At 39.5% G+C, this 288,358-nt stretch overlaps 3 protein-coding genes across 16 annotated transcripts; 2 read left to right on the top strand and 1 right to left on the bottom strand.

Moving 5' to 3' along the window:
* Positions 1-68,272: 68,272 nt before the first annotated feature.
* Positions 68,273-140,239, top strand: PDE7A (phosphodiesterase 7A; the record flags this gene model as incomplete). The annotated part of the gene is given in 13 exon segments (NM_001134151.1): positions 68,273-68,445; positions 74,504-74,564; positions 77,548-77,631; positions 110,813-110,964; positions 113,145-113,208; positions 119,022-119,117; positions 123,726-123,826; positions 131,286-131,417; positions 131,621-131,712; positions 133,687-133,831; positions 134,256-134,352; positions 134,990-135,070; positions 139,120-140,239. Coding segments are annotated over 13 exon segments (1,371 nt in total). The 3' UTR covers positions 139,326-140,239.
* MTFR1 (mitochondrial fission regulator 1) lies at positions 129,979-222,595 on the bottom strand. Of its 12 annotated transcripts, none has more exons than XM_054560809.2 (10): positions 222,397-222,544; positions 222,066-222,226; positions 221,589-221,965; positions 197,923-198,068; positions 187,201-187,299; positions 169,049-169,164; positions 153,529-153,764; positions 151,195-151,441; positions 150,435-150,603; positions 147,898-149,474 (listed from the first exon to the last, which is right to left on the bottom strand). In XM_054560809.2, the coding sequence occupies exons 4-10, from the start codon at positions 197,986-197,988 to the stop codon at positions 149,406-149,408; spliced, it is 1,002 nt and encodes a 333-aa protein (XP_054416784.1). In that variant the 5' UTR covers positions 197,989-198,068; positions 221,589-221,965; positions 222,066-222,226; positions 222,397-222,544; the 3' UTR covers positions 147,898-149,405.
* Positions 222,596-232,189: 9,594 nt separating this feature from the next.
* On the top strand, positions 232,190-262,088 carry ARMC1 (armadillo repeat containing 1). 3 transcript variants are annotated; one of them, XM_054560855.2, is made up of 8 exons: positions 232,190-232,398; positions 233,400-233,499; positions 238,929-239,146; positions 244,021-244,112; positions 251,238-251,427; positions 259,025-259,141; positions 259,226-259,300; positions 259,979-262,088. In XM_054560855.2, exons 3-8 carry the CDS (start codon positions 238,964-238,966, stop codon positions 260,168-260,170), a joined length of 849 nt encoding a protein of 282 aa, XP_054416830.1. In that variant the 5' UTR covers positions 232,190-232,398; positions 233,400-233,499; positions 238,929-238,963; the 3' UTR covers positions 260,171-262,088.
* Positions 262,089-288,358: the final 26,270 nt, after the last annotated feature.

Below are 288,358 nucleotides of genomic sequence, written 5' to 3'. Positions count from 1 at the left end.
GAACAGAAAATAAAGGTGTATGGTTAAGTGGGGGAACTGAAGATTTACCTTTCAATAACAGAATTTGAGTGCTTTATTAGTTTTAAATGTGTTCGTAGTTGTATTAAGTGCTACAGCAATAAACAGCTAACAAACTGGTCAAAAGTAAGTGAGAAAACTAAAGTATGTAAAACACTGTGGCTTGTTTGCTTACAAGGAGCATCATTCATTTTCTTATGTGACAAATAGTAGGTTGGTGCAAAAGTAACTGTGGTTTTTGCCATAAAAGTAATGGCCAAGGCCGGGCACCGTGGCTCACACTTGTAATCCCAGTACTTTGGGAGGCCAAGGTGGGCAGATCACTTGAGGTCAGGAGTTTGAGATAAGCCTGGCCAACATGGTGAAACCCCATCTCTACTAAAAATACAAAAATTAGCTGGGTGTGGTTGCGGGCGCCTGTAGTCCCAGCTACTCAGGAGGCTGAAGCAGGAGAATTGCTTAAACACAGGAAGTGGAGGTTGGAGTGAGCCGAGATCGTACCACTGCACTCCAGCCTGGCGACAGAGCAAGTCTCCATCTCAAAACAAAGCAAAACAAAAACAACCAAAATTTTGAGAATCTGAAAAATTTCAAGTGGCATGGAGTAGCTTAAACTAGAAATTTTTTGATGAGATGGATATGATGAAGTAATCAGAAAGGAACTGTCTCAACTAGGAGAAGTGCAAGGTGCTTTTCTAGGAACTTCAGTGAATACAAAAATGCATCAGACAAATTCTGCCTTCACGGGACTTACAATCTTGCAGAAGAGTGGAGACATGTGTGCTGGAGGGCAGTGGATATTTGTTGCTTTATTTTGGCTTCCCAGTAACTGAATTATTTTATAAATGTAGGGACTCTCCCATTGTATGGGTCTTTGGGAGAGGCAGAGTTTTGCCATCTACTACGAAAGTCAAGGAGTCAGATATTCCATGTCCTTGAACCCTACCGTTTTGACTGTGGGCACTTAACTTAGGATTAGCAAATGTATGTACCCACCCTGGACTTCGAATCTTAAGCAAGTGGTGAAAGATGAAGGACAGGAAGAAGAGATCGTATTGGTTCCTAGACCTAGCAGCAGCAGTGGGATGTGGTGACAATAAGGGTTGTGGCATCCTTGCCAGATGCTTTTGTCTGGCCTACAGATAACCCCGCCTGCTTTTTAGCCATCTATTTTGTGAGTCTCCACCACATTTATTCAATAAATCATTTTTGCTCTTCTTTTCTTCAAAATTATCGGAGTTGGCTACTATTGTTTGCAACCAACAACCTTGACGAATACAGACACATGAAATTTGTCTCTGTGAGAAAACCTCATAGAGGGCAAGCGTTTGAGCTGTATGTTTAAGAATACTGCAAATACTGGCAATATGGTACAAGAGCATTCCAAGATAAGAGAATTGCCTGAGAAAAGGCATTGAGGTGGGAAATTTATTCATTCATCCATTCATTATTTTATTTTGTATTTATTGATTTTCCACTCTAGATAAAGTACTGTTCTAGATACTGTGGATACAGTGATAGACAAGATGCAGTAGTAGTTGAAGTATGGGGCAGAGAGAGATAGGTTAAGTAGAAAGGGTTCAAATTACAATAATGTTACAGAAATGAAGTTGGCAAGTCTTTGTAACTGATTGGATGTGGGCAGTGAGGATGGTTGGGGAGTTTTGCACCCAACTGAACAGGATGGTATTGTTGTCATTAACACAAGGAGATCAGAGGAAGAAAGTTGGGCAGGGAGGGTGATCATTTTCATTGTAGACTTAGTGAGTTTGAGATTTAAAGGGGCATTGTGGTACAGAAATCTAGCAGGCAGTCAGAAATTAGCGACTGAACTTTGGGAGAAAGAACAGAGATTTTGGAGTCATGTTCACAGAGGTAAGAGATTGTGAAGCAGCGGGGAGGATGCTCATGGTGGGGGGATATGTGTGTGTCTCTGTGTGTGTGTGGATGTAATGTAGACTGACAAAACAAGGGGCTCCAGCACTGGTCTTTGGAGAACATCTGAATTTAGGAGTCCAGAGAGATCTAAATATGTATACGAAGAAATATAATACAATATGCAGAAAGGAAGGCACCTTAAGAGAAGTACAGATGGTCCTATAGGACTTCATAAGAGAGAGATTTCTTCCAGCTGAGGAGTTCAGGAAAGGCTTCACTAAGGATGTGATGTTTAAACTGGGTCAAATTTTATTCATGCATGTGCAAACTTTTTATTTCTGTTTCTTCGTGAACTTTCATCACTGCTACATTTATTATAGGTCTGAACAGTGTGATCTCACTGATGGAGTGAAGGAGGGTCAACTGAGGATTCTTTGGCAGGTGAAACACTTCATAGGTTATGAAAAATAATTCTTCCAGTTATCTCTTTTATGTGACTGGAACTTGTCTATAGTAAAAGTAATTTGTCTCTTGTGGCTTTGTTTCAGAATGTTTTTTAGATATTTTATGTAAAAAAAATCTACTTGTAAAGTATTCCTTTCATTTAAATTGTATTATTTTTTGTTTGCCTTATGGCTTATCTGTTCCCTTGTGTGTACTACAGTTTTACTTGCAGAGAGGCTTGTAGTCTGTGTGGTTTATCATAATTGCCAGCAGGTACATTGCAATTATTTTATTTTGTCTGCTGGGGTTGGATAGATTGCTTTAATCAAGGAAACAGACACCAAGAGTTGCGTTTCAAGACATATTGTTGCCAACAAAGTGTATAGGCACGATTGGTAACATTCATGTCCCTTACAATAGGCTCAATCTGAATTAAAGAATCCACGTATAGAAAGTGTCAAGGAAAATAATAAGTGAACAAACTTCGACTTGGTGAATGACTCCTTTTTTCTTGGTCAACTCAAAATATTTGAAATAAAAAGAGAAAGTAAGTGTCGGAATATTTGAAAAGCTTTTTCAAGGCTTTCTGGAAAAACAGTAGAGGGAGAAAGTATGATAGGAACGGTGATGAGACGTATCACAGTCTCTGGCACCTGTAGCAAAGGAAAAGCATGGTCATGCCGTGAGAATGTGAGCACTGGGAGACTGGAGGGGCTGTGCCTTCCAAGCCAGCGTGGTGACCTGCCTCCACGGGGGTCTCATTCCAGAGCTCAGATAAGAGTGGTGGGCCAAAGAAGTGAACTCTCAAAGAACATATTTGGCCCTATCCTTTCTACATCTCCTGGGGTGGGCCAGGGGAATGGTCTGTGGTAAAATATTCTTAACATAAAATTTACCATTTCAGTTCTTTAGAAGTGTTCAATTCAATAGCATTAAGTACAATCACAGTGTTGTGCAACCTTCACCACTATTTCCAGCACTTTTTCATCACTCCATATGGAAACTTTATACCCATTAAACACTAACTCCTATTTGTCTCTTTCTCTAACCTCTAGTAACTCTATTCCACTTTCTGTTTCTATGAGTTTGACTTGGGCCCAAATTGATCCTCCCACCTTATCCCCTGGAGTAGCTGGGTCCACCAGGCGTGCCACCACAACCAGCTGATTTCTGTACTTTTCATAAAGATGAGGTTTCACCATGTTGCCTAAAACTCCTGGGCTCAAGCGATCCACTGGCCTTGGCCTCGGCCTCTTAAAGTGCTGGTGATTACAGTGTGAGCCACTGCGCCCAGCCCAATGCCATCTTCTTAAAGCAGGCTTCTCTGACCTCTGTATCCCACTTTCTAATACACTTCCCTGTTTTATTTTTCTTCATGGCACCTAACACTAGCTTGTTATGTCATATTATGTCATGTCATGCACAGTCATGTGCTGCATAACCACGTTCCAGCCAGCAATGAACCACATACACCATAGTGGTCCTGTAAGATTTAATGGACCTGAAAAATTTCTGTCTCCTGGTGATGTTGTAGCCGTCTGGACGTCATAGTGCAACACATTACTCATGTGTTTACGATGACGCCAGTGTAAACAAACCTACTGTGCTGCCAGTCGTATTAAAGTACACCACACACAATTATATTTACATAAATGACTATGTTACTGCTCTATGTATTTGCTATACTCCACTTTTCACCATTATTTTAGAGTATATTTCTTGTACTTATTTAAAAAAAAGTCAGCTGTGAAACAGCCTCAGGCCAGTCCTTCGGGAGGTGAGGAGGTGTTCCAGAAGAAGGCATTTTTATCTTAGATGATAATAGCTCCATTAGTATTATTGCCCCTGAAGACCTTCCAGTGGGACAAGATGTGGAGGTGGAAGACAGTGATGTTGATAATCCCAACCCTGGGTAGGCCTAGGCTAATGTGTGTGTTTGTGTCTTAGATTTTAACAAAAAACTATAAAAAGTTAAAAATATACATATGTTTTAATAGGAAAAAGCTTTGTAGAATAAATATAAAGAAAGAATATTTTTGTATAGCTACATAATGTATGTTTTAAGCTGATAGTTATTATGAAAGAGTCAAGACATTTTTAAAACTTTATGTCTATAAAGCAAAAGAGTTACAGTGAGCTAAGTTTAATTTATTATTGAAGAAATAATTTTTTAAATAAATTGAGTGTAGCCTATGTGTACAGTATTTATAAAGTCTACAGTAGTGTACAGTAATGTTCTAGGCCTTCACATTCACTCACCACTCACTCACTGACTCACCCAGAGCAACTTCCAGTCTGCAAGCTTTATTTGTGATAAGTGTCCCATACAGGAGCATCATTTTAAAAATCTTTAATGCAATATTTTTACTTTAACTTTTTTATGTTTAGATATATTTAGATACATAAATACCATTGTGTTACAATTGCCGACAGTATTCAGTATAATATGCTTTACAGGTTTGGAGCCTAGTTGCAATGGGGTATCCCACGTAGCCTAGGCATGTGGTAGGCTATACTTTCTAGGTTAGTTATACTAACCTATGACAGTCGCACAATGACAAAATCATCTAAGGACACTTCTGAGAATGTATTCCTGTCATTAAGTAATGCATGACTGTATTTATTTGTTTATTTCCACTCTTCTCCATTAAAATTTTAACATCATTAGGGCAGGGGCCAGTCTCTATCTCATCTCTAGTGCCTACCAGAGTGCCTAACAGATAGTAGTCATTCAATAAATATTTGGTGAATAAACAAATGAATGAAAAATTGATTTGAAATTTTAAAAAAATTAAAGACTTTTCAAAAATTTTGATTAAAACCCTGTGTATTAATTCCCTAGAGCTTCTGCAACAGAGTACCACAAAGTTGGTTTAAAACAAGAGAAATTTATGATCTCACAGTTATAGAGGTCAGAAGTCCAAAATCAAGGTGTCAACAGGGTTGATTCTTGCCAGCACCTCTGAGGGAGAATCTGTTCCATGCCTCTCTCCTTGCTTCTGGTGATGGCAGACAATACTTGCCATCCTTGACTCGTAGATGCATCAATCCAGCCTCTGGTGTCATCTTCACGTGGCATTCTTCCTGTGTCTATGCCTTCACATTGCTGTCTTCTCATGAGGACATCTGTCATAATGGTTAGGGGATTATGCTGTCTTCACATCATTGTCTCTTTTTTTTTTTTGGAGATGGGATTTCGCTCTTATTGCCCAGGCTGGAGTGCAATGGCACGATCTTGGCTCACCGCAACCTCCGCCTTGCAGGTTCAAGTGATTCTCCTGCCTCAGCCTCCTGAGTAGCTGAGATTGCAGGCATGCACCACCACGTCCAGGTAATTTTGTATTTTTAGTAGAGATGGGGTTTCTCCATTTTGGTCAGGCTGGTCTCAAACTCCTGACCTCAAGCGATCTGCCCCCCCAGGCCTCCCAAAGTGCTGTGATGACAGGCATGAGCCACCACCCCTGGTCATCATTGTCTTCTTATAAGGACATCTTCATAGTGCATCCTAATCCTGTGATCTTATCTTAATTTAACTAATTACATCTGCAATGACCCTTTTTCCAAATAAGTTCACATTCTGAGGAACTGGAGGTTAGGATCTCAACATATATATTTTTTGGCGGGGTGGTGGGGCATCCATAATTCAACCCATTGATGCAAGACAGGTGAGCCTCAAAATTGGGACTTAGCCTAGGAGGGTTCTTGGCTTCACCCAGGAAAGAATACAAGGGTAAGCCAGTGGTGTTAAACAGCAACTGTTAGTGAAGTGGCAGTATACAGAAGCAGAGGTACTGGTCTTTGCAGAGCAGGGCCACCCTGTAGGCAGTGTGCTCAGAGAAGCAGCTCAAGGGCAGTTTTGCAGTCATATTTATACCCACTTTTAATTATATGCAAATTAAGGGGTGTGATTTGCAGAAATTTCTAGCAAAAGAATGATAACTTACAAGTCATCAGGTCATTGCCATGGAAAGGGGCAGTAACTTCTGAGCACTGGCATGGCAATGGTAAACTAACATGGCATACTGGTGGGCATGTCTCATGGAATGCAGCTTCACCCCAGCCCTATTTTAGCTAGTCTTCAATTTGGTCCCATGTCTGAGCCCCACCTCCAGAGTTTAGTCCTGCCTCCTACCTCATCATTAAAATAAACTATAACCAATTGGCTTAAGATCTTAAATATTTCATTATTTAAACTACTTTTTTTTTTTTAAGATGGAGTCTTGCTCTTATTGCCCAGGCTGGAGTTCAGTGGCATGATCTCGGCTTACTGCAACCTCCACCTCCTGGGTTCAAGCAATTCTCCTGCCTCAGCCTCCTGAGTAGCTGGGACTACAGGTGTGTGCCACTATGCCCAGCTAATTTTTTTTTGTTTTTAAGTTGAGACGGGGTTTCACCATGTTGGCCATGCTGGTCTTGATCTCCTGACCTCGTGATCCGCCCGCCTTGGCCTCCCAAAGTGCTGGGATTACAAGCATGAGCCACTGCGCCTGGCCCTATTTAAACTACTTTTAAGCAGATATTTAGACAGAGGGGGCACTGGAATTAAGAGTGTAGAAAATGTAAATAATACAGGTGCTTTCTTTAAATCTGTCACTATTTTATATAAAAATTATAATTAAGTTCAGAGATATTTGTTAGTGCAAAAAATTGTTTAGTAATTGATTTTCAGCTTCACTATAAAAGACTTTTCTGTTTTGAGTAAGATTTATTCTATTCAATATTTTATGTTGTTATTGTACGGGGTGTGAGGTAAAGGGCCCTTTGTTCTTTACATTCTTCTTCAGAGATAGCAGGGAAACTGAGGGGTGTTTTTAAAAACAGAAAGTCAACTTCAGACAGGCATTCACTTCAATATTTATAACTAGCAACTAAAATTTGTGATTCCATATTGCTAGTCCTCCCACATCCCTTAATTAAACAGATGGATTTGCTACTGTGCCTTAAAAAAAAACTAAATTGATTAGCTGTTGTTGTTATTGTGTTGTTTAACCTCAAGTGTAGAAATGAATTTAGAAGAATTGACCCTTTGTGAAACATCTCCTGCTCCAATTCAGATACACAGAATTAACATGATTATATTCGTGTCCCAAGGCTGCTGTAACAAATGACCATCAACTGGGTAGATTACAACCACAGAAATGTATTCTCCCACAGTTCTGGAGGTCAGAAGTTTAAAATGGAGGTGTTGGCAGGGCCAGGCTCCCTCTGAATGCTCTAGAAGAGAATCTGATCATGCCTCTTTCCTAGCTTCTGGTGGTTACTGGCAGTCCTTGGTGTTCCATGGCTTGTACAGTTACCACTTGAGTCTCCATCTCTGTTTTCACATGACTTTCTTCCCTGCATGTATGAGTGCATGCAAATCTCCCTCCTTTTATAAGGGCACCATCATTGGATATAGGGTCCACCCTTATCCTGCATGACCCTATCTTAACATGGTTGCATCTGCGAAGACCCTATTTCCAAATAAGGTGACACATACCAGGAGTTAGGACTTCTTCATGTCTTTTGCAGGACACAACTCAACATAATATGATTTTTTTTTGTTTTTTGAATGAAAAGCATAATGCATGTACACAGCTTTTAGAGTTCAACGTTGATGATGTCATAATAAACCTAGCAGCAACCTGTCCCATCCCTATGCACTATCAATTTTTGCTCTGCTATGGCAAGAATATATACTGCTTTTAGTTGTTTGTTACAAGGATTTAGTTTCATATTATTAAATCACATGTCAGCCAGGCATGGTGGCTCACACCTGTAATCCTGGCACTTTGGGAGGCTGAGGTGGGCAGATTACCTGAGGTCAGGAGTTCAAGATCAGCCTGGCCAACATGGTGAAACCCTGCCTCTACTAAAAATACAAAACATTAGCAGGGCATGGTGGCGGGTGCCTGTAGTCCCAGCTACTCGGGAGGCTGAGGCAGGAGAATTGCTTGAACCCAGGAGGTGGAGGTTGCAGTGAGCTGAGACCATGCTGTTGCACACCAGCCTGGGCAACAAGAGCGAAACTCCATCTCAAAAAAAAAATATATATATATATATATATAATATATATATATAATCTCACATCTCAATTTTTTATGTTATCTATTAATATTCTACTGTGTAAGATGAAAATTTGGCTCTCTAATATCACCCAAGGAGACACGCACCTTTCATCCCCTTCCACCTCTCAATATATTTAGCTATAACACCATATTTTTGGTAAATCAATATTCAGTGATTATATTGTTGTGAATATGTAATGAACAGCTTATTTATAAACTAGCCATATAATGTATGATGATTAAATTTCTTGTACAGCTTTTCTCAGTGTTATTAATTGAAGTTTATAGGCTTAATTTTCTATGTCGTCATAATAAATGTATTCCCAAACTCTCTGCCAGAGCTTCTCTCACTGTGTTTAGCTACTACAGGTCACTTATTAGTTCCATTTTCTTCCCAGAGCTTCCATCCTCCTGCTCACATGTGGCCTTGTTGCTGTCTCGGTCTTCTCTGGTGCTGTGACTCAGGGACTATCACTTAGGACTTCCTTCCCCTCTCTCCTCTGTTGACGCCCGTTTGCTCGATTGTCGTATTTCCCTTTTGTGGTATCCTTCCTCCTCTTTCTAGAGTACATTACCTAATAGCTTCCTGAGAAAAGGTGCAGTGGGAGCTACATACTGGAGTTCTTCAATGTCTGAAAATTATCTTTATTCTGCTTTCACACTAAATTGATAGTATGGCCAGGTATACAGATTCCCAGATGGAAAACCATGTTTCTTCAGAATTTCGAAGGCTTTCATTACCTTTTAGCTCCAAATTTGCTGTTTAGATGGTCTTTGCTATGCTGATTCATGGTCCTTTGTATGTGGCCTGTTTTTACGTATATTCCCTGGAAGATGTTTAAGTTCTTAATTTTGTCCCCATTATTCTAAAATTTCACAGCGCTGTCCCTTGGTGTCTATCTTTTCTCTGTCCGTTATTCTAAGCACAGACTTGGCAATCTCCATCTGGAATGTGCCTTCCGGTTTTGCTAAATGTTCTTAAATTGTTTCCTCCCTATGATTTTCTCAATTCTCTCTTTCTGAAATCATTATTATTTGGACATTTAGCCCCCTGGACTGGGACTTTAATTTTAATATCTTTTCTCACATTATCTGTATCTTTAATTTTTTGTTTTACTTTTGGGAAGATATATTTAGCTTTATCATCTAACCCATTCATTAAATATTTAGTTTTTTGCTATTATAGTTTTATTTTAAAAGAACTATTTTGTTTCATATCATTCTGCCCTTATACCTTATAATTTCTTATCTCTCTACGAATATTATTGGTTTTTTTGAAGGGATTTCTCTGTATTGTTTCTGTTTCCCCTTGTTTCTTTTTTCTGTTCATTTCTATCATCTCTCATGCTATGGGATTTTTCAAAATTCTGTTAATGCTTGATTGTTCTTTCATGTTTAAGAATGAGATGCTGTTTACAAGCTCCCTGTGCATGGGTGGGGTTTACTTTAGAATTATGTGTGGACCCATTTATTTGGTCGGAGGACTCCCAACTGACAGCACCAGCAAAACTTCCATTTTTTTGAAAGAGGCATCTTCCAGGCTCTTGCCTGGAGGATATAAACTTGGCTGTCACCAAGTATGCAGATTCTCACTTATGCCACCTCTTTGCATATGGTACTCTCACCTCACCCTCAGCTCTGCCTGGTGAATCCAAGTCCAGAGCCTGTTTGGGTCAGTCCATCCAATCTTCTGCTGAGGTGAAGAAGAGCAAGTTGCCTGTCTGCACAGCCTTGGAGAGGAGATCTGAGGTTCTGACCACTTGTTATAAAGAACTTCAATTGATCTTTTCTTTTTCAGTCCACGTGGATCCTTGCCTTGCAAGATGGGTGGGGTCTCTAATTTCTGATACTTTCCTGTGTCTCCACAGCAGATATCAGCTGGATGTAGCCCTCTCCACTTGTGAGTTCAGGGTTTAGCTTTCTGTTTTGCTAAGACATGTATAACTTACTCATCACCTTCAGTTTCCAAAACACGAACTTCTTACTAGTTTTCTTTCTCCTTCTTTTCTCTTTGTTCTGAACTAATGCTTTATTTTCTTCTTTCAGTGTCATTTAGGAGAGTTTGAGGAGGAAACAGACCAATACATGTATACAATCTGCTGTGTTTAGCTAGAAATCTTCTGACTGGTTATTCATTAGTGTACTACTATAGAAGTGCTTGTTGATTAGTGTTGGACCACTAAATAGTCTAGGGAACTAACCCTCAAGTGAAATTTTTTTCTTCAATTACTCTTTTATTGTATTGTGTGTTTATCATCACATTATAGACATTTTATTTTTACTCACAGTTTATATATTTAATAAATAATTGGGTTTTTTTTTTTTTGAGGCAGGGGATTGCTCTGTTGCGCAAGCTGGAGTGCAGTGGCACAATCACAGCTCACTGCAACCTCAACTTTTGGGACTCAAGTGATGCTGCCACGTCAGCCTCCCAAGTAGCTGGAACTCCAGGCACATGCCACCACACCTGGCTAATCTTTGTATTTTCTTTGTAGAGACAGGGTTTCACCATGTTGCCTAGGCTATGAATAAGTTTTGTTATAAAATAATATAGGTTTATCTTAGAAAATTTGGCAAATATAATTGATTAGGATAACATTTTAAAAGAAAAGGAAAAACCGCAGTCCCACCACTTCTAACATTTTGGCCTATAACCTTGGAGACTACTTTTGGGGTTATATAGAGCTTAGTTTATAAGATTCATCAGGTAAATAAATTGAATTAGTCATTTAAAATCTTCCCACAATAAAAAGTGCAGGTCCAGATAGTTTTACCAGTGAACCCTATCAGATATCTGTGGAAGAAGTAATCCCACATTTGTACACCAACACTTTCAGAAAAATAGAACTGTAGTGAAACCTTTCCAGCTCATTTTATGAGGCAAATATTGACCCGACACCAAAGCCAGATAAAAACAGTATCAAACAAAACTATAAATCAGTAGGAGCAGAGCAGACTTTTATTTGTAATGCTCTAATGTACTAGGGAATGCCTGAAGGACTGGTCTCTGTTTTGCCTAACTCAGATCTCAAGCAGGGAGAAGCAGTGGCTGCTGCTCGGGAAAGTTGCAGGGAGACTGGCCCGTAGACACCTGGGGTAAGACATTATGGGTAGAGATATATAATAGACCACCAAAGGCCTCAAGGAGAAACTCATTTGGAAAATAAGACATTAAAAAGCAGCTGTGTATACAGAGAAATTTAAAAAGCCACACAATGGCCCAAGCAAGATGCATGCTCATACAAGAACTTGTAAGGTCTTAAGCTTTCTCCTTAAGCTGATCCTAAGGCTTAGAACCATGGGCCACCTAATTAGTGAAAAACTTCCCTGGCACAGGGCCAGTGTGCAAAGACTGGAGGAGGTATCTGTTTTCTCAACTGCCCAATTTTCAACAATAACAACAAAACTCCCACAAGACATATTTCAAAAACCCAGAAAAACATGTCCCTCTCAAAAAAGAAAATAAAGCAGCAGTTACCTTCCCTGAAAAAACACAGACATTGGACTTACTAGACAAATACTTTAAAATAGCTGTCCTTAATATGCTGAAAGAGCTAAGGAAAAATATGGACAGAGAACTAAGTGGAATCAGGAAAACAATATGTAAACAAAATTAATCATTGGCAAAGAGATAGAAATTATAAACTGGAACCAAATTCTGAAACTGAAAAATACAATAACCAAGTTGAAAAATCTATTGGAGGGGTTCTCCAGCAGACTTGAATAGGCAGAAGAAAGAATCAGTGAACTTGACTATAGGACATGTGAAATTACAAATTCTGAGAAACAGAAATAAAAAGGAATAAAGAAAAGTGAACAGAGTTTAAGGAACATATGTGACACCATCAAGCAGACTAATGCATGCATTATGGTATTTACAGAAAGAGAAAAGGGAAAGAAGCAGAGAGATTATTAGAAGAAACAATGGCAGAACACTCCCTGAATTTATAGAAATCATGTTTAGATATCTTAGATCAGCCAAATTCAAGTATGACAAACCCAAAAAGACCCAGACCAAGACATTATCACACTGTTGAAAAAAAAAGACAATGAGAATTTTGAGAGCAATGAGAGAAAAGTAATTCTTTATATACATGGGATCCTCAATGAGATTATTATTTAATTTCTCAGCAGAAACCTTGGAGCCAGAAGGCATCCAAGGCATCTGGTCCCCTATAACCTGTTGAGAAAAATATTTGCAACTGATTTACAGATGGTTCTGCATTTTATGGTGCAGACAGTGGACAGCTACAACACGATGGCCCCTCTCTGTGGTGGTTCCAGAGGCGGTGAACAGAAATACTCCCAATCAGCAGAACTTGGAGCTGCATACCTGGTTGTTCATTTTGTCCAGAAAGGGGAATAGCTACATGTGGAGGTCTATACTGATTCATGAGCAGTATCTGACTGCTTGGATAGATGGTTTGGACCTCGGAAGGAACATCATTAGAAAACTGGTGACAAGGAGGTCTGGGGAAGGAAAACATGTTGGAAAGATTAAATGGGCGCATAATGTGAAGATATTTGTGTTTCATGTGAATACTTTCTAAATATTCAAGTTGGCTGTTATATTTCAACCATGTAAAAGCCTCCTTTATAAGAATTTTGCAGTTTTTGTTACTTTTTTCTTAGGTACTTTTCTTTTTGTTGCAGAAAGTAATAGCATTTCTTTATTTGAGTTTAACCTTTGCTCCCTGTGATAGTTAATTTTATGTATCAACTTGGCTAAACTATGATGTTCAGTCATTTGGTCAAATACTAGTCTAGATGTTACTATGAAGATATTTGTGGGTGTGACTACCATTTATAATCCATTGGTTTTAAGCAGATTACTCTCCATGGAGTGGGTGGACCTCATCCAAAGAGTTGAAAGCATTAAGAGCAAAGACTTAGGTTTCCTGAAGATGACTCAGGTCTGCATCAAGACTCCAATGTAGAAACCCTGTGTGAGTTTTCAGCCTGTGGTTCTGCTGTGCAGATTTCAGACTCAAGACTGCAATTTCAACTCTTACTTGAATTTCCAGCCTGCTGGCCTGCCCTACAGATTTCAGACTTGCCAGCCTTCACAAAAACATAAGCCAATTCCTTAAAATAACTCTCTCCCTCTCTATATATGTACATCCTATGGGTTGTGTTTCTCTGAATAACCTGATTAATGTGCTGTAAAGAACACTGTAAACAGCTGAAAAACTCTGGTCTTGAGATACTGTGTGGTATGGTGGAAAATGCATGGCTCTGAAATCATAGACCAGAGTTCACTGGGACAAATGACTTACGGTCTTGTAATCTGATTCCTCATCTGTAGAATCAGGATAAAATTACTTGACTTACGTGGCTACTGTGTTGGGTAAAGTTAAACACTGTAAGTAGAATGCCTGTCATGGTTCTTGGTTCACAGGTGCACAATAGTAACCAACTATGTTGAAGGCGGATGCATTTTTTAGTTATCTACTTAGTACTCTGAGTGTCATTAAATGATTTAATCACCCTGAGTCTCTTAGATGTTATTAAATGTAATATAGTTACTTTATTTGGCACACAGTAACATCACACCAATATCACGTCCTGGATGGTTAGATTTACACAGAATTCAAATTATTTTAGGTTAGTTCTTGCCGCTTATCTGTGTAAGGTCTAGGGCAAGTGTGTTTCCATGAGCCTATTCTCAACTGAGGTACTAATAATTACCTCATGAGGTTTTTGTGAGAAGTAAACGTGATAACTTAGGAAAACGTGCTCAGTATAATCTCAAGCATATAGTAGATGCGCAATACATCTACTAGAAGTTGTGGGAGTAATTTGGATTTCAAAGATGAGTTGGATCAGTTGTGCTAAAGGGGAGCTTACATCATCTAATGAAGGCAAAATCCACAAGACCACGTTGGAGGTTATAGTTCTTTTAATAGTAGAAAGCAGACAGGTAGAAAAATATCCACGTACGAGGTATAAAGTTTCAGCAAGAGAAAAGAAACAGATGCCATGGGAAGATGATAAAAGGTCTACTTTTGCTCATTTACCGGATTATGTGCATTTGGTACGTGATCTCATCATCAGTGGAAGCTATGCAGTGCTTTCAAAGGCCTTCCACCTTGTCAGTGGCTAGTCATCTCAAATCAGTAGAAGGGTGGGTGCCCTAAGAACTGAACCAAAGCAATAATTTTGCCAGCAGGGGAGAGGTTGTTCAGGCTGAAATCCCAAAGGCTAGAATGCATTAGAAACAATCAGTTGATGCTGAAAGCTTTGACCGTTCAGTGAGAAATGTGACAAAACGAACACTCAAATTACATATCCAGCTTACAAAACAGGTCAAGAGCTCTTTATCTTTTCTCGCTTTCGAAAAATCGAGTCAACAAACAACACCTTTGGTAGAGGGGCATGCAGTCTACTTTTTTCCTTTGTCTTCTCAGTACCATCCTTTCTCATTCTTTTCACCCATACTCTCACTTTTTTCTCAATCTTGGTTTTTTCCCTTTGTCTCCGGGCCCCCTTCTCACTTCCGAATTCTCGGCTCCCCTCTCCGCCCCTCGGGCTCGGGATGGCCCCGGGGCCGCACCTGCCAGGGGAGCGCTCGAGCCCGGCCCCACCGAGGGCCTGGCAGTGACGTAGCCAGGAGGACGGTGCCCGCGCGGCCCGCTGACGTCACTGCCGCAGCGGTCTCTAGCGAAGCCCATGAATGGGAATTTAAGGAGGGAAAAGCCAGCAGTGACCCCGCGGTCAGGGCTGAGGACGGCGAGTGCGCCGCATGCTTTGGGTTTCTGGGGTCGGCAGGCCGGAACGGCGCCTCTAGCGCTGGATGTGCACATCCGATAGCCTAGGCGCGCTGGAACGCACGAATTTAGAGCTCAGGGGGATGCCCCGAAACGGTGGGGCCTCGTGCGCACGCGCCTTGGCTGGCGAGGAGCTAGGGGAGGGAGTAACGGCGGGGCGCGAAGGGAACTGCGGATGAGATAGATGGGGGAAAACGTTTGTCTGGAGGCGACTCCGACAGAGCTCCAGGGTGCAGAACACAAGGAAGGCTACTGTCGCCCTCGGCCGCTTGCCAGTCTCCCTGGGCGCTGCGGCGGCGCGGGGCGCTGGGCCTGCGGCGCGGCGTCGTGACGTCACGGTGGCGGCAGCCGTGGTTGGCGCAGGGTCCGCGGCTGCAAAGTGTGAATTACGCCGGGCTCGCGCCGGCGGCGGAGTGAAGTCAGGCTTCGGGGGAGGGGAGGGGCAGGACTCCGGCGGCGGCGGCGGCGGCGGCCCGAGCTGGTCGCTGCTCACGAGTCCCGCGCGCCCTCGGTCTGGCCGCTGGCTCCAGCTGTCTTTTCTTGCACCACATTGCTCCGTCCGTGCTCCGCTCGAACTCTGCAGTCCGGCTACCTGCTCTTCTCGGCCGAGGAGCCCCAGGGCGGCGGGGTTCCCTCTCCGACTTTGTCTGTGCTGGCCCCGCTTGCACCCCGTCCCCCCTTTCCTGGAGCGAGGCGCGCGCCGGTCCTGGTAGTTGGCGCCGCGGCCGCCGCAGAGCCTTCCCGCCGGCGGCCCGAGCGGAGGGCTGGAGTTGGGGAGGCGTGAGCGCGGCTTCCCGGCCCGGGGTCGGTCCCCGCCCGCCCTGCCCCCGTCTCGGCCCGGAGCCCCCGAGCCGCGGCCCCCTCCCAGTGCAGGGGCCGGCGGCCGCGGCAGGGCGGGCGCCGCGCGGAGGCAGGGCGGGCGTATTCAATGGAAGTATGTTACCAGCTGCCGGTACTGCCCCTGGACAGGCCGGTCCCCCAGCACGTCCTCAGCCGCCGAGGAGCCATCAGCTTCAGCTCAAGCTCCGCGCTCTTCGGCTGCCCCAATCCCCGGCAGCTCTCTCAGGTAATCGCCGCCGCCAGGCCCACACTTGAGGGCTTCTCTCTTTTGTTTCCCTCTGCCCACCCAGCTTCACCTCCGCGACATCCCCCAGCCCGCGCATTGTCCATTGTCTGGGGATTTCTAGGCTGGCCTTTCGATTGGAGAGCCTTTTCTTTGAATCTTCCTGGCTGTTCCCCCTCAGTTCTCCAGCCTCCCCAAAACCCCACCCTGGTGGGCTCCAGGATCCTCTCATCAGACCCTCCCCAGGCTCGTCACCCTCTGTGCCCAGCAGTTTAAGCCTCAGGAATGACCGCCCTCGTCTTTTTCGGTCTGGAGGTTGTTTATTCCTTAGTTGTGGCCCCAGAGTACACCTGTGCTCCCCCGCCTTGCAACATACCTGTCCCCCTTCCCATACACACACCTGTACGGGGTTCGCGCCTCTCCTCCCCCAGCTCCCGCGCGCCCCGCGGCGCTCGCCTGGTCCTGCGGTTCCCTCTGAACAACAGGCCTAGATGCCCCGTTGCTGTCGTCTCCCCGACTCCTTCGTTTCTGTGGTTGGGCTGTACTGGGTATCAGAGGAACAAGTCTGCAAAGTTCATAGCCAGGAATCAGTTTTGTTTTTAATTTGATAAGGAGATTTTAGGAGAGAAACTACTGATGTGCACTCATGGGAAGACTTTGAGTGGTCCAATACCAGTTGCTCCTGAGCATTTCTGTTTCTTTTCTGTGGTGATGCCGTTGGCCCAATTCCTTAGGTTTGGCTAATTTTGATTGCCAGACTTAAAACAGAGAGGTGAAAAGAATTTTGTTTACATCTGAACTGAGTGCCCTCACTTTCTGCTGCCAGAAGTTACGGCTAATAATCACTTTTAAAATCAAATATATTTTTCCTATTGGTTAATATTATCTTTTATGGGAGTACATTTTCTCTCTCCAATTATATTGTATCTTGAGCAAGGTGTGTGTATATGTGTGTGTGTGTGTGTTTGCAGGTAGTGTGGACAGCACCTGGTAGAAATTTTGCGTGTAATAAGTGTCTAGTAAATATTTGTCATTTACTTCTTTGCCTAAAGTGTTTGTAGAAGGAGCAAGAGCCTATATTTGGGTTTCTCTCTGAATCATTTTTATTTAAACTAAAACTTATTTCACAGCACAAGGTAGTATACTAATGAAGTCAGAGCAGACTTGTGAAAATTACTATAATGTGTCATTTAGAATAATATTACATGGTTATTTATTTTGAAGGTTCGACCTGTGATCTGCCTTTTTAGTACCACTTAAAGCATGTTCAGATTCCAGAATTAATGTTGAGGAAATATTAATGTACTGCTGAAGAAGGTTTTTAATAGTAGTAGTTAAAGGTTTTTAATGGTAGTAACTTTTTTCACTTCTAAATATTATTTTACTTCCTCAGATCAGCAGACACATGACTAGCAACTCATTTCCAGTTATATCTGAATAATAAAGGCAATCACTGATTATTTATACAATTATAAAACATGAAAAAAGTTCTTGTGCTCTCTGAGGAGAAAATGAATGAGAAGGAAGATTCCAAGGGATTAAAATGAGGCTGATGCCAGGGGTTTTTCCTGATGTCTTAATTAATCCACAGAGACCAATTTTAAGCTCCACTTCTTGATTCATTTTTCCAGCCTTAGGTTTAAATGGGTAATGGAATTTTAAAAATATGATTGTGGCAGATGAAGCAAATATTGTAGAATTACACCGTATTTTGCTAACCCTTACAACTTTTAAAAAAATTTCTGAACCCCAAAGTGAAGTATATAGGAACTCCTTAAACTTTGGACAGAAATTTTCCTCAACACTTTTTTTTCTATTAACATTGTGGTAAATGTAAACTTAGTGGATGCTGAGATGGACATACTTATCATTATCAAGACTTTGCATCTCATTTAATAATAAAGCATATGTTGATATTGATTTCTTGAGGCCTAGATGGGAATTTGTAATAGGAAAAAAAAAAGGAGACAAAAAACCTTGGAATCCTGCTCAGAACTTGTAAAATGAACATTTGGTTTAATCAAATGCTTTCTTTACCCTTAAATTTTTAGTTCCTAAGCCTGAAGGTACAGAAGTTATAAAAAGTTTAATTGGTTTTGTAATTTTAAGATACTTAGGAAAAAAAACCCTTTTTTAAAAAAAAAAAAAAGACATTAAGTAAAATAGTTACAGTTTTTTACTTTAAAATATGCTTAAAACTGGCAACCTTCCTTTTCATTTCCTTATTGTCACCATAGTATTGGAGCCCAGCTCATAGTAGGTACTTAATAAATATTTGTTGAATGAATGAATAGGTAATGAAATTATCTCTGACTGAGCATCAGTTTTAAATATGAAAACAATATGGAGCATGAAGGTACAGCACAAATTCGTTTATCCAAAACTTGTTTTGGAACTTGTAACTACAGACTGTAACAATTCCAGGAATACACAGAAAAGACTGAGTGACCAAAATTGATTTGGAGATCATCTCAAAGCCGGTGTGTTTTAGGCAAAGTTCTGACACAACTTGTTTTCCAAGTAGCAGCAAATTTGAAGTGGGGTGGGAGGCTGCCAGAGTCAGTTCACACTGACAGCAGCAAAGGTTGACAGCAGACACACCAAAAGCCAGGGATCAGAAGAAAAACTTTTAGAAGCCAGCAACTTTTACAAGCACCCTGGGACATTTAGTTGAGGGGCTTGAGTGTTGTATAACACAATAATTTTTAGTCAGAATAATGTTAATGGAGCCTGTTTTTAAAAGTTGAAAGATTTGTACTTTTTGTTTTTTTTTGTTTTTGTTTTTAAAAAGATTTCCATGCCAAAGAGTTTAAGTATTGATGCTGAGATGGACAAACTTGAGTTACCTGGAAAATTCATTTATGTGGAACACCAGCTCTTCCAAGGATGCCAAGTAAATGAGGCATTAATTTTTTGTTTTAAACTAGGATGTATACTATTTCAAATGTTTAATATGAGTTTTTTGAATTAGTGAATGATAAAGTAGATGAAGCCTGTTCTTTGTTGTTTTTGGATATCTATTGTTGATAGCTGAGTTTAAAGATTTGTCTTTCAGAATAGCATTCATATTTGGAAAAAAAATATTGTGAAGGCAGAAATTGTGTCGTGTTCACCATCATATCTATGGTACTTTGCATAGGTAGGTTCTTGGTAGATGTGAAAGTTGAGTGAGTATATTGATGGGTATGCCAAAGCATTGCAGTTAGAATTATTCAGTCAGATTTTCTATGCACTGGAAGCAAATCTTATATGGGTTAGAAATTTGAGTTTTAATTTTTAGAAATCTATCATTAATTTATATTGTTGCTAAGTTAGCATTTGTCTTTTTTTTTTTTTAAGAAATATTTCACAAATATGTACTCATAGAATAGCTTCTTGTGAGTGAGGCTCCTTGTGTTATGCGTTGAGAAAATGTAAAGAATTACAGGCTGAGCATTCCTAGTCTGAAAATCCAAAATGCCCTCAAATGGAAACTTTCTGAGTGCCGACACGGAGACAGAGAGCCTGCTACTATTTGTTGCTGTTGTTGAGCAGCTGATGCAGTTATTCTGGGGCTGCTACTGTGCTGCCTAGTTATCCTAAACACATTATTTTCTCACTGTATTAATGGTATGTTGTATCGTTTACTGTTAAGTGCATTTGTGTGAGTAAGTGTGAGAAATGATTGCTTATCACTAGCATATAAATTCAGAGTGAGAAATGATGGTGATGCCAAACAAGTACAGATCGACCACATGGGTAATGAGATCATCCACATGGGTGATGAGATGCCTTTGCTTTCTGGTGGGTCAGTGTACACAAACCTTGTTTCATGCACAAAATTATTTAAAAGAGTGTGTAAAATTACCTTCAGGCTATGTGTATAAGGTGTATACAAAATCTAAATGAACTTTGTGTTTAGACTTGGGTCCTATCTCCAAGATATCTCATGATGTATACACAAATACTCCAAAATCCAAAAAGGTCTGAAATCCAAAACACTCCTGGTCCCAAGCATTTTGGATAGTGATACTCAGCCTGTAGTAGTTTTTTGTTGCTGTTGTTGTTTTAATAGTTTGTAACACTGCCACCCTAACCAAGTTTTCCTTTGTATGCATACCCTTCCTTATACACAACCATTTTTCAACTACAGTCATTATTTCCATTCTCTCTTTAGCAGTGTTCTTAGTATATGACAAATTATCCAGGTCCTGTGAGTGCCAGAATAGTTCAAAGCCCCTTGGATAAAAGTTGGTTCCTCCTTCAGGAAGCTTACAGAATTGTGATAGAGAAAATGGTATGATTATATGTAGTGTAATTATTATACTGGAGTTATCAAAGTGTTTTGAGATGATAAGGGATGTATGCCTAAATTTCTGGTTTAAATCAGGGTTAGCCTTATGTAATCGTTGAGGCTTGCTTAGGCCAAGGACTGAAGGTGAAGCAGTTGTTTCTAGACAAATGGGTGAATGTAGGGGGAGGAGGAAGGAGGATGGCCCACGTGGATATGATCAGAGATGTCCAGTAGAACTTTCTGTGATGATAGAAATGTTTTTGCACTATCCGATGATAGTCACCAGCCTTATGTAGCTAGTGGGCACTTGAAATGTGGCTAGTATGACTGAGGAAATGAATTTTTACTTTAGTTTTATTTAAATAGCTACATATGGCTAGCAGCTTTTCAATTGGCAGAGCAGAGGTATTGTCTTACTTAATAAACTGAGTGAAGTCATGTTAATCTATGAGCAACACATTCTCTGAATGTTGAACATTTTTGTTTTTAGGTTTTTGTTGATATATGCAAAACATTTAATAAATACCTTCATGCATGCTTGATAAAGTGTTTAAAATCACTAGGTTGGGTCAAAAGGTAAGAACATCTTTTGAAATCCTCAAAAGGATCTATCCTTTGATATTACCAAAATAGGTGATCCTGTCTGTTTCATCTCCAATCATATATTATTAGACATTTTGTAAACATTTTGCTACTATAGTAGATGCACTGTGGTACACTGAGTTTGTTTTAAATTGCATTAAGCAAGAGTGTGCTTTCTGAAGTGTTGCTTGTGCTATTTGTATTTGCTCTTTTGTGAAATTTTATTTGCACGTCCCATGCTCATTTATAAGGGCTCTTGTATACCCGACATCAGTATATAAATGTGCATTATTCCAAATTACTGTTAGCATAATAGTTGCCTCTTTGCAAACTTAGATACAGAAGCTGATACAGGGACTAGTGTAGCCAGTGAGTGGGATACCCCAAGGGAAGTGGTTATATTTATGAGACCTTCCTACCTGTGTATTCTCAAAACACCTGTTTTGTTGGGACCTCGGCTTCATTTCTGTTTTCAGAAATGCTTCATACTTTGATTTAAATTTAATACTACCATATTTTAGCTTTCACTTCTGAGCTAATATATGTTTATGTTTCAGATACATGCTCAAACATAATATTAATGTAAATCCATAGTGTATTTGGAGTGGGAGTGTAGTTCTAACAGGGTGTTCAAATTGCTAGTTTATAGGTTGTCAGGAACACATTCAGTCTAGGAGATGTGATTTATATGCTGAGATTTTACTGCTTTGTTGCTATGCCTAGAGTTCCATCAGCTGTACATGCTGTCTACCCAGGAATTCCTTCTCAAACACAAAAGTCTGCAAGAGGTAAAATATTAAGCCCTTCACAGAAGTTAGGAAGAGAGGGACCTCACTTTGGGTGGGAAGAGGGAGAGGTGCCCTTCATTCTCTTTGAGGCAATTTTCAACTCTTTTCTTCTTTTCTCTTTCCTCCTCTTCCTTCACTATTGACCAGAGCAGTTATAGAGAATTGTGTTGTTTTCTGAGGATGAATGTAGGGGCAAGTTTGGGAAAAGAAGAGCTGAAGAAAGGGGGAGTGGACAAAACTTAAGTTCTGTCTCATTTTTGTCCAAGATCGTTAACAGTCATTTAACTGGATTAAAGACCTAGTAAATTTAGATGATGAAGAAGCCTTATTGCATGCAGGCCCTCTTAGGGAATTTAATTTTCTTTGTTTTCTTAATTTTCTTTGTTTGACTTTATGGATCACATTTGTTTATGTGTTTATGTAAAATCTATTTCGGATTTTGTTAGAAGTCTCTTGACTAAAGATCTTTTCAGATCTAGACATTCTTAAATTCCCTGTGTTCACTACAAAAAACTCCAATTCATTTTGAATGTTCTAATTTAAAAATAATTCAAAACTTAAATTCTGGCTGTGAAGTTGCTTATCTTTTATGGTTAATTTGAATTGAGAGAAAATTTTGACTTTATTCTCTTCCACATTTAAATGGCTTATTCTTGCCTAAAAGTAACATAGACTTTGTTGATTTTTTTATATTGTTGCCAAACATGCTTTTCAAAAGGTTATTCACAAATAAGTGATACTTTTGCATATTTGCATTCAGGTATAAGTGTTTATAGGATCAGCATATGAGGAGAGGAACAAAAACTAGATTTGTAGATGAGCCTTCTAAACTTGCAGGGCTTTATTTTGGCTGCTGGTAGGTTCCTTTTATAAGGGAAGGGACTGTGCCAATGATTGTATGGTTGACACTGAAGCATCTCCTGCTTATAATTTTCTTTGAGTAGCAATTTTGGAACGCTGCTCCATGCCTCCACCTGCTGGTAGGGATGGCTCTTCATTTTCAGAAAGTGATGGCTAGAGGGAGATGGAGAAGACCAAGGCAAGTCAGGTTAGAATTTGGGGGAGAAAATCAGTTGGTAACTGGATAACTAAATTTCAGCAAAGTCTGCTTTACTTATCAGAATTTTGAGTAGAACAAACTGTAGTTCAGGACCGTATAAAGTACTTGGCAAGTGGTTCTTAATAAAGATGCAGTAGTTTTGCTTTAGTAACAATTATAATGACAGCTGACCCTTGAACAATGCAGGCTCCAACTCCCCGTGCAGTCAAAAATCCACATATAACTTTTGACTCCTCAAAAACTTAACTACTAATAGCCTACTCTTGGTGAGAAGCCTTACTGATAACATAAATAGTTGATTAGCACAAATTTTGTATATGTATTATATTCTGTCTTACAATAAAGCAAGCTAGAGAAAAGAAAATGTTATTAAGAATATCAGAAGTAAGAGTTTGCTATTAAGGGGAGGTGGATCATCGTAAAGGTCTTCATGAACCTCATCATCTTCATGTTGAGTAGGCTGAGGAGGAAGAGGAGGGATTGGTCTGTCTCGGGTGATGCTTTGCAAGTTTTTTTAAATTTTCATAAATCTTCACAAAATTTCTTAGTATATTTATTGAAAAAAATCTGCTTGTAAGGGGACCTTTGCAGTTCAAACCCATGTTGAATTGTCAACTGTATTTGTTTCTGTTTTTGGAGTAACTCCTATATGGCAGATACTTTTAATTAGTGTGGTGTTTTTTTGTTTTGTTTTGTTTTTGTTTTGAGACAGGGTCTTGTTCTGTCTCCCAGGCTAGAGTGCAGTGGCAGTATCTCGGCTCATTGCAACCTCTGCATCCCGGCCTTAAATGACCGTCCTGAGTAACTGGGACTACAGGCATGCGCCACCATGCCTGGCTAATTTTTCTAGTTTTTGTAGAGATAGGGTTTTGCCATGTTGCCCATGCTGGTCTGGAACTCCAGGACTCAAGTGATCCGCCCACCTTGGCCTCCCAAAGTGCTGGGATTACAAGCATGAGCCACCGTGCCTGGCCCAGTTGGTGTTTTTGATCTTTACAAAAACTCTGTGAGATAAGTAGTATTACTCTCATTTTTACCAAAGAATAAACTGCGTTTCCAGACATTAAGTTGCTCAAGGTATTATATGAACTTCCAGAAAGGCCTATTGTGCTCCAAGACCTTCACTTTTAATCTGGCCTGCCTAATCAGGGAAGATGAGTGGACTACAGTTAGAATTTTGAGTTTACAAATTATAAATTTTGTTGTCTTATGGATGTGGATTAGGAAAACACATTTGACTGATTATTTGATGTAATTATTTGAAGTAATAACTTTCATTCTGATCTTTTCAAATCATATCTGGAGTATTTTGTTCTAAATGCCATGTTCTAGGAGGATATAACTCAGCTAAATTGTTCTCTGAAGATAATGAGCAGGTTGGTAAGGTGATTTGAAACCACTTCTCTGGAGAAAAAAAGTCTCAGATTTTAGCCAGCAGGGATAGAGATGGAGATGGAGAGTTGGTGAGAGGAGACAGAGTATTGCTGTCTTCCAGGATTTAAAGGACTGCCATGTGAATAAAAGGAAAAAGAGGGTTAATATGTTATAGATTTTGATTGGTTGTGTGTTGTTGATTGCCGTGAACTGTTCCTACTTTGTGTTAAGTGGTCTCTAATTTGGAGAAGATATAAGTTTAAAGCTGTCATTTGTCCAAGGTAACACAATTAAGTAGTGGAAATGGGTTAAACTCTAGGTCATGCTGACTCTAAAGCCTGTGTACTCTCTTCTACTTCTTTTTGCCACATGGGAGAAGGACGTTACCTCAGAGGGTAAAATAAGTACCAATAGCTAGGAACAGTAGGAAATAAGGAGATCTTGTGTTTAACCATACTAGTAATCAAAGAAATGCATACTAAAAAATGTGATACTGGCTGGGCATGGTGGTTCATGCCTATAATCCCAACACTTGTGAGGCTTAGGTGGGAGGGTTACTTGAATTCAGGAATTTGAGACCAGCCTAGGCAACACAGAGAGATCCTGTCTCTACAAAAAAAAATTTTAAAAATTAGCCAGACATGGTGACACGTGCTTGTAGTCCCAGCTAAGCGGGAGGCTGTGGTGGGAGGATCTCTTGAGCCCAGGAGGTCATGGCTGGAGTGAGTTGTGATCGCGCTACTACGCTGCAGCCAAAGTGAGTTTATAGCTTGAAGGTTACACATACACAATGCTAGTAAGATTTTAAAAATTAATACTTAAATTAGTATTTTTGATAATTTGCTTTTGGGAATATATTCTGAGGACATGACTAAAAATGTAGATAAAGGTTAATCTTCAAGTTTATTCATCCCATTATTTATCACTATGAAAAATTGAAAACATAATTTACAAATGATTAAGTAGATTATAGTATTATGTAGTATAGTATTTTTCATTATTTCTGTATTATGTTAGCACTTAAATGCCTTGAAAAATTTAAAGGATATATAAAAATATAGTTTACAAATGGCTCAATGGATTCTAGTATTATTTCTATATTATGTATCCACTAAAATGATTTGAAGAATTTGAAGAATCTTTAATCACATGGAAGAAATGCTAACAACATAATTAAGTGAAGAAACAACCCAGAGTATCTACAGATTATCTTAATTGTGTTTAAAAAACAAATCACAAAATACATACATATCTATATACCATGCATGCTTGCCAAAAAATAAAAAAGAGAAAGCTAGATGTATTGCAAAATGCTAACTGAAGCTATCGTTGGGTGGTGAAATTATAAGTTATTTTTAACTTCTTTATAATTGTATGTAATTTTAATGATATTCTTGTATTAACATGAATCTCTTTTTTAACCAAATTAATTTAGGACTAATAATTCAAGTGAGTTGTATTTGGACGCAGATCTTTGGCAAAGCTGTTCATAAAGGGTGGGCAGCTCATCCGTTTATAAATTCTCAACCAGTGACTGTTGAGATAACAGCTTGAAAGATATTTAGATAAGGATAGTCTCCAAGGGTTTGACTGATTTCTTCCACCTTCATGATTCTGTGATTTTTTTTTTTTTGGTAAGTCATATATATGTATGACAGGTACACTTGCATAGCCCTGATTATTATAAAGTAATTTTACTTTCCATGGGAGATCCTGGGAGGTAAAATTAAGTATAGTTATTGTTTTGAAGAAGAGCTATTTGATGACAGCTGGTGAAGAGATCTTCAACAATGGCAGTGGTGGAAGGAAGAGAGAAAGTTAGGAGTTAGGTCCTAGGAAGTGATTTGCTTTGGGAGGTAAAAAGTATTCCTACTTTTTTAGTTTGGAAAGACCAGGTAGATTGTGAAGCTAGTAACAAAAATGCAAATAGGAAGAAGAGGCAGGTTTGTTTTTCTTTCTTCTTTCAAAAACAAATGTGTGCATTTGTAGAGGGGGTAGATGAGTTTACTTCAAATATGTAGAGTTCAAGTGTCTGAACATCCAGATGAGGATGTCCAGTAGAAAGGTTAGCACTAATGATATATTCTGACCTTTAGTATAAGAGTTTTCAAACATTTTGCTCATATAGCCTTTCAAAGAACTTGAAAAACAAAAAACTATGTACCTTCTCCCACATCTTGAGTTTTTCATCTAAGTTTTAATATCTGTAAATGATGTAATTTCTGGTAGTGTTGTTCAAATCACAATTTTAAAATGTATATGAGGGGATTCTTAACAATTCATTCATTAAAAAATATATGAACAAAGTTAATTTTAACAATTTTTTTATAGTCTTTTTTTCTCTTTGAACTGTTATTTTTGTTTTGCTTTCTCTACATATTATCCTAATGTATTCTTTTATGCTGGAAAGCATTTTTATCAATCATGTTATATTTCTCTTATTTTTGTTTTACTTTCTCTACATATTATCCTAATGTATTCTTTTATGCTGGAAAGCATTTTTATCAATCATGTTATATTTTTCTGCAGCAAAAGGAAATTCATTCATGAATTTAGTAGATGGGAATAAAAAGTGCTTTATTTTAATGGTCACTCAGTTCTGAGTTCTATGGACAGTTATAATATAAAAATATGAAAATTGTGTATGTCCATAATGCTCTGTGTCAAATTTATTTTGGACTGAGTTATCAGTTCAGTCATGTCCAGTAGACAATCAAAACAACATATGTTAATTACAAATTTTAATACGTATTAAAGTAAAATTTTGTCAGAAATATGTTTTCAGTGGGATAGATGGGGCTGATTTATTTCAATGTATCCATTTCTAAATATTAGAAAAGATGGGGTTTTGCTTGATTCTCTTCCTTTTTTGCTTTAATATTTGAAAGTGTTGAGAAACCTCACTTATGAATTTAGTAGATGGTCATTAAAAAGTGCTTTATATTAGTAGTAGCACCCATTCTTCTAGGTTGTATGCATCAAACAAAATAATCCATAATCAAAATTATTCTTAATGCTTTGTCAGGTAGCAACTGGATTTGATTCTCCTTTCGTTTTCATGGAAGTGGTGACACCTTGATTTGAAAAAGAACTCTGAACTTAAAATAAATGTTAAAAAAAAAAGAAAGAAAAAGGTTTCAGTGTTTTTAGAGTAATTAACTTGTCTCAACATGAATATATTGAAATGTCCTTTTGGCCACCTGGATGTTTTTAGCCCAAAGACAGTACTCAACAGCAAGTTTCAGAAAATGTGAGAGTTACAGTTTTCTTTTATGAAGTGGCAGAGGGGAAAGAGGTAAAGGGAAAGAGGAAGTGGAAGTGAAGGAAAACAGACATGCTGTGTCAACACAGCGGTTCTAGAAAACTGTACAGATGGAAAGTGAGAACCTAGTCTTCAATTCTCTTGAAACTCTCCATGCTGATACGCTTCCAGGGGTATACATGACCCAATTTGTAGACTGCTGGTTTACTGTATTCCCTTTGTTACTTGTTGCTACCTTGTTGCTGTATTTTACTGCTCTCCATAGCTATACAGAAATAATACCTTATTCATCTGTCATTTTTTTTCTAGGTTTTTGATTGTTACTAGTTCTGGGCTTCCATACTTCATCACTCTGTGGAATCAGAATATCAGTGCTTGAAAGGGACTTTATAAATAATTCCATTTCTAACATTTTAGAAATTTAGCAGCTGAGGCCCAGAAGATTAAGTGATTTGTCCCAGATCACACAGTAAGAGAGTGGAGAAGTTAGGGCTTTAAATTTAGTTCTTCCAACTTTTAATCTGTTGCTTTTCTCACTATATTCCCTGCTTCCTTATAAAAGGATTGAGCTGTAGGAGTTCTTTCAGTTGCCGTCTTTCTTTAATGGACATTATTTGGGTGGCATATCTTCTTTAATACATTGAAGCCATCTGTTTATGGCCCAGTAATCATTTGAAAAAGTTAAGAGTACAAACACACTCAGTTCTAAAAATATCTGAGTTACTTTTAATTAACATATAATCAGAGATAAAGCAAAGCCATTATCAAAAGTATAATGGGTCATTCGGGAAGATAGCATTTGATTTGTTGAAATGTGATTTATGTGCAACTTAACCTTTTATAAAGAAAGACGTATCTTACTTGCCTTTAAAAATTAACTTATGAATGAAGCCATTTTAAACCTTGGGGAACAAAAGTTAATATTCATAACATACAGCGAGCTCACTCTCTAGCACTGTTACGTATGAAATGGTGAATAGTGGAATTTTTTAGTAATTTAAATTTTTTTTAAATTTTACTTTTTCTGTAAATTCTTCATAGTGAGTATATATTTTAAGAAAAACAATGAAGTTATTCTAAAAAGTAAAATGAAAAGATTCTTTACTTTTAACAAGGATAATACAATCAAATCCCCAAGAATGTAAGACTACTCAGTAGAAAATTAGCAAAATACTCGAATATAAGACTACTCAGTAGAAAATTAGCAAAAGACTCAAGCAGTTCCAAGAAGAAATATAAGTGTAGCAAAACATGTATAGCTTATCTAGTAATAAAGGAAATGCAAATAAAAGGTGGTTTGGCTTTGTTTTGTTTTGGCAGAAGAGTACTTTCATATTGGTGAAGACTGACAAAATCCACTGTTGGGAAGGATATAAGAAAATGAGTAATCTTATATGTGGAGTTGGAGTATCATTTGAGTCAACCTTTTGAGACGACAGAAGGTCTATGCTATGCAGATGAAAATTTTAAATGTGAATACTACCCTTTCTGCAGTCCTGGAATTTGTCCAAAGGGGGCAATTGCAAAACTTTGCTAAGATATATGTATACAGATTTTTGGTAACAATTTGCAACATTGGTAATGATATTTTAATTCATTTCAGTGTTTATCAGTGGGGGATTGGATAAATTATGGGTATTTTAATTCAACAGAAAACTATCCAATAAAATGATGCCAAATAGCCATATTTGTCATAGAAAGATATACATAACAATTTTGGGGGAAAAAACTAGTTGCAAAATGGCATGCCTGTCAATCTAACAGACATGCCATTTAATGCAGCTTTCTACATCTGTATTTTTGGATAAAATCATGGAAGATATTATATATCAATGTGTGAAAACATCCAAATCTGGAAGGTTATTCAGTATAATGTTAACAGTGCCTATCTTTGGGTAGTGAGATTTCTGGTAATTTTTACCATCTTCCTACTTCTCTGATTTTTTTTTTAAACAATGAAAATATATCTCTTTCAGAAATCGACAAAGCTATTTTTTGAAATAGTCCCTTTAAAAAAGTAACATGTCTGTTAGAGTATCATATAAGTGGAATTTTTAAGTTATGAAGAGACTAATTAGTTAATAATTTAATGAGTTACAAGTATGTGAGTTGGAAGTGGGTTATTCACTGCCATAGCCCTATGTGCCTGGCACATAGAAGGTGTTCAGAGGTATAGTCTGTTAAAATGAAAGTAGAGTCATGTGTCGCTTAACGATGAGGATACATACTGAGAAATGCATCATTAGGCGATTTCGTCGTTGTGTGAACATCATATTTACAGAAATCTAGATATCATAGCCTACCACACACCTAAGCTGTGTGGTATAGCCTATTGCTTCTAGGCTGCAAACCTGTACCGCATGTTACTGTACTAAATATGTAGGAAGTTGTAACACAATGGTAAACATAGAAAAGTTACAGTAAAAATACAGTGTTATAATGTTATGGGTCCACTGTTATACATGCTATTCATTATTGAACAAAATGTGATTATTTGGCACATGACTGTATAGTGTTATAATGTTTGGAGGAATATGCTGCATTCTTAATGAAAAATGAAGAAAAAGTGAGTGTTATGGTGGCTAGTTTACAAAAAACATTCTACCTACTTCAAAGCTAAGAAAATAAACTTCCTGCTATCATTTAAATTTACTAAAATATTTGAGGGTCTCTATATGCCTAATACGTTTGTAAAATCTAAAAAGTTGTCAAGAAAAATTATGGCTTAAGATCATAGAATATTACTATTAGAAGAGACTGTAAACTTCTCATAACGTACAGATCAGTAGGCTGAAACTAGAGAGGTTAAAGGACACACAAAGGCAATACAGAAATCTCTTCTGTTGAATGTTTCTGATTTTGACTATTCAGCCTTATGGAACACTTTTGGAGTGGGAAGGTTACCACTTTATAAGGCAATGCATTGTGGTGTTTAATGGTGTAGTGGGGTTGAATAGTGTTTACCAACAATTCTTGTTCACCAGGAATCTCAGAATGTGACCTTATTTGGAGTAAGGGTCTTTGCAAATGTAGTTAAGATGAGAATATATAGGATTAAGACAGGCCCTAAATTCAATGAGTGGTATCTTTGGAGTCCCAGAAACTCAGACACACTCAAGGAAGAAAATCATGTGAAGATGGAGGCAGAGATTGGAGTGATGCAGCCACCAGCCAAGAACACCAAGGATTGCTGGGAGACATCAGAAACTAGAAAGGGGCAAGGACAATTCAGACGATTCTCCTCTAAAGCCTTCAAAGGGAGCATGGTCCTGCTGACTCCTTGATTTTGGACCTTCAGCCTCCAGAACTATGAGAGAATATATTTCTGTTGTTTTAAGCCACCCGATTTGTGGTACTGTGTTATAGCCCTAGGAAACTATTACAGATGGTTTTGATTATTTCAAATTTATTTGTTCATTCTTTCAATCAAATTTACTGAGCACTTATATGCCAGGCACTCTGCTAGGTATTACAGAGATAAATAAGACATTGTTCCTGCCCTCATTCTTGGGGTTTCACCCAGTAGAAAAAGCAGCTTTGTAAATAGACAGTTGCAATACATTTTGATACATGTTTTCACTGGAATGTTGTATGAAGTTAAGTGATGGCACCTGAAGCTAGGAGAACCTGGGATGTTTTACGAAGTGAGATCTTTGTGTTTGGTTTCAAAGATAGAGTTGAAATCAGCCTCCATGGGAATTCTGTTTTATTCCGCCACTGCAGTGCTATCAGTCCTACCTAGTTCAAAGCATATTTAGCCAGCTGCAATAGCCTCCTGTCACTAGAATTCTACCTCCACAGTTTGGTTGAAGTAATTTTTAAGATGCAGTAAGATTGTGTCAGTCTATTGAAAACATCAGTGTGTTCTCATCACAGTAAAACACAATTCAAACTCCTTTTCATGATATGGCCCCATGTGATCTGGTCCCTGCTACCTCTTCAATCTCTTGGCCTTTCACAGTGGTCTCCCTGCTGTTTGTGAATATGCCAGCTTTGTTCTGGTCTTTGTCTTTGCACTGGCTGTTTTCTCAGACTCAGGCTCTTCCCGTGGCTCCATGTCATTCAAGTGTCAGCCCAGTCTTTGCAGAGGAGCCTTCCTTGACTATCCTCTTCAAAATAGCACCCATCCCCCATCTATCCCATTACCTGTTACACTTTGTTTTATTTATGACACACCTCACTAATTTGATTTGTATGTCTCTACCTGGCATTCACCTCCACCTCATCCCCCACCTTCACCGCCATTGAATATGTGGTCAGCCGACAGGAGTCCTGTTTACCCTATTCACTGCTGTGTCCCTAGTGTACATCACATAGTAAGTGCTCTTTACAAAAGAATAAAGAAAAACTTACTCATTTAATCTCATGCTTACCATGTCAGAACATATGTCACCATAACTTTCCTTTGGATGAATCCCAAATTGTATTCTTCTCACCTACCTCCTCCAAGATTCCACCTTCATCTTTATACCCTTTCTGAATTGCCCTTTGTAATATTGGAACTATCTTAATCTCTAAATATATAAATATAATATATGCAAGTCTTATTTAAGAATGCGTTGAAGTTTAGAAAAGTAAAGTGCCCAAAGTAACACAGCTATAAGTGGTATTTCTAGGATTTAAACTTAGATCTATCTCTAACTAAAGCTCCTCTGCTATGCTGGTGTGGAGGCTGATGTTCTTGGTAAGTGGGAGGTATAAATCCAGAATTAGAATAGGAGCCTTGTCCATTGGAATAGAAATAGCACACATTCATTATTTGTTTCTATAAGAAGAACTGGGTGATATTTGTTAACAGAACCTTTAAAAAGTAACTTGAATTTTTTTTGGACTAAAGTTAATGTACGCTTGTTATAAAATACATGGAATATATGAAAAAATATAAAGAAGTAAAGACCATCCATAGTTCTTCCACTGATAACCACTATTAACATTTTAGAATATTTTAATCAAGTATTTTTTGTGCAGAAATATTGTGATGATTTTTGTGCATAAATCTTGAATTTTGAAATCATTTCCTAATGTAATTACTAGATCAAAGCATATTGTCAAATTTTTTTCCAGAAAGATGATGCCAACTTATATTTCCAATATATTTAGTTTCCATTTCTGGAATTTTTTAAATATTAAACTTGTAATATATGTTTGTTATTAATTACCTGCTCTATCTATAGGCATACCTCAGATATTGTGGGTTCAGACTATCACAGTAAAGCTAATACCACAATAAAGCAAGTCACGTGAGTCTTTTGGTTTCCCCATGCATATAAAAGTTATGTTTGTGCTGTACTGTAGTCTATTAAGTGTACGGTAGCATTATGTCTAATAAAAACAATGTACACACTTTAATTTAAAAATACTTTATTGCTAAAAAAGGCTAACAGTCATCTGAGCCTTCATCAAGTTGTAATCTTTCTACTGGTCGAGGGTCTTGCCTCAGTTGATGGCTGCTGACTGATCAGGGTGGGGGTTGCTGAAGGTTGGGTGGCTGTGGCAATTTCTTAAAATAAGATAACAATGACATTTGCTGCATTGGTGGACTTTCCCTTTCATGAAAGATTTGTCTGTAGCATGTGATAGTGTTTAATAGCATTTTTATCCACAGGCAGAACTTCCAAAATGGGAGTCAGTCCTCTCAAACCCTGCTTTATCAACCAAGTTTATGTAACATCCTGAATTCTTTGTTGTCATTTCAGCAGTGTTCACAGCATCTTCACCAGGAGTAAATTTCAACTCAGGAAACCACTTTCTTTGCTCATCAATAAGAAGCAATTCCTGATTAAATTTGAGTGGTATATGGACAAGTTTCATGGCGCCCCAGACAATTACAATAGTATCATTAAAGATCACTATCACAGATCACCATAACAAATATAATAATTAAAAAGTTTGAAATATTGTGACAGTTATCAAAATGTGACATAGAGATAAGAAGTGAGCAGATGCAGTTGGGAAAATGGTGCCAGTAGACTTGCTAGGTGCAGAGTTGCCACAGACCTTCATTTTGTGAAAAAAATGCGGTATCTGAAAAGCACAATAAAGCAAGGCATTCCTGTATCTTCTGTGAGTTGTTTCTATTGGCTCTTGTTTTTCCGTTGTCAACTTAGTATTTTTTATATCAATTTTTGAATTATTTTGTATTGAGAACTAACATTTTGTCATGTTTGTGGGAAACTTTCCCTTTTTTTGCCTTATTTTTAATGTTCTACTTGTACTGCCAAATCTTAACTAGTAAGTCTTTAGTTGCTGTAATGATGTAATAATAGCAGTAAGTTTATTATTAATAAAAGTTTTTAGTATTTTATAAATCTCCCACATGTAAACTTTTTGTCAATATACTAGTTTGATAAAGATTTTAATATATTGCATTAGCTAATTGTCAGTAATTAATGACTAGTTATCTCTTCATGTTTTTAATATATGGTAAAGAAAGGTGACAAGATAAATATTTTTCAAGACCTGAGAATGTGGAATGGGAGGAAAAATTTATATGCATGTAACTGAATGTACTACAGAAGCACTCTCAGTGTTAAAGAAGTTGCCACACATAATCTCCCCCTAAATCAAGTATTTTTAATTTTGTGATGTTATAGTAAGAAAAAAAGAAAATAAGACCCATTTAGACAGATTACTTTTCTAAAACTTTTAAGTTTTTAAGGAGAATTTACATCTTGCAAACATTTAAAGGGATTTTTAAATAATATTAACATACAAGAGGACAATTTGAAGGTAAAAGCAGAACATAGATTACCTGAAATCTGTAGAAACATCATTATTCAGTTTAATGTTTTCTTTGTCTCACAATGAAAATTCTCCAAATTCATTTTTGGAGAAAAACTTTCCGGAAGTGACTTTAAGGATTTTGGTGGTTGGCCTCAGGTCATTTCTATCTGAGGTGTGGTTTTTCAAACTTTGTAGGGGTTTTCCACCCTCTTCTCCCCATCAGTGGTATTTTTAAATGTCTTTATTTTAATGTTAGGACACCTTAGAGCAGGATTCAAGTGGGCTGTGCAAGAAGAACCACTGGAAATAGAAAAATAAAACTTGAGGATTTTACTTGTACTTATTTTTAACTTTAATTTTTTTGATCCTAGTTTTATTTTCCATAGAGTGTTTGTGTATATATATAGATAGATAGATAGATAGATAGATAGATAAGTTAATAGATAAGATAATGAGATAGATAAGTGCTTTAAAATTTTGGAGACTACTGCCTCAGATAATCTGTTAATTACTATGCATTATTTCCACCTCCTCCAAAAATGGGAGTGGGAGAGCCTGTATAGAAATGTTTGTAACACTTCAAAGGGTTCTTGAAGTTCACTCATCATACCCCTAGGATACCATGTATCCATAACTTTCTTTGCTTCCTGAGTCCAGTTGCCCTCAGCTTTTTCTCTACTGATTTATTTGACTTTATTAACCAACTCTGGTTTCAGTTCTTAAGGTTACAGCCTAGGATTAACTCTTAGCACAGCTGACCTTGTCCACTGATCTGTTCTGACTTCAGTATGTTTGGTTAGAATATGTGCTTCTTAAGAGTGGATACTGTTTATTTCACTTTTGTAAGCCCAGTGCTTCACACCAAGTAGGTATTCAGCAAATATAGAAAGTGAATCAAACCATTATCAAGTCCTGTCAGTGACCCAGTCCTACGGAGAGTCCAGCTGTCTGCTCTACCCACACTTCCTCCTTTTTCTCCTTCCCACAATGCCACCCCTTTCTCTGCCGTGGCATTCAGTCATTTCTGTTCTAAAATACCATATGCCATCTCAAGGTGGCTACTGTTTTTTCTTAGAATGACAAAGGATTTCTGGAGCGCTTCTTGAAGTGGTATAGCATTCACAGTCTCTCATATAAAACTGATGGACGGCAAGGTCAGAATGAGGGGCAGGTTTCCAGCCCTTAAAGACTTTACAAAGGTCTCTGGATTTCTCCTGGGGCCCTCTTTCTTCTAATAGATGGGTCCCTGTTGAGTAGCGGGATGACTATAGGCAGCCTTTACCTTTGGTAATCTGTGGGACATAACCCCAGGTCAACATACCATCTTTGTTTTCAGCATAAAAGTATGGGACTAGAGAGTACTAAGCCAAAAGGCAATGGTTATAAAATTCTGCCTGTTAGGAGCTGGATCAGTTCGTTCAGGTATGACACCATTGGTGTCCAGTAGAAATATACTGTGAGCCACATGTGTAATTTTTAATTTTGTTGTAGCCATATTTTAAAAAGTAAAATGAGACAGACAAAATTAATTTTATTTAACTCACTGTATGTAAAGCTTTATCAATTTAACATGTAATCAAAATTACAAAATACTGATATATTTTACAGTTTTTAGATAATAAGTCTTCAGAATTCAGTGTGTATTGTCTACTGGGAGCACAAGTCGATTCTGACTATCACCATTTCAAGTATTCTGTAGCTACAGATGGCTAGTGATTCTCATTGGACAGCACAGCTTTAAAAATGAACATTTATGGTACATATTGCTCGGGAGTCAGGGGTACCACGTCTATAATTAGGCAGATTTTCAGTAGCAATATATTACAGGGTTATACACATTTCTTCCTTTTCAAAACAAATTTAATCATTGGGGAATATCAAGATACTGTATAAATTGGCTATATTTTTAGAGGGATTTTATAGTTTCAAATATGAGAGGATGGCAAAGTTTTTACATTTATTTTGCTTTCTTTGGATTGGGCTGTTTTAGTTTCTTGGTTTGGGGAGGAGGGAATTTTAACCTTAAATTGCTATTTTATGAGAAGCTATGCTTTTCACAGTGGGAACAGCGCTCATCCTTATTTAGACAGATTTTTAGGTTAATGGAAGCTTCATAAAGCTTTTTAGGTCTGGTTCTCATATCTCCTTGCGTTGAGGCATTATTTTCTCTTAAAAAAATACAAATATGAAAAAAGGGTTGTTTTTTTTTTTTAAAAAAAGTCGAAAAAGCCTATTTAGTTATATGGAGGTAGTCTTACTGGTTAAGGCTACTAGCTAGTGCCCTTGAGAAATGAGAGTAGATAATTCTTATTAAAGAATGCAAATGACACTGATTTGCAGACCAAGCACCTTGGATTTGGAATATTGGCCAGAGGACCCATGTTTTATAATATGAAAGTCAATAGGATAAAAATTTCTTAAATCTATTTTGGAACTGCTTTTCACTGTTTTATTATTTATATCCTCAGTTGTTTAAATCAACAATTTCGGCCAGGCATGGTGGCTCACACCTGTAATCCCAACACTTTGGGAGGCTGAGGCGCGTGGATCATCTAAGGTCAGGAGTTTGAGACCAGCCTGGCCAACATGGTGAAACCCTGTCTCTACTAAAAATACAAAAATTAGCCTGGCATGGTGGTGTGCGCCTGTAGTCCTAGCTACTTGGGAGGCTGAGGCACGAGGATTGCTTGAACCCGGGAGGCAGAGATTACGGTGAGTCAAGATTGCACCACTGCACACCAGCCTGGGTAACAGCGAGACTGCATCTCAAAAAACAAACAAAAACAATTTCGACTCTTAAAATTGTCAAAGTAATTTAAACAACATTACTGAAAGTTTGATAAAGAATAATTAATAGTTCTACCACCAAATATTATTTTTATGTATTTCCTATGTTTATATACATATTTTAAGGTAGTTTTGATCATTTGGTACATTTAATTTTATAGCTTTGGGGGATATAATTTATAATTTCTTTTTTTTTTTTTTTTTTTTTTTTGAAACAGGGTCTCACTCTGTCACCCAGGCTGTAATGAAGTGGCATGATCTCAGCTCACAGCAACCTCCGCATCCTGGACTCAAGCAGTCCTCCCACCCCAGCCTCTTGAGTAGCTGGAACTACCGGCATGTGTCACCATGTCCCGCTAATTTTTGTATTTTTAGTAGAGAGAGGATTTTGCCATGTTGGCTAGGCTGGTCTTGAACTCCTGGCCTCAAGTGATCCACCTGCCTCGGCCTCCCAACGTGTTGGGATTACAGGCGTGAGCCATCACACCTGGTCGTGTAATACTTTTTAAAAAGTGGATTTTTACAGTTACTTAGTCTTCATAATAAGATAACATTTTACTTTGCTGTCATGTAGTAGGTTGGAGATATTCTGTTCTGCTCCATGAAATAATACAGGGATCCACTTGTCATGGTTGTACAATTTCACACTTCAGTCTGTGGGGAGGAGAAGGAGGAAATTCAGGACAGTTTGCCATTGAGGAGGTGAGCAGGAAGTTCTGCTATTTCTTTTACTCACATTGCATCATTGGTGAGAACTTAATGACATGGCTATGCCTACCTATAAGGGAGGCTGGGAAATGGAGCCTGTGTGACTGATTGTATGCTCAGGAAGAACATGAGAATAGATGTTTTGGGAGACAACTAGTAGTGAGCCACAATTTGAATAAAATTAATCTTACTAACTTTTGTCAATGGGAAGAATTAAGAAGTTTACAATGGAATAATTTTTGTAATTTTAACTTTTAAGGATTATGTAATGTATCGTTGTGTGTACCATGGTTTTATTAATATCTAGCTCTGCTAAATACTTATATTGCTTTAAATTTTTTGCTGTTAACAATAACTTTGTAAGGACATGTTAATTACAGCTTTCTTCATATTTTGGTGTTATTTCTTTAAGGATGGTTTTTATAGAAGTGGAATTATTGGTCCAAACAATTTGAACATTTTAATATAATTTTTATTTCTTAAACAATTTTTTTTTTTGAGACAGAGTCTTGCTATGTCACCCAGGCTGGAATGCAGTGGTGTGGTCTGGGCTCACTGCAGGCCTGAACCTCCATGCTTAAGTGATCCTCCCTCCTCAGCCTCAGAGCAGCTGGGATCACAGGCATGTGCCACCACACCCAGCTAACTTAAAATATATTTTTTTGTAGAGACAATGTCTCACTATGTTGCCCAGGCTGGTCTTGAACCCCTGGCCTCCAGTCCTTTCACCTTGGCCTCCCAAAGTGCCTGCATAACAGACATGAGCCACTACACCACCCTTACATTACTTTTGTAAAGCAGCCATTTCAGTGCTCTGGAGATTGACTAAAGACCAATTGTATAAAACTGAAAATGTTATGCTCTTGAATTTGGAGTGAGAACAGTGGGAGTCAGTGGCCATTCTAGCTTGAGGCTACTCACATTGCCCCAATTCTGCGCCAGCTTGGTTGATGAAGGTACTGCCAGTGAGAAGCAGGACATAAGGACCTCAGTTTGAAGGGGGCTTAGTTCTTTGGAGTGGTGGGTAATGTTGTGGATATGAATTTCCAGAGGTACAAGGGAAGACCAGGGGCTCAGCTCAAATAGCCCGAAGATTCAGTAGTGTTTGGGGCAAGAATATTCCTGGATGAGGCTGTGCATGTGCTCAACAGAGACCTTAGAAAGCCTAAGGTATTCACATACTTTTGGCTGGTTCCAAAGGTACATACTTGCACATAGGAGACTTGAAATTTCTCCCTGTGGGAAGTTCAACTCAGAGCAAACTTGAAAACAGACTGAACTTTGAATGCACTTCCCTGCCCACACACATGCCCATCAACAGAGATGGAAGCCTTGCTATCTTGAGGTATTTGAACACAGTCTCTGTTCAGTGTCACAGTAACTACTAAATTGTGCAAAGGGACAACTAGGAAGGCAGGCTTAAAAATAAAAAATGAGAATATATTAAAAAAAACTGAGCAGAGATATCAATGATTGTGTACAACAGAGGAGACAGATTTCACATATTTGTCTTGATCATGATGCTAAACAAAAAAGAAACAAAATGGCAACACTACCTTTATTGGGGAAAACAATCAGAATTCTGAGTCGCTACGTTATCTAAAATCCCTAGGTTTAACAACAAAAAAAATTATAAGATGTAAAGAAACAGAGGGTGACGCATACACGAAAAAAAAGTCAGTAGAAATTGTCTCTGAATGTCCCTACATACTGGATTTAGTAAAGACTTAAATTACTATAAATATGTGAAAAGAACTAAAGGAAATTAACAATGTCAACCAATTGAGATTCTCAACAAGAATATAGAAATTATTTTTTTTAATAACAAAAAAACCGGCTGGGCGTAGTGGCTCGCGCCTGTAATCCTAGCACTTTGGGAGGCTGAGGCGGGCGGATCACGAGGTCAGGAGATTGAGACCATCTTGGCTAACACGGTGAAACCCCGTCTCTACTAAAAATACAAAAAATTAGCTGGGCACAGTGAGTGAGGCTGAGGCAGGAGAATGGCGTGAACCCGGGAGGCGGAGCTTGCAGTGAGCAGAGATCGCACCACTGCACTCCAGCCTGGGCGACAGAGCGAGACTCCATCTCAAAAAAAAAAAACGAAGAAGAGAAAAACAAAAAAAAAACACCCTTGATATGATGAGAGGGACTTCACCTCTGTAGTGTTCTCCCCTAAAACCTATAACCTGATTCTAATCATGAGAAAACAACAGATAAAGCCAAACTCAGGGTTATTCCATAAGAGCACCTGACTAGTATTCATCAAACCTGTCAAGGTCATGGAACACAAGGAAAAACTGAGAAATTATTACAGGGCAGAGGAGATCAAAGAGACATGATGACTAAATGCAGTGTGGCATCGTGTATTGAATCATGGACAGGAAAATAACAATAGAAAAACTGGTGACAAATAAAGTCTATATTTTATTTTGTTGCACCAGTGGAAATTTGTTATTTCTGATAAATGTACCATGGTTATGTAAGACATTTCCATTATTATGTCTGTTAATGTAAATGTGTTATATATAGACATGTTTGTGTATTTGTAGATGTATGTTTATATATGTATACAGTATGTAAGTATAACACAGTTATATAAGATTAATTAGCATTAGGAGAAAATGTTGACATTAGGGAGGCATATATAGGAACACTCTGTACTATCTTTGCAACTTTTCTGTAAATAATTTATTGCAAAGTTAAAAGTTTTAAAAATCAAATGGAAATTCTAGAGTTGAAGAATACAATATCTGAAATTAAAAATTCACTAGAGGGGCTCATAGCAGATTTGAGATGACAAGAAAATGAATCCATGAACAACAGATCAATAGAAATTATTCAATCTTGAAAACAGAAAAAGGATGGAAGAAAATTGAACAGAGCTCAGAAATCTGTGAAAAACATGAAGTGTACTACAGATGTGTAATGAGAATCTCAAAAGGAGGAAGGGTCAGAAAAATGACCTTTTGGACAACTTCCCATATTTGATGAAAAAATTAAACTACACATCCAGAAGGTCAGTGAATGTGACTAGGATTAATACAAAGAGACCCATGCCTAGACATAGTCAAACTCCTGAAAGACAAAGAGAGTATCTTGAAAGTAGCAAGAGAAAATCAACTCACTACGCAAGAGGGAAGCATCAGCAATGACTAAGGGCTGCTTTCTCATCAGTATTGGTGGAGGCCCAAGGCAGTGGGGTGACATATTCATAGTGCTGGAAGAAGAAAACTGTCTGAAGAAGTCTATATTTAGCAAAACTAACCTTTCAAAATGAAGGTGAAATAAATACATTCCTACACAAAGACAGAATTTGTAGCTATCAGACCTACCTTATAAGAAATACTAAAAGATTAAGTTCTTTAGGTTGATAGGAAATGACACCAGATGGAAACTCAAATCCACAGGAAGAAATGAAGAGCACTGGAAATGTCAATATGTAGGTTAATATAGAAGACTATAAATATATTTTTTCATCTCTTCTTTAAAAAGCATTGAATTCTATCTAAAAAACAAATTCAGTATCTAACATTCACCTTCTGCACATTCGTCCTAGCTGTAAGCAAATTGCTTTCACCTCTTTGCCTTTTGATTCATAGAATAGACTGTGATAATGATTCTCAAAATTTTTTGTTTCAAGATTCTTTTCAACAATTTTTTGTTTCAAGATTTTTGTTTCAAGATTCTGAGAACTCTAAAGAGCTTTTGTTTATGTGGGTTTTATGTACTGATATTGTATTAGAAATTAAAACTGAGAAAAGAGCTAAATATTATTCATTTACAAGAAATACCAATTACATGTTAACATAAATAACATGTTTTAAATGAAAATAGATATTTTCCAAAGTGAAGTAGGAGAGTGGCATTGCTTTACATTCTCAAATCTCATTAACGTCTACCTTAATAGAAGACAGCTGGATTTCACTTTAGGCTTTGCACTGAATTTGTTATGGTGTGTTGCTTTGGCTGAAGTAAGTGAAGAAAATCTGGCCCCACTAAGATGTAGTTGGAGGTATATTTTAAAAGCCTTTTCATATAATGGTGAATATTCTGTGATATGACAGTAAAACTCAAGAAGTGATAGTTTTGTAAAAGTTACAACATGGGATCTGAAACCGTATCAATGAATTTTTTGTACTGTTACATTAAAATCCATTATTCTATCAGTGGATCTTAGCAATGTATAATTCTATCTCTAAGACCCTTTGAAAAGGTATTGGGTCTCCCTGTAGCACACTTTGAGAATCATCTGACTATTCTTTCATTTTTAACATTTATTGGAATTTTAGTATAAAATGAACACATCTCTCTTTTTTCTTAGGAAAGGTTTTAGAACAGTTAAAGTTGCTTCAGTGAGCACAGATATTTTTTGTGTCATGATTGGGAGTTAGTTTTGCTTATCTTTTGCCTATTTCTTAAATCTCAAATTTTGTTTCACAACTTGGTAATCAGAGACCAGATCCTGTCTCTAAAGTGTAGAAAGGTAAACAAAGGTTTTCTGTCTGAAGTAATTAGATTTGAAAAAAACTGCTAGGGTAATTGAGCCTTGCATGAGAATGTAATTTAAATGGTTTAATTGGTATTTGAGATTTCTAAATTTAATGGCTCTTGTAAGTTAGGGCTTGGTTTAAACTCTTGAAAGCTGGGATCATAGATTATCTATCATTACTATGTATTTAATTTAAAACCTAGTTATATCATCAACATCACCATTACTATAAATACATTATTATAAATATTGTCAACATTATTGTAAATGTGTATTCTTTGTGGCAAAATCAATTTTTTTTTTTTTTGAAATGGAGTCTCACTGTCACACAGGCTGAAGTACAGTGGCGCAATCTCAGCTCACTGCAACCTCTGCCTCCTGGTTTCAAGCAATTCTCCTGCCTCAGCCTCCCGAGTAGCTGGGATTACAGGTCCCTCCCACCATGCCCAGCTAATTTTTGTATTTTAGTAGAAATGGGGTTTCACCATGTTGGCCAGGCTGGTCTTGAACTCCTGACCTCAGGTGATCCATCCTCCTCAGCCTCCCAAAAGTGCTGGGATTATATGTTGGTCAGACTGGTCTCGATCTCCTGACCTCAGGTGATCTGTCCTCCTTGGCCTTCCAAAAGTGCTGGGATTATAGGCATGGGCCACCACACCTGGCCAAAATTAAATATTTTAGAAGGATATAAAATACACTTAAAGGTAACTTCTTCCTAGCAATTCCCCAGAGTTAAGCAATGTTTATAGTTTCCTGAATGCTTTTTCTGAAAATTTTTTCACATATAAAGATAGACATCTTCGTATGTATTATATATGTATGTATTATATATATACACATATGAAAGTCCTTTTTAAGCAAATGGAATCATACTACATATTGTTCTATAAATAAATGTATCTTGAACATCTTTATATCAGTATAATAGGTCATTTTCATTTAATCATCTGCTTAGCATCTGTGTTACTACATTGGTTATGTAAGCCAAGGTCTTCAGAAAAAAAAATTCAGTAATGAAAAGACCACTTTTAAAATTAGTTTGCACTCAAATGTTGCTCCTGACCATTTATTAACAATTTTAATAAAAGAGAATAAAATCATTTGCAAACTGAAATTGCTCATCTTGCAAAATATGCAGGTGTGTATGAAGTTCATGGGTGTGATATTAAAGAACTCAAAGCTATTGACAGTTGAAGAAGGGAAAATTATCAAAGTTGATGTTATAATAGATGCTGTAAGGGAGCCTGATTTGACTACCAGATGATTAAAGAGAGGACCTTAGGAAAATGGATGGAACCCTTCAGAATTTTTGCAAGAATATCTTCTTTGTATTTGTCCCATAAGAGAAAAACGTGAAGGATATCCAATAGTGCTATTATACAGTTTTGTCAAAAAGATTACATTAAAAAATAAAGTCAATGCTTGATTCATTCTTTTAGTCTAAGAATTTTGCAGTTGAAATTATAACTTTAATTTTGTCAAATATAAAATAATTTAAACTTGTTTTTATATTTTTGTCTTATTTTTCAAGTCAAAATTTGAAAATCAGCTATCATTTTCAATATTTACAATTACATTTTGGTTCCTGGTCTAAGAAGATTCACTAAATGGTCTTTTCCCAGTACATACCCATCATCTTTGAAAAACTAGGATTTCATAATTTTCTATGAATGGACTGTAATTTAATCAGGTCCCTACTAATCAAGATGCTTAGTCTGTTAACAGTTTTTTGGTTGTTGGGTTTCTTGTGTTTTTTTTTTTAATAGTACTTTCAAACAGTGCTGCAGTAAATATCCTGTGCATATATGTTTACATTCCTATGCTAATATATCTGACATTCATTTCTACAAGTGGTAGAACTTGGGTCAGAAGCTATGTGCATTTACAACTTTGATATCTCTGAAAGGGTTATGCTAACTTACATTCTCACTACAAAACTGTATGTTTTGTATTTTTATTTGTATTTTTCACAGTGCCTACTCCGTCCAAATCTTTTCCTTTTCTTGAATTAGCACAGTGAGTTCAAATGGTGAGGGATATGGTGTTATCCAAATCTCTTTAGTTCCTGAGCAAGTGTAGGGACAGTCCAGATAATTAGGGGTCATTTGAAAATTTATTCTAATGTGTTTGGTTCCTGAGTTGGTTAGTGAGCCTTTGAACAATGCGGGTATCTGTTTCTTTCTCGTTATCTCCATACCCTTACTGGCGGTGAGGTGTTATCAGTGTTTCTAATCCTTGCCAGTGTGGTAGGTTAAAATAAAAAGGTATCTCATTAGGTTTGTTTTGCTTCTATTAAAAGTGGTGTTATGCATGTTTTTATGTTAATAGCATTTGTATTTTTCAAAAATATGTATCTGGTCATTATCTTGTTGCATTGTAAGAGTAATATAAGAAAAATACGGTTTTTTTACAATATTACCAATATTTTATCTAATCTCTTGTCTTTTGACTTTTTATGGTAGTTTTTTTGTGTGGTGGTTTTATTTAATTAAATGTGTCTTTTTTTTCCACTTTTAAGGCTTCTGGTGCTATATCATGCTTAGAATATTCTTTTCTACTTCAAGATAATACTTCAATTGTTGTGTTCTTATACAGTTCTTTTACATTATTCTTTATGGTTCTGCTTCCACAGTTTGTTTTTCATGTTTTGATCTTTGATCCATCTGGAATTTATTGTGGTGTAAGGAATAAGGCAGGAATTTAGCCTTTCCTCCTCTATTTACTAGCCAGTTTCTCCGAAATCATTTATTAAATGCTGCATCTTTTCTCCATTTATTTGAAACACCACCTCTATCACATGTGAAATTCTTGTGCATGTATTTTGTTCTATTCCTGGACTTTTTTTTTTTTTTTTCTGTTTTTGAAACAGGGTCTCGTGCTGTCACCCAGGCTGGAGTGCAGTGGTGCATTCTTGGCTCACTGCAGCCTCCACCTCCTGAGTTCAAATGATCCTCCCACCTCAGACTCCTGAGTAGCCGGGACCACAGACACACGCCACTCACCTGGCTAATTTTTTGTTATTTTTTGTAGAAATGGGGTTTTGCCATGTTGCCCAGGCTGGTCTCCAACTCCTGGGCTCAAGTGATCCACTTGCCTTGGCCTCCCAAAGTGCTGGGATTACAGGTGTGAGCCACCGTGCCTGGCCTGGACTTTCTGTTCTTTTCCATTGATCTGTCTATTCATGTTCCAGTATCAAACCATTTAAACTAATAGTTTAATAATTTATTTTTGTATTTGATAGGATTATTTTTCTCTTTTCCCCCTCCCTGACCTTGCGTGTATGTTTATTATTCTAGAAGAATCTATCATTTGTCAAAAACTCCCTTCTTCCCTCTAACTACACACCAAGTATTTTTACTGGAATTGTTTGGATTTGTAGTTTAGGGTTAATTGGCATTATTAGACCATGTGAGAGTTAAAAGGATTAATCCAAATAAAGTGCTTAGAGCAGTGCCTGGCATAAACAGTCAAAGGAGGATAGCTGCTGTGCTGGATATTCCTTTTATCCTTCAAATATATTCTCTACTCTTCATCTTGCTCTCTGCTGAAAGAGGCTAACCTCTGTGGAATCATCCAGCCTCTCATGCCATCTGGCTTCTGGTTGGGTTGGCCAATGGGAGGCCTAGCAGGAGATGGGCGGGTGGGAGGAGAGAGAGTTTAGGGTACATTTCCCAGCTTTTCCCCCTGGAGGGCTGTGTTTGTTTACCTAAGGCCACACTTCTTGTCTTCTCTCCCACAGTGAGAGTCTTCACTAGGGTTCAGTAGTAACAGCTTTCCACTATTGCTAGCCCCTGGGTGCTGCACCCTGGCCAGACCTCAGTAAACAGTCCCTTCATGAAGTTCTCTTCAGTTACCTCCTTGAGTTTGTCATCAGTTTTCTGCTGGGAACCTGACTGGTAAAGTTGCTCTCATCTTCCTCCTTTTTTTCTCCACTTCCTCCTCCTGTTCATTTTAACTGCTAGCACTGAATGTTCCTATTCCAGTCTTCTCTATCCTTCAATAGAGATTTAAATTTTCTTCATAGAGGCCTTTACAATTTTTGTTGTTTACACCCAGATTTACTTTTATTTGGTTGCAGATATAAATTTTTTCCCTCATTATGTTTTCTACCTAATTGGTTGTATGTGGGCAAACAATTTTTGAATTAATTTTGTAAATCAGTTGTATACTAAGTTTATTGTTTCTAATAGTTTTTCAGTCCCTTTTCTTGTCTGTTTCATAATCACCTGCAAATAACAGTTTTACCTTTTTCTTACTTTATTAGGAAATATTTATTTGGGAATGATTGTTTCTTAAAATATGTTTGAATATTAGGAGTATTTATATGGGAGTGATTGTTTATTTTATTCACATGATTTTGGGTCATTTATTGAGATACTTTAAGTTTTTCACCTTTGCTCTAATATAGTAAATTACCTTAGTAGATAGTCTAATATTAATTTATCCTTAAAAAATAGGATGATTTTTACTTGGTTAAGATATATTGTTCTTTTAAAACAAAAAAAAATGCATTATTCTATTGATGACTCTACTTGCTAATATTTTATTTAGGGCTTTTACGGCAATATTTCTTTTTTTATTATACTTTAAGTTCTAGGGTATATGTGTACAACATGCAGGTTTGTTAGATATGTATACATGTGCTGTGTTGGTTTGCTGCACCCATTAACTCGTCATTTACATTAGATATTTCTCCTAATGCCATCCCTCCCCCATCCCCCCACCCCACGACGGGCCCTGGTGTGTCGTGTTCCCTACACTGTGTCCAAGTGTTCTCATTGTTCAATTCCCACCTGTGAGTGAGAACATGCAGTGTTTGGTTTTCTGTCCTTGCGATAGTTTGCTCAGAATGATGGTTTCCAGCTTCATCCATGTTGCTACAAAGGACATGAACTCATCCTTTTTTGTGGCTGCATAGTATTCCATGGTGTATATGTGCCACATTTTCTTAATCTAGTCTATCATTGATGGACATTTGGGTTGGTTCCAAGTCTTTGCTATTGTCAATAGTGCCACAATAAACATATGTGTGCATGTGTCTTTATAGTAGCGTGATTTATAATCCTTTGGTATATACCCAGTAATGATATCGCTGGGTCAAATGGTAATTCTAGTTCTAGATCCTTGAGGAATTGCCACACTGTCTTCCACAATGGTTGAACTAATTTACACTCCCACCAACAGTGTAAAAGCGTTCGTATTTCTCCACATCCTCTCCAGCACCTGTTGTTTCCTGACTTTTTAATGATCACCATTCTAACTAGTGTGAGATGGTATCTCATTGTGGTTTTCATTAGTATTTCTCTGACCAGTGATGATGAGCATTTTTTCATGTGTCTGTTGGCTGCATAAATGTCTTCTTTTGAAAAGTGTCTGTTCATATCCTTTGCCCACTTTTTGATGGGGTTTGATTTTTTCTTGTAAATTTGTTTAAGTTCTTTGTAGATTCTGGATATTAGCCTTTTGTCAGATGGGTAGATGGCAAAAATTTTCTCTCATTCTGTAGATTGCCTGTTCACTCTGATGGTAGTTTCTTTTACAGCAATATTTCTTACTGAAATCAATCTATAGCTTTCTTGGCTTTTCTAGTGTCATGTTGTGGTAATGCTAATCTGTTGACATCATCCTTGGATTTTTTGAGGTAAATTAAAAAGAGTAAAGCAGTAAAGAAAATATTTTTAAAACTATTTTTGATACAAAGATCTTCAAAGCACTGAGCAAATTAACCTGTTACCAGAAAAACTGGCATCATAACTTCCTGATTATAAAGCTGTTTTTCTGTATCAAAATGGAACAAAATATGGTTGTTATAAGACTTTTAATGTTTATGTAATGAAGTAGTGGCATATAATACCATCTTTCATTTGATAGTCTTCATATACTTTATCTCATCCTGTGAAGAGGAATGGGTGTTATTAGCTCCATTTAACAAATGAGAAGATTTAGGTTCAGAGAGATTGCTCCTTGCCAGAGGTCACATGGCTAATAAGGTTTAACTCTAGAACCAGAAACCAAATCTTCTAATTCTTGGTCCAGTGCTACTTCACTTTACTATATCCTCTTTAGGAGTAAAGGTTATGCAATTTCATGAATCAGATCACATTTTTTTCAAAGCGATTATGTGTGAAGAATACAGCACTTTTCTTATAATGCGTATTGTAAGTTATGACTACATTTTCTTGAGGTAGAGAACAAGTTTATAACTTTGTATTATAAATAGCAACGAAGAATCACCCAGTTTAAGAACTAGTGCTACCTTCCTACCTGCAAGGAATTGTATAGGTTCTTCCTAGATAAAATGGAAGGAAAAAAAGTGTCTTCTTGTGCTCACGGACAAAAATTACTATATTTTACATTTCTTCCTTTTGAAAATATAAATTGTATTTTTCTTTATTACTCTTAATAAGTTAATACATGTTCATCATTAAAAATCAAGGGAAAGAACATGCAAAAATATAAGAATCATCTGTAATGTTACTACCCAGAGATAATAACATTGTGAACATATTGGTGTTTAGCTTGACAGTCCTAGTATCTGTTCATTGAAATAGATTCTTTCTCCTACTGTGTATAATGTTTTATAATCAGTTTTTTTTTAAAAAAACTTATAATGTCGGTGATTTTCCATATTCTGAAATATTCTTTTATAGAAATAAATACTGGAGACTTTTTTCTCATAAGGTCTTATTAGAAACCCAGATATATACAGTATTTTGTTGGTAAAATTCTTATTGTAATAACTTATTCATTATTATTAACTTTATTATGGGAATAAAAATGTAGATTTGATGAAAAGAAAACTTTGAAATAGAGTTGTATCCAGTGGTATGCTGCTAAATGTGTAGCAACTGGATCTCTGAAAGAAAAATGGTGCTTACCAATTTCTGCTCATTTTAACTACTAGCACTGAATGTTCCTATTCCAGTCTTCTCTATACTTCAATAGAGATTAAATAGTGTACATCCTGTTACCATGGCTGATTTGAAGCTGTCAGTGCAGTATCACTGAATGGGGGTGGGGAAGACATGTACAGAATTGGCTTCCCTGAAACAATGTGAGCAGGCTCCAGCATGCCACTCGTTGTATCAGCCAGAATTTCTTTAGTGGCAAGTAACAAAAAACTTGTTCCAAATTCTTGTATACAATAAGATTTATCTAGAAGACCCAGGGTTTAGTGGCTCCAGATATGGTTAATTCAGCAGCTCAGAATCATCATCACTGACCCATGTTCTGTCTCTTTTGCTATTGATGTAATACAACATGTCAGTAGAATACAAAAAGCCATGTGCTCATCTCAGTAGATGCAGGAAAAGCATTTAACAGAATCTAACACCACTTTATGATAAAACCATCCAGAAAACTAGGAACAAAAGGGAACTTCCTCAACCTGATAAAGGGCATCTACAAGAAACCCACAGCTAATATTGTGCTTGATGGTAAAGACTGGGTGCTTTCCCTGTAGGACCAGGAACAAGGTAAGCATGTCTGCTTGTGTTACTTGTATTCAGCATTGAACTAAAGGTTCTAGCCAAGTCAGTTAGGCAAGAAAAATAATAAAAAACATCCAGATTGGAAAAGAAAAAGTAAAACTATCTCTAGTCATAGACGATATGATTATCTACATAGAAGATACTAAGGAATCTACTAAAGAAATTTTAGCACTAATAAATGAGTTTAGCAAAGTTGCAGGATGCAAGATCAACATACAGAAATCACTTGTATTTCTGTACCCTTGAAGTGAATAACCTGAAAATGAAATGGAAACAACTTAATTTTTAATAGCATGAAAAAGCATAAAATACTTAGGAATAAATTTAACAAAGGGAGTGCAAAGTGTATTGTCTGAAAACTATGAAACAATGTTGAAAGAAATTGAAGATCTAAATAAATGGAAGAATGTCCCACGTTCATGGATTGGAAAACTTAATATTGTTAAAATGGCAGTACTCCCCAAATTGATCTACAGATTCAGTATAGTCCCTTTCAGAATCCCAGCTGATTGCTATAGAAATTGACAAAGTGATTTGAAAAAGTATATGGAATTGCAAGGGACCCAAAGTAACACAAACAATCTTGAAACAAAGAACAAAGTAGGACTCACTTCCTGATTTCAGAACTTAGTACAGAGCAATGGTAATCAAGACAGTGGGGTGCTGGCATAAGCTTAGACACATAGATCAATGGAATAGAATTGAGAGTAGAAGAATAAACTAATGTGTCTGTGGTCAGCTGATTTTTGACAAGGGTACCAAGGCCATCCAGTGAGGGAAAGAATAGTCTTTTCAACAAATTGTGCTAAAACAACTGGACAGCCACATGGAAAAGGAATGAATTTCTGACATGTGCTCCAACTTGGATGAAGGCCAGTGCAGAGCCCAAACTTTGTGAATCAGTAACACGTGTATGAAACATTCACTTACATGCACAGAGGTGCCAAGGGACAGCCTAATTTAAGATTCATATAAACACATTTATCTGGCAACATAAGTTAATATTGTGGTAGGAGTCCCACCAAGTTAAAATTCTAAAGTGTTTGAATATGTGCATTTTTAAAGAAAGTATTTGCATACCATAAATTCACGCTTTTAAGTGTATGATTCAGTGGTTTTTAGTTTATTCACAAAGTTGTGCAACCTTTACTACTCTAATTCCAGCACTTTTTTATCACCTCAAAAATAAACTCTATACTCATTAGCACTCCCCACTCCCTCCTCCCTCAACCTGTGGCAATTAATAATCTGCTTTCTGTCTCTATGAATTTACAAAGTGAGTATGTACTTTTTTTTTTTCTACAAATTTAAAATAGTTAAAAGTGTCCAAGAATTAAGTTATTATCATTTGAGAGATAGTTTGAAAATTTATGTTTTACAGCATTTACTTCAAATGATTGTAAATATTTCGTATTTCTACTTTTATAATCGGTCAACCAGTCATTCCTTATTGTTGGATATTGAGTGTTTACAGTTTTTCACTATTAAAAACAATGCTGTAATGAAAATCTTTGTTGCTAAATCTTCATGCTCATCCATGATTGTTTTCTTAAGATTCCTAGAAGTAGTGTAACTAGTTACAGTGCTAGGTGCAGCTTTAAGCCTTTGATAAACATGGCCAAATTACCTTCCAGAAGTTTGCACCAATTTTTGCTCAAACAGTGATGTAAGAAAGACTCATATAAGTTTTAAAGTATAATAATACAGTAAGTGACTGTTCTGTGGTGGGCAGGTCTGTGCAAACCTACCCCCAAAGTTTGAGAGAGCTGAGAAAGCAGCTAACATATCCAGTTTCTCAGAAAGAAGCATTTAATAGGGACTTAACGAACAGAAGCCATGCCTGTGTCTTAGGCAGCAGCAAGACACGAGGGTGAATCCGCAGCACCATTATCCCTCAAACCAGGGCTTATACACCATAGGGAAGGGGTATACATGATTCAGAAGGAGTGTGTAGGACAACTGAAAAACGATAACATGAAGGTTGTTTTGACCTAAGAGCAAGATTGATGGTAAGTCCATGCTGTTACAAAGGAAATAGATAAACCGAAAATCTTAGAGGCCTTCCCAGAACAGGTTAGTCAGAAGTCAACATGGTAGATTAGCAACCAAGATGGAGTTGCCTTAGCCTGTACAGCACCATATTTTATTTTCTTTATATAGGGTAATCTCTGCTGCTCAATTAAATGTTTACTTGACTACTTTTGAAAATTGTTTTCTGCTCAACACTTTAGAAACTTTTCAGTGAACATGAGTCATAATTTTAAAATCAAATGTACTTGAAGCATTACCTCAAATAAGCAAAGCTACTGTGGTACCAGTTTGTATCCCAGGTTCTAAGTAAGGGGCTCTTTAAATATATATTAGTCATCACACATAAACTGCTTGTACTATATCCAACTGATTCTTAACTGTTCATACAATGAATTAAAACTTTCAGCTTCAGCCGGGCACAGTGTTATACCTGTAATCCCAACACTTTGGGAGGCTGAGGCAGGAGGATTGCTTGAGTCCAGGAGTTCCAAATCAGCCTGGGCAGTATAGGGAGATTCCATCTCTATCAAAAAATTTTTCAAAAATTAGCTGGGCGTGGTGGTACACAGCTGTGACCTCAGCTACTTGAGAGGATGAGAGACAGGAGCATTGCTTCAGCCTAGGAGGTCACGGCTGCAGTGAGCCTTGATCACACTACTGTACTCCAGCTTGGGTGACAGAGCAAGATCCCATCTCAAAATAAAAGAAAACTTGGCTGGGCACGGTGGCTTATGCCTATAATCCCAGCACTGCGGGAGGCCGAGGCGGGTAGATCACTTGAGGTCAGGAGTTTGAAACCAGCCTGGCCAACATGGTGAAACCCTGTCTCTACTAAAAATAGAAAAAGCTAGCTTGGTGTGGTGGCACATGCCTGTAATCCTGGCTACTTGGGAGGCTGAGGCAGGATAATAGCTTGAATCCAGGAGGCAGAGGTTGCAGTGAGCTGATGTTGTGCCACTGCACTCCAGCTGGGCAACGGAAACACTGTCTTCAAAAAAAAAAAAAGCAACAAAATGAAACTTTCAGCTTTCTCAGATTACTTATTTTGGGGTTTTTAAAGCTTCTCCATTAAATCTTGAAATAAACAATTCTGGTGTCCAAATATGACTGAATTTCATTTTTCTCTTTATACCTATGTGTTAGAGATGTTAAAGTTGACATGACTTTCTTGGGAGGGAGGGAATTCATTCTAAAATGAGGAAATAAATTGGGTAAAAGTGTGACAGTGGTAATGCCCAAGCCATGTTCAGGAAATCAAGAGTAACTATTTGGCTTGAATTAGGGTGGGTATAGGGTTAAAAAATGAAATATTAGAATTAAATTTGTGCCATGAGAGACACTTTAAAAATGATATTCTGTCTTTGTAATAGAAAATATCATGCTGTTGGCTAGAGAAGGATGTGTGATAAAGTGCTGGTGTATGCAGTTTGATAAGAGGGTTACATATTGTATGTTCTTTGCTGTGTCCCCTTTTAAACCTTGGTCATATAGGTCATTTTTCTTAGCATATTAATTTGAATTATATCAGCATATTGAAAGAGATACGTTGGTATACTGAATGATGAATATTTTTTCTAGAATGTGTATGTGTGTCTGTGTGTAGGAGAGGTGCAGGGAGGGATGCATATACACACACCTTGCCTCTGCTGGTTTGTTCTCCCAATCTTATCCTCTGTCCTATGGTTCCCAACTGCTGGTGGCAAATCCCAAGAGAATTTGGGAATTGACAGGAGCTTCGTGAATTCATGTATATTTCAAAAAGTAAACTTAAAAACTCTCATACATATATATAAGTATATTTCAAATATAAATACTGTTGTGATGAATTAAATCCATTTAAACATAAATTCACAATAATGTTATGTTATTTTGTACTTTTCTCAGTCAGTGGATACCAGAAGAAAAAGGCCTATCTTGTGGGTGTGTGCAAACTATTTTGCCATTAAAAGGGGTTTGTCATTCTTCAAAAGATTAAACACCACCTATGCCAGCCATGTCTTGTCTCCTAAAAGTAAATTTGTGATTTAGACTCTCAAACACTTGGGAAAATTTCTGACTGGTTTAACATTGTTAAATGCACACCTGATTATTGATGCAGATGACTGAAAATTGACTTTACGTTGAGTACCATGAGTGCTGGCTAGCCAAAACTTGAAAAGGGGAGCACTATGGTCAAACTTTTACTTGATGATGAATCTTCAGTTTATTTCTTTTTAAAGTACCATGTCTGTCTGTTGCTGTAACTTAGAGAAGCTGGTCATTTAAATGGGAGCAATGGGAACAAGATTGAGTAATGCCTGCTCTGTAGAGAGGCAGAAATCATTTTAAAGAATTGAATCAAGTCATCAATATGCCTGAATATATTATCAGAGCACTGTGTAATTAGGCTGTTCTTGCTTTGCTACAAAGAAATACATGAGACTGAGTAATTTATAAAGAAAAGAGTTGTACTTGGCTCACAGTTCAGCAAGCTTTATAGGAAGCATGGTGCTGGCATCTGTTTGGCTTCTGGTGAAGCCTCAGGGAGCTTTCAATCATGGCAGAAGGCAAAGCAGGAACAGGCACATTATGTGGCAAAAGCAGGAGCAAGTGAAAGTGTGGGGAGGGGGAGGTGCCACACACTTTTAAAACGACCAGATGAGTGAACCCAGAATGCTCACTTATCAACAAGGGGATGGCCCAGACCCTTTCATCAGGGATCCACCCCCATGATCCAAACACCTCCCACCAGGCTCCACCTCTAACACTGGGGATTCCGTTTCAACATGAGATTGGGCAGGGACAAATATCCAAACTATATCATACTAGTTAAAGAGAGATGATTTTTCAGGTTTGCAAGTTTTAATTGATGACTTTATTTGGACTTGCGAGAGAATTGGATAAAAACACCTTGGTTATCTTCCTGGATTATTTTTATGAATACCATCAGTATCTATTTTAATCCTTGTAACAACTGCCCAAGTACCTTCCCATTATCCTGGTGGAGGAAACTGAGGTTTCGAATATAACTTGTGTGAAGACTCTGTAGTTAGGAAGAGTAAACACTGGATTTGAATCAGTGATCAGATGACCCAAAGCCAGTGCTCCCCTGGTCCAATTTTAAGAGCATATTTGTTTGCATGAATTTCAGACTAGAGAGAATTCCTAACTTTAATGAATTACATGAAAATACTTTTTTCTTTTGCATTTTTTTATTGTGGTAAAATATGCCTAACATAAAACTTGCCATTTTAATGATTTTGAAGTGCAGAACTTTGGTAGCATTAAGTACATTCACAGTGTTGTGCAGTGATCAACATTATCTGTTTTCTGAACTTTTTCATCATACCAAACAGAAATTCTATACCCCTTAAACAATAACTTGCTATTCCCTGCTCTCCCCAGCCTCTGGTAACCTCTATTCTACTTTCTGTGTTTGTGAACGAAGTATTTTCTTAACGAGAAAGTTTTGTTGATGTTAGATGATATGGCTTAACTTTTAAATTTCTTTGTAGAGTGTTGATCATAAATGAATTTCTTTCGAACAAGAAGTACCATGTACTTTGATGCAAATTAAGTTATTTTTGCCTTCTTAATTTTTTGTCTCTTCTATTTTAAACAACGTGTTATAATTACATATGCTAAATACAGAAGGCTTCGTGTCCTCTTACTTTATTAAATGTAAACAAATGGTGTTAAGAGAAAATAGTTTTTTTCTGAACCTTACTAAACTGCTTTTTATACACTGTTCTAGTTAGAGTTCCTTAAGTTGCACTGCTGTTAGTCTTAATTGCCTTTGCAATTAAGCTCATCAAAATGGGTAACAAATCCAAGAGATGACTATCTTTTTGCCAGCCTGCATAAATTTGTATCATGTTCTCCTAGCTGATGGTTATCAAATTGCACGATTTGACTCAAGCTATTACTTCTTTCTATTTATTTATTTACTTATTTTTGATTCAAGCTATTTTTTTTTAAATGAGTGTAGAATGTAATGATTATTGCTCATTGTATTACATTAGTAAGACTTACTGGGGGGTGCTCTATACTTTGGCCAGATCCTTGGCTTTGTCGGTTTTTGTTGCATTGACGCATGAGGTTGTGCAAATCCTAAAACTCAGGTTCACCCACTTTAATTTGACCTTGAGTTGAAAGCCAGCTTCATTACTTGTTGCATTCCTTCTTTTACTGTTTTTGTCAGAATAATTATTTTCTTAACTGCTCATGGATTCATTTCGGAATATATTTTCATTATTTTCCAGCATTTTTAGTTGTTTTCAGTGGTAGAGTTGCGTTTCTAAACTAGTCCATTGTTGGAAATGGAAATATTCTTAGAGACTTTGCTAAATAGTTTCATTCACTCCACCCAGTTATTAGTAATAATAGGACACAGATTTTGTTTTGGTGTGTTTTTTATTTTTATTTTTTGTAGCCTTTGGGGGTTTCACTGTGTTGCCCAGGCTGGATTGGAGTCACTAGTCAAAGGTGTGATCATAGGCCTGAATTTCTGGGCTCAAGTGGTCCTCCTGCCTCAACCTCCTGAGTTGATGGGACAAAAGGGGTGCACGAATCTATCTGACTCTGCCACTGTGTATTTTTGACTACTAAGTCAGTGTCTGTTCTGTGTCTGTTTTAGACCTGAATGAAAGAATTTTTGATGTTAGCTGCAACAGCTTGCTTTCATCTTCTGAAGGTACTAAAGGAGCAGATGGGGGGATGGAGAGGGTTTGAACCTAATGTTCTTTTTCTAGCCTAGCACTGGACGAAACTTTAAGCCCTAAAAGGAGATTCTGTTTGATGTTTGTTGAGCAAGGGCCTTCTTGTCACTTTATTTTTATATTGTATTCAAAGTGGCGTCTTTCTGGTTTTAACCTTACTGAGGTGTGAGAGGGAGAGGAATGTTACTGGTATGTATGTGTGTGAGAGAGAATGTTATAAAACCAAACTAGGGCCTACTCACCTGGCACAGTAAAACCAAATACCCACACAGAGGAACACAGCAATAGGTGTTTACTGCAGAGTGCTAAGCAGGGAGGACAGGCAGCTAAATGCTCAAATCCTGGCCTCCCCAGTGGCTTGCAGGCAAGGATTTTTAAACACAGGGGTGAGTTTCAGGAAAGCAGAAGCTACAGGCAAAATCATACATCAATACAGGGAGATTACACATTGGTTTAAGTTTAAAAGGTTGAGATGTCTTGAAGCAGAGGCTTACATGTTGCAGGTAGATTCAAAGATCTTCTGATTTGCCATTAGTTAAGGAAGAGCAGCTTTGTTTAAAAATTTAGGGTCAGTATAAAAATGTTAACTGGCTAGAGGGTGTGACTTTCTCCAAACACTGCAGGAAGAAACTTAGAACAAAAAGCAGTTATAAAGTTTAGTTTTCACTGTCTCCTTATCTGGACACCAAGTGCCAGTGGATCTGTTAGGTGGGGTCCAAGCCTCTGAAAGACAATTCAGGGACATATGTTCAGATGTTATTTTTAGTTTCTATAGGGAAAGCAAACATCTCTGAAGCTTTAACTTCTTTGGCTATTGTTTTAGGCTACTATTACCTTCTTGTTCTAGTTAAGTAGTTACCTCTGGGGCTAGCTAGATGCCTGGAATTTCCCTTGAAGGAACTTAAGGATTTTCCTTTGTGAGTCCCTAAAAAAGGCAGTCCCTGCTCTGTCTCAAAAAAACAGCTATCTTCAGGGGCTGCTATTTAGTTTGAATAGTTACCAGTTGTGAGTTTTGGCTTTTGGCCCTCCCAGTCCTTTTCTGTCTGTGAGCCTAAAGGTTTTGGTTTTAGCTATCTTCACTTCTCTCCTTGGGTAATCCTACTTACCAGTCTTGATTGGCAGAGGATTACTCCAAGTCCCTCTCTCCAGCCCAGCTCTCTTTCCAGGCCTTGAGACCCATGCCCAGCCATGAGTGAGTATTTCTACTTAGTTGTCCTTAGTATCCAGACACTTAACCTCTCCTAACATTAAAGCAAATCAACCTCTTAAATCCCATCACATTTCTCTATTCTCCTGTTTACTACCCTAGTCTAGACCATCTTCTCTTCTGGATTAAGGCAATAGCTTTCTTACAGATCTCCCTGAAGAGTGAAGTCTTCCGCTGTGTTAATCCATTCCACTCTGGGACCTAGAGTATTTTTTCCAAAATGTGTATTAGTCTACTGGATGAAACCTCTCACTGACTTCCTTTTGTCTTTGCATGCAATTCAGACTCCCTATTATGGTTGACAGTTTTGAGTACTCCAGTAGTCTCAACCCTCTTTTTGCTCCCAATTTAACTTTAAATTCTATTAATAATTATGCTAAATTTCCTCTGGGGGTTGGGGGTGGGATGGATTTTGCTCCTCTTTCTGAAATTCAGTTTTTTGAGGGATAATTGACACACAGTTTGATTAATTTTAACAAGCAGGTACACTCATGCAACTAGTACTCCAATCAAGATATTGTACTCTTTAGTCACTCCAAAAAGTTCTTTTGGGGCCCTTTGCCATAGGTTCCCCCCAGCCCCTGCCCCAGACAACCACTGATCTGACTTCTATCACTATTGATTAGTTTTGCCTGTTAGAACTTCATATAAATGGAATCATAGAGTATACTTTCTCTTTCCCTGGCTTCTTTCACTTAGCTCAGTGTTTCTGATATTTATTTATTTCATTGCATGTATTAGTAGTTTGCCCTATCTTATTGCTGAGTAGTATTCTGTTGTATGGATATGCCACAATTTATCCGTTTATCAGTTGATGAATGCTTATGTTGTTACCAGCTTTGACTTTTAGGAATAAAACTGGTATGAGCATTTGTGTTCAAGTTATTTTTCAGATATACATTTTAATTAGCATGAGCGTTCTAATTGCTCCACATCCTTGATAACACTAGATATTGTCAGGTTTCAATTTTAGCCATTCTTGTGGATAATACTATCTTGTAGTTACATTGGTTTGCATTTATCTGATGATTAAACATGTTGAGCATCCATATGCATATTGGCTATTCGTATATCTTCTATTGTGACTCATCTGTTTAAATCTTTAGCTTGTATTTTTAAATTGGGTTCTTTGTCTTATTAAGTTATGAGTTTTTAAATATGGCCAGGCAACAAGGTGGCTCACACCTGTAATCCCAGCACTTTGGGAGGCCGAGGCGGGTGGATCACCTGAGGTCAGGAGTTCGAGACCAGCCTGGCCAACATGGTGAAACCCCATCTCTAGTAAAAATACAAAAATTAGCCGGGGATGGTGGTGCATGTCTTTAGTCCTAGCTACTTGGGAGGCTGAGGCAGGAGAATTGCTTGAACCTGGGAGGTAGAGGTTGCAGTGAGCCAAGATTACGCCACTGCACTGCACTCCAGCCTGGGTGACAGAGCGAGACTCCATCTCAAAAAATATATATATATATATATATATATATACACACACACACACACACACACATATGTATATATTTCTGGATACTAATTCTTTTTTTTCTGCCTTTTTTTGGTACAAGTTATCAGACTTACATACTACAGATAATTTTCTCTGAGTCTGTGCCTTTTTATATCTTAACACTGTGTTTTGAAGAACAGAGGTTTTTAGTTTTAGTGAAGTTCAATTAACACATTTTTTTTTCCTTTTGTGATTAGTGTTCTTGTGTCTAGAAATCTTTACTTAACCCTAGATTACGGATATATTCTCATACATTTTCTTAGAAATTTTATTATTTTAGTCTTTATGTTTAAATATATAATTCATTTTTAATTTTTTGTATGGTATGAGATTGCTAATTCACTTTAAAATTTATTTTATTCATTAAAAAAAATTTATATAGTTTTTCCAGTGTCATGTATTGAAAAGACTATACTTTCCCCTGAATTACTTTGGTACCTTTGTTGGGCATCAAATTTCTAAAAAAAGTCTGCTGGGATTTTGAGACTGCATTGAATTTATGGAACAATTAAGGGAAAATTGACAATATTGAGTCTTCCAGTCCGTAAACATATGTATTAGTAACTAGGGCTGTTAAAACAAAGTATCAAAACCTAGGTGGCTTAAAACAACAGAAATTATCTGTCTCACACTTCCGGAGGCTGGAAGTCTGAAATCAAGTTGTCAGCAAGGCCTTGCTCCCCGGAGGCAGTTGCCTCTTCTAGCTTCTTTTTAGTGGTTGATAGCAATCCTTGGTGTTCTTTGGCTTATAAATAAATCACTCCAATCTTTGCCTCTGTCTTCACATGGGCTTCTCCCCTGTGCATTTGTGTGTCTGTCCAAATTTCCCTGTTCTTAGAGGGACACCAGTCATTGGATTTAGAGCCCACACTAACCCAGTATGCCCTCATCTTAACTTGGTTACATTTGCAAAAACCCTGTTTCCAAATGAGGTCACATTTACAGGCACCTGGGGGTTAGGACTTTGACATATCTTTTGGGGGGACACAATTCAACCCCATACTATGTTTTGTAGTTTTCATTGTATGGATCATGCATATATCCTACTGATTTTATCCATAAATATTTTATGTTTGTGGTTATGATTGCAAATTGTATTTTTAAAATTTCATTTTCTAATCATTTTTTACTAATATATAGAAATACAGTTGATTTTTTTAATATCAAACTTGTGTCTATTGACCATACTAATTTTTATTAGTTCTAGTAGCTCTTTTGTAGGGTCTTTAGGATTTTCTACATGGACAGTCATGTTGTCTGCACAAAAGTCAGTTTTTTCTGTGTTTCTAATTTATGTGCCTTATGCTTTTTCTTTTTGTGGCCTTATGTATTTATTGGCTTTGACTTTCAGTACCATGTTGAAGTGGTAGAGCAACTTTCCTTGTGATCTTAGGGCAAAAATATTTAGTCTTATTGTTAAGTACAATGATAGCTATGGATTTTTTTAATGGGTGTCCTTTATATGGTGAAGAAGTTTTCTTTTATTCTTAGTTTATTAAGATTGTTTATCATAATGACTATTGAATTTTGTCAAATGCATTCTTCTTACCAATTGAACTGATTGTATGATTTTTCTTAATTCTATTAATGTTGAATTACGTTTATTGTTTTTTGAATGCTAAATCAGCTTTAGATTCCTAGGATAATCTCCACTTCTCATAATGTATTTCCTTTTTATATGCTAATGGATTTGATTTACTAATATTTTCTTAATGATTGTTTTATCTGTGTTTATAGGGGATATTAGTCTATGGTTTTATTTTCTTGTAATGTCATTGTCTGCTTTTGGATTTTCAGCATTTGATTGCTATGTATCTAGGTATAGTTTTCTTTGTGTTTTTTTATGTTTGGAGTTCGTTTAACCTGCTTTGACATATGGATTGATAGTTGTTATCAAATGAGAAAAATATTTCATCATTATTGCTTCAAGTATGTTTGCTATCTTTTACATTCCTTTTTGGAGTCTAATTACTCCACTGCTTGATGTTGTCCCGCAGGCTCACAGGTTCAGATTCATTTATTTTTACTTTTATTTATTTATTTATTTTTTGGCTTTTTTTTCTCTCTGTGTGCATCAGGTTAGGTAATTTCTATTGATCTTTTCTTATATTGTGTTTTGGTTGCTATTAAGCCGAACTGTGAATTTCTTAGCGTAGATACTGTATTTTTCAGCTATAGATGATCCATTTTTTTAGTTTCTTTTTTTTCATTGTGTACATGTTTTCCTTTAAATCTTTGGATATATTTACGATAACATTTAAGAAGTCTTTGTCTACCAATTCTATTATCTTAATCATTTTTGGGTTTGTTTTTATTGAACGCTCCCCTCTACCCCAATTTTGAGGTGACTTTTTTATTTTTCCTACTAATTTGTAATTTTTGATTTGTCATCTTTTAAAGAATGTTAAATTCTGTTCTGGTAGGCAGTTTAGTGACTTGCAGATCCACCTGATCCCTTTACGCTTATTGTAAGTTTTGTTAGTGTTTCTGATAGGGCTTTCTACACTGATGGACTAGTACCTCCTAACGGTATGGCATTTCTGGAATCTCTATGGAATGTCCCAGGTATTCCCTGAGGTCTCTTCTCTGTGGTTGGTTGGGACTCTGAACTCTCCTGTAGTTGTTCTTTCCCTGGTAGTTATTATTTTTCTGGCCTCATGGAATCTAATCCTACACATACTCAGCTTAGTATTCAGCCAAAGATTCAAGGGGATCCACCCTCAGACTTCTGGAGCTCCTTGTCCTCACAGCTCCCTCCTCTCTGGCATTCAGCCCTGCAAATTCCAGGTACCTCGGCCTCCCTGAGCTGCAGTCTCTGTGTCCTTAGCTTTGTAAGACCACTGTGCTCTGCAGGATTGTGCCTTGCTTTCAGGTTTGGCGACTACCTAGGAAGGAGCCTGGGCAATGTTAGGGCTTACCTTGGTTTTTTCCATTCTCTCAGGGATCAAAGTCCTGCAGTACTTGCTGTCTAACATCTGAAAACAATGTTTCATGTATCTCATATTGAAAGCTTAACTTTTTAGTTGTTTATATAATAGGAGAGCTAGTCCGGTACCAGTTACCTTATAATTTATTGAATCTTGTTTATGTTTTTTACTGGCGAAGATTTAGCTCACCTCTGATAATTTGTACATATTGCTCTTTCTGCCTGGGGCTCTTTTCCCCACTGCCTGTACCTGACAAGCTCTTATTCATCATTTTTAAGGATGAGATTATGTTGTCGCATTTTTCGTGGTAGTCGTCTTTGATGTTAACAAATCCTGGGTTAATTGTCACACTTGGTACTTACAGCACTCTGGATTTACATGTAATTGTAATTACTTGTTTTGCTGATTGTTTGTAGCCCCCACAAAAACTTAAGCTGTGTAAGGGCAAGGACTGTGTCTCATTCACATTATTTCCCTTGTGCCTAACACAGTGAAGATCTCAATCTCTGTGTGTGTGTCTCTCCCTTTTGCAATGTTATATGTGGAGATGAAATAATACTATTCAATTCAAAGTGCCTCAAGTATACTTCAGAAAGTTTTTGGACTTCTACACTGGTTTGGAGAGAGAGGCAATTATGGACAGTTACCATTCTTATTCAGAAGTCGTCTTTTAAAATTTATCCTATTTCTGCCAAGATTGGTGTTTTTCTCCTTAATGTCTATGTTATAATCTATATTTGCCTACAAGTATTGGTCTGTTTATAATACTACTTATAGGTGAAGTTTTTTTTTTTTTTCCCTCACCTACAAATCGGTCTCATTAAAAAAAGTGTCTTTCAAGATAAACACTGTAACCACTTAGTTGCCATAGTAGTTTTGAGGAAGTTCATGTGGCTTGGTCTTGTGGGGTGTGGTGGTGGGTGCACTGTCCCATTGAGGAGCCTTTGATAACAGTAGCTTTCTTAGAAAGACTTCTTTCATTATTAAATTGAAGAAGGTACATTCATGCCATGCTAATCTTATTTATCTTTTGTGTATGGAAAAAGAATGTTTCCATTTTTCATTTCACAGAGTTGTGAGTGGTAGCATTTTCAGATTACTAGTACAAAAATTTGTCATGATTTGGTTCAAGTTTGCCATAAGTTTAAAGTTTAAATTAAAATTGTTAGCCTATAAGCACTTAGGAGCTGTCAGTTACATTACTGTAGAGCCTTAGAATTGGCAGAGACCTTGAAAGTCATTTGTTCTAGCCTACCCGAAAAGCGCCTGAACAGAGGCTAGTTTGAGGCAGATCCTTACATGATTTTAATTGTAGAAAGTTGTAAGAAACTGTAGAAAGTTCTTAGGAAGTAAGAGTCAAATTCTGTTTTTAACAAACTTGCGCTCCTGGTCCTACTTCTGCCTTATGTAATTTCCCAAAATAAAGTTAAACTTCTTCTTAGGTTATTTTATGTTACAGCAGTTTAACACCTATTCTGTCCTTTTTGTTTCTTTGCCTAAAGCTTCAGTTGTAAAACTATTCCTTATATTGTATCCCTATCGACATTAAAATATGCATGTAATCATGCATCATCCGCAGTGGTATTCAGAACTGAATTCATTCTTATGTGGCCTGCATTGAAGATAGTAGAGCATCCTTGATTTGGAAACATACCTGATCTCATTGCCTCCTAAGATTGTCTTCACTTATTATCTCTTATTTAGAATTTAAACATTTTTGCCTTTTTTTTTTTTTTAGGAAACTTTAAAAACTTATTGTTTTATAGGTATGCAGTTTATTTTATATCAAAATGCAGACAATTATTTTTTTTAATTTTTGAAATTCAGCATACTGACATACCTTTAATTTTTTTTAATTTTGTAATTCGGCATGCTGATATACCTATTGTGTTTTATATGCAGATTTGCTATATGTTTTTCTGATATACATGCCAGTAAATAAACTGTGGAACAAGACAAGATCTAATGAAGAGTCTTGTTGGCTACTTCTAGAATTCTTCCACTAGTTTGAAGAATTGGGTGGGAAAGTATTTCCGCCCAAATACTTTATCTCTGGGTGTGTTTGTTCAGCTAGGAGTGTGCCTAATTGTAGCATGGGGCTCTGTTTGGTTCTTAAGAATGTCACCAGAGACTTTCTAAGTGCTTTTAGTATCATAAGATGATGTTTTCTGGACCTGAAGGCTTGAATTGTTGGTAAAGTGTCAAGATTTTTTTTTTACTTCTTTATACTAGGAGGAATCACATGCCATTTTCATCAAATACTCGGATACTTCATGACAAAAAATTCAGAGCTCTAAGTCAGTATTACAGAAAGGTCTTAATTGAATGGCAAAACTCTCATAGTACCATAGCTTTTAAATAATTTTTTGTTAGTTATGGAAGCTTTTTTCTTAGTTTCATGTTACTTAAAATTCATACCATTTGAAGAATAATAAGCCTTGGTTTTTAGTAAAATAAATAAACCAAAACCTTACTCTGATTTATTACTTGTTATTAAAGTGGGCTGGAATTCAAAACGATGAGAGCACAATTGGAGAGTTTTTACTATAGTGTTCACATTTTTTCTGTCATAAATTTGGTTATAGTTTTCTACAGACACTACATTTGTATAAAGAACTGTGTGATAGACTATTTCTGTCCATGGGATTCCAAAATTATAGACACTGATGTCAATGCAGATGAGGTTAGCCTAATTTGGGCAAGAGAGGGACATGCCGAGTCTCTGTATGGATAGCTAAAGGCTATTGCCAAGATTGACAGGTGTCCTGTGAGTGGCAGAGAGCCCCAGGGATAAAATTTTCTCTTGGATTACTTCTCTAAGAAACAATGAACAAAGTCATATTTTTTTCCTATTGATCACACTCATAAAATAGTGAGGTCTGCTTTTAACTCAGCTTTTCTGATATTAGCCTTATAAACCCCAGAAAGGTAAAAAGTTTTATACTTTCTTCTTATAGTATCAAATTCTGTTTTTGAAAATTTTAAGTGTATCCTATGCATTAATTTTTCTAGTCACCTGATTTATTACTTTGCTATGTTTCAGTAAGGATATGAGACAACTACGAAAACAGTTAATGTAAAAGAATACATTTGTTATTAGTGTAAAAGAGGTAACTTTATAGAATAATAAACTACATGATCCAACTCTGGAAAAATAAACTTTTAGGAGAATTATCTAAGTTATAAACATAATATTTATTGTAAAAGAGATTTTGTACTAATTTGAAGCAGCATTTGTTTTTATTTCATCTTACTGAAATTTTATTATTATTAAAATTTAATTATAAATCACCAAGATAAGTAGTACTAAATGTATCTCAAAATAAGGAAAAGTCTTACAGCCATTAGGTTTATGACATTGAGAAAGTTGAGATTACTACTTTAAGAAAAACTGTGTTGCCTGAGATTTTTGTAAGATTTGAGTGATGTAAATGTGTCGTTAGCAATGAAAGCTTTATGACTTCAGGCATAAACTCAGTAACTGTTTCTGTTCTAACAGGAAATTTTCTGATCTGGGGGAGTATTGTGTCTTGATTATCTCTGTATTACCGTGTCAGACATTAGTGGAAATTAGGAAGTGGATGCTGGGGGAAGCATTTTAGGGAGCCAACCTATTAACTAGCGTGAGAAATGAAAGCCAAGAGCCTAATCCTGCTGAGAATCGGAGGTTTCTCAGGGCACTTGCAAACACAGTGCAAGTTCCCTTCATGGACCGTTGTGATTGCAGTTAGGTCTAGAGTTAAGGTGAAGCTAGAATGGTTAGGGCATTCTCATTTCTAGGTTTTTAAATACAGTAGAATTTAATTCTGATCTAGCAAAAATTTGTTGAGAGTCCACTACGAGCTAGCTATTCGTTTATACCACTTACCTCCCATGAAGGGGAGAAATTTAAGGCACAGAGAAGTGGTGATTTGCCCATGGCAGTAAAGCTGGGAAATAAATCTAGGCTCTCAACTTCAAGCACAGTAGAGTTTTGAGATGGTAGAAATAATCTAGATAGAAATTCATTTCAGTGAGACAACTTTTAGAACTGCCTTTCTTACTGCCTCTTTTAAAATCTTCATCTCAATTATGATTTTTCAAGTATTGTACCAAAAATAGCCATCTTGTATTCGCTTTCCAAAACTTGACTCTTTTTGAGCAGTTGATTGGAAGAGAAATGTAAAGGCGGGAAGGGTAGCATCCCTGGGCCAAGCATCGAGGTAGTAGGCTGGTTTGGAGTGTATAGCCCAGGCCAGAGTGGCAGAGAATGACCTCGAAGCCCGGGGCCCAGGCTGCACAGCCTCTTACAGATGACCGCCAGTGTTTCCCTGGAGCATTGGCCTAAGATACACTCTGCTGCTCTGTCTCATGCCTAGGCATCCTTCAAGTTTAGTTGCTAGAACCTTACTGGAAGACAGAGTAATCAGAGACCTTGACGGTCTCATATTAAAGCTAGTCTCATGGCAAAAATAAAAATGTTATCTGGATTTGTGCAAAGATGAGTATTATAACTTGTTAGTTCTGTAGCAAGTAGTGAAAATTTTATGGCCATGTGTTAAGAATGGTTTCAAGTTAGGAAAATTTGGATTTACGCCTATAAATTTAATTTGCACTTCATTTTGACAAGCCTAGAACTGACTTCTCTTTTAAATAAGCTCTTCGTACTGAGGATTAGATAATGAAAATAATATTATTATTTGAACTATTTTGGTTCTTTTCAAATATTTTAGGATCATCATTTGTGTACATTGATAATCAGATGATGTCTTGTCATGGACTGCAGTCACCTCCTGAGTGTTTCTTCAGTCAGCCCGAGCTATCTTCACTTCTCTCCGGGACCTCTGCAGTGGTGGCCTGACTGCCCATCCAGCCCCTACCCCACCTCCCGATACTTGACCAAAGTGGTCTTTTTAAAAAGCAGAATCTGCTACAGTACTTCAGTAGATTGAAATTCAGGCAAGACACCCCCAGGTGGCCCGCGTATGGCCTGGCCTCTGCTCCCCAGGGCTGCAGCGTCATCTGGCTCCTCCTCCCTGCACTTGAGCCACCCTGGTCTTTCTGTCTCTCAGACTTGCTTGGCTTGGTTTTGTCTCACCCTTTGGCCCTCACGCCTGTTCTTCGTCTGCACGATCTGTCTTCTGTCTTCACAATTCTTGCACCATCACACTTTATCTCAGGGTCATTTCAGAGATTCTGGAAGAAGTCCTTCACCTCTTAACTAGGTCAGATTCAGGTTTGTTGGCGTTTCCTACTTCTGCTTCAATGCATTTGTTACAGTTGCAATTTTGTGTTTATTTACATAATTTGATTAATGTACACTCCAACTAAATTGCAAGCACCACAAGGGCAGGAACCTTGTCTGCTTTTACTTGATGCTTATATCCCTGCCATCTGGTGCAGAGCCTGGTACATATTAGCAGCTTAATAAATATTTGCTGAATACTTGAATGAAAGTTTCACAAAAGGCGTTTTCTCAGCAGTATTATCTGCAGCCTCTCGGTTATGAAGATGGATGAATAGAAGCATACTTTGTTATTAGAAAGCTCACTTACAGCCACGAGAACAAGATCTGTACCAAAAATATAAGTTAGATTGCAGTTAGTGCTTGAAAATAATATGTCCTTAATTATTTGAAGATGCACTATTAGACTAGCTTTTTTTCAGTAAGTCCAAAATGAGTGAATTATAATGTTAAGAAGCATAGATGATATGACAGCCTCTAATATTCATAAAGTAATTCTATCCCTAAAAGAAATAAAAAGTTGAACAAATTTCAATTAAAAATTGAAAAGATGGAATAAAATGTATTAATATTTTAAAATGTCACAGGACACTGTGCTTGTGAAACAGTTCTATGTGAAAAGAATGAAGAAATTTTTAGTACTGCCACACATTTTTTGAAGGTTGTTTTAAGGCACTCTGTTAGTACTAAGATTGTAGAAGTGTTTGGGGCTGGCCTGAGGCCTCCTTTGCCTACATTTTGTTAGACTGTTAGGTCAGCGCTCACTAAAGTCTTTTCCCTGCCCTCTTCCAACATTACTTAGGCAGTTCTACCCCAACCCTGCGGTTGTGGTATGAAGCATGCGCTGGGTAAGAAGGCTGGCTGGGTAGTGCATTCCCAGAGGAGTCAGGTGATCACTGTTGGAAGGCAGCTGCTTGAGGTCCAAGGCAGTCAGTGTCCCCTCTATTTTGCCTCGGGACAGCTGGTTATTTATCAGACTCCTAAGAAGTTTTCCTTGCTCCCTAGTAGAAGAGAGAGATTATGCAGCGGGCTTTTGATTGATCCAATGGGAATTACATTGATCTGGTGTCTGGCCTTGGTTCTTATCAAGTGGATCACCTCTAAGGTAGGCCATCTTTATTTTTAGGATGGTGACATTCATCATTATTAGTTTACATATTTGATAGGAATTAAATAGCTCGATGATTTTCTCCTCCTTTTGCCTCAGTTTTTATTCTCTGATTAAAAGAGCTGTGAGTTTCATCTGTTGACCAAAGGGCTTAAATTTACTATTTGTAGTTTTTGTTCTTATCCCACATTATTTCTTCTTAAGGGCTTTTTATAGCATCTTTCCTCAGTATCAAAGCAGTATTCCTCAGTATCACTGCCTTAAAGAAGTTTTTATGACTAAAGAAGTTTAACTTTTAAGATTATAAAATTAAGTTATACTTTTGGTGTATATATTTTAAACATTCTCTCGGAGAAAATTTAATAACACTTGTGTATTTAAAGTATAATGTTGAGGATTTCTAAACAATTATAAACTTTTTAAAAACGAAAAACCACTGTCTATCATGTTTTCTCCTAAGGTCTTGCTACTGCTAAAATACGTGCCTTAGCTATAATATAATGACATAAATGTAGGATTACATATATGTTGTTTTTGAAGTTGAATTCTAAATGTCAGGCTTGAGAAATTCTTGATAGAATGCTAGCTAGCCATTTGCCATCTGGACAAGGGTCTAAAACTAAAGTAAAACATATTTAAAATTATAGTCTTTGAAATTATTTTTTTCTATTCTTCTATAAAAATGATTATATCTTTCATCCACCACACAGCTTTGTTTCTTTCTAGATTGAGAAACTGAATTTTTAAGGCTATCACTTAGAAACAAAGCTTCTATAAAGTTAATTTTCTTTCTCAAGCAAGATTTTAATACCTGCTACGTAATTGTCCACGTTTAAACATAACATTTTAGGCATAATTATCCCTTAACTTGGTCTTCTTTTCTTGGTGAATATGATTGAAGAAATCTCTTAAAGAAAAATAATGTATTTAAATTTTAAAATCTTTGTGTTTTAAAAGTTAAGAATTAATTTTGTTGCAGTGACAGCTATTTTCTTGTTTTTAAAGGATTGGCTTTCCAAGTTATTGAATGAAGGTCAAGTTAATGTTAATAATGCATTAGTTGTCTTGTGGGTGTTTTCAGAGACTTTACTTTTTTTTTTTTTTTTTTTTTCCCCTGTAGAGATGAGGTCTTACTATGTTGCCCAGGCTGGTCTCAAACTCCTGGGCTCAAGCAATCCTCCTACCTCAACTTTCCGAAGAACTGAGATGTGAGACAATGCACCTGGCCTCTAGACTTTACTCTTTTAATTGCCACCAAAAAATTAAATTGTTTTTAAACAAAAACAATGCTAATATTTTTTTAAAAACTGTTGAAAAAAGGAAGAAGAATGGGAAGGATACTGTTTGGTAGATCAGTGCAATATTTGAATACTTTAGCCACTCAAGTACAAGCATGTTTTTCTAGCATATGTAAGATGACTACTCTGAAAAAGCTCATTTTGCTATGTCAGAGGAGATTGACTTCACAACTTTGGCTGAGCTTCATCTTTTGCTATATTATTATATTTTCGGTAATGTTGCCAAAAATTTTATTCAGTGCTCCCGTGTTTAAGCCCTTTAACCATCAGTTTATGAATCTGCAAAATGGAAGTAATAAAGCCTACCTTATAGAGATCTTGTGTGGGTTGAGTGAGATTTTGTGTGAAAACACTTGGAACATTTTTTTGGCACAAGGAACACAGCAAGTGTTAGTTAATATATTATTACTCTTACCATGTAATGGAAATGCACTTGCTTTTGCTAATAAATCATTTAGTGGAAAACTTGGAACAAAATAAAAACAGTGACACTTAAAATATCTTTGCTGGGTTTTAAAACATGTCTGTCTTTAAAAGTTATGTATTAACTAATATTGGGAACAACTTTTACACCTTTTATCATTTACCTTCAAGTCAAATCTTTTGTGGAAGAATGATTCACCCTAATTCAAGGTGAGTCTTACCAGGGCACTCAGAACTCCTGTTAGTGAGGCAGTGGGTCCTTTGGTGCTTTACAGTTTAACTTGTTTGTGCTACTGCTGTCAGTTTCTGATTAGCTCAGCCTCGCCCATGTTTTGACCTATACTAGTTTGCTTTACAAGCTGTTCCCAGGATGGCTAAATTAGAAAAGTCACGAGTAGAAGCCTCTCAGTTATTTCCATTCACTGGTGAAGTGAGGTGGGAATGTGGGTGATAGCTCTGAGAGTTTTATGACTGACAGTGTGACACAGGATTTTGATGAAATTTGTTTTACTGTTATTAAAAAGAAAATTCTAGTAGTATATGGTTTTTAAAATGAGAATCTTTAAAGAAATCTTTTTTACATTTGCAGCAGTCTTATATAAAAGTAGATATAATTATTTTTAAAACAACATGATTCTAACACGGAGGTCAAATTTTTATTGTTAGAACTCATAATTTATAGTGTTTTTTCCAAAATGAGTTACTGTAGATTATTCTACCTACCTACTTTAGATTATTCTACCTAGTGAGAGAACTTAATATTCATTTTAATTTTAATTCTTAAGTGGGTGGGTGAATGAATTATCACTCAGGATGTATTTGTTGATGGGTTCAGATATATATTTTAAAGTCCATTCTTTAAAAACAGTTTTGGTCTCATTTGGATTTATTTCATAAAAGCTATGTCTTGTGATTCAGTATAGCATTTAAGCTAAGTATTTGTAGACTAGCCTTACTTAAATTAGTACCTTATAATGAATAGAATAACTTGGATATTTTGCACAGACCTATGTAATTTGTATCTATTTTAAAATTAAACTCTGCCTTTTTTGCTTAATAAATTAAGATTAATACAGACCCTACCATTTTAATATCTAAATTAGTGCTTCTATAAATGAGGCTAAAATGATTACCTTAGTTAAGTTTAGTATGCCATGGTGTTATCTAGACTATGTGCATTACCCAGTTTTTGACTTAATATTATTTTGTGATATTTAACAGAGAGCTAATATTGGTCAGTCTTTCACAATCCTTAATGTGTGAAGTGATAAATATTTTACCTTTCTAAATAGCAACTGTTATAGTAAATGCCCTTCCTACATTAAAAAAATCATAATAATAATGTCAGCTCCCCTCCTAAAGAGAACTGTTAGAGATAACACCTTAAAATTTATTTTAACAAGTTATTTATCTGAGTTGTTACTGGACACTATCAAATTGATAGGTCATGACAAGTTATTACATAATATCTGCAGTTTCATTAATTTGCTTTAGCTGATAGAAATATTTATTGCCACATACGCCCTTCCTAGGCTACTAGGTTTACCCATAGATTGGTGGTATTGAGGATAGACCTGTAATCTAGTAAGCTAAATATGTTGGGGAGGGGATTTGCACAGTAGCTGTGAGTGGTGCCTTTTAACAGTGGCTGTTTGCTCCAGAGTAAATACCATGAAACACTGCAGGAGACTTCCTTAGGATATTCTATTAGTGGAAGACACTTTAAGCATAATGCCAGAAGTGTAGTCTATATGGTTTGGTCCCTTGGGATTTAAGATCATGCTTTTCTTTGTAGTAGATTTTTATTTTACTTTTCAATTTTAATTTTATTTATTTTGTGAATATATGATAATTACACACACTGCAAGACTCAAAAAGTGCAAAGATAAACATTGAAAAGCCCCTCTTCTACCTCTATATCCCTCAGCCTCCTTGGAGACACCCGGTGGTGATAGAATTTTATCTTTGTTTGAAATTTTTGTTCCTCTTACATTTCATGAACTGTGTTTTTTTAAGAACTTGTGAAATCATGTAAGATTTTAATTGATATTTTTCTCTTAAAAGATAAGCATTAAGGATATAATAACTTAATGTTTTGGGTAGTTCTTTTGCACACTAAATCCAAGTGAGGGCTTTCAGTAAATTTTCAATATAATAATTGTAAAAAATGTGATTTTTTTTTTTGAGATTTGTAGGTATAAGTTGAAGAGTTGTAAATCCCATGCCAGAGTTTTGTGAGGGAAGATGATCATTAATCTGATATGTAAAAATACAGTCTCATTGCTTTAATATGTATTTCTTTTGTTAATGAAGTCAAGCATTTTTTTGTATTTTTTTTTTTACCCTTGTGAATAGTATATTTATGTCCTACCTATTTTTCTACAGCTTTTTAGTCTTTTTGTAATTGATCTGTAAGACACTTAAAATTTTTTTTTTTTTGGTGGGGGGATAGTAGAGGAAAATTAGCCATTTGTCATATCAGTTGAACTCACTTTTCTGGGTTTGAAGTTTATCCTTTACTTTGTTTGTGATATCTTTTACCATCATAATTTAACTTTTAAGTGGCCAAATTTGTCAGTGTTTCATGACTTAGGGATTTTTATAGGATAGTTAGAAAGGCCTTCCTATTTAAGACTTTTTAAAATACAGTCCTGTTTTCTTTTAATACTTTCATGCTTTAATTTTTAACATTTGAATCATTGTTCCATGTGTAATATATTTTGGAGCAGGAAGGTAATAATATAGCTTTATGTTTTTCTAGATAGCACCACTTAATCTAACATTATTTATTAAAAATCAATATTTTCTCCACAGATTCTAAGTCCTGTATTTATCATATGCAGAATCACTCTTGGATTTGCTTCTAGAGTCTCTATTGATTATTTTCTCTATTTCTTTGCAATGTCACACTACTTTGTTAATATCCCATGGTGCTAGTCCATTCCCCCTCCCGCCCCTTTTTTTTGAGACAGAGTCTGACTTTGTCTCTCAAGCTGAAGTGCAGTGGTGCCATCATAGGTCACTGCAGCCTCCAACTCCTAGGCTCAAGGGATCCTCCTGCCTCAGCCTCCCAAGTATCTGGGATTACAGGTGTGTGCCACCATGCATGGCCTATTACTACATAAACTTTATTTTTTTTGCTTGTTAATTCAACTGATTTTACTGATCACTTTTGACATGCTAGGTACTGTTCTAAATGTTGGGATTTATCCTAGATCTGGGAATATAGCAGTGACTGAAAACCTTGCCTCCACAGAGCTTAGATTCTATGTCTAAGCTCTGGTTTGATCAATTTTATCTTCCTCATTTTTAAATCTATCCTTATTTATATCCATTCTGTTAGTCACTAATTTATTCATCAATTTATTTATCAGTTATTATTAATTTGCAATAAGTCCATTTAGTCATTTACCAAATTTTTATTTAGAACTTACTAAATAATAGGTCCTGTTTTAGAGACCAGGGATGCAGTGATGACTAAGATAGACAAAATTTCTGCTCTTGTGGAGCTTTTAGTAACACGCAGACAAGACAACTTCAGCTGCAGCTACACAGAGGACTGAGGTAGGGAGCTGTGGAAGGGGGTGGCTTCTAGGTGGCTGTAGATTTGGTAGTCAGGGAATCCCTTTCTGAAGAGATGATGCTTTGTCTAGAAGCTGCATGGTAAGAAGGGAACAGTGAAGCAATGATCCAGCATGAGGGAACAGCACTTGGAAAGGCTGTATATTTGGTGTAGATGCGGAAAAGCCAGGAGGCCGGCTTGGCTGTCTCCTAGCAGTGGGGGAGGCCACAGTACAAGAGGGCATAGAGGTAGGCAGGTCACAGAGGACTCTCGAAAGTAACGTTTGGGGAGCCCCAAGTGTGATGGAGAGCCTTTGGAGGATTTTGAGCAGGAGCTGAAGTGCTTACTTTTGCTTTTATGTGAAGCATGGAATGGGGACTAAAGAGATGCAGCAGGAAAGCCAGTGGATTGTCCTTTCCTTTCTTTTCTATTAATATTTGGCAACTCCCGTCGATCCCTTTTGAGTCAACACAGATGTCACCCCAAAACCTTTACTGACTTACTCAAACAGATTAAATTTCCGAAGAGAGGCTGCATGTGTCTCTCTTTGTATCCATTTTTATGGTAGTTCTTAACCATACTGTGTTACAATTATTTGTCGTCCCCATACCCCAGAGATTTCAAGAACAGGTACTATATCTAATTTCATTTTGTATATCCAACTTCTCTTGCACAGCGCTTCACAAATAATAAATGATGAATACATGTTTGTTGAGTTGAATTTTATATCATATTTAATTGTCATGTATTATAATGTGTATTTTTTTTCTAGAGGCGTGGAGCTATTTCCTATGACAGTTCTGATCAGACTGCATTATATATTCGTATGCTAGGTAAGCATTATTTATTTTATACCAATATCAGTTAATTTTGTTATTATCTGTTGTTATTTGAGTTTGAGGTATCTTTCATTAGGTAGCTTTTCATCACTGTTTGTAGTAGAAATAACCTATTCATGGAGTTTAGAGTCTGGAAACCAATATTGAATGTGATGTGAATAAAGAGAGGCATTTTAGAGTTATAGGTAATTGAGAAATCTTTGGCCTAATAACTGGGACACTGTCATTAGTACACAGTTTCAAATTGCATCTTGAACATTCTTCATAGAAAATAGTCTTAGATTTGTAGAGTGGCTAAATACCAAATAGATGAATGCCAGCATGGACAAAGGTGAGGCCGTGAAACACCTGCTCAGATAGTCCTGTCACTAGATGTATTTTGTTCTCAGTTGGCTGGTAAGGAAGACCATTTGACTTCTAGTTCTGGTGCTTAAATTTTTTATATATTAGTCAATTCTGCAAGGTAAAATGAATTTAGATATGTGCATATATATGTCTAATTTTCTTTTTCTCTTTTTCTCTGTGCCAGATTTCTGTCTTCATCCATGTCTCCTTCATCCTTGCACTTTAACTCATTTTATTAAACAGGCATATTAAGATTCCAACAGGCAAATTTATTCATTTTTTGTTAGAAGTCTCTCCCACGACTCCTCCTCAGCTCAGAATTCCTCCCTCAACTGTATGATACTGATCCATCCTTATTCTTCACCTACTTTTGTTTTCTTCTTTGCCACCTTCACTAATTCCTTTTCATACTTTTAAGCTGAAATGTTCCCCAGAGTTTTATTGTAACTCCTATTCCTTTTTGTCCTCTTTATTTTATCTTGTGTATCTTACCTGCCTCAGTTCTTTTCTACTCCAGTACATATTTTTCCCCCACGAATGCGCAGCCTTTTTCTCCTTGCTGTCTCCATCTTTCTCTAACAAACATGTTCAGGATTCCGCTGTCCTTAAGACAGAGCTTTGGATTCATATTTTCTTTAACTGTGTAGAACATCTCCATGTAAATGTTATGGATATCTCAAACTTAACATGTCTAAAACAAAACATTTGTGTTCCCCGTGTCTGTCTGTTCTGCAGTCTTTTGCCATCTCAGTAAATATAACTCCACTCTTCCTGTCATCAAGTCAGAAACCTCAGAGTCATTTTTTTACTTCCTATTTCTTACACACTCCATATTGAATTCATCAGCAGATCCTACTGGTTGATACCTTTAAATACACCCAAATCTCACCACACCAATGCTGTTACCACCACATTTATTACTTACTCCTTAACTGGAGGCCCTGTCATCTACCTGTGTTCCCTGACTCTGTTCTCATCACACCTAGAGTGAACCTTTTCAGACATAATCATCTGACTCCTCTGTTCAGAAGTCTCTGATGGCCGCAAAGGTCCAGCATGATCTGACCCCACTGCCTCTCCACCCCACCCCTACCAGTTCCCCTCACTCACCTTGCTCCTGCCACTCCAGCTTCTTGGCTTGCCATTGACTGTGCCAAGCATGCTTCTGTCTTGGGGAGTTTTACGCTGGCTTTTCCTCCCTGGCTCACTGCCTCGCTTCCTTTAGGTCCCTGCCCAGATGCCTCCTTTTCAGTGAGGCCTTCTCTGACTGCACTAATGAGTCACCCTCCCCTGCTCCTGTCTCGCTATTCCTCTTACCTTTAGTTTTCTCCGTGTAACTCATGATCTCCCATAGACTGAAATTTGGTATTTATTATTTGTGTCATTACACAAAAAAGATAAGCTTCATGAGGACAGTGACAGGGACTTTACGTATTTTGCTCACTGCTATATTTCCAGTGCTTGACATGTTAACATTTGTTGCATCATGAAGGAATGGCCACAGGACAGGTGACTAGTCATTGTGGGATGGAATTATAGTCGATGAAGTGAGCCTTGGAGGAAGTCATGGTCCTACTGAGAGAAACAGAGTAAGCAGGAGTGCCCTCTAGGCAAGCCAAATTGCAAGAGCAAAGGGATAGAGGCTGAAGATTTAAAGGTTATGAACTTGGAGGCTGTAAAAGTGTAGTGAGAAAAGTACTGTCTTTGGAACCCATGGAGCTGGGTTTAAATCCTGACTTACCCTTTGTACTAGCTTTGTGGCATGCAGCATGCTATTTAACTTCTCAAAGTCAAGTTTTTGAATCTGTAAAATGAGGATTAAGATTCCTATCTCTGAGGGTTGATGAGAGAAGAAAATAAAATAATGCCTGTAAAACACAAAAAAGAGTGTCTAGAACATGGTTGCTATGGTTATGTTGCTGTATAGAAAAATAAATCTGGAAGTAATGTGGGCACATGTAGGAATGACATTGAGCTTGCAAAGACCAAAGTTTAAGACTCAGCTAAAGGCCTTGGATGTACCCACTGTCAATGAGAAAAAGAGTGATTAATCAGATTGACTTTAAAACAAAGTCTTCAACGTTTTAAGTTTTTACACATTTATGAAATTGTAAACTGCTTGAAAATAAGTAATGTATTTTCCATTTTTCATATCCCTTTTAGCCCATAGTATAGTGCTAGGCACAGAGTCGGTTCTTAATAAATATGTTGCTTCTTTCTGCAGCTTTCTAAAGTTTTGTGCTGAGGATTTTCAACCTCCTGTAAAACAGATATTGCTTCCCAATGGCCTTTTTTTTTTTTAAAAAAAAAATGTTGCCCATGTGAATAATGTATTAGGTCATCTTATCATACACTTGAATCCTCTTTCAGAAGGCTAACTTATTAAAATATAGATTATAATAATTATTGTAGGGGCAGATTTAAAAAAAATCCTCCTCATTCAGCCTTACAATTCATTACTGAGATTTTGTGAACCCTTTTGAATAAATCAGCTCTTAACTACCTGTTCCACATATATCATCAGTGGGCTGTTACATATGAATATGATACCACACGGACCTTTGTTGCATATGGAAGCTTCTTCCCAAATGACAACCTTCTAAACTTATGTTTTATTCTTGATTCTGTCCAGGAGATGTACGTGTAAGGAGCCGAGCAGGATTTGAATCAGAAAGAAGAGGTTCTCACCCATATATTGATTTTCGTATTTTCCACTGTAAGTGTTTGTAGACATGATGTTTCTCTCGGATTTTCACTACAAATTGTAATAAATTACATAGTTTTCCAAAGGAAAAAGAATACCAGAAAAAAAACTCTATTATGTTTGGAATGTTTTTAAAACCTGGGTCATGTAAATGACACTATTTCTAGGTAATCTTAGTAAATACTTAGAGACAATTAGAAGCGGAAGATACTAAAATATGAAAGTTGGTATAGCTTTTCTTTTCTCCTCTAATTTATTACTTTTTTTCTTTAAAAAGATATTTTTTTAAAGTTGTTTTATTCCAAATGATTAGTCTTCGCTACTTCAACTGAAATGTTTTTGTGCAAATGATATTTTATAAAGGTATTTCAGTAGTTTAACAAAGTGTTATCTTTTAGGTTTATTTGAAAATGTATATCACCTTTAAAGATGCTTGGTAGAATGCCTATTTCAAAAACAAGCATTCTTTGTGGATTTGGCCTGTACTGGAGGGAAAGGGGAAAAAACAGAACTTCTAAACGCCTTAAATATTAAACGTATTAAATCTGTTTCTGGAGGAGTTCCACTTTCAGTAATGTTAGCTAAAGTAATTTGGATTGATGCTCTAAAAAATGAGAAAAACTATTCAAAATGTAAAAGACATGTATGTATTCAAATGTGTCTGCATGCTATTGAGGCAGAGAGATAAGTCCAGAACTTCAGGCTACTTTTCTTCTTAATAGCATGTACTAATTCTGGGAAAGGTGGATTAGAAGATGAGCAGAGCTTTTTATGGACACTTAGGGATAGAGAAACAAAAACAAGTGTTTAGAGCCCAGCAAGCCTGGAAGGTTGGTGCTGGTAAACCATTCAGGCTTTGGTTGGAATCCTAAAGTGCTATGCCTTAGAAATAAATCCCAACTTTGAAATATCTCACTCACTGAATACATTAAGGTGATCTGTGACTCATGTTTCTCGCCACCTGCAGGACAGAGATGTTACTCATCCCTTAAGTTTGCAAGCTGCAAACAGAGCCCTGGGATATGTCCTAGGCAAAGAGTAGTCAGGGCTTGGTATTCTTGAGACATCAGTAAGAATGTGTAGGGACACTCGGGGCCTCGGAGGAAGATTACCTCTCCCAGTAACAAATGACCCCAAAACTTATTGGCATAAAACAACCACTATTTTTGATGCTTATGATTCCGAGAATCAGGAATTCAGTCAGGGTATATCAAGTTTGGCTTGCCTGTGCTCTACAGTGTCTTGGTCTTTGATTGGAATGGTTCAGACAGCTTAAAAATGGCTGGGTAGTGACACTGGAGCCTTATGTCCAGGGCCTTGGTCCATCTCATGTCATCTTCCAGGGCTGGAACCTTCAAGATGGCTTCTGTACTCTTAGGTGTGGTGCCAACATTTTTCTCTCTCCATTAATGGCAGTCTCAGGGAAGTCTTAGGGTAGTTGGACTAATTACATGGCAGCTACTTTCTCCCAGAGCAAGCATTTCAAGAAAGGAAGTGTGAGGACTCATAGTGTCTGAAGATCTGGGCCCAGACCCTGGCATAACATCACATTTCCATATTCTGTTGATGAGCCGTGTCACACAGCTTGCTCAGGGTCATGGAGGGAAGACACAGCCCTCTCCCAACCCTGGTTGTCAAAGGGATACAAGGTCAAAACCTTTTTAATCTCCCATCTGTAATCTGGCACAAAATGTTTTGAAAAAGTAATTAAGGTCCTAGAAGGAGAGGAGAGGGAAAAATGTAGCAGGAGCAGTCTTTAAAGAAGCAATGGCTGAGAAATCTCTAGAAGTTGGTAAAAGACATTAAGAGACAGATTCAGGAAGTATTATAAATCTCAAGCAGAGTAACATTAAAAGAAAATCACACCTAAGTGTACCAGAGTATAACTATGAAAACCAAAATCAAAGACAAAGAATTAAAAGTAATGAGGGGTAGTGGAATATTATTTTCAAAGGAGCAATTAGGAGATTGCCAGAAACAGATTGTTTCATTTTCCACAGAAACAAAAGGTAGAAGACAAAGGAAAAATAGCTCTGATGTGCTAGAAAAAAATAAACTGTCAAACTAAAAATGTCATCCACAAACTCTGAAAAGGACACACTTCACAATTTGTTACGTAAGGCTAGCATGTAATCTTGATACTACAACATGACAAGGATGTGGAAAGAACAAAAAATAACAGCCAAATCGCTCATGAATGTAGAGGAAACATCCTAAATAACATATTATCAAATTATATCTATAACACAAAGGGAGAATTAATATATTTTGACCCAATTAGTATTTTTCCGGGAATATAAGGTTGGTTTAACAGTGAAAAATCAATCAGTGTAATTCACTATATTAATAAAATAAAGGAGAAAAGTTGTGGCTCACGCTTGTAATCCCAGCACTTTGGGAGGCTGAGGCGGGCAGATCATCTGAGGTCGGGAGTTCGAGACCAGCCTGACCAACATAGAGAAACCCCGTCTCTACTAAAAATACGAAATTAGCCAGGCGTGGTGGTGCATGCTTGTAATCCCAGCTACTTGGGAGGCTGAGGCAGGAGAATCGCTTGAACCCAAGAGGCAGAGGTTGCGGTTAGCCAGGATCGCATTGCACTCCAGTCTGGGCAACAAGAACAAAACTCTGTCTCAAAAAAAAAAAAAAGAAAAGCATTTGATAAAATTCAGTATTTGTTCTTTCTTATAATTCTGAGCAAGCTAGGAACAGAGAAAAACTTAAACAGTCTGAAACATTGGCTACAAAACGCATAGCAAACATCATATTTAATGGTGCAATATTAAAACATTCTTTCTGCGATGAGAAATCAAGAATATCTTTCATCATCTTTCCTATTCAGTATTGTTTCAGAGGTTCTAGCCAGTATAATAATGCAAGAAAAAAAATGAGAAGTATAAGGACTAGAAAAGAAAAAGTATCATTTTTATGGATGACATAGTTATGTACTTAGAAAATTGTTAGGATTAGTAAGTGAATTTAGCAGTTTTCCTGGATACAAAGTCAGTACGTAGTGGTATTTCTGTAAAGTAACAGTGACAAAATTAACATAATATATAATTTGAATTTGCATCAAGAAACATCAAATATGTAGGGATAAATCTAACTAAAGATATGTATAACTCTACATAGAAAACTGTAAGTCATTACATAGAAAAATTAAAGATAACTTAAATAGAAGTATATATACTGTTGTTTATGGATTGGAGGATTCAGTATTTAAAGATGTCAGTTTTTCTTCTTTCCTAAATTGAACTGTATAGGTTTAGTGAAATCACAGTGAAAAATCCCAGCTCCAAGAATAGCCAAGACAATTAGGAAGAAGAAGAACGAAATTACGGAGTTTACATCTCATAGCTATCAAACTTATTATAAACAATAATAATTAAGTCAAGGTGATGTTAATTCAAGGACTGGCAAATAGAATAAAGGCATACTGTAGAATCCAGAAATAACCCACACATATATGGATATTTGATTTGTGACAAGTGTGGTAATGCAGTAGGTAGAAGATAAATAATGCAATGGGTAGAAATAGCAATTTCACTAAATCAAGTGAATCTTGGACCATGTTCACACCATGCATTAAAAAAATCAAATTTTGGTTGATTAATTTTGCCAAATTATGCTGATAATTCAGGTAAGATGAGGAATGCTAAATCAATAACATTGATTTAGCAATGTGGACATGGTGTAGGGGAAGCCTGAAATTAAAGTAAATTTAAGAGAGAACAGAAAGATGTGAATTAGATATAGCAAGTATAAACAACTCTTTCAGAGACTTTTGTTGCAAAGAAAAGGGAAGAGGCCGGGCATGGTGGCTCACGCCCGTAATCTAGCACTTTGGAAGGCCAAGGCAGGTGGATCACCTGAGGTCAGGAGTTTAAGACCAGCCTGGCCAACATGGTGAAACTCCATCTCTACTAAAAATAGTAAAAATTAGCCAGGTGCAGTGGTGCGTGCCTGTAATCCCAGCCACTCCGGAGGCTGAGGCAGGAGAATCGCTTGAACCTGGGAGGCAGAGGTTACAGTTAGCCAAGATCACACCACTTCACTCCAGCCTGGGCTATAGAGCGAGACTTTGTCTCAAAGAAAAGGGAAGAAATAAGAGAGGCAACTGACAGAGGACGTAGGATCACTGATACTAGAAATTAATAGCAAAGCAAGAAAACAAAAAGGCCTGGCCACCTGGAAATTTTTCAAATTCTGAAATAAGTACTTCTTGGGTCAAAGAGGTAGACCATAAAAACGTGATAATTAAAGACTATATAGGAAAATCTATGAAATTCAGCTAATGCAGTGCTTACAGGAAAATTCATAGCCTTAAAAAATACTTACATTCATAAATGAGAAAGAATGAAATAAGTCAACTAAGTAGTCCAACTCAAGAAGTTAGAAAAATAATATCAAAATACACCTAAGAAAAGATAAAGTAGTTGTTAAAGATAAAAAACAGCAATCAATGAACTAGTAAACTAAAATAAAAGTAGAACTCTGTAACTAAGAGCTGGTTGTTTGCAGTAAAACAGATAAGTTGCTAGCTAACTTAGAGATTGAATGGAGCTAACGTGCATACTCAAAAAATAAGAGGGGAAAACACCATAGGTAAAGAGCAAATACAAGAATCGAAAGGGACTATTTTGCTTGACCCCAAAAATATATTTGAACACTTGTATGATCCAGAAAATTTTCTTAAAAATTACAGTTTATCAGAACTGAATGTAGAAAACATACATTAATCCAGCAGTACTTACAGTGCAGTCTGGGATCCTCAAGACCCTTTTGGGGGTCTGTGAGGTTAAAACTATTTTCATAGTAATACTAAGATGTTATTTGCCTTTTTTGCTTTTATTCTCTCTCAAGGATACAGTGGAGTTTTCCAAGGCTGCATGATGTGTGATGTCTCAGTAAATTCAGTGTATTAGCAGATATGAGAAACAGCCGGACGTTTCTCATTACATTTTTCTTTGTTTTGGAAAATATAGTTATTTTTAATAAAAATTATTTATGTTAAGATGTTATGGGTTTATAGTAATACATTTTTTAAATAAATTTAAACGATATTTAGCCATTAAATATTTTCAAATAAATTTTGTTTTATATATTTTTAAATTAACTAAATATTTAAATATTAAAAATTTAATTTCTATGGTAAATACTTAATTTCTGTGGTAAATATTGATAGCTATAACCCATATAAAGTTAAAGTTATTTGGGTTGTCAATAATTTTTAAGAGTGTGAAAGACTCCTGAGAACCAATATGTTAGAGAAAGTTGTGTAAGAGTTATCCCTCTAAAAGCCTGAGGGCCGGAGAATTTTATAGGCAAATTATTTAAGATCTTTAAAAGATTGATGATTAGTTTCAAAACTCTTTAAACTTTCAGATTATAAAGAGGGAACCATTCAGAGTAATTTTATAAAGCAAATATAACTTTTTATAAGTATAATATTCTCACTATAAATGTCAGTACAAAAAATCTTTTAAAAATATTTATTAGAATAAGGATTTCCAACAGCATGAAAGAGTAATACTTCAGCGATAGTGGGGTTGTTTTAGAAAAGGAAGCAAGGATGATTCAATACATAGTTTTTCTGCAATAATGTAGCAGAAACTGGTAACATTGGTTGCTTCCAGGATGGAAACTGGGTGGCTTGAGGAGATGGGAGGGGAAAGAAACTTAGTTGTAGACCTTTTGAATTTTGACTCATGTGAATGTATTGCTCGTTGGAAAGTTTAAGTAAAAATATGTTTTGATGTTGCAATAAATAAGGATTGGCTGTGGGTAAGGAAATCAGTAAAAGAGTTAAGTCTAAATATTGATATTTGTATAAAGAAAAGTACAATTGTATTTGGAGTCTCCAGCCTACCCCCTAACATTCACTGAATTTAGTGAAATAAGAGAATTTGAAAAATATAACTGTTAGAAGTTTTAAATAGGGGGCATAATGGGATGTTTTGGTGGGGGAGGGACATTAAAAATGATTAGATTGTTAGAAGTATCTCTAATGAAATTAAAATAGGATATGTACTATCTAAATCACTAGGAAACCAGGAGCAAATAAAATAAATCTAAAAGACAAGACAGGGAAGACCAAACATATCAATGTTAATAATAAAGATAAATGGGTTAAATGTTCCTTTTAAGAGATAAAGAAGGTCAAATTGGATAATAAATGAAACTTAATGACAAAAAAATGGTTCAAATTAATATGAAGCAGAACCGGGCTTGAGGTTTTGGTATCTATGCTTATATCCTGATCCAGTGATGTGGAAGCTTTGTAGTATGGTATTTAGAACATTGGAGGCAGCTCAGTGTTAAGAGCAGCAGGTTATCCTCTCGATCTCATCATGCTGTTCCTAAAAGGTGACAAATGTGTAAGTTGTAGTTGAAAATGGACTCTTGCTATAGAATTGGTCCTGTAGTTATTACAAAACAAGAATATGATGTCTCTTTAAGCCACCATGGTAATATAATTTAGAGGGGTTTTTTTAATAGAGAAAAATGCATTATTCTTTGCTGCTTATAATAGGTTCTGCTTATCACACAGCTTGGAGTTCTTTTTGAAATTGTAATCTAGTGTGTTTTGTGAAATGTGATCTAATCAGAGAAATGAGCACATGCTCCCGCTATGACTAAAATCTGTTGGTCATCTTCAGGCCTTCCCTTCTTCCACTGACTCCTTTGATTGTCCTAAACATTAGCCTGAACTTGTTCTCTGCAGGAGTTAGCTTACAAAACTTTTTCTTAATTTTTTTTTTTTTTTGAGACAGAGTCTCACTCTGTCGCCCAGGCTGGAGTGCAGTGGCACGATCTCAGCTCACTGCAGCCTCCATCTCCCAGGTTCAAGTGATTCTCCCACCTCAGCCTCCCAAGTAGCTGGCATTACAGGTGCGTGCCACCACACCTGGCTTATTTTTTTTTGTATTTTTAGTAGAGATAGGGTTTCACCATACTGGTCAGGCTGGTCTTGAACTCCTGACCTCAAGTGATCTGCCTGCCTTGGCCTCCCAAAGTGCTGGGATTACAGGCATGAGCCACCGCACCTGGCCAGTTTAACCCTAAGCTTGAGTTTATGCACAGTAAAGTTGAGCTGCCTTGGACTTAATGACCAGGAGGATTATCCTTCTTTTCTTTCCAATTATGAATCTTAAGATTTCTTCCTTGTGGGGTATTTCGTTTCTCCCTTGCAGTAGAGTTGAAGATATCAGGAGTTTATTTACCTGGAGGCAAAGTTGTCCTTTTTTACCCCTCTTCTTCCCTATGAAGTTCCTTGGATTAGGAATTTGTGATTTATGCCACAAACCCATTCACTTCCTATAATCTCAGACTTGGCAAAGATACAAACACTAAAGCAACCTTGCAGGATGTGTTTAAACCTTCAGAGGTACTGAAGCTTTGAAAGACTAATGTGCCCTCTACCTTGTATAGAATTAAAAATAAGACTATTTTCCCTAATGATACAAAAATTTACATGCATGCTGAAATAAAAATAGTTCCTAGGTGTTCTGATTGCAAAATTCTGGATATGTGTATTAAATTCATTAAAGCTAGAATGTTCTCTGCTTACAGCTCCTCAACCCACTTATTTTGTGCACCTGTTTACTTTTACCCTAAACTCACTGTTAATTTCCCTGTTGTAAAATTGTTGTCTCTTTCTGTTCTTTCATTGCTTAAATCCAGTCTCATTAAATTCTTTGGGTTTTTGTATGCTTACATAGCCTATTCTATTCATCTCTTTTCTGCCTCGTTATCTCTTATTCTCCTTGAACCAGTCGTTTATCACCACTGTCTGAGGTTATTCTGGAATTCTCCTAACTAACCATTTATCCCCTACTTTCAGGATATTTCTCTTCTTCTTCTTCTTCTTCTTCTTCTTCTTCTTCTTCTTCATCTTCGTCTTCGTCTTCGTCTTCGTCTTCTTCTTCGTCGTCTTCGTCTTCATCGTCTTCGTCGTTGTCGTCGTCTTCGTCGTCGTCGTCTTCGTCTTCGTCGTCGTCGTCTTCGTCGTCGTCGTCGTCGTCGTCTTCGTCTTCGTCTTCTTCGTCTTCGTCTTCTTCGTCTTCTTCTTCGTCTTCTTCGTCTTCTTCTTTGTCTTCTTCTTCGTCTTCTTCATCTTCGTCTTCTTCGTCTTCTTCGTCTTCTTCTTCGTCTTCTTCGTCTTCCTCTTCCTCTTCTTCCTTCTTCCTTCTTCTTCTTCTTCCTTCTTCCTCTTCTTCTTCTTCCTTCCTCTTCCTCTCTTCTTCTTCTCTTCTTCCTCTTCCGCTTCCGCTTCCGCTTCCGCTGCTTCCGCTTCCGCTTCCGCTGCTGCTGCTGCTGCTGCTGCTGCTTCTGCTTCTGTTTCTTCTGCTTCTGCTGCTTCTGCTGCTTCTGCTGCTGCTGCTACTGCTTCTGCTGCTTCTGCTTCTGCTGCTTCTGCTTCTGCTGCTTCTGCTTCTGCTTCTTCTGCTTCTGCTGCTTCTGCTTCTTCTGCTTCTGCTGCTTCTGCTTCTGCTTCTGCTGCTTCTGCTTCTGCTGCTTCTGCTTCTTCTTCTTCTTCTGCTTCTTATTCTGCTGCTTCTTCTGCTTCTTCTTCTGCTTCTTCTGCTTCTTCTGCTGCTTCTTCTGCTTCTTCTTCTGCTGCTGCTTCTGCTTCTTCTGCTTCTTCTGCTTCTGCTTCTTCTGCTGCTTCTTCTGCTTCTTCTGCTGCTTCTGCTGCTTCTTCTTCTGCTGCTTCTTCTGCTTCTGCGGCTTCTGCTGCTTCTTCTGCTGCTGCTTCTTCTTCTTCTTCTGCTTCTTCTTCTTCTTCTGCTTCTTCTGCTTCTGCTGCTGCTGCTTCTTCTGCTTCTTCTTCTGCTGCTGCTGCTTCTTCTGCTTCTTCTTCTGCTGCTGCTTCTTCTGCTTCTTCTTCTGCTGCTGCTTCTGCTTCTGCTTCTGCTGCTTCTGCTTCTGCTGCTTCTGCTTCTGCTGCTTCTTCTCCTCCTCCTCCTCCTCCTCCTCCTCCGCCTCCGCCTCCGCCTCCGCCTCCTCCTCCTCCTCCGCCTCCTTCTTTCTTCTTCTTCTTCTTCTTCTTCTTCTTCTTCTTCTTCTTCTTCTTCTTCGAGATGGAGTCTCGGAGTCTCGATCTGTCGCCCAGGCTGGAGTGCAGTGGCTCAATCTTTCAATCTTGGCTCACTGCAGCCTCCACCTTCCAGGTTCAAGCGATTCTCCTGCCTCAGCCTCCCAAGTAGCTGGGATTACGGGCACCCACCACCACGCCTGGCTAACTTTTGTATTTTTAGTAGAGATGGGGTTTCACCATGTTGGCCAGGCTGGTCTCGAACTCTTGACCTCAGGTGATCCGCCCGCCCTGGCCTCCCAAAGTGCTGGGATTACATGCGTGAGCCACTGCATGCGCCCAGCCAGGATTATCTGTTCTTTGATCCATCCTCTACCCTTTACCCAGGGTCAGGTCTTTTTAAAGAGAGAGAGAGCTTAAAATATAGAGGGAGATCGATATCAACAGGTTAAAGACATATGATATTACTGTTATTTATTAAAACTATTTATAATTTTTTTATTTCTTCTATGTGCTATATCTGTGGGTGCTGCTGAATTTTTTTTTAGATGTTGAAATATTTTTAACTTACTTCTGGAGTATGATTTTTTCCATGTTGAACATATTCTGTTTACTAAATTTACCTAGAAATTAGACATCTATATTGCAATATTGAACTTTTCTTTTAAGATTTTTTATATGTACAGTTTATTATAAGCAACGTTTGGGTTTACATTATGAAGATACATTCTCCTGTGAGCCAGCTGACATCCAAGATACCTGACCAGTTAAGGAGCAATTATAGGCCTCAAAATTAACAAGAAGGACCTCAACCATTTTATTATGTAGACGCCACAATATTTCCTACCATGAATTATTGTGGTTTGGATTGTTTTTGTCATAGTCCTTATTCTCTTAAGGCCTATAAATTTATCTTCAGTAGGATTTGCCATAGGCCTTCTTATCCAGCAGGTTCTGACTTTTACGAGTCTTTTCTGAAAGGGTATGAAGAGGCAAAAGAAGAAAATCAGTTGAGCACAGAAACACATTAAACACAAGAAACAATGCTAAACCTCACATCTAAACAAATTCCTATCAAATTTAGAAACCTAGGCAATCAGCTAAGGAGCTGGTGGAAGAAGTTCAAATTGTTACAGACTTTTTAGAGGGCAGTTTGGTAATGTGTATCACCTTTAAGCTCTTTTTTCTCTTTGATTTCACCACTAGAAATGTATGCAAATGGAGTAATCATATATAAATGTTAATGTATATGCAAAGACATTCACCTTCACCTTGTTTATAATAGAAACATGTATTAAGTTATGGTGTTCTTCACTGAAGTGTTTAGAGGTTGATATGGTTTGGCTGTGTCCCCACCCAAATCTCATCTTGAATTGTAGCTTCCATAATTCCCATATGTTCTGGGAGGGGCCCAGTGGGAGGTAATTGAATCATCAGGGCAGTTCTCCCCCATACTGTTCTCGTGGTAGTGAATAAGTCTCACGAGATCTGATGATTTTATAAGAGGTTTCCCTTTTGCTTGGTTCTCATTCACCCTTGTCTGCTGCCAGGTAAGACGTGGCTTTTGCCTTCTGCCCTGATTATGAGGCCTCCCCAGCCACATGGAACTGTGAGTCCATCAAACCTCTTTTTCTTTATAAATTACCCGGTCTCAGGTATGTCTTTATCAGCAGCATTGAAAACAGACTAATACAGAGGTGAAGGAGTAGAGTGCTTATAACCTACCCTCAGATGTTCAGAAAAAAGAATTAGGTGTTACACAAACACACACACGGAAGTATACTGCAAGTAATAAGACAAATGTTAACAATGCATATCTGAGAAAAGAGTGTTCTTTATACTATTTATTTTTGTAACTTTTTGTATGTTTGTGTTTTGAAATTATCTCTGGACAAAAATTTTTAAGAGTATGGTATTATGAAATTATTCACCTAATTAAAAATCACAGGTTTATACTCAGATCACATATTCGTGGGGTTTTTCTGTTTTGTTTTGTTTTTGTTTTTTTGAGACAGAGTTTCACTCTTGTCACCCAGGCTGGAGTGCAATGGCGCAATCTTGGCTCATTGCAATCTCCACTTCCTGGGTTCAAGCAATTCTCCTGCCTCAACCTCCCGAGTAGCAGGGATTACAGGCAATCGGTACCATGCCCGGCTAATATTTGTATTTTCAGTAGAGATGGGGTTTCACTATGTTGGCCAGGCTGGTGTCAAACTCCTGACCTCAAGTGATCTGCCTGCCTCAGCCTCCCAAAGTGCTGAGATTACAGGTATGAGCTACTGCACCCAATCTAGATCACATATTTGTTAATTAACTGAAATTAGGCCAGTTCTGTAGTTATTTATAAAGAACCGGGAGAGTTCAAGCTTTGGGAAGACATTTTGAAACTAACTTGTATTCGTGGTTACACAAGATAGAGGGATTTTGATGATTATGAATTCTTCTAGCCAAGAAGTGTTTCTCAAAGATCTGGTACAAGTATGCTCTCAGGGTTAGTTTGGCAGCTTTGTTGCAATGATTCTGATTTAATCAATAAATTCTATAATTTTCAAGTTAAGTCATTTATCAGATGGCTGTATCATGCAGACTTTCATAACAATTTTTTTAAAAAATATGTGCATGCATCTGTTACTTTTTTTTTTTTCCTTTTTTTTGAGACTGAGTCTTGCTCTGTCACCTAGGCTGGAGTGCAGTGGCATGATCTTGGCATACTGCAACCACCAACTCCCTGGTTCAAGCAATTCTCATGCCTCAGCCTCCCAAGTAGCTGGGATTACAGGCGCCTGCCACCACGCCCGGCTAATTTTTGTATTTTTAGTAGAGACGGGGTTTCACCGTGTTGGCCAGGCTGGTCTTGAACTCCTGACCTCGAGTGATCTGCCCACCTCAGCCTTCCAAAGTGCTGGGATTACAGGTGTGAGCCACCTCGCCTGGCCATGTCTGTTACTTTTAGTGGGCTCTTCATGCCAGAATAAAAACATTTCCTCAGATAGCATCTGTCACTAAATAAGTTTTCTGATGCATTCTTGACCTTTTTGTATTATTATTGATTATATCTTTTATTATCTATTATTGTAGCACAGAAGGTAATATTTATCTTACATATTTACATAGTTTATGAGTTTGAGAAAGGGATTTTTTACATAAAGAAGTCATTGTTAACATCACTTTAGGATGACCAGAAACATTCTTGGAGTATTTTCTTGAAATAGTATTTTCTTCTCTGGGAAATGTTCTATTTTGTGATTAAAAGAGAATACAGGTATCAGTAAGAATTTGTATTAGTCTGTTTTTACGCTGCTGATAAAGACATTCCGAGATTGGGCAATCTACAAAAGAAAGAGGTTTATTAGACTTATAGCTCCACCTGGCTGGGGAAGCCTCACAATTATGGCCGAAGGTGAAAGGCACATCTCACATGGCAGCAGACAAGGCAAGAGAGGTTGTGCAGGGAAACTCCCCTTTTTAAAACCATCAGATCTCCTGAGACATATTCACTATCATGAGAATTAGCATCCCCATGATTCAACTACCTCCTACCAGGTCCCTCCCACGACACATGGGAATTGTGGGAGTTACAATTCAAGATGAGATTTGGGTGGGGGCACAGCCAAACCATATCAGAATTATACTAGTGGCTTGTGTTAAGAGATTTGGAATATTTTAGCTCATTAAAGATACTGTTTAAATTTGTGGATGCTCACTGTGTAGGAAAAACCCTCAAACTGTGTTTTCCCTCAGCTCTTACACCACCATGGCAGTCATCAACACAGAAGACTTCCATGACCAAATGTGTGGAGGGGTTTCTCCCAACACACCAAGCGGTGGACACCAACTGGGTGTCCTCTAATTCAGTTCCAACACTATCTACCTGGAGGGAGTGTCGGATCCCACAGGTTAAGGGCTTAGTTCCTAAACTTGCCTCCCAGCCCCCAAAACCCAGACACCAGTCACAAGTCCCGGCCTCTGGAACTTCTGACTGACCAGCTTCAGGTTGCGGTTCCCAGGACCCTCTTTTTGGGTTGGATTAATTTGCTGGAGCAGCTCACAGAATTCAGGGAAACACTTATATTTACCAGTTTGTTATCAAGGATATTGCAAAGGATCCAGATGAAGAGATGTGTAGGGTGAGGTATGGGGGAAGGGGTGCGGAACTTCCACACCTTCCCTGGGACGCCACCCTCCAAGAACCTCCACATGTTAAGCTATGTGGAAGCACCCAGAACCCAGTCCTCTTGGGTTTTTGTGAAAGCTTTATGAGGTCAGCATTCCTTCCCCCAGATTCCCCCAGGGTATGGGGCAAGACCCTCTCTGGGGAGAGTCTTAAGACTCACAATCAGAAAGGCCAGGGAAGATTGAAACAGGTGAAAGGAGAATAGGAGAATATTGGAGAGATTGTTTCCTTAGGCCTAACATACCCAGCGTTTTAATAAAAGACTGTAACAAGGGATATAGGAGTTAGCCTGGGACTGTGGATGAAAACCAATATATACATCATAATACTACACTCCCATTAGTTAAAAACTTTTATTCAACCTGATAGAAGGACTGTGGTTGCTTATACAACAGAAAGCACAGTCTCTGGTCATGCAGTTGGAAATGTATCACAACTAATCCATAAACATTCATACTATGCTGGTCATTGATGATTTATTTACGTAACAAAAATCTAAGGTTCATGCTTCATGTTTAACCTCTTTGCCCTGTGTCTGTCCCCCAAAGCTGTGCATGCAATCCTGTGTTGGTGTTGAGGGCTACAAGATTAGCCACAAATAAAGGATCTAATTCTTTTAAGTGTATGATGTATTTAATATATACCTTTTTTTAAAAACAAGATTCGGTTGGATGTGGTGGTCCGGGTATTGTTGTTGTTGTTTTGAGTGAACAGACTGATTTCTGACAAATATTTAAACTGAAAATGTTGGCATTAATACTTTTCCAAGACCCATTGAGAAACTTCCTCAACTCTCATCCCATTTTAAAAAGGTTCCTAATCCTCAGACCTGCCCTATATCTAAGTATTACACCCATTAAGGTACAGATTTGTGGTCCTCCTGCATTTAATTAATTGATTCTTGATGCCCTTTCATTCAGCTAATGTTAACCTGTTTGGTCTCCTGACTGATGCTGGGAAAATTTAAGTTTGAGGCACTTAATAACAATGAGCAATGGGTAGCCCCAGCAAATTGGGAGGAAAAGATAATGGAGGAAGAGGAGAGAAGGGGAAATAGAGAGAGGGTGATGCATGGGAGAGAGGAAGAGACTGACGTCAATGCTGGGCTGACCGTAAAGTGGTGCCCGGAGCTTTCTAAGTGTTCTAACAGGCTCCCTTGCTCCTAAGCATCATTTTTTACTGTGGCAGCCTCTCCTTACTAGGCTTCTCAAGTTTCTGCTTTCATTCAACTCCGTAAAGATAACCAGGAGGCTCCTCGTTTAGTTTTCCTCTTTTGAATAAGTAACTTCAGTCGGCTAAAGTAAGAGTCTCAAATATTCCTGCAGAGATTTTCCTCTGTTCAATTAGCCATATACTTGGTCTCTTGAAATAAAATATTTTGAGTCCTAAATTAAGTGAACATGAAATAAATTCCATATTGATTTTTTTGTCAAAAATTCATCTTGGCTGGGCATGGTAGCTCACGCCTGTAATCCCAGCACTTTGGGAGGCCAAGGCGGGTGGATCACCCTGAGGTCAGGAGTTCAAGACCAGCCTGGTCAACATGGCGAAACCCCATCTCTACTAAAAATACAAAAATTAGCTGGGCATGGTGACGGGTGCCTGTAATCCCAGCTGCTCGGTAGGCTGAGGCAGGAGAATGGCATGAACCCAAGAGGCGGAGGTTGCAGTGAGTCGAGATAGTGCCACTGCACTTCAGCCTGGGTGACAGAGTGACACTCCATCTCAAAAAAAAAAAAAAAAAAATTCATCTCTTGTCTGCTCTAAATTTGTCTCTAAACTTAATAAGTCATTCTTTAGTTTCACATTATTTTTAACGTATAAGAGATACTAATGTCTTAAACATTAAAGAATTATTATAATCCCATTCTGCATGCCCATTAGAATTTCTAGTCTGATGTGTTCTTTTGAATGATTCTGGCATGATTATTAAATAGTAATGGAAGTTGTCAGCTTGACAGTTCTCTTCATGGAATTTGCCAAAGCTCATTGACGTCATCCAGACTGGAGGGCCTGGTCTCTCTGCCAACATCCAACAAGATGTAATACAAGGAATGTGTTTTCTTTCAGTGTTTCTCATGTCAACACAAATGCAGTTTTTTCCATTTTCTTTTTACTCTTGGGACACAGTAATGTTCCAGTCCATGTAAGTATGTTTCGCCCATTATCTTGAGCTCTGTATTCATTTTAACAGTTTACTTCATCCCATGCTAGGGCAGCAGGGGGACCTTTCAGGATATTTACATTGTAGCCTATAAGCTCTTCACTTTAGGCTTTTAGTTTTATTCATCTTTATATTTCTGGTCTCTGGCAGCTTCTGGCTCATAGTAGAGACTGAGTATATTTTTATTGCATTGAATTGACTATGGCTGTGTATCTCCTACAGTTAGATTTTACAGAGGCCTGTTTGTAGTTCTCTCTGTATAATCTGTATGAACTGTTAACCAAGTTCAGGCTGGTTGCTGCCTTTCTGTTGAATCATGTGTCTCATATTGTCTTTATTACAATGACTGTATGAAAGCATACAGAATTTTCCCTAAATTTCCCTTAGTTCCTCATGTATATTTGATTTGGAGTTGTTTCCTGTTTTTCTGATAAGACTGTGTTAGACTTTATTTGTTTCATATTTAGTTGTATTATGACATGAAAGAACATGTTTCTTAAAAGTTCATATCGTACTGATTATTGTCTTAGTTTATCTCACTCTTTAATATCTAGTAACTCCCATACAAGGGTAGAGTCTGTTATATTTGGAAGCTTTTAGTACTTTTCTCCTTTTCTTTAGGTGTACAGATAGTTTGCTCAGCATTTCCCTCAGCCATGCAGCTTTCTTCATTATAGTATTTTTCTCTTGTCTAACTTTCATACTGTACTGCACGGTCATTAGTCTCCTATTCACAAGCATACTTTTTTCCAACCATTATCTGTTTGGTCTGCGAAAGCAGCTATCCATCATTTGTAATTTAGTCTCTCATTCAAACTCGAGTTTGCCAGCCTGTGCTTGTAGCTATGGTATTGTAGACTAAGATCTTATTTGTCTGGAGTATCTGTTAAATTTTAGTTTCTTCCCAGTCGTTCATTTCTCTTGAAGTCATATCAGGTTGTTTCAAAGCCAACATTTCTTTAATAGTTTATGGCGATACCCCAGGAAACAATAATCCCATGTCCCTTTTTCTTGTCTTTTCTATCACCCATGCTCCTATCTCCTTTCTATTGTAATTCCTTACAAAGTGGTGCTTGTAGAGATTAGCACTGCTGTATTGAATTGCATTAGGACACAGAGGATTCTGCCCCATATATGTGTAGTTTTTTTTTAAAACTTTTACCTAGTTTCCAGGTGATTCATAAGTGCCTACATTTAAGAACCACTAATCTTTGTTTCTTGTTTGTCCTAAAGTTGAAAGAACAGAATGTTCTGTCTTCTAAATATCTTCCCTAACTCGATAGCATAAATTAGGAAATTGACCGGTATGTATTGGACCTTAATCTTAATACAGTTTAATGGTAGTTTAATTTTACTTGTGCTTTGGCAAGTTGGTGAAATTGGAAATTCAGCTCTATTTTGTATGTTAAGTTTTGAAGGAACTGCATTAAGACTTTGTGTACTTTGTTTTTCATCTTTCTTTCTCAGCTTACTTTAATAAGGGAATTAAGAATTTAATGACTGAGGAGCTATGCCATGTTCAGCGTCTGAGTTTCAGCATAAGAGGGATCCAGCATATCCCATATCCCAGCTCTGAAGAGTAAAAATATGCCTAATCCATAACAATAAGAGTAATCAATCTTTTTTTTTTGAGACGGAGTTTAACTCTTGTTGCCCAGGCTGTAGTGCAATGGCATGATCTCGGCTCACCTCAACCTTCGCCTCCTGGGTTCAAGTGATTCTCCTGCCTCAGCCTCCTAAGTAGCTGGGATTACAGACCCGCGCCACCACGCCCAGCTAATTTTGTATTTTTAGTACAGACAGGGTTTCACCATGTTGGTCAGGCTGGTCTCGAACTCCTGACCTCAGGTGATCCACCCGCCTCAGCCTCCCAAAGTGCTGGGATTAACAGGCGTGAGCCACCGTACCCGGCTGAGTAACCTTTTTGTAGGGTTTTATATCTCCCATATCCCTATTTTGTTAAATTTTTTCAAAGTGAACATTGAATTCTGCATAATCTAAAAATTAGATCAATGTTATATGCATAACAAATATTCCCTCCCTTAAGCAATTCTTTTGGGAGGGAATATTGGTTATACACATAACTTTGATCTAATTTTTAGATCATGAGTGGCTAATTTCTTTGGTTCATACTGAAGTTTAAGCTGTATATTCATTTTATACACACACACACACACACATACACACACACACGTTTTTATATAAATATAAAGAGATGGAGGCTCAGTATGTTGCCCAGGCTGGTCTTGAACTCCTGGGCTCAAGCAATCCTCCCACCTCGGCCTCCCATAGTGCTGGGATTATAGGTGTGAGCCACCATACTTGGCCTATATATTTGTTTTACAGTAATGAGATTGTATGCTTATTTTGAAATATTTTAAATGTTTCCAGTTATTTCTCTAGCACATTAGTTTTCAGGATGAAGTTATACTGTCATGAAAAATAAATCTGGTTTTGTTAAAAAAATGGTATGAAGTATTTAAAAATATTTGATATTCATAATAATGACCACGTCTATTAATTTTAAGTGCTTTTTCTTTGCCAAAAATGTGCAAAGACATACTGCATATCTCATTTAATCTTTCTAACAGTCTTGTGGGGCCTGTTTTACAGATGAAGAAACTGAGGATTAGAGACCTTAACTAACTTGTTTAATGTCACAAAACTAGTAAAAGTGGCAGAATTGGGATTGAAACTCAGATGTGTCTAATTCCTAAGCCCCTGTGTTCTCATGTACTTTGCTGCTCTGCCTCTCCATGTCAGCACGTGCTACTCTACTAATGACCATTGCTGCAGACACCTAGCTGATTTTCCCCCATTCATTCATGCATGCTAAATGTAAAATTTTTTCTAAGAAAATGTGTCCCGCAGATGTAGGGTAAGTGTAATTACCTGATGTTAACAATAGGCTTTTCGATACCACTCCTGTTCTTTTTGAGGGAAATCAGGAGAAAGAAAGGGAAGGTTAGAATATAGAACGTCTTCAGGTTTGTTTTAATACCAGCGCCATTCAACATGACCTTGCCCTAGATTAGAGTTAAAACCTTATAGGACTGAATTAAAAACATTTTAAACAATAATCTCCAAAGGTAATTCATGATTGGTATCTTCATGATTGTTAAGGTGGCAGATACAGTGGCTGCAGGGCTCCCTCTCGTGGACTGTTAAAGCAAGTAGTGGTCGAGTCTCAAGAGCCAGAGGCTTTTCTGTTAAAGGCCTCTTTTGTGATATCGGTTGTGGGAAAACATGCGATTTGGGTGATAGAAAAGAATCTGTGGAAGAGTTAGAGTAATACTGCTCCAGTTGTGTTGGTTCTCCAGCTCTTTTGTTTCCTTGACCTGGGGCTTGTATTTCCTGTCTACTTTCTAATATGAGGAGGGAAAAGCAAGAGAAAAACATGTCTTTTACATTCGTCTGCTATCCCACTTTTTGTGATTTGGCTTAGAGAAGCTAAGAATTATTAACTAGAAGTAATACCCGTGATCAGTAAGTCACAGTGTTCATTTAGTTTTGGTGGAGGCTGGTAGTTTGTTCATGGTCACATAGTGAGGTAATGTGATATTTTAGAAAAGAGCCAGCAAAGCCAACTGCTCTTTAATAGTAACTTGATTAATTCACTGAGCCCTGTTGGCTTTCTAAGCTGGATTGGAATGTAGGTAACCATGTAAACTAGCACAAGCCTGGGACTTAAAATAAATAGTCCAGGCTTGATGGAAGCAGAGCTTTAATAAGGGCAAGTTTAATCTGTTGTGCATTATGCTGTGAAATAAATAATTTGTCTCACGTCACAGAGTGAGCTCATGAGAATATTGGTAAGAGGGCCGGGCGTGGTAGCTCATGCCTGTAATCCTAGCACTTTGGGAGGCCGAGGCGGGTGGATCACGAGGTCAGGAGTTCAAGACCAGCCTGGCCAACATTGTGAAACCCCATCTCTACTAAAAATACAAACATTAGCTGGGCATGGTGGTGTGTGCCTGTAATCCCAGCTACTCGGGAGGCTGAGGCAGGAGAATTGTTTGAACCAGGACCTGGGAGGCAGAGGTTGCAGTGAGCTGAGATTGTGCCACCGCACTCTAGCCTAGGCCACAGAGCGAGACTCCGTGTCAAAAAAAAGAAAAAAAGAAAAAAAAAAACAATATTGGTAAGAAGGTCAGATATTGTGTAATACAGCCAGAGGGTGAGCTTAAATTTTAGTAATTGTTCAGATGAAAGTACTAGTTAAATTCTCATAGTCACTCTTGTTCCCAGTTCCTCATGTATCCTCTCTCCTGTATTCCTAAATGATGTTAATTATTCAGCTTAATATCCTTTCCTCTCTGTAGTGGCCTCTATTTGCTTTTTTCACTCAGGTTTCGCTAACCTGCTGACAGAACACCTGGGTGTAGCCTTCCCAGCACTACCCACCTTCCCTTCCCCATAATAGGAGTCTATAGGCTTTTCCAAAGTAAGAATTTTACGTGTCATTACTCTAGGAAAACAGTGTCTGTGTGATGAGGGGAGTGGGGGTGGGGAGTAAACATGAAGAAACTAAAAATTTCCAACAGTCTTAAAGTGATCTCATCATGTTTTATCCTTGTTTTATAGTTCCTGATCCCTTTTCTTAGATCATATTTTGGAAGCAATTCTAGGACAGTTCTGGAAATCTCTCTAATTTTCTTTTAGAACTTAGTTTCCAGTTTGGCATGGGTTTTAGACACTATTGAAGTGCACTCCTATTCCTTGTTCTACTTCTGAATACTTATTCTAAGGGAATCTATTAGGTTGTGTACAAAAATTTAGTTATAAGGATCTTTATTGCAGAATTGTTGGTAAGCAAAATAAAAGTTTGAAACAGTTTTATAGCAAAAAGATTAAGTGATGATAATTTCATACATTAGACTAATATATGGCTAGTAAAAGTGATGTCACATATATTTATTGGCATGAAAAGATAATAGATACATTTTTGTTTTGTTTAGTTTTGTTTTGAGGAGTCTCACTCTGTTGCCCAGGCTGGAGTGCAGTGGCACGATCTTGGCTCACTGCAACCTCTACTTCCCAGGTTCAAATGATTCTCCTGCTTCAGCCTCTCGAGTAGCTGGTATTACAGGCGCCCACCACCACACCCAGATAATTTTTGCATTTTTAGTAGAGATGGGGTTTCACCATATTAGCCAGGCTAGTCTTGAACTCCTGACCTCAAGTGATCTGCCTGCCTCGGGCTCCCAAAGTGCTAGGATTATAGGTGTGAGCCACCGTGCCCAGCCGATAAAATTCTTATGTGAAAAAAATAGTATTAACTTTCTTAGATGAAAGAAAAATTATATGTATATATACATATAGAAAATAATTCTTAAAAAAAAACATCTAGAGTACCAGGGTGGGGTGTTAACAATGGTTGTTTCTAGACAGTTAAGCTCTCACATGCAACCTTTCCCCATTCTCAAACCTAGGCTGAGCAAAAGAGAGGGTTTGAGATGTCTCATCCCAGAAAGGATCTTTAGGAAAAACCCCTTTTAAAAGAAAGGGATGAATGCCATTCAAAATGACAGAGTAAGAACCTCCAGGGGTTGATCTCTCCACTGAAACAACTACCCAAGTAGAAAAAATGACCAGAATCAACTATTTCAGTACTCTGGGCCCTGATTAGACACTTAGAGCCACCAAGAGAGTACTTGTTGAAGGGGGAGGCCACTGTTTTTTGTCAGGACAGCTTGGGTGAACCAGTAACCAACCCCCATTCCTCAGCCCTGTGGCCTGTGGGGATATGGCCCATATGCCTGCAGTATCTGGCTGAAGCCAGGGTGGGCAGTGGAGACCTTGGTGTTCTCGTCATTCTGGCGGACCCCTGAGGGACTGATGCAGATGTTTTCCCAAGATTTGGCCCTCTTGGCCTCAGGGGTTTCCCCCAGTGGCATCTGTCAGGAGATTTAAGGAGATAGTACTGTCCCGACCCCCTCACCCCCATTTTGGAGCCAGACACTTAAGGAAATCTGTGCCACATCACTGGCTGACTGCAGAGGTAATGGAACAGAAACTTCAGTGATTATACAAGGAATAGAAAAAGGCAAACAGACAAGCAAAGGCAAAAGTAGTTTGGAAAAGACATAAAATGCAAGCAAGTATCCCCGTGTGCCTCCCTGAGGTTCATGGAATGATTGGATCTGGGGGTACTGCAGCAGTGTAGAGGTGGGCTGAATCAAGACATGTTCCTTTTGCCCCCTCTCAGACACATAACAATGGTAAGAACAGTTCTGTTTCTCTGCAAGAGAGACAGGCTGCCTATGGTTATGGGACAGATTCCATGGTAGGAACGCCCTGAACATAGCTGGCAAGTGAGACTGATGCTGGTAGCCCTAGGGGGCTACACGTGGGATAGACCTGATTCTGGATTGGGCTTTGCTTACCTGTGGAAGATGCAAATGCTTAGAGTGCCATTAAAGAGCTAGAACAGAAGGTACTGCATGTATTTGGATGGCCAACTGTTGTCAGACAAAGGAACATACTGTACAGCCCATAATGTCCAGCACTGGGCAGACAGATAACCTCTTCAGAGTATAGTTTGAAAGATAAGTAGAACTGGCAATTGAAACACTGTCCATAATAGATGGAGGTGAAAGCACAAAGGGCCGCCTTACTCACCGTCACGAGTGTGTGCTGACATTCAGCATGAGTGAGACTAAAGGAGTGTCCCCACAAGATTTTTGTCTTTTTCTGGTTGATCTGGTGAATAGGGGTTGTGGAGGATGCTGATATGACTATAAATTCTTGCCAAGGGAGAAGTACACTGGTGTAACAACTATAGTTTTTTTCTTTCTTCCCCAAATCACCTAAAAACATTTTTCCCCCTTACCTGATACAGTAGTCCTAGGACTACAAGTGCTGGCAACAAGGATTATTTCTAAGCAAGAAAGTATAACTGTATTTTTAAGGCTTATGCCAGAATTCCTGAGGGCCTGGTGGGGGTGGGTTGTGCCTTCACCCCATCTGGCAGAATTGGGGCTGAGAGTGAATATGGCTGTTATAGCCTAGTGGTAAAAATGGTTCACTAGTTCAGAACCTTTGTAACCCTACCCTCTATGAATGGGAATGGACACAGGAAAAGGCACTTGCTAGACTAGTATTACAACCAGCAATCTGGACTAGCACAGAGACCAAACTTAATGCTCCTTCCAAATGTGGAAACGTTTGAGTAAAAATAAATGACAAGTGGAGAAAAGAAGGACTAATAACTGAGGGTAAATAAATGAATAAGTGGGCTATAAATTGAGGGAAATCAAATATTACATTAAAAGTCTTGGAGCTGGCTGGGTGTGGTGGCTCACGCCTGTAATCCCAGCAGTTTGGGAGGCCAAGGCGGTCGAATCACGAGGTCAGGAGATCGAGACCAGCCTGGCCAATATGGTGAAACCCTATCTCTACTAAAAATGCAAAAGTTAGCCGGGCATGGTGGCACATGTCTGTAGTCCCAGCTACTTGGGAGGCTGAGGAAGAAGAATCACTTGGACCAGGGAAGCAGAGGTTGCAGTGAGCCCAGATCATGCCACTGCAGTTCAGCCTGGGGGACAGAGTGAGACTCAGTCTTAAAAAACAAACAAACAAAACAAAACAAAACAAAAACAAAGTCTTGGAGCAAGAGACAACATTATCTCTTAGCTCAATTATTCCAGATGCCTGAAAGGATAACACTGTATGTTTGCCAAACTACTGCTACTTTTGGAACCTGACAAGATCTAAAAAAACCCTACAAACCTGAGTAGCCTCACCCTGGGAGACAGTCATGCACTATGATGGACTGGACTAGTTATTAATAATTATGTATATTCTTTTGATGTAAAGGATCAGTGTTTGAAAACCAGCGGATGGCCTGCGGTATTATATGTTTTTGCCCACAATTCCTGGCTTATAACTTCCATAGCCCTTGTTACAGTCTTTTGTTGTAATGTTGAGTGTGTCAGGCCTCAGGAGCAGGCCTCAAGAAAAACAATTTCTCTGACCTTCTCCTGCCCTCCTTTCACCTGCCCCAAGGTAGGACTCTAATGTCTCCCCACTTTTCTGATTGTGGGTCCTAAGACCTTCCCCAGAGAGAGTCTTGCCCTATACCTTGGGGGAAGGAATGCTGACATTATGAAGCTTCCATAAAAACCCAAGAGGACTGCATTCAGGGAGCCTCCACATAGCTGAACACCTGCAGGTTCCTGGAGAGTGGTGCACCTGTAGAGGGCATGGAAGCTCTGCACCCCTTCCCCCATTCCTTGCCCTATACATCCCTTTATCTGTTTCCTTGAAATACCCTTTATCATAAGCCAGCTAAGTTTTAAAAATAAACAATCCTGGAGGAGTAAAATAATTCAGTTTCCAGAGCTTCCCTAGTGTAAAACTTGGAATGTTCAGTTTCCAACAAAAAAATACAAAACATACAGGAAAATATAGCCCACAGGAAAAAAAAGAATTTGATATAAACCACCCCGGAGGAAGCCCACACATTGGAATTACTAGTCAAAGATGTTAAATGAACTATCTTAAATGTTTACTGAACTAAAAGGAAACATGGACAAATAACTAAAAACAAATAAGGAAAACAATGTACGAACAAAATGAGAATCTCAGTAAAGAGAAAGAAATTGTAAAAAGGAACCAAACAGAAATTCTAGAATTGAAAAGTGGAATAACTGAAATGAAAAATCTGTTGTTGAAACCTTTGAGCAGGGGGAAGTAAGGATCAGCAAACTTGAAGGCAAGACAATTGAAGCTGTCCATTCTGAGGAGTAGAAAGAAAAAAAAAAGAGAGAAATGAACAGAGCCTGAGAGACTGGTGGCACCATCAAGTTTACCAATACATGAATCACTGGAGTCCCAGAAAGAAAAAGGGGCAGAAAAAAATATTTGAAGAAATAAACTTCCCAAATCTGATGAAGACATGAATATGCACATCCAAGAAGCTCGGTAAATTCCAATCGGGGCAAACTCAGAAATCCACACTGAGATACACTATAGTCAAATTGTTGAAACCCAAAGAGTAAGAATTTTGAAATCAGCAAGAGAGAAGCAACTTGTCTTGTACAAGGGATTCTCAATAAGATTAATAGCTGATTTCTCATTAAGGACCTTGGAGGCCAGAAGGGAATAAACTAACATATTATCAGTCCTGAAAACAAAAACAAAAAAACCGTCAACCACGAATTTATATATTTGGCAAAACTATCCTTGAAGAATGAAGGGGAGTTTAATGACAAGCAAAAGTTGAGGGAGTTCATTACCAGTAGACCTGTCCTACAAGAAATGGTAGATTCAGCACAGTGGCACATGCGTGTAATCCTAGCTACTCAGGAGGCTAGGGCAAGAAGATCTCTTGAGCTCCGGAGTTCAATGCCAGCCTAGGCGACATAGCGAGATCTCCATTTCAAAGAGAATAAGAGAGAAATGCTCAAGGGAGTTCTTCATGATGACATAAAAGGGTATTAACAGTTACCCAAAGCCATAAGAGGAAATAAAGAACACTGGTAAAGGTTACTACACAAGTAAATATATAAACCAGTATTATATTTTTGGTTTATAACACCTCTTTTACTTCTTATATGATTTAAAAGGCAAATGCATATAACAATAATTATGTCTGTGGTAATGGGCACACACATATAAAGATGTAACTTGTGACAATAACAATAGGAAGGAGGAGGATTGGAGATGCATATGAGCAGTGTTTTTATACTATTGAAATTAAATTGGTATTATTCAAACTAGGTATTTATAAGTTTAAGGTGTTAATTGTAATCCCCCAAGTAACCGCTAAGTAAATTTAAAAATACACAAAACAGGAAAGAAGGGAATCAAAATGATGCACAAAAAACAAAACAAAACAAAACAAAAACCTAAATTTAAAAAGGCAATAATGGGCCAGGCATGGTGGTTCATGCCTGTAATCCCAGCACTTTGGGAGGCTGAGGTGGGTGGATCACCTGAGTTCAGGAGTTCAAGACCAGCCGGGCCAACATGAGGAAAGCCCATCTCTACTAAAGATATAAAAATTAGCCGGGCGTGGTGGCACGCACCTATAGTCCCAGCTACTTGGGAGGCTGAGGCAGGAGAATCACTTGAACCTGGGAGGCGGAGGTTGCAGTGAGCCGAGACCACACCACTGCACTCCAGCCTGGGCAACAGAGTGAGACTTTGTCTCAAAAAAAAAAAAAGTGAAGAAAAAATAAACAGGCAATGATGGAAGAACTTTTATTTTTATTTTTATTTTTTTGAGACAGAGTCTCGCTCTGTCGCCAGGCTGGAGTGCAGTGGCAGGATTTCGGCTCACTGCAACCTCCGTCTCCCGGGTTCAGGTGATTCTCCTGCCTCAGCCTCCCAAGTAGGTGGGACTACAGGCGCATGCCACCACGCCCAGCTTATTTTTGTATTTTTAGTAGAGACGGGGTTTCATCTTCTTGGCCAGGATGGACTCAACCTCTTGACCTCGTGATCCACCCACCTCAGCCTCCCAAAGTGCTGGGATTACAGGCGTGAGCCACTGCGCCTGGCCTAATGGAAGAATTAAAGAACAAAAAACAAGGCATATAGAAGACAAATAACGGCTGGGCATGGCGGCTCAGCCTGTAATCCCAGCACTTTGGGAGGCCGAGGTAGGCGGATCACAAGGTCAGGAGTTCGAGACCAGCCTGGCCAACATGGTGAAACCCTGTCTCTACTAAAAATACAAAAATTAGTTAGGCATGGTGGTGGGCACCTGTAATCCCAGCTACTCGGGAGCCTGAGGCAGGAGAATGGTTTGAACCTAGGAGGCGGAGATTGCGGTGAGCCGAGATTGAACCATTGTACTTCGGCCTGGATGACAGGGCGAGACTCTGTCTCAAAAAAAAAAAAGACATATAACAAAATGGCAGAAGTAAATCTTTCTTTATCAAAATTGCATTAAATGTCAATGGATTACATTTTTCTCTATTTTATTTTTATTTATTTCTTCATTTAGAAACAGGGTCTCACTCTGTTGCCCAGTCTGGAGTACAGTGATGGAATCTCAGCTCACTCCAACTTCTGCCTCCTGGGCTCAAGCAGTCCTCCCACCTCCGTCTCTGGAGTAGCTTGGACTGCAGGCATGCACCACCATACTCAGCTAAATTTTTCTCTTTAAAGGCAGAGATTGGCAGATTGGGGGAAAAAAAAACACTGCTGTATTAAAGAGATTAACTTCACTTTAAATATAACGACACAAAGAGGTTGAAAGTAAAAGAATGGGAAAGGAGGTATGTGATGGTTAATAGTGAGTGTCAACTTGATTGGATTGAAGGATGCAAAGTATTGATCCTGGGTGTGTCTGTAAGGGTGTTACCAAGAGATTAACATTTGAGTGAGTGGGCTGGGAAAGGCAGACCCACCCTAAATCTGTGGGGGGGGCACCATCTAATCAGCTGCCAGTGTGGCTAGAAAATCAAGCAAGCAGAAAAACATGGAAAGATTAGACTGGCCTAGCCTCCCAGCCCACATCTTTCTCCTGTGCTGGATCCCTCAAACATCAGACTCCCAAGTTCTTCAGTTCTGGGACTCAGACTTGCTTTCCTTGCTCCTCAGCTTGCAGATGCCCTATTGTGGTGGGACCACACTCACAATTGTGATCGTGTGAGTTAATACTTAATTCCCCTTTAGAGGGACAGAACTAATCTAGAGAACCCTAATATAATATACTATGCAGATAATAACCAAAAGAGATCTGGGGTGACTATATTATTATTGGCAGACAGTATACACTTTAAGTTTTGAAAAAAAGGTTATGAGATAAAGGGCATTGTATATTGATAAAAGTTTCAATCCAGCAGGAAGATATAATAATGATAAACACATACATATATCTAACAATGGATTTCCACAATATATGAAGCAAAATTTGACAGAATTTAAGAGAGAGACAATTCTACAATAATGAAGACTTGAATAACCCACTTTCAATAATGGATAGGATAATCAGAAGAGTAATAAAGAAATTGAGCACCGGAGCAACACTATAATCCAGTTAGAGGTAACAGATACAGAGTACTCAACAGCAGAACACAAATTCTTCTCGAGTGCACATTGAATAGACCATATGTTAGGACACAAAAAAGTCTTAATTTTTCTTTTTTAAAGCTTAGGGGTGGGTGAGGGTGGGGAGCTCACCCTGAAGTACAAAGCTAAATATTTCACTTTCCACATCTGGTCTAGGATCTGGGTTAAGCAGGATCCAGTGCAGTCTCTCTGGGCCCCGTATGGTTTAGAGAAATAGCAGGGGCATGATCCTAAGAAGCAGTTTATTCCTTTGGCAGAGAAGGAGAGCCATTTGGGTAGTAGAGCTCAGAGGGATTTCCTCTGCTCTCTCCCAAGACCTCCCTTTTATCCCCATTAAGAACTTGGTACAAAGAGTTGGTCCAGGAAAATTCAGCTCATTCAATAATGACTTTTAAAAAAGGAAACTGGCGCAGCAGATAATTTAAGTAAAACAGTGGAAGAGAGCAGCAGAATTTAATGACTGGAGAGCACTTAATGGAATAGTGCTGCCATAGAACTGATGAAAATTGTGACTAAATTTCCTACCACTCAAAAATGAAATTAAACAATAGCTTTACCATAAAGCACAAAATTAAGAACTCAGTGAAGAGATAAGACAACAAAAGGAGTTCAGTTGCATTAGACATATACATTCAGAATGAGAAAATAGTAGAAGTAAAATTTAAATATATCATGGAAAGGAAGACAGATTTGGAAGGTGACAAGATAGAATTTATACTGAACACAGTAATGGATATAGTGGATAGAAATGAGAAAAGCAAACAAATAGTTAAAAAGAATTGGAGAGAAAGTGAGATAGAAAACAGATAAAGGTGTTTCAACATAGACAGTTTAGCGTGTCTGATTTTAAAAAGCTAAAATAGTGGAGCAGAGTAGATATTTAGAGATATAATTCAAGAAAACTTTCCAGGAATAACAGAAGATTTAAATTTGCATATTGAAAGAACATACCAGGCAAAAATGACCCAGAATGGTTAACAATGAGATATATCTTAGTAAAGTAATTGGCCTTTAAAGAGAAAGAAAGAATTCTGTGGGCGGCCATACAAAAATACCTAGTCACTTACAAGGGCGAAAATAACAGGTTTGCCTCAGATTTTGCAAGTTTCAATGCCAGAGATAATGAAACAGTACCTTCAAAGAAATTCAAGAAAGGAAAAGGAGAACCAAGAAAGAGAAAAGACTACTGAAAAAAAATTTTGAACATTCAATAATATATTATGAGTGAAATATATTGCTGTGAGATAATTTTATTTTCATGAGCATTTAAGGATGCTACTAGAGGATGAACACAAGCAAATAGATAACTGGGGAAATTAAGATAAAAGGACTTGCGCTATTGAATATATTCAGTTTCTACAGCTAAGCCTAAAATGAAAGTAGAGATAAGAGTGAAAGGAAAAAAATATGCTCTGGTAACTAACAGTACTGGAAGAGGAAAGGGGAAAGAACATGGCATATAGAGTGACTTCCTCATGTGCAATAACTGAAAATTAGAGGATGGTATCTCAAGCTGACAAATCAAGTAGTAGAAATATAAGCATATTTAACAAAACAAAGGTATTCTTGCAAACTGTAAAACTGTAGCAGTGCCCTTCAATAGAGGACTAGTTAAATAAATTATGATTCATCTGTATGATAGAATACTTTATTTACAGCCTTATAAAAGAACGGGGAAGGTGTCTATGCACTGACAGGGAGAGTGATCCACAATAAATTAAAAAGCAAGATGCAGAACAGGTTGTAAAATATGCTACCATTTATGTAAAATAAGTAGAAAAATAATATATGTTTCTATATATTTAATTTTTTAAAACTCAGGAAGGGCTGGGCTTAGTGGCTCATGCCTGTAGTCCCAGCATTTTGGGAGGCCACAGCGGGCAGATCACCTGAGGTCGGGAGTTCGAGACCAGCCTGACCAACATGGAGAAACCCCGTCTCTACTAAAAATACAAAATTAGCTGGGTGTGGTGGCCCATGCCTGTAATCCTAGCTACTTGAGAGGCTGAGGCAGGAGAATTGCTTGAACCCAGGAGGCAGAGGTTGCGGTGAGCCGATATCACACCATTGCACTCCAGCCTGGGCAACAAGAATGAAACTCGAGAAAAGAAAAAAAAAGCCTCTCAATAGAAACTTGAAGATAAAAGTTACCATTTTGGGGTAGGGCTTGAGAGTGGTTGTATAGGGGACACATAGAGGGTTGAATTATTCACTGTTATTTTCTTTCTTCCATCCCTTCTTATTTTTGAAACGTCAATGTATTACATATTCAAAGATTAGATTAATGAAAAAAAATCAAACCAGACATCCCCCGAAAGTTCTGGTCCTCTGTTAAATCTTAGACAAAACTTTGAGGTAGTTTTAGTTGGCATCTCTGCAAAGTCTCATGGGATTTTCATTCTTTTCCAGAATATAATCTTGTTACATGTAGGCTTCCTGTATGAGGCCCTCAGACCCTGTAGGTGAAGAAAACACTTTTCCTTGAATGATCTTCCATTTCATCTAGACAGGCTCCATGTCCTTTCTTAATTTGTCTGTGACATAATCAGTAATTGATAAGGGTGGTTCTATATCATTAAGTGAAGGTCCATTTCTTATCCTGTTATGTAGGTTTCTTTATGAGATTAATCTTAGAAGGCATTGGGCTTCCATGATGAGTGATCATTTCTTTGTGAGTCAATATCTAATACTCATTTGCAGCTTAACTTGGTCAAAATAGAACTCTTGATAATGAATCTTAACTTCAAGGCTCTGTGAAACAGGAAACATGATTTTTTTTTTTTTCCAGTTAAGGAAAATGAGATATCAGAAGATTATGACTTGTCAGAAGTTGCCCAGAAAATAAGAGTTAGGCAGGGAAGGATACAACCATGATTTCATGGTTGGGGCCTTGGCTCCCAGACAGTACCAATTGACTTAACCATTGACAGTATGTATCCTACCATGGTGACAGAGCACAGTGGATTGAATTGTTGGAGTTTCCCCCTCAAATGAGGCTAATTCATGTTTTGGACCTTATGCAGTTGTCCTTGCAAAGAGATTCTCAAATTCTCTCTCTCTCTCTCTCTCTCTCTCACACACACAGACACACACAGACACACACACACACACACACACACACACAGTGATTCTAATTTACATATATACATACAATGTGATTCTAATACACACGCACACACACACAGCAATCCTAATTGCCAGTAATAAAATTGTTACCTTTTGTGTGTAATTTAAGATAAATCAGAGGGAACGCTCATGAAGTGGCACTCATGACCTTGAACTCTGCTTTAGGTTATTTTTTCATAATAAATACAGTACAAGTATTCTGCAGCATTTTCTAAAAGTTTTCTAAGTGTGTCAGCTCTAATGCATTCATTGTATTGCATTTTTACCTTGGTTTCTAAGGCTATATTTGTAAAATGGAGATGATAATCTTTGCCTTCTTCACAGGATGGTAATGATTACTAAATGGGATAGTGGATGTGAACATACTCTTGTAAAACTGTAAAGTGCTTTACAAATACAGAGATGGTGGGGCTAGTGTTACATTAATTAGATCTTATCTCCTCCCCACATATTCATGCCATGCCATTCTGTCCCTTGCAGATCCACTTTTTTCTAGTAATAAAGTTAGAAGAGTCCGTTATATACTTAACATTCCTTTGCATTAGCGTTTTTCCTTCTGTTTCTTTTTCTGTCCATACCTTCATCTGAAGTAAAGACTATTTTGAATAAGGATGTACACAGAATTTTGTAACGGACAGTAAATAGTACTGTAGAGATATAATTTAAAAACCCTTGTGAGTAAACAGGCTTTATAAGCAGATCTGTGTTTTTTAATCCAGGTGTCACCCTATATTGGGTATGTGACCTTAGAAAAGTTATTTAATTTCTTGTAGGCTCAGTGTTCTCATGTGTAAAGTGGGGTATACTATTTATCTTTTGAAGTTGTTGATGACTAAATGAGATTCTTTTTACAAAGCACTTGGAACATTGCTTTCATAGAATTTAATCTACCCAAATTTCATCAAACAGACCAATTCTAGTTTAAACATAATCATCACTTGATATTAATAGTTTTTACTATTTTGGTTCTAGTCCTTTTTATAAAGTAAGTTACATTGGTAAAGATCAGAAATTTAAGATTCACAATTGTTTTAGATACTTGCATTTTACTCACTGGAATGAAAAATGGGAGAAGTAAATCACTTAACAGTGTGCATTATTTTACTTCTTGTTTATTTGTGTGTATGGGAACCTCAGAGCTCATCAGATATTTTAAAAATATTATGCATTTATTTAATATATTTTACAATTACTATATGCTTTGCATTACTATTAGGCTTTGAAATACAGAGGTAAAAAAGATAGTTCATGCCTGTACTGAAAGTCATCATTTGTTCAAGGAGACAAAAAAGTAATTATAATATCAGAAGTACTATTATAGATGAATGCACAGGGAGCTTTGGGAAGCCAGAGCGGGTGCTTCCCGCCTCTTCAAGATAGGGGCAGTGTACTGAATGTGCTTCCCAGGGAAGGTGACAGCTGAGTCAAGTCTACAAAGAGCCAGACTTGGAGCGTGAAGCCTTCTCTTCCAGGCTAAGGAAATGAAGTTCATATTAAGATGATGAAGAGCCATGAAATGCTTTTATTTAGAGCAAGATGAGCAGATTCAGAATTTCTGATAATTGCTGGTGGCATACCTGCAAGCAGTGGGAGCAGCATCAATTTTACCATCCTCGACATGGCACCATTTAACACCTGCTGTGTCTCTGACTTGTGTATATATTATCTCAGTTAATCCAGCACCCCTTAAATTAGATATTATTGCCATTATACACATAAGGAAACACAGGGCTAGAGGTTAATAGAGGAGTGAGTGACTGGATATGCAAGAGAGAATATGTTTGATTACCTTCCATTTCACCTGGTGATTCTAAATTAAGAGAGATGATTTATTGATCCTCAGTCTTGATTTTCCTGTTTTATATTGTGAACATTTTACTGAATTTGGTTTGATTTTAGAATCTAAAGATAACGTATGTTCCCTGCAAGACAGATTTTACCCCAGATCTGTCATTTCATCTGGTGCCCAATCCAGGGAACTCTGGTTTATTCTAACACTAGAGGGAAAGAATGGCTATGTTAGACTCAGTGAAAGAGAACATTCCAGTCTCCACTGTAGAACTGCATCTTTTCTAGAGCATATCACCTTAAATAATTTTTATCCCTATCCTTTAGAACACTTACAGGATATATACCACTTTGCTCCCCCTTCTACCTCCTTTTCCTCTTAATTATCTTAAGTAAATATTTGAAATGATGCCTCATTGGGATATGAAATGTTTTACTTGTGTAATTGTTAAAATCTCATATGTAACTTAGGACCTGGCTTTTCTAGTAGTTTGAAACTAGGTTTTTTCCATGTTTCTGCTCCATGTTTATGTGGTATATTGAAGCAAAAGAGTAAGAGGTGATAGTATTTTAAAGTTAAAAAAAAAAAAAACCTGATTATTAATCCCACCAGTCTTCATTAGCTTTCTAAATGCTCTCAAAATTGGCCATTGACCTTCATCCTTAGTTCTTGATTGAAAATAGAAATGTAATAGAGTGAGAACTCACTTAAAAAAATAAAATAAAATAGAAATAAAGTATCACTTCTCTCATGGAAATGTGGTATAATTATTTAAATGAATTTTTTAAAATGCTTGTACATAACTAAAAGTGGTATTGTAAAGATAGCATGTGTATAATTTTAACTTGCTATACTCACCTTTTATTCTTCTTATTTCAGCTCAATCTGAAATTGAAGTGTCTGTCTCTGCAAGGAATATCAGAAGGCTACTAAGTTTCCAGCGATATCTTAGATCTTCACGCTTTTTTCGTGGTACTGCGGTTTCAAATTCCCTAAACATTTTAGATGATGATTATAATGGACAAGCCAAGGTATGTATAGTTTTTTTAAGAAAACATTAATTTTTTGATAAGTTTACTGAAGGCCTTTATTCCCCATACAGTAATGATTTATAGAGTCTTTTTCTCTGTCTATGAAAAGCAGTTGAGCCCATTTTCCAGGTTTTTTTCTTTAGAGCAGCTGTTTGTTTTATAATTAGACATTACAGAGCAAGGGAAATTTCTGAAATAACTAAAGTAGTGACAATGTTTTCATTTATTATTATAACATTACGTAACAAGGAGATCAATAGAACATTAAACTATAAGATCTCACAGAATTGTAATGCTGGGAAGACTCTTAGAGATTACCTGATCTAATCATGTCCGTATTCCATCAATAAAGAAACTGAGTCCAAGAGAGCACGAGGGACTTGTTTGCGCTCACCCAGCTGGTTAGAGGTAAACCCAGCACAGAAAGTTAGGTCTCTCTCTCTCTTTTTTTTGTGTGTGTGTGTATTAATAACATCTTTTCACAAAGGTCTCGTGACTTTCAAGCAAATGAGTCTTCATAGTCTCTTGCATTGAGAGAGATTTTTGAGGGTTTAGATGTATCATAGTTAAACTGGTTAATTGTGAGCATTATTTACTTCATCTTTATATAATTTAAAAGAAATGTCTTACTGAACATCAGGGTTAAATGAGCTTGTTTTTAATCAAATGAGGATTTTAAGTAATATTAAATTTCCAATATATTTTAAGTTATCTTTGACTTAATATTTACAGACCAGATTTTTGAGTTTGTGTAGATAAGTTTTTAAGTTGTGTAGGTAAAGCTGGGGTGTCTTCTTTACAGTTACATGAAAGTGAAAAAAATTACTTCCCTGTTTAGTAAAAGAAATCAGTGGAAAGTGTTCATGCCTGCTTTAAATGTTAAAACATTTACAAGTTCTGCCTTTTAGAATGAGAATATTGATCTCTATGTCATTTGTTGTTATTAGTACTGTTATAATTAATGATTTCTACTAGTAGTATCTTAGTGTTGCTCATGTCAGTGTATTCATAAATGTATACAACACTGAACTTTTGGATATAAAATGTAAGTTTTTTTCTAGAAAAAATCCACAAAATGTTCAGGTTAAGAATGTATGGTATAAAAATATTTGGTTTTTAGGGTCTTTGTGGGATTTATTTGCTTGGCTGAAGTACACATTATCCTAAAAGTTAATGTAGTAAATTGTGTTATAAGCATATTTAGATAATATAAATACATATCCATAAGTTAGAAGTGTTTTTTTAAAAACTGAATAACAAATAATTTAAGCATGGTGTGGTATCAGTGTCAGATGCCTAGGTTCTAGAAACAGACTACCTAATTTAAGATTCCAGCTCTATCACTTTATAGCTGAGCAAGTTAGTTATTTTTTGCTTGTTTGTACGTCCCTAAAATGAGAATTGAAAACAATGCCTAGGCCGGGTGTAGTGGCTCATGCCTGTAATCCTAGCACGTTCGGAGGCCAAGGTGGGAGAATCGCTTGAGTCCAGGAGTTTGAGACCAGCCTGGGCAGCATGGTGAGACCTTGTCTCTACAAAAACAAAAACAAAAAAAAGCCAGGTGTGGTAACACACGCTTGTAGTCCCAGCTTCTCGGGAGGCTGAGACAGGAGGATTGCTTGAGCCCAGGAGGTCAAGGCTGCAGTAAGCTGTCTTGTTTGTGCCACTGCATTCCAGCCTTGGTGACAGTGAGTGTGAGACCCTGTCTCAAAGAAAAAAGAAAACAACATCTGATAGTGTTGTTCTGAGTAGTAAAAGAGTGAGTAACTTATAACAGTACCTGGAATATAGTAAATACTCGGTAGTGTCACTTATTTTTATTAGATTGTTTGCAATTTAGTTTCTAAACCATACAACATTTGAACCACACTTCTGTGATGTTAAGTGATACTAGAATTCTTAAAGTTTTGCGAGACTGTAGCAATAAGCTGGGAAACATAACCTTCCTGTGCGTTCATTAATTGAAAAACAAAGTAATGTTTCATTTCTCAAATGGAGTTTATCCCTTTGGCATTTTTTTGGAGCCAGTTGAAAAAGTCATGATTAAAAGAAAAATGATACTTGTATTTTTTAAAGTAAATCAATCACTTTACATTTTCTTTAACTTCTCTATGGAATATCTCCAAAAGACAATGTTATTGAAATTAAATTACAGTAGAAATGTTTGGTTTTCATTTCAGTGTATGCTGGAAAAAGTTGGAAATTGGAATTTTGATATCTTTCTATTTGATAGACTAACAAATGGTAAGTGAAGAACTTGACTTGCTCAAGTTAATGTAGTCTAGATTACTGCATTGATGGTGCAGCCACTGGTGCGTTGCTTTCATTTACTGTACTAAGGTTGTGAGCCCTCTGCTGGAAGAGAGTGTATTAGTCCGTTTTCACACTGCTGATAAAGACATACCTGAGACTGGGTAATTGATAAAAAGAGGTTTAATGGACTTATAGTTCCATGTGGCTGGGGAGGCCTCACAATCATGGTGGAAGGTGAAAGGCACATCTTATATGTCGGCAGGCAAGAGAGAAATGAGAGCCAAGCAAAAGGGGAAACCCCTTATGAAATCATCAGATCTCGTTAGACTTATCCACTACCACAAGAACAGTGTGGGGGAAAGCACCTCCATGATTCGATTGTCTCCCACCGGGTCCCTCCCACAACACATGGGAATTATGGGAACTACAATTCAAGGTGAGATTTGGCTGGGGACACAGCCACACCATATCAGGGAGCATCATTTTTTCTCTTTTTAAGTGACTTTTGTAAAAGCCTACAGAATCAATCTCATAATTTTATGTTTTGATTATTGTCCTTAAAAGTAATCAAATCATCATTATTATCATCATCATCATGACTTGGCTGATTGATTGGCAATTGCCGCTGCTATTATTAATAATAACCCAAAGTAAACATTATTATCTCATGTTTTTTATTTTTATTTTTTGGTTTCTTTTAGATTGTGGCCATTTACAATGACATCTGATGTTGTATGCCTGTTTCCTGACCAACAGCAGTGGTTCCTTGCTTTCAGATAGGGAATGGGGAAGAGCTGTAGCTTCTTTAGGAGGGCTTATCAGAATCTACAGAGTATGGGTGGTTTGGGGAAAAATGCCCGCAGGTGATTCTAATCACTCCTGAGTTTAGTTTGGTTCTGGGTGGAGGGGTCATGTTTTCTTATTCTCTTTGGGGACAGGAACATGTTCTGTAGGAAAAGGAACAGGGAATCACTCTTATTTAGGATAAAATTGTGGGCGTAATTATTGGTGGTACAATTGAGGACCACTAAACCTTAGGCAGTTCTACCTTTTAGTATATTTTTATTTGGGTAGCTTTTCTAGAAATACAATTTCCTTTATCAAGAAAGTGTTCATTTCCATTTCCATTTTTTAAAAAGTTCCTTCATGCTTGTTTTTTTTTTTTTTTTTTTTTTTAAATAACACAGCTAAGCATCTCTTATTTGAAATGTTTTGTTGATTTGTGTTCTTATTCACTGGTAAAAGCAGTTCAACTAGGCCAGGCGTGGTGGCTCATGCCTGTAATCCCCGCACTTTGGCAGGCCAAGGCTGGTGGATCACATGAGGTCAGGAGTTTAAGACAAGCCTGGCCAACATGGCAAAACCCCATCTCTACTAAAAATACAAAAATTGGCTGGGTGTGGTGGTGCATGTCTCTAATCCTAGCTACTTGGGAGGCTGAGGCAGGAGAATTGCTTGAATCTGGGAAATGGAGGTTGCAGTGAGCTGAGATCGCGCCATTGCACTCCAGCCTGGGCAATAGAGCGAGACTCTGTCTCAAAAAAAATAAAAATAAAAAAATAAGCAATTCAACTAATGTTTTGCCCCAGAGCTGAAAGTACACTGAGAGGAAGTCACTGCTGACTTTAGAATAATGAAATCACTGCTGTACTTTGAAATCACCTGCTTTTTCTTATTGCTTTGGAATGAAGCTCCTTTGATAAGGATGCCAAATATGTAAAATGAACGAGCAAATTACAACTTTATTTTTCTTGAGAATCAGTGTGGGTCTTTTAGTATCACTCCGTTATTCTCTGTAAGCTGTATGGCAATGCCTAGTGGAAATACCTTTGTCTATACCTTCTGTTTGCTTATGCAGTGTTGACAGAAAATAAACTGGACTGATCCTAGGCAAAATTGTGAAGACAGTGAAGTTTGCCTTTATCAGCAGAGCCACCCTCCTGCCTCCCTGCCTTTTTATTCCTCCCCTTTGCTATCTCTCTTCTACTTTTCCTTTGCCCTTGGTGATTAAGTGTTCTGTTCTTCTCCCTGCCCCCACCTTGGCCCGTACACCCAGGAAAGGCTCTGATATCATTTACACAGTTAGCCTTCCCTTGGCCCTTCTCCTTTTTGAAAATATAGGTAGTGAAATATCAGGTGGCCCACCTTCTTCTCACTCAGGGAAATTCCCCTTTCCTAACTTAACACAAATATTACTTTAGGTATTATCTCAAGACAAATATAGACAAAACAATGCCACTCTTAACACTTTCAAGGTTTAGCCTTACATAAACTCTCACAGCTCATAGCCTATTATTAGTCTACTGGGACACTTGTCACTCATTGAAATACTTGATTGTTCTTCTCTAAATTTTATTTTTAAGAAGTACATACTCTGCTAGTTGGGGGCATAGTGATGAAAGCAGCGTGAGCTCAGCAGTGCACTGGATGGGCAGAAGAAATAGCCAGCGGTCCACAGTAGTTAACTAAGCACTTCACTTTCCTTTTGATCACCTCACTCCGTGAATGGGATTTGTGACAGGGTGGCTAAATGGTTTCCCCTTAGGGTTCATTCCAGATCATTAGGGTTTAGTAGAAACCACTCATGGTTAGCTACCTACCTTTGATTTTAGAGGTGGAGATTTATACATTCAGTTAACTACAGCTATTCAAAAGCTCAGTAATTTTCTACTTAAAGTGATATTATTGGGGAACAAATGGGCAGAAGAAAATTCCTTTAGCTTATATTATATAATGAGAATGGCTTTCCTTTTAAAACTGCTTCACCTGAAATGAATTCTGGATAACATACATTCATGGTATCCAAGTGTATAGTTTTCCCTTCTTGCTTATTGATACAATGCTTTCTTGTGTTTCTTTTGCTGGTAATTTCCCAGATGATATTGGGGGAAGAACAGGAAGGCAGAGGAGGAAGCAAAATGCAGTGATTCGTGCCAAGACAAATGGTCCCCAGCTTGTCTGCTACAAGGAGGGAAGTAGTTATTGTCTGGTAGGATGCATTTGGAGTTCCTTTTGTAGGATTGAGGGAGTTAAGTGATGCGACATAGCAAAAGCTTGTCACTCCTAAAGCCACCTGGTTCATGAGGACACTAGCTGCCAGGCCTGCGTTGTCAGGGTGGCCTAGTCCTTCCAGCCAGGTCCCATCTGGGATCACCTTCTAAAAGTGATTGAGGACCACTCTTCCATAGGCAGTTCTATCTTTTGATATATTTTTATGAGGGTAGCTTTTCTAAAAATACAATTTTCTTTTTCAAGAAAGTGTTTGTTTCCATTTCCATTTTTTAAAAAGTTCTTCTGTGCCTGGTTTTTGTTTAACACAACTGAGCATCTCTTGTTTTGAAATATTTTGTTGACTTGTGTTCTTACTCACTGGTATTATAATCCTCAGTTGGTATCTTGCATGCAGCTTTTCAATTACATATGGGTAGTATACTTTAAGAGACTGATTCTTGTCAGATTCCTTTGGTGGGGACATTACATGTGTTTCTTCACTGCACTTTGCCTGAATTCCAAAAGAGGGTATTTTCCCATTAGATTGTAGCTTTCTTAAAACTTATTCTACATCCTAGAAATGGGTAATTTGTTTTGTTACGTTTGAAAAACAACTTGGAGAACCTTATGATAATCTAAATATACAGAGAATGAATAAACATTCTAAAATATTTATATACTCGAAGATGGTTGTTACAGCAATAGCAACAGACACGTTGTTCACTTCTTCAGAAATGACTCCACACCACATGGACTCGTGTTTGTACCAATAGAGCATATCAGGACCTGAACACATTTTCACATTTAATTTATTTAAAATGTAAGATTTGAAATGTTTTTTTCTTCCCGCATGAAGGTGATACGTCAGGTAGTTTTTAAAAATAGTCTCTTTTGGCCTGCCACATCTTTTCTGTCATTGCTTATGCAAATAATGCTCCAATTAATGTACTTTTTCATCAGCTGTGGTCTTTTGTTGGCAGTTGGTTAGGCAGTTTTAGATAACAAGGTTAACCAAACAGTCCTTTATTATCCTTCATAAATATTATTATTATAAATTTTCAGTTTGGGACTAGTATGTCTTTTATACATTTTTGTAAGAGTCATCATAGATGAGAGAATACTAGAATCGTGTATTTTATTGCATTATCTGAATGTTGGCAGTAATTTATGAGTCTATGTGAAGGATGTAGTCTACTTAAAATAGACTTTTTAATATGTACCCTATTTAAAACATGGTCTATTTAATTGTTAAAATAATATAGTATATGTGTCCTATGGAAGTTTACAAAACTGAGAAGTATAATAGGAGGTATAAAAAATGGAGAGTTACACCATGGAAGGGAAAACGAAACATCATAAAAATGGTAGTTTTTCAAAATTTAATTTCTATTCTTGGTGTGACTCCATTTGTTAATGACAAAGGAGTGGATGTTGAGGACGAAGACAGTCCCCATCGCGTGTAGCAGCTCTTTCCAAAAACTCTGTAGGGGGATGTAACAGGTAAAACTGGAGGGGGCCAGGAGAGGCTGTGATTCTTTATTGTTTCAGAGATGAGAGAATCTAGAGCATGCCTGAATGCTGATGCTTGTTGAGACAATATAGAAAAGAGAGAGAGATTGGTGGGGTGGGGTGGGGATAGGTGTACCTGATAGAACAAGGAATATCTCTGAGGAGGTGTGGATGGGTTGGCTTTTGAAAGAAAGGGAAACTTGGCCAGGCGTGGTGGCTCATGCCTGTAATCCCAGCACTTTGGGAGGCCGAGGCGGGCGGATCACAAGGTCAGGAGTTCGAGACCAGCCTGGCCAACAAAGTGAAACCCTGTCTCTACTAAAAATACAAAAAATTAGCCGGGCTTGGTGGCGGGTGCCTGTAATCCCTGCTACTCGGGAGACTGAGGCAGGAGAATTGCTTGAACTCAGGAGGTGGAGGTTGCAGTGAGCCAAGATCGCACCATTGCACTCCAGCCCAGGTGACAGTGCCAGACTCCATCTCAAAAAAGAAAGAAAAGGAAACTTGAGGGCTTGTATTATTTCTGTGACATATGAGGCTGTGGAGAATGAGGGGGTGGATGGGAAGTAAGTATGTTGAAAGTTTAAGAAGAGCATAAAAGGCTTGAAAATAGGCATTTTAAAAAGTGAAAGAGCCATTTCACTGGAAAAACGATATGATTGCTGGGCAGTGTTGACTATGAGTTTATAGTGATATTCTGCCTAGTTTTGTGATTCCCCCTCCCCACCCCCCAAGCAACTCTCAGATTTTCTGCAGCTACTCTGGAAAAGCAAGTGGCTGAGTTCAGAGTTTTTAATCCTGATGATCTTGAGGTCATTGATGCCTCCTCCTAACCCTGTATGGATGAGAATAGTCACATTCTCTACCTAACAAGGCTGCAGCCGAGGAAGTGTGCTCTGGGGCAGTCTGTTTCAGTGAAAGCAAGATGGCAGAGGCAACGTCAAGAGGGAGGTCAAGTGCAGCCACACTGAGTTAGGTTACTATGTGGGACAATTTTTAAAGTTTTCTATTGTCTATTCTAATTATTTTGGTGTCTTTAAAAAATTAACCTATTTGAAAATGTCTAGTTTTCAGTTCTTTGGTTGTGGAAAAGTAAAACAACAAAAATTAAATTTTTCTTATAATGAAACAAAGATGTGACATATAAAGTTCATAACTGGTAAGAAGATGCATATTTTTGATAGACAAAAAGTGGGAATTATTACTCTTTCCATGTTTTATATTCAAAATCCATATTTCAAAGCATAATATAATTGTGTTGACTTGTATTTCCTACTAATGTAATGTCTCTTCTTTCTTTTTAGGAAATAGTCTAGTAAGCTTAACCTTTCATTTATTTAGTCTTCATGGATTAATTGAGTACTTCCATTTAGATATGATGAAACTTCGTAGATTTTTAGGTAAGTGATTCTAACCCATTAACAGTAACAAGATTTACATTTATGCAAGAACCTGTTTAAGTTTTATCTCAGTTATATCGGTTAGCTATTGCTATATAACAAACCAGCCAAAATTAGTGGCTTAAAACAACACACAGTTATTTAGCTCTTGCATCTGTGGGGCTGTTAAATACTTCTTTTGGTCTGGGTGAGCTCATTTGTGCACCTGCAGACAGCAGCAGGTGGGCTGCATGTTGGTTTTGTAGAGACCTCAGCTAGGCTACCAGGCCTGACCCATCTCGGCTCTACATAGTCTTCTGTTAAATTTAAAAGAAGCAGAGGAGTTTGGCACCATAATAGATTTACATTAAAAACAAAAAAGAATTATTTATTTTACAATTAGCTGAGCTTGTTCAAACAGTAGTGGCAGGTTTCCAAGAGAGCTGATGTCCCCAGGCCTCTGGAGCCCTGGGCTCAGAATCGGCCCACCTTCACTTCTGCAGCAAGTGGCCACAGCAAGTCAGACCAGGGATGCACTACACCTGTTGGTGCAAAGGCTGCAAAGTCACAGAGCCATAGATACAGGAAATTGTGAATACTTGATTTCATTTTGCAATGTTCCTTACATTGGCCACAGATTGCTGACAAAGATGACACAATTTTTGTACTTTTCTAAATTTTTGAAGGCTAAAACTTTAAAAGATCAGGTATATTGCAGTTGTTTCTTCTTTTTCTGACCTCTAAAATCTCTTTGACAGTAGGCTTTAAAGATTACTTGGGGCCAGGTGTGGTGGCTCACACCTGCAATCCCAGCACTTTGGGAGGCTGAGGCGGGTGGATCACGTGAGGCCACGAGTTGGAGACCAGCTTGGCCAACATGGCAAATACCCCATCTCTACTAAAAATACCAAAAAATTACCCAGGCATGGTGGTGCACGCCTGTAATCCCAGCTTCTCGGGAGGCTGAGGCACAAGATATCAACTCTAGTCTTCCTTCTTGTAATATGCACCAATTTCTCCTAGTTGGTTCTACCTGAGGAAGGAATTCATGATTCCTGGTAAAGTCTTTGTCCGTCCTTTAGGTGGATAGGAGAACTTCAGAGAAAGTCCTCTCCTGCATTTGCTGCTCTGAGTTTGAAGTCCAAAGCAGCATATTTTGGGGTCTCATTTTCTGACCCTCATTGTCATATTTCATATAGTGCCCAGATCAAGAGATAGCTTAATTTGTAATTTATTTTTGGTTATATGCAACTTTGCTTATATACAGCAAAAAGATTACAACTTAATGAAGGTTCATATAATCATTAGCATTTTATAGCAATAAAGTCTTTTAAATTAAGGTGTATACATCAGTTTTTTTTAAAGACATAATGCTATTGTACACTTAATAGACTCTAGTGTAAACATAGCTTTTGTATGCACTGGGAAACCCAAAATTTTGACTTGCTATATTGCAATATTCACTTTATTTTAGTGGTCTGGAACTTAACACTAAATACCTCACTGGTATGCCTATACTTAATAGTGAGAGACCATCACATCGATATGATATCCTTTTTAAAATCTTTCAATTTTAAGTAGAGAGAAATTACAAATTATTCAGGAAGTAATTTATTACTGTAGGAAAATGGTAAAACTGTGGAACTATAAAATAAGGAAGTTAAGATGTTGCTGGTGGGGACATTTAATATTTCATACATGCTGGGCATGGTGGCTCACGCCTGTAATCCCAGCACTTTGGGAGGCTGAGGCAGGTGAATCACTTGAGGCCAGGAGTTCGAAACCATCCTGGCCAACATGGTGAAACCCCGTCTCTACTAAAAATACGAAAATTAATCAGGCGTGGAGGCGCATGCCTGTAATCCCAGCTGCTCGGGAGGCTGAGGCAGGAGAATCACTTGAACCCAGGAGGCAGAGGTGAGATCGAGAGAGGCAGAGTGAGCCGAGATCGCACCACTGTACTCCAGCCTGGGCAAAAGAATGAGACTCTGTCTGAAAAATAATAATAATTCATATAACCATTTTTGCTAATTTACTGCAACTGCTTTATCTAGGTAAACAGAAGCCTGTGTGACTCTACAGATATAATTTTGTAGTAAATTCTCAAGTTTGTAATTAAAATAGCGTGAGTAGCCCCAGTAGCTATACTGGCAATTATAAACATGCATGTCCCCACTTTGCACATTGTTCATATGAATACTTGGCTGTTTCTCCCCTCATCCTGTTGCCGCTAATGTGGAAGCCACTAGAACAGGTTTATGAGAGAATTAAGCCTTAAAGTCATAAGGAATCCATTGGCTTCAATGGGTTATCTTCTGTGCAATGTATCTGGAATGGCTTCGGCTCTATACTGTCCTTGGGAGAACTGAGAAAATAATAACTCAGGTGTTTTTAGTTAGTTTGTTTGTTTGAGACAGGGTCTCAGTATATTGCTGAGGCTGGAATGCAGTGGCATGATCATGGCTCACTGCGACCTCAACTTCCCAGGCTCCAGCCAGCCTCCCACCTCATCCAGGCTGAGGCAGGAGAATCACTTGAACCTGGGAGGTGGAGGTTGCAGTGAGCCAACATCATGCTACTGCACTCCAGCCTGGGCAACGGGGCAAGACTCCATCTCAAAAAAAAAAAAAATTCTCAATGCCAAGAATGTACAGCCAAATGAAGAGCTAGAAATATTAACTCAGACTTCAGACTTCTACTTAGAACTCTGGCAAAAAAAAAAAAAAAAAAAAAAGAAAAGCAAAACAAACAAAAAGATAAATTTATTACATAGGGCTTTTGAGAAGCTTTTTCTTTTGGAGAGTCTTGCTCTGTCACCTAGGCTTGAGTGCAGTGGCGCGATCATGGCTCACTGCAGCCTCAACCTCTCAGCTCATGCGATCCTCCCACCTCAGCCTCCTGAGTAACTAGGAATATAGGTGTGCAGCACCACACCAGGCTACATTTTTATTTTTAGTAGGGACGAGGTCTTGCTAATGGCCTAGGCTGGTCTCAAACTCCTGGCCTCAAGCAATCCTCCAGCCTCAGCCTCCCAAAATGCTGGAATTACAGGTGTGAGGCAGTGCACCTGGCCTTGAGAAACTTTTTAATGTGTATTAATTATAAGTAGTATGCCTGAAATACTGTACAGTAGTCCCCCTTTATCTCTGGTTTTGCTTTCTGTGGTTTCAGTTACCTGTGGTCAACTGTAGTCTGAAAATACTACATGGAAAATTCCAGAAGTAAACAATTAATAAGTTTTGAATTGCACAGCATTCTGAGCAGCGTGATGAAATCTCATTGCATCCTGAACCATGTTGGTTATCAGATCAGCCGTGTTGGTATCACAGTGCTTGTGTTCATCACCCTTATTTTACTTCATAATGGCCCCAAAGCACAAGAGTTGTGATGCTGGCATATTGTTATAATCATTCTATTTTATTTTAATTATCATTAATTTCTTACTGTGACTAACTTATAAATTATGCATTATCATAGGTGTGTTTGTATAGGAAAAACATAGTATAAATAGGGTTTGGTACTATCTGTGGTTTCAGGTATCCATTGGGGGTCTTGGAACATATCCCCCAAGAATCTGAGGGGACTACTATACTAAAATATAAATTATAAAACACATACGGCCGGGCATGGTGGCTCATACCTGTAATCCCAGCACTTTGGGAGGCCGAGGCGGGTGGATCACCTGACGTCAGGAGTTAAAGACCAGCCTGGCCAACATGGTGAAACCCCATTGCGACAAAAATACAAAAATTAGCCGAGCATGATGGCAGGTGCCTGTAATCCCAGCTACTCGGGTGGCTGAGGCGGGAGTATCACTTGAACTTGGGAGGTGGGCATGCTGAGATCATGCTGTTGCACTCCAGCCTGGGTGACAGAGTGAGACTCCATCTCAAAAATAAATAACCACATACAAAAATAGCTTATTAGGTAGGGCACAGTGGCTCACACCTGTAATGCTAGCACTTTGGGAGGCCAAGGCAGGTGGACTCCTTGAGCCCAGGGGTTTGAAACCAGCCTGGGCAATATGGCAAGATCCTGTCTTTACAAAAAATACAAAAAAATGAGCCAGACATGGTGGCATGCACCTGTGGTTCCAACTACTTGGGAGGCTGAGGTGAGCCCAGGAGGTCAGGGCTGCAGTGAGCCATGATCCTGTCACTGCACTCCAGCCTGGGCAACGAAGTGAGATCCTGTCTCAGAAAAACGCTATTAACCAAGGGTATTGAAAGGCTATTTTAAAGGATGGGATGGAAGCAAGTGCAGAATTCGGATGGTCTGTCCCGCTCACTTGGCGATTGTGTTTCCCCACCACAGGTAGGCTCTCTTTCCTTTGAGACCACTGGATTTGTGTGTTATGCTGCTAGGGCTGTCAAGAAGGTTGATGGCAGGGGGTACAGCTCCACCCCAAAGCCTAGTCTGTTCTTCCATGACAGCATAGAGAGTCAAATTGATATTGATTCTTTTGGTATACATGTGAGTTGTGAGGTGATTATCATCTGCCTGAATCAGCACAATTTTAGCCAATAGCTTCATGAAAAGTATGAGTGGGTAACTCATAATTATCACAATTTTTGTCCTTGTATATGTTGCTTATATACAATAAAATCGGGATCTCTTTCTTTGATGCAGTTATGATTCAAGAAGATTACCACAGTCAAAATCCTTACCATAACGCAGTCCACGCTGCGGATGTTACTCAGGCCATGCACTGTTACTTAAAGGAACCTAAGGTAAGAGGTTGACATTGATTTCAGGTGAAAATCATAAGAAAATTCCTTTTGATTTACTTTCACATACTTCTGAAGTTACTGCTTTGACTGAAAATCACAGACTTCCTTCACAAGAATGAGATCTAGCTTGATCAAGTTTCTGAGTCTGGCTGTGTTTCAGAGTGCAACAGCTAGAGAATTGGGTGGTTGTTGAGAGAGAGGCTGGAGAAGCCCAAGCAAGGGCCAGGTCACTTGAAACCTCGACTGCTGGCATTTACACTGAGCTCCACATGGGCTCCATGTGGGCAGGGACAGCCTTGGTCTGACTCAGTGAATGAATGGGGAGCTACAGAGAGGAAGCAGGAGACTTTAGAAAATTATCCTGGCTGTGATGTGAAGATAAATTGTATCAAGACCAAAAGCCTGAACACCTGCCAGGAGTTAATTCAGTGCTCCATGGAGGAGAGCAGAGTGGCCTTGGTGAAGTAGGGATGTGGATAGTTTGCAAGTTCTCTTGGGAATTAGAATGAACAGGATGTGGTGGTGAATGCATTTGGGGGAAAGAAACAGAAGTCAGTGAAGACTGGTTTGGGCAGTTGAGTAGAAGGTGGAAGTCTTCCATGAGAGGAGGAATGTAGAGCAGAACAGGTTTTGGGGGTAAGGCTTGTAGAGACAGTGAGCACCATTTTGGATCCGTGGTGTTAAATGTATTTGACATCCTAATATAGAAGTCTAGTATAGAATTACATAAAAGGGTCTGCAAGTATAGAAGAGAAATCAGACTTTATGTATGGATTTGGGAATCATTGTCTGCAGGTGTTAATGAAAGCCATGTTTGCCCCTGGACATTTCCTATCCCTAGCAGTTCCGCAATTATGTCTGCCTACCCCATCTCTACTTCAAAACTGCTCTCTCCCTAGATCTTAGTTCTGGCTAAGGTGTTAGGCGGGAAACAGGATGACCAAACTGGCTTGTGCTCATTGATGCCAACTTAAGAACACAACTAGTCTTCTGATTATTTAAGAGATCATAGAATATGTGAAAATGCCCCAGTTTTTTTAGTATATATATCATGACTTTTAAAAAATCAACTTTATTGTGGTAGAACTTACATGCAGTAATACAGTGCATACATTTTATATGTACAGTTTTGACAGATGTATACTCCCAACCACCCAACTGTTTTTTTTTTTCTAAGAGACAGAGTTTCACAGTGTTGCCAGGCTGGAGCACAGTGGTGTGATCATGGCTCACTGCAGCCTCGACATCCTGGGCTCAAGCTGGAGGCCAGCTAATTTTTTTAATTTTTTGTAGAGATGGGGTCTCACTCTATTGCCCACCCCAATTTTTAAATTAAACTTTAAAAAAATCTCTGGGCCAAGACTGCATCCTCTGTTTGAGAATGTTGTGGGAGAGATTGATGAGTAATCACCAAACAATCTGGTAAGTGGAAAGATGGTAATAAGTTCTCTGCAGCACACAGGAGGGTTAACCTGGTCAGTGAAGGCTTCTGCACTCCCATCTCCCTCTGGGCACACCCAACCCAAGCCAGGGGCAGGGAAATCTGGGTGATGCCAGGTGAGCAGGGCGGGGATGCATGTGGACAAATATTAATAAAAACATGATTTTGAACACTTTTTGCCTGTGGAGTTCTGATAATACTTAAACACTTTTCATCCTTAACATACTCAGTGAACACTTTACCCAAGGCTTCAATTAAGGATATAGATAAAATCACAAAGCCCTACAATGCAAGCGTTTCCCTTCTCCCTTATCATAGTAAACATTTTAAAATGGAGTCACCCAGGACTGGGCGCGGTGACTCATGCCTGTAATTCTGCACTTTGGGAGGCTGAGGCGGATAGCTTGCTTGAGCCCAGGAGTTTGAGACCAACCTGGTCAACATAGCAAGACCTCATCTCTTTTATTCAAAAAAAGAAAGAAAAAAAAAAAACAGAGTCACTCAAAGTTTTAAAAGTGAATTCTAAAAAATTTGAAGTAGGTCCAAGTGCGGTGGCTCATGCCTGTAATCTCAGTACTTTGGGAGGCCAGGGCAAGAGGATCACTTGAAGCCAGGAGTTTGAGACCAACCTGGGCAATATAGCAAGACCCCATCTCTACAAAAAATAAAAAGTTAGATGGGCATGGTGGTGTGTACCTGTGGTCCCAGCTACTTAGGAGGCTGACTCAGAAGGATCACTTGAGCCTGGGAGGTCCAGCAGAGAGTAGTGATAGTGCCACTGCACTGCAGCCTGGGTGACACCCTATCTTTAGATAGATAGATAAGATATATTAGATAGATGCCTGAAGATTGTATCTCTTTTACTCCTGAGCCTTCGCATAGCATCACATGTTTTATACTCTTTGAGCATCTGCCACGTGCCAGGCTCTATCCTGGTGCTAGGAATGTGGTGGTGAGCAGGGCAGGAATGATCCCTGTCTTCATGAAGTGTACATCCTAGTGGGGGAGGCAGTCATTAAACAAATAGATAAATAGAATTTTGATCAAAATAATATGTTAGTGGCTGGGCATGGTGGCTCACGCCTGTAATCCCAGCATTTTGGGAGGCCGAGGCTGGTGAATCACCTGAGGTCAGGAGTTTGTGACCAGCCTGGCCAACATGGTGAAACCCTGTCTCTACTAAAAATACAAAAAATTAGCTGGGCATGGTGGCGGGTGCCTGTAATCCCAGCTACCTGGGAGGCTGAGGCATGAGAATCGCTTGAACCTGGGAGGCAGAGGTTCCAGTGAACCGAGATCACGCCACTGCGTTCCAGCCTGGGCAACAGAGTGAAACTCAGTCTAAATTAACAATAATAATAATGATGATAATAATAATAATAATAATAATAATAATATAGAGAATGACCAGGTGGATGGCAAGAGTTTTACAACTTTAGATAGGGTGATCAGAAATCACTTAAGTGGACAGTACATAACTAAGGAGTCAGCCATAAGAAAGTCCAAGTACAGAGGGAATAGTAAATAGAAAGACTTAAGTATATATATTTTGTGAGAAATTTGTTTTCAGTTTTTATACCTTATAATTTATATGGAAGAGCTAATTCTTGGACTCTTGTCTATGTGGAAAAAAAAATATTTCAAGCCAAAGAAATTACTGGAAATTTTGGAGACAAACTCATCTCTCTATATATGCATTGTCACTAACGTGAGTATTTATTTTTTATGTCCTCAAGGCTGAACTCATGTGGATTATAAAGCATTTTGTTCAAGTTGAGTCCAAAGTCTCCTTGATTGATTGATACTGGTAACATTCATAGTTGTCAGCTTAGGAGATTGTGATTTTCCCTTTGTTTCCTATTTTAATGTTTAGTTTCATGTTTCTATAATGAGTTTAAATTAGTTATTTTACTTAATAACTATACTTAAACTAAGTCTGGGTAAGAATTACGCTTACATGTCCCGGAGATAAACCCACTCTAACACTGAACCTTTAAACCTTGCTCTACTTGTCCCTGGCAGTTGACAAAAGAGGGCCCCGCATGTCCCTCCCTGGCCCCTGCATCCTTCCCTTTGATGTCAGCAAGACTGGTAATGGTTGAGTTGCCTTTCTTGCGGATGTACACTTATTCATGCTCTGAGTAGATGCTAATTGCTAGTGACAAAAATATGAATAAGATAGGAATTTGGGCCCCCAGAATCTTACTTGTAAAACATATGGGAACCTGACATGGAAACCACAGGAATGTCAGGCCTCCAGGGCAGGAATTTTTGTCTGTCTATTCCCTAATATTTACCTGTCCCCTAAAACAGCACCAGCACATGGTAGGTGCTTGGTCAATATGAGCTGTTAATGAATGATATTGTATATGGGCTTTATCATCGGCTGGGTTTACTCTAACTGTTCTCTGTTTTTATGTTTTTGTTTTGTTCTGTTTTGTTTTTCAGATGGAGTCTCACTCTGTCGCCCAGGCTGGAGTGCAGTGGCACGATCTCAGCTCACTGCAACCTCTGCCTCCTGGCTTCAAGCAGTTCTCTTGTCTCAGCCTCCCAAGTAGCTGATAGGCATGTGCCACCACGCCCAACTAATTTTTGTGTTTTTAGTAGAGATGGGGTTTTGCCATGATGACCAGGCTAGTCTTGAACTCCTGACCTCAAGTGATCTGCCTGCCTTGGCCCTGCAAAATGCTGGAATTACAGGCATGAGCCACCATGCTCGGCCTAGTTCTCTGTTTTTAGACCTCTAGAGCAGTGGCCGCCAACCTTTTTGGCACCAGGGACCAGTTTCATGGAAGACAGTATTTCCTTGGATGGGGAGGGGGATGGTTTCAGGATGAAACTGTTCCACTTCACATCATCAGGCATTAGATTCTTATAAGAAGTGTGCTGGCTGGGCTTGGTGGCTCACACCTGTAATCTCAGCACTTTGGGAGGCTGAGGCAGGCAGATCACCTGAGGTTGGGAGTTCGAGACCAGCCTGACCAACATGGAGAAACCCTGTCTCTACTAAAAATACAAAATTAGCTGGTCGTGGTGGCGCATGCCTGTAATCCCAGCTACTTGGGAGGCTGAGGCAGAAGAATTGCTTAAACCCGGGAGGCGGAGGTTGCGGTGAGCCGAGATCGCGCCATTACTTTGCAGCCTGGGCAACAAGAGCGAAACTCTATCTCAAAAAAAAAAAAAAAAAAAAGAAGCGTGCAACCTAGATCCCTCACGTGCACAGTTTACAATAGGGTTTGTGCTCCTATGGGAAGCTACTGCTTCCAAGGCAGAGCTCAGGCAATAATGCTCACTGGCTGGCAGCTCACTTCCTGCTGTGCACCTGGTTCCTCTCAGGTTCCTAACAGGCCACGGACCAGTACCGGTCCATGGCCTGGGGACTGAGGATCCTGCGAGGACTGCCTTGTCCTTTTGCCTTCTGTGTGTGGGAGGTTCATTTCTTTCAGTAATTTCTCAGGATGGACATAATGTGTCAAGAATCTGTCTTCACTAGGCAGGGCATGGTGGCTTATGCCTGTGATTCCAGCACTTTGGGAGGCCAAGGCAGGCGGATCACCTGAGGTTAGGAATTCAAGACCAGCCTGGCCAACATGGTGAAACCCCGTCTCTACTAGAAGTACAAAAAAAAAAAAAAAAAAAAAAAGTCAGGCATGGTGGTAGGCGCCTATAATCCCCGCTGCTCAGGAGCCTGAGTAAGAGAATCGATTGAACCTGGGAGGCAGAGGCTGCAGTGAGCTGAGATCGCACCACTGCACTCCAGGCTGGGCGACGGCAAGACTCTGTCTCAAAAAAATAGAATCTGTTTTCAGAGGTAGCATCATTAGGAAAAATAAAAATACAATATTGATTCAGGACATTTTATGTCACTAAACTGCTCTCCTCCATGATAGTGCCACCTCCTCTTTACCCTCAGCAAGCCACCAGTATCTCAGGTACCTTCTTTCTGCTATTTCTACTATATTTTTGATTTGCCAATTTAGCCAAAAAAAAAAAAAAAAAAAAAAGCTACCACCAACGAAACGAAACTCACTGTGATAACCATTACAATGGGAAATGATAAGGGCTGGCAGGCAGTGAAAACAGTAAGCTTTTCACGGAACACAGCAAAACTCACCACTTAATAGTTTTCTATTTTATTGAAAAAGAACCCTAATGATGGTTTTGCAGATACAAGTAAAATCTGACCTTCACATACATTAAATAATTTGTAGTTTCTTTTTTGGACATTTCTTTGTTGTCAGCTCTTAACAGATGTAATCACAGAATGGAAATAACATCTGTCTTTTAATCCACCTTAAAAAGTTAAGTTATTGAAGTCCTTCTCTTTGTTATAATATTGAAAATTTTCTTTCTGATGAAAAGTTTTTTTTTTACAAGCAGAAATGTTACATTTTTATATCAAATTTTTTTTGCATGTGTGATTTGTTTTTAAAGTTACTTTCTCTTCACAGAATTTTTGAGAAGTCAGTTGCTTCTTTTCATGTTCCTATTTTTAATGGTTAACTCTTTAATATACCTGAGATTGTTTTGATGTCATGTGCAGTCATATGTTAATTTTTTACATCAGTCTAATTTTGGATTATTGTATTCTCCCAGGATGTCTATTCTTCTGCCAATAAGAATGTAACCCCTTTGCATACTGCCTAATAAATTACATGTTCATAAGACATAGACATCCATGCCCATTCATGTATATGTCAAGGAGGAGAGATTGCTTTATATGCGGTATGCTTTATTTTTTCAATGCTTTTGTATATCCTAAAGAGGAAATAATTTTCTTCATCTTCTCCTATTCATTGACCTTCTCCATGTACTAATTATATGCAATACAAAAATAAATAATATGCATCTCTGCTTCCAGGTAGCTTACAGTTTTCCAGGAGATTCAAGCCCTCAGACAGTGATTTCTCTCACTGAGATGAACTTAACGCAGGGAGTAGAAAGAGATGATTGATTCATTCTAGCAGAGAAAGAAAATAATAGAATTTGAATCTAAAATTATTTTTTATCTCATTTTTTAAATTTTCAGTTTTTATCTTTGTTGTATAACATATAAATGTTAGTTCAATATAATAATCTTTAAGTACATATACTTAATATTAGTGGTGTATGCTCAAAAGTTTTCACTGTTAGAGTACAGGATCATTACAGTTTAGTCAGCACTGTCCTAACATAAACCTAAATAATACCATGCTCTGATGAGTGGTATTGTGGCAGGCCACGAGGTGCTGTGGGAACACAAATCTGGCCAAGTTTGCCAGAAAATGAGAGTCAATTCATGAAAAGCAGGTGATACAGTCAAGGTGATCTTTTTTATCATTGAACATTTGTCAGCTAATCATAAACTTTTATTTATTGTGATTATTATATCAAATAAGTTTGGTAATGATTATTGAGAGTAAAGTTACAATTTCTGGTGTGCAAGATTGCTTTCCCTGACATGAATACATTGTGTCATTGTTATGAATGTATCCATCCATTGGGGGTGGATTTTATCACAGACTTGACATAGACTTCTACTTAACATGATACTCAGTAGCCTCCTTAAACATCAGGACTAAAGGAATAACCTTACATTTTAGATTACATTATTGAAATCCAATAACCAATTTGTTGATAAATAAACATCCTTAAAATTTTAGGTCTTTTGTTCAGTAATGGCTACAGTAATAAAAATGTGCCAAACTGTCATTTTAAAGCCATTATTTCTCAAAAAGAATGGTTTATGCTTTAGCTGCCATTTTAATTAAGCTTGTTAAAAATGAAATGGCCTAAGGATGAACTCTGTAAACTCCACGTGGGCAGGGCCACTGTTGTATCATGCCTTCGCCAGTGTGGTGATGAGACCAGGACCTGGCAGATGTGCGTGGTGGACCTAATGAACAACCGCCTGAAGAATGACGTGAAAGGGGAGGAGATTGCCACCACTACCATTGGCTGCTAATTCAAAACTACTGTGATGGTGTAGAGCTTATTTTAGATATATCTGTGATTCATTATTCTTTTGTCACACTTCAGCTTGCCAATTCTGTAACTCCTTGGGATATCTTGCTGAGCTTAATTGCAGCTGCCACTCATGATCTGGATCATCCAGGTGTTAATCAACCTTTCCTTATTAAAACTAACCATTACTTGGCAACTTTATATAAGGTTAGTGCAATCTTATCATCAAGATTTATTATTTTTGCATTCTAGAAAATGTTTCATATTTTGAAGAAATGAAAGTAATGAAAATAAATTCTCAATGAATGTTAGAATTTTAACCAGATTAATATTGCTAACAGTATTGTTAGTAATGATATGTCCAGAAAGAGACGTATCATTAAGTAACTCAGAAACATCCTTTGTTGTAGAATACCTCAGTACTGGAAAATCACCACTGGAGATCTGCAGTGGGCTTATTGAGAGAATCAGGCTTATTCTCACATCTGCCATTAGAAAGCAGGTAGGTTGGATTAAGACAAATTTAATTTGTTACTGGTTATAGAAGTTAAGTTGGCAAAGTAATTTTATAAAGTTTTAAAAATTGTTATGTTCAGGTGTTCCGCAGTTTTCAGTGCTTGTCAAATTTAATAAATTATATACAATTTTAGTAATTTAGAGCTATCCTACTATATAGTCGGTAACATTTTAATGGATAGTTATTTTTATGAAGGACTATTCCATGGGTTTGAATACTATAAAATTTACTCCAAATACACAATGGCTCAGCCATAGTTTACTACTTATTTACATAAATAGATATTACATATTTCCATACTCAGCTGAATAAAACCTTAAGGTCTAGGTATAAAGGTAAATTGGATGGAATGTAAACATTCTATTATATTAAATAGATTCATTAAAATCTGTTCCCAGAAGTTTTCAAAACTGACAAGAAAGTAAACAGAGTGCCTTATATCCTCAATAGCATAATCCTGGAGTTACACTTCTAGAGCTATAGGATATAATAATGAATGAAAAAAACCCTAATATTTTAGAAAAAAAATAAGTGGGCTACTTTAGAACCTAATAAAAAGCATTAATGTGAATAAGGCTAACACGATGGTGATGGTTTACAAAATCTCACGTCATTGCCATAGTGTGGTCCACACACAAGCTTTTTAGTAATGTTGCACTGAGGGAAAATGCACGTCAGCAAACCATGAAAGTGGATCGAAGCCATCCACATCAAGAAAAGTGGTGAGGCGTAAAAATATGTTTGAGTATTAAAATTTAAGTTCCACTTGCTGTTCTCTGGTTTCCCTTTCATAATTTAAAACAACTATATAAAAAACTGTTCAGTGTAATGACCGTGAGAAAAAAGCTGGACTTTATTTTTTATTTTTTTAAATCTTTATTCACGGATACCATTTGGAGTATGACAATGCTTCTGGTAAGTAAAATCATTTTTTGCTGTAGTACAAATACGAAAATTGCTTAAACACACCGTATATGTAAATTATGGGTTCTTAAAATTAAGACAGATTAAAATGTTTGCTTCATTATTCCCTTTTTAAAAATCATGTTTTTCATTTGATGATTAACCCTGTTGAGTTCTCAGATTTAATAAAAATGGAAATAAGGAATACTACCTAATAGCATTATTTAATGTTTTCTTTATTTAGGGTTTGTTTTAACATTCAATATTGTGAGTCTTTTTATCTATTTGACAGCTCTTTACTGATCATTATACAGAGATAGTGTTTGCTATGGCCCATTAAAACAAAAGGCAAGAGGTTTTTTTTAAGTATATTTATCTTGTTAACTGATCTGAGGCAGTTTTATAAATGATGTATGTATTTGCTGTTTATATTAACATGTTACCTTTTTCCTTCCAGAAAAGTTGGATATTCATTTACAGATAACTGATTGGTTCTTGAGTTTAACCTTGAAAACACAGTTGAATCTAAACTTTATTAAGTTGCTCAGGGGAATTGCAACAGGCATCTTAGTCAAAATGTCTGTAGGAGTCAGCTGTTGAATGGGCCATTATTCTTTCTATTTGAATCTTCCTTCTGCCTTCAGATCTCAGGCACCAAAAAGCAAACCAAAGTTGTTTACCCTCAGCATGAGAATTTTCCAGCAAAGAATCCCAGCAAGGAACTTTCTCAAAACAACGTACCAATGTTATATTGATTTTTTTTTTAAAGCAAATAATACCACCTTGGCTGGCAAAATAAAGGCTCTCCTTTTGGAATGTTTGCATATTGGTATTTTCCTACAAACTCTGTTGGTTTTAGTTTTGATTATTTTAATGGCTTTTTTTTGAAGCATTCTATAAAACTCATTTTTTTGTGTGATAAATTTTAAATTGAATGATAGTTGGATATTTTAGGGTTCTATAAAGCCTTCCGATTATTATGGTTAAGAAAAAAATCAAGAAGTAAGTAGTTAATTGAAAGTCTTATATTTTCTCTTTATATTTCTCTAATTCCAGGCAACAAATGGAGACACAGATAGGTGCTCTGATACTAGCCACAGACATCAGTCGCCAGAATGAGTATCTTTCTTTGTTTAGGTCCCATTTGGATAGAGGTGATCTATGCCTAGAAGACACCAGACACAGACATTTGGTTTTACAGGTAAAATGGGGCTTGGACACATTCTATTTCTAGGATAAATTATGTGACTGTCAAACTAAAAAATGAATATTCTAGTGTAGTTTTTCAGAATGGTTAAATCTTGAGGGCAAACTAAAGAATTTCCTTCAATTAGCACACACTCCTTCCAGAAGGAGATCACTGGTCAATCTGCTGCCTAGGAAGGCATCATTGCTTACATGTTTTTCATACTCAAGATTTCTGATGAAAACAATTTTTACAAGATTAGGGTACCAATTAAGAAATAGCATTTTATTCTCATAAATTCTTACATCTAAAAATAGGAGAATTATATTTCTGGCTTATTTACTTATATTTATGGTTATTCCAGTCCTTGCACTTGGTTCTTTGGTATTATTGTCAAGTGTGTATATATCTTAAAACAATATTAATGTTTGTTTGCTAGATGGCTTTGAAATGTGCTGATATTTGTAACCCATGTCGGACGTGGGAATTAAGCAAGCAGTGGAGTGAAAAAGTAACGGAGGAATTCTTCCATCAAGGCAAGTTACAGTATTGAGCTATAATTAATCTATCCAGTTCATTTTTTTTAACATCATAAGAATAAAATAACTAAATAATTTATATGGGTCTAGCAGTAGAGTCTTGATATTTTTAGTAACAATTCACAATAGATATACATCTAATCAATACTCTACAAATTGAGCATCTGTTTTGAAAATTAGAAGTCCTCTTTTGGAATGATCAGATGTATTTATGCATTTATGAGTATAGATAGATTAGGTTTGGAATTTTGCTGTACAGAAAGATTTCCCTGAACTTGCTTTATCCTTGTCGTGTGTGGAGGGCCATATGAACATGTAAAACTTTTTTGTGTGTAATTTAAAACCCGGATCCAGGAATCTTTATTTCATGAACCTTCCTTTCAGGCTGTATATTAATGTGTTATAAATTACAGTTTTGGGGTAACACCTTGCATTTAAATAAAAATATTAGCTTGGCAATCTCTTCTATGTGTGAATAACTTAAAATTTTAAAAAGAACTAATTGCGAAGCTGTCCTCTCATGAGGATTAAGTATGTTTTTCCTAAGAAATGCACAGGTATGTTCAAGCCTTTAATTATATATTTAACCAATAGATATTCTTCATATTAATACTTCTCTTTTTTTAATTTATAGGAGATATAGAAAAAAAGTATCATTTGGGTGTGAGTCCACTTTGCGATCGTCACACTGAATCTATTGCCAACATCCAGATTGGTAACTATACATATTTAGATATAGCTGGTTAGAAAAATGCCACTGTTTTTATCAAGAAGGGAAATATATTTGAAATATAAAATATTAAAATTATGCTCATTTCTATTTTTAAAAATAATTTAAGAAATTTTACCCTTGTTTTCCCTTGTTATGGCTCTTCTAATTCTAATTTTAGGATGTAAAAAGCATATTTTTGCAGAACAGGCAGCAGCAATAACTTGTTTCTGTTCTTATGTAAATAAGAATCCATTATTCGCCCATGTGGAAGCTTCTTTTGCATCATTTGGGACTGCCATTTAAAAAAGGATAGGTAAACAAATAAATGACAAAAATAAAATAAATAAAATAAAAATGGATAGGTGGTGACCCACTGAGCCTGATCATAATACGAAGACCAGCTTCTGCCACTGCCTTTCCGGACTCTTACCACTGCCTGTTGATTAAATCTAACTCTTCAACATCCTAGACAGGCCCTTATAATCTAGCTTCAAATGCTGTGCAGCCATCTTGCCTCAACTTCCCTCTCACTTGCCTACAGCATCTCGGGACGCTTCTGTGTTTCCCAAGTACACGCTGTTCTTTCGCTCTTTGTGCCTCGCCAGTGCTTTCCATGTGCCTCATAGAGTTATTTTTCTTGAAGAGGCAGCTCAAATGTCACCTTCTCCAGAAGCTGCTCTCCACTTGCTTTAGGCAGAGTCAGTCACTTTTCTTCTAGGTTCCAAAGTGCCTGATCCACTTGGTTGTGGATTCCTGGAGCCTAGCACCACACTGGAAGCAGGAGGCCCTTGAGAACTGTGTGTTGAGTGAACTAATAACTGTATTATAGAAAGCATAATAAAAATGTCCTGTGACTGAAGTATGTGTAGCTTGTTGCAGAAGTTCACAGGAAGGTTGACTAGGATTGAGTGTGTTGGGCTTTGGGTATAAAGGAGGGGGATTCTGCGGGGGCAGTAGCTCAACAAGGAATAGAGGGAGGAGTGTAATTTTGGTAGCTGGTGTTTAATAGGGCCTTTGAGAATCAGACTGAACACAGTGAAATATGTGCCCAAAGTTCAGAAAGATGAAGTTTCCAGAAACTTAGAAGGTAGCACAATATGTGGCATCATACTCAGAAAGGAAGACCATGCCATGGGGCCAGAAATTCAGAAACGTAATTCTTACATTGTGATTGCAATGGATACTCGTGGAAGAAAGTGGGTAGTGGCCGATTTGACTTCAGAGTGACAGGTAGAGAAGGGAAGAGTGTGTAGAACTGTGGCCAGACTTTAGGAGTGTGAGGGATGCTGAATCTCCCAGAGAGCTCAGACTGGCCAGGAATGCTGAGGGTAGCAGACACTTTTCTTTTGGGAGGATAGTAAAACAATTTAGAACCAGATATGCTTTGTCTTGATTCTCAAGTAGAATAATCTTCAAATTCAAAAGAATACATTAGAAATGGACAAAAGTGGCCAGGAGCGGTAGCTCATACTTGTAATCCCAGCACTTTGGGAGGCCGAGGCAGGCTGATCGCTTAAGGTCAGGAGTTCAAGACCAGCCTGGCCAAAATAGTGAAACTCACATTTCTACTAAAAATACAAAAATTAGCTGGGTGTGATGGCCACTTGGGAGGCTGAGGTAGGAGAATCGCTTGAACCTGGGAGGCAGAGGTTGCAGTGAGCCGATATCGTGCCACGGCATTCCAGCCTGGGCGACAGAATGAAACTCCATCACTCCATCTCAAAAAAAAAAAAAAAAAAAAAATGGGCAAAAGAGAATTGAATCGAAGACAGGTGAATGGGTAGTCAACTCAGTTACTTTTAATATTAAATGTCTTTTTATCTGAGTAAACTACTCCCTTGCTTAATGGGAGAACTTGCAAATGAGATTTAAAACATTGTAATTTTTGTAAGGTAACAGAAGCTAGATCCCTTTCACTGTTCATCTCAAGCTATTGATCTTGTCAGTGTTGTACAGATCTAGAATGGGTTGTCAGGGATAAGGTCACTGATCTGATGGTGATCGTTGACATCTGCTGACTCCACACGACAACCCCAGGGGACCGGCGCTTTGAGCATCCTTATTTTCAGATGGTTTGCCCACTTCATGCAGTTAACAGGTGTTGGTGTTGGGCTTCAAATCCAGGTCTTTCTGACATCAAATCCCAGCCTCTTAACAACTCACCAAGCAGTGATTACTACTCCCCAGCATAGGGGCAGTATGTACAAGTCATGTTGAACTAATACAGTTTCTTTCTTTGATAGGAATACTAATTTTGTTGAACAAGAAAATATCATGTACTGGATAAGAGTAAGGCATTTGACAAGGCCTCCTGTGAAATCTGTGAAGATAAAGTAGAGGCTTGTGGGGCTAGTACAATTAAATGGAGTCACAAATGGTTGAACAGCTGTGTTCGAGGTACTAATTAACAGAGTCCTGCCCTCTGAGAGAGAGGCTGGTCCATGGCTCTGGTCTGTTCATTTTTATCAGGTATTTAAGACCTAAAAGAAATTTTAAGTTAACATAGAGCCAGAAGTGGTAGCTAATTTGTTGGCTGTTGGAGGTAAGATCCCCAAGGATCTCAACCAGTTGGAACAGTGAGAGGGATGAAATAAGATGAATGGTGTGAAACCTATAATAATAAGGGCCATGTGGGTAGATAACTCCCGTGGCTCATGACTTTATGGCACGTAGGAAAGACAGGGCTTTGGGTGGCTGGCTCAACACGACACTGTAGTGTGAAGATGGCTGCCAGAAAGCTGCTGTGTGCTTTGACTATAATGACACTTTTCTATGTTTGTTATCTCTTCTCACCAGAACATAAGCTCCTTGAGGGCAGGGATCTTGTCTGTCTTATTCACTGCTGTATACCCAGCCACCATGGCATAGTGCCAGGGACATAGTAGGTTCTCAGTAAATATGTGTGGAGGGAATGGATCAATGAAAGAAAGCAAGCCTTATTGCACATATTGTACATAATTAATATTTCAGACACCATAATTATGTACACTTAAAAAATTCAGCCATCAGACCATATATAACTTTCCTGATTAAAAGTAGTGGATGCTGGTTGCTTTAATTCTGGTGAGATTCTTATGTTGGATAAATGGAACCTATGTTGTCTGTGGTCCACATGGTCTTTTGCTGCAACGAGAGTCTTGGATATGAAGAAAATTTTAAAGCAGTGATAGAATCTGAATGTATATTTTCCCCATTCTTAACAGATCAAAATGTGAGAAAGATGTTATTTGTTCCCAATATATAATATGATTTGATTGATAGCTATTTTCTAGAGGGCTTCTTTTGACCTTGTGTAAGATACTACTTAGTATTAAGTCAGATCTAATGTGCAATGGAGTGCTGTGTAACCTAAAGATGCAACAATCCTGAAATCACTCATTTTCCTTTTCTGACTGTGAATTAAGGGAGATTATATGAATTGTTTATAAAATAGGTCTCTGGTACACATTTGGTGTTCACTTTAATGATTTTTTCACTAACCCCACCTGTTATTTTTAGACTGACTCTTATCATAAGTTTTGCCTTTATAAATTCTGAGTTAAATAAAATGACCAATTGTAATCATGACCAGGCATGAAGATTCCATCCCTGAGGGGTAAAGCAGTAGACTACTGCCAGCTCCACTTCAGTTCAGGCCATATCACCCTCAGTCCTGAAGGGAGACCCCTTCTTAGCCTCCAGTTGTTGCACTACAACTCTGCCTCGAATTGGGTTATGCCTGAGTATCCTCAGAGTTTATATGGCCAGTGTATTTTTGCTTAAGTAGAAGAATGTAGTTGTGCCACTGAGAAGGATAACCGGAAAAGATTGGATATATTTGTCAGTTCACTTTTACTTAAATTTTCATTGAGTTACTTAAGAAATCAGTTCTTCAAAGTGGATATGTACATTACAGACTCTGTCACCTACACACACACAGGAATCTTTTGAAAAATAAGATCTGGGTAATACTGGAGTAGGATGTAGGAAGGTTAACGTTGTATAGATGATGTTTTAAAGATACAGTTTCAGCATATATGTTAATAACTTTTTCTCCTATTTATTTTCTCAAGGTTTTATGACTTACCTAGTGGAGCCTTTATTTACAGAATGGGCCAGGTTTTCCAATACAAGGCTATCCCAGACAATGCTTGGACATGTGGGGCTGAATAAAGCCAGCTGGAAGGGACTGCAGAGAGAACAGTCCAGCAGTGAGGACACTGATGCCACATTTGAGTTGAACTCACAGTTATTACCTCAGGAAAATCGGTTATCATAACCCCCAGAACCAGTGGGACAAACTGCCTCCTGGAGGTTTTTAGAAATGTGAAATGGGGTCTTGAGGTGAGAGAACTTACTCTTGACTGCCAAGGTTTCCAAGTGAGTGATGCCAGCCAGCATTATTTATTTCCAAGATTTCCTCTGTTGGATCATTTGAACCCACTTGTTAATTGTAAGACCCGAACATACAGCAATATGAATTTGGCTTTCATGTGAAACCTTGAATATGCAAAGCCCAGCAGGAGAGAATCCGAAAGGAGTAACAAAGGAAGTTTTGATATGTGCCACGACTTTTTCAAAGCATCTAATCTTCAAAACGTGAAACTTGAATTGTTCAGCAACAATCTCTTGGAATTTAACCAGTCTGATGCAACAATGTGTATCTTGTACCTTCCACTAAGTTCTCTCTGAGAAAATGGAAATGTGAAGTGCCCAGCCTCTGCTGCCTCTGGCAAGACAATGTTTACAAATCAACTCTGAAAATATTGGTTCTAAATTGCCTTGGAGCATGATTGTGAAGGAACCACTCAAACAAATTTAAAGATCAAACTTTAGACTGCAGCTCTTTCCCCCTGGTTTGCCTTTTTTCTTCTTTGGATGCCACCAAAGCCTCCCATTAGCTATAGTTTTATTTCATGCACTGGAAACTGAGCATTTATCATAGAGTACCGCCAAGCTTTCACTCCAGTGCTGTTTGGCAATGCAATTTTTTTTAACAATTAGTTTTTAATTTGGGGTGGGAGGGGAAGAACACCAGTGTCCTAGCTGTATTATGATTCTGCAGTGAAGACATTGCATGTTGTTTTCACTACTGTACACTTGACCTGCACATGCGAGAAAAAGGTGGAATGTTTAAAACACCATAATCAGCTCAGGGTATTTGCCAATCTGAAATAAAAGTGGGATGGGGAAGTGTGTCCTTCAGATCAAGGGTACTAAAGTCCCTTTCGCTGCAGTGAGTGAGAGGTATGTTGTGTGTGAATGTATGGATGTGTGTTTGCGTGCATGTTTGTGCATGTGTGACTGTGCATGTTATGTTTCTCCATGTGGGCAAAGATTTGAAATGTAAGCTTTTATTTATTATTTTAGAATGTGACATAATGAGCAGCCACACTCGGGGGAGGGGAAGGTTGGTAGGTAAGCTATAACAGATTGCTCCAGTTGCCTTAAACTATGCACATAGCTAAGTGACCAAACTTCTTGTTTTGATTTGAAAAAAGTGCATTGTTTTCTTGTCCCTCCCTTTGATGAAACGTTACCCTTTGACGGGCCTTTTGATGTGAACAGATGTTTTCTAGGACAAACTATAAGGACTAATTTTACACTTCAAACATTCCACTTTTGTAATTTGTTTTAAATTGTTTTATGTATAGTAAGCACAACTGTAATCTAGTTTTAAGAGAAACCGGTGCTTTCTTTTAGTTCATTTGTATTTCCCTTGTTACTGTAAAAGACTGTTTATTAATTGTTTACAGTTTGTTGCAACAGCCATTTTCTTGGGAGAAAGCTTGAGTGTAAAGCCATTTGTAAAAGGCTTTGCCATACTCATTTTAATATGTGCCTGTTGCTGTTAACTTTTGATGAATAAAAACCTATCTTTTCATATTTTTATCTTTGACATTTACCTTATAACTCAATCCTTTGGAAAACACAATGCTAAATTACAAGGAAATCAAAGTTAGCTTCTTGGCTCTTGCATTCATCCCTCAGATGTTTACTCAGTTCGAGCTTATCTACTAATGACTCACCTTGCAACTGAGTAAGCCGAAGCCGAGTTAGGGCTGTTCGGAGTCCTGACTAACACAGGGGAGAGGTCAGCTTTGAGCCAGGCCTTTTGTTCCCACAGTAGTGAACTGCATTAAGACATCAGCAACTCTTGCAAGTACTAAAATACTAGTTGTATTTATTTCTATCAATCATTGGCCTTTTTAAAGTGATAAGAAAAAGCGACTCCACTTTACTTGATTGATATCAATGTAAAAAAGGTACCACTGTGCCATTCCTATATCTTCCCAGGTCCAACTCATTAGAAGGGATATGGTGCAAACTTCTAAATCAAACACATTAACATATTATTTGTACAGTAGAGTGTTGATGTCCAATAGAAACAATCCAAGCCACATAATTTTTGGTTTTCTAGTAGCCACATTTAGAAAACATGGAATTAATTTTAGTAACATCTATTCCAATACGTCCAAAATATTGTATCATTTTAAAATGTCAATATAAAAACAATTAGATGTTTTTACATTCTTTTGGGGGGTACTAAGTCTTTGAAATCCAGTGTATATTGTGTACTTACAGCACATCTCAATTTGGACTAGTCCTATCTCAGGCACCCAATATCCACATGTGGCTAGTGGCTACCATATTGGACAGTGTGGGTATAGAGGTCTGAGGGTAGTAGAGGAATATGGTCAGCTGGTCACTCTCGTGAGATGGCCATACCTTGGCCAATATTTAATGTGTACAGAAAGTCTGATAACTCATAGATCCTTAAAAACTCAGGCCCAGTGTTTCAGTACATAGAGAGTGGAACTATCATGGCAAACCCACATTAACCAAGCTCACAGTAACTATTCTTTTAAAACACTATCAATATTTTAATTTACAATGAGAAATGTAACTATCAATTATTCTCTCCCTTTAGGCCAATCTTCCTGGGAAGCCAAATTATGGTCAGCTGGTGAGCATGGATTCTGAGCAAAGGAAGCAAGTTGCCTCGTGCACCCATGTCCCTTTGGGTGCACAGAAGACCCATGTCTTCTGTGATATTCGTGTTTGTGGACCAGGGTACCCTCTTCCCCTGGAAGGTGCTAGAGATTATCTGCCAGTAGTTGCTTCTCTACATCAGCTTCTGATTGGCACATGCATTAAATAACGTCATTACCTCAAGCCTTGTTTCAGTTGAGCTCACCTGGGCTCCATTCTGCCTGTATACATGATTGCTTCTGCTCTGATCCATTGTTTGTCTTATAGTTTGAAACTCAAAAGTTCATCCTGTTTCCACATTCTCAGGGGAACCGTGGGTGTGGCTCCCATTTCCTGCCTACACATATAGTAAGCCCATTGAAAAGTTGTTTTATTATGTATATGTGGGAATCACCTATAGCCCTACTTTTTTTTTTTTTTTTTTTTTTTGAGACAGGGTCTCGCTGCTAACTAGGCTGGAGTGCAGTGGCATGATCACTGCAGCTAATTTTTTTTTTTTTTTTGAGATGGAGTCTTGCTCTGTTGCACAGGCTGGAGTGCAGTGCCGCGATCTTGGCTCACTGCAAGCTCCGCCTCCCGGGTTCACACCATTCTCCTGCCTCAGTCTCCCGAGTTGCTGGGGCTACAGGCACCCGCCCCACGCCCTGCTAATTTTTTTGTACTTTTAGTAGAGTTAGGGTTTCACCATGTTAGCCAGGATGGTCTCAATCTCCTGACCTCGTGATCTGCCCGCCTCGGCCTCCCATAGTGCTGGGATTACAGGCGTGAGCCACCGCGCCCGGCCAGCTAATTTTTTAAAAACATTTTTGTGGCGGGGCGTGGTGGCTCACACCTGTAATCCCAGCACTTTGGCAGGCTGAGGCGGGTGGATCACCTGAGGTCAGGAGTTCGAGACCAGTCTGGCCAACATGGTGAAACCCCATCTCTACTAAAATAGAAAAATTAGCTGGGCATGGTGGCGCATTCCTGTAATCCCAGCTACTCGGGAGGCTGAGGCAGGAGAATCGCTTGAACCCAGGTAGCGGAGGTTGAAAGGAGCAGAGATTGTGCTACTGCACTCCAGCCTAGGCAACAGAGCAAGACTCCATCTCAGAAAAAAAAACTTTTTTATAGAGACAGGGTCTCACTTTGTTGGCTTGGCTGGTCTTGAACTCTTGGGCTCAAGCAGTCCTGCCACTGTGGCCTCCCAAAGTGCTGGGATTACAGGTGTGAGACTGCATCAGGCCTATAGCTCTACTTCTTAAATACGACCTATATTACTGGAATATTTTTTTCTAGAAAAATTTTAGGAAACAGTTAAATATTTAAAAGATTACTTTTTTAAAAAAGCAAGTAAATATTACAGAACAGAATGCAAAATTTATTTTACATGGGAGACAAAATTTTCACACACATGGCCACCTTTTGGGCCTCTTGGCTCAACATTTCAGGGGCTGAGGGAGTCTCTGCTCTAGGAGTAAAAGGTCCTCGGAAAGAAAATTTTGACAAGTCCTAACTTTAAAAAAGAAAAACAAATTGGTTCCTGGACAATATTTGTACTCACCGTAAATGTGATGGTTTGTAATGATACTCTTTGTATAAAAGTAAAAATCATATTTTATGTCCTTTGCAAACAAATATATTTGTACCTGAGGTACAGATTAGAGGTGCTAGTAATTCCTTGAAGATTCTGAAAATGATATTTTTTTCCAAAATGCTTTCTTGGTTTTTATTAAACTTTCTATTTTCTTAAAACTCTCACATCAGGTATTTCCAGTGTTTTCAAGCATGTATAAATATTTTAATGTATAAATGTTGTTTAAAATCCCCTCAATTGGTATCTCCTGATTGAGAAAATACAGTGACCAATAGCTAATAGGAATTCAGTATTGCTTTCAAAGAAATGTGCATATTAATCACTGTAGCATCAGCATACATTTGAAACACGGAGTAATATAGGTCTGTGCAAGAATTAGCAGCTGTTCCTTGCTAATAATGACTTGTGTCATCTGGAAGGCCCAGGAGCCCATGGTCTACAGGTGGAATGACCACCACTTGGGAGTGAGCTGATGGAGAGCACCCAGCAGGTCTCCTGCATCTTCCTGGTTCCTGTGCTCAGCATAGGGCTGGTGTACGTTGGGCCATTAATAAACGTTTGTTGAACAAATTAATTTGGAATTAATGTGTTCCCTTTTTAGCTATCAATTTATTTCTAAGAGATTATATTGAAACTCTTCCGTCTATACTGGAGTCATGTGGTAAGCAGTATCCAAGTTTCTGTTGTGTGCAGAAGATGGCACTAGATAGATATAATAAAGGGGGGTATTAAAAATTACAAACTTTGGTTTCTGTTCTCAACATGTCTGGGTGACAGAATAATAAGTGCAACATGTTATATAATATGGCGGGTTTCTGTATGGTATAAGTAGTGTTGGGTTGTTTAGGAGAATGTAGGGTTTCATTCGGGTAATGATAAAAATGATACCATATCTAGTAATTCTTGTATTTTTAAAATTGTTGGCTGGGTGTGGTGGCTCACATCCATAATCCCAGCTCTTTGGGAGGCTGAGGCAGACAGATCACCTGACATCTGGAGTTCGAGACCAGCCTGGCCAACATGGCGAAACCCCATCTCTACTAAAAAAAACACAAAAATTAGCCAGGCATGGTGGTGTGCGCCTGTAATCCCAGCTACTGGAGAGGCAGAGGCAGGAGAATCACTTGAACCCAAGAGGCAGAGGTTACAATGAGCTGACATTGTGCCACTGCACTCCAGCCTGGGGGCGACAGAGTAAGACTGTTTCAAAAAATAGTTAACATCTATGACCGATAAAGTTACTTAGCCTTTAAATTTGATTCTAAAATAGTTTTAAATGTTCAATATGCTACTTTAGGTAAATACTTTCATCAATTACATATTTTAGTCTTAAACCTACATGTCCTAACTTGTCCTGAAACCCACCTTAAAGTCTGATAGGATGGTGGGGGAAAGAGAGAAACACGTTTTTGTTTTTTTGTTTTTTGAAGTGGAGTCTGTGTTGCCCAGGCTAAAGTGGAGTGGTGTGATCTTGGCTCACTGCAACCTCCACCTTCCGGGTTCAAGCAGTTCTCCTGTCTCAGCCTCCTGAGTAGTTGGGATTACAGGTGTGCACCACCACACCTGGCTAATTTTTGTATTTTTAGTAGAGACAGGGTTTCACCATGTTGGCCAGGCTGGTCTTGAACTCCTGACCTCAGGTGATCCACCCGCCTCAGCCTCCCAAAGTGCTGGGATTATAGGCGTGAGCCACCACACTCGGCCGCTCCTGTTTTTAATATTAGATTTCTTGTTGGCTATAATTTAAAATTGAAGCACAGTGATGTAATTGGTTTACTGAAGCTTTCCACTGGTCCCATCAATAAGTCTTTGCCAAGACATTCCATCTTGTATTACAACACCTATCTTTAAGCTGTACATTTATTTACATGACATTTCTGAACACAGATTTGAAGTATTTCTTTATTGTTGAGCCATGTCCTGTAAAGAAGCAGGAGACTGTAATGATTTCCCAAGTTCCCTTAACTTAGTTGAGGTTAGTAAAAGTTACAGATCTAAAGATGAACTTTTTGAAGGAAATATTAGAAAGGATAGTGCTTGCCTTAGTCCACTCAGGCTGTTAGAACCAGAAACTGGGTGACTTATAAACAACAGTTATTTCTCACAGTTCTTGAGGCTAGAAATCTGAGATCCAGGTGCTGGAATGGTCAGTTCTGGTGAGCACTGTCTTTACAGCTTGTCAGACCTAGGTTTGGGTCCTTAGGCAGGTTACCTAATCTTCTGAGTGACTCCCTAACCTATAACATGTCTGTTCCTTAAAGTAAAATTAACTATTGACATATGGTAAGTGCTAAATCAAAGGTCACTACGGCTATTCTTTTTAGTTCATTTCTTGATAATTTCTACTTATATAAACGCATGGATACAATTGTACCTCATGACATCTTTATTTGAGCTCCTGGCACTGATTCACTTTAGAGGCTTCCTACTCAAATTCATGAGGGAGAACCTGATTGGAAAAGCTCATCAGGGCTGTGTCCTGGGTTACAGAGCAGTGTCTGCATTACCAGGCATGCCCCTTGCAGAAGGGAAGGCAGGCGTTGGGGGGATCTGGACAGCCCAGCCCCCGCAGTCAGTGCCTTATGCACTTCTCTCCCCTTTTACTCACGCTAGTATTTCAGAATGATTTCCAACCATGGTCTAGTTGTATCCTTTTTCACCCTTAAAATGATACCTAGTTTCCACAACATAGTACCTGGGGAATACGCCTTCTTTCACCTTTTGATAAAAAGCGTATCTGGCTAATGAAGAGGGGTGACCATTAGGCAACATTAACAGAATGTTTTTATACCTTTGGTTAAAATCTTGTTATGAAGAGTCTGGCCTTTCTCCCCAAATTAAGGCTTTTCCAGTTGGGTTATGGAGGACTGCCCTGGGATAACCATTTGGTATGATCAGGAGGCACTGTTTGTTTAAGCTGTCTTAACATTTACCCTCCTGAAAATGTCTAAAGGACACTTGGGTTCTACTCTGCCCTTATCGAAGGAGCTCTCTGTGACCTTAACAAGGGGCTGGAGAATGTATCAGAGAAGTTCCAGCTTTAGGAACATTAAGGCTTCTAGACCATATGAACTAGACGAAGGATAATAGTCTTGGAAGGAAGTGTGCAAAAGTTCTAGATCCTTACTTGTTTATGCTATTTTTATTATCCCATCCTCAAAGGATCGCTACCAAGACCAAGGAAGAGCTAGATTGTTTGTTTATAAGGTTTACAGGGCAAGTCTAAGAAGAGTCCTAACAAATAGGATCAATAGGGTAGCAGAGAAGAATGCTAAATCTCTAGGATGAGAAAGGGAAAGAAGACACAGAAACAGGAACCTACTGCAATTGAAACCAAGTGCTGTCTGGCAATCCCAGTGCTGACTTTGTTGGGCAAACTCCTGAAAGTTTAAACTTCTGTCTGCCAGATTCTATCCCACGGAGAGAACTTCTATTTCTGGGGAAGTTATCAGAACTATGGTTTTTCCAAAGTATTTGTTTCTGCTAGTTATTACCACGTGTATTCCTCTTCACCAGAGACACAGACACATAGGCATTCCTAATACAGAAAGAAGACACAAGTCTTATGCAGAAGGGCCTGGGACTGGGGAAACAACCAGAACTAAAGACTGCAAGTCCTACCCGTCCTATGCCAAGCCTGCACAAGCAAGTGCATAGGATGATGCCTTTTACAGGTGCCAGGGACCACTGGAGAAATCATTTTATTGGAAACTACAGAGACCCTGTGTAAAATAATGCAAAAGTAAAGATAAAACAACTTATTTAACAGGGGATCATGTAAAGCTCCAAGTCCAGTGTTCTCTGACTCACATCTTCCCATTCTGTCTGTCTCATACTCTCTCTCTCTCTGTATATATATATATGAGAGTCCCTCAATCAGAACTCAGACAAAACATAGGAAAGTTAGTTACCCTTCTTTCTCATGCCTAGCTGAGGTATAACTATTCTTAAGGTCTTTTACTTCAGGTGTTGCGTTGCGTGAAAGAACTAGAAACTGAATGACGTGGGTGTGGGAGAAGCTGGGAAGACAAATTTCACCAATCTCAGAAGTAGATTATGGGTCTGAGAACCCTGAGACAACTCTGATACCTCACGACTGTCCTGTTTTAATGCTGAGATCCCTTTATATGAGAAAAAGTGAATGAGAGGTGATTTTAAGAGCTTATTTTAAGGAATATAATTCCACTTGAAAAATGCAGAAAGAAAATTATTCTAAAGAAGCTACGTGTGCAAAAGAATCTTACCTATTGTGAAAAAAGAAAAGAAAATGGAAGCACTATGGTCCAAGGAAAATAAAACAGTTTGCTTTATTTTAAAACAGTAACTTCCTTATATGGGGGCACTGTCCAAAATTCAATACTGATACAAAAATATGTTTCTTAGGTCAAAATACGTTTCAGGTGAATTTTCTGAATTTTGTTAAAGAGAATTTTAAACCATATAAAACAAACAGGTGAATGAGAGGTGAACATGAACATGTGTAACATAAGCCACACTACAAATTTAAACAGAATAACCAAGCCATGTCATTACCCCAAATCATTTTTGTTAATATTTAGGAGAATGCATATATTTTCAAGAACTTAAAAGTGAATCTCTACTCCCATCTCCTAATACTCCCAGGAAGTACAACTTTCTTCTTTTACTAGATTTAAATATTCCAAATATTTACTCCTGGTAGGATACTCTGGCATTAACTATAGCTGAGTGTATCAGAAATAGAAAAACCATGAAGATTTATAAAGCATTTAAAAAATAATCATTTATAGCAAGTCCTTAAAAGCCCCAGATGAAAATGGCAGTTCTCCACTTCTAATAACACCTATGGTTTATGTTGCATAATATAATTAAACAAAACAGCATTCTGACCAATGATAATTTATAGGAAATTCATTTGCCAAGTCAGTGTTTCATTAAAGTTAATATTTTGGCTTATATTAAAAAAATTTTTAACTGTATTAACTTAGCAAAGTCATCTTTATGATGCCATTTAATAAACTGAAAGGAAACAAGATGGTACATTCTGAGTTTTTACTTAAGAAGAAATTTAATTCAATAATTTGATTCATCACTACTGGAAAACTACATCTTTCTTCCCTGTCAGTACTGGATGGCAATGACGTGAAAACAGCTTTCCTGGTTCTCAACTTCCCTTCAATGGGAAGCATTATGGAATTTCAGCAGTGAACATCATCTGGTTCCTATTCAAACCCCAGCTCCAAGAAAATGTGAGAGAGAATCTAAGATATAAGTTCTGCTCAAGGCAAGAAGTTTCCAATCTCAAATATTTCATGCCAACAACTTATGTTATACCAGCTGTTCCATCATTGAATGCTAAATGATCATTGAAAACAAACTAAGAGAACAGTGCCCTCATTGCCATCATTCATTACTAATTTTACATAAACTGTTTATGTCCAAAAATATGCATATAAAACACTTATATAGATAAATTAGTGTTAAGAATTTAAAATGTGCAGTAACATCCACAAATGTCCTTTTTGTGTTGTGAAATCTATACAATTGTTTTCAAAACTGGAAATCTGAACGCCCTGGCCACATATTAGAAACATGTCAGAACACACATGTGGAGAGCACCAAAGCTGACCATCTCACAAAAGCAAAACCAAACTTAGTGCTTTCATTATTGCTTAATCCTCTAATTAGCCTGAAAAGAAGACCACTGAATACTAAAGTTAGGTATTTACTAAACAGTGTCGATTTCTACTAGCAAACTTGGCCCTCACAAATCAACAGGGGAACCAGGAGTCTTTCGCAGCTCATTGTCTATTAGGAGTCTGATACATTTTCAATTAAAGCCTTCATTTTTCCTGTTGGCTTCAACATGTGTGGCCCAAACTAGAAACAAACAAAAAGTATAAATAAAGATATTGGTTCAAGTAACAGTAACGATATGCCCCCACCTCCCAATCATGGATTAGAGGGCTGGGTATGTTCTGCATGAAAAACCAAGCAACTACTGGGAATATTAAAACCTTTACAAATTGACAGGTTGTTATGAACACAGAACATATCAACAGAATGAAAGGTAAAGAAGTAGCCAAACTGCTTCCTCTAAATGAAAACTACAACCATCTTGGCAATACCCTGCTTTTGTTAAATTTTACTTCTCTGAGTAAAGAGAGAAAGTACAAAGTTTCCTTCCAATGTCTTAAGAAGTTTCAAAGGTGCTGGAATTTCTGAGATGCCTGCCTCTCTGGAATAGATAAGCACACACATGCCCCAGGACAGTAATGTTAATAAAGCGAACGTATCAATTATTATGTGGGCGCTTCCATGAAATGTACTCAGTCTCCAACTTTGACATGGTACACATCCTCCAAGGCCCACATCAAATGTCACCCTCTTCAGAAGACTTTCACAGGGTGCCCTGAGAGAAAATGATCTCACTTTACTTTGAATTTCTGTATCACAAAATATACATTGTTACTATACTGAATTTCACTTCACCATGCTTAAATAAAAATATAACCCTGCATAGAAAATGTAACATTGGAGATTACTTAGTGAGCTCAGGGGTTAACTTTGGCTTTCTTCTTTCTGCTCTTCTACAAGTTTCAAGTTTCCAAATGAACAACTATTATTTTCATAGTTAGAAAAGTAAAAGTGTAAATGCTAAGCAAAGATGTCATCCTTTTCCCAACCAGCTGTGATCTACTTGTAAGGCAGGGACCAAATCCTGTATCACCTCCCTTTGGAACTTACAGATGACACAGGTGAATCACTTGCAAAATGCAAGTGCTTCACAATGGGATGGATTTCTATGTAACAGGAAAGAAATCTGGGCAAATAACTCACCAAAACTCTCTCTGAGGTGGCCTCTGATTCAGACTTTGGAACTCCTTTTTCAACTTCATCTTGGCTATCACTTCGATACCGATAAGCAAATTTCTTTTTCAGAGCCTCTGCTATGAGGGCAGCAGGGTCAGTAGCATCCACTGGCTTGGGCTTCACATCTTGCTCTGACCTTAGAGAAGTGAACACAAACCAAGGGGACAGGTCAATATACTGGCCACCCTCAGGGAAGTGCTTTGTCAACCTTTTGCCTGACAGCACCTCTCCAGCATCATAGCTACTCTATAGAGACCTGATAAATACTGCTAGCATTGAGATAGAAGCCTAGAGCTAATGCTCAACAAAAGCACACAGGAGTCCAGTAAAGGGCCATGTAATATGTCTGCAGAACATGGACTCTACTCTCCTTCAGGGCAAATAGAGTTCCCTGTTCCATGCATTTCTAGTGACTATGCTAGTGGTACACAGCATGCCTTTATTGAATTAGTGAATGCTCGCCGAGCAACCGCAGTGAAGACTTTACATGAAAAGGCTGATATTTAAATAAAATGGGAAAACTAAAAGCATCACCTGGGAAATGTTAGCTTATTTTGCTAATCTCTTAGCTACTGTGTATAGAAGCCACTGGGGCTCATCTTTTTTTTAAACTAAAAACTTAACTATTCATGGCCGTCATGTTATAAACAAAATTCCTCAAGAAGCCTGGTACTTTGGTTTTACAAGACAAACAAATGAGGAAGAAAGAAGGTGAATGTATCCTCACCTCTTCACTGACCGAAGTTTTACACTGTTCATATCTTTAAGGATCTCTAGCATATTTGGCATTTCAGGTTTCTTTGGACTGTTCTTAACCAAAGTCTTTCCAGCATTGGCTCTTTTCTCTCTTCGTTCTTTAATCAGATCAACAGCAGATATACTTTGGTGGAGCCCCAGTGGAGGGGGAGGCGGGGGTGGTGGGGGAGGCAGAGGGTGTGGTGGTATGGTACCAAATGTGGTAGAATCTAAGTCACCTACAGAAACAAAGGAAAACAAACTTAATCCTGCTGGTATTAAGCAAAGAAAATATCAGTTTTTAAAAGCAAAATGATGTTAAAGATTTTTGTACCCCTAAAAACAATATCCTTAAAGTCTCAGTTATGTAAGAAGAAAGACAGTTTCAGTTACTTCATAAGAAATGCCTGAATCTCAGCCACTGTATCATTCAATCCAAAACTATCCAGATGGAAAATTTCTATTTAACTTAACAGAGGTGTTTTTGTGATATCAAATGTTCAAGTTTGACTGTAGCACAGTTTGTAATCACTTTTAACAGAAGTATAAAACAAAGTACTGCAAAAACAAGTCTATCTTCATTACATACAGTTTGACAATTTAGTGCTATTTTAATGATTTGAGAAAACTCTGACAAATTTGTGACTCATTTTAAGTATATTTTCATATAAGACTTACTAAGCATTAAAAGCCTGCACTGGGCTGGGCTCAGTGGCTCACACCTGTAATCCCAGCACTTTAGGAGGCCAAGGCAGGTAGATAGTTTGAGCTCAGGAGTTCAAGACTAGCCTGAGCAACACAGTGAAACCCTGTCTCTAAAACAAGAAGTAACTAAGATAAGAGTTATGGAAATGAAGTAAGGACCTAAAAATCCTCTTTCTGTATAACTGGAGGTTAGAAAGTTGTTTATTGGGTGAACTAGTTTGATTGGGGAGGTGTTGATATAAAAGATTTTTACTCAAAAGTTTCAGCTTATAAATAGAACTTCAAAATTATCTATTTATGGCAGCACTTTCCCAGTCGGCCAGAAGAGGGCGGTAAAGCAAAAGGAAAAATCAATTTAAGACAAGAAAAAGGTAGGACTGGAGGATTTTAACAAGTTACATGCACAGTCCAGCATCAGCGCCCAGAGTGCCTCCACCCCCACCCACCTCTGCCATGCCCAGGTCAAATGAGGTTTACATGCTGGATTACGTTAAACTGCAGAAGTATAAGCCAAGTGGCTCAGAGGCAGGGTAATTAATTGTCCTTATCCAACAGAGCTGGTTAATACTGAGTCTTGTCAGGCCTTGGAAACAACAATAGGAAAATAACCACTACTTGCCAGTAGGATAGTGGGCTAGGATTTCAAGGCTACAGTTTCCTCCCCAATGTGAGAATGTCACACTAATAAACCCAATGGTGTTAGACCAGAAGACTTGAATTCAGGTTCTACTCTGTGCAAAAGGAAGAAGAATAACTATTAAATAGCTGCTGTGTGTTAAAGGCATTTTATATACTTTCCATATTTATTCTCACAATAACTCAGTAACATAGGTACTATTATCCCCATTTTAGAGCAGTAAAGGCAGGTGAGATGTCAAGTGCTTGCATCAAGACATGCAGGTAGTAAACACCACTCAGTCCAACACGTACCACACAGAAACCCAGGCTCCTTTCACTAAGTAGATAGCAACCCATGGCATTACCTCATGTCTGATATGGTTGGTGCCATTATCCTAGACAATAAGTTTCCCATTAGAAAGGAAAGCATCCACTATATAGCAATTCAACTGTATGAATTCCAGTGTTTTCCAAAAGATACTTCCTAGTCATCTTCTCTGATAGCACCAAGATTGTTCAAAATGAACACCATCTAAACCTGACCTGGTTGTTTTGGACTATGCAAAAAGGACTGACACCTGGTTTTTTTGTTTGTTTTTTGTTTAGTTTTGAGACGAAGCCTTGCTCTGTCGCCAGGCTGGAGTGCAGTGGTGTGATCTTGGCTCACTTGGTTCTCCACCCCCCAGGTTCAAGAGATTCTCCTGCCTCAGGCTCCCAAGTAGCTGGGACCACAGGTACGTGCCACCACGCCCAGCTAATTTTAATATTTTTAGTAGAGATGGGGTTTCACCATGTTGGCCAGGATGGTCTCGATCTCCTGACCTTGTGATCCACCTGCCTTAGCCTCCCAAAGTGCTGGGATTACAGGCATGAGCCACTGTACCTGGCCGACACCTGGTTTTGTAAGAACCCCAATAGCTGTTACTAATTAATTTAAAAGTAAGTAGCATTCTCCTAACTTCTAGTTTGCAAGTTAAAACTAACAAATTTAGGACTTACAGACCTGCAGTGAGATTTTGCTGCTCCTGCTGGGTCACAATTTTGGCAATCTGAGCTCTGAGAGCAGCAAGTTCATTTTCGAGAGCACAAATCTTCTGCAGTGCTTCCTCATTTGCCAGTGCTGGGGTCTTCAGCTGAGGCTCTTCTTGAGAGAAGTCTGGTAAGGAAATCTGTCTGCTTGGGGCCTTCTCAAAGAAAAGAAGGTCATCCTGAAGGGGTGGCCTTGATCTGACCTCTGTCCTGCAAGGAAGACATAAGGTGGGCTGTCACAGGCTTTGTAAGAGAATGTGAAACACCATCCTCACCTGACAGTGTATCCGCATTAACACCCAAGAACCTCTTTTCAGGCTGATCTTACATAAGTCTCTTCGTGTAAGGACAAAAACAGCAAAGCATTTGTCAACTTTATGTAGCCACATACCACAGCTGGGGTTCTTGCTGCTATCGCTTTTCTTAGTCAATCTCTACATAATATGCACAAACCAACTCCATCAAGAGGCATCACAGATTTTAGCAAAGTTTTTGCTAATTGACGTTTTCTTTTGATTTGAACTAAGAAGAACTTTTTATGCCCTTCAAAGTGGTAAGCTAATTACTAGTTATGTCTGACAACAAAATCAAATCAGTAATCCATCAGCCTTTCCCCAGGGTCCTGGCATCTACATACTAATGTCAGTGTTTTCCATGTATGATAGAATACATCAAATTGCAAGACACATGATAACAGTGTGGACAAAATACAGCATCAAAAGCTAAAAGGAGAAAAAGGAATCATTAACACTGAACCTATGCAGCAGCTATATTAGATGGTCTTATTTGGGTTAAACAAAAATTTATGTGTAGCGCCTGAGGCAGCTCCAAATGAAGTTGAGGGTTGAGAAAAAAATTTGTATTTCTTTGCAATTGTCAATTTATATACTTATCCATTTCCTCTTATTTTCTACAATGAAGTTTTCCCAGCCTGCATCCCCCTTTAAGCCGTTTTCTATCTTAAATTCTTTCCCTCTAGAAAACAATCATAGTCTCACTTTTCCCTTATACCTGCACCCTTCAAAAATCTGTGTCCTCAAAAAACTCCTGCAAACTGTCTCGACATTATAGTCATTTAGAACCCTATAATACCAAAAGAACTCTCCACACAAGGACAGGAAGTAATTACATTTATAGTTCCCAAATCTAGATGAAACTATCTTGAGAGCAGTAAACCCAAGGCCCTAGTGCTGCATCATTTGGGAAAAGGCTCTTTTGTATGAAAATTGCTGAAAGAGATGGGGAACTGACATTAAATGTAACCTCTGTTGTCAGACATGAGGCTGGGGGCTTTCCTCTCTGTCATCACATTTAATCTAAACACCATGGGGCAGACACTATTATTTTATTGCTGAGGATACAGACTCAATATCACGTAGCTAGTGGGTGGAAGACAACACTGACACTGAGATTTACGAAGTTTTTTCATGCTATTAATGTTACAATTTTTCTATGAAAATATATTAGTGTGACTTAACACTAATTCAAAAACTTAATATTTTTTGAAATATCCATAACCTGGATATGGATACACTATAAGGAAGAAATCTGCCCATTTCCAGTCAAAGACTTTAACCACATTAGTTTATCACTACTTTACAACACGGAATGGTTGAATGATTTCACCAGGATTGCCCTCTTTGGCATACTCAAGACTGCATGGGAAAAGAATGAAGGAATGCCTTGACTTCAGGGTTTTAAAGATGAAAAAAGAGCCCACAACTGACTTCCTTCTCCTCACTCTCAATCAACATTAACACATCGTGCTCAAATGGTTTCACAGTCACAGATTCCTTTGAAAATCTGATTTTCCCAGGTAATTGATCAGACACACTTCTCATAAAATTCGGCTCATACAGTTTCAGAAGTCATGGCCCTACGGTGAAGAATCTCTGACCAGCCCTGCTACAAGCCTACACTAATAGGCAAGCGAAAGCCAAAATCTAAGTAACCCTCACCCAGGGCATGGACCACGTGCTAATTAAGGCTTGCTCCAGTGCACAGCATGCACTGGGACAGAGATTGCCAGTTGCTTCCTCCAACAAGCATGTTTCCTTTCTCTTTTGTAAAAATTACCACCAAAAAAAGGAGTAGAAAGAAAGAAATCCTTATTTCAGGGCAGCAATGTGCCCAGCTAAAGGATGACATTTCCCAGTTTCCCTTGCAGTTTTGTGTAGCCGTGGGACTTCGTGTGGCTAACAAGATTATACACAGAATGTTGATGAGGCATCTAGGAGGCCACTTGAAGGGAGGTGACTCAATGGCAAAGTCATTTCCATTTTAGCCCCAGTTCTCTTTCCTCATACTGAGAGTCTTGAGTGCAAGGTGATGTTTTAGAGTCACACGGGGCCAGAAGCTAACAAGAATATGGAAGCCAATGTTACAGATGGCAGAGCCTGGCTGGGTCCCCGATGATGCTGTAGGGCCACTATCAGCTCTAGCCCACCTAACCTTGGATGTTGCTGATTTGAGAGAAATAAACTATCTTGAGAGAAAAACATAAACTCCCATTGTGTTTAAGGCACCATTCTTTTGGGCTTCTTTCTCTTTCAGCTTCAAACATAATCGTAACTGTTAGGACATTTCAACATTAAATTCTACTTTAGTTTTCCTTTATATGGATATTGGTGTTTTATTTTTGCTTGACAGCTGTGAAAATTCTTCTTCATTCTACCTTGTGTTTTGAAAAGGGGAATCCTGGGATGCTTAGGTTTTGGTATTATGCACTGAATTCAGGTATTTTTCTTAATACCTAATTTTTTATGCCATATTAATTAAATTACCATACATAAAGGCAGCTCGCAAACTGCTTTTTGCCTGACACATTTTTATTAAACAAAAAGATCTGGAGTATACATATCCTTGCTCTAGGCTTGGCGTGGTGGCTCATGCCTGTAATCCTGCCATTTTGGGAGGCTGAGGCAGGAGGATCACTTGAGCCCAGGAGTTTGAGACCAGCCTGGGCGACATGGCGAAACCCCTTCTCTACAAAGAAATACAAAAATTAGCTGGGCATGGAGCCTGTAGTCCCAGCTACTAGGGAGACTGAGATGGGAGGGATTGATTGAGCCCGGGAGGTTAAGGCTGCATTGAACTGTGATTGCACCACTGCACTCCAGCTTGGGCAAGACAGAAAGACCCTGTCTCAGAACAATACAATACAAAATGTCCTCGCTCTTACCTAGCAACTATAATATCAACTTTTTAAATTTGGAATATTTGTGGGTTAGGGAAATGTTTGGCTCACAAGGCTTCAATTACTGTTTCCTTTTGTAGCCCCAACAATGAGAAAAAACAGTTAATTTTTTTTTTTTTAAGTACAGGAAGATTAGGCTGGGCACAGTAGCTTACAACTGTAATTCCAGCACTTTGGGAGGCTGAGGTGGAAGGATTGCTTGAGTCCAGGAGTTCAAGATCAGCCTGGGTAACAAGGCAAGACCCCATCTCTGCAAAAAATTTAAAAACTAGCCAGGTGTGGTGGCATGTACCTGGGGTCTCAGCTACTCAGGAGGCTGAGGCAAGAGAACTGATTGAGCCCAGGAGGTTGAGGCTGCAGTGAGCTGTATTTATGCTACTGCACTCCACCCGCGACAGGGTGAGACCTCATATCACGGCAAAAAAAAAAAAGCAGTACAGAAAGATTAAGCAAAGGAAAAAACTCCCATGTAGAACAGTACCAATGCTCTGATAAACTATATCAATCAATATACTGAAAGATATGTTATAGAAGTTACAGATTAAATGTATGTGCTCTAATCAACCTACAATAAGGAAAATACTTTTAAAAAGTCATTAAAACTTTGGCTCTTTGTTGATACAACTGGCTAAATTCTGATTTCTACCCCTCCTTCACAGAGTAGTGCAAATAATTTTGCTAAATAGTTCTATACAACAAATACAAGTTACAAGTAAATAAAAATTAGTCAGTTTATTGAATGAACCATTAAGGGGGTAGAGAGCATTTATATTTACATTAAATTACATTTAACATCATAATATATTCTTAATATGCTTCTTCATATATATTCTTGGTAATGTTTTGGGTTTAATAAAACTGAACAATAATGATTTTTTTTTAAACTACTTCTTGAAAGAACTAAAGGAAATGCAGGTAGGTAGGATAATAGGAGTGATAAAATTCTAGTTTTAAAACCAGATCTATGCAAAATGTAGCATTCTCAAATAAATGTAGAAATAAAGTAGTATACTTATTCAAAACTGTAGTGCAGAAAGAAGGAACAGGAGTAGTAACCGTGTGAGTTTAGAGGAAGAGAGCAATCAGATGCAGTGTTCTCAGGACAGAGGACATGCTCCACGGCCATGGGTGTCAGGGATGAGGGGTATCTGGAAGTGACAACGAATGCAAGTGGAACTGAGAAGAGAGAAGAACAGAACCTGTGGAGAAGTGTGTACCTCTAGACCCCTACCGTTTTCGCATTTCCACAAAGCGAAAGTTTGCTTTGTTTGTCAAACCTACCTGAAAGAATGAATATATTCATATCTATGAATGGAAATAAGGATGACTGTTTTCATATTATGTACAGAGGATTCATGCAGCCTTATATACAGAAAATAAATGTTGGATTCCAGAACCTTTGTTGCTGATAGATGAAAAATGACGTTATAGTACTGTTTATTTAAAAACTGGTGGTCACATCAGTAAAGATTATATCCTCCCTCCCCTAAAATTCTCCTAGACATTACAGGATCCAAAAGTATTAAATGCTTACAAGTTTGTTTTAAAATATTATCACTGAAGTAAGCCAGTCTTCAAATTCTATGAACATTTACCCTTCAATAATCTTGTTCCAGAATTGGAACAAGATAATATGACACACTAGATTAAGATAGCAATTGCAAGGCATATTTGAACAGCTTACTTTCTTTTAAAATATCTTCAAGGTAAAATAAACTGTAAGAGAAAATTAATAAATATTAAGCGCAAACTACAGTGTTTAAAAAAAAAAAGGATTAACTTTCTGTATCTCCCCATACCTTGCATGATGAATTTTTATCTTTTTGCTTTTTTTACTGAAAATAAAGGACAAATTACTCTTTAATCTTGAACACTATTGTGCCAGGGTAAGAGCAAAAAAGTTAGGACCTTTGACAAAACAATGTAATTAACAGTGAAGAACCATACTTTATACTACTTTTCTGTCTTTAATTATATAATTCAGCATTTCCTTATGTGAAATACTTTAATATTTATGGGCCCAAACATAGTAATTATAGGACCTATGAAGGTTTAAGAGCCCAGATAGGGCTTCCCTATGTTGCCCAGGCTGGTATAACTCCGCGGCTCAAAGGATCCTCTAGCTTTGGCCTCCCAAAGTACTTGAATTACAAGCATGAGCCACCGAGCCCTGCGTTATTTTTTAAGACAGTCAACAAACCATTCATTCTTAAAACCAATCTGTTTTGCCACCCTTAAGAACAGAGGGCTATTAAGAACTAGATTACAAAGACAGAATAAATCCAAAATAAGAGATAGACTCTTGCAAGAATTTTTGTAATTCACAGAAATTTTAAGAAATAAAAACAAATACAAAAACAAAAATAACAAAGAGGCCAGGTGGGGTGGCTCACCCCTGTAATACCAGCACTTTGGGAGCCCAAGGTGGGTGGATCACCTGAGGTCAGGAGTTAAAGACCAGCCTGGGCCAACAGGGTGCAACCCTGTCTCTACTAAAAATACAAGAATTAGCCGAGTATGGTGGCAGGCACCTGTAATCCCAGCTACTCGGGAGGCTGAGGTACAAGAATCACTTGAACCTGGGAGGCGGCAGTTGCAGTGAGCCGAGATCACGCCACTGCACTCCAGCTTGGATGACAATGCAAGACTCCGCCTCAAAAAAAAAAAAATAAAATAAAATAACAGAGACATCAAGCATGGATGTACCAAAAACAGAAGATAAACAGCCAAAGGGTGATGTTTCTCTTTTTTTGAGACAGGATCTCGCTCTGTTACCCACACTGCCAACTCCTAGGCTCAAGTGATCCTCCTGCCTCAGCTTCCTGAGTAGCTAGGACTATAGGTGCGTGCCACCCATGCCTGGCTAATTTTTTTCTTTTCTCTTTTTTTTAAGAGACAGGGTCTCACAATGTTGCCCAGGCTGGTCATGAACTCCTGGCCTCAAGCCTCCCAAAGTGTTGGGATTATATTATGCAGGCCTGATATTTCTTCCTTTCCTTTCCTTTTTTTTTTTTTTTTTTTTTTCCATTACCTTAAACTTTTAACAGTTAACTGATGTTTCTTAAAACCATTTTCTGGATACCAATTTCTGCTAGTGAGATTTCTACTGGTTTCGTTCATTTGTTTTGGTTATATTTTGTTTATATTGGGTCCAAAATTCCCTAAGGCACACAGGTTCTTACTTAGAATAACACTACACTGAATTATCTCTCTTTTTTCTTGTTACTGCCAAGGGAAGCCACTTTTGTAGCACAATTTACATAAATGCAAAGGCCTTTTTAGCTCCATCACCCATATCAAAGAACCCTAAGTTAAATATAATACACCTCTGGGGTCCTGTCCCCTCATCTCACAGTTAAGGGAAACTCAAAATCTGACACAGTTTTAAATTAGATGTGCCCTATTCCGAAAATGATTTCTACTGACCCTCCCTCATCTTAGTTTACAGAACAACCTAGAAAGGTAAAAAAAAATACTCTATTGTCCTAGAATCCAGGGAGAAAAAAACTGGCAATTTAGTTTCCTGAAATATAAAGTTGGGTAATAATCTGAGGCAGGCGGATCACTTGAGGTCAGGAGTTCAAGACCAGCCTGGCCAACATGGTGAAACCCCGTCTCTACCAAAAGTACAAAGATTAGCTGGGTGTGTTGGCGGGTGCCTGTAATACCAGCTACTTGGGAGGCTGAGGCAAGAGAATCGCTTGAACCCAGGAAGCGGAGGTTGCAGTGAGCCAAGATCATGCCACTGCATTCCAGCCTGGGCAACACAGCAAGACTCTGTCTCAAAAAAAAAAAAAAAGAAACAAAGAAAAGAAAACTAACAATCTTTTCAAAGTGGGCAAGTGGCTGGATAAAGACAACCAGAATGGGAAATCATTTTGACAGAGGAAGCAATCCATGAGAAATCTACAGTGGGAACAGTCAGGAGTGTTGAAGGCTACAGACCCAGAAGACTAGTGGGATTCCCTCATTAGCTGTTTTAGGCTCTGTTCAACACAACCCTTCTGTTGTTTTATATTTCAGAAGTTCGATCTTCCTAAAAGTGGTATTTAACAAAAATACTCTTTCTTCCTTGAATATACTATTTTAATAACATATGTTTATCAGTTCATGTCTACTGTCAAGTAATGAAGAATAAAATAGAAACCAGTAACATCTGCAGATTGATGTGCTGTGAGTAGGAAACCTTGCTCTGATCCACCGAGTCTCCTGGCCTACTTTTGCACCTCTGGCGCTGTGGAGCCAGCCTGCTTGCTTGTTAAGTATTTCCTGTGGACTCTTGCTACTCTGTCACCCTCTAAGAGGTTGGGGATCTCCCCTGAAACTCCTTAAAAAACAGCACATTCCATCTTATACTTAATGCTGACACTTGAAAAATTAAGCTGGATATCACCACCTCAGTCTCACTTTATTCACTATCCTTATATTACAGACTTTTATAAATATGTTCATGTTCCTCATTAGATTGCAAGCATCCTAGGATAAGGAAAACAGCTATCCGAAACATTTTTAAGCCCTATGAACTTATAAATTTTTATTTAGTAAGTGAGCTTGATATTGTATGTGACACTCTACAGAAGAACTGGATACAATTAGAAATTAATATATTAATATAGAATGAACAAATTAAACTTGAAATATTTCAAAACTCCTTAGCTGCTCTTCTACTTCGGAAGCAATCAAACACTTGATGACAATGTCTATGATGTCAACTAAAGGCCTCAGAGATTATAGTCTTTAATTTCATCATACAGTACAAATGTTATACTGTATATTTATCCAAAGACTTATAAACCAAAAAGTATCTGAGACAGGTCTCAAAAAATTTAGAAGTTTATTTTACCAAGGTTAAAGATGTGCAACTGGGAGACAGATCAGTGCCTTTTTCCAAAGATGATTTTGAGGGCTTCAATATTTAAAGGAGAAAGGGCAGATATTAGAGAAAGAGGAAGAAATTTTTAAAAGGTGGGGGTAGATAAGAGACAAAAGTTTACATTCTTTTAAGTCTCTGATCAGCTGTTCACATGTGAGGGGCAGTAGAGGAATAGTCACTTATGCATTCCTCTAGCTCAGTGAATCTGCATTTTTACATAAAATAAACATAGGGCAGAGGAAGCAATCAGATATGCATTTGTCTCAGGTGAGCAGAGGGGTAACTTTTGAGTTCTGTCCTTTTCCAATACCTGTGAAGGAAAGCTATCAATTCACATTGTCAGAGTCAAATTTAGCAGAACTGTTTTAGGGTAAGGATCCCACAAGGAATTTCCTAGTAGGCAAATTATAAGAGAGGTATGTAGCTTTTTTATAATGTAGCTATCTTACATAGCTACAGAGGCAGCTTTGCTCTGATGCAAAGCTTTGGGAGGCAGGTTTGTCTGATGCAGTTCCCAGCTTGACTTTTCCCTTTGGCTTAGTGATTTGGGAGTCCCAAGGTTTATTTTCCTTTCACAGACTATACATTCTCCTTAGAATACTACTATGAAAGAGAACACATTATCTTAGATGAGATTATCAGTTATATTGATAACTGATCATCAGTTATCAGGATGTCAATGCTTCTGTTAATTAAAAAGGAAATGAAAATGTGTACAGAAAAGAGAAAAAACAGTGAGGCCTTACTTTGTGCAGGCCACTGTACTAATAGTTTTCTCATGTTATTGAAAATTCTCTTCTCAAAGTAGAATACTTCTATTCCACAGAAATATGCTGCCCTTTTTTTTTGTTTTCTTTTTTTTTTTTAAGACAGGTCTCGATCCATTGCTGAGGCTGGAGTGCAATGGTGCATTCATGGTTCACTGCAGCCTTGACCTCCCAGGCTCAAGCAATCCTACCACCTCAGCCTCTCAGGTAGCAAGGACAACAGGTGTGCACCACCACACCCAGCTAATTTTGGTATTTTTTGTAGAGATGGGGTTTTGCCATGTTGCCCAGGGTCGTCTTGAACTCCTGGGGTAAAGCAACCCACCCACCTCGACCTCCCAAAGTGCTGGGATTATAAGCATGAGCCACTACACTTGGCCTGTACTTCTAGTTTATAAATAAAAATCTCAAGTTCAGTACATTTGAAAAAAATCATTTCTATAATAACCAATAAGACTCATATGTATCCTGTTTTCCTGGAGACATAATAGTATGACATTATAAATAATTGTTATAGAAATGTCATCAACATAAATTTCAAGGAAGAAATATATTGAAGAGCTTCAGCTTTCATACAAACATAAATATGAGAGGCAGAAAAACAAACTGCAACATATGAACAGTCTTAAATGGAATTTGTTTCTATAGGGACTTAAACTGTAAGTTATAAACACAGAAGGGTAGGTCCCATTCGGGGAAGATGGCAGAGAGCAGGCAGGACTAACTTGTGGCTCCCACTTGGACAAACAGAGCAGCGTGTAGAGATCCAGATGGTGAACTTTTGCTCCAAGAACTACGGCAGGAACATACCAGGAAAGCCAGAAAATCCACAGACAATTTGAAGGAGGTGGATTGCAGCTATAGGCTCCGTGGGAAAGCTGAGGAACTCCGAAGACAAAGGACATAATTGCTTGGGAGCTTTATGGCCCTGCCCACTGCCTGAGATGCTGGTGTATAAGCATTCCCACCAGCAGTGTATAAGTATTCCCCTTCTCTGCTGGTGGGAATGTAAATTAGCTCAGCCACTGTGGAAAGGAACATGAAGATTTCTCAAAGAACTTAAAAGAGAACTATTGTTTGACCCAGCAATCCCTCTATTGGGTATATACCTAAAGGAAAATAAATCATTCTACCAAAAGGACACAAGCACACGTGTTCATCACAGCACTATTCACAACAGCACAGACACGGAACCAACCTAAATGTCCATCAGTGGTAGACTGGATAAAGAAAATGTGGTAGATAGACACCATGGAATACTACACAGTCACAAAAAACAAGGAGATCATTCCTTTGCAGCAACATGGATGGAGCTGGAAGCCATTATCCTAAGCAAACTCACACAGGAACAGAAAACCAAATACCACATGTTCTCACTTATAAGTGAGAGCTAAACACTGAGTGCACATGGACAAAAAGAAGGTAATGACTGGGCACGGTGGCTCACGCCTATAATCCCAGCATTTAGGGAGGCCAAGGCGGGTGACCACCTGATGTCAGGAGTTCGAGACCAGCCTTACCAACATGGTGAAACCCCGTCTCTACTAAAAACTCAAAAATTAGGTTGGCGTGGTGGTGCACGCCTGTAATCCCAGCTGCTTGGGAGGCTGAGGCATGAAAATCGCTTGAACCCAGGAGGTGGAGGTTGCAGTGAGCCGAGATCGTGCCATTGCACTCCAGCCTGGGCAAGAAGAGTGAAACTCCGTCTCAAAAAAAAAAGAAGGGAACAACACACTCCAGGGCCTACTTGAGAGTGGAGGGTGAGGATCAAAAAACTACCTATTGAGTCCTATGCTTATTACCTGAGTGATGAAATAATCTGTACACCAAACACCCATAACATGCAATTTACCCATGTAACTAACCAGCACATGTACCCCTGAACCTAACAGTTTTTTTTAAATTCCATTTTTAAAATATTTGGAGTTTGGAACACTTCTGATTTTGGATTTTCAAATTAGGGCTGCTCAACCTGTATGAAAAAATTAACTTGAAAAGAATCACGAATTTAAGGCTGGGCACAGTGGCTCACACCTGTAATCCCAGCACTTTGGGAGGCTAAGGTGGGCGGATCGCTTGAGCTCAGGAGTTTGAGACCAGCCTGGGCAACACGGCGAAAACCCATCTTTACAAAAAACAGCCAGGCATGGTGGCATACACCTGTAACCCCAGCTACTTAGGAGGTTAAGGTGAGAGGATCGCTTGAGCCCAGGAGACAGAGGTTACAGTGAGCTATGATCGTGCCACTGTACTCCAGCCCGGGTGACAGAGCCAGATCCTTCTGAAAAAAAAAGAAAAAAAAGAAATCATGGACTCAAATGTAAAATATAAAACTATAAACCTCTTAGGGAAAAAGAAGTCTCAGGATCTAGGGCTAGGCAAAGAGCTCTTAGATTTGACACCAAAAGCACGATCAATAAAAAAATAAATAAATTAGACTTCATCAAAACGAAAAACTTTTGCTCCATGAAAACCCCATTAAATGTATGAAAAGACAAGCCACAGAGTAGGAGAAAATATTTATAAACCATATATGTGACAAGGATTCATACCTAGAATATATAAAGAAATCTCAAAAATATCCAGTTAGAAAATAAGCAAAAGAGACGATACGTTTTACCTGAAAGAATATACAGATGGCATAAAAAGATGTTTAACATCATTAGCTATTAAGGAAATAACGCAGAGAAACTGAATTAGCCATATACTGCCAGAGGGATATAAAATAGGCTCTAGAAAACAGCTTGTCAGTTTCTTGAAAAACTAAGTAACTACTATTTGACCCAGCAACTGCACTCACGGACATTTATCCCAGAAAAACGAAAACTTATTCAGTCACTCAAAAACCTATACACAAATGTTTATATACTAACTTTCTTTAACAGCCAAAAACTGGAATCAATCTAGATGTCCATCAATTACTGCATGATTAAACAAACTGTAATACATCCATACCAATGACTACTACTGAGCAATTAAAAAGGATCAAGCCTTGATGCACACAACAATTTAGATGAATAGCCAGAGAATAATGCTGAGTTTAAAAAGCCAGTCCTGCCCCCTTCAATAGCTCAGCTGGTAGAGCGGAGGACTGTAGGTGCACTCCCATGGCCATCTTTAGGTGCTGGTTTGATTCCGACTTGGAGAGACACCTTTGTTTGGCCAGGCGCGGTGGCTCATGCCTGTAATCCCAGCACTTAGGGAGGCTGAGGCGGGCAGATAACCTGAGGTCAGGAGATCGAGACTAGCCTGGCCAACATAGTGAAACCCGTCTCTACTAAAAATACAAAAATTAGCTAGGCATGGAGGGAGGCGCCTGTAATTCCAGCTACTTGGGAGGCTGAGGCAGGAGAATCACTTGAACCTGGGAGGCGGAGGTTGCAGTGAGCCGAGATCGCACTACTGCACTCCAGCCTGGGTGACACAGTGAGTCTCTGTCTCAAAAAAAAAAAAAAAGCCAGTCCCAAAAGGTTACATATTGGCCAGGCATGGTGGCTCACACCTGTAATCCCAGCACTTTGGGAAGCCGAGGCAGATGAATTACTTGAGGTCAGGAGTTCAAGACCAGCCTGGCCAACATGGTGAAATCCCGTATCCACTAAAAATACAAAAATTAGCCAGGTATGGTGGCACATACCTGTAACCCCAGCTACTTGGGAGGCTGAGGCAGGAGAACTGCTTAAACCCAGGAGGCGGTGGTTGCAGTAAGCCAAGACTGCATCCCCGCACTCCAGCCTGGGTGACAGAGTGAGACTCTGTCTCAAAAAAAAAAAAAAAGTTACATATTACATGATTCAATGTATGTAACATTCTTTAAATGATAAAATAGTTAAAATGAACAGATTAGTAGTTGCTAGTCATTAAGAAGGAGTTGAGGTTGGGGATGGAAGAGAAGTATGTGTGGCCATAACAGGGCAACTGGAGGATCTCTGTAGCATGGAAATGTCCTGCATCTTGACTTATCAACATCAATACCCTGCTGTGATATTGCGCTATAGTTTTGCAGGATGTTACCATTGAAGGAGACTGAGTGAAAAGCATGGGGAATTTCTCTGTATTGTTTCTTATAAATATGCATGTGAAGAATCTACAATTATCTCAAAATAAAAAGTTTAAATAAAATAAACATCTAAAAAAGAAAGGCTCTTTACCTGCTAATCCTGCAATCCCTGTGTTTATCCACTGCTATGTCCTTATTTCTACTTGTCATTCAAATCAAATTCCTTCTTTGCTCTTAGATTATTTTATTCTTATTTTATCCAGCTAATACTACTCAAATGAAATTACTCTTGCTAAAGTCAATGATAATCTTCCAACTGAAAAATAAAATTGAAACTTGCTAGTTTTTCCATTTACCCAGCCTCTAAGTATTTGACACTGATCACTACACCTCTTCAATAAAAACTTTACCTCCTCTGCTTCCGTAACAATACTCTTTACTGGGTCTTCCTGCCTCTTAGCTCTTTGGGTGATGGGTTGGGGTTGAGGAGGGTGATAGGGGGAGGAGGCTTTTTCTTTCCTTTAACTTCAAAATGCTGGCTTCACTCAGGGTACAAATGCTCTTCACGTTCTATACATGCTTCCTGGGCACTCTCATATTCAGCCATTCTATCTAAATGTTATAGAGCATAGGCCTTCCTTACCAATATCCATTCACATAAACTGTTTCTAGATCAAGGTGAATATCTCACAGAAAACTCAATATATTCCAGACTAGACTACCCTCTCTTATTACCCCCAGCCAAAACAATCTGTTTTCCTATATTCCTATAAATTACAGCTGGGCGCAGTGGCTCACACCTATGATCCCAGCACTCTGAGAAGTCAAGGCAGGTGGATCACCTGGGGTCAGGAGTTTGAGACCAGCCTGGCCAACGTGGTGAAACCCCGTCTCTACTAAAAATACAAAAATCAGCTGGGCATCATGGCAGGCACCTGTAATCCCAGCTACTCAGGAGGCTGAGGCAGGAGAATTGATAGAACCCGGGAGGTGGGGGTCGCAGTGAGCCCAGATCGCACCACTGCACTCCAGCCCGAGTGCCCGAGTGAGGCTCCATCTCAAAAAAAAAAAAAAAAAATTGTTTTACCATCCTTATAATTATCCTAGATGGCAACCTGAGAATTTAAGATAACTAGACTCTGACTACGTAGGCTCTTCCTTCGTTAATCTCCATATCTAATAAGTTTCTATGTCATTTTAATTCTTATGAATCTCACTTGGCTTTGAACCTCTTCTGCCAGTTTCTTAATTCAGTTAAATTCTGATCATCTCCTAGTTGGTTTATTTCTTGGTCTGGCTCTTTTCTATTCTTCACACTGTTTACACGTTGATTTTACTAGTGCTCTAATTTCTTCCATGGTTCCACACTGCTTTCAGGTTCTATATTGCTTTCCACAAACGTGAACTTTTCTATGTTTCTTAGTGTCACGTGTAAGACCTTTAAACCTCTACCTACTTCTCATCCTCATCTCCTACAGCTTATCCTTCTTTTCTGCCCTCTACTCTCACTGAGCCATCTGGCAGTTCCCAAACATGGCACAATGTCTCCTGGTTTTACCTTTCAACAAGTTCTTTACTCTTCCAGGAATACCAGCCTTCCATTTACTTGGCTCCCACTCAGCCCTCACAATGGAGCTCTAGCACTTCCTCCCGAGAAGTCTTGCTGAACACCTCTCATCCTGCAGTGACCATCTGTAATTACTTCGTAGACTTTACAGTATCCATTGATTTCCTTCTTAATCTCCTTTTGACTCAAAATTTTTAGGAAACATTCTCCAATTATACAAATTCTCTACTATGATCCAGATTGATCCCTTTGCCCCAATGAGACCATTATAATTACTGTACTTATCTAAAAATTAATGATCATTGTTTCTGGTCTCTTACATTAGAATGTAAACTGCTGAAGGACAAAGAATTCTGTCAATGAGGACTTAGGACATAATTATATGTCTCTAAAAACTTTATAAATACTAGTCAAGTCTTGAAAATGAACAGACTAGCCTAGGCAACATGGTGAAAACTCATCCCTACAAAAGAAATAAAAAATAGGCTGGGTGTGGTGGCTCACATCTGTAATCCCAGCACTTTAAGAGGCCAAGGCGGGTGGATCATCTGAGGTCAGGAGATCAAGACCAGCCTGGCTAACATGGCGAAACCCCATCTCTACTAAAAATACAAAAATTAGCTGGGCGTGGTGGCGCATGCCTGTAGCCCCAGCTACTCAGGAAGCTGAGGCAGGAGAATCGCTTGAACCTGTGAGGTGGAGGTTGCAATGAGCTGAGATCACGCCACTGCACTGGAGCGTGGGTGACAGAACAAGACTCTATCTAAAAAAAAAAAAAGAATTAGCTGGGGTTGCTGGTGCATGCCTGTGATCCCAGCTACTTGGGAGGCTGAGGTGGGAGAATCACATGAGCCTGGGAGGTCAAGGCTGCAGTGAAGCAAGATCACACCACTGCACTCCAGCCTGAAAAACAGAACAAGACCCAATCTCAGAAAAAAAGGAAAATAAACAGAAAAGAAGACTGTTCAAGAAAAAGAAGAGGGTGCATTACTAGAGATAAAATTAGGCTATTAAAAATAAGTACTGCAAATAATATCATTCTTTAAAAAAATAGATATTGCATCTCAGTTCTGATAGCCTTCCAAACTAACCTTAGTCTTGCTGAACACTCTCCTTCTTCTTTGGCTACCCATCCAACATCAGCAAAAGACGCCACCGCATCCTCTCCTGGGTGGCTGGGACTCCATTCTGTTGCATGGCTGTTAATCTATAAGTTATAAACAGGGTAAGTTCTTCACCAAAGATGGCACCAAAATGTTAGAGTAAATTTTTTTTACTCACCTAAAGGAAAATCGTCAGCTCTGGTGTTAAAAACACATGAGTGGTTTCTAACTCTTCCACTGAAGGTCTCCATGATTAATAGTCATAATCATATTGTTGCCTAATAGTATATGACAATCTCATAACTATAATTTAACTTTATTCAGTTTTCATTTTATAAGTTGATTTTTTTTTTTTTTTTTTTGAGATGAAGTCTAGCTCTGTTGCCCAGGCTGGAGTGCAGTGGTTCTATCTTTGGCTCACTGCAACCTCCACCTCCCGGGTTCAAGTGATTCTTCTGCCTCAGCCTCCTGAGTAGCTGGGACTACAGGCGCATGCCACCATGCCCAGCTAATTTTTTTATGTTTAGTAGAGACGGGGTTTCACCATGTTGACCAGGGGGGTCTCAAACTCCTGACCTTGTGATCTGCCCGCCTCAGCCTCCCAAAGTGCTGGGATTATAGACGTGAGCCACTGCGCCCGGCCTATAAGTTGATTTTTTTAAAAACTATCCTAGAAAATTAAGAAAAATTTTAGAATCTAAGCATGAGAAACCACTTTTTTCTAAAGAGATTTTAAAAGGTATGTGTAAGCAGGGGGGTATAAGAACAAGCAAACTGGGAGGTGGAGGTTGCGGTGAGCTGAGATCGTGCCACTATACACCAGCCTGGGTGACAGAGCAAGACTCCGTCTCGGGGGTAATAAACAAAAAGAACAAGCAAAAGACCAACTTGAGCTAAATCCAGGAATATTTTAAAATGGCTATTATATAGCTGTTTTGTTCAATGTTTTTATATATGTATACATTATAATGTTGAAAATGTTTTTTAAAACTCCTTAAATCCCCTAAATTTTAAGTAAAAGCATTAAAGAACAAAAGAACAAACAGCAGAACAGAATTCTCTACCTAAACTTAACATGGATGCAAACAGAATATTTTGAAATAAATACAAAAGAAAAAGACAGCCAGGTGCGGTGGTTCCTGCCTACAGTCCCAGTACTTTGGGAGGCCAAGGCAGGCGGATCACTTGAGGTCAGGAGTTCGAAACCAGCTTGGCCAACATGGTGAAACCCCATCTCTACTGAAAATACAAAAAAATTAGCCAGGCATGGTGGCACACACCTGTAATCCTAGCTACTCAGGAGGCTAAGGTGGGAGGATTACTTGAACCCGGGAGGCGGCAGTTGCAGTGAGCCGAGATTGCACCACTGCATTCCAGCCTGGGTGACAGGGTGAGACGGTCTCAAAAAGAAAAAGAAAAAAAAAGAAAATACAAGCAGGATATCTTGAAATTTATCTTGAAAAACAATAAAGATAACTGAGTTAAATTTAGATTTTGTTATACATATAATAATGCCTGAATCCAAAAGTCAACGAATAATAATTTTTAAATAAAGTTATCAGATTAATACTTCCTAAAAGTGTGAGTGAGGTTTAAATAAAAAAGAAAAACAATCAATCCACACTTTTTAATTAAGGAAAAAATGAAAAGGCCAAAGAGATTTAGTCATTAATATGTTTATCAAAAAGGTTACCCTTAGGACTCATGCATTGTTCAAACCTCCTCAATGCCATCATTGCCAAGTCAAACTTTTGTAAGATATATTTAAATAATGCCACTTCCTTAAACACAAAATATATCATGCAACACATAATACTAACATTGTTGAAAGTTTAAAATATCTTTAAAGTAATATTATGAATAAAACTTTAAATATATCAGCTGTTGGTATGTGTACTCTTCCGGTATAATTATCTAATCAACTTAATAAAGTCGCATTAAAAATAACATTTTAAGGGCCGGGCGTGGTGGCAGGCGCCTGTAACCCGAGCCACTAGGGTGGCTGAGGCATGAGAATCACTTCAACCTGGGAGGTGGAGGTTGCAGTGAGCTGAGATCGCGCCACTGCAATCCAGCCTGAGCGCTAGAGCAAGACTTGGTCACAAAAAAAAACCAAAATCCAAAAACATGTTAACAATAAAGTACTAAGAACATCGAGTATCTAAAGCACCTTAAATTCAGCCAGGTGCGGTGGCTCACGCCTGTAATTCCGGCACTCTGGGAGGACAAGATGGCGGATGGCTTGAGGCCCCAGGAGCTTGAGATCAGCCTGGGCAACGTGGCAAAACACCCGTCTCTACTAAAAATACAAAATAATTAGCTAGGCATGGTGACATGCGCCTGTAGTCACAGCTACTCGGAAGGCTGAGGTGGGAGAATCATTTGAATCCAGGAGGCAGAGGCTGCAGTGAGGTGTGATCGCACCACCACACTCCAACCTGGGCAACAGAGTGAGACTCTGTCTCAAAAATAGAAATTTTAAAATCTTGCCTTCCACAAAAACAAAAACAAATAAACCTAATAACGAAATTATGATAAAAAGGCTTTCAAAATACTAATTTGCATGTAGTGGAAGTAATTTGTAATCAGATGAGGAAAAAAGCATAAACTTCAGTAAGTAAATTCTCAAGGTATAAGATCAAAGGGAAGATTTTTGTACCTCTCCCTATGTAGTTCAGAAACTTATCCAAACAGATATTGTATCTCAAATGGGTATCTCATACAACTTAAATAACACAACTGGGTATCATATTTGATCTCAAGAGTTGAGAAATTAGGTAATGTTCTGTTCCTACCCATTACTGAAAACAGAATGGTATCCTGATATTCCCATTAACACTGTAATAAGGAGATTCTAAGTGGGTTATGTGGCTATCCTTCAGCAGGAATGTTCCCCAAGCCCTGTGAGGCTCCTAGCAGAGATGGTATTTAATGGGCTGTTTTGTACAAGTGTTAGATAAATCTTAAGACTAAAATCTGAATGGTGCCTTCCTAAGGTGCTATTTCATGAGATGATCGATCAATCTGATCATGACCCTTTGTTTAGAAATAAAAATTCCGTTCCAATATAATGACTAGTTGGTAGAAAGTTAGGTATATTTAAGACAAAGACTTCTTACTTTCCTACAGAAGTTACAAAAATAGCTGTTTTCTTCTAAAACATCTATAAAAGGAAACAAAGTGTGGGGAGGAGGGAAGAAAAAAAGAAAAACAAAACAAAAAAACAAAGTACTACTTTTCTTTTTTGTTGTTGAGACCAGGTCTCACTCTGTCACTCAGGTTGGAGTGCAGTGGTACCATCTCGGCTCACTGCAACCTCTCGCCTCCCAAGTTCAAGCAATTCACCTGCGTCAGCCTCCAGAATTACTGGCACACACCACCACACCTGGCTCATTTTTTGTATTTTTGGTAGAGATGGCGGGTATCGCCATGTTGCCCAGGCTGGTCTCAAATTCCTGGGCTCGGGGGTTCCACCCCACCTCAGCCTCCCAAATGCTGGGTTATAGGCATGCACCACCACGCCCAGCCAGTACTACTTTTCTAAGAATACATATTCAAAGAAATATAAGTTAACTCATTTTCAGGATATCATAAATAGTAATTAAGGATTAAACACATTTCTCAATTTTACATCTATAAAATTAAATAATGCTTCCATAAAATTAGTATGTTAAACATAAAATGCCAGATTTTGCACAAACTTTAAAAAAACAAAACAACAAGATACAACAAACTATTCCACAGACTTAATTTGGATCTTACTTAAGCCTTAATTATGCAAATGATACCATGTCCATAATATGTGTTCAATAAGATGAAAATGTTAATGATGCTCTCAAGAACCAATTCCAAAACTGATAAGATGTAGGTGATTTCTACTTGGCATCCTGTCCCACAAAACAAAATAGTTTTGGCATTTAAGTCAAACTCATTCAAAAGACAAAATAAAACTAGAAAAAAATCTTCTTTATAAAAGGCCGTTTCAGGTGTTGGTGAGGGAAGCATTCATTGAGTGACACAGGCATGGGACGCAAAGGACAATTTCCAGGACAATGCACTTAGTAAAGCACAAGTCAAGGTGAAGTCAGCCCTGGCAAGGACTGACAGTAAGAAATTCTTGGAAATACGATTTAGACACCACGACATGCATAGATGACCGATGGGAAGTTTGAGAAAGAAAAGGACAACTTACTGAAGGTTCCCAGCAAGATCCTGTCCTACTACAGCTATTATTAGTGGAAAAAGAAAAAAAAAGTGAAGAGACAGAAATTTTTTTTCAAAATCACATTTCATTCAGAGCAAAAATTCAATAACACTAAATTACCCAAAATTCAATTTTATTTTAGAAATCTTACTGAAGCAACTTTAATTTAAAATATTCCGATAATGTAATATACCAAAAAAAGTTCATTTAATAAAGTGCATATTAGTAAAATACAAATGTTGTACAATAGTAGAAAAGCTTAGAATAAAAATGTTAGAAATACTAACTTCATCCTCTTGTGACTTCATAAAATAAACACAACAGTACTGGGAACTAGGATTCTCTGCAAAGGGTATAATAGTAAATACACTCATTCTACTTTACTACCATTTGTTTATAGCCAAATGCATAACATACACGGATTCTTTGTTTGTTTGTTTTTGAGACCAAGTCTTGTTCTGTTGCCCAGGCCGGAGTGCAGTGGCGCAATCAGTTCACTGTAACCTCCACCTCCCAGGTTCAAGCAATTCTCCTGCCTCAGCCTCCTGAGTAGCTGAGATTACAGGCACCCACCACCATGCCTGGCTAATTTTTGTGTTTTTAGTATAGATGGGGTTTCACCATGTTGACCAGGGTGGTCTTGAACTCCTGACCTCAAGTGATCCACCCGCCTCAGCCTCCCAAAGTGCTGGGATTACAGGTGTGAGCCACCACACCCAGCCCACATATACATATTCTTAATAGCAACATAGTAAAATGATAATCTCTAGCTTTTTACCTAAATAGATTTAATTATTTCTCTTTTTTACCCCCACTTGCTTCCATGCTAAGAAAAACTAAAAGCAGGCCGGGCGCCGGTGGCTCACGCCTGTAATCCTAGCACTTTGGGAGCCCAAGGCGGGCAGATCACGAGGTCAGGAGATGGAGACCATCCTGGCTAACATGGGGAAACCCCATCTCTACTAAAAATACAAACAATTAGCCAGGCGTGGTGGCGGGCGCCTGTAGTCCCAGCTACTCGGGAGGCTGAGGCAGGAGAATGGCGTGAACCCGGGAGGCGGAGCTTGCAGTGAGCTGAGATTGCGCTACTGCACTCCAGCCTCGGCGACAGAGCAAGACTCCATCTCAAAAAAAGAAAAGAAAAGAAAAGAAAAACTAAAAGCAGAATTTCTGGGGTTTTTTTTGTTTGCTTGTTTAAGATGAAATCTCACTCTGTCACCCAGGCTGGAGTGCAGTGGTGTGATCTCGGCTCACTGCAACCTCAGCCTCCTGGGTTCAAGCAATTCTCCTGCATCAGCCTCCCAAGTAGCTGGGATTATAGGTACCTGCCACCACACCCAGCTAATTTTTGTATTTTTAATAGAGTTGAGGTTTCACCATGTTGGGCAGCTGGTCTCAAACTCCTGACTTCAAGTAATCCACCTGCCTCAGCCTTCCAAAGCGCTGGGATTATAGGTGTGAGCCACCATGCCTGGCCTGTTTTTTTTTTTTTAGACAGAGTCTTGCTCTGTCGCCCAGGCTGGAGTGCAATGGCACAATATTGGCTCACTGCAACCTCTGTCTCCCAGGTTCAAGCGATTCTTGGGCCTCAGCCTCCCGAGTAGCTGGGATTACAGGCACGCACCATCACGCCCAGGTAATTTTTGCATTTTTAATAGAGACAGAGTTTCACTACGTTGGCCATGCTGGTCTTGAACTCCCAACCTCAAGTGATTCACCTGCCTGGGCCTCCCAAAGTGCTGGCATTATAGGCGTAGGCCATCGCGCCTAGCCGAATTTCTGTATTTTAATACAGTATAGTGACATTAAGTGACACCATCAACTTGCCAGGTAATATACCTATGTAAAGAACAATAGTATGAAAGACAGAACACTAAATTCAATATTCTAGCCCAGACTCAGTCACTACTATTTCTGAATGTGATTACTTTTTAAAAATGTATTCTGGCTGGGCGTGGTGGCTCATGCCTGCAATCCCAGCACTTTGGGAGGCCGAAGCAGGCGGAGGCTGAGGCAGGCGGATCACGAGGTCAGGAGACCGAGACCATCCTGGCTAACACGGTGAAACCCCGTCTCTACTAAAAATACAAAAAATTAGCCGGGCGTGGTGGCGGGTGCCTGTAGTCCCAGCTACTTGGGAGGCTGAGGCAGGAGAATGGTGTGAACCTGGGAGGCAGAGCTTGCAGTGAGCCAAGATCGCGCCACTGCACTCCAGTCTGGGTGACAAATGAGACTCCATCTCAAAAAAAAAAAATGTATTCTTTAAAATTACAAAGTTGTATATATTTATTATGTTTGAAATATGTGCAGTGGTTCATGATTATTTCAATAGATGCAGAAAAGGCCTTTGACAAAATTCAACAACGCTTCATGCTAAAAACTCTCAATAATTAGGTATTGATGGGATGTATCTCAAAATAATAAGAGCTATCTATGACAAACCCACAGCCAATATCATACTGAATGGGCAAAAACTGGAAGCATTCCCTTTGAAAACTGGCACAAGACAGGGATGCCCTCTCTCACCACTCCTATTCAACATAGTGTTGGAAGTTCTGGCCAGGGAAATTAGGCAGGAGAAGGAAATAAAGGGTATTCAATTAGAAAAAGAGGAAGTCAAATTGTCCCTGTTTGCAGATGACATGCTTGTATATCTAGAAAACCCCATTGTCTCAGCCCAAAATCTCCTTAAGCTGATAAGCAACTGCAGCAAAGTCTCAGGATACAAAATCAATGTGCAAAAATCACAAGCATTCCTATACACCAATAACAGACAAACAGAGAGCCAAATCATGAGTGAACTCCAATTCACAATTGCTTCAAAGAGAATAAAATACCTAGGAATCCAACTTACAAGGGACGTGAAAGACCTCTTCAAGGAGAACTAAAAACCACTGCTCAATGAAATAAAAGAGGATACAAACAAATGGAAGAACATTCCATGTCCATGGATAGGAAGAATCAATATCGTGAAAATGGCCATACTGCCCAAGGTAATTTATAGATTCAAAGCCATCCCCATCAAGCTATCAATGACTTTCTTCACAGAATTGGAAAAAACTACTTTAAAGTTCATATGGAACCAAAAAAAAGCCCACATTGCCAAGTCAATCCTAAGCCAAAAGAACAAAGCTGGAGGCATCACGCTACCTGACTTCAAACTATACTACAAGTCTACAGTAACCAAAACAGCATGGTACTGGTAACAAAACAGAGATATAGATCAATGGAATAGAACAGAGCCCTCAGAAATAACGCTGCGTATCTACAACTATCTGATCTTTGACAAACCTGAGAAAAACAAGCAATGGGGAAAGGATTCCCTATTTAATAAATGGTGCTGGGAAAACTGGCTAGCCATATGTAGAAAGCTGAAACTGGATCCCTTCCTTACACCTTATACAAAAATCAATTCAAGATGGATTAAAGACTTAAATGTTAGACCTAAAACCATAAAAACCCTAGAAGAAAACCTAGGCATTACCATTCAGGACATAGGCATGGGCAAGGACTTCATGTCTAAAACACCAAAAGCAATGGCAACAAAAGCCAAAATTGACAAATGGGATCTAATTAAACTAAAGAGCTTCTGCACAGCAAAAGAAACTACCATCAGAGTGAACAGGCAACCTACAAAATGGGAGAAAATTTTCGCAACCTGCTCATCTGACAAAGGGCTAATATCCAGAATCTACAATGAACTCAAACAAATTTACAAGAAAAAAACAAACCCCATCAAAAAGTGGGCAAAGGATATGAACAGACACTTCTCAAAAGAAGACATTTATGCAGCCAAAAAACACATGAAAAAATGCTCACCATCACTGGCCATCAGAGAAATGCAAATCAAAACCACAATGAGATATCATCTCACACCAGTTAGAATGGCAATCATTAAAAAGTCAGGAAACAACAGGTGCTGGAGAGGATGTGGAGAAATAGGAACACTTTTACACTGTTGGTGGGACTGTAAACTAGTTCAACCATTGTGGAAGTCAGTGTGGCGATTCCTCAGGGATCTAGAACTAGAAATACCATTTGACCCAGCCATCCCATTACTGGGTATATACCCAAAGGACTATAAATCCTGCTGCTATAAAGACACATGCACACGTATGTTTACTGCGACACTATTCACAATAGCAAAGACTTGGAACCAACCCAAATGTCCAATAATGATAGACTGGATTAAGAAAATGTGGCACATATACACCATGGAATACTATGCAGCCATAAAAAATGATGAGTTCATGTCCTTTGTAGGGACATGGATGAAACTGGAAATCATCATTCTCAGTAAACTATTGCAAGGACAAAAAACCAAACACCGCCTGTTCTCACTCATAGGTAGGAATTGAACAATGAGAACACACGGACACTGGAAGGGGAACATCACACTCTGGGGACTGTGGTGGGGTGGGGGGAGGGGGGAGAGATAGCATTAGGAGATATACCTAACGCTAAATGACGAGTTAATGGGTGCAGCACACCAGCATGGCACATGTATACATATGTAACTAACCTGCACATTGTGCACATGTACCCTAAAACTTACAGTATAATAATAAAATAAAATACATAAAAAATAAAAAAATAAAAAAAAAGAAATATGTGCAGTGGTTCAACTGAATTGGATTACCTCCAATTCAATTTTTTCTGGTGAAAACACTTAAAATCTACTCTCTCAGTGATTTTCAATATACAATACATTGCTGTTAACTATAGTCACCATGTTGTAAATGTATCTCTTGCATGGTCACTATTTTAAGTGAACATTTATTAAAAGTTTCCATACATAACACACTTAGAATAGTAGAAGGCTAGAGAACAAAGCCACCAGAGGGAGGAAAATGTGTCTATTTCTGAAAATAATCTTTAAGGGTACGCAGCAGTATCCGTGTGGAAATACAAGGTTTTTAAGAGATCAACTGCCTGAGATGAATAAAATGGCCACAAACATTTGTTGGTTACTTTTTTTTTTGGAGATGTCTTGCTCTGTCGCCCAGGCTGGAGTGCAGGAGATGGAGTCTTGCTCTGTCGCCCAGGCTGGAGTGCAGTGGTGTGATCTTGGCTCACTACAACCTCCAGTTCCTGGGTTCCAGCAATTCTTCCTGCCTCAGCCTCCTAAGTAGCTGGGATGACAGGAACTTGCCACCATGCCCGGCTAATTTTTGTATTTTTAGTAGAGACGGGGTTTCACCACAGTGGCCAAGCTGGTCTCAAATTCCTGACCTCAGGTGATCTGCCCGCCTCGGCCTCCCAAAGTGCTGAGATTATAGGTGTGAGCCACCATGCCTAGCCATACTCAGTTAGTCTCAAAACTACTATTTCACAGTGCCTTTTTTTTTTTTTTTTTTTGAGACGGAGTCTCGCTCTTTCGCCCAGACTGGAGCGCAGTAGCATGATCTCGGCTCACTGCAACCTCCGCCTCCCAGGTTCAAGTGATTCTCCTGCCTCAGCTTCCTGAGTAGCTGGGATTACAGGCACTTGCTATCATGCCTGGCTAATTTTTGTATTTTTAGTAGAGACAGGGTTTCACCACATTGGCCAGGCTGGTCTTGAACTCCTGACCTCAGGTGATCCGCCCGCCTCAGCCTCCCAAAGTGCTGGGATTACAGGTGTGAGCCACCGTGCTGGGCTCCACAATGCCAAAATTTATAAAACATACTATTTGTTGCTGGATTCAGTAATCTTTAAGGGCCAACTGACTATAAAATTATAGCTAAAAATAAAAATGAACATCATATACAGTATGACATCACATGCTAGCATATTCCAAATTATCTAGTAGTTATTGAAACACACGGTTAAATTTAAGTTATTTTATATATTAATCCAGGTATGCATCTTCAGACAGCTGAGATGTTCAAAGATCACTATACCATACTACTAAGTCTCCCACTTTAATAGTTCCTGACTGACTGGAACCTTCTCTTGGTTCCTCAAACAACTTCTTTTTATTATTATTATTATTATTATTATTATTATACTTTAAGTTTTAGGGTACATGTGCACAATGTGCAGGTTAGTTACATATGTGTACATGTGCCATGCTGGTGCGCTGCACCCACTAACTTGTCATCTAGCGTTAGGTATATCTCCCAATGCTATCCCTCCCCCCTCCCCCCACCCCACAACAGTCCCCAGAGTGTGATGATCCCCTTCCTGTGTCCATGTGTTCTCATTGTTCAATTCCCACCTATAAGTGAGAATATGCAGTGTTTGGTTTTTTGTTCTTGTGATAGTTTACTGAGAATGATGATTTCCAGTTTCATCCATGTCCCTACAAAGGACATGAACTCATCATTTTTTGTGGCTGCATAGTATTCCATGGTGTATATGTGCCACATTTTCTTAATCCAAGTCTATCATTGTTGGACATTTGGGTTGGTTCCAAGTCTTTGCTATTGTGAATAATGCCGCAATAAACATACGTGTGCATGTGTCTTTATAGCAGCAGGATTTATAGTCCTTTGGGTATATACCCAGTAATGGGATGGCTGGGTCAAATGGTATTTCTAGTTCTAGATCCCTGAGGAATCGCCACACTGACTTCCACAATGGTTGAACTAGTTTACAGTCCCACCAACAGTGTAAAAGTGTTCCTATTTCTCCACATCCTCTCCAGCATCTGTTGTTTCCTGACTTTTTAATGAATGCCATTCTAACTGGTGTGAGATGGTATCTCATCGTGGTTTTGATTTGCATTTCTCTGATGGCCAGTGATGGTGAGCCTTTTTTCATGTGTTTTTTGGCTGCATAAATGTCTTCTTTTAAGAAGTGTCTGTTCATATCCTTTGCCCACTTTTTGATGGGGTTGTTTGTTTTTTTTCTTGTAAATTTGTTTGAGTTCATTGTAGATTCTGGATATTAGCCCTTTGTCAGATGAGTAGGTTGAGAAAATTTTCTCCCATTTTGTAGGTTGCCTGTTCACTCTGATGGTAGTTTCTTTTGCTGTGCAGAAGCTCTTTAGTTTAATGAGATCCCATTTGTCAATTTTGGCTTTTGTTGCCATTGCTTTTGGTGTTTTAGACATGAAGTCCTTGCCCATGCCTATGTCCTGAATGGTAATGCCTAGGTTTTCTTCTAGGGTTTTTATGGTTTTAGGTCTAACGTTTAAGTCTTTAATCCATCTTGAATTGATTTTTGTATAAGGTGTAAGGAAGGGATCCAGTTTCAGCTTTCTACATATGGCTAGCCAGTTTTCCCAGCACCATTTATTAAATAGGGAATCCTTTCCCCACTGCTTGTTTTTGTCAGTTTCCTCAAACAACTTCTATCTGGCCTTAGGATCTCTACACATGCTATTCTGTCTGCACACAATGACTCCCTCAACCTCTACTTGTCTCCTCAACCCTGCAGAGCAGGCTCTTTGTAATCCTTAATTGTCATTCCTTTAGAGAGGCGTTCCCTGAACTTCTCCCCCATGCTATACTACTTCATACTATATGGCATTTATTACAAATGATAATTATATATTATAAATTATATATTATAAATATATATTATTTATTACAAATGATAATTATACCTTTATTAGCATATTGACTTTTTAAATATCTCTCCCACTGAATCATATAATCAATAAGGGCAGACATACATGCTGTTTCATTCACCACTCAATACCAACATCTAACATAAAGTATGAATTTCAAGTTTACTTGCTATATAAAGATGTGCCATAACAAATGGCCATTTTACTTCCAGATTTAATCACCATGTGTGAGCTTTAGTAGGAAGCTCATTCATCACTTTTTTGGTTACTGAACAGTCCTTTTCCACCACCAATTCCAAAAACCACTCCTTGCAGTCCAAGAAAATAGCTTGGGTTAGGTTTACCAGAGAGAAAAATGTGAAATTACCCAACAGAGTTGGTATTCAAACTACTATAACCACACAGCCAAGTCCCCAACCCAGGTTATTCTGAAGTGCCTCACTTGGTAGTACTGAGGATCACATTTTTGGGGGGTATTTTGCCTTAAGGTTTTTTTTTTTTTAAAATGTAGTAATACCCTACTATACTACACTTACATTCTATGTTTCTCTTTAACTCATATAACTTAAAATACATTAAAATGTACCCCAAAAGTGCTTTAGTGAATACTTACAATTGCCAAAAGATAATATGTCACTGTTTAAATGTGTTGGTAAACACAAACTTTCTGTAGCAAAATACTAAAACAAAACTATGTCTAAGGTCCTCAACTTTAGCTGCATAGGATCCTGAAGAGGGTTTAAAAAACAAATGCATGAAATTCAGATTTAGTAAGCTATTAAACAGGACCTGTATTTCTTTAAAAGCTCCCTAAGAATTTTAGTACAGAGGTAGGGAAGCATATACAGTCACATTGGAGGATGAGGCCTGAGCATGGGTTTTTTTTGTTTTTTTTGTTTTTTTAAACGCTCCTGATGATTTATATGCATCCAGTGTTAAGAACCACTACAGGCCGGGCACGGTGGCTCATGCCTGTAATACCAGCCAGACCAGCCTGGAGAACATGTTGAAACCCCATCTCTACTAAACATACAAAATTAGCCAGGTGTGGTGGCGCATGCCTGTAATCCCAGCTACTTGGGAGGCTAAAGCAGGAGGTCGCTTGAACCCAGGACGTGGAGATTGCAGTGGGCCGAGATCGCGCCATTGCACTCCAGCCTGGGCAACAAGATTGAAACTCCATCTCAAAAAAATAAATAAAAAATAAATAAATTAGCCAGGTGTGGTGGTGCGTGCCTGCAATCCCAGCTACTCGGGAGGCTGAGACAGAGAATCACTTGAACCCAGGAGACAGAGGTTGCAGTGAGCTAAGATTGAGCCACTGCACTCCAGCCTGGGTGTCAGAGCAAGACTCTGTCTCAAAAAAAAAAAAACACTGCAAATTAAAACCTCTGCATCCCACTCCTCCTTATCCCCCAGAGTTTACTGCTTTTGCAAGCCCCTCCATGAACTGAATTTTCTTTTGATGTCATGAATTTAGAAACTAGGAGACAAAGAAGGGCCTGTTCTCCTAGTGTGTCTTAATCTAGTTCCTACCTCCACAAGGAAAACGATATCCAAATACACAAAATGCTTATGGCCACAAGTGTGTAGATGTGCTGAAATACACATATGTGAAAGGTAGAAAAGGGCCAGGGGAAGTTAGCTTTCTTCAACCAAAGTAAATGTGAAGGGTCTAGAAATCCTGTTTTGAGTATAAAGTAGCCAATTCATTCCTAGAGCTAACTGAAGTACAGGAGAAGTAATAAAACCTAAGAGGTTATAGGCAGGTCTTCAATAACACAGCAAAGAAACATGTATTGGGTGTCTTTTATAGGGCTTTTTACATGTATCACCTCATTTTATTGCCAGCACAATAGTCACTGTGCCCATTAATTGGATGAAGGTGTAACTAAATGTGTTGGTATGTGTTCTGATTTGTGACCCTATAAAATATACAGAAATCCAATCTGTAAAACAAAGGAGTTAAATTATTTATTACTATTATTTTACTTTTCCATAAGTTGTTGGGGTACAGGTGGCATTTGGTTACGTACGTTCTTTAGTGGTGATTTGTGAGATCTGGGTGCACCCATCACGCAAGCAGTATACCCTGCACCATATATGTTGCCTTTTATCCCTCGCCCCCCTCCCAAAGGAGTTCAATTAGAAAACCAAAGAAGATAATTAGTTCCGTAACTATAAAGTGGCAATAATGATAATAGCAAAACCACTACTAGCAGCAGTACTTTTACTGTGCACTCACTATGTATGAGTAATTATGCTCAGGACTTCACATGCATAATCTCATCTAATGTTCAAAACACAAAGGAATATGCCTGTACTGCCTATCATTTATATAAGAGTCTTACTTGACCAAAGATACATGGGTTAGCTAGTACAGGGAGGAGATGCTGTGATCTAGAAGGAATATATTGAGGTCTAAGATTTCAAAGGTGAAACGGTTTCAAGGCTGACCGGGTTGAGCTGTTGCCAGTGATGCAAGTACTAGGAAAGGAATGAAAGTGAAAGTCAACAGAAGTAGAGGAAGCAAAGAAAAATGAGGCTGCATTTCAGGTGGGTTCTCCAAAAGACAGTGAAATCACCGAGGACAATGGGAAGACTGGTTTTGACTACCTAACTTCACTTTCTGAATTGACCGTATGACTGTCCTGTTCTCAGTTTAATCCACTTCAACTTGGATATGGTCTCAGTATAATGATGTCCACTTGCCCTGTGCCCCATAGTAGACTCCCAGTCTCAGACTTTCAGTAATAATATTTACCCACATTGGACTCCCAGATAGCCTGGATATATTCCACATCAATTAGCCCCTAAATGAGCTATAAAAATAAGGGAAAAAAATGCATTTTCAATTTTCTTACTCAAAACTGCCTCCTCTATACATTTTGAAGACTACATCTTTTATATTTCTGATAAACAAAGAAGCAATGGAGATACAGAAGGATGATGGCATATGTAAAACATTTAAGTAGCAGACAAAATACTTTTTATTTTTATTTTTTTGAGACAGAGTTTCACTCTTATTGCCCAGGCTGGAGTGCATTGGCGTGATCTCGGCTCACAGCAACCTCCAACTCCCAGGTTCAAGCCATTCTCCTGCCTCAGCCTCCTGAGTAGCTGGGATTACAGGCACCTGCCACCATGCCCAGCTAATTTTGTATTTTTAGTAGATACGGGGTTTCTCCATGTTGGCCAGGCTGGTCTCGAACTCCTGACCTCAGGTGATCCACCCACCTCAGCTTCCCAAAGTGTTGGGATTGTAGGTGTGGGCCACCAGACAAAATACTTTAACACCGATGTTGAATTTTAAAAGACTCAGTATGGGCCAGGTGCGGTGGCTCACACCTGTAATCCCAGCACTTTGGGAGGCCGAGGCGGATGGATCACCTGTGGCTGGGAGTTCGAGACCAACCTGGCCAACATGGAAAAACCCCATCTCTACTAAAAATACAAAATTAGCCAGGCTTGGTGGCACATGCCTGTAATCCCAGCTACTTGGGAGGCTGAGGCAGGAGAACTGCTTGAAGCCGGGAGGCAGAGGTTGCAGTGAGCCGAGATTGTGCCATTGCACTCCAGCCTAGGCAACAAGAGCAAAACTCCGTCTCAAAAAAAAAAAAAAAAAAAGACTCAGTATAACTGGAAATAAAAATCTATAACTATAAACAAATGGCTTCCGTCTCTCACTACATTCTCAAGTAGGTCATCAATGTTTCTCGTACCTTACTCTTCTCCTTATGTTAATCCATTTTTTTCAAATGCAGTTCAAATTAGTTAAATCTAATACTCTTTTTCTGCTCATACTCTTTTAAAAGACTGACAACATCGAGAAAAAGAATTCTCCCAAGTAAACGTACTTGACTCTAGTACTTCAGCCCATTGACTGTCAAGGCAGACTTGGGGGTTGCAATCAGATAACGTTAGATATCTCCACGCCTCTAGCTATATGAATGCAAACGCTGAAGCACATTTTCCTGGAACTAGGAGGGAGGTAAGATAGTTAACTAGAAAGACACTGATGGAATTGAACAATCAGAAAAAAATTTATAAACCTTAGTTAACAGCTATTTGAAGGAAACTGGCAAATAAGAGCAGTTCATGTCTAAATGAACTGAATTCTTGGAAAGTACTTGAGAGACTTATTACCACAGATTTCTTCATTTTGATTATTAAAAAGAAAAAAAGGCAGCCGGGTGCAGTGGCTCACGCCTGTAATCCCAGCACTTAGGGAGGCAGAGATGCGCAGATCACCTGAGGTCAGGAGTTTGACACCAGCCTGGCCAACATGGTGAAACCCCGTCTCTCCTAAAAGTACAAAAATTAGCCAGGCGTGGTGGCAGGCACCTGTAATCCCAGCTACTCAGGAGGCTGAGGCAGGAGAATGGCTTGAACCCAGGAGGCAGAGTTTGCAGTGAGCCAAGATCACACCACTGCACTCCAGCCTGGATGACAAGAGCGAGACTCCGTCTCAAAAAAATAAATAAATAAATAAATAAGGCTTTGCATGTTTGACTTCATGAGTTTAAAAAAAAAAAAAAAAAGCCTATACTGTAATAAAAAATTACTTCTTGGAAAGCTCCAATCTGTCCATTTCTTTTTTTTCTTTTTTTTTGAGATGGAGTCTCACTCTGTCGCCCAGGCTGGAGTGCAGTGGCACAATCTCAGCTCACTGCAATCTCCGCCTCCCAGGTTCAAGTGATTCTCCTGCCTCAGCCTCCTGGGTAGCTGGGATTTCAAGTGTGTGCCATAACACCCGGCTAATTTTTGTATTTTTAATAGAGACGGGGTTTCACCATGTTGGTCAGGCTGGTCTTGAACTCCTGACTGCCTCAGCCTCCCAAAATGCTGGGATTACAGGAGTGAGCCACCACGCTCAGCTCCAGTCTGTCCATTTCTAGACCGATGCACAAAGGTTTAGCCAGTCAGTCTGTGAGCAGGATTATAAACACAGCAATGAACAACCTTGCCAGTCAACCTGAATAAATGCTAATTTCTACCACACACGTCAACCTGAATAAATGCTAATTTCTACCACTTATTTAGAAACCAATTTTCCAGGAGGCTGAGGCAGGAGAATTGCTTGAACCTGGGAGGTGGAGGTTGCAGTGAACCGAGATCGCGCCACTGCACTCCAGCCTGGGCAACAGGGCAAGACTCTGTCTCCAAAAAAAAAAAGAAAAAAGGAAAAGAAACACATTTCACCTCCATTTACCAGGAGGAGTGATTTAAGAACATGACATGTTATCAAACGGGTACACATGGGCACTTCTGAATTTCTGAATGATGAGTTAAATAAATCTTCCACATCCCCACATGTTAATCTATTATTTAAAAGTGGCAGAGATATCTGTTGAATTTTGTATTATTCAATGTTGAACTGAAATGTTGTTACATTACGGTTGTAAAGGATTGCTAAAAAAAAGAACAAAGTTATGTGATAAATGTCTAATACTATAATAACAATAAGAAACAAGGCCAGGCACAGTGGCTCACACCTGTAATCCCAGCACTTTGGAAGGCCGAGACAGGCAGATCACGAGGTCAAGACATCAAGACCATCCTGGCCAACATGGTGAAACCCCATCTCTACTAAAAACACAAAAATTAGCTGGGCGTGGTGGTGTGCGCCTATAGTCCCAGCTACTCAGAAGGCTGAGGCAGGAGAAGTGCTTGAACCTAGGAGGCAGAGATTGCAGTGAGCCGAGATCCTGCCACTGCACTCCAGCCTGGCAACAGGCAAGATTCCATTTCAAAAAAAAAAAGAAAGAAACAAAAGCACAAATCAAGGAAAATAGCAATATCTCCAAGCAAAAAGTAGAGTTGCTCCAGATTTGGTGCTAAAAGAGAATACTGTACTAAGACCTTCAAAAGTTCTAAGACTAAGACTTTCAAAAGTTCTCCTGATTCACGGTTTGACTAGCACCTCACTGCGAAAACCACAATTACCTTTTTGTCTTGACACTGTCATTGCCAAGGCAATGGATCCTATAATTAATGCTGAGCTTGAAACCAATGACAGGGAAAGCAACTTATATGGCATCCACAGAGATCTAAAAATAAAGCAGGGGAACAGAGTGGCTATCCAAAGAGGAAGGTATAATTACAGAAGAAAAATAATGGTGGTACATGAAGCACCTGAAATAATATAAAGCCTATGTTTGAGGTCACCTAGGAATTAACAACTGCTTAGCTTATTATATGCTTCTAAATCTTCACATATGCATCCTTAAGAAGGATAAATATCTTAAAAATCTCAATCACTTCACAGAGAAACTAAAATTAGAAAGGCTTTACTGTGGTTTTTAATCCTCTTTTATTGTATTGATAGTGGCATCAATTGGTGAAAAGTCTCAAAAACAAAATGCTTTTAAAACCATCTTGCCTATTTATATTTCTAATGTACATATTAATAAAATACTTAAAATATATAAAATATAGTACCTGAAACTGAACTCTTGGACACTGAATCAGAGACAAATTAGTACCAATTTTCCTTACGATACTTCGAGACGAACCATATGGCTTCCTAGACCAAAGTACCTGAGGAAGTAGGAAAAATCGAAAGCTTAATTACAAGATGTACAGAACTGTTAAGACAAAGCATTAGACAATTATTTGTACGACATACTAACACATTAATTAAAGGATCAGAATGCTCTAAATGTTATGGCAAATAAGCTAATGTTTCTCAATCTAAAAATAAAGAATATATAGATTGATAGATAGATATTATTAATTCAATAAAGTTTAATGTAAGGTATTATATAAAAATATAAACTAGCCAGTAATTTTTAAATACTATACTTACAGTAAAAATTTTATTTTCATCAGGTTTTCATACTATTCTGCAACAGAAACACTATTTTATCTCTTCTGTTTTAGAATTTTGATATACATAATTTTTCTTAAATGTATGTTACTTTTGCTGTAATACACTTTTCAAAACAATCCCAAATTAGTACAAAGTTCAGAATCTGAATGTGTACCATGCAGGGTGCTCCATGTTGTTTGCTGCACAAGAATGCTTGGCCAAGGGTGAGCAAAGGCTGAAATCCAGGCATATTGCTCTTGGGAGGCCTACTCCCCAAAGGAAAGGTAAGAAATTTCATCTGAGCAGAATTTTTCAGATGAAATCATAATAAAACAGGACATTATGCGATGCTTAAAGACAAAAATGAACCCTCAAAGCAAAAAAAAAAAAAAAAAAGCACACGTGTTGAATGTTAGGTAAATCATTACAAATTGTACCTTGAAACTTCTCCCCACGTCTATGATCTCTCTTTAAAGGAAAAACTATCCATCTGTTTTGAGTGCTACACTTGAAAGCCTGGACAGAATAAGTAAAGAAAGGTAGTATGCTATTAAAAGCAATTCTAAAAGAAAAGAGTAAGAATTATATGACTATTATACTTATTCATCAAACTTTAACATTCAATTATATAAGGCCGGGTGCAGTGGCTCTCGCCTGTAATCCCAGCACTTTGGGACACCGGAATGGGCAGATCACCTGAGGCCAGGAGTTCAAGACCAGCCTGGCCAACATGGCAAAACCCCATCTCTACTAAAAATACAAAAATTAGCCAGGCATGGTGGTGCACACCTGTAATCCCAGCTACTTGGGAGGCTGAGGCATGAGAACTGCTTGACCCCAGGATGCGAAGGTTGCAGTGAGCCAGGATCACACCACTGCACTCCAGCCTGGGTGACAAAGCGAGACCTCGTCTCAAAAATAAAACAAAACAAAAACTCAAAAAACAATTATATTCTAAAGACTAAAAAGAACCAAATCAGCTGAGTATGAATTCTGGAGAAATGGATGCTACCCCTTTTTTAAGATCAATCCGTGATCATTCTACTTTAAAGAATGAAATTACCCCAATATAAACAGCATAACCAAACAACTGTTCACTGTAAACAGTGGAGGCTCCAAAACTAACTCAAACTAGATCCTTAGATAAAAGCATATACAACTTATAAAACGAGCACAGAAACTATCTGATTTCTTAAATTTTAGCAATCAAGTCTAATTCAAGGATAACAGTATGAGTCAGTGTGGGGTTCAGGGCTGGGCACAGTAGCTAACATCTGTAATCTCAGTGCTTTGGGAGACTGAGGTAGGAGGATCATTTGAGGCCAGAAGTTTGAGACTGGAAGTTTGAGACCAGCCTGGGATCTTTTTGTGAGACCCCCATCTCTACAAAAAATTGGAAAATTAGCCAGGGGTGGTGATGCATGCTGTCGTCCTAGCTACAGGAGAGTCTAAAGCAGGAAGGTCCCTTGAGCCCAGGAGTTCCAGGCTGCAGTGAGTTAGGACTACACCACTGCACTCCAGCCTAAGCAACAGAGTGAGACCATGTCCCCCCGCCCCCCACCCCCTGAGAAAAAAACCAACAAAGTGGAAATCATAGAAGGATATATAATACCCCTGGCACCTGCCATAGCTTTCATGTAATTTTTATCACATATTTTCCAAGGTTTCACTGAATCTTAACTAGAAGAGTTCCAAAAAGTACTTATAACCTATACTGACTCCAATAACCAACAAAAATGATAGCTCTTGCTTTGGAAATGTAAATAAAAAGGATGGCAAAGATTAGAAAACTGGTAAGTAGAAAGGAAGATAACAATATTAAAATTGAATAGTATACAAAGAATGTTAAGAAGCAAAGTCACTCTGAAGCTTAGAAGAAAACATCATTCACATCAATAATCATACAGGATTATGACACAAGTAGTCTTAATAACATGTGAGGACTAAGGGAAAGGAAAACATCTGACTAGAGAAAAATGGGAAGCCTCGCAGTTCTACAATGTCAACATCAGACTACCCACCAAAAAAAGAACAAACATGGGCAAATAATTCTAAGACAGTATTTAAGCAAACTCTTTACCTTATTATTATTATTATTATTATTATTATATATTTATTTATTTTTGAGACAGAGTTTCGCTCTTTCGCCCAGGCTGGAGTGAAGTGGAGCAATCTCGGCTCCCTGCAACCTCCGCCCCCACCCCCCGCCCAGGTTCAAGTGATTCTCCTGCCTCAACCTCTTGAGTAGCTGAGATTACAGTAGCTGGGATTACAAATGAATGCCACCACGCCCGGCTAATTTTTTTGTATTTTTAGTAGAGATGGGGTTTCACCATGTTGGCCAGTCTGGTCCCGAACTCTTGACCTCGGGTGATCCACCTGCCTCAGCCTCCCAAAGTGCTAGGATTACAGGCATGCACCACCGCACATGGCCCTACCTTATATATTTTAATAGATCCTGTTCTTTTACAAATAAATCCATAGAGCAAAAGTAAGTATACCATTCAGTCATTTCTCTTCTTGAGTCTTCTATTTAGTCACAAGTCAAAATTCTCCTATGATGTAGTACAAAGTGGAATGCTATTTGTGCATCACAATGTGACAATTAGACAGTCTAAAGTGAATCTTTCTCCCCTCCAGCAAACAAAGGTCTTGCCTGGAGATGAAGAGGACAAAAAGCTCACAAAGAAAAATTTAGAAAGGATTTGCCAAGGTCAGGAACTAATGTTTCTTCCAGCTTTTAGCATTCTTCACTACGCATGTTGCAGGGCGAAATGTCAACTATTATGTTTCCATCTGTTTAATATCAGAAAAATACTAGGTGCCTTCAACAAGAGAAGTGGCCAATGATTCAGCATTTTTTTTTTTTTTTTTTTAGACGGAGTCTCGCTCTGTCACCCAGACTGGAGTGCAGTGGTGCGATCTCGGCTCACTGAAACTTCCACCTCCTGGGTTACAGCAACTCTGTCTAGCTAGAATTATAGGCAGGTGCCACCATGCCCAGCTAATTTTTGTATTTTTAGTAGAGACAGGGTTTCATGATGTTGGCCAGGCTGGTTTCGAACCCCTGACCTCAGGTGATCTAATCGTCTCGGCCTCCCAAAGTGCTGGGATTACACGCATGAGCCACAACGCCCAGCCGATTCAGCTTTTAATTATAAGGAATAAGTAGATTATTTAGGTATCTTCTACAAAGTTAAAGGAAGGAAAAGAACAGATTGCTTTATGTGATTATTTTTTCAAGCATACACAGTAGACTAACATAATGTGTTCTTCTGTTACTTGTGAATTACATAGTACTTAGCACCAATAAATATCAAATAAGGGTCTGTGTAAACTAATGACTGAAATATTTAGAATGAAGAGCCATAACCTTTATTGGATGGTAGGAAAAAGTGAGAGGAAAGAATAGCTAATTTCCAGGAACTCTAAAACTAGGTCTGACTACTTTTCTATTTTTTTCTATTCAGCCCTCATAGAGGGGGAGAAATTGTAAATGGCTGTGCAGAAACAGTGAACAGATGGTACTGAAAAGTCACCATCTGTGCATTGGGAGGCTGTATGACCCAAGTGCATCTCCTACTGTAACTTGTGGCTGAACTATGTCTTGTCAGTATGCTAGTTTAGAGAAGGAAAGACTTCCTCTAAAGACAAACTGTCATTAATATTTCTTCAGATGTAAGAGAGAAGGCAGGGAGAAGAAAATGGTCATAAAATAATCCAATTTCTTTCTTTTTTTTTTTTTTTTTGAGACGGAGTCTCCCTCTGTTGCCAGGCTGGAGTGCAGTGGCGTGATCTCAGCTCACTGCAACCTCTGCCTCCCGGGTTCAAGCAATTCTCCTGCCGCAGCCTCCCCAGTAGTTGGGACTACAGGCATGTGCCACCACACCCGGCTAATTTTTGTATTTTTAGTAGAGACGGGGTTTTACCATGTTGGCCAGGATGGTCTCGATCTCTTGACCTCATGATCCACCCACCTCAGCCTCCCAAAGTGCTGGGATTACAGGCGTGAGCCACCATGCCTGGCAAGATAATCCAATTTCATTTAGAAAATAAGACAATCCAATGCCATTAAGAAATAGCTGGCCGGGCTTGGTGGCTCACGCCTGTAATCCCAGCATTTTGGGAGGCTGAGGCGGGCGGGTCAGGAGCTCAGGAGTTCAAGACCAGCCTGGGTAACATGGTGAAATCCCGTCTCTACTAAAAATACAAAATTAGCCAGGTGTGGTGGCACGCGCCTGTACTCCCAGCTACTCAGGAGGCTAAGGCAGGAGAATAGCTTAAACCTGGGAGGCAGAGGTTGCGGTGATCCGAGATCGTGCCACTGCACTCCAGCCTGGGACAGAGCAAGACTCTGTCTCAAAAAAAAAAAAAAAAAAAAGAAACAGCTAAACAGGGCCTGGGGCGGTGGCTCATGCCTGTAATCCCAGCACTTTGGGAGACCGAGGCAGGTGGATCATCTGAGGTCAGGAGTTCGAGACCAGCCTGGCCAACATGGCGAAACCCCGTCTCTACTAAAACATAAAAACTTGGCCAGGCATGGTGGCACGCACCTGTAGTCCCAGCTACTCGGGAGGCTTGAGGCAGAATTGCTTGAACCGGGAGGTGGAGGTTGCAGTGAGCAAGATCGCGCCACTGCACTCCAGCCTGGGTGACAGAGCGAGACTCTGTCTCAAAAAAAAAATAAAAAAGAGAGAAATAGCTAAACAGAAAAACCATGCTTTATCTATGAAAACTGCTTTTAAATAATCTAACAGTGAATCTGTGTGTGTGTGTGCGCACATGCATGTCTGTGTCTAGTAATGACAGTCCATAACATTTAGCAACAGTGTTTGAAAGTGATGACAGCAAGGAGGAGGATGACAACAGGAAAGTAGTTTGTTCTTTTTTAACATTGTGAAATGCTATTGTAGAAAGTGTTGACGTGTGAGGCTGGAATCTGAAGCTGTCATCTGTCTCATCCATGATGACTGCACTCAAGCTGTATGTGGTAATTCATTTATTATAGACTAGTTTAACGTACATTATTATTTGAGGGCAACTTTTAGCAGGAAAAACTATAAATTTAACTCTAAGCAAAATATGTTTTTCTGGCTGGGTGTGGTGGCTCACGCCTGTAATCCCAGCATTTTGGGAGGCTGAAGAGGGTGGATCACTTGAGGTCAGGAGTTCGAGACCAGCCTGGCCAACAGGGTAAAACCCTGTCTTTACTAAAAATACAAAAATTAGCCAGGGGTGATGGCGGGCACCTGTAATCCCAGCTACTCAGGAGGCTGAGGCAGGAGAATCACTTGAACCCGGGAGGCAAAGGCTACAGTGAGCCAAGAACGCACCACCGCACTCCAACCTGGGACACAAGAAGACTTCGTCTCAAAGAACAAACAAACAAAAAAAAATATGTTTTTCAAGATAAACTATGTGATATTAATGCATTAATGCAGAGGTTCATGTATCCCTAAAATTGCACACAAAATTGTGTATGTGTTACTTTTCTGGGAAGAGCATCCATACTGTTAATCAGTCTTTAAAAAGTTAGGACCCAACAAAATGTAAATTCTTAATTCTCAGGGAGCTAAGGGAAAATTAAAAGTGTGTGTTGGGAGGGGGGAAGGAGTGAAAATGGGAAGATGAAATTCTGCAACAATTTTTAAATCCTTAACTAAAGATTAACACTTCCCTCAGTTCTCTTCTTCCTTACTCACGTCCCTCCTCCAAAGCACCAAAAGAAAACCAGAGTACAATAATACAAATTATTATAGATACTTGCTATAGTAACTTTTCTTCCAATATAAAATACTGAAATTAATCAGAATCACATTAGCTTCACACTATTCTTACTTCCTGCAATTTAAAAACATTTTTGCTTAGGGACATAAAAAGTTTGGAGATATGCGAGCATGTGGTTTTAAATTCAAACAAATGTTGAGGGAAAATAAAAGACAGTAAAGAGAAAACAGGCCATTGTAGCATATAGGCCTGGCTTTAAAATTAGCCTCTATCAATTTACTGCCTGTATAAAGCTGGCCAAATTATTCACCCCTCTATGCTTCTGTTTTCTCACCTATAAAATGGAGATATTATCTGCTTCATGAGCCTATGAGCATTAAATGAGTTAAGGTATTTATAATGGTTTTTTTTTTTTTTTTTTTTTTGAGACAGAGTCTTGCTGTCACCCAGGCTGGAGTGCAGTGGCGTGATCTTGGCTCACTGCAAGCTCTGCCTCCCGGGTTCAAGCCATTCTCCTGCCTCCGCTTCCCGAGTAGCTGGGACTACAGGCGCCCGCCACCTTGCCCAACTAATTTTTTGTATTTTTTTTTTAGTAGAGACGGGGTTTCACCGTGTTAGCCAGGATGGTCTCGATCTCCTGACCTCGTGATCCACCTGCCTTGGCCTCCCAAAGTGTTGGGATTACAGGCATGAGCCACCGCGCCCAGCCTTTTTGTTTTGTTTTGTTTTTGACATGGAGTCTTGCTCTGTTGCCCAGGCTGGAGTGCAGTGGCGTGATCTCGGCTCACTGCAACCTCTGCCCCCTGGGTTCAAGCCATTCTCCTGCCTCAGCCTCCCGAGTAGCTGGGACTACGGGCATGCGCTACCATGCCCAATTAATTTTTATATTTTTAGTAGAAACAGGGTTTCACTATGTTGGCCAGGCTGGTCTCGGACTCCTGACCTTGTGATCCGCCCGCCTCGGCCTCCCAAAGTGCTGGGATTACAGGCGTGAGCCACGGCGCCTGGCCTATTTTTTTTTTTTTTTTTTTAATTCTACTTTAAGTTCTGGGATACATGTGCAGAACATGCAGGTTTGTTAAATAGGTATACATGTGCCATGGTGGTTTGCTGCACCCATCAACCCGTCATCCAGGTTTTAAGCCCCACATGTATCAGGACAACGCATGCATTGTCCTAATGCTCCCCCTCCCCTTGTCCCCCACCCCCCTACAGGCCAGGTCCTGACTTATGCATTCTTATTATATCTGTTACGGTGATCTATGATCAGTGATCTTTGATGTTGTTACCACTTTAATTGTTTTGGGGTGCCATGAACCGAGCACATGTAAGATGGCAAACTTAATCGATAAATGTTATGTGTGTTTTGACTGTTCCACTCACCAGCTATTCCGCAATCTCAGACCTCCCTACTCTGAGTCAAAACAACACTGGAATTAGGCCAGTTTAATGCTACAATGATCTCCAAGTGTTCAAGTGAAAAGAAGCATTGCATGTCTCTCACTTTAAATCAAAAGTTAGAAAGTATTAAGCTTAGCGAAGAAGGCATGTTCAAAGTCCAGACGAGCTGAAAACTAGGTCTCTGGCCCAAATAGTTAGCCGAGTTGTGAATGCAAAAGAAAAGTTCTTGAAGGAAATTTAAAGTGCTACTACAGTGAACACATGAATGATAAGAAAGAAAGAAGGCCTTATTTCTGATATAGAGAAAATAAATATCAAACCAGCCACAACATTCCCTTAAGCCAAAGCCTAATCCAGAGCAAGGTTTTAATTCTCTTCAATTCTGTGAAGGCTGAGAGAAGCAAGGAAGCTACAAAAGAAAAGCTGAAGCTAGCAGAAGTTGGTTAATGAGGCATAAGGAAAAAAGCCATCTCCATAACAAAAGTGTAAGATGAAGAAGCATCAAGTGCCAACATGGTGAAACCCCATCTCTACTAAAAATATAAAAAAATTAGCCTGGTGTGATGGCGCACACCTGTAATCTCAGCTACTTGGGAGGCTGAGGCAGGAGAATCACCTGAACCCAGAAGGCAGAGGTTACAATGAGCCAAGACTGCGCCACTGTACTCCAGCCTGGGCTACAGAGTGAGACTGTCTCAAAGAAAAAAAAAAAGTGATTCACTGTATTTCACTATCACTTTATTGTGGTGATCTGAAATGAAATTCATAGTATCTCCAAGGTATGCCTGTATGTATCAGATCAATGGGAAAATACATGTTAATCACTGAAAGGTAGAACTAAGAAAGCTTCTTTTATTTTCTGGTGCCCAAATATAAAATCTTGAAAGATTCCTTTGTATTTTTATTGTTAGGCAACAAGCTAAAAAATACTAGAAATTAGTTAACTCCAAAAGATCACATTGCTTTATGTTAGAATAAAATTTGTTTTTATATGAATTTTCAGCTGATTAAAGTTGATGATTATATGCTAGCTTCAATAAGTTAAAAATAGATCTTGCTAATCTGCCATTAGTAGGAAGGACTCTCAGTTGTAATTACAATATTTTGAGCAAGTTAATACTCCTTTAGCTGGTCCATTCTTTGATGAAGGCACCCATTTTCCAGCTTAAAGTGAACAAGCTAAATAAAGCGTGCTATCTGTGCCTGAAACAGAATTCTGCACTTTGGCCTCAATTAGCAGTACTCATATTGACCTGTCTTCGGGTAGGAGGCTGGTAACAGCAAAAATGGAAGAAACTATTATTGAATGTACCTACACTGTACAAGCCACTGTGCTAGATGCTTTACATACACTGTTATTTAATCCACAGGTAACAATTCTTATAGCAGTAGCAATTCTTATAGCTACTTTGCAGACGAAGGCAATAACTGACAGAGACAAATTTCAGATTCAAGTGTGCTTAAATCCAGGACCCACAATCTTACCATTAAACTATACTTCTTACTAAAATTACAATAAATAGAAATTATAAAGCTTTGGTTTTTGGAAATCATAAATAACAAAAACTTCCCTTCCTTGTGCAAGCAAGAGAAAAAGAAACTTTTGCTGTCATTACTAAAATGTCAGTCCACACTATGATAAAACTGAGCTAACTGAAGTTTTTTTGTTTGTTTTTTTTTAAAGATAGGGTCTTGCTCTATTGCTCAGGCTGAAGTACAGTGGCACAATCTCAGCTTACTGCAACCTCTGCCTCTCAGGCTCAAACAATCCTCCCACCTCAGCCTCCCGAATAGCTGGGACTAGAGGTATGTGCCACCATGCCCAGCTAAATTTTTTGAATTTTTTGTAGAGACAGGGTCTTACTATATTGCCCAGGATGGTCTTGAATTCCTAGGCTCCAGCCATCCTCCTGCCTCCGTCTCCCAAAGTGCTGGGATTACAGGCCTGAGCACTCCGCCTGGCCACTAAGTGAAATTTAAACATAGGAACATATAACTGAAAGATATGAAAATACCAATAAATTTACAAGTCATTTTCCTATTGCTTATCCTCAAGCTAATAATCTCAAAATTATGCAGCTATAAACAAAGATAATTTTATTTGGTTCTCTACTTTTTAATCTCCGAAGAAAACAGATGTAACCTTGGAAGCTGGGGAGATTCAAAGTTCAGGCACAAAAACAAAAAGTAAAAGTGCACTAAAAAGTATACCCATATTCTGCCAGGCACAGTGGTTCATGTCTATAATCCCAGCACTCTGGGAAGCCAGGGTGGGCAGTCAGGAGTTCAAGACCAGCCCGGCCAACATACTGGAACCCCATCTCTACTAAAAAATACAAAAATTAGCTGGCCGTGGTGGTGTGAGTCTGTAATCCCAGCTACTCAGGGAGCTGAGGCAGGAGAATCGTTTGAACCTGGGAGGCAGAGGTTGCCGTGAGCCGAGATTGTTCCACTGTACTCCAGCCTGGGCAATAGAGCAAGACTCCCTGTCCAAAAAAAAAAAGTATACCCATATTCAAATTATGTAACCTGCCGGTATCTTCAATAAATAAAATTTAATTCTATGTCATAGCCATGAAAAAAAATGAATTTGAAAATGTAAAACAAAATATTCTACAAAATGTGCTTGACACAATACTTGCTCTAATAATTTATAGGTCTAAACAAACTTTATATATCAGTAGAAAATACTTATAAAAAATCTCAAGGTAAACATCTTGCTAGATTTACCTAGCATGTTCTATGCTAGGTAACATCTCTAGCATAGAACAATCATTATAGTAACTTTTTTCTTCTTATCAGTAGTTGTTATTTTTAAGAGACATGACTTACCTTTTAAATAACTGTGTTGTTTAAACACATTATAACAGCATTCAATGTTAATGATTCTACAACATTAAGAGCGCTGTCAAGTGTTGGCCAAGCATATTTTATGCAATGATTTTTCTGCTTATTTAAGCCTTTTCCTCACTAATAACAAATATATTGCTCTTAATGGTCACATGAATACTGGTAAGTTTTCAATGTAACCCAGAAAGTTACTTCCTTACTTCAGATGCTGAGAAAAGATTCACTTCTATGATTTAAATAGAAAGCAAATTAAACAGTACATAAACATATTGAATTCAAGATGTTGGTCATATATAGATTTATTTCATTTTCTCAGAAAAAATTCTTAAAATATCTAAATGTCGGGATTTAAAAAATGAATTTTGAGCACTCACCGATTGCATGCTTACTCCAACTTGTTGAAAAACCATCCTAATTAGGCGCTTAATCCAGCCAAGCATTTATATGGCAAAGTCTCCCCAAATTTGCATTTCAAGTACTTCTTCAGGCATACATAGCAGCACATGGTCCATAAAACACACTGAAAATTTAAAATGCAAATACTAAAATGAAATCATTATTATTTAGAATTTGTACCGTCTACATGTCTCACAGAGAAAGCCTAAAACATTTTTAAAACTTCATGTGCAGCCTGACCAACATGGAGACACCCCATCTCTACTAAAAATACAAAATTAGCCGGGCGTAGTTGTGCATGCCTGTAATCCCAGCTACTCGTGAGGCCGAGGCAGGAGAATCGCTTGAACCCGGGAGGCGGAGGTTGCGGTGAGCCAAGATCATGCCATTGTACTCCAGCCTGGGTGACAGAGTGAGACTCCGTCTCAAAAAAAAAAAAAAACTTCATGTGTAATTTAAGAGAAAACAAGATTTGCTTGTGATCAGCTTGCTTAAAGTAACTGTAACAGTATAAGGTGTTTTGTTTTCTTTTGTTAGTATTTTTTTCAGTCAGTGTTCTTAGCTGGAAGCAACAAAAACCTAGTTTGGCTAATTTAAGTAAAAAATACATTTATGAAAACATATCTGGTGGATAATAATCTTCAGAGAAACCAATTTATAGGCTACACAACCAAGGATGTTCAAAACTGTAGCAGACTTGGCCCTGGGAAAACACCACTGCACTTGTTACTACCACCACAGACAGGGTCCACGCAGTTCCTCCTTTTCCATGTCCCCAGCTCCAAAGATGCTGTCTGTACTGGTGCATTTGCTAGACCAAGTCCACAGCTCACGTGTCATAGCAAAAGGGAGGCTGACAAAGTAAGTACCTGGCTATTGTAACAAGCAGGTTAAGCTTCCCACCAAAAATCATAAAGGAATGAATTCCAGAAATACGGAACAGAAATTAAGATGCTGAAAGGCCAAAACCAATGAATAAAGTCTTTTAATATTCACTAGCACCATAACCCCTGCCATTCATTCTCTGCCCCACTCCCCATCAACACACTGTATATCTGACAGAATTACAATGTTAACTTGTATGGTATAGACAAGTTTACTGAAGTGTTGGTCTCTAACAAGATAAGGGAGTTTGCACCAGAATACGAATCAATACACTGCTCTCTCATCAATAAAATCTTGCTTAAGGCTGGGCGTGGTGGTTCACATCTGTAATCCCAGCGCTTCGGGACACCAAGGGAGGCGGATTACTTGAGGTCAGAAGTTTGAGACCAGCCTGGCCAACATGATGAAACCCCAACTCCACTAAAAATACACAAGTCAGCTGGGCATGGTGGCAGGAACCTGTAATCCCAGCTACTTGGGAGGCTGGGGCAGGAGAATCGCTTGAACCCAGGAGGCGGAGGTTGCAAATAGCGCCACTGCACTCCAACCTGGGCAACAGAGCGAGACTCTGTCTTAAAAAAAAAGAAAAAGAAAAAGAAAAGAAAAAAGAGAAACAAAAAAAAGAAAATCTTCCTTAAAGGCTGGGTGCGGTGGCTCATGCCTGTAATCCCAGCATTTTGGGGGGCTGAAGTGGGCGGATCACTTGAGGTCAGGAGTTTGAGACCAGCCTGGCCAATATAGTAAAATCCCATCTCTATTAAAAGTACAAAAAAAAAAAAATTAGCTGTGTGTGGTGGGGCACGCGTGTAATCCCAGCTACTCAGGAGGCTGAAGCAGGAAAATCACTTGATCCCAGGAGGTGGGGGTTGCAGTGAGCTGAGATCATGCCACTACACTCTAAAAAAAAAAAAAAAAAAAAAGAAAAAATCTTGCTCAAAAAGTCAGCTAAACAAAACAGTATACTGTATGCTATAGTTGACTTACATAGTGATGTAAGCCCTTTATCTCATCATGACCAGAAACAGTTTGTGGTCTACATTTTGAGAAGAACTTTATAGGTAACGACAGAGAATAGGAAGAAAAAGTAAAGGTGCCACAAATATGCCAAGTGCTGGGTGAAAATGAACTGAAAAGAGCTGGGTGCTAATGAAAGAAGGAGGATGAGCATCATGGGTAAAAATGAACAGCAATGGGGGAAGACAGGATGGAGTATAATAGGGTGTGAGTTCATATGAGAATCTGAGCTAAAAACTTATATTAAGAAAAAGGAAAAAAGAAACAGAAATCCTATTAGACAAACCTTGAACCTAGGTAGAAGAGTTTGACTCAATATGGTAGAATAGGTGTGGTGGCTCACACCTATAATTCCAACACTTTGGAGGCCAAGGCAGGAAGATCGCCTGAAGTCAGGAGTTCAAGACCAGCCTGGCCAACATGGTGAAACCCCATCTCTACTAAAAATACAAAAATTAGCTGGGCGTAGTGGCATACACCTGTAATCCCAGCTACTTGGGAGGCTGAGGCAGGAAAATCGCTTGAACCCGGAATGCAGAGGTTGCAGTGAGCTGAGATCACGCCACTGGACTCTGGCCTGGGCGACAAGAGCATAACTCCATCTCAAAAAAAAAAAGAAAAGAAAAAAGAAGAAAGTTTGCTGAATTCACCGAAGTTTAAATTAAGTATTATTTTTTAATCCTTTGAAAAGCTGCAAAAAAAAAAAGTATACACATTTTGCTCTATAGAAAATTTTAACATGATGGAAAGTTCTAACTTTCCTTTTGTTTTCTGAGACAGAGTTTCGCTCTTGTCGCCCAGACTGGAGTACAATGGTGCAAATCCTGGCTCACTGCAACCTTCGCCTCCCAGTTTCAAGCAATTCTCCTGCCTCAGCTTCCCAAGTGGCTGGGAGTACAGGCATGCACCACCATGCCCGGGTAATTTTGTATTTTAGTAGAGACAGGGTTTCACCATGTTGGTCAGGCTGGTTTTAATCTCCTGACCTCACCTCAGGCAATCTACCACCTCAGCCTCCCAAAGTGCTGGGATTAAGGTGTGAGCTACCGCGCCCGGCCGGAAAGTTCTAACTTTCTAATATGTTTTTCACTTATCTTTATAAGTATAATTCCATCAGATATACAGTATGTATATCTGGGTATAGGAAGTGGGGCACAGAGTGAATGGGAGGGATTATGGTGCCAGGGAGTGTAAAAGAACTTTTGATATATATTTGAATTAGTGAAATAATGCTTTTAGTCTCCTTTATTTATTGGTGTCCCCAACAAGAGCCCTTAGCTGAAATGTCCAAACACCACTAAATTATATTAATGAGCTAACTTCACGGAACATTTGCTATGTACCTGGGATTATCAGGAACATGTTTATGCTTATTAAGTCATTACATATAAAGTCTCAATTATCACAAACCACCTTATTAAGGTAGATATCAAATTATCTTCTATTTGTAGAGGAGCAAACTAAAGCATAGTTAGTATAACTTGAGTAAGGGTTACATGTTTATAAGTGGCAAAGTTAGGACTCAAACTAGATGTTTCTGTAAGTCTGTGCTTTTATCCACTACACCATGCAACTAAACCAAAAGGGAGTAGTTTGAAAAACCTATTCGAAATTTCGAGTGTTTTGTTTTTGTTTTGAGACAGAGTCTCACTCCATCGCCCAGGCTGAACTGCAGTGGTGTGATCTCAGCTCACTGCAACCTCTGCATCCCAGGTTCAAGTGATTCTCCTGCCTCAGCCTCCTGAGTAGCTGGGATTACAGGCATGCACCACCACACCCAGCTAATTATTGTATTTTTAGTAGAGACAGGGTTTCACCATGTTGGCCAGGCTAGTCTCGAACTCCTGACCTCAGGTGATCCACCCACCTTGGCCTCCCAGAGTGCTGGGATTACAGGCCTGAGGCACTGTGCCCAGCTGGGTGTTTTCTATTTTAATTTTTTCATATTGTGATTACACTCAACTTTCAACACATTTATATTCTAAAGCTAACGACATAAAATATTGAAGTATGAAGGCTCTGGACTTGAGTTTGTACCCTTGTTGTGCCACCTACTAAATGGCAAGTATTAACAAGTTATCTCTAGATAGGAACAGTACTCACAGAATTGTAGGAATTAATAGAGATAATGCATAAGCCATTTTAGTAAAAAATACTAAAAAAGTAGGTTAATACTAACAGGAATGGAAAAGAATAGATGGATTCAAGATGCCAATCAAAGAATTAACCAAACTTGGTAAAGTAGCTGGCTAAAGCTGGGTGTGATGTTGCATGCCTGAAGTCCCAGCTACTCAGGAAGCTGAGGGAGGAGGGTCCCTTGAGCTCAGGAGTTAAGAGTCAACAAAGCGAGACCCCATCTCTTTTTAAAACAACAACAACAAACATAAAGTGGCTGGCTAGCACAATAAGGAAGAAGAGAAAAATCAAATTACTCCAAGGTTTTGATTGGAGATGAGAGAAATTATGGCTATCATATAAGGAAATGCTGGAGAGTAAAGCTCTTTAATGAAGGTGAGTCTAAGATGACAGAAGTGTATCTAGATGAAACTATGTAGTAGAACGCTAAGCACTGGCAGGAATATATATTTATCGATTACTAAAAAAGGTCTGTGACTATATCTTTGATCAGGCAGATATATTTTAATGTTACCGGGATCTATTATCAGTTTTATAAATGAATCCTCTGAGAGCCAATGGTGAATAAAAAGAGCAAAGAACCAAAAATGATGTCAAAGCTGGAAACGACAGGCAAAAAAACAGGCAAGGAGAAAGGATGGTTTTATGTGAAGTTTGAAAACCTATCATTAAAGCCCAGGCATGGTGGCTCATGCCTGTAATCCCAGCACTTTGGGAGGCTGAGGCGGGCGGATTACAAGGTCAAGAGATCAAGACCATCCTGGCTAACATGGTGAAATCCCGTCTCTACTAAAAATACAAAAATTAGCTGGGCGTGGTGGCACATGTCTGTAGTCCCAGCTACTTGGGAGGCTGAGGCAGGAGAATGGCTTGAACCCAGGAGGCAGAGGTTGCAGTGAGCCGAGATCACGTCACTGTACTCTGGCCTGGCAACAGAGCAAGACTCCGTCTCAAAAAAAAAAAAAATTTTTTTTAAAAGCATGAAAAACTAAAATGTCAAATATTTCTTTGGCCGGGCACGGTGGCTCACGCCTGTAATCCCAGCACTTTTGGAGGCCGAGGTGGGCAGATCACCTAAGGTTAGAAGTTCGAGACTAGCCTGGCCAACATGGCAAAATCCCGTCTCTACTAAAAATACAAAAAATAGCTGGGCATGGTGGTGTGTGCCTGTAATCCCAGCTACTTGGGAGGCTGAGGCAGGAGAATAGCTTGAACGCGGGAGGCAAAAGTTGCAATGGGCTGAGGTTGTGCCACTGTACTCCAGCCTGGGAGACAGAGCGAACTCCATCTCTAAAAAAAAAAAAAAAAAAAAAAGGAAAACCTATCATTTTTAGTTAAACTGAGGTATAACCTACACAGAAAAATATACACATAAGTGTCCAGCAAATTTTATATATGTATATACCTTTGTAATCACCACCTAGATCTAGACAGAAAACAGTTTAAGAACTGAGTCAATATCCACGCCTTGCCTGTCTAACCACCACTATTCTAACATTCGCAACCATATATTAGTTGTGCCTTCTGACTTCTATAATTCAACACAGTGAGATTCATTCATGTTGTTTACAAATTACAGTTCTTTTTCATTGCTGTAAAGTATTTCATTATATTATTGTAACACAATTCATGTACTCATCTGTCTGTTTTTAGCTATTACAAATGAGAATGCTAAGATAATTCTTACACAAAGATAGCAAGGTACATGTAAATGCTCATTTCTCTTGAGCATTCTCTTGAGTACCCAGGTGTAAAACTGTTAGATAATAGGATATATATAGTTTTAATAGAAACTGCCTAACATGGCCAGGTGCAATGGCTCACGCCTGTAATCCTAACACTTTGGAAAGCTGAGGTGGGAGGATCACTTGAGGTCAGGAGTTCGAGACCAGCCTGGCCAACATGGCAAAAACACTGTCTCTACTAAAAATACAAAAATTAGCCAGGTGTGGTGGTGCATGTCTGCAATCCCAGCTACTCCAGGAAAATCGTCTGAACCCAGGAGGTGGAGGTTGTTGCAGTGAGCCGAGGTCACGCCACTGTACTCCAGCCTGGGTGACAGAGTGAGGCTCCGTCTCAAAAAAAAAGAAAGAAAGAAAAAAAAAGAAGGAAGAAGGGAAGGGAGGGGAGGGGAAAGGGAAGGGGGAGGGGAGGGGAAGGGGAAGGGGGAGGGGAGGGGAAGGGGGAGGGGGAGGGGAGGGGAGGGGAGGGGAGGGGAAAAGAAACTGCCTAACATTTCCCAAGGTTATTGGACCAATTGCACTCCCACAAGTAATTAAGAGAGCTCCAGGTACTCTACATCTTTGTCAGTAATAATTGGTATTGTTAGTACTTTTTAAATTTTAGCAATTCTAGGGTTTTCTTCACATTTTGGGCGTATTTTGATATCTTATTTTGTGAAGTATCTGTTTAAGTCTTTTGCTCTGTTTTTTTGTTTTTTATTTTTTTGAGACGGACTCTTGCTCTGTTGCCCAAGCTGGAGTACAGTGGTGTGATCTCAGCTCACTGCACTCTCCACCTCTCGAGTTCAAGCGATTCTCCCACCTCAGCCTCCCAAGTAGCTGGGACTGCAGGCACATGCCACCATGCCTGGCTAATTTTGGTATTTTTAGTAAAGATGGGGTTTTGCCATGTTGGCCAGGCTGGTCTTGAACTCCTGACCTCAAGTGATCCTGCCGCCTCGGCTTCCCAAAGTGCTGGGATTACAAATGTGAGCCACTGCGCCTGGCCTTTTGCTCATTTTTTAAAACAGAGTTTATTTATGTATTTATGTATTTATTTTTGAGACAGGGTCCCACTCTGTCACCCAGGCTGAAGTGCCGTGCCAGGATCTTGGCTCACTGCAACCCCCCTCCCAGGTTCAAGCGATTCTCGTGCCTCTTGAGTAGCTGGGATTACAGGCATGCACCACAGCACCCGGCTAATTTTTGTATTTTTAGTAGAGACAAGGTTTCACCATGTTGGCCGGGCTGGTCAGGAACTCCTGGCCTTAAGTGATACACCCCCTCAGCCTCCCAAAAGTGCTGGGGTTACAGGCTAAAACAGAGTTTATTTTTTAGCGCAGTTTAAATGTACAGCAAAATTGAGTAGAAAGTACAGATTTCTTAATTGGGCAGTCTTCCCACTATCAATATCCCACACAAGAGTGGTGCATTTATTCCAATGGATGAACCTACAGTGACACATCATCATCTAAAGTCCACAGTTTACCTAACAGTACACTTTCAGTACTGTACATTCTGTGGGTTAAGGCAAATGAATAATGATATGTATCTACCATTATTATATCATACAGAATAGTTTCACTGCCCTAAAAATCCTGTGTTCCACCTATTAATTTACCCTCCTTCCCAACCCCCGGCATCTGTCTCCATAGTTTTGCCTTTTCCAGAATGTCATGAAGTTGGAATCACACGTACATAGCCTTTTCAGAATGGCTTCTTTCACCTAGTAATATGCATTTAAGGTTCCTCCATGTATTCTCATGGTTGATAGCTCATTTCTTTTTAGTGTGGAATAACATTCCGTTTTATGGAGATACCACAGTTTATTTATTCCTTCCCCTACTGGAGAACACCTTGGTTGCTTCCACATTTTGATAAACTATGAATAAAGCTGCTCTAAACATCTCTGTGCAAGTTTTACTCCTTTTTTAAACAGTGTATTTAGTCAGGGTTCTCCAGAGAGAACCAACAAAATATAGATACATAGAAACAGATTTATTATGAGGGATTGGCTCATGCAATTATGGAGGCTAGAAAGTCCCACAATCTGCCGTGTGCAAGCTGGAGGCCAACAGAGCTAATAGTGTTAAATCTCAGTCTGATGAGAAGGCCTGAGGGAGGGCCTGAGGGATATCCCAGCTCAAGCTGAGTACAAATTCGCTCTCTCTTTCTCTTTTATTCTATTCAGGCCCTCAAGGGATTTGTGATGTCTTTATTCAGTCTATATATTCAAATGCTAATCTCTTCCAGAAACACCCTCACAAATACACAGCAGTAGTGATGTTTTACCAGCTACCTGGGCATCTCTCAAACCAGTCTAGTTGACATATAAAATTAACTACCACAGATGGGTTTTCTTTTTTTTTTGTCTTTTTTTTTTTTTTTGAGACAGAGTTTCACTCCTGTTGCCCAGGCTGGAGTACAATGGCACGATCTCGGCTCACCACAACCTCTACCTCCCAGGTTCAAGAGATTCTCCTGCCTCAGCCTCCCAAGTAGCTGAGATTACAGGCATGTGCCACCAGGCCCGGCTATTTTGTATTTTTAGTAGAGACAGGGTTTGGCCATGTTGGTCAGGCTGGTCTTGAACTCCCGACCTCAGGTGATCCACCAGCCTCAGCCTCCCAAAGTGCTGGGATTACAGGCATGAGCCACCATGCCCGGCCCACAGATGGTTTTTAAAAATTATTATTTGAAAAATCATCCTTATTTGCCAGGAAAAGATGTTTCTTAAGTCTAGGCTAGAGATAAAGAATACAGAGCACTGGCTAGAAAAAAACAGATGAAATGAGTTAAATCATATAGAGTAAGAAGGGAAGACTGGACAGAAAGCTCAGGAAATATTAATACTTGTAGAACAAACAGAAAAAAATAAAAGACACTGTAAGATATATCTTCAAAGGTTTAGCCTGTTAACTTCCTTGTCCTTTGTTCTCAAACTCAATTTCTCTTTCTACGTCTCCTTGCCCCTAGTTACTGTAAACAGCCTACCCCCTTCCTGTCAGATCTAATCAATAACTCACATCTGTTCCATTGGTTACCTGCACCATTGTTCCCCCGAAACTGCACATCTCACCACTGTACCTCATGTCCCCCTTCCCTTCCATATTTAGAAAAATATTTGCAAGTAGCCAATCGGGTCAGCTCGGATTGCATGGTCTGACCCCAGCCTATGGGGGAGTGACACAGAGGTAAGGACTACGTGTCAGGGATTAAAAAAAAAAAAAAAAAAAAAACAAAAAAACAAAACCTCTCCTTTGTTCGGTGATCTTGATTATGATCTTTTGTGATCTTGATTGACGCAAGTGGCACCCTTCTGCAGCAGTAAATTGCCTTGCTGAGAAAACTTTTGCCTGAGTGCTGGTTTCACTTTGCAGCACCGAGAATTTATTCCTAGAGCATTTTTATATCCAACAGACACTAACCAAAAAAAGATCAAAATAGTAGTAGAAAAATAAGAGTGGTATTATCACCAAAAAGGAAAATATTGAGAAAGGTAATGGTCCTTGTTAAACACAGAAGGGAGGTGACATAGACGGTGGACTCCTGCTGCTACCCCTTCCTCCAAACTTCTTCACAGTGCTCTCTGGAACTTGTTTGTCTATAAACATCCCCCAACTCTGTATCTTATCTTCAATAGATTCACTCACTACTGAACTCCCCTGGCTTACTTCCCTCCCTTGATGAAACTTGGCTTCCCCTTAGAATACTGCTTCTCCTACAGCTACAGCCTTCTCAAAGGGTTTCTGCTTGCTTATTCTCTTACACTTTACATCAGTGCTGTTTCCTGTCAACTATTTTTCTAAGCTCTTTTAAAAGCTCTTGCTCAAAAGCAAAACTACCCCAGAGTGCAGACAACATTCTATTTCTTAACCTGGGTGGTCATTACATGGATATTTGCTTTGTGGCAGTTTATTGAGCTGTATTTATGTCTGTACTTTCTTCTGTGTTACACTTCAAAATAAATAAGGTTTTTAAAAAAACTGCTAAGAATCAGGCTGCATTTTGTTTTCTAGGTTCCTTATGAATCAATGAAAATGTGTGTGTGTCTATGTGTGTGCATGCACACATGTGTGTGTATTCAATTCCTACAAGTGTTATGAAGATGGTATAGGCTTATATTCTAGACTATCTACTCTACTCTAGCATAGAGTATAAGAAATAGCAAATTAATTTTGGTTGGCAGCTGGTAGAAGAGAAACCTAGATAAATATTGGAAATAGACTTTCTTTTTCTTCTACCAACACTGTGAAAATATATAATAGTATGTAGCCTGACTAAAATTTATAGCAGTCAAATTGAAGATAATACAAAATAATACTGTCTTCAACTAATGTAATATCTGTTTTTGAGATAGTTATAATAAAAAGTTATCAGCAGTAAACAGTTTCATAATAACTCTGTTAGCAATAATGACAATGTCACTACATTTAAGATGCCAAAAATTTACAAAGTTACAACAGCATGGTGGGGCTTATTTTTAGAAGGTCTTTGAGAACTATTCAAGGAAATGGCCATTTAACTATATTTTCATTATGAAAGATGAGTATGACTCATTTTCGAGTTGGGGAAAATAAGATTAATAGAATATTCTTAGTTATGTGGTTGGCATTTTGTTTTCTAGGTTCCTTATGAATCACTGGAATAATGCTTACTATTCTCAGAATGCTAAGAGATAAGACAACACAGATCACAGTCCACATTTTAAGGCCAAATGATGGAAAATAAAAATAAGGACTATGATGCTGAATGTTGCCAACACAAACAAATGATAAATGTTTGAGATGATGGATATGCTAACTACCATGATCTGAGTACTACACATTATATGTATTGCAACATCATGATGTATCCATAAATACGTACAATTATTATGTGTTAAACTAAAAAAGGAACGTGAAGTTATTGTTCTCTCTACCACTCAGAGGAAGACAATCATTACCCAATTAGTGCTTTTTTTTTTTTTAGAGACAGAGTCTCACTCTTCTGTCACCCAGGCTAGAGTGCAGTGGCGTGATCATCGCTCACCACAGCCTCAAACCCCTGGGCTCGAGTGATTCTCCTGCCTTAGCCACCTGAGTAGCTGGGACTACAGGCATGTACTACCATGCCTGGCTATTTTTTAAAATGTTTTTTAGAGACGGGGTCTCACTATGTTGCCCAGGCTAGCCTCAAACTCCTGAGCTCAGGCAATCCTCCTGCCTAAGCCTCCCAAAGCATTGGCATGAGCCACTGTGCCCAGACCATATAAGTGATTTAGTCTGAACCCTGCTATGGTGTGAATATGGTTTGTCCCCACCAGAACAACAACAAAAACAAAAACTACTCTAAAAATAAAATCTGGTTTAAAACAAATAAATAGGCCGGGCGCAGCTGCTTACGCCTGTAATCCCAGCACTTTGGGAGGCCAAGGTGGGTGGATCACATGAGGTCAGGAATTCAAGACCAGCCTGGCCAACATGGTGAAACTCCATCTCTACTAAAAATACAAAATTAGCCAGGTGTGGTGGTGCATGTCTCTAATCCTAGCTACTTGGGAGGCTGAGGCAGGAGAATCACTTGCACTCAGGAGGCGGAAGTTAACAGTGAACAGAGATGGCTCCACTGCACTCCAGCCTGGACAATAAGAGACTCCGTCTAAAAAAAAAAAAAATAAGTAAATAAATAAATGAGGATTATGAACTAAAAAACAGAACAAAAAAGTAATCAGTTGAAAGTTACTATCCTGCAGCTGTGGTGGCTTACATCTATAATCTCAGCACTGTGGGAAGCTGAGGCAGCAGAATCACTTGAGGCCTGCAGTTCAAGACCAGCCTGGGCAACATACCGAAACCCCTTCTCCACAGAAATTTTTTAAAAATTAGCCAGGCAGCCGGGCATGGTGGCTTATACTTGTAATCCCAGAACTTTGGGAGGCTGAGGCAGGCGGATCACCTGAGGTCAGGAGTTTGAGACCAGCCTGGCCAACATGGTGAAACCTCGTCTCTACAAAAATACAAAAAATTAGCCAGGCATGATGGCAGGTGCCTGTAATTCCAGCTACTTGGGAGGCTGAGGCGGGAGAATCGCTTGAATCTGGTAGGCGGAGGTTGCAGTGAGCTGAGATCGCGCCATTGCATTCCAGCCTGGGAAACAGAGAAAGACTCCATCTCAAAAAAAAAAAAAAAAAATTAGCCAGGTATGGTGGTACATGCCTGTAGTCCTACCTACTCAGGAGGCTGAGGCAGGAAGATCTCTTGACCTCAGGAGTTTGAGATTACAGTGAGCTATGAGTGCACCATTATACACCAGCCTGGACAACAGAGCAAGACCCTGGCTCTAACAAAAAATAAAAATTAAAATTAAAGAATAAAGTTATTGTCCTTTATTTTGAGACTATGTCCTTCCTATGCCTATGGTGTAAACGCTACTTTCCTTTTATGATACAGGGACAGTAGATGAATGTTGTTTGTTTTTGTTTTGTTTTTTTGAGACGGAGTTTCACTCTTGTTGCCCAGGCTGGAGAAAAATGGTGCGAACTTGGCTCACTGCAACCTCTGCCTCCTGGGTTCAAGCGATTCTCCTGCCTCAGCCTCCTGAGTAGCTGAGATTGCAGACATGCACCACCATGCCTGGCTATAATTTTTTTTTAAATGTCCTTACTTTTCACAGTGTTTAGTTGTCAACCCTACATCAACCCACTATCCTACATTTTTTTTTTTTTTAGACAGAGTCTTGCTCTGTCACCCAGTGCAATGGCATGATCTCAGCTCGCTGCAACTTCTGCCTCCTGGGTTCAAGTGATTCTCATGCCTCAGCTTTCCAAGTAGCCAGGATTACAGGCGCGCACCACCATGCCCAGCTAATCTTGTATTTTTAGTAAAGACAGGGTTTCACAATGTTGGCAAGGCTGGTCTCAAACTCCTGACCTCAGGTTATCTATCTGCCTCGGCCTCCCAAAGTGCTGGGATTACAGCCGTTAGACACTGCACCTGGCCCCTATACTACCTTTTGAAAATTAAACTTTGAAATTCAAGTCCAGGGACCACTGCTATCCTTCACATCAGTCTAGTTGATACTTAAGTCAAAACACTTTACCATACTATAAAACAAAATATAGTATTCAATCTGTGGGTACAATTTACTGGTAGTAATTTTGAATTAATATTCTATATGGCTCATGCAAAATTAAGTACACTGCTACTCCCAGTACCAGCACAGGATCGGACATATGTCATTTTTTCAGTCCACAAGGGAATAAATCTCATGATCTATACCATATCTCTCAACAAAAACAAAAACTAGTAAGATAAGAGGTCCACGAACACAGGCTAATCAAACTTGGTGAAAATTCTTTCAAGCTAATGGAATTTAGATATAAAATTAAATTTTTGAAGGACATTTTTAGATGTTATCTTTATGATTTAAAAGAAGTTAGAGACAGAGATCATATTCATATTTGAACTAAAGGCTGACATTTTCATGTGAGAATCTCTGAAATATAACCCCACAGTGATTGACACAGAATATTTTAAGCAGCCACATGCAGATGAATTAAGTACTGAGGCATAAATTTTAAAACAATCTTTTGAAAACACTATTCAAATATCTTAAGTGATCCTGGGCTGGATATCAGTAGAAGCAAATAAAGTACTTGGCAGTCAACAATGACTAAAAATGTTGCCCTTAGGCCCAAGGAAGTGATGAAAAATCACTATAAAGTTGATGTTGATAAGTTGTGTAATAGTTACTGTCCCCTGCATATTATGTGTATAAAAAATTGTCAGGCCAGGCATGGTGGCTCACACCTGGAATCTCAGCATTTTGGGAGGCTGAGGCAGGAGAACTGTTTGAGCCAGTAGTTCAAGACCACCCTGGGCAACATAATAAGACCCTATCTCTACAAAAAATTAAACAATTAGCTAGGCACAGTGGTATGCATCTGTAGTCCTAGCTACTCAGGAGTCTGAGGCAGAAGGATCGCTTGAGACCAGGAATTTGAGGTTACAATGAGCTATTAGTGTGCCACTGTACTCTACTATGGGTGACAGAGTGAAACTGTCTCAAAACACAACACAACACACAAAAAAATTGCTTTAATGGAAGAACTCAGTAAATTATACCTTTCTCCAAGGAGAAACATGTTTAGTTTTTGAAAGCTGGTAAGGGTATTCACTGAAACATTACTGTGAAAGAGAAAATCCAAAGGCAATCTAAATGACCATCAATAGGAAAATGGTTAAAATAAATTCAATAAATTAAATATGCCCATTCTAAATTTACAGCCATTAAAACAAAAAAAATAGAGCCATACATGAAACAATTTTCATAATAAAATGCTGAATGAAAAAAGTTACAAACATGTATTAATTCCATTAAAAATAACTAAAAAACAATAAAGTAACAGAAACAGTGGTAAAATAGAGGAAAGATTTGAAAACATACCAAAACTTAACACTTACTATATCTGGGGGCTTGGTGGTGAGACCCTCCACTTTTATTATACACTTATGCACTCCTGTATTGTTTGTATGGCTTTTTTTTTCCCCCAATAGGATACATGTACTACTTTTGTGATTTTCCTTTTTTTTTTTTTTTGAGAGACAAAGTCTCACTCTGTCACCCAGGCTGGAGTGCAATGGCACCATCAGAGCTCACTGCAGCCCTAAGCTCTCGGGCTCAAGTGATCCTCCTGTTTCAGCCTCCCAAGTAGCTAGGACTATAGGCATATCATCACATCCGGCTAACTTTATAATTTTTTGTAGAGATGGGGTCTCACTATGTTGCCCAGGCTGGTCTCAAACTCCTGGCTTCAAGTGATTCTCCCACCTTAGCCTCCCAAATTGCTGGGATTATAGGCGTGAGCCACCCTACCCAGCCTACTTTTGTAATTTTTAAAGACTAGTAACATTTTCTAAATTAAATAACTGAAATCTAAAAAGTAAAAACATAAAAATTATTCTAATTTGGACCATCTAAGTAAATAACAAACATTAGCAATATATAAACTTTGGGAAACCTTACAGGCTATACTAGTATGTCTCAACTTCAGACCTTCATACTTGGTTTATGAGTTTTGTCATATCTGGATGCTCTTAATGTTTTAATTTAAATTAACTTTTTTTTTTTCTTTCTTTCTTTCTTTTTTTTTTTTGAGACAGAGCCTTGCTCTGTTGCCCAGGCTGGAGTGCAGTGGCACGATAACAGCTAACTGCAACCTCCACCTCCCAGGGTCAAGCGATTCTTGGGCCTCAGCCTCCCGAGTAGCTGGGATCACAGGTGCAGACCACCACGCCCAGCTAATTTTTGTATTTTTTGTAGAGACGGAGTTTCACTACGCTGGTCAGGCTGGTCTCGAACTGCCTGGTGATTGAGGTGATCCACCCCCCTTGGCCTCCCAAAGTGCTGGGATTACAGGCGTGTGCCACCATGCTTGGTCTTAAATAAACTCATTTTTTAAAAATTAAATAAACTTAGCCTCATGCCAAGCAATAATATTGATGCAATCAAAGTTTGTTCCAGGATATACTTTAAAGTACTTAACTATACATTGTACTCCCTATCCGAGCCAAAACAGACAGAAAAGGATATCTTGACTAAAATAAATACAAAGTTGATTCTTGTTCCACCTAAAATCATCTCTTTAGGAAAGCAGTTTACCCTCCTGCCCGTACACATTATACACTTGTCCTTCAGTATCCACAGGGGATTGGTTCCAGGAACCCCATGGATACCAAAATCTACAGATGCTCAAGTGCCTTATATAAAATGGCATAGTAAAAAGTCCTAGCTAGAGCAATCAGGCAAGAGAAAGAAATAAAGGACATCCAAATAGGAAAGGAAGAAGTCAAATTATCCTTGTTTACAGATGATGTAATCTTGTATTTGGAGAAAACTAAAGACTCTACCAAAAAACTATTAGAACTGATAAATTCAGTAAAGTTGCATGATGCAAAGTCAACATGCAAAACTCAGTAGCATTTCTATATGCCAACAGTGAACAATCTGAAAAACAAATCAAAAAATTAATCCCATTTACAATAGCCACAAATAAAATTAAATACCTAGGAATTAACCAAAGTGAAATCAAAGTGAAAGATATCTACGATGAAAACTCAAAAGAAATTTAAGAGGGTCAGGGTGGTGGCTCATGCCTGTAATCCCAGCACCTTGGGAGGCCAAAGCAGGAGGATCACTTGAGCTCAGGAGTTCGAGACCAGCCTGGATAACATAGTGAGACCCACCTCTACAAAAAAACAAAAAATTAAGGGCTAGAGATGATGGCTCACACCTGTAATCCCAGCACTTTGGGAGGCGGAGGCAGAGGCAGGAGGATCACTTGAGGCCAAGAGTTTGAGATCAGCCTATATTTTTGTACTAAAAAATACAAAATTTGCCGGGTGTGGTAGTGCACACCTGTAATCCCAGCTACTTGGGAGGTTGAGGTACGAGAGTTGCTTGAACCTGGGAGGCAGAGGTTGGAGTGAGCTGAGATAGCACCACTGCACCCCAGACTCCAGCCTGGGCGACAGAGTGGGACTTCGTCTCAAAAAAAAATTAGCCAGGCATGGTGGTGCGTGCCTGTAGTCCCAACTACGTGGGAGGCTGAGGCAGGAGGGCCTCCTGAGCCCATGAGCTGTGATCATGCCACTGCACTCCAGCCTGGATGATAGAGCAAAACCCTGTCTGAAAAAAAAAAAAAAAATTAAAGGGGGCACCCACACGGAAAAAATATTCCACGTTCATGAACTGGAAAAGTCAATATTGTAAAAAGGTCCATACCACCCAAAGCAATCTACAGATTCAACGAAATGTCTATCAAAATGTCTATCAAAATATCAATGACATTCTTCACAGAAATAGAAAACATAATCCTAAAATTTATATGGAACCACAAAAGACCCAGGATAGCCAAAGCTATCCTGAGCAAAAAGAAAAAAACTAGACTTCAAATTATACTACAGGGCTATAGTAACCAAGACAGCATGGTCGTAGCATAAAAACAGACACATAGAGCAATGGAACAGAGTAGAGAACCCAGAAATTAATCCATACGTCTACAGTAAACTCATTTTTAACAAAGGTGCCAAGAACATACATTGGGAAAAGACAGTCTCTTCAATAAATGGTGCTGGGAAAACTGGATATCCACATACAGAAGAATGAAACTACAACCCATCTCTTGCCATATACAAAAATCAAATCAAAATGGATTAAAGACTTAAATCTGAGACCTCAAACTATGAAACTACTGCAAGAAAACACTGGGGGAAACTCTCCAGGACATTGGTCTGGGCAATGATTTCTTAAATAGCACCCCACATGGGGTATTAGGCAATCAAAGCAAAAAAGGACAAATGAGATCACATCAAGTCAAAAAGCTTCTGTATAGCAAACGAAACAATCAACAAAGTGAAGAGACAACCCACAGAATGGAAAAAAAAATTTGCAAACTATTCATCTGACAAGGGATTAATAACCAGAATACATAAGTAACTCAAACAATTCAATAGGAAAGAAATCGAATAATCTAATTCAAAAATGGGTAAAAGATCTGAATAGACATTTCTCAAAAGAAGACTTACAAATGGCAAACAGGTATATAAAAAAAGTGCTCCAATCCTCAGAGAAATGCAAATCAAAACTACAATGAGATACCATCTCACCCCAGTTAAAATGGCTTATATTCAAAAGACAGCCAAGAATGAATGCTGGCAAGGATGTGGAGAAAAGGGATCCTCATACCCTGTTGGTGGGACTGTAAATTTGCACAATCACTATAGAGAATGGTTTGGAGGTTCCTCAAAAAACTAAAAATAGAGCTACCATATGACTCATCAATCTCACTGGTAGGTATAGACCCAAAAGAAAGGAAATCAGTATATTGAAGCAATATCTGCAGTGCCATGTTTGTTGCAGAGCTATTCACAACAGCCAGGATTTGGAAGCAACTAAATAAATGTCTATCAACAGACAAATGGATAAAGAAAATGTGATACATATACATAATGGAGTACTATTCAGCCATTAAAAAGAATGGGATCCTATCATTTGAAAATAGCATGAATGGAACTGGAGGATATTATGTTAAGTGAAATAAGCCAGGCAGAAAAAGACAAACTTCACATATTCTCACTTATTACGGGACCTAAAAATTAAAGCAACTTAACTCATGCAGATAAGAGTATAAGGATGGTTGGCTGGGCGCGGTGGCTCACAATTGTAATCCCAGCACTTTGGGAGGCCAAGGAAGGTGGATCACGAGGTCAGGAGTTCAACATCAGCCTGGGCCAAAATGGTGAAACCCCGTCTCTACTAAAAATACAAAAAATTAGCTGGGCATGATGGTGGGCGCCTGTAATCCCAGCTACTCAGGAGGCTGAGGCAGAGAATTGCTTGAACCCAGGAGGTGGAGGTAGCAGAGTAAAACTCTGTCTCAAAAAAAAAAAAAGTATAAGGATGGTTACCAGCAGTCTGGCCAACATGGCATAGCCCTGTCTCTACTAAAAATACAAAAATTAGGCTGGGCATGGTGGCTCACAGCTGTAATCCCAGCAGTTTGAGAGGCTGAGGCAGGCAGATCACCTGAGGTCGGCAGTTCGAGATCAGTCCGGCCAACGTAGTGAAACCCCATCTCTACTAAAAATACAAAAATTAGCCAGGTGTGGTGGTGGGCGCCAGTAACCCCAGCTACTTGGGAGGTTGAGGCAGAAGAATTGCTTGAACCCAGGAGGCAGAGGTGGCAGTGAGCCGAGATCACGCCACTGCACTCCAGCCTGGGTGATACAGCGAGACTCCATCTCAAAAACAAAACAAAAAAACCCAAAAGGATGGTTATCAGGTGCTGCAAAGGACAGTGTGGGGGGTGGGGGGTGGGGGGTGGGGGGAGATGGAGTAGGGATGGTTAATGCGTACAAAAATACAGTTAGAATGAATAAGACCTAGAATTTGATAGCATCACAGGATGACTATAGCCAACAATAATTTATTGTACATTAAAAAATAACTAAAAGTATAATTGGATTGTTTGTAACACAAAGAAAGGATAAATACTTGAGGTGGATACCCCATTTACCCTGATGTGATTATTACACATTATATGCCTGTATTAAATATCTCACGTACCCCATAAATTACACATTATATGCCTGTATTAAAAAATCTCACGTACCCCATAAATACATATACCTATTATGTACCCACAAAAATAAAAATAAAGATAAAATGGGCGAGGCGCAGTGGCTCACGCCTGTAATCCCAGCACTTTGGGAGGCTGAGGTCAGGCGTTCAAGACAGCCTGGCCAACATGGTGAAACTCTGTCTCTCCTAAAAATACAAAAAATTAGCAGGTCGTGGTGGCGGGGTCCTGTAATCCCGGCTACTTGGGAGGCTGAAGTAGGAGAATCACTTGAACCTGGGAGGTGGAGGTTGCAGTGAGCCGAGATCGTGCCATTGCACTCCAGCCTGGCAAACAAGAGCAAAACTCCATCTCAAAAAAAAAAAAGAAAGATAAAATGATATAGTATTTCCATATAACCTATACACATCCTCCCATATACTTGAAGTCATCTGTAGATTACTTGTAATACCTAATATAATGGAAACAGTTGTCTACTGTATTGTTTTATTTGTATTGTTTCTTGTCATATTGTTATTTTATCACTGTTTTTTCAAATATTTTCTATCTGTGGATACAGAACCTATGAATCCAGAAGGCCGACTGTATATCAAATCAGTATTTACTTGTATATAAGAAATCCATTTCAAAAAGTAACTAAGGGAGGGAGGTGAAAAAAATTAATAAAATATCTTAGAGCTATGATAGCATCACTGCACTCCAACCTGGCAACAAAGAAAGACTCTGTCCCTAAAAAAAAATCTTAAATGTTTAAAAAGATCTTAGTTATACGGCTTTATATATATTTATATGTACATTACAATGTATGTTTTTTCAATCTTGGAAACTTAACTTTCCTGTTTAACTTGTCTGACTGTTTACATTTTAACCGCAACTAACTCACACTAGTCAACTCCAGTTGTATAAATTATATGTTAAATGATATCTCCCGGTGGAGTCGGAGCAGAAAAAAATTTTTTTAATGATATCAACTATTTACAAAAAACAATTTATTTGGTAAAAATGACTTGCAGATTGACTGGTTGACAGTAACTTCACTATCATAAATGAAGGAATTGTTTCAGAGGTGGAATGTTCTGGTCCCTAAAACAGCAGCCCTGAGTGCTCTCCCAGCTGACATATTTTTCATTTTACTAGCCACTCTGAAGATTTTGAGAAGAGCCATGTAATTGAGAAATCTATTTGCAACTTAATATAACAAATGATTTATATCCCTAAGGAATATAAAGTGCTTGCAAATAAAGAAACAAATGGGCCGGGCACGGTGGCTCACGCCTGTAATCCCAGCACTTTGGGAGGCCGAGGCGGGCGGATCACGAGGTCAGGAGATGGAGACCATCCTGGCTAACACGGTGAAACCCCGTCTCTACTAAAAAATAGAAAAAATTAGCCGGGCGTGGTGGTGGGCGCCTGTAGTCTCAGCTACTCGGGAGGCTGAGGCAGGAGAATGGAATGGCATGAACCCAGGAGGCAGAGCTTGCAGTGAGCCGAGATCGCGCCACTGCACTCCAGTCTGGGTGACAGAGCGAGACTCCATCTCAAAACAAACAAAGAAACAAATGATCAAAAGCCCAATGGAAAAATAGGCATAGTACGTGAGCAGGCATTTTACAAGTAGAAATACAAATAGAAATAAAATGTGAAAAATGTCCAATAGTAATCAAATAAATGTTAACTAAAACTGTTATCACCTTTTCCCCATCAACGGTGGTTATCTTTAAAGGGTAGGATTATAGTGTCATTTTTTTTTTGTTGCTTGTCTAAATTGTGTAATTTCTATCAATAGTATCTAATAAATATATAAAAGAATAGTTCAGTAGCTGGGCATTAATTACCACTTCAAAGAACAGTGATACAGTAAAAACTCATCACCAGGATGGCCCAAGAAAACAAACCCATAGAAAATGAAGTGTATCATCACTTCAAAACCTACTATAGGCCGGGCATGGTGGCTCACACCTATAATCCCAGCACTTTGGGAGGCTGAGGCAGTTGGATCAACTGAGGTCAGGAGTTCAAGACCAGCCTGGCCAACAGGGTGAAACTCTCTACTAAAAATACAAATTAGCTGGGTGTGGTGGCCTACGCCTGTAATCCCAGCTACTCGGGAGGCTGAGGTAGGAGAATCGCTTGAACCCGGGAGGCAGAGGTTGCAGTGAGCCGAGATCACGCCACTGCACTGCAGCCTGGGCAACAAGAGTAAAACTCCATCTCAAAAAAAACAGAAACAAAAACAAAAAAATCCTGCTATATACCATACTCTTTTCTCTGTTTCAGGCAGTATTCTCCGTCTGGTCCTTTCCTCATATCCATAAATTTGCCAGTTCCCCACGTCTATTTCCTTTATATTTATCAGGTCAACCCACTGCTAATCCTTTCACATGACTGGTAAAGCCACCTTTGACAGTACCAGCTATCTTCCTGTATCTATCTTCCTGTAAGATGACTTTGATCATGTCACTTCTTTGCTCATTAAGTTTAAACTCTGTAAGTGGCACTCAAGTTCCTTCACAAAGGATTCTGACCTGACTTCTGGACTTCTGAATTACTCCTATCCAGTAGGATTCCTAAACTCCAAGCTAATAGGCCTTCTCTACTGTCCTTTGAATAAGTAGAGGAGGCCCAGCTGTTTCTATCTCATTCCTTATTCATCTAACACTATTTGGATGAAGATGCTGTCTTAGTAGTTTAAGATTGGGAGGATGAAGGACATAGATGAAATATTTAGTATTAATATCCAATATATGCTATGTGCTAAAAGGAGTGGTAAAGACTACTCATTGATGTATATTTTCCTTTTCCCTTTAACTGGTCACATATTAAAGAATAAAATGTTTATTTTACTTTTATTTTTTAAATAGTGTCACACTATATTGCCCAGGCTGGTCTCAAATTCCTGGTCTCAAGGGGTCCTCTCGCCTCAGCCTTCGCAAAGTGCTGGGCTGAGCCATGCACCTGGCCAAGAATAAAATTTTTAACACTTGTATTTGTTGAGCTATGTTTTCTCAGGATATTGAATTTAGCTGTAATAATCTTTAACTTTTCAAAGAACAAACATACCTCTCTCACTATTGTTTGTATTTGTGTAAATTTTCAGGCTTTTTTTTCCCATTACTGATTTGTGGCTTAACAGAAATAATTTTCCACAGCAGTTCCATTTATTCCACAACTCTTAGGATATTCAGTTACAGTTAAAAGAGCAAGAACTTTGCAATGACAAAGACCAAGATTAGCATTCTGAATTCTACCCCCACCCCCATCCTTTCAGCAGTGTGACTTCAGGTAAATTGTGACCTCTCCAAATTTCTTTCCCCTAACTCTAACATGGGGATAATAATACCTACTTCATAGGGTTATTGTGAAAATTAAATGAGTAGGCGGAAACAACTTCACAGTCCTTCAGACATACTAAGAACTCGACAAATAGAAATTATCAATACAATTATTACTATTCAAAAGCAAGAGCACTACTGTCTAGATTATCTGGTAACCCTGATTTTGAAAACCTGAGCACAAGATAATGAAACTTCACTGTAGCAGTTACCTAAATTCTGGTAGTACAAACTAAATGAGCACTGTCTACACTTTAATATGTCCCTTATTTTACTTGACCCCTCTAGAAAGCAAATTATTATATGTATGATTATTCATCATGACAGAGGCATAGAAATATGTAAAATAATTGAAATGATATAATGTCTGGGATTTGCTTCAAAATAACCCAGGATAGGCAGGATGACTCCTGCCTGTAATCCCAACATTTTGGGAGGCCAAGGAGGATCGCTTAAGCCCAGGAGTTTAAAGATAGCCTGAGCAACATAAGGAGACCCCATCTCTACAAAGGGGAGGAAAAAAAAAAGTTAGCCGGGCGTGATGACGCCTGCCTGTAGTCCCAGCTAGTGGGGAGGCTGAGGCGTGAGGATCGCTGGGGCCCAGGAGGTGGAGAGTGCAGTGGGTCGAGATCTCGCCACTGCACTCCAGCCTGGGTGACAGAGACCTTGTCTCAAAAACGCAAAATAACCCGGATTAGGGGAGCAAGACTGCCCACGTATTGATAATTACTGAAACCGGGTAATGAGTACAGTGAATTCCTTATATCCTTCGTTCAATTTCTCCACAGTTTGAAGATTTCCATAATAAAATGCTGCTGTTGTTAATGCCCAAAGGCCGGCTTTGGGGCTTCCTGCAAACCCTAGTCATGGTCAGAAGATACACTCGGAAGTTGTAGGAGGCGAAAAGCGACACAGCAACCACGCGAAGCTGGTTAAACTTCCCGGCGGATCAGCGAGCGCACTGCTCCTCCCGGACGCCGACTGGAGGTGCACCCGCGCAGTCCGGCTCCCGAGCCCGGGAAGGGCGCAGCACCCAAGGGAGCCGCCGCGAAGGGCGGTCTCCCCAGGACCGCCGCCTGGCGGCCGGCGCGGGAACCGGGGGTCCGAAAGATGGACCGAAGGTCGGGGGAGGGGGCAGGAGGTGTAGGGGTAGATTGGCGGGTGGGCGAGTCACAGCCTTCAGGGCAAGTCAGCCGACTTCCCTCTGCTCCTCCGGAGCCCCGGACCCACGCGCCCTCAGCCGAGGAAGTCTCTGCCTCCCGGCCGCGGGGCAAACACTCAACCGGCCCAGGATCCCGCCGGCCTCCCTGCGTTCCCGAACCGAGCTCCTTCAGCTCCTGTCCTGACTGTTTCCAGGGCATCCCATCGCCGTCAGGCCTGCAGCCGACTTCATCACCCCCTAGCCAACCGCTTTTCCGAGTTCCCATCCTACTCACCTCGGCCGCGCGGCAGCCAGCACCCTCTCCGGCTCCTCAGGCTTCTAGCTCGGCTGTCCCGTGGCGTTGCTGCCAATCAGTCAATCCCCGCCCCAAGCCTGAGCCAGGCTGATCAATCAGCTGTTTCCTCAGGCTCGGAGGCGGGCACAAGAAGCTTGGCAGAGGGCGCGGCAACCGCTCCGCAAGCCGGCTGCGGAGTTTCACAGTCGGTGTGCGCACGCGCGGAGCTCTGCGAGGGGCGTGTGCTTTTGTGCGGACCTTGCTTTGTGCCTTCACCGTCCCGCCCTGGGAAGTGCTTTTGTCAGCTTCATGCTTCAGGGGTTTAGGGACACCGACATTCTGAATGTAGCCGCAGATGTGTATTACCTTGAAAGAGGCTGCGATTCGTAAGCTTTTGTTAACCTATCATGTGGAGCCCATTTCACCCCAAGCTGTAGGGACCTGTGTCCACCCGGCAGATCTAATGCCTATGCGTACCTCACATCCGAGATGTTACTCTTTAGGCAGAGCAGGAGTGCGGGGATTACAAAGTGCCTCATGGATAAGTATTTTACTTTACCGTGTTCGGTTCCAGCGTCTGTTCAGTCCGATTCATTTGGGGCACGTGGTTTCTAAAGATTTGAATACTCTAGGACACCCTGGATTTCAAATAATTGTCATGAAAATATGATTATTACATTTCTAGCTAACTTATGCAGTATAGTAATGTGCGTAGGCGTGATGAAAGATTCCTATGTAGGGTAGGAAACCTGTCCGTATTTTTGTATGGCTTTTGAAGAGGCTGTTGCTGATTGGCTGTCTCTCTTACCCTCCCATTGCAATTGATCCCGGAGGTCGCTGGGCTGTAACTGGATCTCTGATGTTCTTGCCCCGGGTGGCACAAGTCTCTTCCTAGTGAGGGCTTTCCTCCTTCACCCAGAGCATTAACTCATTTACTCAACAACGGCTTGTTGGGGGACCACTATGACAGCAGAAAGGTTGTTAAAAGCCTTGAGCCACGCCCTAAGTGAGCCTACAAGATAACGAGGAGATAACACAAACTAAACAAAAACACAAACTTAACATATGTGATCAAATATTATAATGGAATCGAAGTGGGAGCCTAGGCGCCTCCATAATGTCTCAGGGAATACTTCCTGAGAAGTGAGTGCTTGTCTGAGGCTGAATGAAAGAGCAGGAGCTTTGGAGCTGAAAGGGTGGGAGCAACGGATGGTGGCGATTCCGTCAAAGGGCACTAATTTCTTCCTCTGAGATCTTTCCGGAGGGTATTTACTGCTAAGCTAATGAAGCTTGTGTTTCAGGCACGCTGACTTTCGCCAGCCCTTTCCAAAGTCCATAGAGGAACTTTAGCATTGAGTTTACGTGATCATATGTTTACTTATTTATTAAAAGGAAAATGTCTTAAAGCACCCCTCAAAGTGGCATGGGTTAAGACCTGTCTTTTTTTTTTTTTTTTCCTTTCCAACTTCCCTTCCTTCATACTTCCTTTCATGCTAGATACGCTGGAGTGGCCTTGGACATTTTGGGGATCTAGGTGGGGGAAAGAGAGTTGAGTTGAACTTGGGCCACTTCGTGATGAGTTACTGCTGTCTTTCCTGGTGCTAGATTGGCTTCGAGCAAGACACGCTCTGCCAACTCGCTCGGTGCTATGATACAGGGATGGGTCCTTTGGCACCTGGCCCTAGAAGTATGTGGCTAGTGGAGGAGAAAGTTAGTTTGAGGCCAGGCGCGGTGGTGCATGCCTGTAACCAGCAATTTGGGAGGCTGAGACAGGTGGATCACTTGAGGTCAGGAGTTTGAGACCAGCCTAGCTAACGTGGTGAAGCCCCGTCTCCACCAAAAATACAAAAAAGCTGAGTGTGGTGGCACGTGCTTGTAATCCCAGCTACTCAGGAGGCTGAGGCAGGAGGATTGCATGAACCCGGGAGGCAGAGGCTGCAGTCAGCGGAGACCGTGGCACTGCACTCCAGCCTGGGCGACCAAGTGAGACTCTGTCTCAAAAAAAAAAAAAAAAAAAAAAGGGCTGGGCACGGTGGCTCACGCCTATAATTCCAGCACTTTGGGAGGCCGAAATGAGCGGATTATTTGAGGTCAGAAGTTCGAGACCAGCCTGACCAATATGGTGAAACCCTGTCTCTGCTAAAAATACAAAAAAAAAAAAAAAAAAAATTACCTGGGCTTCGTGTCGGGTGCCTGTTCCCAGCTACTCGGGAGGCTGAGGCAGGAGAATCGCTTGAACCCGGGAGGCGGAGGTTGCAGTGGGCCGAGATCACGCCACTGCACTCTACACTCCAGCCTGGGTGACACAGCAAGACTCTGCCTCAAAAAAAAAAAAAAAAAAAGAGAGAGAGAGAGAAAGAGAGTTTGAAACGCACTAAGCCAGAAGCTAATCTAGGGGAGATCTTCTGGTCATCACGCTTCTAAAATTGTAAGCAGGATGCTTTGCTTTTGGTTTTTAATTAACTATTTCAGAATTATTTTAGATTTACAGAAAAGTTAGAGTACATAAAGTTCCTGTCTACTCCTTACCCAGTTTCCCTAATGTTAACATCTTACATTACCATGATACACTTACAAAACTGAAGAGTCAGCCAGGCATGGTGGCTCACGCCTGTAATCCTAACACTTTGGGAGGCCTAACTGGGAGGATCATTTGAGCCGAAGAGTTCAAGACCAGCCTGAGCAACAAAGTGAGACCCCCATCTCTATTTTTTAAATAAATAAATAAATAAATAAATAAAAAGAAAAAACAAAAAAACTAAAGAGCCAATATTGGCACATTACTATTTACTAAACTCCAGACCTCATTTGGGTTTTAGTAAGGTTATTTTTCTGTTTCAGGATCCAATCTACGATGCCACATTGCATTTAGTCATCAAGCCTCCTTAGTCTCCTCTGATCTGTGACCGTTTTTCAGTCTTTTCTTGTTTTTCATGACCTTGATATGACCATGACAGTTTTGAAGTTTGGTCAGGTATTTTGTAGAATGTCCCTCGATTTGTGTTTGTCTGATGTTTTTCTCATGATTAGACTGTGGTTATAGGGTTTGGGGAAAACATCACATGATGAGATGATCTTCTCATCACATTATGTCAGAGGATACATGATATCACCCCACCTTATTACTGGTGAGGCTCACACATGGTAATATTTGCTAGTTACTCCACTATAAAGTTGTATTTTCCCACTTTGCATATTCCTTTCTTTGAAAACAAGTCACTAAATACTGCTCACACTCAAGTGGAATAGGGGATTAAACTTCAACTTCTGGAGTGGACAATCTGTAAGCCTTATTTGGAATTCTGTAAGGAAGATTTGTCTTTCCTCATTTATTGATTTATATTTGATCATTTATTTATATAGACATATAGACTCTTGTATATTTATTTTATACTTTGTTTCATAAGTATACTATGATTTTTACTGTTACTCAAATTGTTTCAGCTTTGGCCATTGGGAGTTATTTTAACTAGGTTCATGTGTTCCTTTTGTTTTTTGATTATCTCCTTTTTTCTGGAACTATAAGATGCTCTGTGCTTATCTTGTATTTTTCCTTACCCAGCCCTAAAATCAGCCATTTCTCCAAGGAGTCCTGGAATGGTATTTAGAAACCAAGATTTAGGTACTGGATGATCTCATTGCTATTGGGATATTGCTTAATTTATTATTTTATTTTATTTTTTATGGAGATGGCGTCTTGCTTAGGCTGGCCTCAAACTCCTGAGCTTAACTGATCCTTCTGCCTTGGCCTCCCAAAATGCTGGGATTACAGGCGTGAGCCACCATGCCAGGCCCAGGGTATTGTTGAATTTAGCTTCTCTTATAAGACAGAGCTAGGAAATATATTAACACCTTATTTTTTAATTCTTTGTTTACATCTCTATGATAGTCAGCCTCTAAGGTGACCCCCAATGATCCTTGCCTCCTGGTATTCATGCCCCTTGTATAATCCCCTCTCCTTGAGCATCGACTTGCTTCTAGTGAATAGAATACAGCGAGAATGAAAGGATGTCATTTCTAGGTTAGGTTACAAAAAGATTGTGGCTTTCATCCTGTTTGCTCCTTCTAGCTCTCCTTCATGTGCTCTGAGGAAAGACAATGTCATATGTGAGCTGCCCTAAGGAGAAGCCCATGTGGCAAGAAACTGAGGGAAGCCTCTGACCAACACTCAGCAAGGAACTGAGGCTCTCCTTCCATCAGCTATGAGAAACTGAGTCCTACTAACGGCCATGTGAGGTGAGCTTGGAAAAATAGCCTCTCTCACTCAACCCTTGAGATGACTGAAGCTCCAGCTGACCTCTTCATAGCAGCCTTTTGAGAGATCTGAGCCAGAGACACCCAGCTAAGCTGCACATGGATGCCTGATGCACAGAAACTATAAGCTGGTAAATTATTATTCTGTTAAGTTGACAACTTTTGCAGAAATGTATTAGGAAGTGATATACAGGACGGGCACAGTGGCTCACACCTGTAATCCCAGAACTTTGGGAGGCCAAGGTGGGAGGATTGCTTGAGCCCAGGAGTACAAGACCATCCTGGGCAACATAGAGAAATCTCATCTCTAGAAAAAAATATACATAAGGGCTGGGTGTGGTAGCTCACACCTGTAATCCCAGCACTTGGGGAGGCTGAGGCAGGTAGATCACTTGAGTTCAAGAATTCGAGACCAGCCTGATCAACATAGTGAAACCCTGTCTCTACTAAAAATACAAAAAATTAGCCAGGCGTGGTGGCAGGCGCCTGTAATCCCAGCTACTCTGGAGGCTGAGGCAGGAGAATCACTTGAACCCAGGAGGCGGAGGTTGCAGTGAGCCGAGATTGCGCCATTGCACTCCAGCCCGGGCGGCAGTGCAAGACACTGTCTCAAAAAAAAAAAAAAAAGAAAAAATATACATAAGGTAGCCAGGTGTGGTGGTGTGCATCTGTAGTCACAGCTACTCAGGAGGCTGAGGTGGGAGGATCACCTGAGCCTGGGGAGGTTGAGGCTGCCGTGAGCCCTGATCTCAACATTGCACTCCATCCTGGGTGACAGAATGAGACTCTGTCTCAAAAATTAAATTAAGTTAAATTAAATAAATAAAATTAAATACAAAGCACACATTAAATAATTAATACAATTTATGTTTCCTCCACAAGATCAGTGGCTCTCAAATTTCACATTGGAGCTGTTTAAAACTAGGTATGCCCAGGCCTCTACATCTGCAGGTCTATTCAGCAGAACTATGATTGTTCTGCATAGCTAGCTTTGGAAACAAATGTGGAAGATTATAGGGCAATCCATTTGGGGAGGTGAGAAGAAAATAGAATACTTTTCTTTTTAGTGTATTTGATCCTAGAGTTCTTGACCCAAATTAAGGGCTCAGTTTTCTTGCCAGAATCTGGAATAACTGAAATTTCATCTGCCATTTGCGGTTTTTATTGAATAGAAGAGAAAGAAACAGAGCTCTCTTACTCACTGTATGGCCTTGAAAAAGTCCCTTATCTTTTTTGGGCCTCTGAACTCTGAGTAGGAAATTAAAGGATTATAAATGCCATTATTTAGGCAAATAGATTTATTCATTGTTAGATGTATTAGGCAAAAGAAAGGTGACCAAGGCTGATTGTGAGCTTCCTTCATCATAGAGATTTAACAAAATATCAGATTCCCATTAATATTGGTAGACAATGAAGCAGTATACTGTAGTAGAAAGAATATGGGCTTCAGAGGCAGACAGACCCTTGTTGGAAATATGCCTCTGCCAATGACCAGCAATGTAGTCTTGAGCAAGACAGTCAGCATTCCAGGGTCTCAATTTCTTGGCTTTCACAGTGGCAGTAGTAGACGGCTCAAAGAGTAGCCTTGAGGCTACAATTACGTAACATTTGTCAAATGCTCAAGGGAGTGCCTGGTTTAGCTCAAGGGTCCAATAAATAATAACCATGTAGGATATATAGTCAGCTTGGGTGGTTGTGATCCAGTGGTTAGTGAAGTAGGAACAGACCGATGTCTATGTCAGCCTGTTTCTCATATAAGGCTTAATGACAGCCCCATTTGTTGAGACAGGTTGAATAATCTGCAAAGCTTACAAAGGATCTTTCCTGGAAGTTGAGACCCTTTTCCTCTAGTTCTGTTTTTTTTTTCCTCAGCTCTAATTGCCCCCTGGAGAAAATGTAACACACTGAAATAAGCTTCAGGAGGTTCTGCATTAGAATATAGGAATGGATGGTAAAAGATCATTGGGTAGAACGGTGAAGTGCCCTTGTGAAGGGTGCTTTGAGACACAGTGAGGCTAGATGTGTCTGGGAGAGGTTGGGCTACAGGAGAGCTGGTCAAGACCAGTTAGTGGGCCAACTTCATCTTACCTGAGGCAAGAGTCAGTGATGCATGCAGTGCACATTGGCTTCAAAGCTCCTTTAATTACTAATAAAAGCACATATTGGGCTGGGCGAGGTGGCTCACGCCTGTAAAATCCCAGCACTTTGGGAGGCTGAGGTGGGCAGATCACCTGAGGTCAGGAGTTTGAGACTAGCTTGGCCAATATGGTGAAACCCCATTCCTATTAAAAATATAAAAAGTAGCCGGGTGTGGTGGTGCATGCCGTAATCCCAGCTACTCGGGAGGCTGAGGCAGTAGAATCACTTTAATCCAGAATGCAGAGGTTGCAGTAAGCTGTGATCACACCACTGCACTCCAGTGCACTCCAGCCTGGGTGACAGAGCGAGACTCCATCTCAAAGAAGAAAAAAAAAGCACATATTGTTGGGAAAAGATAACATTTTAATCTGCATTTATTATCTAAATCTCAATTTGAATGAATGTTTTTACCATGGTGCCCAATGACAAATTGTTGAGCTATTTTGATTCAGTCATAGACTTTGGGGTATATTTGGTTGTTCTGAGTCTTGAAACAGTTTAATTCTTCTTAGATCAGTGCATAGTGACCAGAAAAAAAAAATCTATATCCCAATAGGTTAAAAGATCACCACTTTCCAGAGATTGTGACATTCTTTTCTATAAACCAGCTCTTGGGATTGACCCTGACCTATAGAGCTGTTTTTCTTTTTTTTTGAGACAGAGTCTCGCTCTGTCGCCCAGGCTGGAGTGTGATGGTGTGATCTCTGCTCACTGCAACCTCTGCCTCCCGGGTTCAAGTGATTCTCCTGCCTAAGCCTCCCAAGTAGCTGGGACTGCAGGCGTGCACCACCATGCCTGGCTAATTTTTGTATTTTTAGCAGAGACGGGGTTTGGCCATTGTTGGCCAGGCTTGTCTGGAACTCCTGACCTCAAGTGATCCACCCACCTCGGCCTCCCAAAGTGCTGGAATTACGGGTGTGAGCCACCATGCCTGGCCAGCTGCTTTTTAAAACAAGTCAAATATATCCATTTTTTTTCTTGTTTAACTTTTGGGTTTCCAGTTTTGTTCAAGGTTTCCCTCTGCTTCTAGGTCATATATGTAGTCTTCAAGGTTTGAGTTTTTAATACACCTGGAATTTATTTTTTTGGTAAATGATGTAATATATGGATCCAATTTTATTTTCATCTGGATGGATAGTGAGAGCTTCAATTTACAAATATTTCTCTTTCTTTAAAAATTTCTACTTTGACATTTTCAAAACTACATATTAATTTGATAGTACATGTATAGAATTTAGGAATAAATACATATAAATATGTCAGAGCTATGTACTCGAATACATATATATAAAGCTGAAAGTGTTGCCTGATCAAAAAGTTTTGAAATCCACTGTTTCTTGAGCTCTTTAGACCATGAGCTGCTTGAGGGCAGGGATTGTGATTTTCCTTACCTTGGAATCCATAGTTAAGATTGTCTATGGCACATTGTATGCATTCAAAAACCGGTTGTTAAATAATTAAATGAATGAAACTGCCAGTATCTGAATCATGTCTTAAGCAACACAGCTACTGAGAAACGACATTCCAGTGTCCTGTGGGAAGATACTTAAGAACAAGCAATGACTCACAATGGGCGGTAGTATAACTTCACTGGTGTCAAGTTTAGACATTTTTTTTTTTTTTTTGAGACGGAGTCTCGCTCTGTCGCCCAGGCTGGAGTGCAGTGGTGCGATCTCGGTTCACTGCAAGCTCCGCCTCCCGGGTTCACGCCATTCTCCTGCCTCAGCCCCCAGCTGGGACTACAGGCGCCTGCTACCACGACCGGCTAATTTTTTTTCTTTTTTGTATTTTTAGTAGAGACGGGGTTTCACCGTGTTAGCTAGGATGGTCTCTATCTCCTGACCTTGTGATCCGCCCGCCTCGGCCTCCCAAAGTGTTGGGATTACAGGCTTGAGCCACCACGCCCGGCCAAGTTTAGACATTTTAATATGGGAATACAAATTATTAAAATCTTTAAATACCTCCCTATGGTTTATAATCCATAGGTGCTTAGGAAACTGGTAATTATTTTTTTGTGAATACACCCCCTGCTTCTTAATAGCAGTCATTTATTCTGTAATGGCAGTGTGCAGGAAGAATTACTTTTCTCAATACTTTAATGGCAGAAGCATGATTATATTTAATATTTATTTATTTATTTATTTTGAGACGGAGTCTCGCTCTGTCTCCCAGACTGGAGTGCAGTGGCACGACCTCGGCTTACAACCTCTGCCTCATGGGTTCAAGCAATTCCCCTGCCTCATCCTCCGGAGTAGCTGGGACTACACGCACCCGCCACCACGCCAGGCTAATTTTTTGTATTTTTAGTAGAGACGGCTGACAGGGCGGGGTGGCTCACGCTTGTAACCCCAGAACTTTGGGAGGCCGAGGCGGGCGGATCACCTGAGGTCGGGAGATCGAGGCCAGCCTGACCAACATGGAGAAACTCCGTCTCTACTAAAAATACAAAAATTAGCCGGGCGTGGTGGTGCATGCCTGTAATTCGGGAGGCGGAGGTTGCGGTGAGCCGAGATTTCGCCATTGTACTCCAGTCTGGGCAGGAAGATAGAAACTCTGTCTCAAAAAAAAAAAAAAAGAAAAGAAAAAAAAGGTAGAGACGGGGTTTCACCATGTTGGCCAGGCTAGTCTCGAACTCCTGAACTCAGGTGATCCACCCACCTCGGCCTCCCAAAGTGCTGGGATTACAGGCGTGAGCCCCCGCACCTGCCTTCCTAATATATTAACGTTAACAAAAATAGCAAGTTTAATTTCCTGGGGTTTTTTTTAGTTGTTTTTAATAGCTATACTGAAGAAATTAACTCAACCAAATGGGTTATGTTTAACCTGGCTGTGCCCTTTGGACCTTTTTTTTTTTTTTTTTTTTTAAGACAGTCTCGCTGTGTTGCCCAGGCTGGAGTGCAGTGGCGCGATCTCGGCCAACTGCAACCTCGGCCTCCCTGGTTCAATCGATTCTCCTGCCTCAGCCTCCCGAGTAGCTGAGATTACAGGCGCCCGCAACGACGCCTGGTTAGTTTTGTTTGTTTGTTTTTAGTAGAGACAGAGTTTCACCATGTTGTCCAAGCTGGTGTCGAAATCCTGACCTCGAGTGATCCGCCCGCCTCGGCCTTCCAAAGTGCTGGAATTACACGCGTGAGCCACCGCACCCGGCCTATTTGTTTTCTACTGAGCTTATTTTGCTCCTATTTTGAGTTCATTGGAAGCAAGAGGATAACCGAGAACAAGGGAACGGAAATAAATTCAAGAAGTAGCTGCTTGGTTTTTAAATTCAAGAAGTATAGGAGATATTAGCATTGAATACAACCTGGGATATTTATTGTTATCCACACCCTTTTCCTATTAGAGGCCTCTCATATTCCTTCTGACTTTAATACATGAGCTACGTGGCCGAATCAAACTGTTATAGAGAGAATCCAGAATCTGTTTATTGGGGTTATTGACTGCAATGGATACATTATTCTCAAAGATCTGCCTGCGGGTTAAGAGTAGGTTTGTATTTAAAGAAATTAAAAAAAAAATAAAATCTATGCCTAAACAAAAACTTCAAGTGATTGCCATCCATAAAACAAGCATATAAATCCTTACTTTGATAAACTACATAGAAGATATTTTAAAATATGAATTTGAGAAGATTCTGATAATAAATTCCTTACAAGAAAAAAAAACAACTTCTTCCCCAAAATAAATTGCTACTTAAACGAAAACTGTACTTTGCGTCTTTCAACCTGCTAGGGAGACAGTGGACACCAAGAAGAAATAAACGAAAATCCAAGGAACGCCTAATGTAGTGCTAACGTCCACAGTAAAACACAAAACAAAAAAAAATTATGAATTAAGACTCACAGAAGCGAAAAAATATTAGGTATTGCCTTTATTAGAATTGCAAGAGTTGCTAAAGAAGAAATACTCAATTTGAATTACCGAATGCAGGACCGGAGAAGTCCCGCCGGCCCCCCAAGGCTGGGTATTGAGGTTGTGAAAGTGCGACAGTTTCCCAGCCGGAATCAAATTTCTTCGGTTAGGGCTTGGTGGACGGCGAGTAGTTAGGGCCAATATAGTGTTCCTGGGTCCTCATTGGATCAGTCCCTTGACTCTTAGTGCATTTCCCTAAACCACCTATGAGCGCTTCACTCTAAAGAGACCTTCACTGATTGGATACTTTATCCTCACGTTGGATTCATTATCAGCCAATAGGAGGGCATAAGCGACAGAGGTGTCAGGTCACCTGGGAAGAGTCTGCAGAGCCTTTCCCCGCCAGCGCCTTCGCTCTTTGGCTGTCTGAGTTAGTCCGGTTGTTTGCGATCGCCGCGGCCGGGGCTGCCAACTGAAGGGCTCGCTCCGCGCCGCCTGGGTCTCTACCTCATCCGTAGGTGTGGCCCTGATGGTGTGGCAGGCTCTGGACTTCTAAAGCTCTGGAGCGGTATGTGGGGTCCACGGGCGGCAGACAAAGCAGTGGAGCCGGGAAGGCCGCGGGAAGCGGCCCCTGCACCGAGGCAGCGAATCCGCCTGGGAGGGGCGCCCCGCCTGCCTCTTGTCAGATCCAGTAGTGGGTCCCAGTGAGGCGCTTTAGCACGCTCTACCCCTACGTGTCCCGTGAATCTGTTAGCTTTGCTTATTTCTTCTTTGTCCCCCCTCACATCTGACTTTTACTAACCCCAGCATTATTAATGGGTGTCATCTCATCTTTTCATCTCCCCAGGTTATTCTTTGGTAACTTTCTGTTAGTTTTGTGCACCTGCGTGTCTCCTAAGAGCGGAAAGACATAGTTGTGTTAGGCTTAATTCAAGAGAGACCAGTGTTCCCATTTTTATATTTAAGACTGTGTTTTGGGAGGGCGGGGGTATGTATTCGTGCAGTTAGCAACTCCTTTCGTGATACTTAGTGCACTGAAATGTCAGGGCAGTGCAGAAGGTACCTCCAACACCTGGCGGGACAGATGTCCCTACCTGAGCCAGTAGTAGTCTGTTTTGGTAATTGCTGGTGTTTGATTTTACCATTTCGCGTTCCTACTTTAATCTGATAACCGCTGAGGATTGTTATGTGACATAACTGAGGCTCTAATAACTTAACTTCTCAAAGTTACAGTTAACTCTTCGAGTAAGGGGAAAGTCAGATTTAATCTCAATGCTTATGTTATTTTTATCAAAGGCCACCTAGCTGAATAAGGATTTAGGTTAAACGTATTCCCTCTGCAGCTCTTGGCATGTGAGAATTAAATCTTTGAATTGAATGGTGAATCTTGACTGTACGAGAAGGAAAAATCTTGCAGGCATCTGCCTAATTACAGGTGTCTCACATGTATCTTCTAACTGCTTGCTTCTCAGAGTGTGAAAAGTAGCATAGGCCTCACCTGGAAGCTTGTTGGAAATGCGGAATCTCAGACTCTTCCCACCTACTGAATCAGTATTTGCTTTTTAACAGGAACCTTTAAGTGACCAGAGTGCGCATTAAAGGATGAGAAGTATTCTTTGTCATAGAATGATTTGTTTGTCCAAATTGAACTAAACAAGAGAAAGTAAAGGTATAAAAAGTTTTTTCACATTTTCATCATTTGTTAGTGAGGCTATGGTCTTTATTTATTTATTTATTTATTTTGAGACGGAGTATCGCTCTGTCGCTCAGGCTGGAGTTCAGTGGCGCGATCTTGGCTCACTGCAACCTCCGCCTCCCGGGTTCAAGCGATTCTCCTGCCTCAACCTCTGGAGTAGCAGAGGCCTTGGCCTCCCGAAGTGCTGGGATTACAGGCGTGAGCCACTGTGCCCGGCGTCTTGTAGAGTTTTATTTTATTATCATTATTATTATTATTATTATTTTGAGACGGTATCTCGCTCTGTTGCCCAGGCTGGAGTGCAGTGGCACAATCTCGGCTCACTGCAGGTTCCGCCTCCCGGTTTCACGCCATTCTCCTGACCCAGTCTCCCGAGTAGCTGGGACTACAGGCGCCCGCCACCACGCCTGGCTAATTTTTTGTATTTTTAGTAGAGACGGGGTTTTACTGTGTGAGCCAGGATGGTCTCAATCACCTGACCTCGTGATCCGCCCGCCTTGGCCTCCCAAATTTTATTATTATTTTGAGTTGAGCTGTCACTCTGTCGAGCTGTCAGGCTCAGGTGATCCTCCCACCTCAGCTTTTGTATTTTTAGTAGAGATGGGGTTTTGCCATGTTGCCCAGGCTGGTCTTGAACTTCTAGGCTCAAGAGATCCACCCCCCTGGGCCTCCCAAAGTACTCGGATTACCGGCTTGAGCCATGGCACCTGGCCAGCTTACAGAGTTTTAGAGCTTAGCATTTTGTTCATATGTTCATTGCCATGTTTAAAAGAGATGCATTTATACAGCAGCATAAAGTTTTAGTGGCTCTGCCACTGCCATCCAGCCTGGGCAACAGAGCGAGACCCTATCTCAAAAATAAAATAAAAATTATTTTGCACTTTGCCAAATTGGGCATATAGTGGGTAGGATAGACTGAATCCTGAAATATTCATTTAAAATCATTTTTTCCAACCTATGAAGATAGACTTTTTTTTTTTTTTTTTTAAGAGACAGGGTCTTGCTATGTTGTCCATGCTGTAGTAAAGTGGCTGTTCACAGGCAAGATCATAGCACACTGTAGACTTGAACTCTGGCCTCAAGCAGTCTCCTGCCTCAGCCTCCCGAGTTACTGCACCCAGCAAAGGCAGACATTTTTATCAAACAGCTTGAGTGTGTGAAGTTGATGAAATTAACACAGAAACATAATATGTATCTAATACATGATTGGGGTTAGAGTTGTAACTTTCGTTTATCTGTTTTCAGTTTCCTAACTGTTCTGTTGCTATCTCATAAAATCTGCTTTGTGAACGCTGCAGTCCACAGAAATATTGATCATTTAACAGAATTCAAGCAATGGCCGGGCGTGGTGGCTCATGCCTGTAATCCCAGCACTTCGGGAGGCCGAGGAGGGCGGATCACCTGAGGTCAGGAGTTCAAGACCAGCCTGGCCAACACGGTGAAACCCCGTCTCTACTAAAAATCAAAAATTAGCTGGGCATAGTGGCAGGCATCTGTAGTCCCAGCTACTTGGGAGGTTGAGGCAGGAGAATTGCTTGAACCTGAGAGGCAGAGGTTGTGATAAGCCGAAATTGCGCCACGCCACTCCAGCCTGGGTGACAGAGTGAGACCCTGTTCCCCCCAGAAAATTCAAGCAATGTGATAGTTAGAAATGGATGTCAGAGTAACTTGATATCATCAAGAATATCAAAGTAAGAAAAATGAGTCTTAACTGTGAGGGGTTCTCTCCTGAAGTTTTACATAAAACCCTTCTAATTTGAGGGACAAATCACAGCTTCTGTCAGCTTTTCTTGCCTTCCTTTAAATGCCATGGGAAATGGAGTGACCACAGTTTCTGCCTCTGTTATACAGTAAACCCATGACATTGTCTGATTCAACCAAGCATGAATCGAAAATATTGTACAATATTCTCAGGATTTGAAACCTGTGGATACAGAGCACCAACTGCATTAGCTAAGGTCTTTGATGGATCCTGTGCAGATGCTGATTTGAGCCCAATCCTTATCAGTGCTCTTTGAAGATTGGAAGGTTTTTTGTTTGTGTTTTTTTTTTTTTAGACGGAGTCTGGCACTGTTGCCCAGGCTGGAGTGCAATGGCACTATCTCGGCTCACTGCAACCTCCGCCTCCCGGGTTCAAGCGATTCTCCTGCCTCAGCTTCCCGAGTAGCTGAGATTACAGGCACCTACCACCATGCCCAGCTAATTTTTGTATTTTTAGTAGAGACGGAGTTTCACCATGCTAGCCAGGCTGGTCGCAAACTCCTGACCTCAGGCGATCTGCCCGCCTTGGCCTCCCAAAGTGTTGGGATTACAGGTGTGAGCCACTGCGCCCGGCCGAAGATTGGAAGTTTTAGTTGTTTTGATTATTGTTCATCCCAAAGCAACAGGAAAGCTATGTAACTTTTTTTCAGTGTAGTTCCTACTGAATAGTTATCTAATGGCTCCTTGAATGAGAATGGAACTCGCAAGTTTCAAGGCCAGCGTTGTATGCAAAAGGCCAACACCCAGAGTGTTTGGTTCTTTTTTCCCTGATTTATTTTAAAACATTTTATTGTAAATTGGTAATTTATAGTTGTATATATTTATGGGGTACAAAATGATGTTATGATTCATGAATATAAAATGGAGCAATTAAATCAAGCTAGTTAACATATCTATCACCTTATACTTATTTTTTGTGGTGAGACCACTTGAAATTTACTCACAGCGATTTTGTTCTGTTTTGCTTTTGAGACAGAGTCTAGCTGTGTCACCCAGGCTGGAGTGCAGTGGCACGATCTCGGCTCACTGCAACCTCCACCTCCTGAGTTCAAGCAATTCTCTGGCCTCAGCCTCCCAAGTCGCTGGGATTCCAGGTTTGTGCCACCATGCCTGGCTAATTTTTGTATTTTTAGTAGAGGTGACGTTTCACCATATTGGTCAGGCTGGTCTCAAACTCCTGACTTCGGGTGATCCACCCTCCTTGCCCTCCCAAAGTGCTGGGATTACAGGCATAAGTCACCACGCCTGGCAACTCATAGCCATTTTAAGACCCAGAATACACTGTTTTGTTTTGATTTTTTTCTTTTTGAGACAGAGTCTTGCTTGGTTGCCCAGGCTGGAGTGCAGTGGTACAATCTTGGCTCACTGTAACCTCCATCTCCCAAGTTCAAGCGATTCTCCTGCCTCAGCCTCCCGACTAGCTGGGATTACAGGCGCCTGCCACCACGCCCAGCTAATTTTTGTGCTTTTAGTAGAGACGGGGTTTCACCATGATGGTCAGGCTGGTCTCGAACTCCTTACCTCATGATCCGCCTGCCTCGGCCTCCCAAAGTGCTGGGATTATAGGTGTGAGCCACTGCACCCATCTGGAATACACTATTATTAACTATATTCACCATCTTGTGCAATAGATGTCAAAAAAACCCTCACTTATTCCTACTATGACTTTGTATCCTTTGGTCCTCATCTCCTCATTTTGCCTATCCCCCAGCCTTTTACCACCATTCTGTTCTCTGCTGCTGCGTTCTATTGTTTTAGATTCAACAGTTAAGCAACAACATGCAGCATTTCTCTTTCTGTGCCTAGTTTACTTCATTTAGCACAGTGTTCTCCAGTTCTGTCCATGTTGTCACAAGTGACAGAATTTCCTTCTTTTTTAAGGGTGAATAGTATTCCATTGTGTCATTGTGTATGTATATCACATTTTCTTTCTTTTTTTTTGAGATGGAGTCTCGCCCTGTCATCCAGGCTGTAGTGCAATGGCACAATCTCGGCTCACTGCAACCTCTGCTTCCCAGGTTCAATCAGTTCTCCCTGCCTCAGCCTCCTGAGTAGCTGAGATTACAGGCACCCACCACCAAGCCCAGCTAATTTTTGTATTTTTAGTAGAGACGGGGTTTCACCATGTTGACCAGGCTGGTCTCGAACTCCTGACCTCAGGTGATCCACCCCCCGCTTGGCCTCCCAAAGTGCTGGGATTACAGGCATGAGCCACTGCACCCGGCCAATATGCTGATTTTTTTTGTTTGCTTGTTTTGAGACAGAGTTTTGCTCGTGCAGTGGCTCAATCTCAGCTCCGCCTTCTGGGTTTAATCAATTCTCCTGCCTCAGCCTCCTGAGTAGCTAGGATTACAGGTGTGTGCCACCATGCCTGGCTAATTTTGTATTTTTAGTAGAGACGGGGTTTCACCATGTTGGCCAGGCTGATCTCGAACTCCTGACTTCAGGAGATCTGCCTGCCTTGGCCTCCCAAAGTGCTGGGATTACAGGCATGAGCCACCATGCCCGGCCAAAATACTGAGTTTGAAACGAAAGTATGAGGCCGGACACGATGGCTCATGCCTGTAATCCCAGCATTTTGGGAGGCCGAGGCGGGCAGAGCATTTAAGGTCAGGAGTTTAAGACCAGCCTGATCAACATGGTGAAACCTAGTCTCTACTAAAAATACAAAAAAAAAAAAAAAAAAAAAAACCGGGCGTGGCTAGGAGGCTGAGGCAGGAGAATTGCTTGAACCGGGAGGCGGAGGTTGTAGTGAGCTGAGGTTGTGCCACTGCACTCCAGCCTGGGTGACAGAATGCGACTCTGTCTTGGAAAAAACAAACAAAACAAACAAGGAAAATGAAGTATGCAAAGTGGAAAGACTGCTGATGAGTTTAGGAAATAGTAAATAATATTTTAGGCCAGTTCTATGCTAACTAGATTTTGTGATGTGGGGCAAATTATTGAACTTCTCTATGACTATCTCCTCATCTGGCAAATGAATTATGTCAAATTCTACTTCATTCTTCCTATTTTTGCTTTTCTGTTAGGCAGTAGAATATGGCATAATCAGGTGGACGATGTATTTCGATTCAGTCTAGATTCACTATGATCTTTCACACTCTACTGGCCTGAGCTACAGGCTAAATACCTTTCTTGTCTTCTTGATTTACAGACTTCTGCCTCCTTTTTCCAAGGGCATTTTATTCTTTGTAGACAGAGTATGCTAGGTTTTTGTTCATTGATGAATAAGAAGGCTGTAAACTAGCCACTTTTCCCTCAGGCACTTGTTTTAGGGCTAGAAATAGTCTAGAGGATAAAAAGCACTGGCAATATTAACAGTTTTAGAAGTATAGCAAAGCTTACTAGCTTGAACTGTAAAGATCTTTATTGTGATTTTATTGTTAAAATATGTATGCTAAAACATAATTTATTGGAATATTGAGGATAACGTATGTTCTTTAAACATTGTGCACATAAATTTTTTCAGTCGTCTTATGTTCATTTTACTTTTCTCAAACTGTAGAGTTGCCGATTTCTAAGTTTTTATGTGATTTAGTTTTAGTTACCTGATTCTTTCTAAAGGTGTAATCCTGGTTATTTCACAAGTGCCATAATATACCTCAGCAGCCTAGAACTAATTCTGCAAACCTTTTCTACAGAATTTAAGATTGTATTCATGTGCATGGCATAGAAGATGAATTCTTCCACTTCCACCATGAGTGAAGAGCCTGATGCTCTATCGGTAGTTAACCAGTTACGGGATCTAGCAGCAGATCCATTAAACAGAAGAGCCATCGTCCAGGATCAGGGATGTCTGCCTGGCCTTATTTTATTTATGGACCATCCCAACCCTCCAGTCGTCCACTCTGCTTTGCTTGTAAGTTGCCTTTAGTAATTTCAATCTCTGTTTTATTTTTGCAATTAAGGTGAGAATTTGGAAAAAGTGCTAGATGACAAGGTAAAAAAACAGAAAGAGAGCAATCAGTAGTTTGTATTTATGTATGTACAAACATATATATGTGTGGTCTGTGGTCTGTTTACACCAGTGGTAACATGCTACATTGTTTTTATTCTTTTTTTTGAGTCATCTAGGCCTGGAGTACACTGTGGCAGGATCTTAGTTCACTGCAATCTCCACCTCCTGGGCTTAAACCATCCTCCCCCACCTCAGCCTCCCAAGTAGCTGGCATGATAGGCACACACCACCATGCCAGCCAGATTTTTGATATTTTGTAGAGATAGGGTTTCGCCGTGTTGGCCAGGCTGGTCTTAAACTCCTGAGCTCAAGTGATCCTTCCACTTCGGCCTCCCAAAGTGTTGGAATTACAGCTGTGAGTCACCATGGCCAGTCTTGTTTTTATTCTTTAATACAAATTGTAGCATACTCCATGCATGGAATGTCCTACCACTTCCTTTTCATTTAACAGTCTTGAGGATTGGATCATATCATACACATAGACACTCAAAGAGACACTCAAAGAGGCACTTATTTTGTTTTTATTTTATAACAGCTTTTTAAGATGTAAGCACACAGCATCATATAATTCAGTCATTTAAAGTATACATTTAAGTGATTTTAGTATATTCACAGAGTTGTGTCACCATCACTGCAACTTTTTATTTTTATTTATTATAACTAAATTTTTTTTTTTTTAGTAGAGATAGGATGTAGCTATGTTAACTAGGCTGGTCTCAAACTCCTGGCCTCAAGTGATTCTTCTACCTCGACCTCTCAAAGTGCTTAGATTACAGATGTGAGCCACTGTGCCCGGCCCACCACAACTTTTTATCTATTGCTTCCCAGACCCCAACACTCCCTACCTAAGCAACTACTAATCTACTTTTTGTATGTCTATATTTGCCTATTCCAGCAAAAATGCCTATATATTTTGCATATAAATACGGCCAGATGTGGTGGCTCACTCCTGTAATCCTAGCACTTTGGGAGGCCGAGGTGGGTGGATCACCTGAGGTCAGGAGTTTGACACCAGCTTGGCCAATGCAGTGAAACCCTGTCTCTACTAAAAATACAAAAAAATTAGCCGGGCGTGGTGGTGGGTGCCTGAAATCCCAGCTACTCAGGAGGCTGAGGCAGGAGAATCCCTTGAACCCAGGAGTCAGAGGTTGCAGTGAGCCAAGATTGTGCCATTGCACTCGAGCCTGGGCAACAAGAGCGAAACTCCGTCTCAAAAAAAAAAAAAAAAAAAGTTGTTAAAAAAATTAATGTTACGGAAATTTTATCTATTGCCCTTTACTTAAGGACTCATGATGAATTCCCCATTTAGTCTAATTTCACAAGTTTGTACAGAAGGCATATAGGCTTTTCCTTTTGGAAAAAAATTTCTATTTTGCCTTTACAGAATGAAGTTTAGCAGTCAAAAAAGACATTGGTATAAGAGAACAGTAGTAACAAATGGGAAAAATGGCACAGCCCCCGGTCTGGGTTCAATTTCAATAAGAAATGCAAGAAGGATGAGAATAAAGAGGGGGTTGGTCTATAGATAGGGACTTGGGGCTAAAGGAAGTAAGTCCTTTTTCTTTTTTTTTAAATAGACTAGAACATGTCTAAGTTCAGAGGGCAAGGGCTACTAGAATGAGAGAGGTTTGAGGGGAAGGCTCTCATAATTGCAGAAAATAGGAAAGATTTGCTAACTGAGGAGAATGATAAAGTTGTTCAGCAGTGTCGAGGGCTGATTCAGTTTGGTAATACTGAATCGATATGATTCAGGCCTGCTGTAGGCTCAGAGAGCCAAGTACTTGGATTTGTCCAGAGTTGTTACTTGGCCAGGTTAAGTTGGGCAGAATGATTGTGCAAGGGAGTTTAGGATCTTGGCAGGATTGGTTGAAATGATATACAGTAGATACTAGGCTGAATAGGAAGGGAAATATAAAGTCATGGAGGGACAGAGCTAAGGAGAGGGATCAGTGAGTGAAAGTTCCCAAGAGGCTGAAGAAAAGATTTTTTTGTTGTTTTTGAGACAGAGTTTTGCTCTTGCCACCCAGGCTGGAGAGCAATAGCATGATCTTGGCTCACTGCAACCTCCGCCTCCTGGGTTCAAGCGATTCTCCTGCCTCAGCCTTCTGAGTAGCTAGAATTACAGGCCCGCACCATCACACGTGGCTAATTTTTGTATTTTTAGTAGATACGGTTTTTCACCATGTTGGCCAGGCTAGTCCTCGAACTCATGACCTCAGGTGATCTGCCTGTCTTGGCCTCTCAAAGTGCTGAAATTATAGGCGTGAGCCACCACGCCTGGCCATCAGGTATGTTGTTTTTATGATTTCCTTTTTTCATCACTGTTAGCTTATTAGTATACGCTTTTGTTTTTATTTTAATTTATTTAGTGGTTGCTGTAGGTTTTACGATATGCGTCTTTAACTTCTTACAGCCTACCTTTAAATGAATCATACCCTTGACATGTAGTGTAAGAATCACACAAGAGTATATTTCCATTTCTTTCTCCCATCTTTTGTGCTATTTTTGTCATACATTTTACTTCTACATATGTTTAAAAACCTACAGTGTATATATTTGTGCTTTAAACAGTCAATTATCTTTTAAAGAGACTGAAAATTTAAAAATGTCTTTTTTTTTTTTTTTGAGATGGAGTCTTGCTCTGTCACCTAGGCTGGAGTGCAGTGGCATGATCTCAGCTCACTGCAACCTTTGCCTCCTGGGTTCAAGTGATTCTTCTGCCTCAGCCTCCCTAGCAGCTGAGATTACAGGTGCATGTCAGCATGCCTGGCTTATTTTTGTATTTTTAGTAGAGACGGGTTTTTGCCATGTTGGCCAGGCTGATCTTGAACTCCTGAGCTCAGGTGATCTGCCCTGCTCAGCTTCCCAAAGTACTGGGATTACAGGCGTGAGCCACCATGCCTAGCAAAAAAAGGTCTTTTATATTTACCTTCATTTTTACATTTCTGGTGTTCTTTATTCCCCAATATAGATTCATTTTTGTTTTTTGGGTTTTGTTTTCGTTTTTGTTTTGAAACAGGGTCTTGGCTGGGCGTGGTGGCTCATGCCTGTAATCCCAGCACTTTGGGAGGCCGAGGCAGGTGGATCACCTGAGGTCAGGAGTTCAAGACCAGCCTGGCCAACATGGCAAAACCCCGTCATTACTAAAAATACAAAAATTAGCCAGGCGTGGTGGCTGGCACCTGTAATCCCAGCTACTTGGGAGGCTGAGGCAAGAGAATCGCTTGAACCCGGGGGGTGGAGGTTGCAGTAGGCTGAGTCTGTGGCACTTCACTCCAGCCTGGGCGAAAGAACAAAAACTCCATCACAAAAGAAAAAAAAAAAAAAAGATTTTTCTCTGTTGTCTTCTGGCATGTATGGTTTCTAATAAGAAAACCGCCGTAATTCTTGTTCTTCCCTTATATAATGCCTTTTTCTGGCTTCTTTTGGAACTTTGTTAGTGATTTTCAGCAAATAATTATGATGTCTTTGATATGGATGGTGGTTTTTTTTGGTTGTTTTGTTTTTGGGATGCAGTCTTGCTCTGTCGCCCAGGCTGGAGTGCAGTGGTGTGATCTCGGCTCACTGCAACCTCCGCCTCCTGGGTTCAAGCGATTCTCCTGCCTCAGCCTCCCGAGTAGCTGGGATTACAGGTGCGTGCCATCATGCCTGGCTAATTTTTGTATTTTTAGTAGAAACGGGGTTTTGCTGTGTTGGCCAGGCTGGTCTTGAACTCCTGACCTTAAGTGATCTGCCTGCCTTGGCCTCCCAAAGTGCTGGGATTACAGCCGTGAGCCACTCAGCGCCCAGCATTTTTTTTTTTTTTTTTTTTTTTTTGAGATGGAGTCTTGCTCTGTCGCCCAGGCTGGAGTGCAGCAGTGCGATCTCGACTCACTGCAACCTCTGCCTCCCCGGTTCAAGCAATTCTCCTGCCTCAGCCTCCTGAGTAGCTGGGATTACAGGTGCCTGCCACCATCCCAGCTAATTTTTGTATTTTTAGTAGAGATGGGGTTTCACCATGTTGGTCAGGCTGGTCTCGAACCCCTGACCTCGTGACCCACCCGCCTTGGCCTCCTAAAGTGTTGGGATTACAGGCGTGAGCCACCGCGCCTGGCCTTTTTTTTTTTTTTTTTTTTTTAATTTTTTTTGAGACGGAGTCTCACTGTTGCCATGCTGGAGTGCAGTGGCGTGATCTCAGCTCACTGCAACCTCCGCGTCCCGTGTTCAAGCAATTCTCCTCCTTCAGCCTTCCAAGTAGCTGGGACTACAGGCACATGCTACCACATCCAGCTAATTTTTGTATTTTTAGTAGAGGTGAGGTTTCACCATGTTGGCCAGGATGGTCTTGATCTGCCCACCTCAGCTTCCCAAAGTGCTGGGATTATAGGTGTGAGCCACTGCGCCCACGTCACTCCCCCCCCCACCTTTTTTATTTCTTTTGAGCCACAGTCACTCTGTCATTCAGGTTGGAGTGCAATGGCGCAATCACAGCTCACTTCCCCACTAAATGGAATATAGTTCCATCCCTGTCAAGTGGTGAAAGTAAAACCAGAACAGCCTAATTTTGACCTTGTGACTAAGTTAGGAACCTTCATTTCAAACAGTAGATCAGCTACTACAGCTCAAAGGATCATTTCTTCCCTAGGGAATATTTCTGAATCATCTCATTTAAAGGATTTTATTCTAAAAACAAAAACCTATTTTCTCCTTTTTTGTTTTCTTGCAGTAAATTAGTAGTAGTTTCAATTTTGAATAGTCTGGACAGACGAATTAACTTACTACTTTTTCTGCTGTAGGCTCTTCGATACTTGGCAGAATGCCGTGCAAACAGAGAAAAGATGAAAGGAGAACTGGGTATGATGTTGAGCTTACAAAATGTTATACAGAAGTAAGTACAATAGACAGTGTCTCATTTATTTATATACTTACTTATATTACTTACTTACAGGGTCTCACTATGTTGCCCATGCTGGGTTCAAGCGATCCTTCCACCTTGGCTTTCCAAAGTGCTGGAATTATAGGCATGATTACTACTATTATTGGATTACTATGTTTTAATGTCCTGTAGTTAACTGTTTTTAATCATTTAGCTGGCTGAGGGAGGAGAACCGCTGGAACCCCAGAGGTGGAGGTTGCAGTGAGCCGAGATCGTGCCATTGCACTCTAGCCTGGGCGACAGAGCAAGATTCCATCTCAAAAAAAAAAAAAAAAAAAATTTACAATTTTAGGTAGAGAAAAATTACAAATTAGTCAAGAAGTAATTTATTACTGTAGGAAAATGGTAAAACTGTGGAACTATAAAATAAGGAAGTTAAGATGGTGCTGATAGAGGCATTTGATATTTCATACATGCTGGGCATGATGGCTCATGCCTGAAATCCCAGCAGTTTGGGAGGCCAAGGCAGGCGGATCACTTGTGGCCAGGAGTTCAAGACCAGCCTGGCCAACGTGGTGAAATCTCGTTTCTACTAAAAATACAAAAATTAGCCTGGTGTGGTGGCACATGCCTGTAATCCCAGCTACTCAGGAGGCTGAGGCAGGAGAATCGCTTGAACCTGGGAGGTAGAGATTGCAGTGAGCTGAGATCCCACCACTGCATTCTAGCCTGGGCAACAGAGCGAGACTGTGTCTCAAAAAATAAAATTTATATAACCATTGTTGCTAATCTCTTATTTGTAACTGCTTTGTTTATCTAAGTAGACAGAAGCTTGTGTGACTCTCTAGATATAGTTTTGTAGTAAATTCTTAAGTTTATAATTAAAATAGTGCGAGTAGCCTCAGTAGCTATACTGGCAATCATAAGCATGCATACCCCCACTTTGCACATTGTTAATATGAATATGAGTACTTGGCTATTTCTCCCATCATCCTGTTGCTGCTAATGTAGAAGCCACTAGAACTGGTTTATAAGAGAATTAAGCCCTAAAGCCCTAAGGAATCCATTGGATATAATGGATTATCTTCTGTGCAATGTATCTGGAATGGTTTCAGCTCTATATTATCCTTGAAGTAATTGAGAAAATAATAACTCTGGGTTTTTTTGTTTGGTTAGTTTTTTGAGACAGGGTCTCGCTCTGTTGCTGAGGCTAGAGTGCAGTGGTATGATCATGGCTCACTGCAGCCTCAACCTCCCAAGCTCCAGCTATTCTCCCACCTCATCCTCCCAAGTAGCTGGAACTACAGACATGTGCCATTATACCTGGCTAATTTTTAAATTATTTTGTAGAGACATAGTCTCACTATGTTGCCTAGGCTGCTGTCCTGGGATCAAGCAATCCTTCTGCCTCAGCCTCCCAAAGTGCTGGAATTACAGGCATGAGCCATTACACCCTGCCCAGATAGTTGTGCGTGTGTGTGTTTTTTTTTTTTTTTAAAATGGAATTAAATTCTTTTACAGGACCTCAGTTCAGAAAGAATGCTAGAGAAGTAATTAGTCAGAGAGATAGAAGCAGTGATTAACCAGGAAGAGGAGGGCTGGTTTAAGGATGACAACAGAAGCATCTTCCTTTTTTCTGAAATGGGTCTAGTATGGTAATCAATAGCAACATGTGGCAATTTAAATTAATTAAAATTAATGGCAGGGAGTGGTGGCTCACACCTGTAATCCTAGCACTTTGGGAGGCAGGTGGATCACCTGAGGTAGGGAGTTCGAGGCCAGCCTGGCCAACATGGTGAAACCCCATCTCTACCAAAATATAAAAATTAGCCAGGTGTGGTTGTGGGCACCTGTAATCCCAGCTACTCAGGAGGCTGAAGCAGGAGAATCGCTTGAACTCGGGAGGCAGAGGTTGCAGTGAGCCAAGATCGCACCACTGCACTCTAGCCTGGGCAACAGAATGAGACTCCCTCTCAAAAAAAAAGTGATAATAATAATAGTAATAATTAATTAAAATTAAAAACTCAGCTCCTCAGTCACATTTGCCGTATTCCAAGTGTTTAGTCATGTGGCTAGTGACACTATTTCCATCATCTCAGAAAGTTCTGATGTAGAGTGCTGCTCTAAAATTTTTCTTTTCTTGTCTTTTTTTTTTTGAGACCAGGTCTCACTATGTCACCTTGGCTGGTATGATGTTAGCTCAGTGCAACCTCTGCCTTATGGGCTCAAGTAATCCTCCTGCCTTAGCCTTCTGAGCAGCAGGGACTTAGGCCATCATGTCCTGCTAATTTTTTTTTTTTTTTTTTTTTTTTTTTGAGTCTCATCCTGTTGCCCAGGCTGGAGTGCAGTGGTGCGATCTTGGTTCACTGCAACCTCTGCCTCCTGGGCTCAAGCAGTTCTCCTGCCTCAGCCTTCCAAGTACCTAGGATTACAGGCGCCCACCACCGTGCCCGGCTAATTTTTGTGCTTTTAGTAGAGACAGGATTTCACCATGTTGGCCAGGCTGATTTTGAACTCCTGACCTCCGGTGATCCGCCTGTCTCAGCCTCCCAAAGTACTGGGATTACAGGCGTGAGTCACTGCGCCTGGCCTAATTTTTGTATTTTTTTGTAGAGATGGGATCTCGACATGTTGCCTAGACTGGTTTCGAACTCCTGGACTCAAGTGATCCTCCTATCTCAGCCTCCCAACATGCTGGGATTACAGGTGTGAGCCACCGTGCCCAGCTGCTCTAAAATTTCTTTTTTTTCTTTTTGAGACAAAGTCTCACTCTCACCCAGGCTTGAGTGCAATGTCTGTGATCTCAGCTCACTGCAATCTCTTCCTCCCGGTTTCAAGCGATTCTCCTGTCAGCCTCCCGAGTACCTGGGACTACAGGTGCGTGACACCGCACCCGTCTAATTTTTGCATTTTTGGTAGAGACGGAGTCTCACCGTGTTGGCCAGGCTGGTCTCGAACTCGTGGCCTCAGGTGATCCACCTGCACTCGGCCTCCCTGTAAGTGCTGGGATTACAGGCGTGAATCACCACCCCTGGCCTGCTCTAAAATTTCTTTGCTTAACTGTGTCTAGGGCTTTTTTTGTTTTGGATTATTTTTATTTCATGGACTATTTTCCTAACAGATTTTACTGGCGAATTACTAAGTCAAAGATGTAAATATCTTTGTCTTTGTATCCCTGTTAATTGTTTTCAAATGATACCTATGATGCTTTTACCAGCAGTTGCCTTTTTCTGTTTGTTTTTTGTGAGGTGGAGTCTCGCTCTGTAGCCCAGGCTGTAGTGCAGTGGTGCGATCTCGGCTCACTGCAACCTCCGCCTCCCGGGTTCAAGCGATTCTCCTGCCTCAGTCTCCCAAGAAACTGGGACTACAGGTACGTGCCACCACGCCCGGCTAATTTTTTGTATTTTTAGTAGAAATGGGGTTTCACTGCATTAGTCAGGATGGTCTGGGTCTCCTGACCTCATGATCCGCCCACCTCGGCCTCCCAAAGTGCTGGGATTACAGGTGTGAACCACCGCACCCGGCCCGACAGTTGCCTTTTTATTAGATTTTTCCACACATTGGGATAGTTTCTTGACATCATAGTTCTCCTTCCCTGTTTAATTTGAAATCAACTTTAAAAACAATTTAAATGTCTGTGTTGAGACTGATAGAAAATGGATGGTTTGGGTGGGGACATAATTCCACTGAAATTGATGTGGATAACTTTTTACTTGGAGTTTTCTGGTGAGACACTTTACATTAGGTTCTTTTTTTTTTTTTTTTTTTTTTGAGACTGAGTCTCACCCTGTCACCAGGCTGGAATGCAGTGGCCCAATCTTGGCTCACTGCAAGCTCCGCCTCCCGGGTTCACGCCATTCTCCTGCCTCGGCCTCCCGAGTAGCTGGGACTACAGGTGCCAGCCACCACGCCCGGCTAATTTTTTGTATTTTTAGTAGAGACAGGGTTTCACTGTGTTAGCCAGGATGGTCTCAAACTCCTGACCTTGTGATCCACCCGCCTCGGCCTCCCAAAGTGCTGGGATTACAGGGGTGAGCCACTGTGCCCGGCCTTACATTAGGTTCTTAAAGGGATTAATGGCTGGGCGCCGTGGCTCATGCCGGTAATTTCAGCACTTTGGGAGGCCGAGGCGGGCATATCACGAGGTCAGGAGTTCGAGACCAGCCTGACCAACATGGCGAAACCCCGTCTCTGCTAAAAATATGAAAATTAGCCAGGCATGGTGGTACCTACCTGTACTCCCAGCTACTCACGGGGCTGAGACAGGAAAATCGCTTGAACCTGGGAGGTGGAGGTTGCAGTGAGCCAAGATTGCGCCACTGCACTCCAGCCTGGGTGACAGAGTGAGACTCTGTCCGCCCCCTCTCCCTCCCCGCCCCCGCCAGGAAAAGGATTAATTAGTATACTGCCTCAATTGGCTAAGAACTATTGTTACGGTTTTTATGAAAAACAGAAAGATAATTTGTGTTTTAGTATTTTAATATTTTTTGTCACTATTGCTTCATTAAGAAGCATATTAAACAGTTTTGAAATAATCCAGGTTTTCAAAAAATGTGTGACAGTTATTAGTTGGATGTTTTATTATATGTTATGATTCATTTTTTAGTTGATGCAAAACTATTGACAATGGAAAGGAGTAACAAAAATAGAATTTTTCTTTTTCTTTTTTTTTTTTTTTTTTTTTGTTTGAGACGGAGTCTTGCTCGTCGCCCACGCTGGAGTGCAATGGCATGATCTCGGCCCACTGCAACCTCTGCCTCCCGGGTTCAAGTGATTCTCCTGCCTCCACCGCCTGAGTAGCTGGGATTACAGGCACCCACCACCACACCTGGCTACTTTATTTTATTTATTTATGTTTTCTTTTTGAGAGGGAGCCTCATTCTGTCACGCAGGCTGGCGTGCAGTCGTAGGATCTTGGCTCACTGCAACCTCCATCTCCCAGGTCCAAGTGATTCTCCTGCCTCAGCCTCCTGAGTAGCTGGGATTATAGACGCCTGCCACCACGCCTGGCTAATTTTTGTACTTTTTTAGTAGAGACGGGGTTTCACCATGTTGACCAGGCTGGTCTCGAACTCCTAACCTCAGGTGATCCACCCACCTCAGCCAACAAAGTGTTGGGATTACAGGCATGAGCCACTGTACCCGGCCCTGTTTTTTTTTTTTTAACTTAAATTCATAAGTTTCTCTAATCATTGTCTCTTCATGCTCTTTATAACTTGTTCTTGGCTAATATTTAAAATATCTGAGAACTGCAGTGACTTTTCAATAAACTCTAAATAGCTATCAATAAAAATGCTGAGGCAACTAATACAAATTAGTCTTTTTGATAGCTTTCTGTAACACACGGCTAAAGTCACCCAAAGTAACTTATCTCTGTGGTCAACAGTGGTCCAGAAAAGCACTTGATGTAGTAATTGAGTGTCTAGAATACTGTCAGATTATCACCCCTGGAATTAAAGCTCTAAGTAGCTAGAACATATACAATCTGAGTATCAGAAATTGAAGTATTCCTACTCATTCAATAAATAACTTGCAAACATTTTCGTTAGGTTCTATGGAAGGTACAAAAAGGATACCTTCCTCTTCTTAAAGAGTTCATATACTTATAAAAGAAATAGAAAATTAAGATCAGTAGTGTAAGTACAAGCATAGTACTCTGAATGCAAAGGGAGAATTGGGTTATTAGGTAGAGGCATTATATAGAAGGTGTTGGTCAAGCTGAGCCTTCAAGCATTGAAATAAGAGTTGGAAAGCCTGCAGTCTGGGTGAAGCTCTTCCAGCTGAGGAAAGACCTGAACAAAACTTAAGGGTAGAATGCATTCTAGAACAAAGAACATATAAAAATGCATGATCTTTGTAGGAGATGGCCAAGTGTCATAGTCAACCCAAAGAATAATAGAAGGACAAAATGAGCTGATGGAGATAGCCAAATGGGGTCAGATTTTACGGCCTTGAGTGTACATTAAAGGGTTTGGACTTAGTTGAGCCCATTGATAGGTGAAATGAGGATTCTTTTCTTACAGTTACATGTACTTACTCTTTGTTCAGTTCCACTAATAAGAGCCATTAGACTGTGCTGTCCAGTGTGGTTAGCCACTCACTCTGGCAATTTAAATTAATTAAAGGTAAATTAAATTTTTTTAGTTGCACTAGCCACATTTCAAGTGCTCAGTAGCCTCATGTGAGTGGAGAGTACAGCTATAGAACATTTCTATCATTGCAGGAAGATTATTGGACAGCACGGTCCCCTAGATGTTGATGTGAGGATCTGTAGTAGGATTTAAAAGCTTAAGAATGAAAACTTTTGTTAGAGCTGTGGTTTTATGATAAATACATAATTTGTAATATGTAAAAAATGTAAATTAAAAAACAATTGGTTTCAACATACAAATAAATCTTGAAATTAGTTGATAATATGAATGATCCTTTTCAAATTTGGTTTCTCATTTTGGATTTTTATATGTTGTATTTTCTTAAAAGTCAAGGTACTTTCAAATTGAGAGTTGAATGTTAGTGATAATACAGGAACATGTTACAACCTGATTTTGTTAGTTGATTTTGTATTTAATTATTTTTATTAAACGTGTGGTTTTTTTTTTTTTTTTTTTTTTGAGATGGAGTCTCCCTCTGTCGCCCAGGCTGGAGCCCAGTGGTGTGATCTGAGCTCGCTGCAACTTCTGCCTCCCAGGTTCAAGCGATTCTCCTCTCTCAGACTCCTGAGTAGCTGGGATTACAGGCATGTGCCACCACACCCAGCTAATTTTTGTATTTTAGTAGAGATGGGGTTTCGCTATGTTGGTCAGGCTTTAACTCCTGACCTCAAGTGATCCACCTGCCTTGGCCTCCCGAAGTGCTGGGATTACAGGCATGAGCCACTGTGCCTGGCCAAATGTGTTTTTATACCTCTTTAGTGTTGGATTTTGAATCTCAATGAGCCACGAGTTTAAAATGAAATTAGAAGATTATTATAGACAAGATGCTTTTTCTACATTATTGATTATTCTAGGATTCACTGCTATTGCTTTTAAATTGAACAAGGCATTAGAGTAAAAGAAACAAGGCTCCTTTTAGTGGAGAAATAAAGTTACAGAATCAGTAGAAGTGACAAGACTAATTATATATGTGTTTCTTTTCAAGAACTACAACTCCAGGAGAAACAAAACTTCTGGCCTCTGAAATCTATGACATTCTTCAGTCCTCCAATATGGCAGATGGTGATAGTTTTAATGAGATGAATTCACGTCGAAGGAAAGCTCAGTTTTTTCTGGGAACTACAAACAAACGTGCCAAAACAGTGGTTTTGCATATAGATGGCCTTGATGATACGGTAAGGTCTGTTAGATGGGAAAGAGAAATCATGTTTACTAAATAGTTTCTTCAGTGCCACTTGCTAACAGTCTTTGAGAATAAATCTCGATATCAGTATTTTACTGATAAAAAGGGTCATTTTGTGCTAAAGAGGTCAGTTAATCATAGGATATAAGAATTTAAAATATGTATGTCCCTAATAATAGAACATCGAAATATATGAAGTAAAACTTAGAGAAATGGGGAGAAAAAGAAAAATCCACAGTTAGAAATAGAGATTTTAACACAACTCTCTCAATACAGGAAGCATACAGAAAATCAGTAAGCATATAGAAGACTCAAATAATACTATCAACCAATTTAACCTAATTTTTATTTTATTTTATTTATTTATTTTTTATATATTTTTTGAGATGGAGTTTCACTCTGTCACCCAGGCTGGAGCACAGTGGTGCAATCTTGGCTCATTGCAACCTCTGCCTCCCGGGTTCAGGTGTCTCTTTTGCCTCAGCCTCCCGAGTAGCTGGAATTACAAGTGTGTACCACCATGCCTGGCTAATTTTTGTGTTTTTAGTAGAGATGGGGTTTCACCATGTTGGCCAGGCTGGTCTCAACTCCTGACCTCAGGTGGTCCGCCTGCCTCAGCCTCCCAAAGTGCTCGATTACAGGGATGAGCCACCGTGCCTGGCCCAAAGCATGTTCTTTGAGCACAGTGAATGCAAATTAGAAATCAGTAACAGAAAGATATCTGAAAAATTTCCCCCACATTTGTAAAACTAAGTGACACATTTCTTTTTTTTTCGTTTTCTTTTTTCAGGGACAGGGTCTTGTTCTGTGGCCCAGGCTGGAGTGCAGGGCTCCATAGTCTACTGCAGGCTCGAACTCCTGGGCTCAAGTAATCTTTCTGCCTCGGCCTCCTGAGTAGCTGGGACTACAGACATGTGCCACCAGCCTGGCTAATTTTTAAGTTTTTGCAGAGATGGAGTCTTGCTGTATTGCCAGGTCTCAGACTCCTGGCCTCAACCAATCCTCCTGCCTCAACCCAGCAAAGAGCTCGGATTACAGGCATGAACCACTGCACCTAGCTAAATAGCACATTTCTAAAGTAATCTATGAGTCAGTAAATAAAAGAGAAATTAGCATTTTGAACTGAAAAAAAATGAAAGTGTAGGCCGGGCGCGGTGGCTCACACCTGTAATCCCAGCACTTTGGGAGGCCAAGGCGGATGGATCATGAGGTCAGGAGTTTGAGACCAGCCTGGCCAACATAGTGAAACCCCTGTCTCTACTAAAAATACAAAAATTATCTGGGCATGGTGGTGCGCCTGTAGTCCCAGCTACTCGGGAGGCTGAGGCAGGAGAATCGCTTGAACCCAGGAGGTGGAGGTTGTGGTGAGCCGAGATCGCACCACCGCACTCCAGCCTGAGTGACAGAGTGAGACTCCGTCTCAAAAAAAAAAAAAAGTGAAAGTGTAATAAAAATGAAAGTGATATATACCCGAAAGTGTAGCTGAAATTTGTTGGGAGTAGTTAAAGTTTAAAGTGGAAATTCATTAGCTCCAGATGCCTAACTGTTTATATACAAAAAAGAAAGGGTATCAAGTCAGTGACTTAAGCTTCTACCTTCAGAAAATAGAAGCAGCTGAAGGGGATCACTGGATCCCAAGAGTTCAAGGTTATGGTGATCTATGATCATGTCACTACACACTCCTGCATAGGCAACAAAAACCCTGTCTCAGAAAAAAAAAGAAACTAGAAAAAGAAGAACAAATTAAAGCCACAACAAGCAGAAGAGAAGAAACAAGAAAGATCAGGGAAATGAAAAACAATAGAGAAAAACCAATGAAATCAAAAGCTGGTGTTTGACATGATTGTTAAAATTGATAAGCCTCTAGTCAAATAGATCAAGAATAAAAGAGAAAAGTCATAAAATTATCAATATCAGAAATGAGAGAGGATACCACTATAGATCTTACAGACATCAAAAAGGTAAGTGAGGGCCAGGCACGGTGGCTTACGCCTGTAATGCCAGCACTTTGGGAGGCTGAGGCAGGTGGATCACTTGAGGTCAGGAGTTTGAGACCAGCCTGGCCAACATGGTAAAATCCCATCTCTACTAAAAATACAAAAATTAGCCAGGTGTGATGGTGCAGGCCTGTAATCCCAGCTACATGGGAGGCTGAGGCAGGAGAATCGCTTGAACCCAGGAGGCAGAGGTTGCAGTGAGTGGAGATCACGCCACTGCACTCCAGCCTAGGTGACAGAGCAAGACTCCATCTCAAAAAAAAAAAACAGGATAAGTGAATATTTTAAATACCTTTATGCCAATAAATTTCATAATGTAGATGAAACAGGTTTCATGAAAGACACAGATGACCGAAGCTCACTCAAGAAGAAACAGATGACCCAATTAGTTGTATATCTACTAAAGAAATTGAATTTGTAGCTAAAAATCATGCCATAAATAAAACTTCAAGCCCAGATAGAAGCATGTTTTCTAGTATCTGGAAATCATTGGTTTTTAATTTTTTTTTTTTTTTTTGAGACGGGGTTTTGCTCTTGTTGCCCAGGCTGGAGTGCAATGGCACAATCTCGGCTCGCTGCAACCTCCACCTCCCGGGTTCAAGCCTTTCTCCTGCCTCAGCCTCCCGAGTAGCTGGGATTACAGGTGCCTGCCACCACACCCAGCTGATTTTTTTGTATTTAGTAGAGATGGGGGTTTTGCCATGTTGGCCAGGCTGGTCTTGAACTCCCTACCTCAGGTAATCTGCCTGCCTTGGTCTCCCAAAGTGTTGGGATTACAGGCATGAGCCACTGCAGCTGGCCTTAAATTTTATTTTGTCAGCTGGGCGCAGTGGGTCACGCCTATAATCCCAGCACTTTGGGAGGCCAAGGCAGGTGGATCACAAGGTCAGGAGTTCAAGACCAGCCTGGCCAACATGGTGAAACCCTGTCTCTACTAAAGATACAAAAAATTAGCGGGGCATGGTGGTGCATGCCTATAATCCCAGCTACTCAGGAGGTTGAGGCAGGAGAATCACTTGAACCTGGGAGGCAGAGGTTGCGGTGAGCCAAGATTGCACCATTGCACTCCAGCCTGGGCGACAGGGCGAGATCCCGTCACACACATACAAAAATTTTTATTTTGTCTATACTTTTAGTTGTTTAATTCTAGAGGCTAAATCTGGTCCCTGTTAATCCATCTGGACTGCAGCTGGAAGTTCCCCTGAAGTTACCTTGCACAGAGATAAGTTATATAACTTTACATATTTAGGGGTAGCAGTTGGTAGATTACCACTTACCTCTTTAGCAATGCCAGGTAGGTTACATTAGATTATTCACAGCTTTTTTCTTTTTCTCTGTCCCCCAGGCTGGAGTGCAGTGTCGTGATCTCGGCTCACTGCAACCTTTGCCTCCCAGGTTCAAATGATTTTCCTGCCTCAGCCTCCCCAGTAGCTGGGACTACAGGCGCCCGCCACCATGCCCATCTAATTTTTGTGTTTTTAGTAGAGACGGGGTTTCACCATATTGGCCAGGCTGGTCTCAAACTCCTGACCTTGTGATCCACCCGCCTTGGCCTCCCAAAGTGTTGGGATTACAGGCATTGAGCCATGGCGCCTGGCCCACAGCTTTTTCTAGTTGTGTTTAGGTGCTTAGGCTCAGTCCACAGCTATCTTACTGGAAGTTGGGTCACAAGACAATTTCTAGAAAGCAAGTTCTGATAAAGGTAAATTGATTCACTGGAAGATCTTAAGATATATAAAATATCTCCAATACCATGTGTTTAATTTTAATGAATAATATAGTTTCTTTTTAAAGCTAGCACAAATCAAATAATAAAACCCAGCAAAGCACACACAAAAATATAGGCTAGCCAGGTGTGGTGGCACATGCCTGTAATCTCAGCTATATTGGGAGGCTAAGGGGGGAAGATTGCTAGAGCCCAAGAGTTCAAGACCAGCCTAGTCAACATAGCGAGATTCCGTCTCAAAAATAAAAAAACAGCAGAAACCAAACAAACAAATATATAAGCCAATATATAGTAAAAACATGATTACCAAAGTCCAAAATGAAATATTAGCAAGTTAACTCTAGTACTGTACTATCATGTTAACTTTTTTTGGTGACATAGCCTGGCACTAGTGATAAGTTTATTCCATCTATTCTCTCATTCGTTTCTGACAGCACAGAGAGATGTATATCTTCTTTCTTTATTTTTTTTGAGACAGAGTCTCACTCTGTCGCCCAGGCTGGAGTTCAGTGTGACACGATCTTGGCTCACTGCAACGTCCACTTCCCGGGTTCAAGCAATTCTCCTGCCTCAGCCTCCCAAGTATCTGGGATTAAAGATGCCCACCACCATGCCCGGCTAATTTTTTTGTATTTTTATAGAGATGGGGTTTCACTATATTGGCCAGTCTGGTTTTGAACTCCTGACCTCAAGTGATCTGCCTGCCTTGCCCTCCCAAAGCGCTAGGTTGTAATAGAAGGGGAAGTTGAGTTTAGAATGGTCAAATAACTTAACTGTTTGCTCTACCTATGTAACTTTAGCTTAGTAAACATTTTTTGGACTAGGTAGTGTGACTTCAGAATTGAACTCTTTTTTTTTTTTTTTTTTTTTTTATTTGAGACACAGTTTTGCTCTTTTGCCCAGGCTGGACTGAAGTGGCGTGATCTCAGCTCACTGCAACCTCCACCCCCTGGGTTCAAGTAATTCTCGTGCCTCAGCCTCCCAAGTAGCTGGGATTACAGGCACCCGCCACCACGCCTGGCTAATTTTTTTGTATTTTTAGTAGAGACAGGGTTTTGCCATGTTGGCCAGGCTGGTCTTGAACTCCTGACCTCAGGTGATCCACCTGCCTTGGCCTGACAAAGTGCTAGGATTACAAGTGTGAGCCACCGCTCCTGGCCCAGAATCGAACTTTTAATCACAATATTATAATTTCCTAGAAACAATCTAGTTTTATCCTGGAGTTGTAAATATGATTTAACATCGTGAAATATTTTAATATAATATCGGTAAGTCAATAATGTGATAATTTGCTATTGATGTACCTGTAAATATAGGAAATCCAGGAGGATGATCTGAAATTTCTTAAAAATATTTTTAAAATCCAGTGACATTATTAAATATATGGAAATCAGTTACTTCTTAAAAGGAGAAAAGTAGTTTTACTCTCCCAAACAAAACAAACAGCTAGGAAGAGTGCAGCGGTATTTTTTCTTTTTTGCTTTTTGTTTTTTTAAACTTAATGACCAGTGTGATAATAGCAAGCATATTCTTAATAAGAAAATACAAGACATAATAAAAAAAGTTAAAGGTCTTCAGTGTTATAAGAAGACTGGAATAAATCGAATGAAATGCCTGTTTTTGAAAGTTTGTAAGGATGTTAGTTCTTCCTAAATTTGTAGACTTAAAATAATGCCAATCAGTCTGATGATTTTGGAACTTTATTTCCCGATCTAAAAGTTCACATGGTAGAATGTACTAATTTTTACAATAAAAAGGAGCACCTAATGTTAGGCATTATTTTAGATACCAGGGATACAGCGATGACCAAAAAGCAAAACTTTTTGCTCTCTTGGAGCTAGTGTAGTTGGAGGAGGCAGGCAATAAGCTTGCTAAAAAAGCGTGTTGATTTATGTTAAAATAAAGATAAATTAGACTTATGAATCTCATTTCTCACTGTCGCATGTGGTTGGCATTTAGTACCAGACTCTACCTGTGGTAAATTAGGCAAGTTGTTTTTCAACTTTTCACTTTCCTCACATTTAAAATAAGGAATCAGATTAATAGTATCCTAACTTATATATATTGTGCGAGCTTTACTTCACTTTCAAGTTTACCTGGTGTTGAATATGTGGAAGAGATAAACATGGTGCTATTTGGCACCAATCCTCTAGGGGGGCTTCACCAAATGCAGGCCCCTGCAGAGCAGGGTCCAGACACAGTGCACTAGATGAGCCCACTGTGGGCCTGTGCTGTGCCCCAGACTGACGTGTCCCAGGTCTCCCTGAGTAATGTTGAAATGCAGAAGTAGGGAGATGAGCAATGGTGTGAGCACTTGTTTTGAAGGATGTGGAAATAAGTTTGAAAACTGGATATAGTCTACAGATTTGGCACGTGGGTCAATTGCAGATTGACGCCTCAGAAATATAAATCAAAACTTGGTCTCAATACAGAAATCAGAAAATGTAGAGTGTGATTTGGTGTGTGGGCCAGAGGTGGAGGGAGCTATGAGGAGAAAATGCAATTACTTTTTCCATTTTCACTTTGGATTTTGTATTGAGATGACCACTTGATGGTCAAGTGGATATGTCTGACAGACAAATAAGAAAGTCATATTGGAGTTAGTAATGTTAGTGATGGCTAAAGTGATGAGAATAGTCTTCTGAGGTTTGAAGCAGAAAGAAAATCAGTTTAGGAACTGGACTTTGGAGTTAAGGTGAGACAAAGCTGGAATAATCAGTGGCGAAGTGGAAGACCAGGATAATGTAGTACCCTGCATTGAAGTAATGAAGGGTACATGTTATATTGTGTTTTGAAGAGTGTTAGGAAAATGAGAACCACACAGGGTATGTCTAACCCTTGAGAATGCAATAGTAACCATAAGAATGCCATAAATGGATGATGCAGTGATATTTATAATACCAGGTGATTTAAGGAATAGTGACTTAAACACTGAATGCTCACTGATTCTAACTTCAGTCTATTGGAATTTATCCCTGGAGATTTTTAGGCTAGTGTGTGGATCATAAACCTTTTCTTTTTTCTTTCTTTTTTTTTTTTTTTTTGAGATGACGTCTTGCTCTGTCGCCCAGGCTGGAGTGCAGCGGCACAATCTCAGCTCACTGCAACCTCCGCCTCCGGGTTCAAGTGATTCTCCTGCGTCAGCCTCCCGAGCAGCTGGGACTACAGGCACACGCCACCATGCCCAGCTAATTTTTGTATTTTTAGTAGAGACGGGGTTTTACCATATTGGCCAGGCTGGTCTTGAACTCCTGACCTCATGATCTACCTGCCTCAGCCTCCTAAAGTGCTGGGATTACAGGCATGAACCACCGTGCCTGGCCAAACCTTTTCTTTATAGGACCAGAAAGTAAATATTTTTGGCTTTGTAGACCATGATGGTCTCTGTCATAACTACTAACTCTGCCTTAGCGTGAAACTAGCCTCAGATAATATGTAAACAAGTGGATGTGCTTGTGTTTCAATAAAACTTTATTTACCAAAACAGCTGGTGGACTATAGTTTTCCCCACCCGTGAGCTAGAAGAACCTCTGCTTTTCTGCTTTTTGGCATTTTTTCCCGCTGTATTGTGTTCTGCTTTATTTAAGATGTAAATTAACATTGGCTAACTTCTTTCTGATAAAAAATTATTAAAACTACATATTAGTATGGAAGCTTTAAAAATTTAGCAGAAATTACTATTCTGTTGATCCTGTAAAATTTAAAAAATTTGACTAAGCACTCCCCCACTCTGTGCCCTGAAATAAGATGGTAAAACTGAAATAGGTCATTTGCTGTCTTCCCCCCTCCAAAATATAGCTTGGTTTTCGCTGATTTATTACCTTTTATTTACCTATTTTCATAACAATTTGCTTTTACTTTTTCAGTCTCGGAGAAATCTATGTGAAGAGGCTTTGTTAAAAATTAAAGGTGTTATTAGCTTTACTTTTCAAATGGCTGTTCAAAGGTGTGTGGTGCGAATCCGTTCAGATTTGAAAGCTGAGGTAAGTATTTTAAAAGGCTGAATATGTTTGAGATTACAGGTAAACAAATCAATTTCAAAATTGTTCCTTTTTATCTTGGCTTAGGCTTTGGCATCAGCAATAGCATCAACCAAGGTTATGAAAGCTCAGCAAGTTGTGAAAAGTGAAAGTGGAGAAGAGGTAAAAGTTGTATTTAATTTTCTTTATATCTAACTCACTCTCAATTATTTTTTATGGCTAGCAGATTGCCAGTATTTCTAAATTAATAGTGCCAAGTATGTAAGGATGTGCTGTTTCTTGGTTAACAGTTAACTGTTTCAGAAATATAGAGAGATCTTTTGTGGATATCAGAGTCTGCTCTTGCTGATTTTGGATGGAAATAAAGGATATGTGTCTTCCTTGCATTTATTTTTAAATACTTTCTTCCTAACCTTAACTAATCTTGACAATCCGAAAAATAAAAGTGTAACCACTGGGCAAGTAAATAGGGTGAAAATCCTTGTCTGTTGCTACTCTTTTCACTAGCTTTGTGATGGGGGAAACAAATATGCCTTGAGCTCATTTGGGTTCCCATCTCATAGATGGGAGGTTCCATGGCTTTCCAGTGGCCTGCAGTGGCTAGACACTTGCTTTAGTCATTATTACACAGAGAGAGGTTGCTCATTTACTCCTAGAATTTCAGCAGATCAACTTCTGAGTTCTTATTTGTACTCTGTTTACTGCTTTCTGTATTGAGACAGTGCTCAGCAATTGGGCCTACTGTCATGTAAGAGGAAAATTTACCCTGAGAATAACCACGGTAATTAGAATAAGGAGTAAAGCTGATTTTGTAATAACTCTCAATATTTTCTGTATCAGATGTTGGTCCCATTCCAAGATACTCCTGTGGAAGTAGAACAGAACACAGAGCTACCTGACTACCTGCCTGAGGATGAGAGTCCCACAAAGGAACAGGACAAAGCGGTGTCCCGGGTCGGCTCACACCCAGAAGGTGGAGCTAGCTGGCTTAGCACAGCTGCAAACTTTTTATCCAGATCATTTTATTGGTGACTTCACTTTTGGGCTCAAGGACTGTGTGAACCAATAAGGGGCCAGTTTTCCATTGTTGTGGTGAACTGTCAAGTGCAATTTGCAATAAGTTATCATGAAAAGTTTTTAGATTACATGATCGCATATGCTGCATTTCACATTTTGTTGGACATTTTACCCCACTGAGTGGTAAAAAGGACAGAGGCTACAGATGGAGTTGCTTTGTTTATGAAAGTATTTTGGTTTTGTTTTCTTTCATTTAATTGCCTCATATTTAAAAACCATGGGTCCACTGTTAAAACCACATGTGTATGTGCAGCTTTACATTTTATTTTCCATGAAGCATGTGATTAGGAAAACTCATTTTCTTCTCAAGCCTCAGGACCTACCTGAAGAGAAGTTTTCTTGTAGCTCAAGTTGTGCATGAATTACTGAATATTTTACTGTGCTTTTCTTCATGAAGAGTACATGCTTTGTACTCTTCACTGAAAGCTGAAAACATTTGTTACCCTCTTTTGTGCCTTTTTATTTTGCCAACCGTGTTTATAGAAAGGACATTACTAATGACATTTTGCAAATTAAAAACATTCATTTGAACATAGTAGCCCCCTAGAAAAACAACTCTACAAAAATTTTGCAGCCGTATTCATTATAATTTTAATAACACAAAATCAATCAAGAAGGAAACATGTATATTAGTGAAGTGTTTTTGGAGACTGAATGTGACCAAATGTGGTTCTAGTTGACTTCTTTTCACTTTGGCTTATATCAGTTCTTGAGAGTTAATGTGATGATGATATTGCAAACAACTGTAAATGGTCTCTAGGCCTTACTTTGTGATTATACGTTATCTCCTGCTAGAAAAAAATAATGGTAGTAAAGAACTGACAAACTGAAAATAAGAAAACAAAAATCAAATGCCTATAATACCATAATGCCACTTTGGTATAGAGTCTAACTTTAAAACATGAATTGCTCGACAGAGTTCTATTCAGTAGGTGTTTCTTTGTATTGCCTTTTGTGAATTTATTATGAAAATGCTGCAGTTGTGTTTAATGAAAAAGACCCAAATTATTGCTTATGAAGAAATAAAGCCAGCATTGATCACTTAATCCTGTTTCTCATGTCCAGCCAGAAAAAAGAACTTCAGTGAAGGTAAGATAAATAAATACATACACATATGTGTTTTTGGTAGATAAGTGCTAATTACATATATGTAATGCTTTATTAAATTTCTGAACTATTTGGTAACTAAAGTTTTCTTTTTGGAAATTAATAAATCCAGATACATGTTAATGTTGATATGACTAAAAACAAATAGGAAGAAATTGAAATTTCTTTTCATCAACATGTAGAGCTGCTATTTTACTATTTGGAGAATATGATGTGAAAATTGGACCTCGAAGGGTTTCCTTGTGTTTTCATTGTAAAATACCATCATCAGTGAGAGTCTTGAGTTCACTAACATTGTCACCTTCTGGAGAGAGAGTTATTGGGGGGCATTGAGGATGATATTTTTTTACATGTGTTTGGTTTCTGATTCAAGTGACACGCACAAACTGAAAAAAAAAAAAAAAAAAAAAAACAACTTTCAGGGCACCTATTGCTCTAAATGCATAATATAACTTGCTGCCAGAACCAGATGTGTTTAAAAAAGAAAATAAAACCACCTTCTTTCTATAGCTATTAAAGCAAAGTTTACTGTTCTAACAAATTTGTATTTTATTTTGCATTGCCATACATCTGCTTATTTAAAAACTACATCCCTTTGGTAGTAATGTTTCAGGACAAGTAGGTATTACAGCTTGATGTTTGTGTGTTCTAATTCTAAGAGTTCTTTATTCCAGATCATATAGAGTAGTTAAGGCAACTGTGACAGCATTTTTTGAAATACATTGTAAAATAATAAAAGGTAACAATTAAAATCGAGTGGATATTATATACTTGTGGTATAAGCATTATTGATTATTTATTTTTAAATTTTATTTTAAGTTCTGGGATAATGTGCAGAATGTATCATAGGTATACATGTGCCATGTGGTTTGCTGTACCTATCAACCCGTCATCTAGGTTTTAAGCCCCGCATGCATTAGGTATTTTTCCTAATGCTCTCCCTCCCCTTCCCCCCACCCCCGGACATGCCCTGGTGTGTGATGTTTCCCTATGTTGATTACTCTTAAGCCTGTTTGTACACACATTGCCTGGCACACTTTCCCAGTTCCCTGCAGTTGTGCTACCTGACTAATTCCCATGCATCTTCCATTCATTTCCTTCCTGACACCACACCTGCCTCTCCCCAGATTGGATCGCTGCTCCTGTGCATATACTCATTGTAGCATCTATCACATTATGTCAAAATTGCATATTTACCAGTGTCCCTCCCCTACTAAGCTCTCTGAGAAGAGAATCTTTTTTAAGTTTTGTTTTGCATTGACACACAATATTTGTGCATATTTATGGAGTACAGTAATGATGTGAGTCTTCACATTAACCTTGTAGCTGTGCCTGACTTATAGTAAATGCTCAGATTTTTTTTAGGGGGAATGAGCAAAGTTTTTTTAAAAATCAGTAAAACATAAATATACTTGTTGGGCAAAAGGAAAAATGTTATATGTATTTTTTCTGGGCACGCTTATTTCTGACTTACCAATATTTAACAAATTTCAGCCAGGCACAGTGGCTCATGCCTGTAATCCCAGCATTTTGGGAGGCCAGGGTGGGAGGATTGCTTGAGCCCAGGAGGTTGAGACCAGCCTGGGGAACATGTGAAACCCTGACTGTAAAAAAAAAAAAAATTAGCTAGCTGTGGTGGCAAGTGCCTGTAGTCCCAGCTCCTTGGGAGGCTGAGGTGGGAGGATTGATTGGGCCTGGAAGATTGAGACTGCAGTGAGCCAAGATAATGCCACTGCACTCCAGCCTGGATGACACAGTGAGATCCTATCTCAAAAAAAATAAAATAAAAAGCAAGTGTCTCAAATGTCTTCATTTATTTTGTCATTTGGTTTTTATTTTTTAAAAATGGGAGGGGGCATAATATTTGCTCCATTGAATGGAGCTAGAGTTATCCTGATTCTTACAGAATTTCTACGGGGAAATATGATATATATAAAATAGTGGTTTTGATTTTCTGTTTTATAACTCATGAGCTGTGTGATCCTAGGCAATATTTTAATCTCTAAACTGGAGATTTATTTAATCTCTAAATTGGAGATTTATTAAAATGGAGATGATTCCTCTGCCTCATGGGGCCATTATTAGGATCCAGTGAGAGATGAGTGCTTTGAAAACTAAAAATTTACCAGTGTGCAATGGATTTATTGTTACTGGAAGTTTCTCAAGTGGTAACCTTTTTTTTTTCTTTTTTTTTTTTGCAAGACAGTCTTGTTCTGTCGCCCAAGCTGGAGTGCAGTGGTGCGATTTTGGCTCACTGCAACCTCCGCCTCCAGGGTTCAAGCAATTTTCATGGCTTAGCCTCCCCAGTAGCTGGGATTACAGGCACCTGCCACCAAGCCTGGCTATTTTTTGTATTTTTAGTAGAGACAGGGTTTCACCGTGTTGGCCAGGCTAGTCTTGAGCTTCTGACCTCAAGTGATTTGCCCTCCTCGGCCTTCCAAAGTGCTGAGATTACAGATGTGCGCTACCGTGCCTGGCCTTCAAGTGATACACTATGCTAATCATGCTTTATCTGACTCCTCATCTTCCCGTCTTCCCACATCCAATCAGAGAGTTTGTCTTTTGGGGGTTTTTGTTTTGTTTTTTTTGTTTTTAGGCTTAGTCATCTGCTCTTTGATTTTTATCTAAATTTTCTCCCTTGGATAATTCATTTATTATCAGGATTTTATTACCTTTTTGTAGATAATTTCTAAATCTCCACTGTACTGTCAACTTTGATTGCTCTTTTTTTCCTTTGCAGTACCTATCAAATGTAAAGTCTGAATTTTAATTTTTATTAGAACTGAGCTCATGGTAGGCACGCAATAAGTTTTAACAAAAATGAATTCTTTGCCAGGTACTATACTAATGCTTTACAAACATTTATTCACTGAACCCTAGACGACTATGAGGTAGGTACTCTTAAATCACAGTTTTACAGATGGGGAAAGATGAGATAGAGATTAAGTAGCTCATTAGTGCCAGGTTATGGACCTAGTAAGTGGAGAAGCCAGGACTCAAACCTGGGCATTCTGGCTTCTGAGTCTCTACACCCCCAGGAGGCAGCCTGCATCTTGTGTTCCCACACTGTGCCTTTCCAGATCTACCACCACCATTCTAGTCCAGACCCTTTGGCTTGTATCTGGTCTGGTGACTTAATTCAGGTACCTGTTAGCAGTCAGAAACTCAGTGTCTGGAGACCAGAAAAGTTAGGTACATGAAAGCAATAAGCCTAGTCAGGCGACAGCACAGGAAAACACACAGCACCTGTCTAAAGGAAACCACATTATCCTCATATGGGCGGTTGGCTTTCAGAATGCACAGCTTTTGGACTTTATGGCTCTTCCAGATCCATCAGACACTACCAGAGCCATATAAGAAATGTCTGTCAGCCAGAAATAGGCTACTCTTCCTCCTAGAATGGCCCATTCTGTTATATCAGTTTAATCTTAATAGTATTTTCATCATTTTCAGCTCTAATGTTAACAAAGGCCTATGGACTGAAGTTTAGACTGCTTTGTGCAGCATCAAAATAGTTGCCAGCCTAGTCTTTCACAGTTTTGCCAGGATTAGTTCAGACTATGAAAGGCACAGTTGTATATCTCATTGTTAGAATAACAATCTGCTTTATTTAGCCTTGCCTATTATAGCATAAATATTCTGTATTCATCCTACCCTCTAGATCTTTTTTGTAATCTTTTCGGGAATTTCCTCCTTTATACTCTCGTCTTTAAAATATTTTATTATGAAAATAAGCTCAATATATTACAGAAATGCATAAGAAAGCACAAACCACCTGTCATGTCACAACATAGACAGTCTAGGTAACTGTGAACATCTTGTTTCATTTTATTTTCATTTATCTTTTTACAATTTTTTTTTTACATTGGCAACATTTTCAAAATAGGCATCCAGAACTGGGTGTGGTGGCATATACCTGTAGTCCTAGCTACTCAGAAGGCTGAGGCAGAAGGATTGCTTGAGTACAGGAGTTCAAGTTTAGCCTGGGCAACATGGTAAGACTACATCTTGTAAAAATAGGCATCCAGGGCTGGGCGTGGTGGCTCACACCTGTCATTCCAGCACTTCGGGAGACCAAAGTGGGCAGATCACCTGAGGGCAGGAGTTCGAGACCAGCTTGACCAACATAGTAAAACTCCGTCTCTACTACAAATACAAAATTAGCCAGGCATGGTGGCACATGCCTGTAATCCCAGCTATCGGGAGGCTGAGGCAGGAGAATTGCTTGAACCCAGTGGGGCGGAGGTTGCAGTAAGCTGAGATTGTGCCATTGCATTCCAGCCTGAGCAACAAGAGTGAAACTCCATCTCAAAAAAAAAAAAAAGGCATCCAGTGAAAAGTCCTGCTTCTCTTCTTTTGAACCTTAGTTATTGGTTTCTCTAACCAGGGACAGCCATTTTTACTAATTTTGTATGCCCATCAGAGATATTCTACAAATTTACTATTTCATATTTTTTTCCCACGCAAATGGTAGTGTGATATCCTGCACCTACTTTTTTCACTTAAAGTGTATCTTAGAAGTTACTGTATATTCATGTATAAAGCAGCTCCCTTCTTTTACAGCTTCAAAGTATTATACTGTATTAATGTTCCATGATTTATTTAGTGCTTTGTAATCTTTTGCTCTTAAAAAAATAGTGCCATATAAGTATAGCTGTAGGAAGGATTCCTAGATGTGTAAATGGGCCAAAGGCTAGGTTTTTAATTTTGATAGTTCTTGCCTCCTTAGAGAGTATTCCAGCAAGGTGTGAGAGTGGTTCCCCTCACCTTCTCACTGTGTTATCCCATGTTGGCCAGGCTGGTCTCAAATTCCTGACCTCAGGTGATCCACCTGCCTCGGACTCCCAAAGTGCTGGGATTATAGGCGGGAGCCACTGCGCCCAGCCTTAATAACTTTTAACATTACTTGAGCACTTATTATATCCCACACTATCTATTGGACCTTTACTTGTGTTCTCCTTTAATTATCACAGTGGTTCAGTGAGGTGGGCTTTTTCTTACCCATTTTACACAGGAAACTAAAGCTTAGAAACAAAGTAACTTGGTCTACAGTCATATCACCCTAAACGTGCCCGATCTCATCTGAAATAAAATAACTGGTCTTAAATACACTTAAAAACTAATCAGTGGTAGGGCTGGTATTTAAATCTCAGAGGTCCTTCTTAGTAACATTTTAGTCTGTTGCCCAAATAATTGCTATGAATGAGAGTGAGCCCAGGTTGGGAAGCATGACTTAGTTCTTGCACATTTAAGATTTTTGTTGTTACTTTTTTCTTTTTGTATTCTTTTCAACATTTTCAGGTTTTTTAACACCAGCTATTTGATTTTTTCTACTCTTCTGCTCATAAGCATTTAATAGCTTACTGTGTCAAATCTAAATTCTTATGTTTTCAGGAATCCCCATAACCTGCTCTCCTTTCCTGTGAATTGGCCTGACACTCATATTTTTACTTAAATTGACATCTTTAAACTTCAATAAATGCATTGTGTCCTTGGGAGTCTACTCATTCTCTTCTCCTCAACTTAAAAAATTCTATCTGTTCTTCAAGAACTGGCTATTCCATGAAGCTGTCCATGTTTGTTTTGGTTCTTGCTGATCTATTTCCCAGTTGTTCAGACTTTTGCAACACTTAAAGTCTGCTGTATATTTAGCCACTGATTTTGTGTCATTTGTGTCTTCATTACTTAATGGGTTCATTATGTAGATTATAACAGCAGAGATCTCTTTCAAACCCTGTGTTTCCCCTTTTGCACTGCCCCCTTCCTTATCAAGCCAAATTGAAGCCTAACCCCAAGCCTCCTCTTTACTGGTTGCTTCAGGACCAGCCTGTATCCTGAGGTTCTTTCTGGCCCTTACTGACTCTGAAGTCCTTTTCTAACCAATTCCCCTCTGGTAAGGAGTTTAAGCTGATAAGTTGTGTAAGTACTATTTTTCTCATGTTTAATTATTTCTGGTGGAAGATAGTACATTAGAACACATTAACGCTAATACTCTGTGTGTGATCTGTAGCAAATAGAAATATTCCAATTATGCAGAAGGAGCAAAATTGGGCAATGGAAAAGGCACTTTCAGGGGAAAAAGTATGTATGAGATTGGTTGAAAAGGAGAAATTTTACTTTAGAAATGAATTAGAAAACTGATAGGTAAGAAAGTGGCATAGAATGAATTGAAGATGATAGTAGGGAATAAAAGAAGATGGAAAAAGAAATGAAATACATGGAAAATCAACTTTACCTACCTTAAAACAGAGTTATAGCAAATGTAGATGAAACCGTAAGGCAGACTGAGAAAGAGGTGAGCCAGAAGCCAGACTCAGTTTTAGGAAATAAACTTCAAGGGAAAAATGAGTCATCACCTCTCAGTGCAGAAGCTCAGAGAAAAAGTACACTGCTTTAAGATAACTTGTATGTAAAAATAAAGATGTATACAATAAACTTTTGCTTATATGGGTATTTACACTTTTAGTTTTGATTTTACTTCTTTTTTTTTTGAGATGGAGTCTCGCCCTGTCATCCATCCTGGAGTGCAATGGCGCGATCTTGGCTCACTGCAACCTCCGCCTCCCAGGTTCAAGTGATTAGCCTGTCTCAGCCTCCCGAGTTTTTGGGATTACAGGTGCGTACCACCATGCCCAGCTAATTATTTGTATCTTTAGTAGAGATGGGGTTTCACCATGTTGGCCAGGTTGGTCTCGAACTCCTGACCTCATGATCCACTTGCCTCGGCCTCCCAAAGTGCAGGGGTTACAGGTGTGAGTCACTGCGCCCGGCCTGATCTTTTACTTAACTTTCTTTTTTTTTTTTTTTTTTTTTTAGAGAGTTTCACTCTTGTTGCTCAGGCTGGAGTGCAATGGCACGATCTTGGCTCACTGCAACCTCCACCTCCCAGTTTCAAGCGATTCTCCTGCCTCAGCCCTCCCGAGTAGCTGGGATTACAGGCGCCTGCCACCATGCCCAGCTAATTTTTATATTTTTAGTAGAGATGGGGTTTCGCCATGTTGGCCAGGCTAGTCTCGAACTCTTGACCTCAGGTGATCCACCCACCTCAGCCTCCCAAAGTGCTGGGATTACAGGAATGAGCCACTGCTCCCAGCCCTTTTATTTAACTTTTAGTGGAAGTAGTATATATAGTAAAACTCTTGGAGACGGAAATCTACAGGAATCTTTTCTCCTGTGATTCAATAGTAAATAACAAGTATAGGCAACTGTAAGGTAATGAGTTAAAGAAAAATTGAGATCCTGATCAATTAGTTACAATCTAAGATGGGAAAGCAAGTCAGCATTTTTCCTTCACTATAAAGTTTCCTAATGTTATAATAAAATAGGCCAAGGGCTGGGCACAGTGGCTGTTAAAGCACCTTTAAGTATAGCACTTAAAGGGTATCTTTTTTTCAGTTATCTCATTAAAGTCAGTTATCAAATATTTGAAAACCTATATTGTTCCATTCGTGGTGCTACTTGGTGGAATTATAGACAAAATCTTCACAGGATTCATAGTCTTGTGGGAAGGAAGGTCATAGGACAGATAACCACCAATGTGTTGTATCAGAAAGTTGCACAGTAGGTTTGGAAGACCTAGTGTTTGTGGGGTTGGGCAGTGGGAAAGTCAGGGTAGGCTTTCTGGATAAATTATGGTTTCAGCCAGAACTTGAAAGATGAGCAGGAGTTAGTTGGCCAAGTGGGGGCAGGGAGAGCATTCCAGGCAAAGGGACCCCCATTGTGACAGCTTCGAGTGAGGCTGCTGGGTCAAATCTAAAATGATACTGAAATGTTGGTGGAGGCCAGATTGAACAAGATTTTGCAGGCTCTTCGAGTCCCTGAATATTATAGTATTTCTTCTCCTAATGTCAGTAGTTCAACTGGTATTAAATATTTGGATGTTAAACTAATAATAGCTACCATTTATTGTGCTTTGCAGTTGCTAAGTGGTTTTGTCTAGTATTTGATCTTCTCAACAATCCTATGAGCTCTGTTTGAAAAAAAAGTGGACTTCACATATGGGAAACATGGAGCATGGTTCAGTACTTGCCTAAGATGAGACTAGTCAGGCTACAGTGTGGAGAGTGGATTGGAGAGGAGAAAAGTGGATATGAGGCTACAAAGTTACAAGGCTTTTACTAACACATACAGTACAGGGGCAATGCTGGATGGTAAGTAGCAGTGAACGTGGAGAGAGGTGACATGTTTGGGAGATTATATTTTAAGGCCATATCACAGAAGAATGTGATGATTTGTTATGAGGGAAGACTCCCAGGATTCTCAGTAGCTGTGCTGATGGTCTTGTTGCGCACTGAGCAAGGAGACACTGTTAGGATAGGATTGTAGGCAAGGTTACCAATAGGGGGTCCAGGGATGCATGTTTTAAGATGGGGGAGAGACAAGTATTTAAATGCTGGTGGGATGGATTCAGGAGATAGATCAGATATAGAAGAGAATGTTTGGCCGGGCACGGTGGCTCACGCCTGTAATCCCAGCACTTTTGGAGGCCGAGGTGGGTGGATCACATGAGGTCAGGAGTGCGAGACCAGCCTGACCAACATGGTGAAACCCCATCTCTACTAAAAATACAAAATTAGCTGGGTTTGGTGGCACATGCCTGTAATCCCAGCTACTCGGGAGGCTGAGGCAGGAGAATCGCTTGAACCCGGGAGTCAGAGGTTGCAGTGAGCCTAGATCATGCCTTTGCACTCCTGCCTGGGCAACAGGAGCGAAACTCCGTCTCAAAAAAAAAAAAAAAAAAAAAAATTAAGCACAGTGAGAATGTGTTCAATCTTAATGATTTAGTCACTAATATTTTTTACATTAGCATCAATGAGGTAATTTGCATGACAGATCTTCACACTTCTAGATTGTCATCTGCTTTCTCTTTTTCTCTTATCTTTTTTTTTTTTTTTTTTTGAGACAGAGTCTCGTTCTGTCACCCAGGCTGGAGTGCAATGGTGCGATCTCAGCTCACTGCAATCTCCACCTTCCAGGTTCAAGTGATTCTCTTGCCTCAGCCTTGTGAGTAGCTGGGATTACAGGCATATGCCACCATGCCCAGCTAATTTTTTTTATTTTTTATTTTTAAAATTTTTGAGACAGGGTCTCGCTCTGCCACCCAGGCTGGAGTGCAGGTGGTGTGATCTCAGCTCACTGTAACTTCCACTTCCTGGGTTTAAGCAATTCTCTCGCCTTAGCCTCCTCAGTAGCTGGGATTACAGGTGCGTGCCACCACACCTAGCTAATTTTTGTATTTTTAGTAGAGATGGAGTTTCACCATGTTGGCCAGGCTGGCTTCAAACTCCTGACCTCAAGTGATCCACCCACCTCAGCCTCCCAAAGTGCTGGGATTATAGGTGTGAGCCACAGCGCCCGACCTTTCTCTTTTCATTTAATCCTTTCATCTAGTTCAGTGGGTCTCAGCCCTGTTGATCCATCAGAATTTCCTAAATGCTGTGTGTGTGTGTGTGTGTGTGGCTTTTTTTTTTTTTTTTTTTTTTTTGAGATAGGGTCTGTCTCTGTTGCCTAGGCTGGAGTGCAGTGGCACAACCATGGCTTACTGCAGCCCCAACCTCCCAGGCTCAAGCAATCCACTTGCCTTAGCCTCCTGAATGGCTGGAACTACAGGTGTAAATGGCCACGCCTGGCTAATTTTTGTATTTTTTATGTAGATAGGCTCTCACTACATTGCCCAGGCTGGTCTTGAACTCCTGGGCTCAAGCAATCCTCCTGCCTTGGCCTCCAGAAGTGTTGGGATTACAAGCATGAGCCAACACACCTGGCCAGCATATTTTTGTTAAATAGCAGTCTGTTCCCACTGCAGACAACTGAACCAGAGTTTCTAAGGATGGGGCAGGGGCTTGGGTGTTTTGTAACCATGTTGTGGTTATGCTTATATGCAGCCCAGGTTGAAAAGCATGACGTAGTTCTTGCACATCAAAGATTTTTATTTTGATTTTTTTCTTTTTGTATTCTTTTCAACATTGTATTAACATACAGTGCACATCTAATATTTAAAGATCTTCTGAGACCTGTTACCTTAAACTTTTGCTCCATTTAGTAAAGCTCCTTCTTCCAGCCAGCTGGTTTCAGAAACTACACAAATCATGAATTAGAACAAAAACATGTATACAAAACCTTTGATGTTAGTTGGATATCTTTGCTATTTCATTATTTACTAGGCTTTGTATGGCTTTTAGTGTGCTCATTTTACCCTTGTGCTTATGTCTGATCAGCTATTTGACGGCAGATATTCTTTCTAGATTTGAAATTTCTTTCAATCTTTTTTTTAAGTCTAGATAAGTGAAGCAGTGGGAGTGCAGAAGGAACAAAGAAATCTGTAACTGGTTGTGAGATGTAAACATCACTGCACTCAGACCATAGATTTGAAGTTTCTTAACCTTGAAACTCCATTTTAGCTCCAACTAGTATTATTTTAAAATAGGTGGTTTAGCAACACATATATCCAAAAATGGTTAGATTCTCCAGATATCCAGAATCTAAACCATCATCAGAGTAAAAAGGTAAGAATATACTTCAAAGTTTTCTCAAGACAATCCTGGCCAGAATGCTTAAGTTTGAGTAGTCAAATACTTAACAAAATGAATATAAAAAATTTAGCACTAGCAACTAATCAACAAGCATGAATATAAATGCTTTAGTATGAAGAAGCCATTGATAGTTGTAATAACTTTGCATTGTTAATTGGTATCTTACAAATTACAACTTATTATGCAAACAAAATTATGTTGGTCTATAAATATTGGTTAAATGTACATGTTTCCTGTACATTTATAAATTCTCCAAATGAAAAATACTAATCTGAAATGCTAAAAGCAAAAATGTTATCAGTAGAAAAGCAGCTATTTTATGACTTTTTAAAGCAAGTTATGTCTGTTATTTTTCACCTGTTTCAAAGGAATGCGTAAGATGCTTTTATAAGTGTTTTTGTTCATGTATAACATACTTAGCACTTACTACAGATGAATGCTGTAGACTACTTAATTTCAAATGCCTACATTTTCAAAACAATGAAGACCTATTACTGACCATAAAATGGAAATAGCAACCATTCAAAATAGTTGAACATTTATTGTGTCATTTACTTTACAGAGGCAATCTCATTATTAAAGAAATTATAGCCAGTTTACGTGCATATGTAGGTGCAAGTATCTATAATGTACATTGTAATTTGTAACTATCAAATACGTAAGTGTAATGAATATTGGTTTATTTTGAATACAAGCTTATATAAAACAAAGATTCGGTGCCTGTGTGCTCTATAAGGAATAGTTTCTATTTCACCTAAAGATTTGAAAGTTGTTTATAAAATTTTACCTCTTTTTGTTTTGAGATTCTGTCTGGCTCTGTTGCCCAGGGTGGAATGCAGTAGTGCTATTTTGGCTTATTGCAACCTGTGCCTCCTGGGCTCAAGCAAACCTCCTACGTCAGCCTCTCAAGTAGCTGGCTAATTTTTGTGTTTTTGATAGTTACGGGGTTTCACCATGTTGCTCAAGCTGACCTCGAACTCCTGGGCTCAAGTGATCTGCCCACCTTGGCCTCCCAAAGTGCTGGGATTACAGGCATGAGCCACTGCCCCTGGCCCTGACATATCTTAAAAATACATATTTTTGCTTATAAATTTGCCTGGGCTTATCTTTTATTTGTAATCTGAGCATGTCAGTGACAGAATTTGGTACCAAGAATGGGATATAATAAACTATTTTAAGATCTTTATTTTGTTACTAGTTTCTTTATGATCATAGTCCCATCTGAGGCATATTCGAGGTTTTGGAATCCAACTATATGTGCTGGGGCTGAGAGAAAGAGAGAGAATGGTTGAGACTTTAAGCTGTGCAGTCACTTCTGCCTGCCTATCTCTCTGAAGAGTATTTCCCAGTGTAAATGTTAAAAGGGAGACATTAATCTGCTGTTCCCTCAATTGGTCATAGATTCTTTGTGGCTTGCAGTGTGAGCTTCTCACTGTGCAGGGTGTGATTCTAGTGTTTAAAGATAAGGATTTTTTGTACAAGATGGCCTCAAAAGCAAGCCAACTACTTCATCTGGTGCTCACCCAAAGAATGAGCCATCTGTTTGAACACTGAAAGAAAAACTGGCTGTGTTGGACATATTGAGAATCTGCCTCCAACATAGTCTGTAAATGTTGTATACTGTATTTTAAAGGTGACTTAGATTTTCAAGCATAATTTGGACTCCATGAGATTTTTTTTCTTGTGTGTACAACTCTATGAGATGCAACCACTATAATAAATGCTGCATCCTTCCAATTTTCCTTTGTTACCAGTTAACATAGACAATCAAAAAAGCTCTTTATCTTCCAAGGTGAGTGGATACCTCTTAAAAAAATCTTTTCATAGGCTGGGCGCGGTGACTCATGCCTATAATCCCAGCACTTTGGGAGGCCAAGGCGGGTGGATCATGAGGTCAGGAGTTCGAGACCAGCCTGGACAATATGGTGAAGCCCCATCTCTACTAAAAATACAAAAATTAGCTGGGTATGGTGATGTGCACCTGTAGTCCTAGCTGCTCGGGAGGCTGAGGCAGGAGAATCACTTGAACCCAGCAGGTGGAGGTTGCAGTGAGCCGAGATTGTGCCACTGCACTCCAGCCTGGGCGACAGAGTGAGACTCCAACTCAAAAAAAAAAAAAAAAAAAAATTCATTAAGAGAATTAAGTGATCTGAATATAAAGCAGGGCTTTGTGCAAACATTTAAAAAACTACATGTAACTATAAATGACTCATACAAAGTCATTTATAAAATTAACAGAATAAGCCCTGGTCATGGCAGCAGCCTTATAGAGTTATCATCTGTAATTGTCCATTCCAGGAGGCTATGTTGACAGGGCTGGCTGTGGACTAGAAGATGATGCTCTGGAGTAGAGATCAGCACACTTTTTCTGTAAAGGATCAAAAAGGCTTTGCAGGGTGTAAAGTTTATTGTAATTGCTCAGTTCTGCAGTTGTACTGAGAAAGCAGTCACAGACAATATGTAAACAAGTAAGTGTGACTGTGTATGAGACAGTAGAAACATCACTCACCACTTCACCTTTGCTCACCAAAATGTGCGGGGATTTCTTCCCACCAACAACCAGTTCTCCAGTGGACACCAACTTGGTGTGCGATAAGTCAGTTCAATTCTGACACTATACCTAGAGATAGTGTTGGATGCCACAGGTTAAGGCTCAAGTCCACAAGACTGCTCCAACATTAGATACCATTTGTAAGTTCCAGGTTTTGGCCTGTATTTCTGATCAACTGGCCATAAGTTGGGATTCCCATGACTCCCTCTTAGCAAATTTGATTAATTTACTAGGACAACTCACAGAACTCAGGGAAACACATTTATCAGCTTATCATATTAATATTGGATATAACAAAGGATATAGATGAACATCCTTTTATCAGGATAAAAGGATGCATAGGGTGAGCTTTGGAAGGGTCCCAAGAGCAGGAGCTTCTGTCCTCATGTAGTTGTTCACCCTTCAGCATGTGGATGTGTTCATCAATCCAAAGCTCTCCTAATTCCATTTTTTGGAGGGTTTTAATGGAGGCTTCATTACATAGCCAGATTGAGCACAGGCCATTGGTGATCAACTCAACCTTCAGCGCCTTTCCCCTCCCCAGAGGGTCAGGGAGTGGGGTTTAAAGTTCAAACCTTCTAATCACATAGTTAATTCACCTGGCAACCAGCCCATCGTTTTGAGGCTATCCAGGAGCCCACCAAGAGTCATTGCATTAGAACAAAAGATTGTCCTACCATCCAGGAAACTCCAAGAGATTTAGGACCTCTATGTCAGGAACTGGGAGAAGAGACCAATATATATATATTATTATTTCATTGTTACAATAAAACTTTATTTATACGAACATGTGACAGATTGGATTTGACCGACTGGCTTTTCAGAGCTAGAAAATGATTCCCTAAGCAGTTCTCAAGGTGTAATTCCCGGACCAGCAGCATGGCGTCACTGGAAACTTGTTAGCAATGCACATTGTCAGACCCCACTTGACAGTTGCTACTGAGTCAGAAACTGGGGACAGGACCCAGCATTTGGTGTTTTAACAAGTGCCCCAGGGGATTCTGATGTTTGAGAACTGCTGCTCTAAAAATCTAGACCCCTTTAAGGCCAACCCTAAAACTATACAAATAGCTACTTTTGGCAATGTTCCCATTGGTGCACATGATAGTAATTTGAGCACTGAAATAGCTGTAAGCACTCTATTGAGTCAGAAAATAGTTTTAATACTTCTAGTAAGGAAATGTTTGCTTTTCCAATTTCTGAAGTTGACTTTTCTGTTTAATATGTTTGAATGCATCCTAAATTTCTCTTGAAAATTGCTCCTTAAATTTGAGACCAGCTTTCATTTGTGCTATTAACATATATACTAAAAACTATGAAAATAGCGTGGCCGGGCACGGTGGCTCACGCCTGTAATCCCCGCACTTTGGGAGGCTGAGACAGGTGCATCACTTGAGGTCAGGAGTTCGAGACCAGCCTAACCAACATAGCTAAACCCTGTCTCTACTAAAATTACAAAAATTAGCCAGGCATTGTGGCGTGTGCCTGTAATCCCAGCTACTTTGGAGGCTGAGGCAGGAGAATCACTTGACCCCAGGAGGCAGAGGTTGCAGTAAGCCGAGATTGCACCACTGCACTCCAGCCTGGGTGACAGAGCAAGACTCTATCTTGAAAGGAAAAAGAAAAAAGAAAAAGAAAAAGAAAATAGCATGAGGTTTCCTGTTGTTAGAGTGAGACCTAACAATGCAGTATTGTTGCCTATGAGCATTTCAAGTGTGGTTTCAAAAGACCTATGTCTGGCTGGGTGTGGTGGCTCACGCCTCTAATCCCAGCACTTTGGAAGGCCAAGGCGGGTGGATCACTTGAGGTCAGGAGTTCAAGACCAGCCTGGCCAACATGGCAAAACTCCATCTCTACTAAAAATACAAAAATTAACCAGGTGTGGTGGCACACGCCTGTAATCTCAGCTACTTGGTGGCTGAGGTGGGAGAATTGCTTGAACTCGGTAGGTGGAGGTTGCAGTGATCCAAGATTGTGCCATTGCACTCCAGCCTGGGTGACAGAGCAAGACTCCATCTCAAAAAAAAAAAAAAAAAAAAAAAAAAAAAAGACACATGTCTTACAAATACCTGTGTCAGGATATTCAATGGGGCCTGCTATGGTTGGAATATGTCTCCCAAATTTCATGTGTTGAAAACTTAATCCTCAAATTTATATACTGATGGTATTAGGAGGTGGAGTCTTTGTGAGGTAACTAGAATTAGGTAAGGTCATCAAGGTTGGGTCCCCATGGTGGTACTTGTGGCTTTATGAGAAAGGAAGAGAGACCTTGAGCTGGCATGCTCTTCTTCTCTCAGCATGTGATATCTTGTGCCCTGTTATGGCACAGTAAGAGGGCCCTCACCAGATACAGCTTCTTGACCTTGGACTTCCCCGCCTCCAGAACTGTAGGAAATAAATTTCTTTTCTTTTTAAATTATCCAATCTGTGGTACTCTGTTATAGCTACAGAAAATGAACTAAGATGGGCCTTTCTTACTATTCTGGAATTGCTGGCAAGGCCCAAACCTGAGAGCAAAGGGTTCTAGATTCTCTCGTTTCTGTTGCCCAGCACTGCCGAATTCCAAATTTACATTATAAACCACTTCCTTCACCCCCAGGTGTATATAAGGAAAGTCTTGGGAAGGAGGAGTGACACTTTGGCCTTGTGGGAAAACAGTTTCTGTAGCAGAAGGCCACTTCCTCTCCTCATGGGGAGAAGAGTGAGGGTTTTCCCCAAGCCCAGGGAGTGAGGAGGGTGGCTTCAAGAGAATCAATCTTGAGACCAAGAGTGCTTACAGGCCCTTCTTGTATTGTCGCTTCAGTGGAGATGGACAGAGCCTAGAGAGAACTTGCAATATATCCCATATGAATTTGGGGCAGTAATGTGTACATAGAAACCAATACCCGTGTGTCTATCCAGAGGCTTCCGAAGATGTGAGATCAGTACAAGTAGCCTGTGTCAGCAGAGCTTGAAAGGACCTTGATGTGGCATGCCTGGATAGAAGGTGGCAACTGCCACCCCATTCTAAGTGTCCATAGTCCTCAGAGTCTCTAGAAGAGGTATCCAGAGGTTCTTTGGGCTTCTTGTGAAGGAGCTTGGAGGTTTAAGGAAGGGCAGGAACTGTAGAGTCGCCTAGGTCAAGTGAGAAGGCAACCCATCTCAAGAGGGGGTTAGGACATTACCACTCTCAGGGTCAAAGGGGACTAGGCTTTTCCTCCCTGAGGGGCTTCTCAGCAACCAAAGGAGCCATGGTGAAGTTTACAGTAACCCAAGAACAAACAGATAGCTGTTTGGAGATCACCAGCATCAGGGAGAACCAAGTCCAATCATGAGGGCCCCTTCCTACCACCATGAGGCAGGCAGGCAAGTACATTACATTTTGGTCTCCCTAATCCTTCCTCCCTTCCCCCAACTCCAGCCTTAAGATGAAAGGAGAGAAGGTGTTACAAAGACAGACAACCCTGCTATGAGACCCTGGAGTTGGCATCCAGCCCGTGATTGAGATGGTCATAGGAGTAGGGATGGGTGGAGATTTTGCATCAGATATGAGCCAAGAAGTATGAAGGGTATGATTTTACCCAACTTACTAGCCTGCTATGATTTCATATCTGCTAGCAGAAGAGGTCAGACTCCTGGGTCAGAAACAAGTGGCTTTTCATACTCACAGCATGATGAAAGCATGAGCCTCAGGGTATTCATTGGTTTTTCTTGTTCCCAAGTCCCATGAGGGTGATTTCATGGGCTGAGATAACACAAACACTGGCAGTGGGTTTTGTTCCAGGAGAAGCCAGGGCCAAGAGCCCAGTGCTTTTTGATCAAGCAGCACACATTGTAGCAAACCGCAGGCAAGCTGGTTCCCCTGGCCTCAAGAACAAGCAGTTAGGTGGTGGTCATCCGCTCTGGGATGAGGATGAGGCAAGGGATGGTGCCCAAGGCAGACAACATAAGGTGGTACTCACTCTCAGGTTTGTGCAAATGCAGAATTGGCACCTGAGAGGGAGAGCTTCCTTAAATCTTATGCCCTGGGGGACTTGCTTGCCCTACCCTCTTCCTAGCTCTGCTTGTCCTACTGGACTTCCCACTGACTTACTGACTTATTCAGCTGCCTGTGAGACTAGCTACAGAATTTTCTCAGTGTCAAAGGACATGTAGTCCTGGCAGTCCAGTCCACTTAGCAGGAACATGTCGGGGCTCTCAGGGCCCAAAGCGCCTATCCTAACAATGAGATTGAAGCCCAAAGCTGAGCTGTTTTAATAACCCATGGGCCAGATGCAGCCCAGCTCCTGGTTCTGACATTTTTAGAGGATTGTAAAATAAACAAGAATATGCAATAGAGATCATATGTGGCCCACAAAGCTTAAAATGTTTACTATCTAGCTTTTTACAGAAAAACTTTGCTGACCCCTATAACAACTGAAAGGCATTTAATCTGTGCATATTTTTAAAAGATGAGAGGGAGGCTCAATGTAGTACAGCTTGAGGCAGTCATTTGAAAAAAAAAAAAAAGATTATTTTACATTTATTTCCCCAAAGAGGTGAGTCTCTTCAATAAAACTGTTATGCAGATGAAAGGCATTAGTGCTCTTTCACCCAACTTTAGTTAAAGCCAAAAAGAATGCATCAGTTCCTGTAGATAAACTGCAGAAAGGGCAGACATAGAACCTGCCCCAGGGTCCGCTGGATCTAGAGATGTAAAGGCCATTGGAACTTGTGCACATGTTGGCTTCATTTTTGCCTCTATAGACTACTGTGGAAGGGCTTTTCCCAAGTGGTGGGGACCAATGCTCAGGCCATCCACAGCTGCAATGTGGGAGGCAACAGGAGGTCCGCTTCTTAGCTACAGGTTGGCCATTGTCCAACCCTGCCCAGCAATGTGGCTGGGATGCAGAGGTGCTCTGGGATTAACCTAACCATGTGCCCATCTCTGGAGCCAGGAAGAGGCAAGATCTTTTTTACCAGAGAGCAGTGAGGAGCAGTGCACAGATGCGACCCTGTGTGTACACACTGGGGACAAACTGGGGCAGCTGCCAGCGATCACCCAGGGTCACATCTGTGCCACTGCTCCTCATTGCTCTCTGGTAAAAGGATAAGCATCCTTTAGTTAGGAATAATGTGAGATTCTTAGGCCCTGTCTATATCTGCAGTCGAGGATCTTCACCTGTATAATTTTCCTGGGTTTAGAATTAGTTGCTACGTGTCTGACTGATGCATTAGATTGGCCTCTCTCCCTTGTTTCTAAAGTAGTAGCACTTTGTTTGGAGGTGTGTTTTGCTGTGACTATGCCTTGCAGTACTTCCTCTTTTAGGTGGGCTGACCCCAGAATAGTTTTTTAGGGGCATCTTTGTTATTTCTTAGTTTTATTTTTTGAGACAATGTCTCATTCTGTCACCCAGGCTGGAGTGCAATGGCATGATCTCAGCTCACTGCAACCTCTGCCTCCTGAGTTCAAGCGTTTCTTCTGCTTAAGCGTCCCAAGTACCTAGGATTACAGGCACCCACCACCACGCCAGGCTAATTTTTGTATTTTTAGTAGAGATGGGGTTTCACCATGTTGGCCAGGCTACTCTTGAACTCCTAACCTCAAGTGATCTGCCTGCCTTGGCTTCCCAAAGTGTTGGGACTACAGGCGTGAGCCATCGCACCCAGCCTTAGGGGCATCTTTGATTAATTGTCCTCTTATGGTCAGAATCTCATCCTGTCCACATGTGTGGCCCAGCCAGATAATTCAATGGCAAACAGTACGTTCCTGATTCTAGACTCTCTGTGTCCTATCATCACAGTGAGGCCTCTGTTTTGCGAATTAACTTCTAGTGTGGGTTTTAGATGATGTTCATGAAAAAAGTGAAATGTGACAGTCTTATAATCCATAAAGAAGCCTGAAAAAACAAACCCTCTAGAGGGTTGACTATATTTGGGAGTTAATGCCAAATTGATCCTAGAGCCCTAAAAAACTTGCACTGCCCCTTCCTCAGGGAGGAAGCTTGCACTAGGTCCTTCACATTCCTGAGGTCTAAGCAGCTACAGCAAGGTGTCATTTTATTCTTTTGTTTTGGGGATTCCCTCCTTTTTAAATATATTTTTTATTGCTCAATTGATTACTTTTTTCCCACTCTTTCAATTTCTTTTTTTTTTTTTTTTTTGAGAGAGGGTCTCACTCTGTCACCCAGGCTGGAGTGCAGTGGCTTGATCTTGGCTCACTGCAACCTCCACCTCCCCGACTCAAGCCATCCTCCTGCCTCAGCCTCCCAAGTAGCTGGGACTACAGGTGCGCACCACCACATCTGACTAATTTTTGTATTTTTTGTAGAGACAGGGTTTCATCTTGTTGCTCAGGCTGGTCTCGAACTCCTGAGCTCAAGCAATCCACCTACCTTGGCCACCAAAAATGCTGGGGTTACAGGTGTTAGCCACTGTGCCCAGCCTCAATTTTTTAAAATGAAGGGTTAAATGTTAAATTGTGTCTAAATTTATGGAGTACAAGTGCAATTTTGTTAAATGGATATACTGCACAGTGGTGAAGTCTGGGCTTTTAGCATAACTGTCACTTGAACAGTGTACATTGTACCCACTAACTAACTTTTCATCTCTCACCTCCTCCCGCCCTTCCACCCTTCCAAGACTCCAATGTCTATTATTCCACACTTTATGTCCATGTATACATATTATTTAGCTCCCACTTGCAAGTGAGAACATGTAGTATTTGGCTTTCTGTTTCTGAGATTTTTCACTTAAGGTAATGGCCTCCAATTCCATCCATGTTGCTGCAAAATACATGATTTATTTTTTTTAAATGACTGAATAATATTTCATTGTGTGTATATAATAAATACACATGTATTTCTTTTTAGTAATTTTTTAATTTCTATTTTTTTAAGATGGGGATCTCATTCTGTTGCCCAGGCTGGAGTGCAGTGGTGTGGTCACAGCTCACTACAGCCTCGACCTCCTGGGCTCAAGTAGTTCTCCCACCTCAAGCCTCCCAAGTAGCTGGGACTACAGGTATGTGCTACCACACCTGGCTAATTTTTTAATTTTTAATTTTTTGTAGAGATGGGGATCCCATTATGTTGTCCAGGCTGATCTCGAACCCCTGGACTCAAGTGACCCTCCTGCCTTGGCCTCCCAAAGTGCTGGGATTACAAGTGTGCCTGGCATAGTTCTTCCTTTTTCTCTTCTTCTTTCTTCTTTCTTCCCTCTCCCCCTCCCCCTCCCTCTCCCCCCGCCCTTTTCTATCTCCTCCTCCTCCTCCTCTTTCTGCTCCTTCTTCTTCTTCCCCTTCCCCTTCCCCTGCCTCCTCCTCCTCCTCCCCTTCCTCTTCTTCTTCTTCTTCTTCTTTTCTTCTTCTCCTTCTTCTTCTTCCTCTTCTTCTTCTTGTCTCATTCTGTCACCCAGGCTGAAGTGCAACCTTTGCATAGTTCTTCTTCCTCTTCCTCCTCTGTCTTCTCTTCTCTCTTCCCCCTTCCCCTGCACCTTCCTCCTCCTCCCCATCACCTCCCCCTCCCCCTCCTCCTCCTCCTCCTTCTTCTTTCTCTTCTCCCTCTTCCCCTTCTTCCCTTTCTTCTCCTCCTCCTCCTCCTCCTTCTCCTCCTCCTCCTCCTCCTTCTCCTTCTTCTTCTTCTTCTTCTGCTTCTGCTTCTGCTTCTGCTTCTTCTGCTTCTGCTTCTTCTTCTTCTTCTGCTTCTGCTTCTTCTTCTTCTGCTTCTTCTTCTGCTTCTTCTTCTTCTGCTTCTTCTTCTGCTTCTTCTTCTTCTGCTTCTTCTGCTTCTGCTTCTTCTGCTTCTGCTTTTTCTTCTGCTTCTGCTTCTGCTTCTGCTTCTCCTCCTCCTCCTCCTCCTCCCCTCCCCCTCCCCTCCCCCTCCCCCTCCCCCTCCCCCTCCTCCTCCTCCTCCTCCTCGTCTCATTCTGTCACCCAGGCTGGAGTGCAACCTTTGCCTCTTAGGCTCAAGTGATCCTTCTGCCTAAGCCAACTGAGTAGCTAGGATTACAGGGTTTCACCATGTTGGCCAGGCTGGTCTTGAACTTCTGATCTCAAGTGATCCACCTGCCTCAGCCTCCCAAAGTGCTGTGATTAAAGGCATGAGCCACTGTACCGAGCTGCCTGGCATATTTCTTTATCCAATAATTTGTTGATGGACTGTTAGGTGGATTGCATATCTTTGCTGTTGCAAATAGTACTGATACACATACAAATACAGGTAGCTTTTTGATATAATGATTTTCCATTGGCTAGTGTGATTGCTGGATCAAATAGTAGTTCTATTTTTATTTTTTTTTCAGAAATCTCCATACTGCTTTTGATAGAGATTGTACTGATTTACATTCCCAACAACAGTCTATAAGTGTTCCCTTTACTCCACATCCTCACTGATATGGTTTGGCTCTGTCCCCACCCAAATCTCAATTTGAATCGTATCTCTCAGAATTCCCACATGTTGTGGGAGGGACCAAGGGGGAGGTAATTAAGTCATGGTGGCTGGTCTTTCCCATGCTATTCTCGTGATAGTGAATAAGTCTCATGACATCTGATGGGTTTATCAGGGGTTTCTGCTTTTGTTTCTTCCTGATTTTTCTCTTGCTGCCACCATGTAAGAAGTGCCTTTCGCCTTCCACCATGATTCTGAGGCCTTCCCAGCCGTGTGGAACTGCAAGTCCAATTCAACTTATTTTTCTTCCCAGTCTTGGGTATGTCATTATCAGCAGCATGAAAACGGACTAATACACTTGCCAACATTTGTTATTTCTCGACTTTTTAATAATGGTCATTCTCACTGATGTACGATGATATCTCTTTGTGGTTGAAATTTGCATTCCTCTGATGGTTAGTGGTATTGAGTATTTTTTCATATGTATGTTGGCTGTTTCTGTATCTTCTTTTGAAAAATGTTTATTCATGTCCTTTGCCCACTTTTAATGGGGTTACTTGTTTTTTTGTTGTTATTGAGTTGAGTATATTCTGAATATTAGTCCTCTATTGAATGCAAAGTTCTTCCATTCTGCATGTCGTGTGTTCACTCCGTTGATGGTTTCTTTTGCTGTGTAGAAGCTCTTTAGTTTAATCAAGTCCCATTTGTCCCTTGTTTTTATTGTTTATTCTTTTGAGGTCTTAGGCACTCTAAGACCTCCAAAGGCAATTCTTTGCCTAGACCAATGTCCAGAAAAGTTTTCCCCTAGTATTTTTAAATAATTTCAGGTCTTACATTTAAGTCTTTAATCTGTCTTGAGTAGATTTTTGTATATGGTGACAGATAGGGATTTAGTTTAATTCTTCTGCATATGGATATCCAATTTTCTCAGCACCATTTATTGAAGAGGGTGTACTTTCCCCGGTGTGTGTTCTTGGCACCTTTGTCTAAAATCAGTTGGCTGTAAATATGTGGCTTTATTTCTGGGTTCTCTATTCTATTCCATTGATCTATGTGTCTATTTTTATGCCAGTACTGTGCTGTTTGGGTTGCTATATCCTTGGAGTATAATTTGAGGTTGGGTAATGTGATGCCTCTAGCTTTGTTCTTTTTGTTCAAGATTACTTTGGCTATTTGGACTCTTTTCTGATTCCATGTGAATTTTAGGATTGTTATTTCTAATTCTATGAAAAATGACATTGGGCTGGGCACCGTGGCTCATGCCTGTAATCCCAGCACTTTGGGAGGCCAAGGCGGGTGTATCTCCTAAGGTCAAGAGTTTGAGACCAGCCTGGCCAATGTGGTGAAACCCCGTCTTTACTAAAAATACAAAAAAACTAGCCAGGTGTGATGGTGGGCCTCTGTAATCCCAGCTACTTGGGAGGCTGAGGCAGGAGAATCACTTGAACCCTGGAAGTGGAGGTTGCAGTGAGCTGAGATCGCACCACTGCACTCCATCCTGGGTGACAAGAGCAAAACTATGTCTCAAAAAAAAAATAAATAAATAAAAAATAAAAAAAGAAAAATGACATTGGTATTTTGATGGGGATTGCATTGAATCTATAGATTGCTTTGGGCAGTATGGTCATTGAAATGATATTAATTATTCTAATTATGAGCATGGGATTTTTTTTTCCAATTAAAATTTGAGATTTTTTTATTATACTTAAGTTCTGGGATACATGTGCAGAACGTGCAGGTTTGTTACATAGGTATACATGTGCTATGGTGGTTTCCTGCACCCATCAACCCATCGTCTACGTGAGGTATTTCTCCTAATGCTACCCCTCCCCTTTCCCCCTACCCCCTGACAGGCCCCAGTGTGTGATGTTCCCCTCCCTGTGCCCATGTTCTCACTGTTCAACTCCCACTTATGAGTGAGAACAGAGCATGGGATGTTTTTTGGGAGATACCATTTTAGAACTCTATCCTCAGTAGATTGCCTGGAGCCCCATGGTGCTGGGCTAAAGTGTGAGAGAAACACAGGCTGTGGCTTTGGGGCTTAGGTGCAAGCAACTGTAGCTACTGCATTGGGGGTGAAGACATGGCTGAGGTGTGCAGCTGCCTTTAGGACTGAGTTGCAAGTAAGGTGCTATTCTAGAGCCCCATCCCCAACAAACTGCTCACTGTTCTGGAGCCCACTGGTGCTGGGACTGAGGCGTACAAGAAGAGCTGGCTGTTAACCCTGGTGCTTAGGTAGAAGCAACTGTGGGCTGCTGCACCAGGGGCTGAGGCATAAATGGCATGTTTGCTCCCCAGCTGCTGGCCTAGGCTGCTATCACCAAAGATAGCACTCCCTCACACCCTGTGGCAGAGCAATAGCAGAGCTGCTGCTGTCCGCCACCTGAGCATTCTGCTGGTGGCTTAGAGATTGTCTTGTCCTTATCTACCACATCCAGCTCCTGTACACATGATTGGGGATTTTGAGAACAAGTCATCCCACGTCATACCAGAGCACCCAATCAGAGCCAGGTTATTACCCAGCCCAGCCCACCATCGTTGGTACCTGAACACTCCCCTGAGGGTCTGAGATTGGGCCTACACACCTGGCCACTAAAACCACAGCTGGCACTTACCTGCATGTGCCACCTGTGGGCCTGGAGACTGGCTTGCCCAGCCCATTGCAGCCACCACCAACATCAGTGCACACTGCATGGCATTAGACCTGGAGGGTCATCCTGTCACTGTCACAACCCCCACCACACTGCCTGCCCAGGGGCCTGAGAACCTGCCTACCTGCCTGGTCCATGGATGCCACCACCAGCATCTGAGTAAGCCATGTGGAGGCCCAAAAATTGATCCACATGTACCTGCTAACACTGGTGCCAGCATATGCCACCAAAGGACAGGCATGCTCAGCCCATGGCTCCCACCACTAGAGCCCAAAGACTGGGCTACCTGACATCCCAGTCCCTAGTAAAACTGTACACAGCCTCCACAAATACCGCACTATGAGCCACCAAAGAAATCTTGGTTACCCCTGATACTGTTTACAGCAAAAGAAATCATACAGAGACGACCTTATTGCACAGACCCAGAATAAAAGTCAAAGTGTTTTACCCAGCTGACATCATGGATTCATCCTCAGGAGAAAGTCCTCCCCTATGAAAGCAAGTTCAAAAAACTGGAAGAAGCAGCTAATACGCCAGATGTGCAGATATTAACATAAGGATACAGGAAGCATGAAGAGCAAGAAAATATGATATCTCCAAAGGAACACAGTCTCCAGGAATATATCCAAATCAAAAAGAAATTCATGAAAGCCTGTAAAAAGAATTAAAATTATTGATTCTGAAGAGGCTCAATGAGATACAAGAGACTCTCAGGTGCAAGCAACCTTAAGCCATTGCACCAGGGGCTGAGGCACAAGGCTGGACAAGCAGGTGGTTTGCACCTAACTGAAAAAACAATACAAATACAAATAAATCAGAAAAACAATTCAGGATATGAATGAGAAATTTACCAAGGAGATAGATATCATAAAAGAGAACCAAACAGAAAATCTGGAACTAAAGAATTCATTTACTTAATCACAAAGTACATTTGAAAGCTTCAACAATAGAGTAGATCAAACAGAAGAAAGAATCACTGGGCATGGTGGCTCACACCTGTATTCCCAACCTGTGGGAGGCCGAGGTGGGAGGATCACTTGAGCCCAGGAGTTTAAGGCTGCAGTGCATTCTAGCCTGGGTGACAGGTGAGTCCTGTCTCCAAAAAAAAAAGAAAAAAGAATCTTAGAACTTAAAGACAGATCTTTTGAAATACCCCAGTCAGAGAAAAATAAAGAAAAATAATAAAAAGGAATGAACAAAGCCTTCTTGATACATGGGAGACCATAAAGCGACCAAATAAAGAAATTATTGGTATCCTAGAAGGCGGAGAGAGAATGAAAGCATTCAAATATCAATGTGATGAAATAATAGATGTAAACTTCCCAAGTATAGCAAGAGATTTAGACATCCAGATACAGGAGGCCCAGTAATCCCCAAACAGATACAATGCAAAGGTCTCTACAGCACATTATAGTCAAAATGTAGAAAGTCAATGACAAATTCTAAAAACAGCAAGAGAAAAGTGTCTAGTTGCCTTTAAAGGAACCCCCATCAGGGAAACAGATTAATAGCAGGTTTCTCAGCAGAAATGTTATAGGCCAGGAGAGAATGGGTAATGTATTTGAAGTGCTGAAAGAAAACAACTGCCAGCCAAGATAACATATACAGCAAAATTATCCTTTATAAATGAAGGAGAAAAAGTCTTTCTTAGACAAATAAAAGTAGGAGAATTCATTAGCCCTACAAAAATGCTCAAGGGATTCCTAAACCTGGAAGCAAAAGGATGACATTTACCATCATGAAAACACACAAAAGTAAACAACTCACTAGCAAAGCAAACACGTAAATGAGAAAGAGAAGTACTCAAATGGTACCGCTATAGATAACCACCAAACCAAAATGACAATAAGAGAAAAAGAAAGGAACAAAGAATGTACAAAACAACCAGTGAATAATAAAAAATGTAACAGAAAAAACCTCACATAACAATAATAATCTTGAATATAAATGGATTATATTCTTCACTTAAAAGATATTCACTGGCTGAGTGGATTAAAACAATGATCCAACTATACACTGTTTAGAAGAAATTGATTTTACTTGTAGAGATATGTATAGACTGAAAGTAAACAGATGGAAAAAGATATTCTATGCAAGCAGAAACCAAAAGCAAGCAGTAGTAAGTATACTTATATCAGGTAAACAAGACATTAAGCTAAAATAGTAAAACAGACAAAGAAGGTCGTTATGTAATGATAAAGGGATCAATTCACCAGAAGGAAATAACAAGCTAAATATATATGCACCCAACAATGGAGCACCCAGATTCATAAAGCAAATATTACCAGATCTAAAGAGAGAGACTCCCATACAATAATAGTGTGAGACTTCAACACCCCACTTTCATCATTAGACAGATCATCTAGGCAGAAAATCAGCAAAAAAAAAATGGATTTAAACTGGACTTTGGACCAAATGGCTCTAAACAGACATTTACAGAACATTTTATTTAACAACTGCTAAATACACATTCTTTTCATCAGCACATGGAACACTCTCTAGGATAGACCATATGTCAGGCCACAAAACAAGTCTCAACAAATTTAGAAAAACTGAAATCATATCAAGTATCTTCTTAGACACAGTGGGATAAAACTAGAAATCAATACCAAGAGAAACTGGAAACTATACAAATACATGGAAATTGAACACATGCTCGTGAATGAACATTGAGTCAATAAAGGAATTAAGATGAAAATAAAAAAATTTCTTGAAAATGAAAATTAATATACTATAATCTGTGTAATACAGCAAAGGTAGTACTAAGAGGATAGTTTATAGCAATAAACACCTATATCAAAAAGTAAAAAGATTTCAGATAAACAATCTAATAATGCATCTTAGAAACTAGAAAAGCAAACAGACCAAGTCCAAAATTAGAAGGAAAGCAATAATAAAGATCAGAACTAAATAAAATGGAAACTTAAAAAAAAATCAAAGGATCAATGAAAAAAAGC

This window comes from Pongo abelii, chromosome 7 (genome assembly GCF_028885655.2).
Source record: "Pongo abelii isolate AG06213 chromosome 7, NHGRI_mPonAbe1-v2.0_pri, whole genome shotgun sequence".
NCBI lineage: Eukaryota > Metazoa > Chordata > Mammalia > Primates > Hominidae > Pongo > Pongo abelii.
This window is presented reverse-complemented; position numbering and strand designations above follow the sequence as displayed.

Bases quoted from the DNA above. Each gene is read 5' to 3' on its own strand.
- MTFR1 (XM_054560803.2), bottom strand. From the start codon at position 197,988: ATGCTTGGCTGGATTAAGCGCCTAATTAGGATGGTTTTTCAACAAGTT. The intron at 169,165-187,200 runs GTACTATATTTT...TATAACTTATAG, and splicing joins GTCCAAGAGTTCAGTTTCAG to ATTAACAGCCATGCAACAGA. The intron at 151,442-153,528 runs GTCTGTAAGTCC...TTGTTTCTGTAG, and splicing joins GCAGCAAAATCTCACTGCAG to GTGACTTAGATTCTACCACA.
- ARMC1 (XM_054560855.2), top strand. From the start codon at position 238,964: ATGAATTCTTCCACTTCCACCATGAGTGAAGAGCCTGATGCTCTATCG. The intron at 239,147-244,020 runs GTAAGTTGCCTT...TTTCTGCTGTAG, and splicing joins TCGTCCACTCTGCTTTGCTT to GCTCTTCGATACTTGGCAGA. The intron at 259,142-259,225 runs GTAAGTATTTTA...ATCTTGGCTTAG, and splicing joins GTTCAGATTTGAAAGCTGAG to GCTTTGGCATCAGCAATAGC.